The 281,395-nt window shown below is 50.7% G+C and overlaps 5 protein-coding genes, 3 long non-coding RNA genes and 1 pseudogene across 29 annotated transcripts; 6 read left to right on the top strand and 3 right to left on the bottom strand.

Moving 5' to 3' along the window:
* Positions 1-56,007: 56,007 nt before the first annotated feature.
* LOC132668510 (cytochrome c oxidase subunit FA4 pseudogene) lies at positions 56,008-57,874 on the top strand (annotated as a pseudogene).
* Positions 57,875-68,239: 10,365 nt separating this feature from the next.
* LOC132668671 (uncharacterized) lies at positions 68,240-74,457 on the bottom strand. Of its 2 annotated transcripts, XR_009605690.3 has the most exons (4): positions 73,641-74,457; positions 73,173-73,245; positions 71,747-71,879; positions 68,240-68,693 (listed from the first exon to the last, which is right to left on the bottom strand). It is a non-coding gene; the product is annotated as an uncharacterized LOC132668671 (long non-coding RNA). The 2 variants fall into 2 exon arrangements; XR_009605689.3 differs by lacking the exon at positions 68,240-68,693 and having other exon boundaries at positions 71,612-71,879.
* Positions 74,458-77,047: 2,590 nt separating this feature from the next.
* On the top strand, positions 77,048-147,136 carry ZNF710 (zinc finger protein 710). Of its 5 annotated transcripts, none has more exons than XM_078449020.2 (5): positions 77,048-77,476; positions 134,766-136,257; positions 140,007-140,198; positions 140,678-140,852; positions 144,427-147,136. In XM_078449020.2, the coding sequence occupies exons 2-5, from the start codon at positions 134,794-134,796 to the stop codon at positions 144,591-144,593; spliced, it is 1,998 nt and encodes a 665-aa protein (XP_078305146.1). In that variant the 5' UTR covers positions 77,048-77,476; positions 134,766-134,793; the 3' UTR covers positions 144,594-147,136. The 5 variants fall into 5 exon arrangements, with proteins under 5 accessions (XP_078305146.1, XP_078305147.1, XP_078305145.1 ...); XM_078449021.2 differs by lacking the exon at positions 77,048-77,476 and adding an exon at positions 77,487-77,728; XM_078449019.2 differs by lacking the exon at positions 77,048-77,476 and adding an exon at positions 77,785-79,165.
* A 1,315-nt stretch (positions 147,137-148,451) lies between these two features.
* IDH2 (isocitrate dehydrogenase (NADP(+)) 2) lies at positions 148,452-164,043 on the bottom strand. Of its 2 annotated transcripts, XM_078449022.2 has the most exons (11): positions 163,836-164,043; positions 154,977-155,068; positions 154,706-154,871; positions 152,980-153,140; positions 152,745-152,888; positions 151,938-152,074; positions 151,610-151,761; positions 149,661-149,773; positions 149,389-149,486; positions 149,204-149,296; positions 148,452-148,805 (listed from the first exon to the last, which is right to left on the bottom strand). In XM_078449022.2, exons 1-11 carry the CDS (start codon positions 163,948-163,950, stop codon positions 148,721-148,723), a joined length of 1,356 nt encoding a protein of 451 aa, XP_078305148.1. In that variant the 5' UTR covers positions 163,951-164,043; the 3' UTR covers positions 148,452-148,720. The 2 variants fall into 2 exon arrangements, with proteins under 2 accessions (XP_078305148.1, XP_078305149.1); XM_078449023.2 differs by lacking the exons at positions 154,706-154,871; positions 154,977-155,068; positions 163,836-164,043 and adding an exon at positions 153,988-154,622.
* A 112-nt stretch (positions 164,044-164,155) lies between these two features.
* Positions 164,156-185,698, top strand: LOC144616739 (uncharacterized). Of its 3 annotated transcripts, none has more exons than XR_013556448.2 (4): positions 164,156-164,496; positions 164,585-164,701; positions 179,175-179,250; positions 184,513-185,698. It is a non-coding gene; the product is annotated as an uncharacterized LOC144616739 (long non-coding RNA). The 3 variants fall into 3 exon arrangements; XR_013556449.2 differs by lacking the exon at positions 184,513-185,698 and adding an exon at positions 180,475-182,157; XR_013556447.2 differs by lacking the exon at positions 184,513-185,698 and having other exon boundaries at positions 179,175-180,137.
* Positions 185,699-205,540: 19,842 nt separating this feature from the next.
* On the top strand, positions 205,541-214,007 carry LOC132668668 (uncharacterized). Its single transcript, XR_014137770.1, has 5 exons — positions 205,541-205,660; positions 206,151-206,309; positions 208,341-208,459; positions 212,442-212,544; positions 212,690-214,007. It is a non-coding gene; the product is annotated as an uncharacterized LOC132668668 (long non-coding RNA).
* A 4,888-nt stretch (positions 214,008-218,895) lies between these two features.
* SEMA4B (semaphorin 4B) lies at positions 218,896-265,842 on the top strand. 2 transcript variants are annotated; one of them, XM_078449025.2, is made up of 15 exons: positions 218,896-219,105; positions 240,012-240,251; positions 254,560-254,723; positions 254,895-254,957; positions 257,212-257,310; positions 257,903-258,014; positions 258,327-258,440; positions 258,576-258,727; positions 259,807-259,988; positions 260,127-260,277; positions 261,183-261,393; positions 261,475-261,590; positions 261,854-262,020; positions 263,848-263,933; positions 264,159-265,842. In XM_078449025.2, the coding sequence occupies exons 2-15, from the start codon at positions 240,113-240,115 to the stop codon at positions 264,899-264,901; spliced, it is 2,499 nt and encodes an 832-aa protein (XP_078305151.2). In that variant the 5' UTR covers positions 218,896-219,105; positions 240,012-240,112; the 3' UTR covers positions 264,902-265,842. The 2 variants fall into 2 exon arrangements, with proteins under 2 accessions (XP_078305151.2, XP_078305150.2); XM_078449024.2 differs by lacking the exon at positions 218,896-219,105 and adding an exon at positions 226,491-226,580 and having other exon boundaries at positions 239,999-240,251.
* A 1,471-nt stretch (positions 265,843-267,313) lies between these two features.
* Positions 267,314-271,075, bottom strand: CIB1 (calcium and integrin binding 1). Its single transcript, XM_060617645.3, has 7 exons — positions 270,813-271,075; positions 270,649-270,683; positions 269,532-269,640; positions 268,268-268,418; positions 268,003-268,121; positions 267,838-267,926; positions 267,314-267,571 (listed from the first exon to the last, which is right to left on the bottom strand). The coding sequence occupies exons 1-7, from the start codon at positions 270,861-270,863 to the stop codon at positions 267,550-267,552; spliced, it is 576 nt and encodes a 191-aa protein (XP_060473628.1). The 5' UTR covers positions 270,864-271,075; the 3' UTR covers positions 267,314-267,549.
* Positions 271,076-271,167: 92 nt separating this feature from the next.
* On the top strand, positions 271,168-281,175 carry GDPGP1 (GDP-D-glucose phosphorylase 1). 13 transcript variants are annotated; one of them, XM_078449031.2, is made up of 8 exons: positions 271,168-271,549; positions 271,787-271,862; positions 274,239-274,454; positions 274,569-274,679; positions 276,244-276,415; positions 278,614-278,670; positions 279,040-279,090; positions 279,816-281,175. In XM_078449031.2, the coding sequence occupies exons 7-8, from the start codon at positions 279,052-279,054 to the stop codon at positions 280,983-280,985; spliced, it is 1,209 nt and encodes a 402-aa protein (XP_078305157.2). In that variant the 5' UTR covers positions 271,168-271,549; positions 271,787-271,862; positions 274,239-274,454; positions 274,569-274,679; positions 276,244-276,415; positions 278,614-278,670; positions 279,040-279,051; the 3' UTR covers positions 280,986-281,175. The 13 variants fall into 13 exon arrangements, with proteins under 13 accessions (XP_078305157.2, XP_060473619.3, XP_081651961.1 ...); XM_060617636.3 differs by lacking the exon at positions 274,239-274,454; XM_081795835.1 differs by lacking the exons at positions 274,239-274,454; positions 274,569-274,679 and having other exon boundaries at positions 276,248-276,415.
* The last annotated feature ends 220 nt before the right edge of the window (positions 281,176-281,395 follow it).

Below are 281,395 nucleotides of genomic sequence, written 5' to 3'. Positions count from 1 at the left end.
TGCCCTTGAAGAACAAGCCTTGTTAAAATGTCTACACCACCCAAAGCAATCTATACATTTAATGTAATCCCTATCAAAATACCAATAGCATTTTTCACAGAACTAGAACAAACAATCCTAAACTTTGTATGGAAACACAAAAGACCCCAAAAACAGCCTTGAAAAAGAAAACAAAAGCTGGAGGCATCACAATTCCGGGCTTCAAGTTATATTATGAAGCTACAGTAACCAAAACAGTATGGTACTGACACAAAAATAGACACACAGATCAATGGAGTAAAACATAAAACCCAGAAATAAACCCATGATTATATGGTCAATTAAGCTTCAACAAAGGAGGCAAGAATATACAGTGGGAAAAAGTCTCTTCAACAAACGGATGCCGGGAAAACTGGACAGCCACATGCAAAAGAATGAAGCTGGACCACTTTCTTTCACAATATATAAAACTCAAAATGGATTAAAGACCTAAATGTGAGACTTGAAACCATAAAAATCCTAGAAGAGAACACAGGCAATAATTTTCTAACACTGGCCATAATATGTTTCTAGATACGTCTCCTGAGGCAAGGGAAACAAAAGCAAAAATAAACTATTGGAACTAGATCAAAATAAAATGTGTCTGCACAGCAAAGAAAACAATGAAACTAAACGGTAACCTACTGAATGGGAGAAGATATTTGCAAATTACATATCCTATAAAGGGTTAGTATTCAAAATCTATAAAGAACTTATAACACTCTGGGAATGCAAGCTGGTGCAGCCACTCTGGAAAACAGTATGGAGGTTCCTCAAAAAACTAAAAATAGAACTACCCTACGACCCAGCAATTGCACTACTAGGCATTTATCCACAGGTGTGTTCTTTCGAAGGGACACATGCACCCCCGTGTTTATAGCAGCACTATCCACAATAGCCAAAGTATGGAAAGAGCCCAAATGTCCATCGATGGCTGAATGGATAAAGAAAATGTGGTATATATATACAATGGAGTATTACTCAGCAATCTAAAAGAAGGAAATCTTGCCATTTGCAACTACGTGAATGGAACTGGAGGGTATTATGCTAAGCGAAATTAGTCAGAGAAAGACAAAAATCATAGGACCTCACTCATATGAGGACTTTGACACAAAACAGATGAACCTAAGGGAAGGAAAACAAAATTCATAAAAAAACAGAGAGGGGGACAAAAGAGAAGAGGCTCATAAATATGGGGAACAAACTGAAGGTTACTGGAGGGGTTGTGGGAGGGGGGATGGGCTAAATGGGGAAGGGGCACTAAGGAATCTACCCCTGAAATCATTGTTGCACTATATGCTAATTTGGATGTAAATTTTTTAAAAATAATAATAAATAGATAGATAAATAAATAAATAAATAAAAATTAAATTAAATTTAAAAAAATAAAATAAAATAAAAGAACTTATAAAACTCAATCCTCAAAAAACAAATAATCTAATTTTAAAATGGGCAGAAGACTAGGAACAGACGTTTCTCCAAATAAGACATCCAGATGGCCAACAGACACAAGAACAGATACTCCACATCACTCATCAGCAGCCAAATGCAAATCAAAACCACACTGAGATATCACCTCACACCTGTCAGAAGGGCTAAAATCAACAACAAAAGAAACAACAGGTGTTGACAAGGATGTGGAGAAAGGGGAGCCCTCCAGAGGGGAGGTGGGTGGGAGATGGGGGAAGTAGGGGATGGGAATTAAAGAGTATTCTTATCATGATGAAAAATAATAATAATGATGATGATTTTAAAAAGAAAAAACTAAAGCACTTACATTTGTTTTTTAAAAAAAAAATGGGGGCGCCTGGGTGGCTCAGTCGGTTAAGCGGCCACTTTGGCTCAGGTCGTGATCTCGCGGTCCGTGAGCTCGAGCCCCGCGTCGGGCTCTGTGCTGACAGCTCAGAGCCTGGAGCCTGTTTCAGATTCCGTGTCTCCCTCTCTCTGACCCTCCCCCGTTCATGCTCTGTCTCTCTCTGTCTCAAAAATAAATAAACGTTAAAAAAAAAAATTTTTAAAAAATGGAAGTAAAAATTTAAAAATCCAGACCCAAAGTAAACTAGAACAGAAGACCAAAGCCAGGAGGGTGTTCGAAAACATGTATGTAAGCCATGGAGTCCATAGTTACTAAATATGAGCTAATTCTTATTCATCTATAGCAGCTCCTGATAAGGCCCACCCCCAATTTGGCATTATATTCGGAAAGAAATACATCCCTATTTGAAATGCCACCTTGGTTCTATCCTTTTTTTTCCCTTTCCTTTTCTTTTAATATGGATACTCTACTTGCAAATATTTCTTGGCTTTTTCTTCCCTTTTTTTCCCCCCTTGGCTCTTTTTTAAAAAAAAAATTTTTTTAATGTTTATTTATCTTTGAGAGAGAGTGAGACAGAGACAGAGTGTGAGTGGGGGAAGGGCAGAGGGCAAGGGAAACACAGAATGTGAAGCAGGCTCCAGGCTCTGAGCTGTCAGCACAGAGCCCGACGTGGGGCTCGAACTCACGAAGTGTGAGATCATGACTTGAGCTGAAGTCAGGTGCTCAAGCACTGAGCCACCCAGGTGCCCCTCCCTTGGCTCTTTATTCTGGCCCACTGATCTGTCCCTGGGGTACCGCCCCATTTTAACGTTTGTAGTTCCGTAAGATAGTCCAGTAAGCAGTAGGGCAAGTTCTGCTTTGTATTTACATCTGTGTTTGTCTTAGGTGCCTACGGAGAGGTAGACTGTCTCTGGGGAGTAGAACGCCAGAGTCAGGGGTCCTCCGAGAGCTGCCAGCGCGGGTCCCCGTGTCAACGGAACATTCCTCACTGCCGTGTTCATAAAGAAATGGCTGGTGTTAAACGATGAGCTTTGGGAACAATCTGGGAGAAACTACTGCTATATTTCTGCTTGGAGGGCAAGTGTTACAGAAATAGCCTGTCAGCTTTACCCCGCAAACTGTCATACTTGGACCGAACGGTAGGGAGCAGGGAGACGTGATCATTCGCCACAGTCTGTCCTTCAGCCAAGCTGTCCACATCCTGGTGCCGTTGGGTTACGTTTGAGAAGCGCGAGGGGCTTCAGAAACCCGTTTGTGACATTTGCTGTGTTAGATTTTGTTTGAGCGGCGCCCGGGTGGCTCAGTTGGTTAAGTGTCAGACCCTTGACTTCGGCTGGGGTCATGATCTCACAGTTGGTGGGATCGAGCCCCACATCAGGCTCTGCGTTGGGAGCAGGGAGCCTCCTTGGGATTCTCTTTCTCTGCCCCTCCCTGACTCACACACACATGCACGTTCTCTCTCTGTCTCTCCAGGTAAAATAAACATTTAAAAAAATAAGATTTTGGGGGCACCCGGGTGGCTCAGTCGGTTTGGCATCCGACTTCAGCTCAGGTCATGATCTCACGGTTTGTGAGTTCGAGCCCCATGTCAGGCTCTGTGCTGACGGCTCAGAACTTGGAGCCTGCTTTGGATTCTGTCTCCCTCTCTCTCTCTGCCCTTCCCCCACTCTCTCTCTCTCTCTCTCTCTCTCTCTCTCTCTCAAAATATAAATAAACATTTAAAAAAAATTTTTACGTAAGATTTTGTTTTGAAATGTTTTTATTATTCTTTCTGGCTCTACGTACTCATTGCAGAAAATTTAGAAAATACAGAGAAGTATAAAGAATTAAAATGACCCATACTTCTCCATTCAAAGTTACCGCTGTTAACATTTGAGTGAATTTTCTCCAGCCTGTTTTTTATATATAACTGAAATCTTCCAGTATATACACAGTTATTTCCTGACTCCCACTTACTGTATCATTAAAATAGTCTGCAAAGACCATTTTAATAACTACGTACAGTTTTTTGGGTTTTTTGGGTTTTTTTTTTCAGTAAAGTTACATTCTATGAACCTGTAATAATTTGCTAAACCATCCTTTTGTTGCAGTACATCAAAGTTCTTTCTAGCTTTCATTTTTATAAATGTAGCAGGGTCTTTTTTTTTTTAATGTTTATTTATTTCTTGGGGGGGGGGAGGGGCAGAGAGAGAGGGAGAGAGAAAATCCCAAGTGGCTCCGCGCTATCAGCACAGAGCCTGACATGGGGCTCGGTCCTAAGAACCAAGAGATCATGACCCAAGCTGAAATGGAGTTGGATGCTCAGCTCACTGAGCCGCCCAGGCGTCCTGAAATGCAACTATATTGTGGGGGGGGGGGGGGGGAAGGCGAAGAAAAAATGTAGCTCTTTCATTTTTTCTGGTCTCCCCATGTCCTATTCTCTGGCTGGCATGGGGAAAAATGTGACCTTTCAATTATTAGTCCTATCCGATAATCCTCATCTGTGAGGCTCAGTCTAAGAAAAGGTGGCCAGGCGTCCACTACTGACAAGATGGAGCCTGCGAAGGAGGGGGAAGGAGTGTGGCTTCTGGGATCCCAGAGGCAGGGGGTCCCAGAGAAGGGAGGCTTGGGCTCCTTGGCCATAGGTTTCCTCAGGTCCCTTCTGAGTCACATCACAGCGATCCCCTCCAGCAACTCCACGGCTCCCTCTTAGCTAGGCCTGGATCCCATCTGGGGGCAATACAGGGGCCGGGGGAGCCAGGCGCAGGGCCCCCCACCTGGGATAGTTACAGGGCTGTGTGTAAGGCGGCCTCCTCCCGGGACTGCAAGCAGGAAGAGGGGCAAAGCCCCCTCCATCACGGGTGCCCTGAGTGGCTGACTTATCTGCCTGGGCTCTCTTCCCCCATTGCTTTCATCTTCCTGTTTTTCCCAGGGCCCAACACAGGCAGACTCCCCCCCGCCGTCCCAGCCATCTAGAGCAGGAAGCCTCCGGCCTGCCTTCCAGAGCTGGAAGGATTATCTCCTCCGCTAAGGGAGGACCCCACAGGCTGAGTCTTCTGAGCCTGGCTGTTGAAATGCTGAAGCAGGGGGTTGCGGGGGGTGCCCAGGATCAAAAGAAAATAGTTTAGAAGATCTTTTCTTTAAAGACAGACTCCTGTTCTGCAAGGCTCATGTCTTGCTGTGTAATTCTATTCTGAACGTCAGGAGCTGGGTAGTAATTCCTTCTTTCTCTCTTCGTTCTTTCGGTAATTTTGCATTTCGCTGAAATGAATGCCATCGGTTGTAAGATGCACTGTTATTTTAGGTACCCTGAGAAAGAAAAACAAGCTTCCAATTAAGTTACGGACGATGCTTTCTTATAATTTAGAATGTGGGCTTCTACTTCTTGAAAACGCTCGTGTTAGACTTACGTAGACATGCATTTTTATCATATATCACTCTCGTGCATAGGTCAAAGGGAGAATAGAAGGGGAGTAAATTGGCAAGTGCTCCTAAAACTTCTTTACAGAAGAGACTGATGCAGAGGGTCCTCTGGAATCCCTTTTCAACTCACAGTTGTCTGTGCATGAAGAGTGTTGTTGACACAGGATCTCTTAATGCAGAGATTAAGTAAGAGATCTGCCAGAGCCTCTGGAATTTTCTTCCACACTGCTGACATCCATCTTGCAAGTTTTTTTTTTTAACTTTATTTCTTCATTTGGAGAGAGAGAGAGAGAGCGAGAGCGAGCGAGAATGGGAGGGACAGAGAGAGAGAGGGGGAGACAGAGAATCCCAAGCAGGCTCTGTGCTGTCACATCCGGGCTTGAACTCATGACCCATGAGATCATTACCTGAGCCGAAACTAAGAGTCAGCTGCTGAATTGACTGAGCCATCCAGGCACCCCTGCATCCTGCGAGTTTTAATGCTGCCTTTCCCCTGCCTTTTAATTTTTTTTTTAATCTGTATTTATTTTTGAGAGAGAGACAGAGTGTGAGGAGGGGAGGGGCAGAGAGAGAGGGAGACACAGAATCCGAAGCAGGCTCAAGGCTCTGAGCTGTCAGCACAGAGCCTTACGTGTGGCTCGAACTCACGAAGTGTGAGATCGTGACCTGAGAGGAAGTCAGACGCTCAACTGACTGAGCCGCCCAGGCGCCCCTCTGTCCCCAGCTTTTTAAAAGCCTTACAGAAAGTGTTAATAGGAAGCTTTCGGACCCAGTTGGCATATATGGCAGACAATGACAACCAGGTCACCACTGTCACCTAGTGAACAGCTGCTATCAGCCAACATTGATTATAGGACACACCCAACTTCGAAGAAATGTCTTAGAAACAATGGATTACAGTAAACCTTAATATTTCTCCTTCTCACACCTCTTCTACCTCCAGGCAGGTGGATGCTTCTGGTCAAACAGAAACAAAGTCATGTTCTTGGAAAGATTCTAACACTTTCTGAGACCTTATTCCTCTTGATTTTATTAATGGTGCTGGAAAGAAAATCTTTGAATAGAAAACTTTGATTGCAATTCTGCTATTTCTTCAGAGAGATTCCTAGGAGAGGGTTTAGATATTTAACAGTGAGGCTATTTTTTTTTTTTTTTTTTTTTTTGTCGTGAATATACACCATCACTATTGGATCAGGCGTGAGGTAGACAGACACGGGTGCACACTCACTCGCACACACGTGCATACTGTGGCGACGGTGGAACACGAGTGCTCTCAGTAGACCAGAAATGATCAGGAACTGTTGAGAGACAGAAGGAGAATGAGGCTAGATTGAAGGAGGAAACCACAGCATAAACTACATGCAAGAGAAGACCGCTATAGAAGTCGAGAGCAGCTGAGAGGCTCCAAGCTCGGAAATGGCAGAGACAGGAAACAGAAGCTCAGGAGCTACTTGAAGGTGGTTTGTTGCAGCCCCACAGTAAGAACAGGAGGCTGGCTCTCTGGTCTCCTCCCCCTTATTGTGCCAAGAAGAGGACCACAGAGGCATCTGCCCACAGTCAGTAGTCAGGTGGGCACTTGAGCTTACAAATGATGGCTGTGATCAGGAAGTCTGCCAATACTTGGGAGTGAGGAGCCTCTCTGGTCATAGACATAGGCTCCTGGTTCACCCCACCCAGTAGAGTCTTTTATTCCTCCATCATAATCCCTGGATTTGGGATGTAGGAAACAGTTAGTGTTCACACACACTGGCCACGTTTGTCAGAAATCTTTAACGAGTAACGGCAAATATGACTAATAGTGGCTCAAGCCAAAAGACATTTCAGTAAATCACATCACAGGATGTCTCAAGGTGGTTTGGGGTTTGGCAGCTCTGGCTCAATTAAAGCTATCCACAAAATAGATTTCAGACCTTCCACTTCACCATCCTTAGGGTAGAGCTGCCTCATGGTCGCAGAATGGCTGCTGTGCTCCGGGTATTACATCTATGTCAAAGGAAGGAAGAAAGGGAAAGAGGCAGTATCATTGGCTTTTCTTCACACAAGTGTCCCTTTCACAATGAAGTGAAAGATTTCCCAGACATTTCTCGGTAGGTTTCCACTTATATCTCATTGGCTAGAAGTTTGTCACGTGCCAGATGTAGCTGCAGGGGAGGCTGGGAAAGAGAGGCACTGACTGGAATCCCAGGTGACTTAGTACAATCAGGATCTGTCACCTGAGCTGGTTGGGCATATGACTGCCCAAACACCGTCAGGGTTTTGTTAGGAAGCAAGAAGTGAGGAACGTCTATCGGTAGCCATTGCCAGAGTCTTCCGTGGAAGCCAAAAGGAGAACTACACAAAGACAATCACACATCCAAGAGTCAAAAAATATTTGTGAATTAACAACGTATCGACTCACAGATCCTAAACCCAACAAGCAGAAGAAACCATAAGACTTTAGATTACTTACATAAAATACCCTCAGATGGATAAAAGGAGAAATTTGCATTCAAAAATAATACTTAGAGATTTTGGCTAAAAGGTAAATCGGACGTTAAAAAAAAAAAAACCCTCGAAGTCAAAATGGACACACTCAAAACATAAAGCATACAGCAGAAAGACAAACCAATCAAAAAGGAAGAAAAAAATTATCTACACTTAGAGGCAGTGTGGTGATATTTCATGACACCAAGGATAAAAAACAAAAAGTGGGACCCCTGGGTGGCTCAGTCGGTTAAGCGTCTGACTTCAGCTCAGGTCATGATCTCGTGCTTTGTGGCTTTGAGCCCCGTGTGGGGCTCTGTGCTGACAGCTCAGAGCCTGGAACCTGCTTCGGGTTCTGTCCCAATCCCTCTCTGCCCTCCCCCACTGGTGCTCTGTGTCCCTCTCTCTTTCAAAAATAAACATTTAAAAAAAGAATTAAAAAAATCCTTAAAGAGAGGAAAACCGGATCCACTAAGAAGAAGAAGAAGAAAGAGAAAAAGAAAGAAAGAAAGAAAGAAGGAAAGAAAGAAAAGAAAGAAAAAGAAAAAGAAAGAAAGAAAGAAAGAAAGAAAGAAAGAAAGAAAGAAAGAAAGAAAGAGAAAGGAAAGGAAAAAGGGCACCATAGAATAAAAGATTAATGGGAATAAAAAATAAGCTTCTGGAAGTTAAAAACCTGACAGTAGAGGTGGAGAGTTAGAAATTAAGGTCGAAGAAATCTCCTAGCAAACAGAGGAAGAGACAAGGAGAGAGAAGACGATACAACCCAGAGGATCAATCCAGAAGATCCAACGGTCCCACAATTAGCCCAGGCAGAGAAAACTGAGAAAATGGAAGAGTGAAAATTATCTACAAAACAATGTAACTTGATGAAATGTTCCAGAAGCTTTGCTGGGAAGCACAGTACCGCCGCGAACACTTTTACAGAGCCAAGAACACACTATCCTCGCGCATCTCAGGCACGTGGTTCTCTTGGACTTGCATTTGCGTGTGCAGTTTGCATCCGTTTTCATCATGAACTCCCGTAAACCCAGCAGCCGGGGAGCCAACAACTGTCCCCAGCCTCCTTGTTTTTCCCATCCCCCGGCATCCCCCAATGAAAGGTAGCTGCCATCCTGAAATTCGTGTTTGTCACTCTTTGCTTTTTAAAATATGGTTTTATTGGGGCGCCTGGGCGGCCCAGTCAGTTAAGCACCCGAGTCTTGGTCTCAGCTCAGGCCATGATCTCACAGTTCGGAGGTTAGAGCCCCACGTCGGCTCCGCACTGACAATTCCAAGCCCCCGCTTGGGATTCTCCCTCTCTGCCTCTCTCTCTGCCCCTCCTCTGCTCATGCTGTCTCTCTTTCTCAAAATAAATAAATAAACTTAAAAAAAAAAATGGTTTCCTCAGTGGGGCGCCTGGGTGGCTCAGTCAGTTAAGCGTCCGACTCTCGGTTTCGGCTCAGGTCATGAGCTCATGGTTTCGTGAGTTCGAGCCCCGCATCGGGCTCTGCACTGACAGCTTGGAGCCTGCCTGGGATTCTCTCTCTCCCTCTCTCCCCGCCCCTCCCCCACTCACACGGCCTCTGTCTCGCTCAAAATAAATAAATAAACTTAAAAAAAAAAAAGGTTTTATCACATATATGGGTGCCTGAACAACAGATGGTTCTGTTTCACTTAGTTTAGAATCTTACATAAAACAATACTGTCACTCTGCGTAGTCGTCTGAGATGTGCTTTTCTACTAATTATTAGGCTGTCGAGCTTCAGGCCCGTCGTTGCCGGGAGCTATAGTTCATTCATCTCCATGGCTATGAGAACATAACCAAAGTTTATTCTTTCATTCTTCTACCTCCTACCAGCTCGGGAGATTGGGAAGAGGGGTGTGTGCGTGGGGGGGGGGAGGGAAGGGGGGTGCCTCGCGCTGCGGGAAGAGTCCAATCTTTATCCTCTCCGGTGGAAAGTCAACAGATGATGACCAAAACTGAAAAATCACGAAGGAGCGGTACACGCATATTATTGAGAGATAAAGTGAGTATAAGAAGAATCTGCTACAGGAGTGAAAGTGGTTTCCGCTGGTGAGGAGGAAACGGTGGAGGAGGGGAGGGGGAGGGTGCTGTTTTTTATACGAGACTTGTACAAGGACAGGACTCTAACACGAAGCACATAGACAACACTACAGAGAGGTGAACACGTCAGGGTTAACCGCCAGAATTACAAAAATAGGATCTAGATCTTGCGCACCATCAGTAAGAAAAGAAGGGAATAAATGAAATGTGATCAAGCCAACAAATGGTAGAAAAAGAGGGGCATGAGCAAGAGGGGCAGCTGGCTGGCTCAACAGGTAGAGCATGAGACTCTTGACCTCATGGTCGTGAGTTCCAGCCCCACACAGGGTGTAGAGCTTACTAAAAAAAATAAAAAATGTATGATACTTTTTTTTTTAGTGTTTATTTATTTTTGAGACAGAGAGAGACAGAGCATGAGCCGGGGAGGGGCAGAGAGAGAAAGGGAGACACAGCATCCAAAGCAGGCTCCAGGCTGTCAGCACAGAGCCCAACGCGGGGCTCGAACCGACGAACCGTGAGATCATGACCTGAGCAAAGTCGGACGCTCAACCCACTGAGCCCCCCCAGGCGCCCCTATCATACATTTAAATTAGTAAATTTCCCTAAGAAAGAAAAAGAAACAAGAAAAACAATTTTTTAAGTGTATTAGTCGTGTTGTTGCTGGGTTTTTTTTTAGGTAGATTAGATTCCTATTGTGGCTATGACAAATGACCACAAACTTAGAGGCTTAAAACACACAAATTTGTTAGCTTACAGTTCCAGAAGTTGAAAAGTCCAAGATGGGTCTCACTGGGCTAAAATCAAGATGTGGGCAGAGCTGCGTGCCCCCTGGAGGCTGTAAGGTAGAATCCACTCTCTTGCCTTTTCCAGCCTGGAGGGGCGACCCCGGTCCTGGGCTGGTGACCCTTCCTCCATTTCTCGAGCCAGCGTGACTGAGTCTGTCTCACGCCTCATCACTCCAACACGCCTCTCCTGCTTCCCTCTTTCACATTTGGGGGCCCACAGTATTCTATTGGCCCCACCTGGATAATCCAGGATAATCTCCCTATTTTAAGATCAGCTGATTAGCAACCTGAATTCTATCCGCAGATTTGACTCCCCTGTGCCAAGGGATGTAATATGGTCACAGGTTCTGGGGATTAGGTGGCTGTCTCTGGGAGGGCATTATTCTGCCCGCTGCAAAAAAGTACGGCCCATAGAAAACAGACACAGAAAAAAATAGATGAAACTCTAGAAAAGGGGGAAAACAGAGAGGAGGAAATAACTGAAAAAAAAAATAAGAAAGACAAATTCATTGGAATTACACTAAGAAGAAAGATTGCAGAGCGAAGTGGGCCACGAGGGCCACAGAAGAGAGATAAGGAAAACCCACACCTAGAGAAGTAATAGTGAGATTTGTGAACGTCAAAGACAAAGAGAAACTTGAAATTTTACAGGAAAAAGAACAGATTTTATCAAAGGAACCAAGATCACATTGACATCAACTCTTTAAAAAATGTTTCATTATTTATTTTTGAGAGAGAGCAGGGGGAGGGGCAGAGAGAGAGGGAGAGAGGATCCCAAGCAGGCTTCATGTTGTCAGCACAGAGCCCGATGTGGGGCTCGAACCCATGAACTGTGAGATCATGACCCGAGCTGAAATCAAGTGTCGGACATTCACCGACTGAGCCACCCGGGCGCCCCAATTACATCAACTTTTCCATACCAGTACTGGATGCAAAATGGCAAAAGAGCCTTCTTTTCAAACTATTGAAGGAAAACGATTTAGAAACATAAAATTTTACATCCAGCCAAACTTCCATTCAAATAGACAGGCATGATAAAAAAAAATATCATCAGGTACACCAGGCCTGAGATGCTTTGGCACAGAAAGTTTCATGCTAGAAATACTTTGGCATAAAGTGTTTGAATAGGAGACACAAATCTAATAGATGCCACAAGAGAGGTAAGAATTGAAAGTGATCGAACTTGTCTTAAGAAAATTCTAAGGGGGGCCTGGGTGGCTCAGTCAGTTGAGTGTCCCAACTCTTGACTCTTGGTCAGGTCATGATCTCACGGTTCATGAGATCGAGTCCCATCGGGGGCTGTGCACTGACCGTGTGGAGCCTGCTTGGGCTTCTCTCTCACTCTCTCTCTCTCTCTCTCTCTCTCTCTTCCACTCCCCTGCTTGTGCTCTCTCTCCCCCTCAAAATAAATAAAAAACATTAAAAAAAAAAAAAAAAGGTGAGAGGAACGCCTGGGTGGCTCAGTCAGTTAGGTGTATGACTTTGGCTCAGGTCATGATCTCATGGTTTGTGGGTTTGAGCCCAAGTCAGGCTCTGTGCTGACAGCTCAGAGCCTGGAGCCTGCTTCAGATTCTGTGTCTGTCTCCCTCTCTCTCTGCCCCTCCCCTACTCACACTCTGTCTGTCTCTCTCTCTCAGGAAATGAATAAAAATTAAAAAAAAAAAAAAATTAAGTGTCCGATGCTTAACTGACCAAGCCACCCAGGTGCCCCAGGTAAAATAGTCTTTAGGACAAAGAACATTATCAGAGGTGGAGAAGGTCACTGTGTCAGGATAAATGACATAATTCTCCAAGAAGTCGTAGCAATTTAAAACATATACGCACCTAATAAAGTACATAAAGCAAACACTGATAAAGATTGAGAAATTCTTAAGTGTACCTCCATCAACATGGGACATTTCATCACATCCCTCTTGACTATCGACAGGTCAGGCAGAAAACTATTCGGCAAAGATATTAAAGGTCTGAACAACACAATGGACAGATTTGATCTCATGAGTCTAGAGACAGTTTTGCCTCCCACAAGGACAGAACGCAAGTCTTGTCTTGGAATCACACATGAAACGCTGAAAAAACTGATCAAGAGGGGCGCCTGGGTAGCTCAGTCAGTTAAGCATCTGACTTCAGTTCAGGTCATGATCTCACAGTCTGTGAGTTCGAGCCCCATGTCGGGCTCTGTGCTGACCGCTCAGAGCCTGGAGCCTGCTTCAGATTCTGTGTCTCTCTCTCTCTGCGCCTCCCCTGCTCATGCTCTATCTCTCTCTGTCTCAAAAATAAAATAAATTAAATAAATAAATAAATAAACAAAAGAACATTAAAAAAAAAACTGATCAAGAAAACCTCGATATATCTGCCAATGCCTAGGTATCATATAGATCATAATCCTTGAGCAAAACTCTGATAACTTAGAAGTTAAAAAGGAAAAACTGTTTTCCACGTCCTGGGGGGCGGGGGCGGGGGCGGGAAACAAACACGCCTTCCCTACTGTGCCTTCCTTGTGGTCCTTCATCACCCACACGAAGCGCTCTCGCTTCGGATACTTCTGGTCACCAAACGTGTGTGGTTTCCCCCCTCCGAAACAATTCTCCGGGACACGAGGCGGAAGTCCTACAAGGTTAACTCACTTCCGACACTGTCTAGCCGGAAATAGGGTCACACCCGGCGGGTTACCGGCTCCGTCCCCCAGACTGCCCCCTCCCTCGCCAGGCACACGCTCCAGAGGCCAGTGGCGCGTCCGGGTTGTCGCCTGTGCTTCTGAGCAACCAGCCAGTGATCAGTTTCCAACGAGCCCTCCTTGGGTTCGATCGATTTGCTAAAGCGGCTCAGAGCTCAGGGAAACAGATGGTTCGGTTTACAGTTTATTAGAAAAGGATATGATCAAGGATACAGACGAACGTCAGAGGCAAGAAACGTGCAGGGCGACATACAGAGAAGGGGCGCACGGCTTCCGCGGCCGGCACCCCTCTCCTAGCACCTGCTGCGTTCTCCTACTTGGAAGTCCTCCAGCCCCATAACTCCGGATTCTATGGGGTTTCACCTCCTGCCCATGACTGATCGTGAGCTCGGTTTTCAGAACCTTCTCCCTTCTCAGGAAAACGTGGGTGGGGGGTGAGGATGGGGAGTTGAAAATTCCAAGCTTGTAGTCGTGGCTTGGTCTTCCTGGTGACCGGCCCCCATCCAGGAGCCCAGCCAGAAGCCCAGCCAGAGTCCCCCTCATTAGAATAAGACACTCCTGGGGCGCCTGGGTGGCTCAGTCAGTTAAGCGTCCAACTTCGACTCAGGTCATAATCTCGCAGTTCCTGAGTTCGAGCCCCGCGTGGGGCTCTGTGCTGACAGCTCAAGAGCCTGGAGCCTGCTTTGGATTCTGTGTCTCCCTCTCTCTCTGCTCCTCCCCCACTCATGCTCTGTCTCTCTCTCAAAAATAAATAAACATTAAAAAAATTGTTTTAAATATTTCTTAAACATTGCTGGTGGGACCATAAATTAATGCGATCATTAAAAAAAAAAATGTTTTAACTTTATTTTAGAGAGAGAGAGTGCGCGAACGGGGGAAGGGGCAGAGAGAGAGAAAGAGAGAGAGAGATAATTCCAAGCAAGCTCCATGCTTAACATGGAGCCCAATGCAGGGCTTGATCCCACGACCCTGGGATCACGACCTGAGCAGAAATCAAGAGTCTGACGCTCAACATCATGAGCCACCCAGGCACCTCTGAAGCAATCACTTTAGAAAACAGTGAAGTTATTATGACCAAGTCTACTCTTCGATATATATCCAAGAGAAACTCTTACACATACACACCCAGAGACACACATAAACAATGTTGATGGCAGCATTATTGAAAATATCAAAAACTTGGAAATCATCATGACAGGATCCCTCACACTGAAAAAGATAAAAGGGGTCAAGTTCAAAAAAATCCTTTGAAATCGAAAAAATTGTGCTGGGACAATTTCTGAGAAAAGATTCACACATTGTCACACCCTGAAGGAGCTTCCAAATTCCAAGAAAAAGAGAAAAATTATAGAGCAAACAAACAAAACCTGGAAATAACCTAGATGCCCATTAACAGGGGACTAGATGAATTAACTATGGTAAAGTCATTCAATCAAATATCTCTAGTATTCAGATGAATGAACTATAGTGGGACAGATGATACTCATCTGGGGGGAAGTCTGGAAGGGAGGTACGGTGAGGACATATGTTAGATATAAAATATTGCCACGGTTCTTGCTTTTGTTTCAGGTGATGGGTTAATGAATACTTACTTTTTTTATTAAAACTAAGTATATAAAGAAAGGCCCTGTTTGGAGAATGTGTTAGGAACCAAGGATAAGGATTAATCCAACTATAAATGTTACTACTATTTGGGAATAACTATTTGGAAGATATAACAAGATAAAATCTTTTTTCCAGGGGTATCGAACATTATAGAACAGCCTTCCATACCCTGAAAAAGCTTGGAGGGGCAGAACAAAGTCCACGTGGATGGGCAGCTTGGCTTGGGGTGTGGGAGGCCAGGTGGGGGGGTAAGAGTGTGTCGCAGAGAAGGGGGGGCACAGGCAGGGTAAGGGGAGTGTTCCCACGGAGGGCGTCAGAGTCTGAACAGGGTTAGAGGGTCACAGAGGTAAAGGGTGAGAAGGGTTTCATCTGGGGGAGGTGACTCTTCATGGGGGAGACAGGGCCCAAGAGGGGTGAGGGAGGCATTCATGGGGGGGCAGCAATACAAGGGGATTAATTATATAATTTAATATAGCAAAGACAATGGGAACCAAGTTTCAGAGAAGCGGGTTCCAAACATGCACAGGGGGCAAGGGGGGGGGGCGCTCCAGTGCACTCGGGTTGGATTGGAATTGGAGGTATCATGTGAACTCAGGGTTTTTGCTACAAATAGATGAAGAAGGGGCGCCTGGGTGGCCCAGTCGGTTAAGCGTCTGATGTCGGCTCAGGTCATGATCTCGCGATCTGTGAGTTCCAGCCCCGCGACGGGCTCTGTGCTGGCAGCTCAGAGCCTGGAGCCTGCTTTGGATTCTGTGTCTCCCTCTCTCTCTGCTCCTCCCCTGCTTGTGCTCTATCTCTCTCTCTGTCTCTCAAAAATAAATAAATGTTAAAGAAAATTAAAAAAAAAAAAACCAAATAGATGAAGAAATAGATACAGGTATGTTCGTATACGGATATACACTTACAAATAGTCCCTAGTTCTGTCCACTGAGAGCGTCTGGGAGAAGTGACACCCCGAAAGCCATGCACACACCTGTCGTCCATATCTGCAGGTAGGTGAGGGACAAGTGTCAGAGAGCTGGAAGCCAAACAATTCCCACAGTCATTCGGGGCTCAGAGATGCTTTGAGTTCCAGGGGGCCTGAGTGGAGGGGCCTTGTCGAAGACCCAGGGTATTGCTTTAAAAGTCACAGAGGGGCGCCTGGGTGGCTCAGTCGGTTAAGCTTCTGACTTCGGCTCAGGTCATGATCTCACGGTTCGTGGGTTCGAGCCAGCGTTGGGCTCTGTGTTGACAGCTCGGAGCCTGGAGCCTGCTTCGGATTCTGTGTCTCCCTCTCTCTCTGCCCTTTCCCCACTCACACTGTCTCTCTCTATCTCTCAAAAATGATTAAATTTAAAAAAATTTTTTAAAGTCACCAAGAAAAACAAATGGCAAAACTCAGAATAAGGAGAAATAGACAATCTGAATATCCCTGTATGTATTAACGAAATTGGATTTGTAATTTAAAAGCAAAATCTCTCTCACACACACACGCAGCATCCTTAGAGGGAAATTTATAGCCGTGCAAGTATGTATGAAGAAAGAAGAAACTTCTAGAAGAAGAGCAAATTAAACTCAAAGTAAGTAGAGGGAAAGAAATAAGATAAGGGCAAAAATCAATACATTAGAGAACATTAGAGAAAATCAATGAGGCCAAAAGCTGGTTCTCTGAAAAGGTCAATAAAATTGATCAACCTCTAGACAGACTGATCAAGAAAAAAGAAAGGAAGACACAAATTGCCAATACATTTTGATTTAAGTTTGTTTTACTCTTAGGCCAAACACTCACATAATTTGAGAGTCAAATCTACAAAACAAGGTCGATTCAGAGAAATGTGTCTTCTATCCCTGTCCCTTCCGCTCTGTTTCCTTCCTCTCCTATAGGTAATCATTTTATTTATTTTGTGGCTCATCTATTCCTTGTTTTGGCCTAAGCAAATACAGGCATGGGGACTATATTTGTGGCATTGTTTTAAAGAATGTTACATTCCTGGGGCGCCTGGGTGGCTCGGTTGGTTGTGCGTCCAACTTCAGCTCAGGTCACAATCTCACAGTTTGTGGGTTCAAGCCCCGCATCAGGCTCTGTGCTGATGGCTCAGAGCCTGGAGCCTGCTTCAGATTCTGTGTCTCCGTCTCTCTCTGCCCTTCCCCCACTCACTCTCTGTCTCTCTCTGTCTCAAAAATAAATAAATATTAAAAAACGATTTAACAAAAAGAATGTTACGTTCCTCAGGTGGGGGCTCTCATGGGGTGGTGGTTTAAGGTTCTTGTGAAGATAGTCATGTTCAAATATAATCAACCCATCCAAACAAAACCCTTTTAGTGTGTTCAAAGACACATGCAAGAGTGTGTTCAATAGATCAATAAATACGGGTTACCCTTGATAAATATGTGCAGAGAATATCAAAGGGGCCTTATCCTGACTCTGCAGAGGGAGAATTCCATCGTTTTGTTGACTGTAGAGTGAAGAAAGCATCTGGCCATCTGAATTAGTGCAAATCTGTGCAAAATTTGTCCCATTTATTTATTTTTTTCAATCCTATATTGTATTCCAAAGTCCCTGCTCAATCCAGGTGAGGCAGACTCGCTTCGTAATGTGGCCAATAAATTTTGTGACCCTGATACCACCGTCAATGACCAAATACATTCTGACTGGGGGATGGGATCTTTCAAAAGTCTTTTGTCATTTCCATTTGTTTCCTTTTTCCTTTGATAAAGTAGTAAGCCTTAATTAAAACTTTGGACCTGGGGCATCTGGGTGGCTCGGTTGGTTGAGCGTCAGACTTCAGCTCGTGGGTTCGAGCCCCAAGTTGGGCTCTGTGCTGAAAGCATGGAGTCTGTTTGAGATTCTCTCTCTCTCTCTCTCTCTCTCTCTCTCCCTCCCCCACTTAAGCACTCTATCTCAAAAATAAACATTAAAAACAAGAAAATAAAACTCCTGGCAAAAACTATAGTTGCTTGTTTGTTTCATCCTGAGATGAAATGTAATATCAACACCTAAAATGTAACTAGTGCATATGTATTGAAATTTAATAGTAATTGAAATTTAATAGCTGTCCTTGGCGGCCTTATGGTGAATCTATCAACCTGGTGACGGGTATTGGTGATAACTCCCGATTCTGCTGTGATTGTATAAACATCTGAGAGCTTGGTCCAGTTGTTTACATTTATTTGCCAATGAAAGGTGAGAGTGCTCTAGCAACTTACAATTTCTACCTCTTACTTGGCAGATGTATTTAGCTGCTAGCGTGAAAAGAAATGGGTGAAAAACGTGGGCCACCATCATGTACAAGAACTTGGATCGGCCCCTCTCCCGTTCAGTGATGGTTGCGAGCGCAAATTTCCTACATGAGAGTTGTTGTGAGATCACCTCCACTTGTCTACCAAAGCAAACCCTGTTTATCTACCCCGCCGCACCTCTTGTTCTGACCGATCGGGACTTTTGTTTGTCTCTTTGTTGTTTCTTTTAGTTCTGACTCACATATATGTGTATACAACCATACCTATAAAACATAGCATATTAAGCTTTGTAAATGGATGTGGGTTTATGGCAGAAATTTGAATTTTTTTTTAAAGTTTTATTTATTTTTGAGAGAGACAGAGAGAGAGTGAAAGCGGGGGAGGGGCAGAGAGAGAGGGAGACACAGAATCCAAAGCAGGCTCCAGGCTCTGAGCCGTCAGCACAGAGCCCGATGCAAGACTAGAACTCACCAACCGTGAGATCATGACCTGAGCCTAAGTCGGACACTGAACTAACTGAGCCACCCAGGCGCCCCAGAAATTTTAAAAATTAATAGTTCAGGAAATAGGAAGTGATAAATGCAAGGTAAGTTTATTCTCTCTCTCTCTCTCTCTCTCTCTATATATATATATATATATATATACATACATATATATATTTCACATGCATATAAGTATACATACGTATGAGAGATCGTTACGGCAAGCTATATTGAATTATTATCTCATTTACAGCTTTAAAAACCATAATTTTAAAACATAATCAAATCTTCTATGGTAAAATTATAGTATCAACCCTATGACACATTAATTATTTTACTAGTGAGTACCTAATAACATTTGGGGTTTAGGAAAAACCAGTTTATTTTACAATTAGACAAAAACACAGAATTAGATCTCACGTGGGGATTGTGTTGTGGCCATAAGTCCTTTTTCCCTTCCTTTTAGGGTCACATGTTTGTACTGATTTCGAGTATATAGATCTAGACAATTTTCATGATCAGCACTATTGTGAACCCAACACTGGTTATTTTTAAAAGAAAAGGAGTCTTAATACACCCTGAGGGATATATTAGGGAGAATACCTATTTGTTGATAGAGTTCAATAAGAGTAATAAAAGTTGGAATATAAAGTACGTACTTTTGAGGTATAGGCATAATTTTCCTTTTGCTTTTTAGGTTGTATAGGTAAATACAGACTTGTTTTTAAAATTGAATGTGTACATTTATCTACGACATTCTCTTTTATCATAGGCAATATTCTGTTAAACTCCACCTGACCACAAGTCTTTGGACACACTGAGATTATTTTATTTTATTTTTATTGTTTCTTAAAGATTTTATTTTATTTTTTTAAGTTTATTTATTTATTTTGAGAGGGGAACGGAGGGCAGAGGGGCAGAGAGAGGGGAAGGAGAGAATCCCAAGCAGACTCCATGCTGCCAGTGCAGAGCCCTACATGGGGCTCGATCCTGTAAACCGAGAGAGATCATGACCTGAGCTGAAATCAAGAGTCAGATGCTTGACTGACTGAGCCACCCAGGTGGCCCTAAAGATTTTATTTTTAAGTAATCTCTATGCCCAACGGGAGCCTCGAACTCACAACCCCAAGATCAAGAGTCACATGCTCCTCTGACTGAGCCAGCCAGGCAGCCCATGCTGAGATCATTTTACTGTCAGCATTGTTTTTGTCTGAAATCCCCAAAGCAGAAGATTGTCAAAAAATAAAATTCAGTGTATATAAGCATAATATATTAAATTACTGTCAATAATAGAGAAATCTTATACTTTAAAAACTCTACCCAGAAAGTTTAAGTTGACAATTTCTGTACGTCTATAGAACAATACCATTTGAGTTTTATTGGGATCAACTTATTAAAGCACAATTGGATTATGACAGAACTTGATATTTATTTTATTTCATTAAAAAAATTTTTAATGTTTATTTTTGAGAGAGAGCACATGTGCACACGAGTGGGGAAGGGGCAGAGAGAGAGAGGGAGAGAGAGAATCCCAAACAGGCTTGCCATTGAGCCAAAATGGGTATGTCACAATTTTTAGTTAAATCATCGTTCAATGCTTACCTTACTATGACTACATGAACATTCATAGCTCAGCCATGTGTGGTTCTATAGTTCTATTTCTTTACTGGAAACAACCTTGTGTTATTTTTTTCCCCAATTAGTAATTGCTTTATTTTTAAATTTGCTTGCTTGCTTTTCAGGGCACCTGAGTGGCTCAGCCGGTCAAGCGTCCGACTTGGGCTCAGGTCATGATCTCGTGGTTTGTGAGTTCGAGCCCCACATCGGGCTCTGTGCTGACAGCTCGGAGCCTGGAGCCCGCTTCCGATTCTGTGTCTCCCTCTCTCTCTGCCCCGCCCCCTCGTGAGTTCTTTCTGTCTCAAAAATAATAGACATTTTTAAAACATTAAATCTGCTGGCTTTTCCATGTGCCCGTCACTAATTCATACCCGGATTCTCTACCAGAACTCCAAAACTCCTCTCAATACCATCACATGTGTCAGATAACATGTCAATTTTTTTTTTTTTTAAACACTTTGGGGACATCCATCCTGGAGCCACTCAATCGTGCATTTCAAAAAATATTCATTAAATGCCTCCTGTGGGTTTCAGGCTGGGGACACAGCACCGAACAGAATAGGCAAGTAGCTTTCACCGAGCTTCCATTCAAGTAGGGGAAGGGCAAGATAAACAACAATATTATGTTAGGAGATGACATATGCTTAGAAGAAAAATAAAGCCGTGTCCGGGGGTCTAGATGGTGCGGGGGGGAGGGGAATTCTATATAGTGTGATAAGGGCCTTTCCGAAGGGGTGATCTGAGCAGAGACCTAAGTTAAATAATGGAGTGAGCCATTCAGTCTCCGGTGGAATATCATTCCTCGTGGAAGGAACAGTCAGTAGGACTCGGAGATGTTGGGTCATAAACTAAAACTGAGATGGTTCAAGCATCATCACGAATTTCCAGCAGTTAGTTCGTGTGTCGCTGCAGAGTTAGTGGAAGGTTGGAGGTCGGTTGGGGCAGAATTTTGCCAGGTACGTTGGAGGTCCAAGGGCATGGTTACCATGATGTAGCGGTGGGAGCTGAGCTGAGTGGCAGGGTAGTCGGGGCGGGGGGGGGGGGGGGGGTGGGAGCCCAGAGAAGGAATGGTGGGTGCACACTGAGAAAATGCTCTTCTGTGTACGGGAGGTTCCCACAGAGTCGGGGCACGGATAGAGCAGGAAATATGGGAGGAGGTGGTCAGAGAGGACAATGTTTAAGAACTGAGCTTTCTTGGGGCACCTGAGTGGCTCAGTGGGTTAAGCAGCCGATTTCAGCTCAGGTCACGATCTCACTGTTCATGAGTTCAAGCGCCCCGTCGAGCTCTATGCTGACAGCTCAGAGCCTTGGAGCCTGCTTCGGATTCTGTGTCTCCCTCTCTGCTCCTCCCCCACTCACACTCTGTCTCTGTCTCTCTCTCAAAAATAAGTAAACATTCATTTTTTTTTTTTTTTTAATTGAGCTTTCTTGGGGCACTTACGTGGCTCAGTCTGTTGGGTGTCCAACTCTTGATTTGGGCTCAGGTCATGATCTCATAGTTCATGAAATTGAGCCCTGAGTCAGGGTCTGTGCTGACAGCATGGAAACTGCTTGGGTTTTTTTCTCTCTCTCCTTTTCTCTCTGCCTCTCCCCCACGCGTGCTCATGCTCTCTCTCTCGATCTCTCTCAAAATAAATAAATAACTATGTATTTTTAATTGAGCTTTTTTCCCCCCAAGATTTTATATTTAAGTAATCTCTATACCCAACGTGGGGCTCAAACTCACAAACCCGAGATCAAGAGTCACATCCTCTAGTGACTGAGCCGGCCAGATGCCCTAAGAATTGAGCTTTTGGAGGTGAAAGATAATGAGGGTGAGGATAAAACCACACTCAGCCGGACGTATGCCCTGCACGGGTGTGCAGCGTAGAGGGTCAGCAGGAGAGGAGACCGGGTCCTCACTCCCTTCACCACCCCTGTGCCTGGGGGCTCTGCCTCCCAGAGGGGGTGCTTTTTTCTAATTTACCCCAAAGCACTCTACAATTGAGCCCACGACCATGGGTTCAGTAGGATTCCTGGGGAAAGCCAGGATTCTTCCAGAGCAAGAAGGTGAGGGTGGGGGTGCCTGGGTGGCTCAGTCGGTTAAGCGTCCGACTTCGGCTCAGGTCACAGCCTCACAGTTTGTGAGTTCGAGCCCCGTGTCCGCCTCTGTGCTGACAGCTCAGAGCCTGGAGCCTGCTTCAGATTCTGTCTCTCTTCCTCTCTCTGCCCTTCCCATGCTCATGCTCTGTCTCTCTCTGTCTCCCAATAAACGTTAAAAAAAAAAAAATGTTAAAAAAAAAAAAGAAGAAGAAGAAGGTGAGGGTGAAAGGAGCGTTCAGAGAAAAGGTCGAAGATGCCCGGGCATTTGCTGCCCGAGTCTCCGATGGCATGGGGGCAGGTTCAGGGGAAAATCTATCAGGGGAAAGCAGAAAAACAGCTTTATCACCTGGGGTGAGGAGGGAGGCAGGATCTTTGAAACAAGATTTTTAAATTGCATAAAGTAAAGAGAAAAAAAAATCAATGCATTTGACCACTTAAAGATTTGAGTTCAAGAGAGTGCCCCGTAGACAAGATGAGCAGACTAATGGCAGCCTGAGAGAAATCTGTACAAAGCCAAGCACAGAGTCATAGCTAGAACATTCAAGAACTGCAGATCAGCAAGAAAAAGATAAGAAACCCAAGTTTTTAAATGGGCAAAGGATTTGGCAGATAATTCACTGGCAGGGGAACTCACTGGGCCGGTAAGCATTTGATCTTACCAGTAATGAGAACAACGCAAATCAGAACAAGAGACGCGACTTCACTAAAATCAGGAAGTGAGATGTTATCGAGTTCTGGAGAAGACGGGGAACAAAAGCCCCCTCAGGTGATACTGGTATGACTATAACGCCATATGAGAGTACTTGGTGAAATAAAGACACACACCGTCTACGACAGGCCAGTCTCTCCCCTCCTTCTCGAAACGCTGGCTTGCAAAAGTCTGTAACCTTTACAACAACGCAACGTGTCCCATGACAAATTGCGGGGCCCAATACTGTCGGGATGGATGAGGGAACGATGGAGCACGTTTTCAGGGGAATGCTAGGCAGCCTTCAGGAAAAACAACCTGAATTCCGTGAGCTCTGAGAAACTTGCAAATTGAGTGCAGAAATGTAAAAAGCAGGACGTGATTTATAGGACAATACCGATTACGTAACTTTAAAGGTAGGTACAAAAGAATGGGACTTCCTATGTTTTTAAGAGACACATATCGGGGAGCTTGGGTGGCCTAGTTGGTTCAGTGTCCGACCTCAGCTCAGGTCTTGAGCTTGCGGTTCATGGGTTCGAGCCCCACATCGGGCTCTGTGCTGACAGCTCAGAGCCTGGAGCTGCTTCGGATTCCGTGTCCTCCTCTCTCTCTGACCCTCCCTTGCGCGTGCTCTGTCTCTATCTCTCAAAAATAAAGGAACATTAAAAAATTTTTTTTAAAAAGAAGAGACATATGTCTAAATAGAGGTGGTAGATTGGGAGCGTATATGTTAAATACCTATATTAAATCCCTACAGGGACAGAAGAATAGAAGAAAAAAGATCATAAAATAAAAGAGAATTTACACAGACCAAAGAGGAAGAAAATCTAAATTTTGTGCACCTGAAATAAAACAAATAAGTAAATAGAATAAAGGTGTTTGACATGTATTGGTATTGTTCCAGCTAGCTACTGCTGCATAACAAACTAGCCTGAAACTTAGTGATTAAAAAAAAAAGGGGGGGGGGGGTGCCCTGGGGGCACCTGGGTGGTTCAGTTAAGTGTCTGACTCTTGATTCCAGCTCAGGTCATGATCTCACGATTCATGAGATTGAGCCCTACATCAGGCTCTGTGCTAACAGCATGGAGCCTGCTTGGGATCCTCTCTCTCCCTCTCTCTCTCTGCCCCTCCTCTGCTCGCGTGTGCATGGGCATTTGCACACGCACTCTCTCTCCCTCTCAAATAAACCTTGAGAAAAAAAAAAAGCACTGTGAGTATCTCACAATATTCGGGGTCAAGAATTTGCACAAGGCTGATTCTTCAGCTTCCACAGGACATTGACAAGCGTTGCTGGGTGGTCCCCACCTGGCAGCTGGGCTGGGCTGGAACATCCAAGAAGGCTTCCTCGTCATGCCTAGTGTTTGGGGAAGAAAATACCTGAAAGTATGGGCTCAGTTTAGCCCCTCTCCCTCTCACTTATAGTCTCGGGATCCCTCCGCGTATTCTTCCCAGCAGAGGAGATTTCTCGGTACAGCAGCTCCAGGCTCCAACAGAGTGTTGGAGAGAGAGAACAAGGCAGGAACCGCAAAACCTCTGACCTAGCCTTGGAAATCCCATAGCTTCATCGTTGCCATGGTATACTGGTTACAAGGCCCGATAACAATTTCTGAATTCTAGAGGGATCGGGCAGTGCCCTAGTCCATTCAGACTGCTAGAAGAGTACCTGACCGACTAGGGGGCTTACAGACAATAGGGATTTATTTCTCACACTTCTGAAAGCTGGGAAGTCCAAGGGCGAGTTGCCAGCCGGCTCAGTGTCTGGTGAGAACCCACTGCCTAGTTCCTAGATGGCTGTCTTCTCGTGGAGCCTTCACGCGGCAGAAGTGAGGGAGCTCTGTGGGGTCTCTTACCTAAGGGCACTAGTTCCATTCGTAAAGACTCCACCTCAACGCCTGATCCCCTCCCTAAGACCCGCCTGTAAACACCATCTCACTGGGAATCTCAGTCTCTCAGGTTGGGAGAAAATTTAATGCTTTAATTGATTGATTGATTAATTAGTTAATGTTTTATTAAAATTAATGTATGCATTGCGGCAAGTTGTAAATAGCTTATGAGAAAAGAGAAAAAGTGTTCCCTGTATCCAGAAAATAGAACATTAAAGAGCCAGCAAAGACTTAAACAAAAAGGCCATAAAAAATGTATCATCTCATGTTCATCAGCTTATTTACCTCCGTAACCAATTCTTGCTCTGATCTTTTTTAAGTTTTTATTTTAATTCCAGTTAGTTAACATACAGTGTTATATTAGCGGCAGGTGCGCAATGTAGTGATTCGACACCTCCATACATCAGCCGGTGCTTGTCTCTCTCTCTTTTTTCCTTTGCTCTTTCCTTTTGTGTCTTAAATTCCACACGTGACTTATTTCATTTAGCATAAGACTCTAGCTCCGCCCGTGTCATTGCAAAAGGCATGATTGCGTTCTTTTTTTATGGCTTGAATAATATTCCATATGATATATTCCAAGACATATACACCCTGTCTTCTTTGTCAATTTATCTATTTTTTTTTTTTGAGAGAGAGAGAGAAAGGGTGCAAGTGAGCGAGGGTGGAGAGAGAGAGAGAACCCCACGTAGGGCAGAGAAAGAGAGAGGGAGAGAGAGAAGCCAGGCTCACCTGATGTGGCGTTTGGGCTCACCCAGTGCCAGACTCAAACTCACAAACCATGAGACCCTGGCCTGAGTCAAAGCCAGATAGATGCTTAACCGACTGAGCCACCCAGGCGCCCTACGCATTCGTCTATCGAGGGACACTTGGGCCGCTTCCATATCTTGACTATTGTAAATAATGTTGTTCTGCCTGAACTTGAGTTAGACTTCAGTTTCTTTACTGGAGTTCTAGAAATTTTTACCCAGTCCAGTGGTAAAATTTCAAAGTTATCAGAAAACTATACTCCAGAGTATTTGTCAGAAGCTTCTCCATGAACCTCTTTGGATTGTAGGTTTTGGATTGTAGCTGATTATAAAAGACTTCAGGAAAGCATCTGAGTAAAACAATAATTGCCTATGAATGACAAAAGACTTAAAATTCCACAGTTAAATGTCTGATGAGGGTTCATGATAATTCAATTGACAAGGAAATTTTGTAACTTCTGTGGCATACAAGATTTCAATTGAAATGACAAGATAGTAAGAACATTAACACATTTCTAGGAATTTCTTGCAATTGCTAACACACGTATGTTAATAACACATATCCATACAATTACCACCTAAAGAAGGTTAAACCACTTTGTATTTGACAATGCTTCCCGTGTCATTTAACTTATGAAATAAACCCAATCAGCTTAACATCTCCGTTTTTACCAGGTGAGAGAACAAATCCTTGGAGATTTCCCTCCAAGGAAAAAAAAAAAAATCCCAAAGTTAGTTTCAAATCAGAAAGACTTTATTTAGAATTTGATTTGTACAGTTTGCAGAAAACGACCAAAGTTTTGTACACTTGATTGCAGATGTCAGTTACATCGGTTTGACTGAGGATTTTTCAACTCTACAGCGGTGCAGAGGCAATCCGCATTCAGTAGAAACTCTACTTCAAATCATGAATTTTGATCTCTTCCCAGGCTAGCAATATGCGGCACGGTAATCTCTGGTGACGCTGGGGACAGGCAGGAAGCCACAGCTTCACAAATGTGAACAACTGACACACTGTGACAACCATTCTCTGTCCACACAACCATTCTGTTTCTCACTTTCAGTGCCGTGTTCCATAAATTATATGAGGTATTCGGCCCTTGATTATGAAACAGGCTTTGTGTTAGGTGATCTTCCCCAGCTTCAGGCGGGGAACAAGTGTTCTGAGCACAGTTAAGGGAGGCGGGGCTAAGCTATTGATGTTCAATAGGTTAGATGCATTAAAGGCATTTTCAACGTGTGATTTTGCAATTTACAGTGGATGTATCGGCACATAACCGCATAGTAAGTTGAGGACTTAGGATTGCAGATCGCTGTGAAGCAATACTTACTCACTTACTGAAGTGACAATAAGACGTTTCAAAGACGAAGGTGGGAAGTAACAAACCTGAGGGGAGGGGGGAAAAAAAAACCCTTAGCTGTTTTAATATTGGGAAGACGCGGTTTTCCTAACGAATCAAAGACTTGATAGAAAGAACATAAAGCCCAGGAAATGATTTTGAGAAAACAGTCTTCGTTTCCTAGCCATAGTACTCAGTCGATTGAAAAACAAAACAAACGCCTTTTGCAATTTTTATTAAAAACAAACCAGGGGTGCCCGGGGGGGGGGGGGGGGGGCTCAGTCGGTTAAGCATCTGACTTCGGTTTGTGAGTTGGAGCCCCGCATGGGGCTCTGTGCTGCCAGCTCAGAGCCTGGGGCCCGCTTCGGATTCTGTGTCTCCCTCGCTCTCTGCCCCTCCCCTACTGGTGCTCACTCACTCGCTCTCTCGCTCTCTCTCAAAAAGAAATAAACATTAAAAACATTTTTTTTAATTTAAAAAAAAGAACAGACCAATAATCCTAGAAAACCTTATCTTTTTAACAGGGAAAGAAAATCAAATTCTGCTTTTGCACTGGCGCTCTCTTGATATTAAAGCTTCTTTAGACCCTTATAATAAATCCACGCAATTTTAGCCAGCTTGACAGCATAAGGTAGGATAGTCTCTCTCTCTCTCTCTCTCTCTCTCTCTCTCTCTCTCTTAACTTTCTATGTCCATTCATGATTTTGACCTTGATTCTCCTCTTTGTCATTCTGAAGCAACCCTAAATAGCCTCTAAATGAGGACAAATTACTTTTCTTTTCCCTTAACAAAAATGCACCCATCAGGGGGCACCTGACTGGCTCAGTCAGTAGAGCCCGCAACTCTTGAGGGGCAGAGATTGCTTAAGCACAAAATCTTTAAAAACGATGCACCCATCATACCTCACATCTTTCCCTAAAAACCTATCGTCCTGGGGCACCTGGGTGGCTCAGCTGTTTAAGCGTCCAACTCTTGATTTCGGCTCAGGTCACGATCTCACGGGTTCATGAGTTCGAGCCCCATGTGGGGCTCTGCGCTGACAGCTGTGTAGAGCCTGCTTCTGATTCTCTCTCTCCCTTTTTCTCTGCCCCTTCCCCTACTCACTCTCTTCACAAAAATAAACATTTTTTTTTAAACCTATCTTACTTTCCTTGCATACTCTGTACATAGGGCTTTTTCCTTTACGCATAGTATCCTTGTAGCTTATTCACATGTTGATTAGAATTCTTAAATCTTAAAAAAAAAAATTCTTAAATCTTACTGACTTTGATTCCAGTGAAAACTGGGGAGGAGACAACTGTGAACTGTCATATATCAGCATTCTTCAGATTAATAAATGTATTTATATACCATTTCATAATTCCTACAGATTTTTTTTCTCCAGAGTATAGTTTCTCAGTGTGGTAAAAAAGACATTAACAGATCCAAGTATCCTTTGCCCCTCTGTAAAAATTAAGAAGCCAAAGTAGGTAAACTTATATTTATGTTTAGCAATTAATATTTCAGTATTTTATCTGTTTTGGAAATGATCTAGGTGGTCAATGAATATCTATCATTTAACTAAACTTAGCATAACTTAAGGTTTTAAGTTACCAAAACACTTTGGAAACTATTTTTTAAGTGCATATATTATAAAACGTAATTATTGTTAAAAAGTTCATTTATAAACATTTATTCCAGGGGCGCCTGGGTGGCTCAGTCGGTCGAGCGTCCGACTTCAGCTTAGGTCATGATCGCATAGTTCCTGAGACTGAGCCCCGCCACGGGCTCTGTGCTGACAGCTCGGAGCCTGGAGCCTGCTTCGGAATCTGTGTCTCCCTCTCTGCTCCTCCCCTGCTCACACTCTGTCTCTCTCTCTCAAAAATAAAGATTAAAAAAAAATTTATAAACATTCATTCCACTTACATTTATTTAATTCACTTGTCTTAACAATTATGTTTGGGTAGCTCAGGAAGACTTCCTGGGACGTTCAATAAATCTAGCCATCTTCCTGGGTTTTTTTGTTGACAAATCAGGCAAGTATCACAAAAAAAAAAAAAAAAAATCACAGCAGCAAAAAAAACTAAAAATTAAACATATGTCTCTCTCTTCTCCCCTGTTTTTATTTTTACTGCCATCTAAAATTGCTTGACATACATCAAGCAATTCATCTTTATTGTATATGTTATTCTTAGGCTGAATTTATAATTTTATAATCTTGAACATCTTGGAGAGGGAGCAGAAGCTCATTTGGCTAGTAAACCCAGGCACAATAAAATTGTACATCTGCATTCTGTCTAGTGCTGCCAATTCTGAAGGCACACTGACTTTCATTTAACTAACAATCTTAAACTAACTTTATTGACCAAAGGTTATCCCACATCGTGTGAACTTGAAAAACACTGAGGTTAGTTTTAATTTTCTTTTAAAGTGTTAGGAAAACTCAATTTACACAAGTACTTACTTCGTTTTTTTAATTTTTAATTTTTAAGTCATCTCTACACCCAACAGGGGCTTGAACTCACAACCCCAAGATCAAGAGTCCCAGGCTCCACCAACTGAGCCAGCCAGGCATCCCCGATCACTTTCTTTTCTTCTTTCTTTTCTTTTCTTTTCTTTTCTTTTCTTTTCTTTCTTTCTTAGAGAGCGAAAGCAAGCAAGAGAGAGAAAATCTTTAAACAAGCCCCCATCAAGGGGCTTGATCCCACAACCATGACCTGAGCCAAAATCAAGAGTCAGACACTTAAGTGACTGAGCTACCCAGGTGCCCCCCCAAATCACTTTCTTTCTCTCTGTCCCTCTTTCTTTCTTTCTTTCTTTCTTTCTTTCTTTCTTTCTTTCTGTTTATTTATTTATTTTGAGAGAGACAGAGATCGTGTGAGTGGGGGAGGGGCAGAGAGGGGGAGACAGGGAATCCCAAGCAGCCTCCACACCGTCAGCACAGAACTGGATGTAGGGCTTGAACCCACCAACTGTGAGATCATGACCTGAGTCAAAACCAAAAGTCGGATGCTTAACCAACCAGCCACCCAGGATCCCCAATCACTTACTTTCTAAAGTCAATGAGTAGAACTTTCTTACAAATTAATTTGGGCAATACCATCCAGACCTAGAACGATATCACACGTACACAACATAAATACCTAAATAGGCAAACAGAGATCTTACAGCTTTTATTCTCACTTTTAGCTATGAATTAGGTATAAACACAGAAACATGAATTTCACTAATTTTTATGACTTGAGTCTCATCCTTGCCTTATTTCGGTTTTTATCGGAATTATGTTTCTGGCAGACGGAACACGTCGAGCTTACCCGCTCAGTGAGGGCTAAAGCGTTTTCCTAATCCCTGCGGAGAATTTTAGGATTTTCATTTGCCCTGAAATGCAGTATTCCGGAGTGGGGACTACCTTTTGGGCCAGGGGCCCTCTTGGAAACACCAAGTGGCAGTTGATTTCAAGCGGTTCCTTCTTCCCTTTTTATTTCCTTCCGTCTCAGGAGGCTGCGTAGCCAAGAGTTCTCTCCTTGGATGTTCGTATTTCAAAGGTATAGTAACATTCACGTCTCAAAGGACAGGGAAAAGATGCTGATTTTCTCCAAGAAGGAATTCAGGGGGCCCATTCATGTATTATCAGAAATCTAGGGCAATTACTACTTACTTCCCCCTCCCTTTTATTCTTACACGTAGGACAATTGTTTTCCCCGTGTTTTGGCTTTTTACAGTATCTGCAATGTCCTGAGCTAAATAAGAAAGCTCCCGTGGTTGGTGAGGAGGCTTTGAGTCATTAAAAAAAATTTTTTTTAATACATTTTATTTTTTTAATGCTTATTTACTTATTTTGAGAGATGGGGAGGGGCAGAGAGAGAGGGACAGAGAGAATCACAAGCAGGCTCTGCACTGTCAGCGTATAGCCTGAGGTGGGGCTTGAACCCACGAACCCTGGGATCATGACCTGAGCTGAAATCAAGAGGTGGACACTTGGCCGACGAAGCCACCCAGGCGCCCCATAATACACTTTATTTTTAGGATAGTTTTAGATTCACAGCAAAATTTACGAAGGTATGGAGCTTTCTCATGTAGCCCTCGTCCCCACACGCGCACAGCCTCCCCCCTGCCAGAGGGTACATTTGTTACAATAAACGGACCTTCACTGACATATCATAATCACCCAAAGTCGATAATCTACACTAGAGTTCCCTTTGGTGGTGCACGTTCTGCGGGTTTAGACAAATGTATAATGTGCAGACAGCTCAGAGCCTGGAGCCTGCTTCGGATTTGATGTCTCCCTTTCTTTCTGTCCCTCCCCCACTCACACTCTGTCTCTCTCTCTCTCTCTCTCTCTCTCTCTCAAAAATAAATAAACATTAAAAACTTTTTAAATATTTTATTTTTAAGTAATCTGTACACCCACTGTGGGACTCGAACTTATAACCCTGAGATCAAGAGTTACGTGTATCACCAACTGAGCCAGCCAGGTACCCCAGAAAGCCTTTTTAAAGGAAAACCCAGAGGCAACTTTTCAGGCTTAGAGTAAATTTTTACCACGGACTCAAGATGAGTCCCCAGACCAGGTGCAGATGATGTAGCCCCCATGATCCAAAAAGGTCTCTCCCAGGGATTGTCAAAGGAAGCAAAGACCCTTGTCACATGCAGGAAATTCCGGTGTCTGACAAAAGTTAGATGCCTTTCACTGCAGGCCCATAATCTGCACTACCAGGGAGGCTGTGCCAGCCTGGGACTGTCCCAGCACTGACAAGACAGTGAGGGGTAAAGACTACAAAGGCTGCCTATGGACTGTGATCCCTCATCCAGGCAAATGCCCCTGATGGCTGGCACAGTTGGTCAGGACATGTCTCCGGTTCCCCGCCCGAAGGCTTGCCACGTATGGTTACAGGTCCCAATAACCTGCAGTCCTGAGGAAGCAGAAAAAACAAGGAAAGTGGACTCTCACAGGATCCAAGCCAAACTCTCAAGACGCAAAGTGAGACAGAGGAGAATTTCATCTAGTCTTTTCTTAGTGGTGACCCCCCAGCATAATTTGTCCAAACAGATGTCAGTCCGGTGAGATACAAACTCACCAACCTGTGAGGCCGACTCAGACAAGAGGCTTATGGGACCTATGCTTATGTTTCATCTTGCGATTCTCCCCGCTATGACAGATGACACAAAAGATAAAGACAAAGAAAAATAACGTCTGCTCTTGGGAGAGAATCGGATCAATATCAAATAGGCAAAGTGGCAGAAACCCAGAGAACTCTCTCACACAAATGTTATCTCCCTAAATTGGGGGGGGGGGGGGGGCGGGGCCGGGGCGGGGGAGGACAAGAAGGAATTCTTACCTTCCTCTCTCCACCAGCGACCACAGACAGACATCCGGGAGGTTGACCTGACAAATGAATTCTTACCTCTCGCCAGCCTTTATCTGTTGTTCCAGGATTTCATCTGCAGGTTCAGAGCTAGTAGGCCATCCCAGGCTTCTACGGTCCCTTCAGAGTCGCCAAAATTGTTGCAGAGGAAAAGAGTGTTTTTCCCCTATGCCCCTTAGCTTCTTTGGTTGGGGCCTGCAAAGTAGACTGGAAAAAGACAAATGAACAAGAGGAAGACAGACAGAAGTTGATTAAAATCTGCACCACCCATTCACACAGGTCTTTACGATGAGTAACTCAAAGGGCTGGTTAGAACTTGGGCTTCCACGGCATCTTTTCAAAAGAGCAATAAATTACAGAGCAGTGACAAAACAAAAGAAAAGGACTCTGAGCTTCTAAGGACAGCAAATTATGGGAAAATAAATACACGGGGGAGTGGGATTTGTTGCATAGACTCCTCTGGCTCTGTCTCCAGACCGAAAAGACTCTAGAGTTGTCTCGGTTGGTTGCGAATCATCCAGTCCCTCCTGGCGGGGGTGGCGGGGGAAGCAGAGAGTTTTTCTCGTGTTTGCTTCTTTTCTATTGCCTTTCACTCAAACTCATCTTGATCAGGAATGGCATAGTTTGGAGTGGCATACTCTGTTGTCCCCCATCTGTACCTGAAAAAGACTAAAAACCCATAATAATTCAGATTAGGGTATTATTAGCAAACCTGACTTAGGTGACATATGTAAGACACTACATGCAACAACCACTGAATCCACAATACTTTCAAGCACAAATGGAATGTTTACTAACACCGGTGATGGACTGGGCCATAAAGCAAGTCTCAGCACATCCCCAAGTACTGAAATCATATCATACATTCACTGACTGCGGTGGAATTAAGCCAGAAATCAGTCAGAAGAGGTAGCTAGAAAATCCACAAATGTGTGGAAATTAAGCAGTATACTTCCAAATAACCCAAGAGTCAAAGAAGAAATCACAAAGAAAAATAAAGAAAATGTTTTGAACTGAATGAAGGATAGTAAAAGTACGACCTCAAAATTGTGACAGGCAGCAAAAAAAAAACAATGAACAGAGTGCAACGCATGGCTTTATTTCTTATTAATTAGTGTATTTGCTTATTTTAAATGTTTATTTATTTATTTTGAAAGAGAGAATGCAGGGCAGGAGCAGAGAGAGAGGGAGAGAGAATCTCAAGCAAGTTCTGCACTGTCAGCACAGAGCCTGACTTGGGGCTCAACCCCACACACTGTGAGATCATGACCTAAGCGGAAATCTAGAGTCCAACGTTTAACCGTCTGAGCCACCCAGGCGCCCCTTATTTATTTATTTTAAGTAGCCTTCACGCCCAGCACAGAGCCCAACACGGGCTTGAACTCACGACCGTGAGATCAAGATCTGAGCTGAGATCAAGAGTCAGACACTTAACCCACTGAGCACCCAGCACCCCAACAATGTATAGCTTTAAAGGCATGTGCTAGAAAAGACAAAAAATCCATTATCTAAGTATCTATCCTTAAAAAAAAAACTAGAAAAGAACAACAAATAAAACCCCCATAAAAGGATAAAGAGGAGAGGGGTGCCTGGGTGGCTCAGTCGGTTAAACGTCTGACTTTGGCTCAGGTCACGATCTCATGGTTTGTGGGTTCGAACCTCACATTGGGCTCTGTGCTGACAGCTCAGAGCCTGGAGCCTGCTTTGGATTCTGTGTCTCCCTCTCTGTCCCTCCCCTGCTCATGCTCTGTCTCTCTTTCTCTCAAAAATAAATAAACATTAAAAAAAAGGATAAAGAGGAGAAATTAATAAAATAAAAGACAAACTTTGTTTTCTCTGAAAAAACGAATAAAGTCTATGAGCTTTGTTCCAGAGAGAGGGAGAACACAGATAATCTATATCAGGAATTGGAAAGAGAGGGGAGGGGAAGGGGGGGGAAAGCTACAGAGAGGGAGGGAGGCAAACCATAAGAGGATGTTAAATACTGAGAAGAAACTAACGGTTGATGGCGGGTAGGAGAGAGGGGAAAGTGGGTGATGGGCAGGGAGGAGGGCACTTGTTGGGATGAGCACTGGGTGTTGTACGGAAGCCAATTTGACAATAAATTATATTTCAAAAAAGGAATTGGAAAGAGAATATCATTATAGAATCAGAAGACTTAAAGATAGTAAGGAGAAACTATAAAAAGCTATGCAAACAAATCCAAAAACATACTAATTCCTAGAAAAAACATTTTACCAAAAACAGATATAAGAAGAAATAGAAAATCTGAACAGTCTTAGAACAAACTAGGAATTGAATCTGATGTTACATGCTTCCAAATACTTATTGAAAAAATAATTTCAATCTTATACAAACTCAGAGGATAGGAAAAAAAAGGAATAGTTTATAACTTCCTTTATGAGTTCTATATGACCTTGATACCAAAAGGACGTTACCAGAAAGAAAAATTATGCATAATGTCTGCAAATGGGGGAAGAGGAGAGAGAGAGAATCCCAAGCAGTCTCAGTGCAGAGCCCCACTTCAGGGCTTGATCTCATGACAGCAGAGATCATGACCTGAGCCGAGACCAAGAGTTGGCTGCTTAAGCAACTGAGCCACCCAAGAGCCCCTGAGTTTTTTGTTTTTTTTTTTAATAAAATACTAGCAAACCAATCAGCCAACAGGTACACATACAGCTTTTCAATGTCACAAATCATCAGTGAAATGCACATCAAAACCACAATGAGGTATCACCTCGCACCTGTTAGAATGGCTTGTATCAAAAAAACAAAAGATGTGTTGGCAAGGACGTGGAGAAAAGGGAACTCTTACAGACTGTTGGTGGGAATCTACGTTGGTATAGCCACTTTGGAAAACGGCATGGAGGTTTCTTAAAAAATTAAAAACGATCCAACAATCCCACTTCTGGGTGTATATCCAAAGGAAATGAAATCAGTATCTCAAGGAGGTATTTTCACTCCCATGTTCCTTGAAGCAATATTCACAATAGCCAAGAAATGGAAACAATCTTCATGTCTATCAACAGATGAACGGATAAAGAAAATGCAACATATTAGAATATGCTATATTACAATATTATTCAGTCTCAAAAAAAAAAAAAAGAAAATCTGCCATTTGCAACAATATGAATGAACTTTGAGGACATTATGCTAAGTGAAGTAAGCTAGACACAGAAAGAGAAATACTGCATGATCTCACTTATTTGTGGAATCTAAAATAGTCAAATTAATAGAAGCAGAGAGTAGATTGGTGGTTGCCAGGACCTGGGAACCAGGTGGAGGAAATGGGGACATGTTGGTAAAAGGTGCAAAGTTTGTAATGCCACACAAATAAGTTCCAGATGGTGACTATAGTTAACCGCATTCTATTATATACTTGAAATCTGCTAACAGAGTAAATCTTAAGTGTTCTCAACAACACCCCCTCCCAAAAGGTAACTATGTGAGGTGATAGATAAGTAAATTAATTTGATTGTGATGATCACTTCACAATGTGTGTGTATACACACACACACACACAACACACATATGTATACATCAGAACATCAAATTGTACACCTTAAATGTATACGTTTTTTATTTGTCAGTCATACATCAATAAAGCTGAAAAGAATTTTATTTTTTTCAACGTTTATTTATTTTTGAGACAGAGAGAGATAGAGCATGAACGGGGGAGGGGCAGAGAGAGAGGGAGACACAGAATTGGAAACAGGCTCCAGGCTCTAAGCCATCAGCCCAGAGCCCGACGCGGGGCTCGAACTCATGGACCGTGAGATCGTGACCTGAGCCGAAGTCGGACGCCCAACAGGCTGAGCCACCCAGGCGCCCCTAAGAAGAATTTTAAATTAAAAAATAAATAAATTGGGGTTCCTGGGTGGCTCAGTCAGTTAACCGTCTGACTCTTGATTTCAGCTCAGCTCATGATCTCACGGTTCATAAAATCGAGCCCCGCATTGGGCTCCCTGCTGATGGCACAGAGCCTGCTTGGGACTCTCTCTCCCTTTCTCTCTACCCCTCCCTCCCCTGCTCACTCTTTCTCTCTCCCTCTCAAAATAAATAAATAAACTTAAAACAAAAATAAATGAATTAACAAGGTCATGAAGCAACTGAAATGTTCATGGGCAGCTGGCAAAAGAGTACAATTATTGGGAAAACTGTTTCAGTATCTATGAAAGTTGAACACGTGCCAAGGCTGTGACCCAGCTCTTCTGCTCTTAGGAACACAACTGCTAGAAACGTGTGCATAGATACACCAACAGATACATACAGGAAAATTTATAGTAGCTCTATTCATAACAGTTCAAAACTGGACACAATCCAAGGGTGCCTGGCTGGCTCAGTCCGTAGAGCAGGCAACTCTTGATCTCCAGGTAGTGAGTCTGAGCCCCATATTAGATGTAGAGTTTAGTTCAAAAAATAAAATCCTTGGAAACAAATCTTAGGGCACCTGGGGGCTCCATCGGTTGAGCATCTGACTTTCGATTTCGGCTCAGGTCACCATCTCACGGTCTGTGAGATTGAGCCCTGTGCTGAGCTCCGGTCACTTCTTCAAGGAAATGACCACCCGTAAATAAAGAAACAAATAAATAGTGGAATAGTCTTCTTTTTTTTTTTTTTTAATTTTTTTTTTTTAACGTTTATTTATTTTTGAGACAGAGAGAGACAGAGCATGAATGGGGGAGGGTCAGAGAGAGGGAGACACAGAATCTGAAACAGGCTCCGGGCTCTGAGCTGTCAGCACATGGGCCCGATGCGGGGCTCGAACTCACGGACCGCGAGATCGTGACCTGAGCCGAAGTCGGCGCTCAACCGACTGAGCCACCCAGGCGCCCCTAGTGGAATAGTCTTCTAATGGAGCACTGCACAGCCATAAAAAACCAACAATAACCAACATGGAAGGTTGTAAACATAACGTTGAGTGAAAGAAGTCAGTCACAAAATAATTCATAGAGGGGCACCCGGGTGGCTCAGTCGGTTAAGTGTCTGACTTTGCCTCAGGTCATGATCTCACGGTTCGCGGGTTCAAGTCCGCACGCTGAGAGCGCGTAGCCCACTTCGGATCCTCTGTCTCCCTCTCTCTCTGTCCCTCCTCTCTCTTGAGCTCTCTCAAAAAAACAAATAAAGCAATTTTAAAATTTTTTAAAAACTCATAGAGCATCTTTTTCCATTTCTACAGAGTTCAAAAATAGGCAAGACAGAACGATGATGTTTAGAGATAAAAGCTTAGGTGGTTGGGGTGCGTGGGTGGCTCAGTTCATGAAGCGTCCGATTCTTGGTTTTGGCTCAGGTCATGATCTCACAGCTTCCTGGGTTCGAGCCCTTCATCGGGCTCTGCACTGGCAGCACATGTAGGTTGGGCTTCTGGGGTACTTACATATTGTGTTTCCCCACCTGAGTGGTGGTTTTGGGGGTGTTCACTCTGCAACAACTCACTCAGTTAAACATGTGTGTTTTGTGTACTTTTCTGTATGTGTGTTATACTTTTCAATACAAATGATTTAAAAAGAGTACTTATTTTTTTAAATAATATATTTTTTAAGTTTATTTATTTTGAGAGAGAGAGAGAGAGAGAGAGAGAGAGAGAGAGCAATCATGCACACACGCACATGAGCTGGGGAGGGGCAGAAAGAGAGGGAGAGAGAGAATCCCAAGCTGGCTCTGCATTAAGAATGCAAATGGGGCGCCTGGGTGGCTCAGTTGGTTGAGCGTCAGACTTCGACTCAGGTCATGATCTCATAGTCTGTGAGTTCGAGCCCCGCGTCGGGCTCTATGCTGACAGCTCAGAGCCTGGAGCCTGCTTCAGATTCTGTGTCTCCCTCTCTCTCTGCCCCTCCCCCACTCATGCTATGTCTCTCTCTCTCTGTCAAAAATAAACATTAAAAAAAAATTAAAAAAAAAAAAGAGTGCAGAGCCCAATGTGGGGCTTGATATCACAAACTGTGAGATCATGACCTGAGCTGAAATCAAGAGTCAGGCGCCTAAGCGACTGAGCCACCCAGGTGCCCCTAAAATGAGTATTTATTAGGAAGGAAACATGCTTAAAGTATCAGACAGTGAAAAAAAGTCTACAAAACTATATGGCATCGTCTTAATTTTACTCTATGAATATATATGTACACGTTTATATAAATTAAATGAGCTGGAGTGATAGACACCAAGGTAAAGTGGTGGTCATCCTGGGATGAGACCACGAGTGTTTTCTGTTTGTTTGTGTCTGTGTATTTTCTGACCTTTCTGTAATAAGCCTTTACTGTTTTGCTAAGAAATAAAGTCATTTTGGGGCACCTGGGTGGCTCAGTCGGTTGAGCGTCCGACTGCAGCTCAGGTCATGATCTCACGGTCCGTGGGTTTGAGCCCCGCGTCAGGCTCTGTGCTGACATCTCAGAGCTTGGAGCCTGCTTTGGATTCTGTATCTCCCTCTCTCTCTGCTCTCTGCCCCTCCCCTGCTCATGCTGTGTCTCTCTCTGTCTCTCAAAAATAAATAAACGTCTAAAAATTTATAAAAAAAAAAAAAGAAAGAAAGAAAGAAAGAAAGAAAGAAAGTCGTTTTGTAATATTGGCCCAGGAATAGACTAACATATCAATAGACCAGAATAGAAAACTGAGGAGATTCAACAGTTGTAAGAATTTGATGTGTGATAAAGGTACGATTTTGAATCAATGGGGAAAAGATGGGTAACTCAAGACATTGCATCGGTTCGACCGGCTAACAATCCGGGAGATAAAGTTGAGTTCTACCTCCTACTGGATATTCTAAACCAACCCCTGCGTTGTTTAAGTGCAAACACAAAACTTTTTATCATACTAGGTAAAAACATGAGCATTTCAGAAGAAAACCTAAGCAAATGGCTCCATAATCTTGGAGTGCAGAAGACCTTTCTAATCGAGCATCAAAGCTGGCAGGCGCGAAGGAAAAGGTGGACAGATTTGACGATATAAAAATATACGAGCACCATATAGACGTGTATGCTTTAAAACACCATACATTCAACATAATAACGGCCGTAAAAATGCCCAGGAATAAGTTTACCAAGAAACGCGGAATTCCTATATGACAAAAACGATTTAACTTTATTGGAAAACATAAAAGAAGCCCGAGAGCTCGGTAGAAGGAGTGGGATTTATTCCCTGAGCTTTGCTTATATTTAAAGAGAGAGCGTGCGTGCCCACATGTTCGGGAATAGATTGAGCCTTTTGACTGCGAGATGTGCCGTGGTTGAAAAGAATGAGTAGGTTTTGCATGCACTGTTCCCTGCAGGGAAGAATCCTCGGCCACTCCTCTCCACACACCCCCAAGCCTGGAGGAGGAGTTGTTAAGCAGGGGTGAGGTTACTGTGTTAAATGGACACGCCCTTGCCTGCCCTTCCCTACGCTGCCCTCCATGATCACCCTGGTGGTCTGGTGGCTCCCAGGCTGCCTTGGGGGCCACCTGGCTGTACCTCACACTGGGCTCTGAATCTCCTTCAGGTTCCCTTACCTGGGGGCTGGCAGATTCCCAGACTCAGCCTGGCTACGTGCAGCAGCCCACCTTCTACCTCCCAGTCCTGTGCTGGAGCCTTGGCAGCCTATGAGGTGTGGCTGCTTGTTCAGACCGGCCTGGGCCTCCTGACCCAGGAGATAAACGAGGATGCTGTGGGACTGCGGCAGTGTCTACACCCGTGCATCTAGATGCCGGATGATGTAAATAAACCCAGAACCATTATAAACTAGCTAGGGGAGTAGAACAGCATAGCAGTTAAGAACACAGATTTTAGGGGCACCTGGGTGGCTCAGTCGGTTAAGCATCAGACTTCAGGTCAGGTCATGACGTCACAGTTCCTGAGTTCAAGCCCTGCCTGTGGGGCTCTGTGCAGACAGCTCAGAGCCTGGAGCCTGCTTTGGATTCTGTGTCTTCCTTGCTCTCTGCCTCTCCCCTGCTCACACTCTTTCTCTCTCTCTCTCAAAAATAAATAAACATTAAAAAAGAAATTTTTAATACAGATTTTAAGGGCACCTGGGTGGCTCAGTTGGTTAAGTGTCAAACTCTTGGTTTCAGCTCAGGTTATGATCTCACAGTTCCTGGGATCGATCCCCACGTTGGGCTCCGTGCTGACAGTGAGGAAGGAGCCTGCTTGGGATTCTCTCTCCCCCCCCCCTCTCTCTCTCAATGCCCCTCCCCCACTTGCTCTGTCTGTCCCTCTCAAAATAAATAAATAAATAAGCTTTAAAAATAAAAAATAAAGAACCCAGATTTTAGGCTCTGTTCAAATCCAGATTCTACATCTGTGTGACCACTGACAAGTTACTTCACTACTCTGGTCCTCAGCTGTTGTTTTTTTTTTCTCTAAAAAACATCATTATCCTAAAATACTATTATATAGTATTTACCTGTCAGAGCTTTTATGAGGATTAAGAGTTGGTATATGCGAAACATACTTAGAACCACGCCCGGCGCAGAGTAACTCTGTGTGAGTTGCCGTCACCGTTACCGTGGACTCCAAGAGACTCAGAAAACCCCCGCTCAGGCAGAGCTCTACCCTGTGCAGCTGGCTACCCTAGCACCTCTTGCAAGAGAGGGAACCAGGAAACTGGAGAAGCCGTCTCCAGCAGCCCCCCCACCCTCTCCCACCCCCCACCCCCACCCCCACCCCCACCCCTGCCTGCGGCCACCTAGCAATGCTGGCCTCCTGCCCACTGATTGCAGAAAATTAGAACTGCTCTAGGACAGAAGCGCCAGGGTGCACAATCTGTGCCGGTTTTCAAACCCAGGCGTCTTCAGTGTCAGGCATTTGCTCAGCTAATCAGGACACGAACGGTGCTTCCATCGTCACCTGGCCGCAGAGCCACATACATGAGGTCCCTTGGGAACCTCTCCAGGGATCCATCCGGCAAGTGCAGCCTTCCAGGGTTTTCTGGCTCCAGGCCACGGCCCCACCCCCACCCCACTCGGGGCTGACGGACGTGGAAAGACACCCATCGTGTTGTTGGGTGCGGAAGCAAAAGGCAGAACAATGGGCCTCATGCAATTCTTGTTGAAAAACATAGGTGAAAATGCGTTCTCAGATTCTAGAGGGTTGTAAGTGGAACGGTGCCTAGGGATTATGTCGGGTGGGTCTTTCTAGGTGCCGGGGTGGGTGTGGCTGTGGAGGAAGGGGCAGGTGCACTGTTTGCATTAGACCATCAATATTGCTGGATGTCAGCAAGCATATGCAACTTTTGCCATTAGAAAATAAAGATGCTTGGGGCACCTGGGGGGCTCAGTCAGTTAAGCGTCCGACTTCAGCTCAGGTCACGAACTCACGGTTCGTGGGTTCAAGCCCTGCGTCGGGCTGTGTGCTGACAGTACGAAGCCTGGATCCTGTTTCAGATTCTGTGTCTCCCTCTCTCCCTGCCCCTCCTCCACTCGTGCTTGCTCGCTCTCTCTCTCAAAAATAAAATTAAAAAAAAAAAACTTAAAATAAAAAAAATTTAAAAAAAAAAGAAAAGAAAGATGCTTTTCAACAAACCCCCGATCATGGGAAAATATTCATGCCACATGCGGCAAAGAGTGACAGTAAAGGGCTACCCCGTAAGTGTTTGTGGAGAGAAAAAGTAGTCAGAAGAGACTAGAATAAAACAACAGAGCTCATCCCCCTAGAGCAGAGCTTAATGGGATAGTTTAATTTTCTTCTTTATACCCTTTTCCTATATTTTCCAAACATTTAGCAATAAAAATGCATTACCCTTTCGCGTCAGAAAAATATGATTTTTTAAATTGAAGGGAAATATAACAATAAAAACAGATAATTAAAGAGAACATGGGAAAGGAAACCAGAAGGCTTAAAAGGTTTGAAAGAAGAGAAGGTGAAATGAGACCATTTAAAAGGGAAAAATAATTGGGAAGAATACAAGTCAGAAAGATGAAATCTATCCACTAAAATAATAAAAGAGAATAAGCTAAGCTATTAGAAATCGGGAGCCGGAGAGACCACTCCGGCTGCTGAAAGCAGCACCGTGGTGAGTTTCCACGCAGGTCCAGCAGGCAGGGGACCCCCTCCCCTCTAGCCCCCCGGCTGGGGTCCAGGAGCAACCCGGTGAGCTCAGGGCTTTACAAGGGCTCCCTGGGAGAGAGGCGACGGGCCCTTTGGCAACCTTGAGGCCACCCAGCAGCCTGGGCTTCGTCTTCTGGGATCCCCCACCTTACCTCAGCGTGCTGTGGGCATTTGCCTAACACCTCCCAGGACTGCAAACCGCGTGAGGGCCAGTGACGGGCGCCACAGGCTTCAGTCCCCACTAGACCCGTAACTCTCCTGTCGCTTGTCCAGCCTGCCAGGCCCCACGCCCTGGCTGTCTTAGGACAGGCCTGTAAGGCAGCCCACTGGGCAGCCTGGGCCAGCCGCCACCCCACGAGACTGGCCCTCAGCCGCCAACACGCCCCTTGGAGATACCGGGGCACGGATTAGTCAGATGTTTGCAAAGTGCCTGGCCCGCGATGGGTGACTAGCAAAAGCTTAGGGGGTAAGTGACTGCATGGCCTCCGGACTCCCAGGTCGTAGGAAAGAAAATCAGAATCCCAGCCCTGCCCAGGGCCCGTGTGGGCGTCGCTCTGTCCTCCCCGAAGACATCCCCCCTAGCAGCAGCATCCTTGACCTGCACATCAGAGGAAGTCCCACGCGGCTCCATGCCAGTCCCAGGTCAGCCAAGGAGACTCATCGTGCAAGACACAATCAGCTTCTTCGGGTACCGGAGGGTGCCCTGAGACTGGCAGCGCGTCCTCAGCAGACCCACTCCTCGCCTAGACCCCAAACGGTGGCCCCCCCCGCCTGAGTGTTCTCCACGAGCTTCTGTACAGCCCACAGCCCGCAGCCAGCCAGCCCCCACTGTGGCCCTGAGTTGCTGGCTGGGGATGCGTTTGCTACCATCAGCTCATGATGACCCCACGTTACAAATAAACTCGTGAGTGGATAGCTGTGGTCAGCCCAGGACAGGCCACTGCTGGTGAGAGAACGGAGACGGAGGCTGTCGGGGGGGACCAGGGCAGCGCTCCTCGAGCTGAACCGTGCATGCGAATCACCTGGGATCTTGGGAGATGCAAATTCTGATTCCTAGGGATGGGAGTGGGGGGTGGGGCGCCAAGATCCGCATTGCTAACGAGCTCCCAGCCAATACTGCTGGCTCCGGAATCACACTTTGAATGGCGGGCTGCCTTCATAGCCATGAAGTCATTACACACGAGGGGACTCCAGAGACCGTGCTTTCCTGCTTCCCATTAAGGCCAGACATCCTTCCTGCAGCCTGACCGACGGCGGGACAGCGCCCGGCATGTACCAGGTGCTAAGTGAACGGTAGTTGGCCCGAAATAAAATGACCTCCAGGAGCAGCGAGCTCTTCTGGTGGCCCGGCTCTCTCGTGGGGAGGAAGCTCCTGCTGTTGGCGCAGCAAGGCTCCCCGAAACTGCTACCCGCTGGCCTCGGCACACCCCACGCCGCCTCACGCGGGGCCGAGGCTGAGCACAATGTCTGCAGCCCAAAAAGCGACCGACGAGCAAATAAAAAAGATTGCCTTCGAAGACTAAAAATAGCACACTCACAATTAATACACGTCTGCCTGCAAAATGTAACGTTTGGCAAACGGGTAAGTGCAATACTACTGTTACGTAATTAGATATAGTTCGTTGGGGGTGCAGGTGCATTTTATTATGTGTCATGTGACCTCGGATGGCCCTCAGACTCTTTCTCAGGCTCCCTTCCGCCTTAAAGGTCAGCAATGGGGGTCCCCGGGCGAGTGTCACCGCTCTGCCAAGCTAAGTCAATCCCACAGGCTTCACGAAGGGGAGACATACCTCAAAAGCAGCTCACAATGCTGCCAATCTTCTGTCAAAAATCACATGTTTTGGGGGGCGCCTGGGTGGCTCAGTCAGTCAAGCATCCGACTTCGGCTCAGGTCACGATCTCGCGGTTTGTGAGTTCGAGTCCCGCATCGGGCTCTGTGCTCACAGCTCGGAGCCTGGGGCCTGCTTCGGATTCTGTGTCTCCCTCTCTCTGTACCTCCCCTGCTCGTGCTCTGTCTCTCTCTACCTCTCAAAAATAAATACACAGTAAATACACACACACACACACACACACACACACACACACACACATTTACGCTCCTACCTTTCCATCAGGTTCCCGAGACACACTCCCTACTCCTCCCATCCCACTTCTGCTGAGTCTGTTGCAGCCGCTTGCCTCCAAAGAGAGGCCATGCTCTTTCTTGCCACCATGTGTTCATGCACCACTAATACCTCTGCCTGGGATCCCCTTCCCATATCCTCTATGTAGAAAATACAATTCTCTCTTCAAGCTCAGTACACGTCTGGGGGCGGGGGGGAGGGGGGACGATGAATATGGATGCAAGCATTCTGAAACACAGTGACAAACACGTGGGAAAGCTATGGGAAAGCAGAGGCTTAGAATCCCCCTAAAGATAGAGCCGGAGGGAAAAGAGCTCTTGGGAACTCTTGTCCAATCTCTTCACTTCATGGGCAGGAGACCCAGGACAGAGAAGGGCACCGACTGGTGTCCAACATCCCCAGCAACTGATGGCAAATCTGGGAGGAGAACTCAGGACTCCTAATTCCAGGCTGGCCTTTTCTCCATCACTCCACACCACCGTCCAGCGGCAAAATGCTCTTTTTGATGGCCTCTTATTCTTCGAAATTTTCTGCTGCTCAATTATCTACCCTGAGTACCCCATCCTGCTCAGGGCCTTAGTCCTTTTCAATTAAATGCCTGCGCCTTATGTTCATTTATTTGAGAGATGATTAGAGCGGTAATCCTCAAATCAGGAGTGGCAGCATCACCTTATTTGGAGGCTTATTAAAAGCACATTTTTCCAGACCCCTCTCCAGATCTATAATATCAAAAACTCCGGGAAGGGCCCAGAAATATATATTTTGTTTAAAGCTCCCCAAAAAGAGCCAAGAAACTGATAACAGTGGGTGCCTCTGGGGAAGAGAACTAGGAGACAAAAACGGAAGGACCTCATATAATTTTAAAATTCTGAATGTATTACCTTTCAATAGATAATAAAAAAAAATTTTTAAAGGAAAGAAATAGAATAACCAGACAGAAGATCACTAAGTAAATGCAGGACCTGAATGATACTGTAAACGAATTGACCAAACAGACATATACAGAACACCCAACAACAACAGAATGTACATTCTTCTCAAGTACACACAGAACATTCTCCAAGATAAACCACATGTTAAGCCACAAAACAAATCTTAACAAATTTTAAAAGATCGAAATCATAGACGGTATCTTTTTCTAATAACAATGGAAGGAAAAGAAGGAATCAATAGCAGAAGGAAAACTGGAAAATGCACAAACTCCTGGAAATTAAACAACACACTGTTAAATCACCAATGGGTCAAAGAATAAATTACAAGGGAAATTAGAAAATACGTCGAGACAAATGAAACAAAAACACAACATACCAAATTTTATGAGATGCAGTGAAAGCAATGCTAAGAGAGAAGCTTCTAACTGTAGATGCTTACATGAAAAAAGAAGAAAGATCTCAAATCAACAATCTAACTTCATACCTCAGGGAACCAGAAAAAGAAAAATGAACTAAACCCAACCTAGCAGAGGAAGGAAATAATAAAAGATTAGAGCAGAGATAAACAAAATAGAGAATAGGGAAAAAAAAAAAAAACAATAGAAAAGCATCAGCAAAATGAAAAGTTGCTTTTTGAAAAGATCAACAAAATTGACAAACCCTTAGCTGGATTAACTAAGAAAAGACGAGAGAAGACTCAAATAACTAAAATCAGAAATGGAAGAGGAGACATTACAACTGATTTTACACACATCAAAACTATCATAAGAGAATAATGTAAACAACTGTACATCAACCAATTAGGTAACCTAGAGGAAGTGGATAAATTCCTTAAAATCACACCTATCAACAATGGGTCATGAACTGCTCTGACTGCAGGCCCCACCTACCAATGAAACCTTCTCAGGGGACAACAAGGGAGAGTGCCCTGCAGTTTCGTGCAACCCAGCTCTGGCAGATGCCTGGTCTGACCCAACTCAAGCCCACAGCAGCCCCAGACTGGCCCATTAACAACATAAGGACAGTACTCTGCCAAAATAGGCCAAGAGAGCCACCGCAGGTGACTAGACCGAAGGCAACTGTAGCTCAGTCCCAACAGTAGGGTGCATGGAAGACACACAGGGGACTCTCCACTGCAGGGCACTACAGGACCTCTTTCTTGTAAGACCACTACTTTCAAGAGCAAGAGATGTAGCTGACTTTCTTAACACAGAGAAACAAACACAGAGAGTTAGAAAAAAGGGGAGAGAGGAATATGTCCCAAATGAAAGAACAGGACAAGACCACAGCAAGAGAGGTGAATGAAACAGAGATAAGTAATATGCTTCATAGAGAATTTTAAGTAATTGTCATAAAGATACTCACTGGACTCGAGAAAACAGTGAAGAATTTCAGTGAGACCCTGAACAAAGAGATAGAAAACATAAAAAAGAACCAATCAGAGGATGAAGAACTCGATAACTGAAATTAAAAATACACTAGATGGAATAAATATTAGACTAGAGGAAGCAGAAGAATGGATCAGTGACCTGGAGGACAGAGGAATGGAAAACAAGCTGAGCAGGAGAAAGAAAAAAGACTGATAAAAAATGAGAATAGATTTAGGGAACTCCATGGCACCATCAAGTGTAATAATATTCACATTTTAGGGATTCCAGAGGGAGAAGAGAGGAAGAGAGAGAAAAGGGAGTAGAAAATTTATTTGAAGAAATAATAGCTGAAAACTTCCTGAACTAGAAAAGGAAACAGAAATCTAGTTCCAGGAGGCACAGACACCCCCTCCCAACAAAATCAACCCAAGGAAATCCACACCAAGACACAAAGCAATTAAGATGGCAAAATGTGGGGGCACCTGGGTGGCTGTCGGTTGAGTGTCTGACTTTGGCTCAGGTCATGATCTCATAGTTCGTGGGTTCAAGCCCTGTGTTGGGCTCTGTGCTGACAGCTTAGAGCCTGGACCCTGCTTCAGATTCTGTGTCTCCCTCTCTCTCTCTGCCCCTTCCGGTGTGCACTCTGTCTGTCTCTCTCTCTCTCTCTCTCTCTCAAAAATAAATTAAAATTTTTTTAATTTTAAAAAGGATGGCAAAAAGTAGTCACAAAGGGAGAATTTTTAAGTTGAGCAACAGAAGAGAAAACATTTATATACAAGGGAAACCCCATAAGGTTATCAGCAAATTTTTCACCAGAAATGTTGCAGGCCAGAAGGGAGTGGCATGATACATTCAAAGTGCTGAAAGAAAAAAACCTGCAACCAAGAATACTCTATCCAGTAAGGCTATCATTCAGATAAAAAAGAGAGAAAAAAGAGTTTCCTAGACAAATAAAGGTTAAAGGAATTCTTCACCGCTAAACCAGCCTTAGAAGAAATGTTAAAGGGGACTCTCACTGGAAAGGAAAGACCATAAATAGGAGTAAGAAAAGTAGGAAGCACAAAAGCAGTAAAATTAAGTATATCTATAAAAATCAGTCAAGAGATTGTGAATCTCTTGAATAAAAGGATGTACACTATCACACCATATACATAAAATGAGGAGGGAGAGGAGTAAAACTTTAGTGCTTTTAGAATGGGTTCGAGCTGAAGCGACCATTCAATTTAATATAGAAGATGATGCAGAAGATGCTATGTACAAACCTAATGGTAACCACAAATCAAAACCTGGTAATAGATATGCAAAACATAAAGGGAAAGGAATCCAAGTATATCACTAAAGAAAGCCAGCAAACCATGAAAGAAGAGAGCAAGAGAAGAAAGAAACAGAGAAGAACTACAAAAATGACAAAACAAGTAACAAAATGGCAATAAGTACACACCTATCCATAATTACTTGGAATGTAAGTGGACTAAACACTCCGATCAAAACAAGTAGAGCAACGGGATGGATTAAAAAAAAAGCAAGAGTCACTTCAAGAAGACAGCAAAGTGGTAGGACCCTAAACTCACCTCCTCCCATGGATACAACTACCTAACACTCACATCAGTGCAAACAACCCAGAAAATGACCCAAAGACTGGCAGAACAAACTGCACAACTATATGTAGAAAAAAGGCCACAGTGAAGAGGACAGGAAGGGCAGGGACACGGCAGAGAGCTAAACCCTATGGGTCTGGCCAGCAGAGATGGGGAACCACGGCCCGGCCCAGAGAGGGGTGAGAAGCAGGCTATCACACCGGGACCCTGCACAGGAAAGACGAATCCGCATAGCATTTGACACTGAACATCAGAGGGGCCAAATTTCATGAGTTCTTACAACCAGCTGGACACAAAGCCTGGAACTTTAAAAAGCGGTGGGCTCAGCTCTGGGGGAGCCCTGAGGGCAACAGGAAGCTGAGTCCCCACCCTTAAAGAGAAAGCACAACAAACAGCTTGCAGAGATACAGCAAAGAGACAGCAGTCTGAAAAACCACCTGGAGCACAGAGGAGGGAGAGTTAGTCACTGATCTCAGAGTTCCCTGAGGGACTTCTCCAGGAATAAAGGAGTTGGCAGGTGCCATTTCCGTCCCCTGCCTCCCAGCATAAACACACAACCACTTGCAGGAACCAGTACGGTACCCTGGCATTCACTAAGTAACTTGCTTACATTGTGTCCTGCCTCCTTCGGCCACACCTGCCTCAGTCTGAGGTCTGCAGGTCCCCTCCCCCAAAATGCAGGTGCAAACCTTGCCAACACTGCATCTCCCAACCTCCTTAGGAGGACACCTGCACCTTGTTAAAACTGCCCCACCTACCCACATCCGCTTCGAGGTGCAGCCATGGCCACCTTGGTCACTGTGGTAGCTGTGTGTCCCCTGTGGAAGAGGACTTGTTAAAAATGGATGCCCCGCCCACTACTACCACTACTATGATAGCAAGAGATGTAGCTGACTTTCCTAAGAACAGAAACAGGCACAGAGAGTTAGGTAAAATGAGAAAACACAGGTATCTGTCCCAAATGAAAGAAGAGGACAAAAACCACAGCAAGAGGTCTAAGCAAAACAGATAAGTAATATGCCTGAAAGAGAATTTAAAGTAATGATCATAAAAATACTCCCTGGATTTGAGAAGAGAGTGAAGGACATCAGTGAGAACCTTAACAAAGAGATTTAAAAAAAAAAAAAAAGAACCAATCAGAGATGAAGAACACAATAATTGAAATTAAAAATGCCCTTGATGGTATAAGTAGCAGGCTACAGAAAGTAGAGGGACAAATTAATGACCTGGAAGACAGAGTAATGGAAAGTAATCAAGCTGAGCAAGTGAGAGGAAAAAGAATTATGCGAAACAAGGATAGGCTTAGGGAATTCAGTGATAACTGTGTAATAACATTTGCATTATAGGGATCCAAGACGAAGAGAAAGAAAAGGGGGCAGAAAATTTATTTGAAGGAACAATAACTGAAAATTTCCTTAATCTGAAGAAAGAAACAGATACCCAGTTCCAGGAGGCATAGAGAACCCCCAAGAAAATCAACCCAAGGAGGTCCACACTAAGACACATAGCAATTAAAATGACAAAAAGTAGTGCTGAAGAAAAAAATTTAGAAGCAAGAGAAAAGAAAATAGTTACATCCAAGGAAAACCCCATAAAGCCATCAGCAGATTTTTCAGCAGAAACTTTGCAGGCCAGAAGGAGTGGCATGGTATATTCAAAGTGCTGAAAGGGAAAAATCTACAGCCAAGAAAATTCTAACCAGCAAGTCTATCATTCAGAGTAGAAGGAGAGATAAGGAGTTTTTCACAGAAACGAAAACTAAAGAAGTTCATGACCACTAAACCAGCCCTACAGGAAATATCAAAGGGGGCTCTCTGAATGGAAAGAAAAACCATAAATGAGAGTACACATGTTGGACGCACAAAAGCAGTAAAAATAAGTGTATCTGTAAAATAAGTTAAGAAACTCACAAAATAAAAGGATGTGAAGGATACCACATACCTAAAACATAGGAGGGGAGGGGAGGGGAGGAATAAAGAATGGGCTCAAACTAAGTGATCATCAACTTAATATAGACCATTACATGTAGAAGAGGTTATCTACAAACCTAATGTAACCACAAATCAAAAACCAGTAACAGATATGCAAAGAATAAAGAGAAAGGCATCCAAGTTTATCACTGAAGAAAGCCAACAAACCATGAAAGACAGAAAGAGAAGAAAGGATCAGAGAAAATCCACAAAAACAACCAAAAAACAAGTAATAAAATCAATAAATACAGATCTATCAATAATTACTTTAAATGTAAATGGACTAAATGCTCCAGTAAAAAGACACGGGGTGAGAGAGTGCACACAAAAAAAGACACATCTGTGTGCTGCCTACAAGAGGCTCAATTTAGACTGAAAGACACCTGCAGATTGAAGGTGAAGTGATGGAGAAACATTTATCATGCAAAATGGATGTCAAAAGAAAGGTGGGTGAGCAATACTTATATAGAACAAAATAGACTTTAAAACAAAGACCGTAACAAGAGACAAAGAAGGACACTATATAATAGTAAAGGGGACAAGTCAATAAGAGGATATAACAATTGTAAATATTTATGCACTCAACATGGAAGTACCCAAACACGTAAAGCAGTTAATAACAAACACAGAGGAACTAATCAATAGTAATACAATATGGGTAGGGGACTTTAACATCTCACATCAATGGACAGATCATCTAAACAGAAAATCAACAAGGAAACAGTGGCTTTGAATGACACACTAGACCAGATGGACTTAACAGATATATTCAGAAAATTCCACCCTACAACAGAAGAACCCACATCCTTTTCAAATGCACATGGAACATTCTCCAGAATACATGTCATATTAGGCCACGAAACCAGTCTCAACAAATTCAAAATGACTGAAGTCATACCATGTATCTTTTCTGACCCACAATGCCAGAAAACTAGAAACCAATCACAAAAAAAGAAAAAAAAAATCTGGAAAGACCACAACTACATGGAGGTTAAATAACATGCTACTAAACAAGGTATCAAAGAGAAATCAGATTTATGTAGAAACAAATGAAAATGAAAATACAATCGTCCAAAATTTGGGGGATGCAGCAGAAAGGGTTCTAAGAGGCAAGTTTACAGCAACACAGGCCTACATCAAGAAACAAGAAAAATCTCAAACAACCTAAACATACACCTAAGCAAGCTATAAAGAGAAGAACAAACAAAATGTAATACCAGCAAATGGAAGGAAATAATAAAGATTAGAGCAGAGGCAGAGAAATAAAAACTAGTATGATTACATCCAAGTAAAGTTTCTGCACAGTGAAGGAAACAATCAACAAAACTAAAAGACAATCTACTGAATGGGAGAAGATATTTGCAAATGACATATCTGATAAGGGGTTAGTATAAAAATATATGAAGAACTCCTACAACTCAACACCAATAGTAATAATAATAATAATCCAATTTAAAATGAGCAGAAGATATGAATAGACATTTCTGCAAAGAAGACCTATGGATGGATAACAGACACATGAAAAGATGCTCAACATGATTAATCATCAGGAAAATGCAAATCAAAACCACAGTGAGCTATCACCTCACCCTTATCAGAATGGCTAAAATAAAAAATACGAGAAACAGCAAGTGTTTGTGAGGGTACGGGGAAAAAGAAACCCTCATGTGCTGTTGGTAGGAATGCAAACTGGTGCAGGCACTGTGGAAAACAGTATGGAAGTGCCACAAAAAATTAAAAATAAAATTACCACATAATCCAGTAATTCCACTATTGGGTATTTCCCAAAGAATATGAAAATGCTAATTCAAAAGGAGATATGCAGCCCTATGTTTGCTGCAGCATTATTCACAACAGCCAAATTATGGAAGCAGCCCAAGTGCCAATCAACAGATGAATGGATAAAGAGGTGATACACACACACACACACACACACACACACACACACACACACTGGAATATTATTCAGCCATAAAAATGCATGAAATCTTGCCACTTACAAAAACATGGATGGATCTAGGGGGTACAACAGTAAGTGAAATAAGTCAATCAGAGAAAGACAAATACCATATGTTTTAGTCATATATGGAATTTAAGAAACAAAGAACAAAGAAAAAGACCAACAAAAAACCAGGCTGTTAAATACAGAGAACAAACTGGTGGTTACCAGAGTGGAGGTTGGGAGGGGGGATGGGACGAAATAGATGAAGGGGATTAAGAATACACTCATTGTGATGAACACTAGGTTGATGTACAGAATTGTTGAATCATTATGTTGTACACTTGAAGCTAATATAACACTGTATGTTAATTAAACTGAAATTCTTGAAAAACACATAATAAAATAAAAAGACTGGATCATCATAAAAAACAAAATCTGGGGGGCCTGGGTCACTTAGTTGGTTGAGCTCTTGGTTTCTGCTCAGGTCATGATTTCACAGTTTATGAGTTCGAGCCCTGTAGGCTCTGTGCTGACAATGCAGAGCATGCTTGGAATTCCCTCTCTCTCCCTCTCTCTCTGCCCCTCCCCCACTCATGCACACACTGTCTCTCGTTCTCTCTCTCTCTCTCTCTCAAAATAAATAAATAAAAACTGCTAAAAAAGATCTGAGGGACACCTGGTTGGCTCAGTTGGTAGAGCATGCTACTCTTGATCTCGGGATTGTGAGTTCGAGCCCCACATTGGACATACAGATTACTTAAAAATAAAATCTTAAAAAAATAATAAATAAATAAATAAATAATAAAAAAGAAAATCTGATCTGAGGAATGCAATGTACAGCATGATGAGTATAGTGTATTGCATATTTGAAAGTTGCTAAAAGAGTAGATCTTGGGGTGCCTAGGTGGCTCAGTTGGTCAAGCATCCAACTCTTGATTTTGGCTCGGGTCATGGTCTCATGGTTCCTGAGATTGAGCCCCGAGTCATGGAGCCTGGTTGGGATTCTCTCTCTCTTCTCTCTCTGCCACTCCCCGCTAATATGCGTGCTCTCCCTCTCTCTCAAAATAAATAAACATTAAAAAAATCATCTTTGCAAGAGAAAAGTGTATAACCATGTATGCCAATGGATGTTAACTAGATTTATTGTGATCATTTTGCAATTATGCAAATTCTGAATCATTACGTTGTACACCTGAAACTAATATAATGTTCTATATCAGTTACACTTCAATAAAATAAAAGAAAATCTTAACAGACCTATAAGCAGCAAGGAGCTTGAACTAGTAATCAAAAACCTTCCAATAATGAAAAGTCCAGGACTAAATGACTTCATGGAGAACTCTACCAAATATTTAGAGAACTATTTACACAAATCCTCTTCAAATTTCTCCAACACAGTTGAAGAGGAGGGAACACTCCTCAACTTGTTTTATGAGGCCAGAGTTAAGCATATACCAAAGCCAGACAAAGACGTGGGGTGCCTGGGTGGCTCAGTCAGTTAGGCGACTGACTCTTGATTTCGGCTCAGGTCACGATCTCACGGTTAGTGGGATGGGGCCCCATGTTGGGCTGTGTGCTGACAGCACGGAGCCTCCTTGGAATTCTTTCTCTCTGGCCCTCCCCAATCTCCCATGAGCCCTCTCTCTCTCTCAAAATAAACAAATAAACATTTAAAAGAAAAAAAACAAAAAACAAAGACACTACAAGAAAAGAAAACCATGACCAATATCCTTGATAAATATTGATGCCAAAATCCTCAACAAAACATTGGCAGACCAAATTCAACTGCACATTAAAAAAGATTATACACCATGACCAAGTGGAATTTATTCCCAGAATGCAAAGATGGTCCAACATACAAAGATCACACAAGTAAATGGAGATGTCCTGTGATCATGAATCAGAAAACTGCAGATTGTTGGGGCACGTGGGTGGCTCAGTTGGTTAAACTTCCGACTCTTGATTTCGGCTCAGGTCATGATCTTGCAGTTTGTGAGTTCAAGCCCCATGTCAGGCTCTGCTCTGCTGGTGTGGAGCCTGCTTGGGATTCTTTCCCTCCTTCTCTGTGCCCCTCCCCTGCTTGTGCTTTCTCTCTCTCTCTGAAGATGAATAAATAAACACAAAAACTTTTTTTTAAAAGAAAAAGAAAACTGCATATTGTTAACATGTCATTATTACCCAAACTGATCTACAGATCAGCATGATCCCTCTCAAAATCCCAATGACTTTTTGTGTGTGTGCAGAAATTAAAAAAAAAAAAAAAAATCCATCCTAAAATTCACTTGGGATCTCTAGCAACACTGGATAGCCATGTATGATCAAATGATCTTTGAGAAGCATGCCAGGACCACTCAGTGGGAAAAGGACCACGTCTTCGACGAATGGTGCTAGGAAAACTGGATGTCCATGTCAAAAAATAAAGGTGGATCCTTACTTCATGCCACATATAAAAATTAATTCAGGCGCACCTGGGTGGCTCAGTTGGTTGAGCAGCCGACTTTGGCTCAGGTCATGATCTCACGGTCTGTGAGTTGGAGCCTCGCCCCCCGCTCTGTGCTGGCAGCTCAGAGCCTGGAGCCTGTTTCCGATTCTGTGCCTCCCTCTCTCTCTGCCCCTCCCCCACTCACACTCTGTTTCTCTCTCTCTCTCTCTCTCTCTCAAAAGTAAATAAACATTAAAAAAATTCAAAAATTAATTCAAAATGGACGAAAGACCTAAACGTAAGACCCCAAACTACAAATCCCCTTGAAGAAAACATCAGGCAAAAGCTTCGCGACGCTCAATTTTGCGATGACTTTTTGGGACACGGCACCAAAACTACAAAAACAAAAGCAAAAGCAGACAGATGAGATTGTCACCACACACCCATTTAAAGCACATGGGGCGCCTGGGTGGCGCAGTCGGTTAAGCCTCCGACTTCAGCCAGGTCACGATCTCACGGTCCGTGAGTTCGAGCCCCGCGTCGGGCTCTGGGCTGATGGCTCGGAGCCTGGAGCCTGTTTCCGATTCTGTGTCTCCCTCTCTCTCTCTGCCCCTCCCCCGTTCATGCTCTGTCTCTCTCTGTCCCAAAAATAAATAAAAAACATTGAAAAAAAAAATTAAAAAAAAAAAAATAAATAAATAAAGCACAGAAAATCACAAGTATTGACGAGGACGTGGAGAAATCGGAACCCTGTGCACTGTTGGTGGGATTGCAAAATGGCACAACAGCCAAGGAGGACAGAAGGGCAGCTCCTCAAAGAATGAAAGAGAAGCACCATTTAGATCCAACAGTCCCACTTCAGGGTAAAGACTCAAAAGAATTGAAAGCAAGGACTCAAACGGATATTCGTACACTCCTGTCAACGACAGCATTAGCCACAAGAGCCAAAGGATGGAAGCAACCCAAATGTCCATCAGTGGATGAAGGAATCGACCAAATGCGGTTTACAAATATGTGTGTGCGTGTATGTATATACGCTGTATGGTAGAACGTTGTTCAGCCTTAAAGAGAAAGGCCACCCTGTGACACGCTCACCATGGACGAACCTTGAGGACATCAGGCTAAGGGATGTAAGCCAGTCACAGAAAGACAAATATTGTACGACTCCTCTTATGCGAGGGATCTAACGTAGACGAATTCACAGAGACAGAAGTTAAAGGGTGAGTGCCAGGGGCTGGGGCAAGCGGCAAGTGGGGAGTGTTTGTTTAATGTATGCGGTGCCACTGTTGCAAGTAAAAAAGCTCAAAAGATATCTGTTGCACAGTAACGTAAATATTCTTAAGACTATTGCACTGCGCCCTTAGAGACGGTGGAAGTGGTAAATTTCATATTATGCGTTTCTGCCACCGAAAGAAAAAAATTTAAGCCATGCCAAAGGAAAAAAGACTTTCTCAGGTGAGTCCCAATGCCCCAGATTTGCAAACTACTGGCCCAAAGGGACTCTGCGTGGCTTCTGGAAAGAAGGGTGGCCGTAGGCGGGGCTGCAAAGGGCAGAGACGTTTGGGTTGGGCAGAGAGGAGGGGGAGGATGTTAAAAATGGAAAGAATTAGTTTAGCAGCAGTATCATTATCATCAGCACGGTCGTTTATTATAAATTCCCTTGTGTGCCAGGCATGTGGTTCACTCGTGTTCTCTAATGTAACCCATACAACAGCGACTCTGTGGCGGGCGGCGGGGGCGGGGGGGGGGGGGGGGGGTGGTGCCTGCCGGTGCCATTTTACGGACGAGAAGGCAGGTGGCAGTTTGGGAAGAATGAGTGAGGGCCCCAGTCGGCCTGAGGGAAACGGTGCACATACATTGGAAGGGAGAAGGCAGGCCATCAAAGGCCTTGACACGAGGCAGAGACATCACATGATACTCATGGACATGGGGAGTCATTACAGGTCCCGGAGCGGAAGCGTGTGATTCGAGTGGCGTCTTTAGCAGCCGAACCTGGAAGCTGTGTGCGGAAAAGACCCGACCGTGCCCTGCACTAAGTGGAAACCCAGTCAGTGCGAAATGAGGGACAAATGAGGAACAAACAGATGTGCAAAGTTGGGGTCAACCCCCGAAGCAGGTGCCCCGTTCTCTATCTCCCCCACCCCCAACACTCCCAGGCCTCTCCTTTGAATGACTCATATCCCTGGGCAGCGGGTCTCCTGGGATCTGCCCTGCTCTGGCTGAGCCGGATCCGAAGGGACAGGGCTTGGGGGCACCTCCCATCCCTGAGCGCGCCCTCTGCTGGAGGCGCCTGGTCTGGCAAGTGTCTGCCGGCCAGTCTGGGCACTGAGCCTCTTTGGCTTTCATTTTTTATTAGAACGATGGGATGTCCTTCCGAGCCTCAGTGATATTAATTACAGCGTAAGGTTTCAGGACAGTGTTCTTTGTTCCATTGGCCTCTGGCACCCAGACAGTCCAGCCAAAAGGATTGACTTCTCAAGGATTCTGGAATCTCTCCTTCTTCTGCTGTTCAGCATGAGCCTTCAGCCCCTCCAGCTCATCCCCAGGAGGGCCTATCAGGCAGAATCCTGGAGATCCTGGTAGATTATGCTGGAGCCTGCTCCTTAGGAATGGAGAATTCGAGAAATCTATCTAAAATTGGACACAGGGTGTAGAGACCAGTTAGTGCCTGGCCTTGCAGATTTGATCTTTTCTCCTTCTGGACCTGAGGCCCCTGCCACGACCACGTTACGCCAGATCCTCAATCAGGCCAAGAAGCATCCGAATTTGACCTCCCTCCTCACATTTATTGGGGGTGGAGGTACCGGGGCAGTACCGTATGTCTTGTGCCTGGCCTCCAGACGTCAGTTAGGATCAGAAAAATAACCCAGAGCTCTGAACAGATTGGGTTCCAATGATCAAGACAAGTTTTATTCAGGGCATGTAGATTACAGCAAACTGAAGAAGGAAGGTCCAGATTTCTAAATAACGTGTTTCACTGTAAAGCTGCTTAGAAGGAAGCTCTTCCAGAAACCATCCACACGGTTTTCCACATATACAAGGAAACCCGTCCCTTCCAAAGGCACAACACGGTGCTCGTATGTGTTGGGTTGTACACGGATTAATACAGAGCTGAAACTTGGGCCGCCTGGGTGGCTCAGGCGGTTAAGCATCTGGCTCGATTTCGGCTGTGGTCATGATCTCCCGGTTCCTGGGACCGAGCCCCGAGTCGGGCTCTGCGCTGACGGCACCCAGCCCGCTTGGGATTCTCTCTTTCCCTCTGTCCCTGCCCCTCCCCCGATTGTGGGCACGCACTCTCTCTCGCTGTCTGAAAATAAATAAATCAACTTTTAAATACGTAAATATCTGAAACTTGAAAAAAATAAAATAAAATTGGACACGGCTGCCCGTGACGGGACACTAGACTCTTGCTCCGGTAAAGCAAGGTACTGAATGAAGTCTACTCCTGCAGGATTCTTCGGAGAAGGGCCTCGGCCTCACCGGGGGAGCCCCGTAATGGACTCTCGCACGGAGCCCTGGGGTTTGTAAACCTCCTTCAACAGCACAGCCTGGATCCCTGCCGACTGGGCCTTCTTGGCACTGATGCAACTCTGCAGAGCCCAGGATCCCTGAGGCCAAGGCTGCAGGCCCTGCTAACATCCCTTCCAACCGTGAGAGTCCACACTCTGCCTTTCCAAGCCAATCAAGTAGTATTCGATGAAGGAAGACCAGTACATTTGAAAGTCAGACTCGCCCTTGGAGGGTTAAGTATTCATTTCCGAATTAACCCAGGCTGGACTCGGGGGTTCCTGAGTTTCTGATTAGTTTTTCCTCCTTTGGTAACAAAGCAAAACTCAGGGAGGCTGAAAAGGCGCCAGGAACCGTGCTAAGTGTTTTACACGTTTCTCTTTCTGTCTGCACAGTAACGTTCTCATGACCATGAATGGAGGCCGGAACGCTCAGAGGTGATCTGTCCCAAATCTCCCAGAAGGAGGCCAGGATTCAGATTCAGGTCTGTCTGACCCCTAAGCGGCTAGCCTGCTTCCTTTCTCCCACTTGAGCCCCTGCCCCGTTTAACAGCCCCCACCCCAACCACCTCCTCCAGCAGGGAGCCCAGCCCAAGCCCAATTCTGTGCTGCGGCCCTCCCCACCCTGTCCCCACCACACCCATCCTCCAGGGCACGAAACAGATGTAGAAAATGTATGTTAAAAACGTTTGTTTAGTGTGCATTGGAAGATGGCAGGACCCAAACCATAGAATATTTAGGCCATCTGGGGCCATATTAGGATTCTAGGGAATTTTACAAGTGTTTCCACATTCCACATTCTAGTCCCCACATCCATCCTGTTGAAAGAGACAAGGCTCAGAGAAGCTGTGACCCACGCAAGGTCACACAGTTGAGGAAAGCATGTCAGCCAGAACCCAAGGGATGTGAGTTTCTGGAGGAGTTGCCGCAGGCTGGGACCCAGCTCCCCGACACCTGGGCCAGCGCCCCTGGCATCGGCTGGCAGAGGGTAGCCGTCTGCATAAAGATCTCCAGACAGCGGCATTTCGCGTGGCTCTTCCTCCCTAGCACGTGCTGTTTCCTCATTATTCTTCCTCCTTTTGCTTCTCTTCCTTGTCTCTCACCGTAAATTACATCCCTCGTCTAAGGAGTAATTAATTCCGCTTAAATAAAGATAACAGCAGCCTCGTTCCTGTGCTCACATAATTACGGACCATCACTTGCAGAGCCAGCTATGGACACGCTCGAGGGGTACCCTACTGCTTGCCGAGCTTTGAACGAGGTGCCAGAGAGGTGCACGCATTAGCTCATTGCTTCCTCACACGTCTCGGAGATGGGTTTCCACTCGCCCATTTTACAGATGGGGTAACGGAGGCTCAGAAGAAGGCACTCAGAGAGGCACCTGGGTGGCTCAGTCGGTTGAGCGTCCCACTTCGGCTCAGGTCATGATCTTGAGCCCCGGGTCGGGCTCTGTGCTGACTGCTTACTTCAGGCATCGTGCTTTACCCCATTAGGTCATTCAGTCCCCACAAATGCTCTGTGAGGGGGAGACGGCTATCCCCATTTTACAGATGAGATAACTGAGTCTCAGTAACGTGCCCCTGGCACACAGCTTGCGAGCAGTGAGATGAGGATTTGGACCCAGATCTGGCTGATGCCTTCCCCACCTTTCTCCCCTCCTAAAAGCCGGGCTCACTATTCTTCCAAACACGGCTCGAATTCTTCCTGCCTCCAGAGAAGGGGCAGGAGAGGCAGGTCTGGTCAGTTTGGCCAGCGGGAGGCTCAGAACACCCTGGGTTCATGTCTCCTTGCTTCTGCCCCAGGCTGGCTGCCTGTCCCTGCAGGAGAACTACTCCAGGCTTCAGGACAGTTGCCAGAGGACAGCTAATGTCTGCTGGAGCCCTGGGAACGTATGTGACTGGCCTATTTGCAGGTGCAGAGGAGACAGGAGCTCAGACTGTTTAAAAACAGTTTCTTTTCTTTCAGCAAGTCATGTATGCACTGCTCATCCTACGACGAGAGAGAGAAGGGTAGTGCATTTCAATCAACAGTGGGGCATCGGCGAATCTGCCAGGAGGCTCACTAATGCAGAAGAGACCAGTGGACAAGAGAGAGAGAGAGAGAGAGAGAGAAGAGAGAGAGAGAGAGAGAGAGAGAGAGAGAGAGAGAGAGAGAACTAGTCAGGGCTCTTTTGGTTGCCAGGTGGCAGAAAACCCAACCCAAACTGGCTTAAGCCAAATGGGTTTATGGGCTAATAGAACAAAATCTCCAGCGCAGCCTGGATCAAAGGCTGAGTCCCATCCCAGCTCCTCACCTCTGGTCTCCTCCATGATGGCTTCACTTTCCTATCATGGAAAGATGGCGGCCACAGCTCCAAACCTCTTACCCTCTGGGGAGAAGGGAAAAGGTAGTCCAACAAGTCAGACGACTGGTTGAGTCTCACTGGCTCTAGCTGGCCTGACTTGGCTCAACACTGACACAGGGAAACATGTGTTGGTTGGCTGGGCACATGCCACCCTTGGGGTGGGGTCAATACCCACCCAGGCATGGCCTTAGAACGGTGGAGGGGGAGCCCTCCAAGCAATATTGGGATTGCATCAAGAGAAGCAAGATGCGGGGGGGTCTTGGATATCAGAAAGAATGAGAAAAACAGAGAGAGAGAGAGAGAGAGAGAGAGAGAGAGAGAGAAAGGAAGGAAAGGAGAAGAAAGGAAAAGAATGCAAAAGTCTAATGACATCAACAACTCAGACAACAACAGATGTTGGCGAGGATGCGGAGAAAGAGGATCTCTTTTGCGTTGCTGGTGGGAATGCAAGCTGGTGCAGCCACTCTGGAAAACAGTATGGAGGTTCCTCAAAAAATTAAAAATAGAACTACCCTACGACCCAGCAATTGCACTACTAGGCATTTATCCAAGGGATACAGGTGTGCTGTTTCAAAGGGGTACAGACACCCCAATGTTTATAGCAGCGCTATCAACAATAGCCAAAGTATGGAAAGAGCCCAAATGCCCATCGAGGGATGAATGGCTAAAGAAGATGTGGTATATTTATACAATGGAGTATTACTCAGCAATCAAAAAGGATGAAATCTTGCCATTTGCAACTACGTGGATGGAACTGGAGGGTATTATGCTAAGTGAAATTAGTCAGAGAAAGACAAAAATCACATGACTTCGCTCATATGAGGACTTTAAGAGACAAAACAGGTGAACATAGGGAAGGGAAGCAAAAATAATATAAAAACAGGGAGGGGGACAAAGCATAAGAGACTCATAAATATGGAGAACAAACTGAGGGTTGCTGGAGGGGTCGTGGGAGGAGGGATGGGCTAAATGGGGAAAGGGCATTGAGGAATCTACTCCTGAAATCACTGTTGCACTACATGCTAATTTGGATGTAAATTTTAAAAAATAAAAAAGAATGCAAAAGTCTCCTTGGGGTGAACAAATTCATGAACAGATCCACAATTTTGTGGCCACAGAGATATGCCAAATAGCTTCCAGACAAATTATCCTCCAGAAATTCATTTTTAAATCGGTTTTGAGCTCAGCACATTTCTACCCATGTGGGGAGAAGGGAGGGGGAGTTTTTTATTGTAAACTTCCCAAACTAGCCTAACATTTTTAAATGTAACCCATAATAGAGTGGAAATGCTGGGATATTTGTAATGAAAAAGGGAGAGCAAAACTTCCAACAGTGGATGACAAATAAAAAGGATTTTGGATCTGAAACCTTGCCTTTATTTGCTATGAGTGCTGCTGCCTGGGAAAAAGCACACTAATGAATGAGAATGAGCTTCCAGATGGAGACCCCAGTGAGGCTCTGAAGGGGCTCCCAGCGCTCTCTGCCATGTTGAATTTCCCTCCACATGTTATGGTTTTCCTTTCTCTTGACATAGGTACATCAAGGAGAACATTTGGCTTACATCTTCTTTTTACAGATGTGTGCGGAGGTGAGTCTTGTAACTCTAGTACGATTTGGGTCATTTGGGGCCCACGGGTGGAATCCAAGGGAGGAGACGGGGCCATAATCCAGGAGGTGGTTCCATAGGACCGGGTTGGTGCATCAGGCCGGGTTGGAGGACACCTGTTCACAGTGAAGGCGAGAAGGTGGGCCTATGAAGGAATTATCTGAGCCTGTGCGAGGGAACAGGCGGGAGAGGGGGCCAGTCTCAGCCCCAGGTGCATTCAAACCCCCGTGTCTCCAGCACTCAGCCTTTCCCTTCTCTGACCATCTAGAAGTATGGCGACAGCACCCCAGCTGAGCCTAGGCCAAAGCTGCCCCCCCCCCCCCACATTGGCCAGGGAAGGTGATTCTCTGTGCCGTTTCTGTTTCCCAAGAGCTACCGATTACACACGTCCCTCCCTCTCCTTTTCCCTGTGCTCTCCCCCCAGTGCAACCACGCCACAGAATTTCTCTGCCTAAAACACAAATCTGATTCCATCATTTGCAACCCCCCCCCCCCCCGCCAAGACCTTTCAGGTTTGCCTAGGGCCCACAGCAGCATCTCTTATAACCTTCCTTATGTTCCTTAGAACCCTCATTCTTGGGTCAGGCAAGTTTAAGAAACCCTTTATACCTCATGCATTCTTACAGAATCCCAACACAAAATGACAAGTTAAGCGCTCCAAGCAGTCTTCTGGTAAAGGACCTGTTTTGATTATTTCTTACTCCGTCAATCCCTCGCCTCATTTGAGACCAAAGCCATTCTTATGCATTGTCATTTTTTTTTTAACGTTTTATTTATTTTTGAGACAGAGAGAGACAGAGCATGAACGGGGGAGGGGCAGAGAGAGAGGGAGACACAGAATCGGAAGCAGGCTCCAGGCTCCGAGCCATCAGCCCAGAGCCCGACGCGGGGCTCGAACTCACGGACCGCGAGATCGTGACCTGAGCCGAAGTCGGACGCTTGACCGACTGAGCCACCCAGGTGCCCCTCATGCATTGTCATTTAACAAACACACTTTGGGAATCGCTGGCTTAAAAGATAAAGCCCAGATAGCCTAACACAGCATCCAAGACCTTTCCGTTCTGGCCACAACCCCTTCTCCCAGCTTCGCCACCCAGAGTGCTTCCACAGATGCACCCTGGTCACCCCCATACAGACCACACACACACAAACGCTTTGTGCTTTCAATTTTTCTATATTTTTATACGTGTTCTTCCTCCTTCCTTCCCCTTTCCCAAGTAAAACAGCCTTTCCCAGAAACTCCATTCAGATGATTATTCTGTTAATATGAACGACCAGCATTTACTGAGCATTTACTATGTGCCGGGCCCTCTCTATGCAGTTTTCTGCACTCAGGCCCTCAAGCGTCAGAGCTCGAGCAAGATTCTGACCGTGGATACGTTGCCTTCTGTGTTTCGATAAGCCCTTCAGCTGGCCCCCACAGTCCCTCGTACCAATGAACCCCTCTCTCCTCATGGTCATCCTAGATGGCCTCTGCCTGGCTTGGATCTCCAACCGAGTCCCCCCTCATCACCTCCTTCCCTCCGAGAAGAGCTTTGCAGCATCTAGTTGACAAGGATGATTGACCCCAGGTTCATTCAGACATTTATTCATTCATTCTAAATATTGACTGAGCACTGGGGGCTTTAAGAAAGACATGGTCCCCCCCCTGCCACACACACACAAAAAGACACGGCCCCCACCCTCAGGCCAGAAGAGACAGACAGCAAACACAGTGTTACGAACAATTCAATAATTGCTAGGGCACAAAGTATTGCCAGGAAGTGGGGGGAGGGTTTGGACCTATGGGAGGAACTTACCAGGGCCCTAATCTGGCCTGGAGGTCCGGGGAGGGCTTCCTGGAGGAGACAAAGGCCCACAGGAGATGCGACAGGACCGTGAAGGGCAGAGGTGGGAGGGTCGAGGCGTATTTAGGGGCTGCAACAGGCAAAGGTTACCAAAATGGCTTTGGAGGGGGCTGGCGAGTAACAGGCAGGGCCCCTGGGACTCTCCTTGAAAACCCCAGCACAGTGATGGAGTCAGCAGGCTTGGGTATGAATCCCGACTGGGTCAGTTAGCAACCAGGGGGTGGGTGGGTTGGATAAGTCTCTTAACCTCTCTGTTTCTGCTTCCCTAGCTGCAAAAGGGGGCATCTTCTCGAACACCTAGCTAAATTTAACAAGCACTTGCGACCTGCTGGGCACGCTCTAGGCACTTGACGTGATGTAACTAATTTGATCCTCACGATAACCCAGTGAGATAAAGTATTATCCCCACTTAGCAGGTGATAAAACTGAGTCACTAAATGAATTCGTTGACGGTGGCCCAGCCAGCTGGGAGTAATGGTATCTGCCTAACAGGGTTGCAAGAGCTGAAGGAGATAAAGCACAGTGCCTGGCACACAGTAGTTGCTTAATAAATGTCGCTTTTTACCTTGAGTTATCCTGAGAGCAATAGACATCCATTAAAAGGATTTAAGACAGTAAGACTTTAAAGACTGGTCAGAGGGCTCCGGGGTGGACACAGAGAGAGGATCAGAAGGCTATTACAGGGCAGCTGGCCCAGGCCCGTGGGAGCCCGGGGGGGCCCAGTCGGTTAAGCATCCAACTTTGGCTCAGGTCATGATCTCACCGTTCCTGACTTCGAGCCCCACATTGGTGCTCTGAGCTGAAAGGGCGGAGTCTGCTTGGGATTCTCTCTCTTCCTCTCTCTCTCTGCCCCTCCCCCACACACGCAAGCGCACTGTATCTCAAGAACCAAAACAAAACACTCAAAATCCCTTTGCCTTCTTCAGCCTGTCCGCGTTGTCCCCTGTTTCCTCCTAGCTCTGGGAAGCCCCAAAGCCAAGCTTTCCCCATTGTCAGGTGGTCAGCCCTCGGCAAAGAATTCTATTTTGTCTGAGCCTGGCCATCCCACCAGATCTGCTCCCCACACGGGGCCCTGTCGCAGAAAAGGCAGGGAGGCCGTGCGGAGGCAGGACAGGGCCGCCCGCTGCACAGGAGGCCAACTCTGGCAAAATCTCCAGCTAGGAGGATTTGGGCAGGGGGCCCCCTTCTGGCACTGCCCCCTTTCCTCCCTCTGCTGCAGGCTCCCCCAACGTGCCCACGTCCCAAGATGGAGCTGGCCCTGGGGCCCAGAAGGCAAGCTGGAATCGGAACCCGCCGGGCTAGCCTTTAGTTGAAACAGCTGTGAGTGTGAACATTTTCTTCGAGTTTTGTTTTCTGGTGTTTTCTCTTGAGCGACCTGGCTCATGGTATCTTTTCATCATTTATCTATTGGGATTTTACAGTTAAAAAAAATTGGGGCGCCTGGGGGGCTCCGTAGTGGAGCCGCCGACTTTGGCTCAGGTCATGATCCCACGCTTGTGAGTTCGAGCCCCGCGTCGGGCTCTGTGCGGACAGCTCAGGGCCCCGAGCCTGCTTCGGATTCTGTGTCTCCCTCTCTCTCTCGGCCTCTCCCCCGCTCATTCTGTCTCTCTCTCTCTCTCTCTCTCTCTCTCAAAAATAAATATTTAAAAAAGATTTTTTTAATTAAAAAATCATTTATACAAGCTCTTTATATAATTTTTAGAGATGGCTTTTAAAATATTTAAAAATATTTCACAGTCTACCTTTTTGTTTTTGTCCTCACTTTATCTTTTAAAATTACACAAGCAGGGGTGCCTGGATGGCTCAGTCGATTAGGCATCAACCTGACTCTCGATTTCGACTCAGGTCATGATCTCACGGTTGGTGAGTTCAAACCCTGAGTCAGGCTCTGTGCTGTCAGAGCTCGGGATTCTCTCTCTCTCCTCTCTCTCTCTCTGACTCTCTGCTGCTCACGCTCTCACTCATCTCTCAAAATAAATAAATAAACTTAAATAAATAAATAGGTAAATAAAAAAATTACACAAGCAAATACGAGCCTATTCTTGATATAAAAAATCTAAATTCCCATGCTTCAAATAAAGCAGATATGGGGTGCATGGCTGGCTCTATCAGTTAAGCATCTGACTTCGGCTCAGGTCATGATCTCTCAGGTTCATGAGTTTGAGCCCCACATCGGGTTCTGTGCTGACAGCTCGGAGCCTGGAGCCTGCTTTGGATTCTGTGTCTCCCTCTCTCTCTGCCCCTCCCCTGCTCATGATCTATCTCTCTCTGTCTCAAAAATAAATAAACATTTAAAAAAAAAGGGGGGGGGTTGTTTTTTTTCAAATAAAGCAGATGTCCCCTTGGCCCACCCTCTTCTCCAATCCACTCCACACCCCAAATGCTATCAGTTTGTGTATGTCTGTTCTCACCATGTTCTAGACATTTATACACATGGTATAGTTGCACAGAAATATATAGCTTGTTTTGTGTGCACTTTTCTTCCTTTTGTGAACATTATACTAATTGCAACTTGATTTCTTCACTTACTAATAGATCTTAGAGAAAATTTTTGTTTTCTTAGCATGGCAAAGTTTGACTTATTTACATCACCAAAAATGTTCTTTTTTCTGTTGATTTCCTCCATTGAGCCTAAGCTTGAAAAGTTATTCCTTCTCCAGCTGTTTGAAAGTATCTTTAAGGGGCGCCTGGGTGGCTCAGTCGGTTAAGCATCCGACTTCGGCTCAGGTCATGATCTCACGGTCTGTGAGTTCGAGCCCCGCATCGGGCTCTGTGCTGACAGCTCAGAGCCTGGAGCCTGTTTCAGATTCTGTGTCTCCCTCTCTCTCCGACCCTCCCCCATTCATGCTCTGTTTCTCTCTGTCTCCAAAATAAATAAACGTTAAAAAAATTTTTTTAGAAAAAAGAAAGTGTCTTTAATGTTTTAATGGTTTGATCTATTGTTATTATTACTATTATTATTATTAAAGTCCAAATAGAAGCTATTTGCTGTATTATTATGTAAGGTAAGAATAGAACCCCCCCCCCCACCTTAACTGCTGTTGGCCTAAAATAATTTTTTTGGTTTTTTTTAATGTTTATTTATTTTTGAGAGAGAGAGAGAGACCAAGTACAACTGGGTGAGGAGGGGAGAGCAGAGAAAGAGGGAGACACAGAATCCGAAGCAGGCTCCAGGCTCCGAGCTGTTAGCACAGAGCCCAACGTGGGGCTCGAACTCACAAACCGTGAGATCATGAGCTGAACCAAAGTCAGACATGTAACCAACTGAGCCATCCAGGCATGCCAGTCCAACATAATTTTTAAAATGACCCTCTTTTGGGGGCGCCTGGGTGGCTCAGTCTGTTAAGTGACCGACTTTTGGTTTCAGCTCAGCTCATGATCTCATAGTTCATGAGTTCCGGCCCTGAGTCGGGCTCTGTGCTGACAGTGCAGAGCCTGCTGGGGATTCTCTCTCCCTCTCTCTCTGCCCCTCCTGAATTCTCTCTCTCTCTCCCTCCCTCTCTCTCTCTCTCTCTCTCAAAATAAATAAACTTTAAAAAGTAAAAATAACAATAACCCTCTTCTCCCGATGACAGTACCTGGTGACCTGTTAAATTAGTCCGTGGATTGTTGTCTTCTGAGCTACCTAATTTAACCTATTAAAATAATTGTACATCCTTTCAAGAAGAACTTGAAACAAAAAAATAATAAAATAACTACATCTTTGCCCTAATAGCACCCAATTTTAAATATTGTAATTTTCCAATGTTTTATATAGAGATCTGTTCCCTCCATTCTTCCTCGCGTTGTACAAAATTGTCTTTGAAATTCTACCTGTTTGTGTTGCTCAATGAATTTTATAATCTTTTTGTAAAAGTTTGAAAGAGAATCACATTCAGATTTGCGCTAAGCTTGTAAATTCACTTGACCTTTCTACATGCACATTATTCAACCTTTACCTCAGGTGCAGGGTCTGTCTCTCCCTATTCAAGTCTTCTCTTGGAAAAAAAGAAAAAAAAGGCAGTTTTCTTCACATAGAAAATGCTATATTCTGGTTTGACTTATAGAACACGGGGTTCCTCACGCCTCAAAACTATAAAAGACACCCTCCCCCGCCCCAATAAAACCCTCTGGACCGAGAATTCTGGGGGAGAGTGTTCTTGATATCTTTCCTAAATCCTTCCTCAATGCATTTATTCATTAAAGTAGTATTTATTTCAAATGCCTGCTGCGTGCCAGGCCCAGGTTCTGTGCAGTAGGTATACAGCAGGAAGCCACACGGTTTTCTTACAATTATCTCAAAATAAAACATTTAATTAAAAAAAACACAATTATGTCAAAATAAAAAGTTTAATTAAAAAAAAATTCTCTCTTCGCAGGAAGCTCATATTCCAGTGGGGAGAGAGGAAGGGAAACAAGTAAGCAATTAGGCATATGTCATATCAGATGGTGTGAAACGCTGTGGGCAAAATGGAAACACAGGGGGGTGGGGGGCGCGGGGCTTTGGAAAGTGGGCCCGGGGACCGCTGTCTGTCCAGGGTGTTTCTGAGCAGAAACTGAAGGAAGTACTTTAGAGTTTCTACTTTTGATTCTGTCAAACCGAGGAACTTCTCCATTTTTTCTTTTCCCCAGAAAATTACCTATTCCGGGTGCCTGAGTGGCGAGGTGGGTTAAGCGCCTGGTTTGGTCCGACTCTTGATCGCGGCTCAGGTCATGATCTCGTGGTTCGTGAGTTCGAGCCCCGCATCAGGCTCCGTGCTGACAGTGTGGAGCCTGCTTGGGATTCTCTCTCTCTCTGTCTGCCTGTCCCCTGTTCGTGCTCTCTCTCTTTCTTTCAAAACAAAACAAAACAAAACACACAAAAAAACTTTTTAAAAAAGAAAGAAAATTACCTATTTCGTTGGAGTTTTCAGATTTGTCAGCAACTTCATGTAAGATCCTTTTATATTTTTCTTTTTAAGATCTGTTTGTTATTCCCACCATTTTCACGTTGTGTTCTTGTGTTTGTTTCTTTTTCTTCTTCGTGATGTTTATCCATTGTATTTTTCAGACCTCACTCTTACAAAAAGAACCAACTCAAGGACACATGCATCAATGGGACTGTTTTCCATTTTCCTGTTCTTTTTGGCTTTTTTCCTGATCGCTTCCTTATTTTTGTTTGGAGTTTTGTTTTTTAATGTTTCTAAATTGTGTGATGAGTGTTTTGTTTAACTTTTTCTGAGTTTAATAGTAAAATCATCTTAAAAGCTAAATAACTTTTTGAGTAAAGCTTTGCACATACACTGTTGGTTTTGGTAGATTTGGTTCTTCCTGTTATTTTCCAAACGAACATTTTATTCTTCATTTTCTCCTTTATCTAAGAGCTATTGTGGAGAATTTTAAATTGTCAATTAACATTTATGTCTACTTTTAGCATATCGTAAACAAAGGATGTGGCCCATATGATATCTCTATTTCAAATTTATTGAAGGGGGCACCTGGGTGGCTCGGTCAGTTGAGCGTCTGACTCTTAGTTTTGGCTTAGGTCATGATCCCAGGGTCATGGGATCAAGACCCATATCAAGGCCCCACACTGAGCATGGAGCCTACTTATGATTTTCTCTCTCTCTCTCTCTCTCCCTCTGCCCCTCTCCCCCGCTGTGCTCTCTCTCTCTCTCTCTCTCTCTCTCTCTAAATTAAAAAAATCAAATTTATTGGAATTTTCTTTAAGGTTGAAAATTCCAGTTTGTTGGGGGGGGGGGGCGGGTGGCCCTGGGTGGCTCAGTTAGTTGAGCCTCCAACTCAAATTTGGCTCAGTCATGATCTCACTGTTCGTGAGTTCCAGCTCCATGATCAGCTATGTGCTGACATTGTGGAACCTGCTTGGGATTCTCTCTCTCTCTCTCTCTCTTGCTCACTCGCTCTTTGCCCCTCCCCCACTTGTGCGTGCTCTCTCTCTCTTTGTCTCGCTTTCTCTCTCTCTCGATATGAATAAACAGTTTTTAAATTTTTATTTATTTTTGAGAGAGAGAGAGAGAGTGTGTGTGTAAGCGGAAGAGGGGTAGAGAGAGAAGGAGATACAGAATCCGAGGCAGGCTCCAGGCTCTGAGATGTCAGCACAGAGCCTGATGTGGACCTTGAACTCACAAACAGAGATCATGCCCTGAGCCGAAGTCAGGCAATAAACCTACTGAGCCACCCAGGCGCCCCTAAATAAACATTTTTGTAAAAAGCAAAAAGAATTCCTTTTTTTTTTTAAGTTTATTTATTTGTTTTGAGAGAGAGAGAGAGAGAGAGTTCGTAAGCTGGGAGAAGGGCAGAGAGGGAGAGACAGGATCCCAAGCAGGCTCTGTGCTGATAGGGCAGACGTGGGGCTCGATCCCACCAAGCGAGAGATCGTGACCTGAGCTGAAATCAAGAGTCAGACACTCAACCATCCGAGGCACCCAGGTGCCCCGAAAATTCCACTTTTAGAAGTATTTTGTGGATCCTGGAAAATGGGCTGAGTAGCGTGCAGCCCAAGCCAAGAGTCAGTACCTCCAGGAACTGGGGGAAAAGAGCAGTCTGTGAACAAGAAGTAAGCTTAAGGGGAAGTGACTTTGATGCCAAGAGGACAAAGAACGGGCTTTTTTTCAGTAGCAACTAGAGGCCAGGCTCTGGGAAAGGCCCTTTGCATGGATTGTCTCCTTCCGCAGTGAGGTAGGATGCCTCAGAGCAGGAAACTGGGGGGTAAGGAACTTCCTAAAGTCTATTCCCAGCTCAAACTCTTCCCTTGTTTTGCTGAGCGGATTCCCGCTTTTCTTTCAAGACGCCTTTTAAACGTCACCACTTCTAAGAAGTCTTCCCAAAGCCAAGAGCTGGGCTCTCCTGTTCCTGCATAAGTCATCACTAGTCTTACACGTGTCACCCTTGGTTGCCTGGGAGACCCTTGAGGGTGGCCGGCACAGGGTAGATTCTCAGTAAATGTTTGTTGATGAGGCGAAGATTAAAGGCAAAAGAAGGAGACCAAGAAGATAATTCGTGTCTGAAGATTCGACACAGCCAAGCCATCACCCTGAGGTACCCCTCCCCTGTCCCTGCCAAGCAGGTGATGCCTGGGGGTGTTATAGGTAATCATGCTAACATTAAAAGCTCCTTCCGTTTGCGGAGTGCTTTGCTGTCTACACAGCATTACCTTGCAGGCATCATCTCATCTGACCTTCTTGAGCCTAGGTTGCCCTCAGCCCATTTTCCAGGCAGTGAAGCTTTCAGAGGCAGAGTCTGGCCAAGGTCACACAGCTGGCAAGTTGCCACAGCCAAGAGCTCCTGAGACTCAAGTCGTTGCCGCATTCAAACTTGAACTCAGGTCCCTCCTGACGTGAAAGCAGACACACACACACACACACACACACACACACACACACACACACACACCCCTTGCCGCCTTGGTGAAGACTATAAATTCGCCTCCTGTCTTGCTTGGCATCATGGCTTCACAATGGAGTCTTTCTTTTCCAGACAACATGTTTAATTAATGCCTTAAAGGAAATTCACGAGCGTGATCCCTGATGCCATATGCTTATTCGTTCATCTTTTCTTAGGAGGGACAGTAGACATTTGCTGAGCTCCTGTCGATGAACACAGTGCCAAGGACTCGGCGAGTCCTGGACACCGTGACCTGCACGGAGGCCGGGAGGACGCCTTGGAAGGGCCTCCAGGGCAGCCCTGCCCACAGCCCACCCACCACCCCCCAGGCCTGCCTCCTCCTCCCCGCGCCTAGCAGTTACCACCCTACCACCGGGCACCCTCTTGATTTCCCTTCATAAAAAGCCCCATTCTCCTTGTGCACAATACACTTTCACAATAGATAGTCTATTCAGCCCGGAGCCCAAACCAGCAGGAACCAAAATGCTGGTTCTTCTTTACCATTAGGTCTTCGAACGTTCCCAAGGGAGGAGACCTAATTGCGTCCTGCAGAATTAACTTCCTGTTTGCTTGGCTGTCGCTTCTAGGGACTGGAGGCCCCTTGAGGGTCTGGCCTGGGTCTTTTCACTGTCACCTAAGGAGAGGAGATCTTCATTGCTTAAAATAATATAATCAGGGGTGCCTGGGTGGCTCAGTCGGTTAAACGTCGACTTCGGCTCGGGTCACGATTCCACGATCTCACAGTTTGTGAGTTCGAGCCCCCTGTCAGGCTCTGCCCTGACAGCGCAGAGCCTGCTTCTGATCTTCTGTCTCCCTCTCTCTCTGCCCTCCCCCCCCCCAAAAAAAACATTAAAAAAATAAGATTATTATCAGCATAGAAATTCGGCAAACAGACTAAGAGTCAAAGAAGAAAATAAAAATCACCTATAATTCCCACAGACAGAAATAACTCTCGAAAGTTGTTTGTTTCCTTTTCAGCATTTTATATGTGTTTTTTGGGATAAATCTATATGTATATGCAAAATTGTACAAAAATATAATTCTGATGCCTATGCAATTTTGTATCTCGCTCAGATTACAAACATTTCCCATGTCATTAAATATTCTTCAAAAACATGGTTTTTAATAGCCAAAAAGTACTACATCAAATGTGCATGCCATAGGCTCTTCAAACATTTCCTCATTGTTGAATACTTAGGTTACTTCCTTCCTTCTCCTTATTTTTTTGTTTGCAATTTTTGCCAACATAAATAATACTTTGATAAACACCCTTAACATACGTTTTTGTCCACCTCGCTGATTCTTTTTTTTTTTTTTTTTAAGTTCACTTATTTATTTTTAAGTAATCTCTACATCCAACATGGGGCTCAACCTCAAGTCACATGACTTGAGTTTGGCTCTTCTGACTGAGCCAGTCAGGCATCCCCCACCCTGCTGATTCTCTCAGATTTCTAGACACCAGTGTGCTGTTTTGTTTTGTTTTGTTTTGTTTTGTTTTGTTTTGTTTTGTTTTGTTTTAAGTAGACTCCACACCCAGCATGGAGCCCAACTCAGGGCTTGAACTCACAGCCCTGAGATTGAGACCTGAGCAGAGATCAAGAGCCGGATGCTTAACATGACTAAGACACCTATGCACCCATTTCTCTCAGATTTCTAGAATGAAAGTTACTGAATTAAAGTAGCTTTGAAACTTGTCTTAGTCTCCAGTATCAACCTATTTTCCAGGCTGGGTACTGATTAGCCCTCCCATAGCCATACGTGTCGTCATTGTGGCTTTTATGTATTTGTTTTTAACTGTTTGGTGAAGCTGGCAGTTTCCTGTTTATGGTCGATGGCCTTTGTTTCTTTGTGCATATTTTTATTCTTATATTTTTGCAAATAAGGCCAGTGAAGTTATGGATCCAAGTGATGATGGGAATTAACTCACGCAGATGTGCACCATCGGTCACAAGGAAGGGGTCAGAGGAGCTGGATTATTCGATGGCACCCTGTCATTCCTCCTGGGAAAATAATTTGCAAATGTCAGATGTTTGCCCCCACCTGTCCACACAGACTTTTGCTTTTCTTTGGGTTTGCCCTGCAAACCCTGGTGATTCCTAAATTATTACTATACTTCTGAGGACTGTGAGTGGGTGCCCATTTTCTGTGGGACGTCAGTCCCTAGCCCAGTTCTCAGTGACCCTCCACCCGTCTGGGTCTCCCGGCATCCAGCCCGTCCGTCTACCTCCGCTCTCCGCAGTCCCTTTTAATTCAACCCTGGGGTCCTACGCCTTCCATTGGCGGGATTCCAGTCGGGAGGTTTGATACTAAAAATCCAGATGTTGAACACTGCAAAGGCACTGATATATTTTTTAAATGTCTGTTCTGTCAATGAAAGAAACATTTTAATATTCACCTGCTAATCTCCAAGCGGTTACTCTGGCGAACACATCAATCGAGACACTGAAGAGCTGTGTTTCATCCCTTTTCTCAGCTTACAAGATTCCTCAGATTTTCAGAGATGGGCATGAACATTCTGGAAGGCCTGTGGCGTGAATGCATCCTCCCTCGGGGAAATCATGAGGATTAGTAAACCTTATAATAACAAACCTTCCTTCCCATTTCAGCTCTAGGCAGGCAACCATGGCATGCCCAGGAGAGGCCTCCGTTTACTGAGTCTGCCTCACAACTGCTGATTTCTTCCTCTCTCATGGGAATCTGGCGTTCCTTCCTCGGTTGGGGAAGTAGAGGGGACTTGGCTGAACAGTCTTGGCAGGTGTCTGACTCTGTATCTAGGCCCTTGCTGGTAGCGCCTGACATTCACATAAGCTTTACAACTTATGAACTACAGCGCCACGGGTCCCGTCTCACATATTACCTGCTTTCGTGCCTCCCAACTACCCCCAGACGTGGACCCTAATGAAATTAAAAAGGTCTCAGAGAAGGAAGTGGGTCACCTGCCCAGACCGGTTCTCACCGGCAATCTGTGAGAGAAAAAGGTATCAGGGAGGTAGGTGGAGAGCACAGTTACTCTAAAGAAAGGGAGAAAACAGGGGTGCCTGGGTGGTTCAGTCGGTTAAAAGTGTCTCAGTGATTTCGGCTCAGGTCATGATGTTACAGTTCGTGGGTTCGAGCCCCACGTTGGGCTCTGCTCTGGCGGTGCGTTGCCTGCTTGAGATTCTCTCTCTCCCTCTCTCTCTGCCGCCACCCCCCCCCCACCCCCGCCGTTTCAAAATAAACTTTACAAAAAGAAGAAGAAGAAAAGGAGAAAACAGACTTGCTGGAAAGAAATCCCAACCAGAAACTCTGATTCAGTCGCTCCATAGCTGTGACCTTGGGAAGTTTTGTGGGTTTTTTGTAACATTTCTGTGCGTCAGTCTCCTCGTATGCAAAAGGATGACCAGAATACGACATCTACCTGGCGTAAAGGTGACTGTAGAAATCTGTTTATCATAGTAGGTTCATAAAAGTGGAAACATCCACTTTTTAAGTGCAACAATTAATTTGTTTAAACAAATTAAGATACCTGCATATATGTATATATGGAATGGCATCATTCATTAGCAGTGACCTTGTGTTTCTAAACAGGGAGAGATATTTGTGGCCTATCTCTGGGTAGGTATCGTTGTAGGGGCACCCGGGGGGCTCAGTCAGTTGGGCGTCCGACTTCGGCTCAGGTCATGATCTCAAGGCTCGTGGGTTCAAGCCCTGCATTGGGTTCTGTGCTGACAGCTCAGAGCCTAGAGCCTGCTTCCGATGATTCTGTGTCCCTTGCTCACTCTGCCCCTCCCCCACTCGTGTTCTGTCTCTCTTTCTCTCTCTCTCTCTCTCTCTCTCTCTCAAGAATAAAACATTAAAGAAAATTTTTTTAAAAAGTGGTTGTAATTCAGTTGGTATAGGGTTATGCCATTTTTGTTAATTTTGTAAAAATAGCATATTTACGTGTGTAATCATTCATCTGTTTAACGAGATTGACTTTGGAGTTTTATTATGATGTGCATTTACATGTGGATATGTGGGTATAAAACACCCAAGAATATACACCAAAATATAATGTCTCTACAGGGGGTTCTTTCTCAGTTTGGCTTAGCTGATTTTCAAATTCTTTCACAATGAACTTGTGTCACAGAGAAATAATAGAAGTATAAAATGTTTACAATGCAGGAACTGGAACGTCGGTGTCTGCCTCCAACCGGGGGGCGTTTTCCTGGTGCCAAGTTCATCTGCAGGTTGCTGGGGGAATGAGGAACCCAAGCAAAGGCCCAAGAGGTTTTAAGAGATTTAATTCGGGCTCTGGAGGAGTCGATAATCTCTTTCTCTCCCTCTCCCCCCCTCAGTGTGAACTTCTGTGTCTACTTCTCTTTGCTGAGCAAACACAGCCAGGTGTCTGCTCAGAGGGGCCCTCCTGGATTTTATGAGGCCTCCCTCTTCTCATTCTTGTTTGTTCTTCAGGCAGGCCACAACTCCACGGAGCAGGCCAGGCCTCTGCAACTGCAGTCTTCCCATTTCCAGGATGTGAAATTTCCGAGACATCCAGGATGTCCTGGCCATCCCGATCAGGCTTTAGGCGTTCCCCAGTCCCAGTGAACCCACTGGGACACAGGCCATCTTTGAAGGAATGCTTCCTCCACAGAGAGCCCATCACGTTTCTGACACGGTGAGTCATTTTGGTTTCGGCCCAGAACGTAAAGTCATTCCCAGGTTGTAAGGGCACCTCCCTGGCAGTCAGTCACTCCCCGATTTATAATAATAATGAATAAAAGCCACCAGGTATTGGCACTTATGCACCGGACGCTAGGCATGGGCTCAGTTAAGCCTCACAACAACGCTGGGGGTCAGGTGTTTTCATGCCCATGTTACAGATGGGAAACTTACATCAACCTGCCCAGGATATGCAGCCAGTGAGCCCCCCGCCCTTAAGACACAAGACCCCGTCTCTGCACCGCGCAAGACTTCTTGACCCCATTTTATAAGTGAGGAAACCGAGTCTAAGTTATTCACTGGGACTGTTGTTCACCCAAGTTCTTGAAGTTAGCAAGTGGGAGAAGCTAAAATTTGAACATCTCGCTGATAGGGCCCCGCTGCCTGACTTGTGCCCTGACACAGTCCCCACTCGCCCCTCCCTGACTTGTGTGCCCTGACCTTCCTCACTCCCCACTCCCCCACTGTACTCCACACCGCAGCAAATACTTGTGGCTATTCCAAGAATCTGTGAGAATGTGCTCTCTTGCCCTGGGGCCTTTGGACAGGCTGTACCTTCCCATGCGTTTGCCTGGCACAGGCCTGCTTTTCGATGTCACCTCCCCCAGGAAGCCATCCCTGATCACCCCGGTTCCAAGAATGCTCTGTGGCGCCTCCTTGGTTCATTCATGGCATTGCGGTTGCCGGCCTCCTGGCTTCTTCCCCTCCCCTGCGGGTCTACAAAGCCTAAGCGAGGGCCACGTGTGCTGATGGCCAGTTCCTCCGCATCCAGCACAGGAGCGGGCACAGAGTAGGGACTCAGTAAGCATTTGTTAAATGAATGTCTGATTGTCAGAGCTGCGTTTTGCTTTGTTTGGAGGACACAGCTGAGGTGCGCCGAGGGGGGAGTATATAAATAATGACAGCAATGTGGCTTCCCTTCTATCCTATTTAGAGGGCTTAGTGGGCGAGTGCGCCGGGGTCATACCGGGCTCAGTGCCCTGATGTGAAAACCATGGTGTCCCCCTGGCTGAAGCAGTCTCGGGCTACTGTCTTCTCACTCCCAGTCAGAAACAAACCACGTTCTGAGCGACTGGAGTCCTTGCTCACAACACCGGGAGCCGGTTTAGGGTGGGGCGAGGGGCAGTGGCCTTGGGGCTCCAGTCTCTAAAGGCCCGGGCCTCTGGGCTGGGGGGAGGGGTGAAGAGTGGCAGGTCCCGTCCCTGGGAGGCTGCAGTCACTGGGGGAGAGACAATGGGGCTCAGCATCTGCTCCCCGCTGGGAGAAGGGACCCTCCAGTGAAAAGCCAGGGAGAGCAGGGAAGTGTGGGAGGAATTGATGAGGAGAAGGGGTGGAGCCAAGGAGAAGCAGCCGGGAGGAAGGAAGAGAAGGGGAAGGAAGAGAAGAGGGAGGGGTGAGGATTCAGGCTTTCCTTCCTCTCCATGACCCGGTCCCGGGCTGCAGCCCGCTCCGGCATTGTTTCCTGCGGAAACCCTGGGGGCCCACGGAGACCTCACGTTTCTCCCCAGCCCCTTGGCGGCAGCCCCCGTCCGTGGGTCAGGCATCCAGCAGGTGCTCAAAGCTTACTTGGGAAAATGAGAAATGTGGCCAACTTTGCTCAGGGAACTTTTCCCTTGCCTTCTCCCCACTTCTCCGGAGAAGCTGAGGGCAGAGCAGGTCTTGGGAGCACGCCCAGGCGCCCCATGAATAATTGACCCTTCCTGGCGGCTCTGCCCGGCTCAGTCCGAGGACTCCAGACCGGCCCAGCGTCGGAGTCGAGAAGCGGCTCCGAGTGGCGGGCGTTCGGGAGGTTGGAAGCCGAAGGTCCGGCCTGCCCGGGGAGCGGGGTCTGGCGGGGGGAGGGGGGGAAACGGGGGGGGCCAGGCGGTGGCAAAGCCCGCGGCCCCGCGGGGAGGCGCCTGGGGCCCGACCCCCCGCGCCGCGAACGGCCACGCCTCGGCGCCCCCCAGCCTCGCTCCCGGGGTGGGGACGGGGGGCGCGGCCCAGGCCCCGGGATCGGAGAGCCCTCGGGGGCGGAGGCGCGGGGGGGGGGGGGGGGCGGCGATCCCAGCGCCTCCTCCGAGCCCCTTCCCACCCCGGCCCCGGCGCTCGCAGCCCGTGCCGCTCCCTCGAGTCTCGCCGTCCAGGGCTCTGCAAACAGCTGTTTAAAGGCTCTTTTACAGTTCAGTGCTCTGCGGGGATGTTTGTTCCAAGCCCATCTGCCTACTTTAAAAATATATAAGTAAAGAACACACCCAGCCTTCCACCCCTGGCTGGGGAGGGGCGGACTCGGCGGCCCCCGCCCGCACTTCGGAAGGAGCCGGCACCCAGCCGCCGCCGCCGCCGCCGCGGCCCCCGCCCCCGCCGACCCTCCTCTCGGGAGGACGCCCCGGGCTTCCCAGGGGGGAGGGGGCGCGCAGCCCCCGGGCCCCCTTTGTGCGGGGCAGGGCCGGGCCCCCCATTTCCATGCGAGGTTCAGACGCTCCCCCTCTCCCCCGCTTCAGTTAATCTTTGTTCCCCTTTTCTGCTGAGAGGAGAAAAAAAAAAGAGAGAGAGAGAAAGAAAAGGAGGAAAAAAGGCGTGACTTGATTTTCAAACGAAACTCCCACAGCAAACAAAACCCTTTTAGAGAAATAAGAAAGGAGGAAGAAGGAAGAAAAGAGGGAAGAAAAAAAAAGGAGAAAGAAAACCCTCCAGGCTTTCAATTTGAGTGGGAGAGTTGAACCGAAAGAAAGAGAAAGAAAGGAAGAAAAATCCTCTCTGCGGTAGAAAGAGAAAAGAAAACTTGGGCTGACAGGAGGGGGGTGCTGGAGGGGGGGGGGTGGAAGGAAGTGAGAAAACAAAAGAGAGATAAAAGGGCTGCTTTTCTGTCTCTCTTCCTCTGCGAGCTGGGTTAGGAGGAGCTGTTTTGCATCCCTTCACGTCAGCCCTGCCTCATTCCCTTCTTCCAGGGAGGGAGAGAGAGCGAGAGAGCGAGCGAGCGAGAGAGCGAGCAGGAGGGAGAGAGAGCGAGAGAGGAGAGGGAGAGAGGAGGGGGGGAGAGAGAGAGGGAGAGAGAGAGAGAGAGAGAGAGAGGGAGAGAAAGAGAGGAGCCGGAGGGAGGGCGGCAGGAGCAGGCGGCGGGCGCGCGTGGAGGCGGGCGGCGGGCGCGCAGCAGCAGCCCGGGCGGTGGGCAGCCAGGAGCCCCCGGCCCGGCCCCGGCCCCGGCCCCGGCCCCGGCCCGCCGAGGGCCCCCAGCGCAGGAGCCGCGCCCGGACCAGGGTGAGTGTCCCGCGCGGCCCCCCGGCCCCCGGCCCCGCAGCCCCGGGCGGCGCGCCGGCGGGGGCGCGGGGGGCGCGGGGGTGGGTCGAGGCGGCGGCGGCCGACCCGCCCCCCGCCTCTCCCCGGGGACGGCCGCGCGCAGGCCCGCGCCGCGCTGCAAACATGTCGTCTTTTCCTTTCACTTCCACATTCCCTCATGCCGGGGAGCTGGAGGGAGAGAGGGAGAGCCGGGGAAAGAGGGAGAGATGGCGTCTGGGGGGGGGGGAGGGGGAAGGGAGGGAGGGAGCGAGCGAAAGAGGGCGAGAGCGAGGAGAGCGCGCGAATGAGAGAGAGAGAGAGAGAGGGAGAGAGAGAAGCAGAAATGAAAGGAAAGCGCCGCGGTGGCGGCGGCGGCGGCGGCGGAGCGGGAGGCCGGGGAGGCGGCGGCGGCGGCGGCGGCTCCCGGGCCCGCACGTGGGTGTCCCGGCGCCCCGCGCGCTCCCCCCGCACCCGGCCCGGGACTCAAAGTTTCACCCCCTCGCCGCGCCGCCCCGCCCCTGCGGCTGCCCACAAACTTTATTCTCCGGTGCGGGGGGGGGGGGGGTTGGGGGGACGGTTACGGCGCGTCCCCGCCGTCCCGGGAGGGGGGGTGGTGGTGGCGGGGGAGGGCCGAGCGGACTGAGGGGGGGGGGCTGGGGGTGCCCCCCGAGGGCAGCCGGCGGCCGCACGTCGTGCGCTGCGGGACCCCCGCCTGGCCGGCGTCGGGGCGCCCCGGGCCGGGGACCTGTTGAAGGTGCTCGCCGGCTGGCGGGGTCCCCACGGCCTGTCCCTAGCCTCCCTAGTCTCAGTTCCCCTTCCTCGTTGCCCACTCGCCGTCTCCTCGCGGTCATTTTCCTAATTGGACGGAGCTGTGGGGTGTGATCGCCGGCGTCAGACGCGGGGGGGGGGGGGGGGCCGAGGCTGCCGGGTGGGCGCGGGGACCCGGGTACCGACGGGGCAGCCCCTGCAGGCGCGCAGATCCCACAGACCCGGCCCTAGTGCCACCGCCCCCCTAACTGCGGACTTGCTAACTAGTGCGTATCGGGTTTTTTTTTTCCAACTTGCCTTTTAAGATGACTTTTATGGTCGCAGCAACTGCTTCCCTCCAGTCTGAGCTGTAGTTTGGGAAGATTTAAGAGGCCAGGGCGGTGCTTGCGTGGGTTTTAACTAACCCGAAACGGTCCTTAATGTATCTGTCTCTCAGCTCTGCGTTGGTTGGGGCGAAGGCAGAGCCGTAGTCTGGGTGCGTTTTCACTGGGACACTGCGAGGTGCCCGTCCTTCCCCGTCGGAGCGGTCCAGTGAGTGGCCATCCTGGTGGCCCACCTTCGGGCTGCCCGGCCGAGCGCCTAACTGCCAAGGGCACTCTGAACGCCTTTATTTCTGGGCAAAATGGAAACTCCTAGCCGGTGTCGACCTGGAGGGGACGGTAGCCGGGTCCCGTGGGTGTCTGGGAGAGTCACAAAAATTCCCCCACAGGTGTGCGAAGCAGGACTTTGCACCCTTGGGGGTCACCCAGCCAACTTTGAAGCTACTCTTTGAGTCCTGCCTTTGTACACGTGTAAGCAAAACCAGTCAAAGTTCATTTCTGCCAAGTAGAGGGCCCCTGGGCCTGCATCCCTGGTGTGCTCTTATCAGGGGCCTTTAAAAGACCTGCCGGGTCTTGTGGGAGAAGGGAAGAAAACCACCCCTAATTGCCATCAGACATTAGAACATGTATTTTTAGTGTTTGTGATCAAGCCATGGGCCTGTCTGGTTTTGATTTTTGAGACCGAGCATGACTGTATGTTTCTTGTTTGTTTTAAGTGAATATTGTTTTCTAGAGCTTTCTTGGTGGTTTTGTCAACCGGCCCATGGGCCACATGTCACCACCCTGTGCCAAGCACCTGTTTGAGCCCTAACTGGTCACCTATAGTTCCAGCTGCATTAGTGCTCCAGAAACCTGCAGGACCTGGCTTCCTCACATGAGGGCAGTGGGAGAGAGCAGCTCTCTTTTGAGTAGGGGGGTGTTGGACATTTGGGTCACATTTTCTTTCCTCCAGGCTCGCCTGGAGGGAGACGCAGTGAGTTGAAGTGAGAACAGATCCTCACTCTTCTCTGGGCAGATTCCTAGGTGAGTCCTTGTCCTGGGGTGTGCGGCCAGCAGGCCGTTTGTTCTGTACTTGGGTCACCTCCATCCCGACCAGGCATTTCCTACCGGGGAGACTTATTTTAGGCTCGCTGTCTAGAGACCAGGAGACAAGGTCTGGGATGGTTTTCGAGTGGACAGAAGGGAGACTAATGGGACCACCAGAGGTTTTGCACGACTTCTATTTTAGGTTTGCCTTGCGGCCCGGAGGTATTTCCATCTGAGTTTGCTCAAGTTTGAAGGTAGAAGAGAGGAAGTAAACAAAGGAGGAGTCAAGTGTATCCCGCAGGATGCTCCCCACAGGCTCCTCATTGGGCTTGCTCCCCCACCAGGTCCCAGGGCAGGGGCTCATGTTGCTGACTGAAGGAATCTCTGCATCTGCTGAGTCTCGTGTTAATGATGGTTGGTCTCAACCCTCAGACTTCAAAGCCGGAAGACACCGTAGAGATGGCCTGAAAGAAACTGAGGCATGAGAAAAGCTCCATGCCTGGGGCTGTGCTCTAAGTGGCAATGCCAGTACCTGAACCAGAACCTTCAGAGTCCATTTCCGGTGCTTTTAAACACAGGGCCTTGGCCTCTGTTCTCGCTGGGGATCCCGAATCAGGCTCTGTCCAGAGAGTGTGGCTCCGAGACCATGAAACCGTGGGCGTATGCTCCCTGCATGAGACGGGTAAACAGGGCACTTTATTGTCCAGCTCTGTTACACACATACTATTCCAGAGGCTTTGACGGGCCACTGTGACTACTAGGGGACACCAGGAACAAAGTGTGCCAGTTCAGTGAGGCAAGCGGTTTCGTTCTCGGGATGTTCCCAAGTCACACTCGGCACTTTTTGATCCGGAATGCTTCCTTCGTGCCCTGTTCTTGTGTGTGATTTATTTAGGATTGGTCTGCAGAGAAGAACGGGGGTGTAAGGAAGAGCCAGAGACCTGAACCGATGTCTCTTCGTGGGTTAGCTCTCCTACTAGAATGTCAGCTCGTGAGGGTAGGAGGTCTGTGTTCGTGGCTAAGCCCCTGTGCTCAGAACAGGGCCTGGCACGTGGTGGGCCCTCGATAATCCTTGGTGAATAAGTGGACCGGGCATTAGGAAAAAGACCTCCCTCCCAGTAGGAACCCACGAGTGACACACAGAGGTGGGGACAGGGAGGTGATTGATGGGACCTGCAGAGTTTTGCAGTGAGTCATGGCTTCAAACAAGCTCCAGACAGGTAAGGCAGGAGCAGCTGGGAAGAGTCGATCCTGCATAGGTGGAGCCACTGGGTGGAGACTGTGCAGAACAATAGAGACATCTTGAACTGGACTGGATCGCGGGAGAATAATAATAATCAGGGTATCTTGGGCCGGGCTTGTCCACATGCTTTGTGTATATCGTGTCCCTTAGTCCTTGCAGGTGCCGGTACTAAATCGTTATTCCCGTTTGGCAGATGGGGAAACTAGAGCCCAGAGGAGCTGAATAACTTGCCCAGGGGCACAGAGCTGATACCTGAACCCAGGCTGACTGACTTCAGGTTTTGCCTCCCTGCAGTGAACAATGAGGTCGGGGATCCCTGCCCACACCAAGGAGCTGAGCATTCAGAGCTTTGGGGTTCCTCGAAAGGATGGCAGCGGAAACACTGAAAAAGAAATCGTTGGTCTGCGGTGGAGCGAGGCGGGTCAGGGAGCCTGCCCTCTGCTTCCCTTTGCCAGGACCCGCACCGCGCTCGAAGACCATTCACCCAACGCAGACTCGAAGGGATGCTCCTTTGGGAGGCCTCCCTGTCCCCCGAGCAGAGTGGCTAGCACCAGGTGGGGACTATTTCGCACTTGATAAAGATTTAGGAGACTTTTTCTTTTCTTAAGCATGCTTTTCGACTTCAATTTTGGCTGGCATGTATTTGAAACCGGCGGGGATTTTAAAGCTAGAAGTGTGGCTGTTGGCCTTGAGGGCTCCAGAAAGTGTTTCCCACACGTGTAAACCCTCCCTTCCTGATCCAGGATGCTGGTCCAGGCTCTTGCAGACCACAACAGCTACCCTTTCATTGACGGTGTGATTTACCAGCCTCTGTGCTGGGCCCGACCTCATGGAGCTTGTAGTCTCCCTGGGAGACAGACACTGAACTAATAATTACACAAATACTCTTTAATTACAGTTGTTATAAACGCTTCAAAGGGAAAAGTACAGAGGCCATGGGAGCTGATAATCAGGGAGGATGAGGGAAGGGAGGCTTTCCTGAAGAAAGGGCATTTAAACAGCCACAGGAAAAAGGTGGGTGAAGAGGCCTTAGCCAGGGTGGGATAGTCCGTTAACCTTGATGTAAACCCCAGGCCCTGCACCCGCAGCACCAGCATCGTCTGCCCGGCCCGCCCAGGAGCTTGTTAGCAAAATGCATAATCTCTGGCCCTCAGCAGACCTGCTGAATCTGCATTCTAACACGACTCACCTGCGTGGTAAAGTCTGCGAAATGCCAAAGGAATCAAAGTTCTGAACGGGGAGGGAGGGGGCGGTGGATTCTCGGCTTGGCTGTGAATGAGTTGGATGACCACGGGAGAGTCACTTCTCTGGTTAATGAGGGAATTAGATCATCTCGCAAAGTTCCTTCTGGCTTCTGTCATCTCTGGCTTTTGCTGGTGTGTGCTGTTTCCAAGCTTATTAAGAGTGAGGGCCTGGGCGTCCACAGCATCCACCTCTGGTGGATCTGCCTCTGGTGGCCGCCCCCTCCCCCCCCCCCCCCTCCAGCAGGCACTAGTCCGTGTGGTGGTCTGACTTCCCATAAATGCTGCAGAGCGGCCAGACCGGCAGAGCTTTGGGGAAGGATCAGAATAATTCGCAAAGAGCGTGTGGGGCTTTGTTGCACGCAGAGAGATTGTCTTAAGGTGACCCAGGGAGGATTTGGCCTGAATCGAGAGAAAAACTGTTCAAGGGTCAGAAGGGCTTTGGGGAAGAAAGGTATACCATTTCTGCCAAAAGCGGAACCTAAAACGAGGGAGTTGCTCAATAGTTCCTTGCTTGTGAACATAATACTTTAAGAATGGCCACGGAGCGTTGTGCCTGAGATCCTCACATCAGTGTGGAGAGGACCAGAGGGCCAAGGCCCGTGGTGCTTGAGCCTTGCAGTCTGGGGAGGGTGGGGGAGGGAGGGCTTCGGTTGTGCACGTGCAGCCGTGCAGAGTGTTGTGTGGACGTGTGCGTGCTTTGCTGGGGAGAACATCCAGAGCTTTTGCCGGCCTCAAAGGGACCTGCGACTTCCCCGAACTAGGGGCAAATGCCTTTCTTAGCTCATTGCACCCAACTCTCTTCCAACACAGCACTTACTATGGACCAGGCACCATCCTAAACACTTTCCATACATCCGCTCATTTAGGATGAATAGCTTTCTGGAGGTCACGTGTCAGAACCAGGCCTGGCACTGGACGGTTGGGCCCCAGAGTCCCGGCTCACAAAGCCTAACTTCCTAGCAGGGCAGGTGGGACTAGGGGAGAGCACTTTTAGGAGAATGGAAATTGAGATGACAAAGGTCCCTAGGTTACAAGCAAGTGTCTCCCAGGGGCGCCTGGGTGGCTCAGTCAGTTGAGCGCCCGTGACTCTTGGTTTCAACTCCGGTCATGATCTCGCGGTTCATGAGTTCAAGCCCCGCGTCGGGCTCTGCGCTGGCAGCGTGGAGCCTGCTTGGGATTCTCTCTCTCTCCCTCGCTCTCTGCCCCTCCCCCACTCTCTCTCTGTCTCCCTCAAAATAAATTAAAAACAAAAAACCAGGTATCTCCCAATTGCTCGTGCATAAGACAGAAAAGTTTTTCCCCACGTTGCCAGGCTAGCCCACGAGAGTCTGTGTCAGTACTGGGCCTAAGTCATTTTGTTTGCTTAGAAAAAAGAATTAGGAAACAAGACAGCCGCAGCACTGCAAGCTAAATGAAAGATTCTGGATTCGGCCAGAAGATGCTTGAAGAAGTGCACTGTCGAATAAGGGGCGGGGTGGTAGCAGGAGATTGGGACAGATTTTGAAAGGGGGATTAAAGGACATTAGAAGCCAAAGCAGGGCCAAAAATGTATGTCGGATCGGCAGCTTCCAAAGGTAAAATGGACTGGTTCTCATTACTTACTAATTAATGCGTGTAGCTCACAGACCTGACCCTTCCCCCATCCCTAATGCCTTACCCCCAAGTACAGAGGCCTTGTGTTTTCTCTTTAATTCATTTCTGTGCTGTTTGAATTTTTATCAGTGTGTATGATCTTTATAATTCATATACTTATAAATGGAGTGAAGGACTGTTAGAAGTGGGTTGACCTCTAGGGGGGTTTTAATTCTGTCTTCTATAACCGTCATCCTAAAGGCGTCTGTGATATTAAATATATATGCTCTATTGTGTGTATATTTTGGGAATACTGAGAGAGGTGTTGGAAGCGGGAGGATTTTCAGTAAAGTCAGAAGCTGAGACCAGGGAATCACAATGTAGCCCGACCACCTTCCCTTTCTTCGTTCCATTCCCTCAGTGTGTAATAAATAGGGAATCAAGGTCAGGTAGGAAGGATCGCCACAGAAAGCGGGAATGTCCACCCTCCAGATTGACAGGGGAAACTATCACTTCTGTAACGACTCTTGGTTCAGTGTGGTTTGTCTTCTGGTCATGCCCGAATGCCATCTATGACCCCATCCCATTCCCAGTGGGGCAGCCATGGAAGAACGGGGTTCCAGATGGGGAGGCTATCCTGCAGGTGTTCGGTAAGAAACAATAGCCGAACTTCAGTGGTTGTTTTACGCACCACATCAGAATGTCCTGAGAAGGACCACATCCAAGCCGGCCTCTTGAAAAGCATCAGGTTCCCTTTGGAAGCTGGTGGTGCTGGTAGGTCAGCCCCACCCTGCGATGTTTGATCGTGGGGCCCCCGAGTTTACATGCCTCCTCTCCCATCAGGCCTCCGTTCACTAGCCACAGACCACAAGTTCGCTGCGGACTTGCTATTACCGGGAAGCAGGTCACCTCTGAAATTCTGAACTCTTCCCATCTCCCCACCGCACTTCCCTCCTTGAACACCCCTGCGCCAAGCTGGGAAACCTATGCCTACCCACCGGGGCAACATGTCTAGCATCAACCCCATCCCTAGGTCCCCTGTGTCCTGCCCTGGCTACCCCCGTAGGCCTGAGCACCCCACATCCTCCCGTGCCCTAATTCCCTGCCTACAGATACAGACACACCTGTCTCCCTCCTCTCTGGCCCTGCTTCTCCCCAACCCACTTCCCGTGTCACTCCACCCAAAACTTCACAGAGAAGAGTTCACCCTTTCTGTCCCTGCTTCCTCTCCCTCTCTCCTCTCCAGCTCCAAAACAGCAGACTATTTCAACCCCCACTCCTACCTGCTCTTGCAGAGGCCCCTGACCCACCCCCTGAGCATGCCTGGCAGTCCCTTTTGTGGCCTCTGCTTACTTGACTTCTCCATGGCAAATACTGGCTCGTCACTCTGGGCCCTCCTCTTACAACTTACTGTTTTCTGCCATTCCCTCCTCTCCTGCCAACACTTTGGTGCCTCGGCCATGGTTCTCTGCTACTTTTTCCCCTTCTGTGCTTATGGTTTCAGTCTGCAAGGCCAGGACTCTTGTCCTGTATCTATCTCTGTCTTCATGTCTCCTATACACAGTTCAGAGCTGGGTTTACATTGGTTATAGTTTTGGATACATGTGGATTTCTTTGTACTATCTTATTTTGTGCTTTCTGTTTCTTCTTTTTCGGATTCTTTGTTCATTCTTTAATTAAAAAAAAAAAAAAAAAAAAAGATTTTATTTTTAAGCAATCTCTACACCCAACAGGGGGCTCGAACCCGCAGCCCCAGGATCAAGAGTCGCGCGTTCCACCGACTGACTTAGCCAGCCGGGCTGTTCATTCTTTTAAGTTGATTAAAATATTTTTTTTTTGGGGCGCCTGGGTGGCGCAGTCGGTTAAGCGTCCGACTTCAGCCAGGTCACGATCTCGCGGTCCGTGAGTTCGAGCCCCGCGTCAGGCTCTGGGCTGATGGCTCGGAGCCTGGAGCCTGTTTCCGATTCTGTGTCTCCCTCTCTCTCTGCCCCTCCCCCGTTCATGCTCTGTCTCTCTCTGTCCCAAAAATAAATAAAAAACGTTGAAAAAAAAAAAAAAAGATTTTTTTTTTTCCCTTTCTTTCCTTCACTGTTTTTTTCTTTACTGCTTTGCAGCTTACACACTCTGTTTCTATTCTTTTGATCCTTGCAGACTGCAGAAGATTTAAAGTTAGTTGGTGTCTATCTCTTCTCAAATAATGCAAGGACCTTGGGAATGCTTTCTGTAAAGTCACTGTTGTGACACACGCAGTCGTCGCCCAGTGGTTTAGCTGCATCGTGTTTCTCTCTTCAGTTCCACAAACCGGGCATTTATTTTTAATGTTCTATACAGTTAGCCTTTGCTTTCATTTTCCGCATATTTTCCATTTTGCTTACTTAACGTTTCTCCTTGCATCTCAGACCTACTTTCTGATATCACAACATATGGTGAAGATCTTCTCATCGTAAACTTCTCGTTCCTGTTTGGCTAACGTTTTATGTCATCCTTACTGTTACTGTTTTAGTGGGTATAAAACATTAGCTTGCCAGTTATCTTCCCTAAGTGTTTAAAGATAGTTTTCCATTGTCTTCTGGCCATTGTTGATGTTGAGAAGTTGGTAGCACAATTATTGTTCCTCGTAGGTAATCTCGTCTCCCTGGTTGGTGGTGGTGGTGGTGGTGGTTTACATGTGTGTGGGTATGCGCTCATTTGTATGTTTTGCAGTTCAATATTATTTACTTAGGAGTGGATTAGATTTTATTTGGCTAAGCATTCGTTGGGTTTTCTGAAACCAAAGATTGGTGACTTTTATCAGTGCTAGAGGCTTTTCAGCCATTAGCTCTTGGAATATTGTCTCTCCATCATTATCTCTCTCTGGCCTCTCTTTTGGGAACTCCAGTTAGATGTGTTTTGATCTTATTTCTATATGTCTCTTAACTTTTTCATTTGCAATCTTTTGGGTTTTTGGTAGTGTTTTCTGGGGAATATCTTACTTGTCTTCCAGCTTCTTAATTCTCTCTTTAGTTATCTCTAATCTTCTGTTTAGTCCACCCACAGAGGTATTTTTAGTATCAGGATTAACTCACAAATTGTAATATATTTGATGTGTTTCCATTGCAATTATTATTTTTGATGCTCATGATTTGAGGTTTTTTTTTTTTTTTAAGTTTCTTTCTTTATTTTGAGAGAGAGAGAGAGACCGTACGCACATGTAGAAGGGACAGAGAGAGGGAGAGAGAGAGAGAATCCCAAGCAGGCTCCGCACCATCAGCATGGAGCCCGACGTGGGGCTCAGACTCATGAACCGTGAGATCATGGCCTGAGCCAAAGTCAGACGCATAACCGACCGAGCCACCCAGGTGCCCCTTGGCTTTGGGTTTTTAACCTGGATGATTATATTTTTTTATTGCCGTGTTTCTATTCTATCCTTTTCTAATATGCCTGGTGATTTGTGTTTTTTAAATAATCTCTTACTCCTTAGTTGTGTTTTTAATTCTCCATTTTATTGATCACATTAAACATACTTATTTTGTATTCTGTATCCAGTAATTCCAATACCGAAGTGTTTGCAGGTATAGTTAGTTCTGTTGTGTGCTGCCTCTGCTGGTTCCTACTCTTGAGGGCTTGCTTCCGTATGTGTCTCATGATTTTTGATTGCATGTCTATGTTTGTTAGAATTCTATCTGTGAGAATTCTTCAAGGTATGGGATGAAAGTACATTCTTCCACAGAGGGTATGCTGCCTTCTACCAGACACCTTAAGGCCCTCCAGATGGGTCCATTTATTTATAATTCTTAGCGTGTAGTTTTGAGGGCCTGCCAATGACCACAGGTCCTCAGAGGAACTTTTTTTGAAAGTCCACCCACAGCTAACGCTAAGCCTGATTACTTCCTTCCTGACTGTATACCACCAGACACCCCACTTTGTGTCATCGTTCCCCTATTGCCAAATACTTTCACTTCACATTTGGGCAAGTCCTGGTCACGCCAGGCCCAATTAAAAACTGTGAATCTTCTGAGCCTTCCCCATGCCGTCCCTTGCAAAACTGACCTGTTCTTCCACATCCATTGGCCACTGTTCCCTTACCGCTCAGTCTAGAGGTGTGTGTGTTTAGTCCCCATGCTGGACTCTGAGCTTCTTGAAAACTCGGAGCTGTTATTTATTTCTGGAGCCCCAGTGCCTAGTTCCCTGTTGGTCGTAGTAGTGGCTTAGTAGATCCCTATTTTTTTTTTTTTTTAATTTTTTTTTTTTCAACGTTTTTTATTTATTTTTGGGACAGAGAGAGACAGAGCATGAACGGGGGAGGGGCAGAGAGAGAGGGAGACACAGAATCGGAAACAGGCTCCAGGCTCCGAGCCATCAGCCCAGAGCCCGACGCGGGGCTCGAACTCACGGACCGCGAGATCGTGACCTGGCTGAAGTCGGACGCTTAACCGACTGCGCCACCCAGGCGCCCCAGTAGATCCCTATTGATTGAGCAGAATTTACGGCAAAATCAATTCTTCTCCTCTTCTTGGGTAGTAATTAAAGAAAAAAAATCCAAGCGCTCACCCACCCTGTAATCTTGGACAAGTCTAGTTCATCCTTTTGGATCTCAGCGTCCATACCTATGAAATGAAAGGATGCTTCTAAGGTCTCTACTTGTTCTAAGATGCCGAAATTCACCACCGCTTGGATGGTTATCAGTCACGATAATATGGACCAGCCCTTGGCTCACAAACGGAACGAAGGCATGTGAGGACCATGGAGAGAGAAAGAGCATGATGTGAGGCAATTGGGCAGGATTTGGAAGAGAAAAAAGACAAGGGACTTAGAGGTCAATTACAGGTAAATTAATATGACATAAAGATGGCATTTTAAAATTTGTCACTTGGGACAGCAACTTGATGGCCTTCTAAAAAAACGAGCACATTATAACACAGTATATTTCAGATGGCTTAGAGACGGTAAATATAAAAAATGAATTCAGGAAAATACTAACTGTGACTTAAAACCCAGAAGTCATAAAGGAAAAGATTAATATACTTGTATGCAAGTGAAAAATTTCTGTGTGGCTAACATCATCATAAACGGAGTCAAAAGAGTCTGCTAGTTCTCAAAACTAGGGGACCGTTTTTGCAACGTAGGTCGTAGATATGAACTGGTTTCCTTAATATCTAAAGAACTCCTACAAATCTTGAAGAAAAAGACCATCAACTCAATTTTTTAATGTTTTGTTTATTTGTTTATTATATTTTATTTCTTTTTTTTAAGTAGCTCTACACCCAATGTCGGGCTCAAAATCACGACCCCAAGATCAAGCAATGCATGATCAGGTGAGCCAGCCAGGAGCCCCGAACTCAATTTTTAAACTAAGCTAAGAACATGGGCAGTTCACAGAAAAGGAAATACAAATGGCACTTAACCATCCCACTACTAATTAGAGAAATGGAAGTCTACTATGGAGAAGTGACACTGGGAACAGTTGTTCTGATAATTGTTGATAGAGCACACAGTATACCGAGAGGATTTTTATTAAAAAGTCTCTGTTGTATAGAGACGATATTTATTAAAATCCAAAGTGCATGAGGTGCACCTGGGTGGCTCGGTCGGTTATGTGTCTGACATCGGCTCGGGTCACGATCTCCTAGTCTGCAAGTTCTTTGCTGTCGGCGCATAGCCTACTTCGGATCCTCAGTTTCCCTGTCTCTCTCTGCCCCTCCCCTCTCACACGCGCACACTCTCTCAAAAACAAATGTATTTGTAAAGAAAGAAAGAAGTTTGGGAGGAAAGAAAGAAGGGAGGGGAGAAGAATCTCACCTTTGCTCTGCATTTTCACTTAGGCTGTTTTAGTTATTACTCCCCTCAGCAACCCCCAGTGAGGTTACCATTTTTATAGACCGAGAAACCGGAGGCTGGAAGTCCGAAATGACTTGCCCAAGTTCATGGACTGAGCCTCGGAAACTGGCCTTGAGTCCAGTTCTCACTCCAGAACCGTTGGGCCCCTGTCTGTAGATCAGCTTCTTGTTTTGGGGGTTTTTTTTCTGGTTTTCGTCCTTTATTTCGAGCTGCCATCTCATTGGTCAAAGCCCAGTGACCCGCACACCGTGGCCTGAGGCCCACCGCTCCCGAGGGAGTGGATGTGCACTTCTGTCCCACCTCCCCCAGCTGGCTCGCTGGCTGACAAACGCCTATGGGGCAAAGCTCAGGCAGTAAGCAGGTGGTGGAGCCAGCCCAGAACCCAGCCAGCCACATCAGACACAACGAGGAGGATTAGGGATGGGCTTTGCAGTCCTACCTTTGAAGTTCCCAGCTTTTATCAGAGTGTCTGAACCTTAACATTATTTCAAGGGAGCTTTTATTACTGTCTGTGGACTGGCCTCAGGTAGGTACCAGCTGCTGCCAGGTGCCGAGGGAACACTTCCTGGTGCCCTAAGCTGGTGCCTTCGCTTTGTTATATGGCAGAGAAGTTTTTCGGGCTAAAGGCACTGGGTACTTAGAAGATTCTGGAAGAAAAAAAAATGTCTGTTTCAACTTTTCTATCTAGAGGTGCGATGGGATGGCATCCCTTTAATTAAAGGGAAGGAAAAGTGCTTGCTCGCTTTATTCTCTTTTTTTTTTTTTTTTTTTTGTCTCACAGAAACACCTCCTCTGCTGTTTTCAAAGTAGAGTATTGACTGCTTCCTTTTTGTCAAGGAGAAATGCTGTAGGAGGACAAAGCTAAAGGTGTTGGCCGTATATAATACGAGGCTGTAATTTATAGGTACGGCTTCACCCCGGGGGAAGAATTTGATGTCTTTAAGAGATACAAAAATCATCCAGCACCACCTGTCCTGGGGTGTGGTGTCATATTTATTTGCAGAGTTGGAGTCGTCATTTCTTAAGGAAAAAGCAGGGCTCATGGGGGTAAGAAGTCTTCAGGATCCCGGGGTCTGAGCCGACCTTCCAACTCCCTGTCACTGTGCTACTTGGCATCTTTACGAGGGATGCATCCTAATGACCCACCCTGTCCGTTTTTGTTTGTCTGGCTGGCGGACGTGGAAGTGCCCTGAACGTCACAGAGCTGTCCCCATGTGAAGTTCGTACCCAGCTGTTTGCTGAACGCGTGAACAGATAGGAGGCGCCCGGTAAACGTTCCTCAGATGGACACATTTTGACATTGGAGGTAGACTTTAAAGCTTTCGATCATCAAGAGGACTCGAGAAACGTAGACGTCTGCCATTATGCTTCCGTGGATTTTCCCGACTCTTGAATAATTAAGTGTGTCCCATGGAATTTTTCCTTCCTTGCGCTGTAGGTCATCTCTCTTTAGACAAAGGCCAACTTCTGTAAATGGTACACTCTGTGCTCTTACTAACTCTCCCCAGCCATCCCGTCCATTATCTGCCTGTGTTCTAGCTCATTCTCCAGAAAAACTTCCATGTAACATCAGCCAAGTTCTTTTGCTTTGGTTACAAAGGCTTGTGAGAATTTCTCTTCCAAACCCCTGTTTTAGAGCTTTTGTACCTGGGTGGTCAAAATTCATTTCCTAGCACCAGGTAGATTAACAAATCTCGGCTCAGGAACTGGCCTCTCTCTCTCTCTCTCCTTTTTGAATATACTGTCTCAAGAGATGGCCACTGCCCTGTCCTCCGTGAAGGACAAAAGTAACGTTTGTTTTGCCTTTTCGCACCTTGGCCCCTCGGCTTGCTGTCCTCTTCCTCCCCTGGTGACAATTATTCGAAGGAGCTAGACAGGAAAGTGGACTTCTGGCTATTCTGGGGGAGTTGGCTCTTTGCTTATGACTCACACCCTCCCTGTACTCATTCAGGCCTCCTGGAGATTTTCATTCCCCTTCACTGGAAACTACCCCTTGTTGAAAATATTCTTAGGTGGTTTTAAGATGTCTCCATTCAGGGTTTGGGTTTTTTTATTATTATTTGTTTGTTTGTTTTTTCAATTCCACTCCAGGTTTGAATGTCCAAGGAATGAGAGGTCTCTTGACTCCTGGATCTCTTCCTTTTGTTTTTTTAAGAAAATCGATTTTATTGATTTTTTTTTTCTTGTTACAAAGAGATTTATGATTTTTTGCAGAAAATTTAGGAAATATAAACAAGCAAAAAGAAGAGAGCAAAAACCATCTATAATTATTAATATTTTAGTATGTTATATACCCTTCCAGCATATATTTTTTAATTCAAATGAGATCATACCGTGTGTACCTTCATGTTGCTTTTTTTCTTTCTTTCCTTTTTTTTTTTTTTTTTTGCTTTTCCTTTTTTTGGGGGGTCCTGTTTTCTTTATTCACTCTGCCAATTTCTTTTTTTTAATTATTAAAGCATATACATTTTTTTTTTTTTAATTTACATCCCAGTTAGCATATAGTGCGACAATGATTTCAGGAGTAGATTCCTTAGTGCCCCTTCCCCATTTAGCCCATCCCCCCTCCCACACCCCCTCCAGTAATGCTCTGTTTGTTCTCCGTATTTATGAGTCTCTTCTGTTTTGTCCCCCTCCCTGTTTTTATATTATTTTTGTTTCTCCTCCCTTACGTTCATTTGTTTTGTCCCTTAAAGTCCTCATATGAGTGAAGTCATATGATTTTTGTCTTTCTCTGACTAATTTCACTTAGCATTATTCCCTCCAGTTCCGTCCATGTAGTTGCCAATGGCAAGATTTCGTTCTTTTTGATCGCCAACTAATACTCCATTGTATATATATATACCACATCTTTAGCCATTCGTCCCTCGATGGACATTTGGGCTGTTTCCATACTTTGGCTATTGTCGATAGTGCTGCTATAAACATGTGGGGTGCGTGTGTCCCTTCGAAACAGCACACCTGTATCCCATGGGTAAATGCCTAGTAGTGCCATTGCTGGGTCGTAGGGTAGTTCCATTTGTAGCTTTTGGAGGAACCTCCATCCTGTTTTCCAGAGTGGCTGCACCAGCTGGCATTCCCATTTTTTGCTTTTCCTTAACAATATGTGATTAAAATTTTCATTGAGTTAAACCCCTTCCTTCAAGTCACATTATTTTTTTATTTTAATTTTCAGTTCCGGCACAGTTAACATACGGTGTTGTGTTAGCTTCAGGTATGCAATATAGTGATTCCACGTTTGGATACATTGCAGAGCGCCCCTCCCCTCCAGCTCACTTTAAAGGGCTATATTCTGAGCAGAGGGACCATAATACATATAAGCAGACTCCTCCATTTACATTCTTTCCCCTTTTTCTCTCTTCTAAGGAATGCTGCAGCAAACATCCTTGGGCAGTTTCGCCCACGGCCTTGATTATTCCTTGGGACTTGTTTCTAGAAGGGAATCCCTGGGCCGAGGACCCATTCTAAAGGCTCTTGATTTAGAAGGTAAAATTGCCCTCCAGAAAGACCGTATGCAGATTTTACTCCTTTGGGGTGAAGACTTAAGTCATTCTCTTTTAAAACCTGGCTGTGCGTTTTTCCGACATCCCTTTCCAAATGTTGAGCCCCTGTTTGTTAAGAGTAAGTGGCCAGGGAAAGACCTGAGCCGAGCTGAGAAAGAGAACCTCCCATCCTCGAGGGCTGAGGCCTTTCTTAAGAGTCTCTGACTGCAGGCATCTGGGCAGGTGGGAAGCCCCAAGATGCCCATCCTTAGCATGTCCGGGACAGTGCTGGCTTTGAGGGCTCCGGAGTCTCTTGGGGAAATTTCTCAAAGCCTTTCTTCTAAGAGGATGCTCATAAAACAAACATCCTACCCTAACGCCAGAGACCAAGGCTGCTCGTCCTGACCTGGGTTGGGGTTTGGGGTTGCGGCTGGGGGGGATTTCCTATCCAGGCCCCAGAGTCTGTCCCGGAGGGCGTGCATCTGCCCAGACCTTCAGCCCTGGCAGCCTGACTCCTCCACCATGGCAGGGGGTGGGGGGTGGAGGGGGGAGACACCGCAGGGAGGTTTGATGGAATTACTGAGGAAGTAGCATTTGCTTAGGCTAAATCGGGCTTTCCTGTTCCAGCTCCACACTCTTCCCCCTTTTCGGCTCTCTTCCTCCTCCGTGTCAGCATGTTCTTTATGGTAGTTTTAGTTGGTGTGGCCGCTGAGGACCTTCCCGACTTCTTAGCTTTCCTCTTCGCCGCTGGTGACACCCAGGCTGGTGCCCACCTCCTGGATCCGGCACATGCAGGCTGACCGCTACTCTTTCCCTGCACCTGCTCTGCTGTGGCTCCCAGCCGCCCTCCACCCTCCAGTCCCATCCGAGGCCCGATCCCAGCCTGCCCTCCTTTCCCAGGCCTGGCAGGAAGGCCACCGGGGCTCCTGGAGGCCCAGACTGCGCCCCCCGCCCCACCCAGAGACACAGCATGCCAGCTGCTGCCCGTCGGGTTACAAAAAAACAAAAACACGAAACTCACCCCCTTGAGAGGAGGGACGGACGTTTCCGTCTCTATGAACCTGTTCTGGAAATGAGAGGCGCGGGTTGGGAGAGGGAGGCCGGAGGTTTCCCTGGGGTGGGCTTTGTTTAAAATTTAATATGCTCTTCCTTTCTCTCTCGACCCATCAGCGATGGCTTCTAGGTCCTTTGTCATTTTAGCCCCGTTATCTGTCTGGTGGATGAGATCTCTTATCTGCCCGGTCCTGCCTCTCTTCCCTGAATGGCCCATTGCCATCCCCCACTCTCCGACTTGTGACACATGGTTAGATCCCATCCTGCTACCTCACATTCGATGAAACTTGTCACTTTGCTTCTTAGCCGATTAAGATCCGGGGAAGACGGGGGTCTGCTTTTAATGATGTTGGATTCACCCAAGGCGCAAGGAGTGGGCAACTTTGGTGTCCTGTTAGAGGGGGTGTGGCAGCCCACCCTTAGCAGGTGGAGGGTGCTGGGTCCCAGGGTGGGGGTCTCGGTTCCGGGTGGCCTCAGAAAGTCCTAGGTTTGCTCCCGTGCGTGGTCCAGCTTCTGCCCTGACACCTTCTCGGCCTAAGGGAACACAGAAACACAGAGCTGCTCTTTTTCCCACAGGCTCCCCACCAAAGTGGGCCCAGAGGCAAAGGGGAGGACGTTACTTCAACCCACAGGACTCAGGATCACAGGAAGCATGACTCACCATCTCCTAGCCCCAGTGAGGCACAGCCTCCATGACCAAGCCTTGGTTTCATGGCCTGTGAAATGGGTTTATGAGCCTACTTTTTTTTTTTTTATAGCTGTGCTCTGTGCTGTGTAAACACATGGTTATCATTACTACCTGGGTACCAAAGGGCCGTGAATTCCAGGGAGAGGCCTGCGCCACCCTGGATTCTCTTTTCTCTTGCAAATCTCCTCATTTGTTTCTTTATTCCTTCATCAGATCCGCAAACATTTACCAAGCACCTACCATGGGCTAAACTCTGTGATCTAAAGGGGAACGACAGGGTTTTTGTCCCCGGCAAGCCCTCGGCCAGAAGGAATATTAGAGAAGTAGACATGAGAACAGGAAGTGAGGAACGTGGTGGGGGCGGGGGTGTGTGCAAAGACTGCCTGGTGGAGGTGGTATTTAGCAGGGTCCCAGCAGACCAGGAGCAGGAGGAAGATCATTCCACTGGGTAACATGCAAAGGCAGAAAGAACAGGCACGTTTGAAGACTCGGGCGGGGCGGGGGGGGGGGGGGGGCGGTGCGGTGTTGGTGTGGCTGGAAGGTAGGATGTGTAGGTGGGATGTTGGAAGATGGGGCTGGGGGTGTAGGTCGGGGCCGATCTGGGAATGTGTCCAAAGGCTTGGACTTAATCCAGAGGCCAGGCAGAGCCCCCGGTGGGTTCTGAGCAAAAAAAGCAACATGACAGATCGCTGGCATAAACCAGGGGGACTTGGGGCTTGTGTTGTTGTTAAAACTCCATGTGGGGAAATCCCCTTGGAAATGTTGATCTGAGAGTTGAGAAACCCCTCAGAGGAATAAGTATGGCACTTTTGCCTGAATTCCTTCTCATTTCACCTAAAATTTCAGCTTTGTGCCAATTGTTTACAGATCATTTACAAAAGTACATTCTCTATGCTTCGTTGTTTCTCTTAAAACTCACCAAGAAAACAAAGAATAAAAAATTAAAAAGAAAAAAAAAAAAACCCTCATCAAGAAATAACCCCAAGTAAAATTTTTCCACCAGGGTGTGTTCCTAATACATATTTATAGTTACCAAGTTGATTTGAGAATGTAGGAAGATCTTTTGAAATGTTGCCTGAGTGCATGAGATCTTCAGGCTCGGGTTCCCAGAATCTGGCAAAAGAAAGAAAAAGAAAACCAGTGTTTGTTGAGCACCTGCTCTGGGCCAGGCATGGGGCTAGACTCTTTGAATTCAATTACCCTGCAAGAAACAGCATTCCAGACCCATTTCAGAGGCAAGGAAACAGGTTCACAAAGGTGGCCACTTTCCCAAGGGCTCGCACCTGTAAGGGATGGTAAGGGGATTTGAACCCACGGTGTGACTGAGTCCAGAGTCCACAGTCCATCCATTTGAACCACCCTGCCACCCAGCCCCTAGGGCATAACAGACCAGTAAAGCAGGAGATGTAGAGGCTGGGCCAGATGAGCCACTGGAGAGCCTTTTGACTTCTAGATAAAAATTAGACCAAGGGGCGCCTGGGTGGGTTAGTCAGTTGAGCATCCAACTCTTAAGTTTAGCTCAGGTCACAATCTCACGGTTCGTGGGATCGAGCCCCGCGTCATGCTCTGTGCTGACAGTGCAGAGCCTGCTTGGGATTCTCTCTCTCTCTCTCTGTCGCTCTCTCTCTCTGCCCCTCCTCCACTCGTGCCCTTTCTCTCTCAAGATAATAAATAAATGTAAAAAGCAAACAAACAAACAGGAAACCACGAGCTCACTCCCTTTCTCTCTCTGTAAGTCCTTCTGCTGGCTGATGTGGCAAGAACACAGCTTTCCTGGAGAGCACTCTTCCAGAAGGCCGTGGCCGCAAGTCCTTGGCTGCACTCTGACTTGGGTGTTTCAGCCTGCCGTGTAGATGCTGCACGGAGCAGAGGGCAGGAAGTTGGTGCCTGGAAGGGGAGTCAGTTTTGAAAGTAGACCTGTTTGAAGGTCACTGCCCGGAACCTCCAGGGTGGCGGGCAGAACTGCCTGGACAGAGGAAGAAACAGAGGCGGTGACAGTGGGACGGGGTTTTGGAGAAAGGATGTTCTTGGCTCTTTTTCCTGGTGGCATCATGGGACCCTCGTCCACACCGCTTACCTGAGCCAAAGCCAGGCAGCGAGCGTTCCCCAGAGACGACACTGCTGGGAGCAGGGCACACCCGCGTCTCTCTGCCCGCGTCCATCTTTGCTTGGCCACCTTAATCCATTCCCGGTGGGGAAGGGCACCTCCCTCAGGATTCTCTTCCCCGGCTTTCTAAGTGTCTCCTCCCTGTGACACAGGTGACCCCAGACTACCCACCAGACTGGGCAGCAGCTCGTTGGAAGCCAGGCGAGACATCTGAAGGTCCTCCCGGTCCCCCTTCCTCCCCAGCACGCTTTTCTCCCTCCTCCCTGCCGCTGTCTTCCAGGGCAGAGGGTTCAAGTCAGCGGGATTGGAGGGCAGGGAAACAGGAGAAAGACCCCAGTGTGAGGCGACTCCAGGTAATGAACGAGAGAGGGGAGTCAGCCCGGGTGGCTGGCTGGGCTGGGGTGCTTGTGCAGTGCACTCACTGGCCCACGGTTATCGAAGTGTGGCTCTCCCAGGAACTCCTGAACTCCCTCTCCCCTCCCTGCTTCCTTGTCAGGGTGGGCAGTCACGGAGCAGGCTTCTGGATCTCTCCGGATCTTTCAGTCTCCAGAGCCGCTGGTATTGGGGTGACCCGCGGAGCCGGTGGGATAGTCGAGGGGGAGGTCGGCCACCTTTTCCAGTTCCAAGGACTCAAATAGGAGTGGGGCGGGGGAGGGGTTTGGCCAGAGTTGCTCCGAATTCAGCTCTGGGAGTCGACAGTGGGGCTGAAAACGCATTTTGGGGGGTGGGGGGCGGGGTGGGAGTGGGCCTTTGAGATCATGTTGAGGTACTTGGATTTTGCTGTTTTTTCCTTCGAGGGATGGCTCCACCATCACAGTAATGAGGGGTGCCCGTATGCGAGTGGGGACCACAAAGGATGAGGGTGGCCCTCCTGGGTGCCCCCTGGGAATGAATGTCCTCTTCCAGAGGGGACCTCCAGCACCAGAGTGACTGGGTCCCTCACAAGGGCCACCGTTTTCAGGTGTTACTGCTGTTCGGGGTCCAAATCCAGTCATTCTTCTGGTTCTTCACGGTGACCTCCTTCACTCTGGCCGGGGGGAGCTTTGCAAAATCAGTTTCAGCCACAGAGCATTTCTGTCCCCAAACCTTAGGCAAATAAGCGTTCAAAGAAATCTTATTAAAATAGTAATTCTTACACTTACATAGAAACCTTTAAAAATAGAGACAAGTGGAGGCGTCTGGATGGTTCAGTTGGTTAAGCATCTGGCTCCTGATTTCAGCTCAGGTCATGATCTCACGGTTGTGGGATCAAGCCCCGTGTCTCTTGGTTTCGGCTCAGGTCATGATCTCCAGGTTCGTTGGATCGAGCCCCACGTCAGGCTCTGTGCTGACAGTGTGGAGCCTGCTTGGGATTCTCTCTCCTCTCTTTCTGCCCCTCCCTCATGCGCTCTCTCTCTCTCTCCCTCTCTCTCAAAATAAATAAGCTTTTAAAAGAAATACAGGAAAGTGTAAAGAGTAAAAATTGCCCCTAATCTCCTCAAGTAGACTTTTACCAACACCGTTGAGTACCTTTATGTATTTCCTCACAGCCTTTTTCAGCGCACATATGTAAATATACTGTATTTTAAACATGGTTACAAACACATTGAACTTCATATTCTCTTTCTTTTTCATTTGACATAACATTATGGCAAGCAAGAACTTTTAAAACGCACTTGGGCTTTGCAAGCGAGCATATGCTTTGCAGACATTTCTGTCAGCCACCAGGAACCAACTGTAAGAACTCACGTTCCACCCAAAACAGAAATTGTGCCAGTTGGGGAGTCCTTTGATCACCAGGCAGTAAACGTAGCCAAAATAATTGTGCATTTAAACGGACTAAAACTAAAAAGCCAACCGCTTGAAAACAATTTAAAACCCTCTCCTCAACTGCTATTTGGTCGAGGAAGAAATAAAGAATATAGTGACAAATATTTAGAAAGCACCGAAAACCAGAATGCCACATAACCAAACCTCTGGGAGGCAGCTGCAGCTAGTCTCATAGACCTAAATGCTTTTATTATTAAGAAGGGAAACAGAAAAAGGGAATAAGCCAAGCATTAGCCTGAGATCTTAGAGGAAAAAAAAAAAAAAAAATGAATAAAAAACAGCCCCTAAGGAAAACGGGGAGAAACGGAGAATAAAGCCAGAAATAAATGAATTAGAAAACAGAAACACAGTGAAATTAGCAAATATATCCAAGAGCTGATTCTGTTTTTAAACAAACAATAAAGTAGACTAACCTCTGGCAAATCGACTTGAGAAATGAAAGAAAGAAAAGAAAAAAATAGGAGGAATAAGAAAGGGAACGTTGCAATAGAGAGTTAAAAATATGGATATGTATATATAAGCACAATTGCCTTAAGTTTGAAAATCGCAAATAAATGGAGGCTTCTCTGAAAATATATATATGTTGCTAAATGAGAAAAAAAATTGTGATTGTTATCAAAGCACTGCCCCCTTTACCCAAAGAAGACACCGGTCCCAAGTGTTTTTTGCTAGGTAATTATTTTAAATTTGATGGTACTGATAACATAAAGCAGTTTCCATGGCTTAGCAAAAGATTGATGGAATGATCCAATTCATTCTACAAAGGAAAATAAGCCTGATATTAAGCATGGCAAAGAAACCATATTAAAGGATGGAAATGTTATCTCGGAAATAAAATTCAATAATGTATTAAGTCATCCACCATAACCCAGTGGGGCAATTGTCAATATCAGGAAAGCTTAATATAGTAACCGCGTCATGCTAATGGGTTAAAGAAGTACAACCGAATTGATTCCAATATATGTGGGGGGGAAATTGATTAAAGTCGAACAACCATTTCTACCTAATCAATACACCAAAAAAGGAATAGAAGGGTGCATTCATAGCGTGATTAAGAATATCTATTTCAGGGGCACCTGGGGGGCTCAGTCGGTTGAGCGTCTAACTTTGGCTCAGGTCACGATCTCGAAGGTCCCGACTTCGAGCCCCGCATTGGGCTCACTGCTGTCAGCACAGAGCCCACTTTGGATCCTCTGTCCCCCTCTCTCTCTGCCCCTCCCCCTCTCACACTCTCTCTGTCTCAAAAATAAACAAACGTTGGAGCGCCTGGGTGGTTCAGTCCGTTAAGCGTGTAACTTTGGCTCACAATGATCTCACAATTCATGAGTTCGAGCCCCAAGTCGGTCTCTGTGCTGACAGCTCAGAGCCTGGAGCCTGCTTTAGATTCTGTGTCTCCCTCTCTCTCTGCTCTCTCCTGCTCACCCTCTGTCTGTCTTTTTCTCTCTCTCTCTCTCTCAAAAATAAATAAACATTAAAAAACAAATAAATAAACATTAAAAAAAAAAAGATGTAATTCAAACTGATGGCCAATGTTGTTATTAACCGTGAAACACTAGAGGCATCCCTGTTGAAACTAGTAACAAACTAAGGAGGCCCGCCATCATATTCACTGTTGAACCTCGCTTTTAAAATCCTAGTCAATACAGTAATACTGAAACAGAAATACGTAATAAAGAAGAAGTAAAACGTTTCGTATGTACAGTTTACCCTGCACCAAGTCTTGGGCTAGAGGTTGATTTCCAAAGTTTAGAAATAAAAAAGTCATCAAAAAACCGGCAGATTTGACTACATTAAACAAATGGGGGGAGGGGCCTGGGTGGCTCAGGTGGTTGAGCATGGGACTCTTGATTTCAGCTCAGGTCATGATCTCATGGTTTGTGGGATTGAGCCCCAAGTTGGGCTCCGTGCTGCCAGAGCAGAGCCTACTTGGGATTCTCTCTCTCTCTCTCTCTCTCTCTCTCTCTGCCCCTCCTTTGCTCTCTTTCAAAATAAATAAATAAACTTAAAAGTAATTGTAAGTACTATGTGAATTCTACAAAACAATCGACAGCCCAGGGGAAAAGATTTTATCATGAGATACCTAAAGGGTTAAAATTTCTATTCTACTAAGATCATGCATATGTTTGTTAAAAAAAAGAAAAATCGAGATTTAAGCTTGAAGAGAAAACTGAACAGCCCATAAAATTAGCAAGAAAATACGCTGCCCGAAGAAATGCTGTGTGGTAAGTAAGCTCTGTGAGGTCAGGGACCAGGTCAGTTCTCTAGATAAATTAATGTAGTGCAAGGTTTCTTAAAGTATTATACGGTTTTTTACCGTTTAAATTTAAAGCAGGAGTTTTCATCAAGGTTTTATCATGAAATATTGCAAATCTATAGAAAAGTTGAAAGAATAGTACAGGAAATACTTACACACCCAGGACTAGAGAGAACAGATACTGACATTTGCCTTATTTGCCTCATACGTACATGTGTGTGTGTGTGTTTGGTTTTTTTCCGAGCCGTTTTGAAGTGAGTTGGAGAACACAACTTGTTCTTGAAGTAACAAATTACTTCAGTTGTGAGTCCCAAATTTCCCAGAATTTAGCTAGCTGTGCAGAGGATCTGGGAGCGTCGTCCTCCCAGGGTGTCTCTGCAGATTGTCCTAGAAGGCATTCAGGAGCCACAGCTGTGACTTTCTGTTACTTAAGAGAAAAGAAAGTACGTAATTAATTGTCAGGCCCCGCGCTGGGTCTTTTACTGACGGCCTCCAGTTTTAACAGTCTTAACTGTACGAAGGGGGTGTTATGCCCATTTTCGGGGAAACTGAAGCTCAGAGAGGTTAAGTGACTTGTCTGAGTTCACATGTGGCATTATTCAACCCAGGCCCATCTGACACTGTCGAATTACACGTCTGCCTCTTCCCTTTATCTTCTCTCTGCATGAATGTAGGAAGGCATCTCGTGGGCAGTGTGGACAAACCGGAAGCAATCTGAGTGCCGTTCGGTGTGGGTGTGGACAGGAGAAGGGGGGATCTGTGTGTTCATGCGGACGTGCCGTGTCGATGAACGTCAATTTTTGTAATGAACGCGCGACATGGAAAGTTGCTCGGTGGTCCAGGTGAGGGGCCACGAGCAATACACCAGGTTGTATACGCCATGATCAACGCCTTGCGAAAACCACGTGCTTGGGGAGGACCTAGAAGAAATACACGAGAAGTGGCTGGGTTAGGGCCAGAAGGAGTATTAATTTTTTTTTAATGTTTACTTATTTCTGAGACTGAGAGAGACAGAGCATGAGTGGGGGAGGGGCAGAGAGAGAGGGAGACACAGAATCCGAAACGGGTTCCAAGCTCTGAGCTGTCGGCACAGAGCCGGACATGGAGCTCAAACTCACGAACCAGATCATGTCCTGAGCCAAAGTCAGAAGCTTAACCGACTGAGGCACCCAGGTGCCCCTGTTTCTTTACTTTTGAGAGAGAGAGAGAGAGAGAGAGAGAGAACACGAGCGGGGGACGGGCAGAGAGCGAGGGAGACAGAGGATCCGAAGCAGGCTCTGTGCTGACAGCAGAGAGCCCGATACAAGGCTCAGACTCGCAGACTGATCATGACCTTAGCCGAAGTCAGAGCTTAACTGACTGAGCCATCCACGTGACCCTTAATTTTTTTTTTTTTCTCTTCCATCTTTTTCAGACTCTTTGCAATGGGCAGGTTGTTTTGTTTTTTTTTTTTCAATTTTATAATAGAAATTTTTCATCAGAAGAAGAAATTTGTACCCACTTTCCAGTTTTGTAAGTTCATGGCAGGGGAAGGCTCTGCTCTGTGTATTGCTGTTCTTTTATTTCCCAGTGCCCAGGCCCACACCTGGCATATTACGGGCATAATAAGTGTGCAGGAAGAGTGCCCACTGGGAAACCTCTCAGGGCCCGGAACGCGTTTGCAATTTCCGCCAGCTGGCCTCCCCAAGAGCAGCCACAGACCAGGCATGTGTCACGGGGTGGTGTATTTGCAGCGGGGGGAGATCTCCCGGCGCCACCAGAAAGGGCCCCCGTCAAGGTATAGGGGCCATTTGGGCCGTTCAGCATCACCATGGCATTTAGTGCTAATATCCATGCAGAGTAAACAAACTCCAGTCAGACAGAAACAGATTTTATGTCCTTCTCAGACTTGCAACATGGATAGTAAGGATTATATGGGCAGTTATTGTTTATTGAGTGATAGCCATGTAAGGATTATGAACTCTATTACGTCCATTCTATGGATGAAGAAACTGAGGCACAGGGGAACGTGGCATGAGTTCCGGGACGAGTGTTGGTTTTGCCAGGAACTGAACTGTCAGCAAATCACAAGCCTTCTGGGCCTCAGGTCCCTTGTTTATGAACAGCACCAGCTGACATTAGTTGAGCATTTACTCCGTTCCAGGCCCATTGAGCCGAGATTGTGAGGCCACCTTCAACCAACAAACCGGATTTATTCCACTGGTCTCTCAATGCCAGGGACGGACGCTGCCCCCGTGCAGTCAACCCAGTTGGTCCTGTTCGTTTAAGCTTGTCTTACGTTCACAAGGCCAGAACTTTTTAGCCCCTGGTGACACCCTGTCACCCCCGGGTCTTACACAACAGGGGCGTGTTCAGTGGCCACACCATTTGGTATACACTGCTCGGGAACTTGTTACGTTACAGTTCCCTGCATCCAGCCCCCAATCCACCGGATCCCGGCAGGGCCCAAGAGGCCGCATCTTTTCTTCTGTGTTTAATTAAAAAAAAATTTTTTGACGTATCTATTTTTCACACACACACACACACACACACACACACACACGGAGTGCGAGTGGGGGAGGGGCAGAGAGAGAGGGAGACATAGAATCTGAAGCAGGTTCCAGGCTCCGAGCTCTCAGCACAGAGCCCGACATGGGGCTCGAACCCACGCACCATGAGATCATGACCTGAGCCGAAGTTGGACGCTCAACTGACCGAGCCCAGGCAGCCCCCCCAAGAGACCACATCTTGAAATAACGTCAGGTGGTTCCTACCTGCCAGTCTTGTTATGGCCAACGTGGGCCAACCTTGAACTGTTCAGTGGCCTTTTCCTTCTGTGAGTAAACCTGCGAATGCTTGGGCTAGTCCACACCGAAGCCCATTTCCTTCTGGAGGAACCCAGCGGAGCGATGAATGCGGCTAAGGATTGCGAATTTCATACTCGGACTGAACGCTTGTGGATTTCCCATTGACAGAACATTCTCTTCAAACCTCGGCTCCGTGGAGCTCAGCAGGCCATGTGCAGTTGAATGTAAATTCCGAGAACACTTAAGAAACTTAAACGTTTGTTATTTTTCTGTTTTGAAGAGACAGGAGGGGCCGCCAAGACGACCTTCGAGAAGGCAGATTGGAGGCTCTCTCACCTAGCACCGTTCGCATGAGAACGTGTGTATCTTTGGACGTGTGTATCTTTGGATACACATCTACCTTTAATCTCTCAAGTGTAGGAGCACGGTCACACATTCTCAGGCCGGTGCCACACAGAAGGACGGGCCATGGGCTGAGGGTGTGCTGTTCTGTAGGGTGTCACCTGGCCGAGAGGAATTGAGAATGGGGTTTAGCAACTTGTCCTGTGTGATGCTACCTGGACGACATCCCGGGGGGTGGCCTACAGCTGTATCTTGAACCACTGTGGGCGTCGTTGACCTCCTGCGGCAGGGAGGAGGCCGCCTGGTAGCTTTATTTATTTATTTTAATGTTTTATCATTATTATTTTTTTTTTTTTTTTGAGAGAGAGACAGAACAGGGAGGGGTGGGAACAGAGAGAGGGAGGCACAGAACCCGAAGCAGGCTCCAAGCTCTGAGCTGTCAGCACAGAGCCCAGCGCGGGGCTTGCACCCACAAACGATGAGATCGTGACCTGAGCCAAAGTCGGACGCTTAACCGGCCGAGCCCCCCCCGGGCGCCCCTAGCTTTAGTTCTTCCAGGGATCTCAGCAAGCCAGTTCATGCAGAAGGCGATTGGCTGCCACACCAGCTGTCCGCTCCATTGTGAGCCCTTCTACTTGTCCCAGAGGACTTGTGTACAGCCTGGTCGGGGAGCCTGCGGGAGAGAGGTGTTGTCCAGGGGTAGAGCGGGGTGGTTTCAGAGATGGCCCTGGGAGTCCCTGCAGGCCTGGCTTTGCAAATAGACACTGGCGGCTGGGACTCTGGCCCCACTGGCTTTCTCTCTCCGTGTCTCAGGGGTTCAGAAAATGGGGAGTGGCGGTCCCTCCTGGAAGGGCTTTCGTGCGAGATAAAAATGAGATAATACAAGGGACTCCGCGCTTGAGAACGGGGGATGGGTTCTTTGTGTTGTTTTGTCTGTGTTATTTGAAAAAGTAGATTGCATTGTGGGTCTCCAGGAAGTTGCCAGCTGCCCTCCCTGTTTCTGAATTCCTGTGTGTGTGTGTGTGTGTGTGTGTGTTGTGCCCTTGCTCCGGGGAAACAGTCATCAGTTTCCTGCTGATTAATTCAGTTCCTGGAGGGCCCTCCCTAGGAGTGAAGGGGCCCCGGCCTCCTGCCTCCACTCTCCTGGCCCCTTTTAAGAGGCCCACCTGCCCTCCTGCCACCCTGGGGCCCAGGACAACCTTTGCAGGTCTTTGGAGCCTGGCTTTGTCCTGGCCATGGGTGGGGCTCCCAGGTCCCAGCTGCCTGGAGTTCTGTCCCAGGGTGTGTTTCCTTTGCACACCTGTCACCTGTGGGGACATAGGCTGCTTCCATGTCACCCCCAGGTTGGGCCCGAGAGGTTTTGATCATCTGAACTGCAAGCCCTTGGAAATGATGCTGTCGGGGTCCTCTGCCCTTTGGGAGCAGGAGGCTGATGGCCAGGGCTCCAGAAGAGCACCAAAGTGGGAGCGGTGAGACCCTAGGATTTCCCTCCTGGTAGAAGGGGAGTTTGGAGTGTATGCCTTTGGTCTTCAGAAGGAAAGTTCTGGCAGCAGGGAGAGGCCAGTGTGTTAGGATTTGGGGTCCCTGGTCTGCACCTTGGCCCTTGAGTGAAGGACTAGCAGAAAAGGGGAGCTTGGATGCGGGCTGGGCGCGGGTCAGGCCCACGGTCACCATGTTGGGCTGGATCTGCTTTTCTGCTTCATTTATTTTATTTTATTTTTGTAAAGTTTGTTTATTTTGAGAGAGAGAGAGAGCACAAGCAGGAGAGAGGCAGAGAGAGAGAGAGAGAGAGAGAGAATTCCAAGCAGGCTCTGTACTGTCAGTGAGGAGCCCGATGCAGGGCTCGAACTCCTGAACCGCGAGATGGTGACCTGAGCCGAAGTCGGTCGGTTAACCAACTGAACCACCCAGGCGCCCCCTTGCCACTTCACTTAGAGACTCCGTGACCACACAGTGGTCCCCTGAATGGTGTGGGGGCCACACGCGTGAAGCTGTGGCTTTGCCCCCAAACACCGCAGCTCTCCGGCTCCCTGCATGGAGCCCTCAGCAACCACAGACGTGGCGTCTCCACTGTGCGCAGAGGAGCCCAGCTGTTCCCGGATGTGGACCCTCGGCCGCTGGCCGACTGCGGACGGCAGTTCTCCAGGACCGGGCGGGCGTTCAGCCTGGCTTTTGCGCCTGAGTGCCACCCGCGCCTCTTACACCGAGGGATGGGGTCAGGACCGTATTGTGCCCAGGGTGTGGCGGACCCTGAGCGCCCCCAGCCTCTCACGCTCCCTAGGAGTCAGGCCGGGGATGGGAAGCCCTGTACTTGATACCTGCTGGCTGAGTCAACAAGGCCAGGTTGTGTATTTGGTTAGCAAACAGGGAGTCGCAGCCGGAGCCGGCCCACTGCCTTCCTGCTCCCTGCCTTTCCAGCAAAAATGTCCTCTGGAAAGGTCAGCCAGGACCGGCCACATAATTTGCTGTTCCAAAATGAAAACGAGGGCCCCGTGTGTGAAAATTAGTAAGAGTCTCAAGATGGCTACAGCAGAGCTCAGTGGACCCAGCACCGGCCCTCCCAGGAGCCTGGTGCCCCCGGGGGGACCACACCCTGAGGTCAGCATTTCCCAGCCTCATGGAGTTCTGATGCTTCTGGGGTGACCAAACTGGGCTTCTCTTTGGAAGAAGAGGGACTTTACTGCCACAGCAGCTGTGAGCTCTGAGACACGCTCTCCCCACCCCGTCCCACGGGCAGGCCAGCTTTTCTCAAGGGTTGGAGAGACTTCCACTTCTCTTTTTCTTCTCTGCCCCGTTTCCCCCTCTCTTGGTAAACTCAGAAATGTTGGACCCTCCCTCCCATTCCTCCTCCTTTCCTTCTCACCCTCCCTCCGCCTCTGTTGCCCTCGTCCTCTCCCCATTGCTTTCGTCTGGGGCAAAACCCTTCCCGTGTTTGCTGTGTAGCATCTCCCAACCATCCCTTAGGTGCTGTTTGATTTTCACCTCCCTTTGAATGAGCACGAATGCTCCTTGGATTTCCAAAGCCCCTCCCCGAAGTGGCTCAAGCAACCACCTTCCCCCACTGAGGGATGTCCCTTCGGTGGCCTCTGGCTCTGTCCAGATGGTCTCTGCCCATTGGGAGCCTGGAATGAGTTCTCATTGTTAGCATTTGTCACTCACCACGGCCTCCCCACATTCAGCTGTCAGCCCTACTGGCCATGGTGGCGAGAAAGCCTGCTCCATTCTTCCCTGTGACACCCCATGAGCCCTGGTGACAAATCTGGCCACGGCTCCAAAAGTTGGAGGCTTCCAGGCTTCCTCCAGGGGGGCCGAGAGAGAGTCGAGAGCCGTAGGGGTGGGGACTGTGAAAGATCTAAACAGATAAGCCCAGCGGGGACACTGTAACCAGAAGGACTTTGCACACAGCCATTGGATCACAATCCTTCCTTGCCCGAAACCCTCCTCTGGCTTCCTGATGCCTGAGAATGGCGTCCAGACCCTTGTGCTGCCTTCAGGGCCCTGTCCTCCTGAAGAAGCAGGCAGCCCGGAGTTGCTGAAGTGAGACTGGAGCCCCACCTTGAAGGATGCTAGAGGTTTGGGGAGGGGGGGGTGGGAGGGGACATTACAAGGAAGGGACGGCTCCTGTAGAGGACAGGCGGAAGGTGGAATCCTAGGATGGCTGGGGAGGAGGGCAGCAGGACTGGGAGAAGGTCTGTCTTCGCTCTGATCGGCTTCCTTGGGGGTCTGTACTCCACCCTCGTGCACATTCGAATCGCCCAAGGGCTTTCGAAAATCACCAGAGCCTCTGGGGATGGGCTCGTCCTGGGTGTTTTCATTTACTCCCCTGGGGCGGTGAGTCCGGGAACCCCCTGAGAGCGCTTTAGGAAGGTGGCAGGAGCCAGCTGCCAGTGCTGGCCGCAGCAAGAATGCACTAGGACCTTTCTCCGGCGATGGGAAGGCTGCCTTGCCCAACCAGCCCCGAACCTCCGGCCGGAATGAACTAAGAGAGCGCTAAGCAGAGCTGGGGTCCCTAGAGAGTCAGCTGGAAGGACCCATGTTCAGAAAGGGAAACGGAGGCCCCATCACCTGTGAGCATCACCCCTGGGTAGCAGAGCCTGGGGCTTCCGGCCTTCGCCACGGCCTGGCTACGGTGCAGTGAGGGCTGAGCTAGTAAGTCACAGTCGAAATGATCTCCGGCAAGTACTTTGTGGTTCTGACTGTTAGAGCATCTTCAGCAGCAGGATCTGGGCCTGAAAGAATTTGTAAGAACTCAGGATCCAGGGGGGCGATGGGCCCGGGCATAAAATATTGAAATCTGGACACACAGGAGATGGGCCTGAGGGAGACGAGATGAGCTCCTTGGGGACGGACCCGAGAGGAAGCTGTGCCCAGGCACTGAATTTCCTTCAGCCCTCAAGCAGCGGGGCTGGGCAGGGCCGGGGTAGCTGGGGCCAAGGCGGGTTGTGAGCCGGCTTGCCTGCGGACTTCAGTGCACAGTCCGTGTGTCTTCTGCGTGTGCGTGCGGATCGGGGAGCAAGGCATGGCCCCGTCCTCGCCACGAGCACCTCACTTTCTGCATCGGGCAGATTGGGTAACAAACCAAAGATTGGCCCAGCGCCTGCAAAGAAAAAGTCACACTCCGCCTGCGGGGCGAAGTTCTGTTTCCTCATAACTTTTTATTTTGAAAATGTCGAGCCTCACAGAAAAGCTAAGAACCTTCATCTAGGTTCACCAGTTGTTAACGTTTTGCTACGTTTGCTTTATCTCGCTCTCTTTGAGATGGTTTTGCTGAGTCATTTGAAAGTGAGGTACAGGCAGCCCGACACTTCACCCCTCAGTACCTCGGCAGGTGGCTTTTAGGAGCAAGGACTTTCCCCTGTATAGCCGCAATGCCATTATCATGCCTCAAAAATTACCATTAATCAATAATATAGTGTGACATATATCATAATATAATATTCCCCCGTTGACCTCCAAAAACGTCTTTTAGGTTCTTTTCCTGATCCCAAAAGGCTCGCGCATCATGTTCGGTGGTTATTTTTCTTTAAACTTCTTTCAATCTCGAACAGTCCCCCTGTGCCTTGCGTGGGCCAGTGGCTTTGAAGCGTCCAGGCAGGCCAGCCGTCTTGTAGAACAGATTCCGGCTTTGTCTTCGAGTGAGCGTGCACAAGTTCAGTTTGCATGGTTTTGAAACTGGCCTGATCATTGCTTCATTGTGTCTAAGAAAGTTCTAAGGCAGAGGGTACGGTCGAGGGTATCTCCTTTGTCCCCTAACCTTGTGTGAGTCATGGGATGCCCCGTCCAGCCACCAGTAAAAGAGGTGGCTTTAGCAATGTTACATTATATTTATAAAATGTTTCCGCTGGCTGTAAAGATTATTTCAGTTGATCCCCGCCAAGCCTGCCCGGAGCGGGCAGGCGTTCTCTATCCACAGTTGGTGGATGGGATTCTGAGAGACTGAGCTTGTGCACAGGTCCACGCGGTAAGCAGACCTGGGCCAGAACCCAGCCCTCGTGACCCGCCTTGGGGCTTCCTGTGCCTCTGCACAGAGGTGGCAGCTGGGAGACTGGGCAGAGGCAGTGCTTTGCTTGCTCCAGACTGGCTAAGTGACAAGGTGGCATCCCCAAACCTCAGCCCTGGACCCAACACGTGCATCCCTGAGTGCCAGACAGAATGTTGGATATACTCTAATAGGATCTAACCTGTCTTTTGTTTTGTTTTTTAAGTTTATTCATTTATTTTGAGAGGGAGGGAGAGAGAGAGAGAGAGAGAGAGAGAGAGAGAGAGAGAGAGAGAATCCCAAGCAGGCTCCTCGCTGTCAGCGCAGAGCCCAACTCGGGGCTCGAACTCACGAACCGTTGAGATCACGACCTGAGCCGAAATCGAGAGTCGGGCGTTTGACCGACTGAGCCAGCCAGGTGCCCCAGATCTACCCTGTCTTGACTCATCACTCAGCTTAGTGAGTGATGTGGGTGCAGAGACGCCGAACTTGCCTGTCCCACCCTGGCTGGCCCCACACTGCCTGCTGGTAGTTTTCGTCCTGCACCCTCGCCGTCACAGCCTCCAGCAGTGGTACCCCATCCACCTCCCCGCTCCTCTTTCTCATTTGCAGCTCGCATCTGCCGGCCTGGGAAGCCAGATACACAAGCTTGTTAGAACTGGGTCCAGAGGCTGCAAGCGAGGGGCGTGGTCCAGGAGGGAAGAGCACAGACTCTTCTCGGAGGCACGCTCGTCCGATCAACTTCTGCGCTTTATGAGCTTTATCAATGAGCTTTATCTATAGCTCATTGATCAATTCTGGTTTTTTCCTATAGTTCTGAGCTGTCTGGTCTGCTCAGCTGTTCTCTGTTTTGGGGGACAGGTGGGATTGCCGGAGAAGGGACCTCTGGACAAGTGGGGTTTTGCTGTTATGTGTTTCGAGTTTAAAAGGCCTACCAAAGACCGTAAGGCACAGCATAGTGGCTGGTGGGAACAGCATGCACGTGTGAGGGCCAGAACAGGAGGGCACTTTGGGCACGGTGGCCTCGATGCTGAGGGGTGGGGGCGTGGTGAGGGCGTCCCAGGGCTCAGGCCAGTGTGTCCCGACCGCCTCCCTCCCTGCGCATAGATCATGCTGCCCTTGCCCCAGTGGGCTGTATTAACACGGACCCCAGTTTTCCCGAGGATCTAGGCCCCTGCAGGAGAGCCATGTCTGGGTCTCTGGATCTCCTCGCCACCCCCCCAGGAAAGGATCCCTGGTGCTTTGGATCTTGTTTTTAAAACCACATGCCAATATTCTGCAGATTTTTCTCCCAAGGCAGTTTCCCTCCATTCTGTTCTGTCTAATTATGTTACCTTGGGCAGGAGCCCGCTGAATTCTGTTCTTTCTCGGAGAAATTTCTGTTCTCATAAATGTATACGCATGGTGCCCTTTCTGGGTCTCTCTTGGCTGAGTCCTCCAGAAAGATCCCAATTTGACTTAACAGCGAGTCCTCTGCCAAGCCTTTTTTGCTTGTTTGCTTGCTTTTGGTTTTGTTTTTTCTCAAACGAATGCATATGCATCTTTTTTAAAGTCAAACAATACTGGAGGTCTGGTAAGGGTACAGCCACGGGCCCCACCCACCTCCTCGCCCACCCCAGCCCTCCAGACCCATAAACAGTCTCTCAGCTCTTTCATATTTCTCCTGTTGTTCACCTCCATATTTTGAAAGACTGTGTTTATCCTACCACTTCTCCATTTAGCAATTTGGGACATTATCTGTTGCTTCCATGTTCTTGCCTTTCCTGCCAATATCGTTCTATCACGATTTGGGGTTAAACTCACAATGTTCATACTGTTCACGGCTAAGCCGAGCGCTGAGCTCTATTTCTTCTTTAAAAAAAGTTAATTATTGTTCTCGGCAGCTTGGTTTTCTGGGTCTATTACTCATTCTTCCCAGTACACCAAAGGATTGAGAAAACATCTATCAGGTGTTTTTATCTGTAGCTCATTGATCAATTCTGGTTTTTTCCTAGGCACTGGGGTATCTCGCCGGTGAAATTCTTTAAAGCTTTCTCAAGACAACTGAAAATCTAGTTCATGTGAACGTATTACAATAACCCGATGCCCCCTCCTCTGAAAAGGCTTCTCTGAACCCCCAGCTCCCCGAGGCTGCCCCTCCTCAGGGCGCCCACAGCCCCCTCACCCTAAATTGTAATCACCTGTTTCATTGCCTGACGCGCCCCCTATATACCATGAGCGTGAGTTCTCCAGGGCAAGCCTTGGTCGGGTTCACTGCCTCCTCCCTAGAAATGCACAAGAGCTGGCTGGCACATAGCAGGCGCTCAATAAATATTTGTTGGAATTTGCATCTGTTGGATTGAAATGCAAGAGTAATTATATGCTCCTGGCGGTTCAGTGAAATTTCCGACCCTGCGCTCCTTTGCATTTTCCCGGTGCCTGTTCTCTCGGCTTCCTTGTTGGGTTTGGAGGCCTTTCTGGGCCCGTTCCAACTGAACAGCCCTTCCCAGATGAAGCTAGCAAAGGCAGGGTTTCCTTTCCCAGCTCTGCGGTGCACCCCACCCCCACCCCCTACTAGATTGGCCTCAAGCATCTCAGGGCCTCTGATTGGTCCTTGTCACTCTCTAATCCCAGCCCACGCCACTGAGCTCGGCACAGACTGATGGCTCAGTGGAGAAGTGAGATGGAGGCTCGCTCAATCAATCAGTCAATAAACCAATCAGTCTTCCCGCGCCCAGCCTCTCTGTTCCCAGGCATTTCTCATTATCCAGCGTCTGGATGATCAGAAGGGAAAAAGGAACCTCTGCGTAAAGGTGACCCCATTTTGGGTTTCGTCATGACTCCATGAGTATTGAAAGACAGGAAGAGAGCGAGACGAGGAAAGACAAAGACAGGGGGACCAGGGGCCTTCACCTGTGATCTCAGAGGGACATCTTGGGAGCCATTTGGTCACTAGACTGAGGACTGTGCAAGTAGGGACAGTCCTGTGCGCTGGGTTACCTGGAGCTGAGCACACAGTAGGTGCGAGTCGTTACTGATGTCTGACCGCAGGGAGGAGGGAAGGACAGAAGCCCAGATCTCAGACTGTTCCGAAAGAGGGACCCGGAGTTCTTTTTTTCTTTTTTTTTAATTGATCTTTATTTTGAGAGAGAGAAAGAGCGTGTGTGCGAGCAGGAGAGGGGAGGAGAGAGAGGGAGACAGAGAATCCCAAGCGGGTTCCAGGCTGTCAGCACAGAGCCCGACGTGGGGCTCTATCTCACCAACCGTGAGCCGAAACCTAGAGTCGGACGCTTAACGGACTAGGCCACCCAGGCGCCCCAGGACCTGGGCTTCTTGGGGCACCCGTATACCTTGCAGTGTTTGGGTCTTGGCTAACTCAGGAAAGTGCTGATCTGTGATGTGTCCACGGAGGCCCCTCCCTTGTAAATACAGTGATCCCACCGCCGGCGGCTAATGAAAACGACTCACCCGCCTCTCACTCTCCCAGAACGAGGCCTGACCCGAGCAGGCCTGAGCAGTGCTTCCTTGGCGCCGTCACTGGAGAGGGTGCCCCATGCCCGAGCCGCCAGTGTCATTCATTCCACAAGTAGCATGTGCCTCCTGCACGGCTGTGCAGCCCAGGCCGGCATCCAGCCAGAACAGCTGCCCGGCGCAGACCCTCCTCTGTCGCCCTGGGCCTGGGCCCTCAGCTCTCAGCCAGCTCTCCACCACGAGGGCCAAGCCGCCCGCGGAGACCGGGCCTCCCCGACAGTGTCACAGCCCGGGGCCCCTCTCCACCTTGGCTCACCCAGGACCCAATGGGAGGAGGCCGACCCCGGAATAAAGCCGATGGCCACCGGCCTGTGCCCCCGCTCCCCGAGAGGGAGCACTTCCCTCGCGGGTGTAGTGAGTTTCGGGGAAAGCCTTTCAAGCCACTCTTTGATGCTTCTCCAGTGGAACTGAATTTATTTTTTGTATTTTTAGGAATTAACTTGCAGTTCTCAGCCTCTCCCTCCCTCCCTTTCTCCCCAGAAAGGAGAGAAGGAGAAAAGAAGAAAGGGTCTGCATTGTCGCCGTGATTGGCACCGAGTGTGAATGAGGGGTCACTGCCTCGGCTGCTCCTTTTCAAGTGCTCCCTCTCCCCTGCACGCCGTATTCACGAGGAACACTCTTCCTTTCAAAGCTCCTGTCTTTCTCTCCTGCTTTGTCTGTGCGCTCTCCTTCCCTTCACGCTCTGCCTTTCATTCTGAGCCCTGCCGGCTCCCTCGGGGACGCTCTCCTCCCGCCCTCCTTCCCCTTCTTCCTCTTCTATTCACTTCTTTTCTTGTTGCCTCTTTCTTTCTTCTTTTTTCTTTCTCTTTTTGAATAGTGCTTCTGTTTTCAAGGGAGAGAACGAGCAGAGAAGTCGGTTTATTTGAGCAGAGAGAATGTGAATGTGTTCATTTTCCTCCGTGGCTCCAAATGTGTTAAAAAAAAAAAAAAAAAAAAAGATCCCCGTGCGGGACATGGTTTCCTCCAGGCTCCCACTCCGAGAGGGAAGGGTGTTTGGAAAAGAGGCTCCGCCAGACCAGAGGGAGCCACTCACGGGCAGATGGTTCTCACTGGGAAGTCCTGAGAGTCTGTCACCAGGGGCTGGCCTGGTCCTGCCTTGTGCAGGATTCAGACATAACCCTGGGGACCTGCTCCCTCTCTGCCTGGCCCTAGGGGCGGCCTTGACGTGAGGGTCAAGGTCCGAGGTGGATGCGGACCCCCCTCCCCACCAAACCACCCTGCTCTGTGGGAGCCTCGCTCTCCTGCAAGGGAGGGCCCGGTGGAGGCCGTGGGAACGCGGTGCGTAGGCTGAGCGTCGGAAAAAGGGCCGGGTTCCACACGGAGCCACGGTTGTCCGGTGTGGCCTCGGCCCCCAGAGGCGGGGGACCCTGCTTCGGCTGGACCTGGAGTCCTGGAGAGGAGACTGGGAAACCGGAACTGGAGAGGAGGATCCTTGGAGTTTAGAGGGATGGTTGACAGAAGGTTCGACACCCAGGAAGCGTGGGGGGGGGGGGGGGGGACAGGGAGGAGAGGTGTAGGCTGAGTGATGTCAGCACGGAGGGGAGAGTCGGAGGAAGCCCTGGAAAGATGGGAAAGCGGACGCCACTGAGCTGAGGGAACAGAGGTAGAGGGAAGCCGTGAGCGGCCTGGAGCCCAGGGAAGATGCAGGGCTGCTGCCTGGTCAGGGAAGAGCCCCGGATCCTCTGTGTTTGGAAGTGGTCACCTATGGCGTCCAGTGGGGGAAACAGAGAGCAGGGGTCCAAGAGGGGGTAGAGGACCTGACCCCCTGTTTGGGGGGTAGAGAGAAGGCAAGAAGTTGGGCACCGCCAGGGGCTGCAGCCGGCTAGGACAGCCCGGGGGACACGGGCGTCTCTGGGAAGGGGCCCTGGGGTGTGGGTGGCCTGGACGATGCAGAGCAAGGGTGCTGGCATAGCCGAGAGGCCAAAGTGGAGGCCTGGGCGAGGGGGTGACTCCCAAGGGCGAGCTCTGTGTGTGTCCTCTGCCGCGCCCCGCACAGCTGGCCCACAGACGATGCCGCATAAATGTTTGTTGAAGTGTGAACTGAATTTGTCCTCAGCAGATGTTTTAATGGTTACCGCACAGCACACAGCCGAGGGCTGTGTAGAACGGAAAGTTGCATTCCCAGCGGGACCCCGTCCCCTACCCGCTGAGGGCACAGGGTATTGAGGGAAGGGGGTGGTCTCCTTCCCAAGGAAGATGGAGACAGGGTTCCAGCCACATCTGTGGAGCAAGGTAGAGGGGACAAGTCAGCAGCGGACGGGGAGGGTGGCGTAAGCAGGAGCGGCCGGGGTCCAGGTGGAGGGAGGGGCTCGGGGAGGTCCACCCGAACCCCTTGGAGGGTGGTTTATTCAGGAAACGTGCCTGGAGCACGGGCTGTGTCCTCCCCGTGGGGCTGGGGGACGACGGAGAAAGGTAGCAAGGAATGTGGTTATCTGGGAAAGTTTGGGATTTGTACTCCGGGGAAGGACGGAGATGCCTGGGGGGCAGGTGCTGTCCCCGCTGCAGAGAGACATGTGAGACTGGGGCCAGGCGGGGAGGCCACCACCACTGCTCTCCCTGACCCCACCTGCTTCTCAAGACACCTGCTGGCAAACCTGGAGGTTGCAGGAGTTAGGGGTGCTGGCTGCCCGTCAGGTATTTCCGGTTTGGGCAAGAACATCTCACACCCTATTAAGGCCCCCACAGCCACCCTGGCCTAGAGATGAAAGGGGAGCAGATCCTGGGGGTGGGGGGCAGGGGGCAGGGGTGAGGGTCTGCCTCTGGGGAAAGGCTTTCGGAGGCAGGCATGTTTCATGGGCCCCCAGCTACCAGGACAGCAGAGGAGCTGATGGTCAAGAGCTACATCAAGGACCACAGCACCTCCAGTGACCAACAGTATGGCCCCCAGCAGGTTGCCAGGTGCTAATTATAGTAGCAAATAGGCGTGGCAGGTTCTTCTGTGAGCACCTTGAATTTGTTAACTTGTAAGCAGGTGCTGTCAGAACCACCCCAGTTTAGTAAAGAGAATCAGAATATGGGGCACCTGGGTGGCCCAGTCGGTTAAGCCTCTGACTTGGGCTCAGGTCATGATCTCACAGTTCGTGAGTTCAAGCCCCACGCCGGGCCCTGTGCTGACAGCTCAGAGCCTGGAGCCTGCTTCAGATTCTCTCTCTCTCTCTCTCTCTCTCTCTCTCTCTCTCTCTGCCCCTCCCCCACCCATATTCTGTCTCTCTGCCCCTCCCCCATTCACATTCTGTCTCTCTCACAAATAAACATTGAAAACTTTTAAAAAGAGAGAGAAAAGGAATAATCACACCTCTGGGAAGGAGCAGAGGCCAGACTGAACTCAGGCCTTCGGAAACCAGTCTGGGCTCTACGTGACTGCTTCTACTTTTAAAACTCCTAGTATTTGTAATCCTCACAGACCGACACCTTTTCAACCCTGCCTGGATGTCCTAGCAATTTCTTTCCTTTTTTTTTTTTTCTTTAAGCGTTTATTTATTTTCGAGAGACAGAGACAGAGTGCGAGCGGGGGAGGGGCAGAGAGAGAGAGGGAGACGCAGAATCCGAAGCAGGCTCCAGGCTCTGAGCTGTCAGCACAGAGCCCGAGGTGGGGCTTGAACCCATGAACCGTGAGATCATGACCTGAGCCAAAGTCAGACGCTTAACCGACTGAGCCATTCAGGCGCCCCATCCTGGCAACTTCAAGTTGCTGTAAAACTTCTAAATGCTTCCTGCAGGCATCAATATGGAGGCAGTCACGGGGAGCACTGCTCTAAAGATGTTCTTAATCTTTCCGTGCCTCAGTTTCCTTATCTGTAGAGTGGGGGTGATGGTGCACACAGACAGTGGTCAGTACTGACTTAGGTAATGCGCGTAGAGTTGGCCCCGGCGGGCACCGACACCCACCAGCCGGTCTGCTAACATCAGGGTCGTCATCCCCCATCTGTCCAGTGGAGGAGATGCCCATACAGATGCCAGCCAGATCGGCACCCAGCAGGGAGGATCCAATGGCATTGTGCCTGGGAGGGCTTTGTAAACTGCAGAGGGCTGTGCCTGCGTGAGCGGGCGAGTTCACTCCCCGGCCTGAGTCCCCGACGAGCTTGTGTTCCATCATGTGCTTGGCGCCCAGATCTGGGGGCGTTTGGGGGAGGGACTGCGCCAGGCCTCCCGGAGGCAGCACTTGCTCTGAGCTGGGACACTGCCCAGCCAGGCCTTGTTGCAGCATGGGGAGCAGGGTGACCCTTGCCCCCTGGCCTGTGCACGTGTGAGTTTGTGTGGTTCTCACACGAGAAACTTCTCGGGCATTTTCGTTTCAGGGAATCGGGCGAAGCACAGGGGATCTCATTCTCGAATTCTCCCTTCCCCTTGTGACCCCCCCCCCGGGGCTGTGTTTGTGGACGGTGGGTCATCCCAGCTGTTAGAGACTGAGAAGGTGCCCGGGGGCCCCAGAAGCAGGCTACACTTGTGAGGAGAGTGGAGTTTTGTGATTTGTTTCAGAATTTGGTCTTTTTTTAAAGTTTATTAATTTATTTTCAGAGAGAGAGAGAGGGAGAGAGAATCCCAGGTCGGCTCCTTGCTGCCAGCAGAGCCCGATGTGGGGCTCGAACCCACGAACCTTGAGATCATGACCTGAGCCAAAATCAAGAGTCGGTCACTTAACTGACTGAGCCACCCTAGTGCCTCGGGAATTTGGCCTTTTTTGAGCCTCCTTGATGGGTTCCACAGAAGAGACGATGTGTGGCATCTATGAGGACAGCTTCCACATCCTGCCAGGAAAGACACTCTTGCCTCTCCAGGGCTCCACGCTACGTCCTGGGCCCCGAGGGACCCTCATGGCCCTACAGGCATGGGGTCGGGAACGTCCAACCCCAAGCAAGCGGGGGCTCCTTTGTGGACAACTAAGCTAGAATCTTCCATAAGGTCGGGTTCATTTCCAGCCTCTCTCCCTGTGCACCTGATTTGGCTACTTTTTCTTCCTCAGAATCGCAGCTGTTTTTTCCAAGTGGTCATGCTCATTCATGGGAGTGGTAAGAGCATATTTTTAGTAGTAATAAGTATATGCCAAATATTCTAGGGTCCTAGGTGATTCACCTTGTGTGTGTACATATCTTGTACATATATATTGGTGAAACCAAGAAATCACCATTTACCAAATTCCAGCCCCGTGTGCCAGGTACTTTCACTCAGTTATATATATATATATATTTAATGTTTGTTCATTTTTGAGAGAGAGAACGTGAGCAGAGAGGGGCAGAGAGAACAGGGGGACAGAGGATCAGAAGCGGGCTTTGAACTCAGGATCCGTGAGATCGTGACCTGAGCCGAAGTTGGATGCACAACCGACTGAGCTGCCCAGGCGCCCCGACTCAATTCTTTTTTAATCTTCTCCATCATTCTGTGGAACAGGCAGCTGGCATCCCCATTTTACAGTTGGGCAAACTGAGGCTCTGAGAGATGACGCAGGCGGTGGCCAGGCTGACTGCCGCCCCCGTAGGCTGACTCCCAACAGCAGGGACAGCGGTCATCCTCAACCTGGACCACAAGCACCTCTGGGGAAGGCAGATATTTGCTCGTTTTATAATTGTCACCTCCACTAAAATCACTCTGGCCCTTGGGTCACAGCCCCACATGCGTTTGAATTGCAGCACCTGGGGCCCCCCCCTACGCAGATGAGGTCTCTGAAGAGATCTGGATTGAAGAGGAACCCGGGTCCCGCTTGGGCTGTGCTGGCCGCTTGGGACACCTCCTCTGAGTCTGTGGAACCGCCCCCCTCTGGGGACCAGGCCCCTCTCCTGGCTCTCCCTGTCCTCCAGGACTCCCCCCCACCTCTCCTCCAGCCCGTAGATGAGGCCCCCCCGGGGCGCACCCCGTTAGCTCCCGGTACCGTACGGACCCAGCAGCACCCGGCTGGGATGCCCGACCTGCCTTCCCTGCCAGTCTCTCGCCTGACTTCTTATCTCACAGCTGCACTGTGGGTTCCCTCCACCCGCCCTGTGCGTGTGTTCCCCCCCGCCCGGGCCAGTCCGCGGGGTCCTCAAGTATGCACATGGGCTGCCACTCCTCTCGTGGGTCCTGTCCCCCAACTCTCTGCGTGAAGGTGACTAAGGAGAGAACAGAGTTGCAGGTTGCTCCGGCTTGCCGCTGATCCCAGCCTGTGTGGACGGCGTGTGTGCCTGATGTCTGCGTGCACACTGTCAGCCTAAGTGTTGCACCAGCTGTCCCTCCCCCCAGGAGATACAGGGAGGCATTACGTGAATGAGAGAGGCATTTTTTTTTTTTTTCCCTCCTCTCCTGGCATAAATCTGTTCTCGAGTCGGGCGTGTGGGTGACTGCAAAATAAATGTTGATTACGGCATGGGCATCAGCAGGCAGGCGTGCCAGGGGCTCTGCCGGGATGGAGTCCCTGGGGCGACTCACACGGGTTGCTGTGAGAAAGAAGAGGAGGGCTCTGGGCCCAGGCCCCGCTCCTCCCCCATCCTCGCCCTTCCGCACCTTCTCTGCCCGCTGCTCTTCTCCCCTCCTCCATCCTGGGCCTCCAGCTGGCCGGGCCCTCTTCGGCTCTCCTGCATTTCAGCCTCCCCAGCCCTCCTCCTGCCACCGCCGACCTTTGTGTCCTGAGCACCAGGGATCAAGCTCACTGGGCTGGTGGGCTCAGTTAAACCTGCCCACAGCCCGGGGAGATGGTTGTCGCAGATGAGGGGATGGGCACGCACGCAAACCAACGTGTTGGGATGCGGCCGGCTCTGTGGTCCACTCCCTGAGCGTCTGTGGCCGCCTTCTGAAGGGCCAGCTTACAAGGAAAAATGTTCCTGACCCCTTAGGTGGAAATGGAGAAAAAAGCAAAGTAGCTCTGTCCCTTTTGTGGTGCCCCGCACATTACTGCTTATTTCCTGTCTGCTGCTTTGCTCTACTGTTTCGTAGTTCTTCGTCTCGTCTTTCTCACCAAATCGGGAGGTCCCTGAGAGTGGGGGTCTTTGGGTCCCCCCAGCACCCGGCACTGGCCTGCCCCAACAGAGTGGATGGGGATAGAAAGAATAAGAATGAGAGCTCCTAGAAACTGAGTCCTTCCTGTGCCCCAGCCGTGTTGTCAAATTCTATCTCCCTGGTCTCCTTGACCTTAAAAGCACGAGCATTTGAGTGAGACCCAAGAGCGGAAACCCAAAGTCCAGCTTTCTTGGGCGTATCTGGGGACTTTGCACAGGTGGCTCAACTTCTCTGTGCCCGGGTTTCCTCCTCTGTAAAGCGGGTTCTGTTAGCAGGACTCCATGCTTTCGATACATGATCTCATCCGGGACAAGCCTGACCTGAAGGAAGAACCTTGGTACGAGGTAGATCCTGTCCATACGCCTACTCCAGCTCACAAGGAAATTGCCCCAGGCCATGCAGCTCATAAGTGGCAGAGACAGGGGTGCAAGCCAGACCTGCCGGACTGAGAGCCAGGTTCCTCACCTCTGGTCCTCTGCAGAGCCGAAACCTGTCCTTCCCTTCCTAGGTCTTCCTCCTTAGGTCTTGCTCGTGGGGTTCTTGAGGTGCTAAGCCAGCCTCGGTGGAGAAGCTGAGTTGTGTCATTGACACCTCTGTGACCAGGCCCTGCCAGCTGCAGCCGATAGGGTAGGCCGCCACCAGGACCTGCTCCCACAGCTTGGTCCCAGGGCTTAGGGGACCGATACCAGGACTAATGCCCTGGTCCAGGAACTGGTCACAGCTCCCATAGATGCTCACAAGCCTGCGGGGCTCCCAAAGACCCAGGACCTCTTTTTCTCCATGTGACTCTTGTCTCACAGGGGAGTAATACCATTTTCCACCAGCCCCTCTATTCTGTCTGTCGCTTTGAGACGCTGGGGCCACAGTGATAATCGGCTTGCTTGTAATTTCTGTGGTAAATCTCTTTGTTTCTCCTGTCATTTCTGATCACTCCAGATTAAACACAGAAATGTAGAAAGAAGGTCAGGGGGGCTGGGCCAGGGGGCGGCCTGACCTGCCCCTCCTGGGAACATGGGAAGAAGGGACGTTAAAAGGGGGAAAACATGATTATAATCCATTCAAAGCCCCCCTTTACCTCTTACTGGCTGTGTGATTTGGACAAGTAACAGCCCTCCCGAGCGTCGGTTTGCCCATCTGTAAAGTGAAAATTAAAATGCCCATCTCCCTGGGCAGACCTGGTTACAAGAGTGGACACTTCCTTATCTCAGAGGCAATTTAAGATTATGGTGAAGAGTGAATCTTGACAAATGAATGAATCCAGCATCCTGTTTGGAGGGGGAGGGCCTGGTATGTTGGGCATCCCCCCTGCCGTGTGCCGAGAGGGGTGGGGTGGTCCCTGGGCTGCACTGAGGAGGGATTCTGGACCTGGCTTATCCCGAACTCTAGGTCCTGCCCTTGCTTCATCCTGGGGTGGGGGGGGGGGAGGCCTCTGGCGTCTCCCCCAGCCCCCTGGAGTGCCTGCCCCCAGTGAGCCCTCACCTGGGCCCCTCACGGCTGTCCCCCCTGAGTTGTGCCTTTGCCTCCTCCCTTCCACGGGTGAGGCCAGAAAGGAGCCTGCGTGGTGGCAGGCAGGGGGCCCATTCTAGCATGTGTCTGCATCTGTGTCTGCGTCTGGGGGCTACCTAAGAAAGAGAACGGTGGCTGGGACTGAATGGAGAGGCCAGGGCTGCTGGTGAAACGGGGTTTCTTTTCCCTCCTTTCTTCCTTCCTTTTTCTGTTTTCCTTTTTCTTAAGCAAGAGGTAAATAAACGTTGCCCTGAGATGACAAGAGAACATTGAAGGAGGTAAAAACACGGCAGAAAGGGGGTGAGAGACCAGAGGCAAAGGACAGGGGGGCATTTGGACCTTACCCCGCGCTCAGGGGAGAGATGAAAGAGGAAAGAACGAAATGGGAGCGCGGGACCAAGTGGCAGAGCGGAGGATGAGGTTGCCACGGAAACAGGAGGAGGGGAGGGATGGAGGGAGAGGAAGACGGGATGGAGAAAGCTGAGGTCTCAGTGAGGGCGGGGCCTGGTGAGGAGGAAGGAAAGCCACGAGGGGCTCCCAGGGCTGAATTAGGCCCTGGAGGAGAAACTGAGGCTGGCAGGGGAAAAACACATGCCCCGGGAAAGCTCATCCCTGCCCAGGGCTGGCCTGGGCCCTGGGGAGACCCAGCTGGAGTCGGCTGCACCCACCCTGCAGGGGGGGCCTGCCTCTCTCCAAGCCTCAGTTTCCACAACTGTAAAACAGAAACGGTCCTCCCAACCCCAGAGGGCCACCCGGAAGCCTAGAAATTGTATGTGACGAAGCTCAGGCCCAGTAAATGCCCGTTCCTTCAGCTGTGATTCTTATCTTTGTTTGTTTGTTTTCCCCTGTTACGTGAAGCTGGTGATCTTTGGGTCCAGCGTAGTGTAGCCGTTTGGAGGGCAACATGTGCTTTTTGCTTCAGGGATCGGAGGAAAGACATGGAGTCTTCCGGAAACAGGAGGCCAGCTGTCCCTTCCCCTGGGAACAGACGGTGGTCCTGAAGCTCAAGGAAGGAAGTCAAGGCTCAGGGGAGGAGGGTGGTTCCACCTGGGGCTCAGCAAGGGACCTCTATTTTTCTTTGCATTTGAATATGGGTGTTCTCAAAAGGACAACCTTTATTCTATATGTACACATACAGCAGATAATGGGAGTGCAGAGCGGGGAGGGGGGTGGGGGGGGTACAGAGACAAGCTCCCTGCCCCACCTTTGTAGTCTGTCATCTAACTGGAGTTCCAGATAGTAAGCCAACAGCTGTATAAATCAATATATCATTAAAAATTGTAATAAGGTCGAGGAAGAGAAAGGGAGAGTATTCAACATATAACTTCTTAGAAGTTGGGGCTGCAGACCTGATTGGGGACACGGAGGGAGTCAGGGAAGGCTTCCCGAGGAAGGTCTGCGAGCTGAAAGGTGAAAAATCGGGAAGAGCATTCCAGGCACGGGAACGGCATGCGAAAAGGCGTGTTCAGGCAAGTCTGTTAAAGAAGATGGAAAAAAGGCCGCGTGTCTGGAGGGTGATAAGTAAGGGGACTTGCCACTCGCTGTAAAGTTGCCACAGGGGCAGAGACCAATCATGCAAGTTCTTCTAAGCCCTTGGGTGAGGTGTTTGCTCTTGATTGTGGGAGCAGTGGAAATGCCTGGGGTTCTCGGCAAGGTGAGAAGCCAGGATTGTTTTAGCGTTGAAGGTCAAGAGGCAGCTGTGAGGCCAAACTCTTGAGAGCTCAGGACACTTCCTGCAGGCTGGTTGAATGGTGGGAATCCCTTGCTGCCCAGTCCCACCGTGCCCACCCTCACCGCCACCAGACAATGGAAGGCAGACGCCCTGGCGGGGGAGCCTGAGCACCAGTGGCCACCATATTTGATGTGGTGGGACAGAAACGTGTCAGGAATCAGGGTCCATTGTGGGGTGGGGGCTTGGGGCCCCAGTTCCCACATCTCTAAACTTTGGCATTGGACAAGAGGGTCCACAAAGTTCCTTCCAGCCTTGCCAATGAAGATTCCAAAGCCAGCATTGAGGAGGGTACACAGCCCAAGTGGCCGAGGCCAAGGGCCATCAGCAGAACCACTGTTCTGCTGTGGGAGAACCCATCTTTCCTGCTTTGTGGTAAAGAAACAGATGCATCTGGCCAGGGAGCCGGTGGGGTGTCAGCCAGGAGGACGCAAGGCCCACGGCTTCTGGGGGCCTGGTGACTTCAGATCAAAGACACCATATCATTCCCATACTGGCATCAAGGGGAAGCTTCCCTGTGTCCTGTGGGCAGCTCTGCAGGCGGCCTGGCATTTGCCCCCATAATTTGTGCATCGGATGCCCGGTTAGTATTTAGGCTCATTTCTATAAGGATCAGAGACCCACCTGCCTTCCCTCAGGACAAAGGGGGTTGACTGTCGGCAGGGATTCCCCAGGCTAGAAGCAGGGGCTGGCCCCATCCAGCGACCAGGGCTCCCCGGGCCCTCCCGAAGGTGCCTCAGTCCATCTCTGACCAGGGCCTCGCTCCTCTGGAGGGGAGCCTCCTTCTCCTCCCCAGCCCCCACTCACCGTACCCAGTCTTGCTCAGGATCTCTGCCCCCTCGTGTCCTGGCCTGACTCCATCTAATGGCAGGTCTTCGTGCGTTCCTTGTACGTCTGCTCCTGTGGGTGAGGCTGTGAGGCTTGGTGCCTAGCCCTGTTTCCAGAAGAGGAACCCGTTTCGCCTAAGCCCATCTGGGGCACGGGAGGAGCAGGCCAAAGTGTGGGTCCAGCTCCTGTGTGAACTGCCTGTGTGGGGTGGCCCAGGCTGGGAGTGAGGCAGCTGCCCACAGGGGAGGGGGAGGAAGGAGCCCACGTGGGATGGTTTGTCACAGCTTCAGGAAGGTAGAGTACTCTGTTTGTTTTAATTCCAGTACAGTTAACATACAGTGTCACGTTAGTTTCAGGTGCACGATACGGTGATTCAACACCTCCATACATCACCCGCGCCCATCACAAGTGCCCTCCTTAGTCCCCATCCCCTGTTTCCCCATCCCTCCCATCCCCCTCCCCTCTGGTGACCCGCAGTGTGTTCTCTAGCGTGAAGTCTGTTTCTTGGTTTCTGTCTCTCTCTCTTTTTGTTTCTCCTTTGCCCCCTTTGTTGTGTTTCTTAAATTCTACATATAAGTAAGGTAGGGTGGGCGCCTGGCTGGCTCAGTCAGAAGAGCCTGTGACATCTCTGGGTCATGAGTTCGAGCCCCACGTTGGATGTAGCAATTATTAAAAATAAATAAATAGGGGCGCCTGGATGGCTCAGTCGGTTAAGCATCCAACTTCGGCCCAGGTCGCGATCTCGCGGTTCGTGGGTTCGAGCCCCGCGTCAGGCTCTGTGCTGACAGCTCGGAAGCTGGGGTGTGTTTCAGATTCTGTGTCTCCCTCTCTCTCTACCCCTCCCCAGCTCACACTGTATCTCTCTCTCTCTCTAAAAAAAAATGTAACAATAATAAATACATAAATAAATAAACAAACAAACAAACTTAAAAAAAAAAATAGCTCCCCGGGCCCCATTCCCAGATACCCAAGGCCCGGGCACCGGCACTCTTAATCAAACGATGCCTTTGGACCCTGTGAAACCAGGATGTTTGCCCTTGGGAGAGTTTGAGGCAGAGAGGTCACACAGATACAGTGGGCCCAAGGTTGTCCCTCTTGCCACAGGGGCTCCATCCCTTGTTTTCTTGAATTTAGGGATCGCTGTGGCCTCCCTGGAGGAGGGGGCCTCACACAGTGGCCACTCTAGGGCAGCCAGGCCCTCCTCAGCCCTCAGCTTGTAAAGCAGAGGTGTGGCTCCCAAGGTGGGTGCGTCTGGGTGCCCCCAGGCCTGGGAGGCCAAACAGGGAAGGGCTTTCAGACCAGGCCTTGCTGCCACAGGTCTGCAGGAGGAACTGTCCTGCCTGCGAGGGTGTCCCAGGTAAGAATTACTCAGAGCTCCTGGGCCTGAACCCCTGGGGACTCTGAGCAAGGCCTCCTCTGTGCAGCCTGGAGGCCCCCCCTGTGGAAGAGGCAGGATTGTCCTGAGGTTGAGGCAAGTATAGAGGCAGAGAAGAGCAAAGCATCTGTGGAACTCTGGCAAGGATTTCACCCAGGTCCCACTCATTCCTTCATTCGTTCATTCCAGAGCCCTCAGTGACCGTGGGCTCTTTCCTCCTGGCCTGCCTACCCCAGTGTCTTTCTGTCAGCACTCTCCCCCACTGGGCCCACCGTGTTCCCCCACCGTCACTGTCCTCTGGGTGGGATGTCTGGTAGGGGAGATGATCATAAACATACAGTTATGAATCAGCGTGATCGTATAGACTTTTCCAGAGAAACAGAACCAGTAGGATGGATATATATATATATATATATATATATATATATATATATATACACACACACAAAGAGAGAGAGGGATTTATTTTAAGGAATTGGCTCACCCAATTGTGGGGGCTGGCAAGTCCGAAATCTGCAGGGCAGACTGGCAAGCTGGAAACTTGGGCAGGATTTCCAGGATTCCGTCTTGAGGCAGAATTCCTTCTTCTCTGGGAAACCTCCGATGTTCTCCTAAGGCTTCAGCTGACCGGATGAGACCTGCCCCCATTACGGAGGGCAGTCTGCTTTGCTTAAAGTAAACTGGTTTTACGATGTTGATCATACCCACAGGATAGTTCCCTGCAACATCTAGACGGGTGTTTGACCAAACAGCGGGGCACCGCGGCCTGGCCAAATGTACAGTAAAATTAACCTGAGGGTCTCAGGCTGTGGAAGAGGCCCTTGCCCTGCCCCACAGGCTGAGGAATGCTTCCCCGGAGGCGGTGCCTGCGATGAACCTTAAAGGATGAGGGGGTTTTCACTCAGTGCAGGGGAAGGGCAGGCCTGGCAGAGGGGTCAGCCTGTGCAAAAGCCCTGAGGTAGGAAAGAGGTGTTTGTGCACACTGCAAAGGTACGGGAAGATTTAGTGGAGGGTCAGGCAGAGCCTGGCTGGGAACAGCACCGAGCACTCAGCTAAGGCACGAGGACTTTATCCTATAGGCCACATGGCTGAGGGTGGGCTTGGGGCCACAACCTGTCTTTGCCTTGCCCTCTCACTGTGTGACCTTGGACCAGTCCCTTCCCTGGGCCTCCCTTTCCTCATCTGTAAAAAGAAGTGGTCGGGCACGCTGTACGTGCGGTTTGTGGGCCGGTGGCACTGTGTTGGTGGCCCAGCCACTCTGACTCCTGGAGGCGGGCTCAGCAAATCTGTCCACGGAGAAAAGGGGAAGCTGAGACAAAGGGAGACTCACACACTTCCCCCTTGGCCGCCGCACCCCACCCCCCTGTCTGCTCCCTCATTGCGGGCCTCACGCTGCTGAGTCCAGTGAGGCCCGGGGCTGGCAGAAGTGAGACTGTGGCAAGGAGCCCCGAGGTTTGCACAAGACTCCAGCTCTGGCTTCTGCTTCCTCTTCCTTTCTGGGGACGTGAGCGGATTTACCTTTAAGTCTTCAGTGAGGGAGACGGCCGGGGAAATGGAGGGCGGTTTTGCCACAAGTTGAAGTCCATGAGTGCTTACACCTGGGATCGCCCTCCCTGGAGAAGCCACCTGCCGCGCACACGCCAGGCTCAGCCTCTCTGGACCCAGGGGCCCAGACGCACATAGAGCCCCAGCAGTACAGCTGGTGACGGGGGCAGAAAGAGAAGCCGGAGCCGGATGCCATGGGGTGGGAATGCCCGATGGGAGTGAGACCATCCTCTGTTCTCTACTGGCCCCCGAACTGTCTCCCCAGGGCCCCACCCCCAGGGCTGCACCCCCCAACCCAGAGAGCCCGCCCAGGGCAGCTCCTCGCGGGCGGGAACTTCATTTTGCTGTCGACAGTATCCCTACAACCGAGACTGGTACCCAGCACCTTGTGGGTCCCCAGTAGCTGTAACTGGGTCAGTGGTTCCATGGCAGGACTGGAGACTTTGCCTCTGGGCCACCTGGTGATTCAAGGCCAACATGAAGGGGTCAGGGGTAAACTCGCCCTCCCAGCAGAAGCCCAGAGCTCTGTGGAGCGCGGGTCAGGGCACAGGTCCTGACACCTACTAGACCCTCCACGGGTGGTCGGTCATCAAAGTGAACTGATCGTGGGCGCGTGGGGACATCCCAAGGCTGGGATGGCAGAAGGCCCAGGGTATTCCTAGGTCGGCAGTTGGATTTTGAGACAATGTCCCGGTGGTAGAATTTAGTCCGAGAATAAGCCGGTGGTCACTTCCTTCAGAGGCTCCTATCCCAGCAGCCCCAAGCCAGTCCAGGCCTCCCACATCTTCCACCCGAACTCCGCCCCACAGTCTGTGTTTTGGGGACACTGGCCACCCCAAGTGCCCCAGCCCTCTCCTGCTCTCAGAGGGGAATGTGCACAGGGCAGGGGACTCCCTGACAGGAAAGGTGCTTTCAGAGCAGTGTGGGGAGAAGAAATGCAGCGGTGATGCTGGGTGACGGGCAGGTAGGCCAAGGATTAACCCATGCTCAAGGTTCCAACGAGCCACTTGTGCCCTTTTGACAGATGAGGAAACCGAAACCCTGTGCGGTCAGGTGACTTGTCGGGGGTCACACAGCAAGTCCCTCATTAATGCATTTGACAAGAGTGTCCGTGTTTATAGGGACCATTGTAGTACCCAGTAGGTGAAGGGACAGCAGGGACAGCGCTCTGGGGGGGTGGGGGGCACGGGTCCCTGTCTGGCTGGGGAAGGCCTCCTGCTGGGCCTCAGGGGTGTGGCTTAGGGCCCTCCCCAGGGGGCTGGCGCCCTGGGAAATAGGACTGCTCCTTCCCTCTCCTTCCTCTGCTTTTGTTTCTTGACCTCCACAGCCTCTCCCTCCCCTTTCCCCCAACTTCCTCATCCCTCCCCCTCCCCCTCTCTCCCTTCCCCTCCTTCCCTCTCTCCATCTCTCCCTCTCTCCCTCCCCCTCTTCCCCTCTCCCCCTCTAAGTCTCCCTCTCCCACTCTTCCCTCCCCCTTTCTCTCCCCTCTCACCTCCTCGTTCTCCCCACTTCTGCTGTGGCCTCCCTTCCCCCCACTCCCAGCTCCAGGGTTTAAGCTATTCCCTCCCCTTCGTTTCCCTGCCGGAGCCATGTCCTTTCTCTGCACCCTGGGGAACCAAGGGTACCCTGGCAGGAGGCTGAACTCCATCCTGCCCGGATGGATGCCCCTCTCCTCCTAGCAGGCTGTGGAGAGCCCGCGAAGGTCCCAGTGCCCCTCTCTCTTGGACACTGGTGAGCTTTTGTTCTGAGCCCCGGCACGAGTGGTGGGGCAAAGGCCTTGCCCTGAGAGGGGAGCGCCACCAGGGGGCTCCAGGCAGATGACACAAGGGGCCTGGGTTGGGGGAGGTGCCTGGCTCCCAGGTGGTGCGCACCTGGCAGGCTCTGCTCCCGCCCTGGGTAGCCTCAAGCTGGGGCCTAAACACAAAGGCCGGAGCCAGTGTGTGCGGAGGGGAGACCTAAAAGGTGGCCCAGGAGGAGAAGTAGTGACACTGGGTTGCAGAGCCCCCGCCTGCCCAACTACCCGTTTCTCTGGGTGGCGGACGGAACACGCACGTGAAATGCAGGGGGATCAGATACCGTCTGTCTCCTTTCTCGGGGCCTCTGTCTCCGCACACGGGGCCCCTGCGCAACCCGCACGCGCATGCGCAGGGTGGTATGTGTTCTGCTCAGGCAAGTGTCTGTCCCGTGTACGTGGAAGGCAGGGGTTGGCCTGGCCAGGCGGGCACGGGGCTCGTGCGGACTCCAGGAGGAAGTGCGGTCGGGGTGCAGACCGGTAGGGGCCCCTGGCCGCCCTAGAGGGGACCCCGGAGCAGCCAGACAGGAATAGCCCCGAGGCTTCCCAGTCGCAGTTTGCCCGGGGCCCATGAGCACCTGCTGTCTCCCCGGGACCTGAGGACCCCAGGGCAGCACCCGGGAGCTGCGGCCAGGCCCACACCCCTGACGCCACCTGCCAGGGTGCACAGGCAAAGGAACCGAGCTGGGCGCGCCGGGCCCGGATGGGGCCGGGCTGGAGGGCCCACAGGCCTGCCCACAGACCCAGCTGTGCCCCGACAGGACGCTAAGCATGTGACTTAGGTGCAGGGTTCCTGGGCTGTGAAACGGAGTGCACGCGACCCCCACGCCCACTCCGCATGGGGTGGTTTTTCGGATTAAATGACTCCCCTGGGACCTTCTGAGCGCTCAGCAAAGCCAGACCTGTAGCCCTTTTGCCCACATTTGTGGCTCGTTGGCCCCTCTGCGTCCTGCCCCGCTTGGGCACAGACCCCTGAGCAGGTCCCCTTTTACACCCAGGCATGGGCTCCTGTCACAGAAACCTGGAGTCTAGCCCCAAAGTCAAAACTGCCTGCCTGCTCCCCCGGGGAAGGGGACGCCTGCCTGGTCGGGGGCTGGGGTGATCCTTAGGAGTGGCCCCTTTCAGTCTTAAAGGTCACTCCTAACAGGATGGTCACCTGTACGGTGACCCGCCCCTCGGGGGGGACCACACCAGACCTGAGCTCCAGCTCCCCACGGCTCCTCTGCCGCCAGAGTGAGGATTTCTTTGCTCCCGCTCCCCAGGTCCCTTGAGGTTGCCAGGAAGGGAGGGTGCCAGCTTTGGGATTGAGGAGAGGAAGACAAAGAGAAAACTAACATTTTTTTTTAATTATTTTTTTAAGTGTATTTATTCTGAGAGAGAGCATGTGAGCAAGTGCAGGCAGGGGAGGGGCAGAGAGAGCAGGAAAGAGAGAATCCCAAGCAGGCTCTATGCCATCAGCACGGAGCCCAACACAGGGCTCGAGCCCGTGACTCCGGGTTCGCGGGTTCGCGACCTGAGCCGAAATCGAGAGTCAGACACTCAAGCGACTGAGCCGCCCGGGCGCCCCGAGGGAACGAACATTTGCACTGACGTCCTCACCTGTCCTTACCACCCCACGGCCAGGCACTGCGTCCCCTCCACAGCAATGAATCTGAGGCTCGGGACACTGTGGGATCTGCCCCAGCGAGAAAAGGGCAAAATGCGAATTTGAACTCCAAACCTAGCGTAGGCTCCGCTGCTGGGGATGGGTTCCTCCCTCCACTGGCCCTGACTTCAGGGCAGTCTAGAAAAAGTGCTGCGTTTGTGGTTCGCTCAAACCCACAACGTGAAGGCTATCACCTGGAGCTGTGTCACACTGGCCACCGAGAGCAGAGGCAAGGATACTGCCCCACCGGGTGGCCCGAGGGGGCACAGTGGTCTCCTCTGAGGACTCCTTGAGGGCAGGACCCTGCCTCGCCTCCCTCGAATGTCTGAGCGCAAGGCCCAACCCATAGCAGGGATTTAGCAAAGTTTTTGTCGCGCTACAAAATGAATGAGTTCTTAGTTCCTGGAATGAATGAGTTCTTGTCCCAGAAACACCCCAACCTTGGCAGAATTTGGGGCCCTGGAATGGAGAAATCTCTAGGCTCTGTGGCCTTACCGGCAGGAAAATCTTCTTCCAGAGGTCTGGGCAAATAACGAAGTTAATTGTTTACATTTGGTGAGGGCTTTATAATTACCTAATCCCCCTTCACCGGGTTATGACCTGGGCCCTTGCAATCCTTCCTCACAGGGGTAGGTGTTTCCATTCCCATTTTTTAGATGGGGAAACTGAGGTGCAGAGGTGACTTTGAAGTGACTCTCCTCAGAGTGACTCTTGTCACTTGTAAGTGACAGAGCTAGGACTTGGGGCCGAGCTGCCTGACCTCCATTTCCGTGCTCTTTCCAGCAGGGGAAGTGGGGGGGGGGGGGGGGTGGGCTGAATCAGGTGTAGCCCCTCCAGCCTGTTCCAGGTGGACCCTGAATCCCGTGTCAGGTTCTGTTCATCTGACCCCTTCCACGAGAGCCTTCCTTGAAGATTAATAGTTTAATCTGTAGTGTCTGTTTCAAGGAAGCTAAATTCCTGTCTGGGGTATTTTATTTTTAGCCCGCTTCAGGAAGGGGAAGCTGCACCGGCCTGTGGGGGGAGGGAGACACCAGGCTCGGAGCCGGCTTCCTGAGGAAAGGCCGCAGCCCGCGCCATGCGCCTGACCGTGACCCTGAGACCAGACCAGGCAAGGCAGGCGGGAGCCACCCCAGGAATGTCTTTCCCCTTCGCCTGGAGCAGGCGCTGAGCGGGGTGGGCGTTCTAACCGTGCCCTCCCACATCCGGGGCACACATCCTGGTCCTGGGGAGGCCCGGAGAGGGCGCCAGGGTGGGCGGGGAGGGCCGGGAAGTCCCAGGAACAGGTGGAATTTGAGGAAAGCCTGGGAGGCCGGCGGGAGGGGCTGGGTGCTCAGCACGGGTGCGGGTGCGAGAACCCTGTGCAAGGCCGGCTACTCCGTCCCTAGGAAGGCCAGCGCACCCGGGGTCTGGACCGGGCAGGTGGGTGCCTTGGCTTCTGTGAAAGGACCTGGTAGGTCAGAGAGCATGCCTGGGAACCTGGGAGCTGGCTCCTCAGACCTTCTCTCAAACATGTTAGCCATCACGAGGCCCTTCCTTCAAATCAGATCTCACATGAGGTTCCAGTTGTACAAATCAGATAAAAGCTGTATTTAAAAAAAAAAAATTTTTTAATGTCTATTTATTTTGGAGACAGAGGGCGAGTGGGGGGAGGAGCAGAGAGGGAGGGAGACACAGCATCTGAAACTGTCTCCAGGCTCTGGGCTGTCAGCACAGAACCCCATTTGGGGCTCAAACCCCTGAACCGCGAGATCATGACCTGACCCCAAGTCCAACGCTTAACCGACGGAGCCACCCAGGCACCCCAAAAGCTGTATTTTTAATTGGCATACATTTGGATATCTGAATGTATTATACTTAGCTAATCCAGAACAGTAACCTGTCGTGACAGACACAGTCTTATAGCATCAGGCTTGAAAGACAGATCGACCTCGGCTCCTTATTTATTTATTTTTTCTTTCTTTCTTTCTTTTTAACCAAAGCACCTCACTCATATGGTCAAGCCATTACAAATGGTGACAGCTGTTTAACACCTCACTGTACAGTCTGAGGGTCTGTGCGAAATTAATTGCCTTGGCAACAAAGCCAGTGAAGCTACAGAATGTGTTGGAATGAGGTATATGTTACATGTAGGGAGATGGGTTTTCCAAAATTGATTTTTAAAATAGAGGGGGGGCCCCTGGGTGGCTCAGTTAAGCGTCAGAATCTTGATAACCCTCAGGTCATGATCTCACCGTAGGTGGGATCCAGGCCCTCCGGGGGCCCTATGCTGACAGCGCGGAGCCTGCTTGGGATTCTCTCTCTCTTCTCTCTGCCCCTCCCCTTCTCTTGCTCTCTCCCATGATAAATAAACTTTAAAATAGAACTTTACTTTCTGCGATTTTGAATCCGATTTTTGAGCTGCTCTTGGAAAGACATTATGGGGAACCTACTTTAAGAGGGAATTCAACCCTCCTGTGGCAGGTGGGAAGACCGAGGCCAACAAGGGGGCAGGGCTTACCCAGGATCCCACAGGGGGATGGAGAAGATGGTCAGATATGCGGAGGGTGTCATTGCTCCCGGTAATTGCAAGTGTGTCCCGTTCCCAGGGCAGGAGGAGAAAGACGTCAGGGACAGACGCACCGGATCAGCCAAGCGCTCGCCGAATGCGTGTCTGCGTGTTGTGTGTGCGGCATTAACGTTCCCTTCTCTTCCCGCAGCGATGCCCTCCTAGCCAGCCGCCCCGGGATGGAGGGCTTCATGGACTCAGGGACACAGACGGATGCCGTGGTGGTGCTGTCCTTGGCTCAGGCCGCCGTGCTGGGCCTGGTCTCGGAAAATGAGCTCTTTGGAGCCACCATAAGCCCCGAAGCCTTCTACCCGGACCTGGGGCCTGAGCTGTCCGGGCCGGCCATTGGGGAGCCCGGGCCCCCGGGCCCCGACATCTACCAGCTGGCCTGCAACGGACGGGCCCTGGAGGAGCCGGCGGAAGAGGAGGTGCTGGAGGTGGAGGCGGCCTTCGAGAAGCACACCCGGCGGAAGACGCGACCGCCTGTGCGGCTGGTGCCCAAGGTCAAGTTCGAGAAGGTGGAGGAGGAGGAGGAGGAGCAGGAGGTCTACGAGGTGTCCGTGCCTGGTGACGACAAGGATGCAGGCCCAGGGGAGGCCCCTGCCGAGGCGGCCAGTGGCGGCTGCGAGCCCCTGGTGCAGAGCAGCGCCGTCAAGATGATCGACCTCAGCGCCTTCAGCCGCAAGCCCCGGACGCTGCGGCACCTGCCCCGAGCCCCGAGGCCGGAGCTGGACGCGGCCCCCTACGACCCCCACTTCCCAGACCCGGCCCGGGACGGCTTCTCCGAAGCCGGCATGGCGCTGCCGGGGCCGGAGGCCCTGCCCGTGGAGTGTGGCTTCGAGCCGCCCCACCTGGCCCCCCTGAGCGACCCCGAGGCCCCCACCATGGAATCCCCGGAGCCCGTGAAGCCGGAGCAGGGCTTCGTGTGGCAGGAGGCGGGCGAGTTCGAGGCCGACTCGGCGGGCTCGACGGCGGAGCGCCACAAGAAGGCCCAGATGGACCGGCTGGACATCAACGTGCAGATCGACGACTCCTACCTGGTGGAGGCGGGTGACCGCCAGAAGCGCTGGCAGTGCCGCATGTGCGAGAAGTCCTACACGTCCAAGTACAACCTGGTGACGCACATCCTGGGTCACAACGGCATCAAGCCGCACTCGTGCCCGCACTGCAGCAAGCTCTTCAAGCAGCCCAGCCACCTGCAGACGCACCTGCTGACGCACCAGGGCACCCGGCCCCACAAGTGCCAGGTGTGCCAGAAGGCCTTCACGCAGACCAGCCACCTCAAGCGCCACATGCTGCTGCACTCCGAGGTCAAGCCGTACAGCTGCCACTTCTGCGGCCGCGGCTTCGCCTACCCCAGCGAGCTCAAGGCCCACGAAGTGAAGCACGAGAGCGGCCGCTGCCACGTCTGCGTCGAGTGCGGCCTGGACTTCTCCACCCTGACCCAGCTCAAGCGCCACCTGGCCTCCCACCAGGGCCCCACCCTCTACCAGTGCCTCGAGTGCGACAAGTCCTTCCACTACCGCAGCCAGCTGCAGAACCACATGCTCAAGCACCAGAACGTGCGGCCCTTCGTGTGCACGGAGTGCGGCATGGAGTTCAGCCAGATCCACCACCTCAAGCAGCACTCCCTCACCCACAAGGTAGGGCCGGCCGGCTGGCGCCTCCCCCCGGGGCCCCGCCCCCTCGCCGCCCGGGGCCCCGCCCCTCTCCCCCAGGGCGCCTCCCCCCTTGCCCCCTAGGGCCCCGCCCCCACCCCCAGGGCCCCGCCCCTCTCCCCCGCAGGGCACCTCCTCCCTCGCCCCCTAGGGCCCCTCCCCCACCCCCCCAGGGCCCCGCCCCTCTCACCCCCAGGGCGCCTCCCCCCTTGCCCCCTAGGGCCCCGCCCCCACCCCCAGGGCCCCGCCCCTCTCCCCCGCAGGGCGCCTCCCCCCTTACCCTCCAGGACCCATCCCCTCACCCTCCCGGGGCCCCGCCCCTCTCCCCCGCAGGGCGCCTCCCCCCTTACCCTCCAGGACCCATCCCCTCACCCTCCCGGGGCCCCGCCCCTCTCACCCCCAGGGCGCCTCCCCCCTTACCCTCCAGGACCCATCCCCTCCCTCGCAGGGCCCCTCCCCTCTCCTTCCCAGGACCCCTCACCCCCCCAGGGCCCTTCCCAAGGGCCCTGCCCCAGATCTGAGGTCCCTCCTGTAGGTCTTCCACCCGGTGCTTACAAAATAGTGCTTGAGATCATCTAGGTGCTAATTTAGATGCTACGCAGATGCTAACTTTTCTTATGTTTGTAGTTCCGTGTTTATTTGGATGAATATTAGAAAAAATACAATTGAAATTAGGGGGTTTTTTAATAGCAAGACTTACTTTGTAAAGTTTTGAGTGAGGGGCACCTGGGTGGCTCAGTCCGCTGAGCAGCCAGCTTTGGCTCGGGCCATGGTTTCATGGTTTACGGGTTGGAGCCCAGAATTGGGCTCTCTGCTGTCAGCGTGGAGCCCGCTTCAGATCCTCTGTCCCTCTCTCTCTCTGCCCCTCCCCTGCTAACCCTGCTAATGCTCGCTCGCTCGCTCTCTCTCTCTCAAAAATAAACATTTTTGGGAGCGCCTGAGTGACTCAGTCGGTTAAGCATCCAGCTCTTGATTTTAGCTCAGGTCATGATCCCCGGGTTTGTGGAAAAACCCCCCACCGAGGATACTCTGTGCCCACAGCATGGAGCCTGCTTCAGAGCCTCTGCCTCCCTCTCTCCGCCCCTCCCCCACTCTCACCTGCTCCCTCTCTCAAAAATAAATAAACGTTAAAAAAAATTAAGATAAATAAACGTTTTAAAAAAGTAAATAAAATAAAAATTTTTGAATGCAATATTTGAGGAACCCCTGCAGGCCCCAGGGAACACAGTTGGAGAATCACTGAAGCAGCCTGCCCTTCCTTCCTATTTTAGACTGGAGGGTCCAGGCCAGGAGGCCCCAAGGCAACGGACATGACAGAAATACAGAGGGTTTCCTTTCTCCTTGTAATTACAAAAGTGTATCAAAACCTGTGCCTTCCCTTTAGGAAAAGTTTAATTATCTTTCTTTCTTTCTTTCTTTTTTAGTTTATTTCTTTTGAGAGCAACAGAGACAGCATGAGTGGGGGAGGGGCAGAGAGAAAGCGAGACAGAATCCCAAGCAGGCTCCACTCTCAGCCAGAGCTGAGACCACCCCCACCCCTTCCCAGACCGGGCCCCGGAACCTAGCATCCTGCTTCCTGAGCCGGAGGCTTGGCCCCCAGAGTGTGGCTTTGAGCCGCCCTACGTGGCCCCGCCCCCTGCGCGGGACTCAAACCCGTGAAACCGTGAGATCATAACCTGAGCTGAAACCAAGAGTCAGACGCTTAACCGACGGAGCCACCCAGGTGCCCCAAAATACATTTCGTTTGAAAAGAGAGCAGACGTAAGGGGAAATACTTGTTGCGGAGAAGTCCAGTATGGCCAAACGAGGCAGAGTGGTTTGCGGGGCTAGAAGATGGAACACGCTGTCCTGCTCCACTGTGTCCCTTAGACATAACTTTGACCCATTGTCCCCTGCCGCCCTTCCCGTCCCTTCAGCCACTGCCCCCCCTCCCAGAGGTCCTCCTGTCCAGGCAGACGGAACGAGGCCTCTCGGGTCCCCCAGCCCCTCTCTGGCACTTAGGCTGCCCCATCGTTTCTACCCCACATCCGACCAGCTTCACGCTTTGACGCTGAATGTGCGCACAGCTCCCACCTTCCCTCGTGGCAGCCTCAGGGACCCTCCAGGGCCAGCCTGTGTCCTCACCTCTCCTGTGCACACGGCAGTGAGTGCGGGAGTGAGGGCCTGTCAGGCCTTCCCTGCCCCGGGAACATTTTCTACCGGCACAGAGATGATTTGTAGGTTTTATGGCAGCTGTTCCCCCCCCCCCCCCCCCCAGTCAGCTGGTAGGGCTGTGGAAGTGTCGTGTTAAGAAGGACTCTGAAGCTGAGTCTGAGCTCAGCCTGAAAAGCAGAGCAGGGGTGAGGGTGAGAGTGATACGCACTCGTGCCCCGTTCGTACCGTCTTTCTCCTCTACCGAAAACCCCCACGAGTCTGCAAAGCGTCCAAAGAGAAATAATACTGTGAAGCAAAACTGAAAACAAGAAGCAAAGGCTAAGAAAGTCGCACATAGCTCTGTCATCGGCGTGAATTTGCACAACGTGTGCAACATGCACTTGGGCGGGAGGCGGCCCCGGGGCAGGGCCCCCTGGTGGTCAGACACCTCTTCAGCGTGTCCAGCAAGCATACCCGCGATATGACGTGTCCCCATCTGCTAAAGGAAAGAGACACAGGCACCGTTACATTATGATACGAAACTTTGTCCCCAATAAGCACTTGGGACAGCAGCTGTGACCACAGACATGTGTCTGTCCTACTGGGGATCTTCTAAGTTACTGACTCAGCAAAGAGATGAGCCCCCAACTTTTGTCCTTTCCTCCCCGGACAATACATCAGACCCCCTGTGCCCACAGCACCCTGTCCCGCACTGGGGGTCACCTCCAGACCACGAAAGACCATGTTGACAGTCAAACCAGAGGGTTTTCCCCTGGAATTTTTGTCTCCTGGGGCCGAGCGTCCCAAACTCCTTCAGTGATGGGAATCACTTGGGGGACCTGCTGAGACTAAAAATTCCTGGGCCCACTGGATCGGGATCTCCAGGGAGGAGTCTCCTGAGAGGCTGTATGGGTAATGAGAACTTCAGGTGGTTCTTATCACCAGGGAAGCTTGCAGAACTCTCATGGGGTCAAGTGGATGGGCTCCAGAGGTTTGGGAATTCTTGTATTCAGGTTCCAGTGTCATTTTTCCTGGAGCGTCCATGCTTTTAATCATATTCTCAAAGGGGTCCGTGAACCAGAAAGACCACTGAAGGATGGGACTGAGGGGGAAGACGCATACACATGCTCCTGACCTGAGGACAGTCCACCAGGCTACGGCTGCCTTCTTGGCCACAGGTCCCTGGTGCCTGGCGTGTGTGATGCTGGCCTGTAGCAGGTGCCCAGGGAATAGTTGCTGGATGAATGAACGAATGAATGAAATGAACGAATGAATGAATGAACACATTCGCCTTGGTGTGCTGGTGCAAACCTACAGGTACACCTGCCAAGGTGAGCGGGAGACAGCGGGTGTGTGGGCAGGAACCATGAGGCCCAGCCAGTCTCTGCCTATGACTGGAGGACTTCCTGGAGTAAGTAGCCCTGCCCCAACATTCCCCCACTTTAAACACATGGTCCCTGTTCAGAACACCCCCAGGAAGTCATTTCACTCAGACACTATGGTCCACACACACACACACACACACACACACACACACACTTCCAGAGGCTGTGCCCGTCGTGTGGCCCTGACCATCACCCCTTCCTCCCACCCCCCGCCAGGGCGTGAAGGAGTTCAAGTGCGAGGTGTGCGGCCGGGAGTTCACCCTGCAGGCAAACATGAAGCGACACATGCTGATCCATACCAGCGTCCGGCCCTACCAGTGCCACATCTGCTTCAAGACCTTCGTGCAGAAGCAGACCCTCAAGACGCACATGATTGTACACTCGCCTGTGAAGCCATTCAAATGCAAGGTACCAGGCTGTCGGGGCCCCAAGGCGGGATGTCCCCACGGGCGGCCCAGAGTCAGCACGACGGCCGCAGCTGAGACCCACTCAGAGCTGGCCTGGCCAGCACGAGCAGGGGAGCCCAGCTTGGGGTGAAAATCCCAGGGTTCAGAGCCTACAAGCTGCCGCGGTTGTACTTGTTTCAAAGCTGGGGAGAGGGTGAAGGTCCCCGCACAGCCCCAGGGAAAGAGCCCAGGCGTGGGACTCTGTGTGGTCGGAGAGCCGGGCCCTGGGCTTCTGGTAACCCCAGCCCAGGGAGGGTGGCACAGTGACCAGCAAGGAGCGGCTTCCACTCTGTCTCACAGGCCCCTGGGGTCACAGGGGAAAAGGACAGAGTGAGTGCCGTGCATAGCGATGGGGACTCCGGCTGCGCCGGGGAGGCGGGAGCGGGCAGGGGGTTCGGGGACGGCGGGCTCCCCGAGGGCTCAGGAGTCGGTGTGTTCCAGGTGTGTGGGAAGTCCTTCAACCGCATGTACAACCTGCTGGGCCACATGCACCTGCACGCGGGCAGCAAGCCCTTCAAGTGCCCCTACTGCTCCAGCAAGTTTAACCTCAAGGGCAACCTGAGCCGGCACATGAAGGTCAAGCATGGTGTCATGGACATCGGCCTGGACAGCCAAGGTGGGTGGGCCACGCGCAGCGGACGGAGCGGGAGCAGCGCTGTCACGGCACACTCAGGAGCCTCCTGGCCGGTTAGGGGCGTGGGGAGGCCGGCCAGGCCAGAGGCCTCACTGGGATGCGCTCAGGTCTAGGGAGGAGGCACCCTGGAAGGTCGTCACGGTGATAATGATGGGATATTTATGTATTCTTCAGAGGACTTAAGTGGGCCCACATAAACAATAATAAATACGAATAAATAATCTTTTTTTTTTTTTTTTTATGTTTTATTTATTTTTGAGAGAGAGAAAGAGAAAGCACGGGAGGGACAGAGAGAGAGAGAGAGGGAGACACAGAATCCAAAGACAGCCTCCAGGCTCTGAGCTAGCTGTCAGCACAGAGCCCGACGCGGGGCTCGAACCCACGCACCGTGAGGTCGTGACCTGAGCCGAAGTCGGACGCTTAACCGGCTGAGTCACCCAGGCACCCCAAAAATAATAAGTAATATTGATCGAGTGCTAACTGTGTGCCAGGCCTTTATTAACTCACATGGTCCTCACGGTGAGGTTGGCTCTGTTATTATCCCCATTTTTGAGATGCAGGGACTGGAGGACAGAGCAGTTAGGTAACTCATGCAAGATCACAACACACAGGAGGTGACAGGCACTTTTATGTGGACGACTAGAAGATGACATTTAAAATAAATGGAGGGGGAAGAAATTAACAAAAGGGAAAATAGCCGCTGGAAAGATGAGGGAAGCCAGGTGAGGTCACAATTCCAGATGTACCACGGGAGGGTCAGTGGACATCCCTGGGGAGCTCTGAGCATCCCAGCAGCCAAGGCAAAGAGTGTAATGCGCTCCATCACACTCCCGTAGTGCTTGCCAAAGAGAATGTAGCCCACGTACTCAGGTAAGGGGCCTCACCCCTGCGCTGGGTGGAGGTTTCGTAGGCTCTTTGTTGTCCAATCCGTAAGGTTAGTGATAGCCTCTCCCCTCAACACTTGTCAGTAGTGGAAAACATTAGTCTCTCGGGCCTTACTGAGGGGAGGAGGCACTTTCGACATTCTACCGGAAGCAAGAGATGGCGCTTCAGGGAGGTTCCTTGTACAGTCAGGAGCTATTTGACTCTGTGGTGCACCTTCTGAGACAAGGTAGCCGGGAACATGCCTGGACAAGAAGGGGTGAGTTGACTTGCCCGGACTTAACTCACGAGCAGTCCGTCAGATGCTGGGGGGTGCCTGCAATAATCCCGATTCGGTTTTGCAGCAGCTAACCAGGGAGTGGCCTGGGTTTTCTGGCAGAAACAGGCGTCCTCAGTTTTCTGTTCTTGGGGGCAAGGATGAAACCCTGTTGGCTGCAGACCGGTGCCCTCTGTAGCCCCTTCCTACGCAAAGTGTGGTACGAGAACCAACAATACGGGTGGGCATCGCCTGGGATCCCGCTAGAACTGCAGACTCAGCCCTACCCCAGATCTGCTGAGTCAGAATCTGCATTTCCAAAAAGATCTCAGGGCGGTTTGTTTGCACGGTGGGGTTTCAGAAGCAAGGAGCTAGGGTGGTGGTTTCAGACATTAGTATTCACTGGAATCGCTTGGAAGCTTGTAAAACACCTGGCTGGGCTCCACCCCCAGCGTGTCTGCATCTGTACGTCTGGGTCATGCTGCAGAATTTGCATTTCCAGCAAGTTCTCAGGGGATACCGAGGCTGCTGATCAGGGACCTCCCTTTGAGAACCTTCGATCTAGACTCTAAAAGGACTGGCACTCAAACTTGGCTGCACATTGGAAGCACCCGGGGAATTTTTTAAATGCTGATGCCAGAGTCGCAACCCCAGAGATTCAGATGTAATTGATCTGGCATATGGCCTAGGATCGGCACTTTAAGGCACTTTATAGACTGTTTTGTTGTTTTGGTTTTTTTAATGTTTATTTATTTATGAGAGAGAGAGCACAAGCAGGGGAGAGGCAGAGAGACAGAGGGAGACACAGAATCTGAAGGAGGCTCCGGGCTCCGAGATGTCCGCACAGAGCCCGACGCGGGGCTCGAACTGACAAACTGTGAGATCATGACCTGAGCCGAAGTCAGACGCTCAATGGACTGAGCCACCCAGGTGTGCCAGCACTTTAAAGCACTTGAGATAATTCTCTGTGCGGTAGAGTTTGAGAGCCCCTGCCCCCCGCAGACCTGCCATGCATCTAACCTACCGGGAGGGAGCGGAGAAGAACTCTTCGCGTTGGAAACAGAGGTCTCTGCACACCTTGTCCCCAGGGGGTGGTGAAGGCACAGGCTGTGTCCCGTGAGGTCAGTCACCAGGAATGTGCAGGACGGCTTTCTTGCTGGCTGTACCAGGGAGTAAGGTGATTGACACCGGAATGGCTGGGACCCAAGCCAGCCTGCCTCTCGCGTATAACCTTGATCTGAGAAGCTCAGGCTTGACAGTCAGGAAGACTCACAGTGTGTCAGATGCTCTGGGTGCACGTACACACACGCACACTCAGGATGGCCTTCTTCAGAGCTGGCTGATTCGGCCCCATAATAATGACACGGGGCGGGGAGCCTCCCTCCGTCTGTTTGAGGCATTAGCTGTGATTTTCCTCATGGTCACAAAATGGCTGCCAACAGTCGTCAGGGCAGTGTGCTTCCTTGTGCACAACCAGTGGGGAGAGTAAGAGCCTCTTCCCTTTTGCTCTAGGAAACCAGTGAGAATTGGGTGACTTCAGAGATTTCACACACAGGCCTTTCCTCGTGATTCACTGGCCTGAATTCATTCCTGAACCGCTCGTCGGTAAGGGGTGAGGTTACCCTCACACCATTGGTTCTCCACTGGGGGTGAGTCTGCCAACGTTTGGCTGAGTCTGGAGACATTTTTGATTGTTGTACCTGGGGTACCCAGGCGCCCCTCCCTCCCGCCATTTGAGGCAGAGCAGAACAGTGGATCAAAACAGCGGTGCTTTCGGGCACCTGGATGGCTCAGTCGGTTAAGCGTCTGACTCCGACTCAGGTCATGATCTCACGGTTTGTGAGTTCGAGCCCCGCGTCGGGCTCTGTGCCGACAGCTCGGACCCTGGAGCCTGCTTCGGATTCTGCGTCTCCCTCTGTCTCTCTCGCTCGCTCAAAAATAAACAAACAAAATTAAAACAACAGTGCTTTTGCTGGGTGCCCTTTGGCAAGTTGATTAACCTCTCTGAACTTCCTTTTGACCTCCTACACGGGGTTGCTGGGAGTATTCGTGAGAAGTACCACGCGTGCAGTTCGTGCTAAGCGAGTGGTGTTACAGAAATATGACAGAGAGCAGCAGGCTTGCATGTGGCCAAGAGATCCTGCAGAGGACCCCCTAGGAGGGGCAAGAGAGGCATGACAAAGAAAAGTTCAAGGCCAGCCCTGCACCCACCCACACAACTTTAGGGCTCAGGTCTGGTGACCCAGGTGAGAAGCCACAGGGAGCCTGGGGGCCTCTCCGTGCAGGAAGGGAGGCAGCTGAGAATCCTCTGGAAGCAATGACTAGGAAATCGTGTAGGAAGGTCCTCTGCCTCCGTGTAGAAGGGCCCGGCTCTTCCCACGAGGCGGCATCCGGGCCTCACGCGCGCCTCTCTTGCAGACCCCATGATGGAGCTGACGGGCACGGACCCCTCGGAGCTCGACAGCCAGCAGGAGACGGAAGACTTCGAGAACGCCTATACGTACGCTGGCGTGCACAGCAGCACCGAGGCCAGCGTCCTCACCGAGCAGGCCATGAAGGAGATGGCCTACTACAACGTGCTATAGCACAAGCCGGGCGCCCACAGGGCGAGGAGGGCTTGGGACGCGGGGGGAGACCCACGTGCCGCGGGCGCACCTCCCGCGGCTGAGAAAGCTACTGCCCCCCTGTCCCGAGCCCTCCCCTCCCACGGAGTCGTTTGCACCACTTCGGGACCCGTAGACCAAATGGAGACTGTACTACTGGCCTCAGCTGTGAACCAGGCCCAGGCCCCAGGCATCTGGGGGAGGAAGGAGAGCACAGGAGGCCCAGCTCTGGGTCTCCTTGGCCTGCTGCTGTGGGAGGGTGGGAGGAATGCTGATCGGGCCGTTGGGGGATAGGCCACAGGGGCACGGGTCCTTGGGCCTCTCCAGGGGCCCAGCCGAGCTGGGGCAGCCAGTGGGGAGGGGTTTGATGCGCTTCCTGTCGGCTCCTCCTGGGGTCCCGGCACTGGAGGAAGAGAGAACGTGAGTCTTGCCTTGTTTCTCCTCTGGACCAACTCCTGCCTCTAGGGATGTTTGAGCTCCTGTGCTGGTCAGCACTGCCCCCCCTGATCCCTCACCAGCCCCTGGGCCGCCAAAAGCCCAGGCCCCAGAGTCCCCCTTCCCCACCTTGTCCATAAACAGCCAGGCAGGGCCCTCTGCCTTCTACCTCCTGGTGCCTCCCGCGCTCTCCTCCAGCCAGGCATGCATGCCGCCCCGGTCCTGGCCTTAGGAAAGCAGGGTGTAGCCCGGCCCCCGGCGAATGCCCGCTCCAGCCAACCCCCAGAAGGCCCCCCCTCCAGCCATTTAAAAGTGGGTGTCCCTAAAGTGGATTTCAACAAATGTCATCCGGTTCTGTGCTGAACTGGTCCCCGCACCAGGGTCCCCCGATGTGAACAAAGCTGGGATGTGCCTTTCGCTGGGCACACACTGAGACAGATGGGGGCCCCCTCGAGTGAGGGGCAGGGCACAGCGAAGGGATCACGGGGACTGAGAGGGGCTGTCCCCAGAGGAGGCCAAGGACCACCTGGGGGGTGGCTGGAGTATTTTATTATTAACAAGTATCCATTTTGAGGATGGGGACAGCCAAGACTCAACAGGTTCCCAGAAAGAACAACATAGTTAAAAAGAAAATGAAGACCATAGAGATAAAAAAATTTTTGAGCAAAAGGGGTATTTTGAAGGTAATTTATTATTTTTTTTTCCTTTCCAACTCTGTCACCTATTCTTTCTGCTGGAGATCATTTTCTTTTTCCAAATGGAAGCTCCCTTGTGTGCCGTGAGCGCTTCACGCCTCCCCGAGCTCCGGTGGCCCGCCAGGCAGGACTCCGGCGTGGAGGGGGGTTGGCAGGGAGCCTCGGGCCCTGGCGAGAGGCAGGACGCAGAGCTGGGCAGGCCCTCCGCCCCTGCCCGGCCTCTCCAGCCAGTGACTCGCTCTGCACCACCCACCTCAGCGGCCAAGGCTGCTCGATTCTGCTCAGCCGACAGCTCCCTCCCTTGTTTGCCTACTCTCATCGCCTCTGTCCCCACGCCAGCTCCTGCCCCGGGAACCGAAGACAGGCCCAGGGCATGAAATAGTACATTCAGGAATGCTAGGGCACCCGGACTCCTGCCCACTCGCCTCCTGAGGCCTCAGTGGAGAGGGGGCAGGCAGGGCTGTCCCCAAAGGCACGAAGGAGGTGAAGCCACCAACTTCGGCCCGGAAACCAGGAAAGGAGGGGGAACAGCCGGGGGGGGGGGGGGGGGGGACCAGTTTGAAATGCAGCTGACTACCCCCAAAGCTGTACCCTTAGTGAAGGACCAAGCCAGGCTTCAGGGTGGCTGTGATCAGGACTGAGGGGAGGACAAGGTGGCCTCGGGATCAGGCAGCCAGGTGCCCCTTCCTTCTCTGCTTAAGCTCATGCTAAGAGGCAACAAACGAGAGGACTGGGGGCTCAAAGGAGCCTTTTCCCCTCCAGAACCCCGAGGCCCCCCCCCCAGCCCCCCAGGTGCCCGCCATGATGACCCTCAGGTGGCAGTGACCCCGTCACTGTAGAAGACATTTTCTCCTGCTGAGCAGAAGCATCACCCCCTGCAAACTACCTCTTCCCACAATGTCTTTCTCCCCTGGTACCAAAAAGAACCCTGTACCTCCTCCTCCTCCTCCTCCTCCTCTTTCCTGCCAGCGCAGTGGCCTTGGTCTTGGAAACCCAAGGGAGACGGTCTGGCCCCCAGGGCGGGGCTCTCCTTTCCTCCCCCAGCCCTGCCATCAGCTCGGCCCTCTGCGAGGTTCAATACTTGAACGCCCCCTGCCCTGTGCCTTGGACCCAGGCAAAGCTAAGAGAAAGAAACAGCACAACTTAAACAATTTGAGCTGGGGGGTGGTCTCGGCAAGGCTCCTGTCCTCACCCCTCCCCAACCTCTCAAGAGAGGCGTGCGGCCTCTTGGGTGACTTGGAAACTCCTGGACGAATTCCATTCTAACTTATTTTGACGTGTATACAAACCAACTGTTTAGAAATTCCACTTGTGCAAAGCCCTACTGTGTTTTTATGTTCCCGTTTAAGAGAGAAGTTTACTTAGCAATAATTATAAATAAATGAATATTCTTTAGCGAGGTGACTGTGAGTGCTTCTTCCCGTGGTTCTTGGGGACTTGGTCCTCACCCCTCCCCCAGAAGGAACTCCCAACAAAGCTGCCCTGCCCCACACAGCAGGGCATCCATCGCTTGCTCTCCGAGGAGGGGAAGAAACGCAGACCATCCTTCAGACCATCCTTGGCATTGGAATGGCCACCTGCAGGGCCAGGCGCCTACGGGGAGCCGCTCCAAGCCCAAGAGAGGAGGGCTGCGGCCAAGGCCCCAGAATTCCCACCACTTGCAGAGAAAAGCCGCTTCTCCTCTTGACCCACCGACAGGGTACCAGGACAGAAGCCAGCTCACGACGCCAGACTGCGCCTCCGAGGCTGCCAGCCCTTCCTACTGACGGGCAAGAAGGGGCCGGAAACCTTGAGCTTTGCCCCAGGAGTTGGGCCCTCAAGCAGAGCCCAGCTTTTCTTCCCACAGCCCTGGGAGTTCAGTATGATTACTGCAGACGCGCGGTCCTTCAAATACACGGAGGCCACCAGGGTGAGGGGCGGTTGGAACCCATCTCCGAGCTACCGAGGGTCCCAGCTGTCCAGTTTCAAGAGCCATGAGAGTCTCCCCCGCCCCCAACCCTGGAAACTGGGGAAATGGACTTTGGGTCGCCAAGTATCTGTTAGATCAGGTGAAAATGGCACAACTCTTCCCCGCCCCGGGCATCGAGACACCAAAAGTAGAATATATTCCCTGCACAAAAAGATAGCCCTTCAAGTTGGATCTGTTTTGCTTTACTGCAACTTTCCATCTTACTTTTCTGGTTTTGCCAAAGAATGGCGAGGAGGAACCCAAGTTAGGGACCCCGATGGGCCTAGACTACACGGGACCTCCATTCACAGTCCCAGCCCCCAGCCCCAGGCAGCCGTGCAGAGGGCCGTGAAGCCACCGCTGTGTGGAACCCATTCTGAGGACCAAGCAAAGGGTAAAGAAAGAGGTCTCAAGATTTTTAGGAGGTTAAAACTAACCAAGCAAAAAAATCAATCGATCGATCAATGGCAACGTAACCAGAATCTACCAGGAAGTGGTAACGATCCCCAAGTGGAGATCAGCATATAGGAACCGGATCGCGTTTGGTAATTTCAGGCCTGCACACCACAGGCCCAGCGGCTGGCCGGGCGGCTCCCGTAGAATTCAGGACACTCACCCTGCTGCCCGGTCCCCTCGCCTCACGGTGGCCCCTGTGAATGGAGGCCTGGGACGTGGGCGGAATCCACCGGCCCTTTGAGGGCCTCTTTCTCTGGGGCCCCGGGCCGGGCCGCCTCCTCCCTCGGGCACAAACACAGCAGGCGGTTTTGTGAAGAGCTTTTTAGTAGCTAAATACGGCACCATGTGTTCCAAGGGCAATATAAATTACAGTATGCAAAACTCACTGGCTGAGGTAAAACACGCTGTTCCTGCCTCACATCACCATGAGGGGAAACACACAGATATTCTTAAAAACATCTCGCTTATAAAAAACGTCCCCTACAAAGGCCTCCTGAGAGGGGCCGGGAGGCTCAGCCGCGGCCCGCTGCCCCCCCCACCCCGGCCCGCCCGCTGCGGGCCGCGCCCCGCCCCCACTACTGGCCCAGGGCCTTGTCCAGGTTGTTCTTGATGGTGTCCAGGAAGTCCGAGGTGTTCAGGAAGTGCTCGTTCAGCTTCACGCTGCCGAGAGAACACCGTTCACGTGAGGCGCGGCTCCAGCCTGGGTCCGGGCAGAGCCTGAACTTGGGCACCCGAGGAGCTGCCCTCCCGTGCCCGTGGGGCGTGGCACGCCCAGGCTGCGCGGCAAAGGTTGCCTAGAGCCCGTCGCCAAAGGGCCACACAACTTCAGACACTTGTACAGACGGGGACGGCAAGGCTCTGAGCCCCTAGCCTCGGGGATGGGGGCAAACTCACAGGGTCTCAGGGCTGTGGACCTGGCCCACCCCAGGCCCCTGGCAGCTAAGCTGACCTGAGGATGAGGAGCGGGGAGGTGCCTCTAAGAGGGTCCTCTGGCTTCTTCCCACCCAGGGAAGAAGGTCCCAGAAGGCCAGCCCCTCCCTCTGCCACCAGCCACGCACTTGCTGAGGCCATGGATGCAGCCCGCCAGGTCCTTGGTCATGGCTCCGCTCTCCACCGTCTGGACACACACCTTCTCCAGGGTCTGTGCAAACCTGCAGGGGACGGGCCAGAGTGAGGCCCCGGCGATACAGAGCCCGCCCAGAAGCTGCCCTGGGCCAGCTCAGGCCCCTCCCTCTCCGCTCACCTGATGAGGTCCTGGTTCCCATCCAGCTTCCCCCGGTGCTCCAGGCCACGCGTCCAGGCAAAGATGCTGGCGATGGGGTTGGTGCTGGTAGGCCGGCCCTGGGGGCGGGGGTCGTAGGGGGATCGGGAGCCGAACCGGCCGACAAGGGGGCCACCCGGACGCGACCGCCCACCCGTAGGCTGACGGGTCAGCCCCATCCCCCCAGCCCTCAGAGCCAGTGGGTTCTGAGCCCCCGGGACAGAAGGGCACGCGACCACGGTCCCTACACTCACCTTCTGGTGCTCCCTATAATGGCGGGTGACCGTCCCGTGAGCGGCCTCAGCCTCGATGGTCTTCCCATCTGGGCAGACCAGCACAGACGTCATCAGGCCGAGGGAGCCAAAGCCTGAAGAGTGGAAAGACCCTCCATTCGGTGCCGGCACCCACCCTCCTCAGACCACCGGGGTTGAGTCCCCCTGCCCTTCTGCTGGGAGGAGACCCCCTCAGCTCGTGACCCCCAACGGCACCCAGGAGGACAGCCACTGTTTCGGGCTTGCCCACCCTTGTCATGGGTCTCTAGAGCCCAGCACAGGGCAGGGGGGCGTTCAAAGGTGGCTATCATCAGCCTATTAACATACATCTGGGTTCCCAGAGCCTGGGGCCCCCAGAGCCCACGACCCCAGGACTTCTGCCCACCCAGCCTGGCTCGCAACCGCACGGTTCGTTCACGCAGAAAGCAGAAAGCCTGCCACCAGCTACATCACAACGATCCCTCTGTGTGCCTCTCTTGCAGGCTACTTTAAAGCTTTGTGACTTATCTCCAAATTCTCCCAAATCCAGACGTCAACCTTTTCTATTGTCAAGGTCTCCTGGGCTTCAAAAGCACCCCATGGCACCAAAATAAGAACTGTGTAGGTCCCAAGAAAGAAAAAGCGAAAAACTTCTCCAGGAAAATTCATTGTCTGAGAAGTTCTGCTGCTGAGACTCGGGAAGGGGTCCCTTCTCCACGTTTCCTGGACCTTCGCACTCACCCATTCCTTGTTTACTTAAGGGCAACTTTCATGCCTCTCTCTTGTCTGCTATGGCTTCTCGTCCTTCCATCCGAGATAGGAATTGTTCTAGTAAGAGGACCACTGCCACACTTATTGAAATAAAGGCCAAGGTTTTATGAAACGTCAGGAATTCTCATGCATTCTCCTTGCAACCCCGGGGTGGGCGTCACCTTCCTTCTCGGGAGCTAGACCTCAAACCATCTCACGTACCCTTGTTTCTCTTCCACTCTCTGCTCTACACGTTGTCTACTCCCTACTCTTGTGGGGGCGCTGCTCTTGTGCCCAACACAACTGGGCTATTTCTTCTTTTCTTTTTTTAAGATTTTACTTTAGAATTCTATTCTATTCTATTCTATTTTTTGAGAGAGAGAGAGTGCACGCAAGTAGGGAGAGGGGCAGAGAGAGAGAGGATCTCCAGCAGGCTCCAGGCCCAGCGTGGAGCCAGACGCAGGGCTCAATCCCACGACTGTGAGATCATAACCTGAGATGAAATCAAGAGTCAGGCACTTAACCAACTGAGCCACCCAGGCGCCCTGAGATTTTATTTCTTAAGTGATCTCTACACCCAGCTTGAGGCAGGAAACCACAATCCCTGAGATCAAGAGTTGCCTGCTCTTCTGACTGAGCCAGCCGGGCACAATCGGGCTATTTCTTATGGCTACTTCTCTAACGGTCTCGTCCATGCTTTATGTTGCAATCTGAATTATCTCTTAGAGGACTCTCTAGGGCTTGGGGCTCTGCCGTCTTCCCCAGTATTCTCCTACAGCCAACAGGTTGACTGTGCAAAACGAATTCTCTGTAATTCGAAACGTACCCGGTTGTGCTCAAAACCATTTTTCTACTGGAGCCAACCCTGGCCCAAACCTGGAGGCACAGTCGCTTGGCTTCGTGGACAGGAACAACCTCAGAGCTGACGCACCTGGCCCCTTAGAACTTGAATTCCGAGGTTCTCCTTTTTCTGTAACAGCAGCCTTAGTAATACACCAGTCCGAACCTAATTGGTGACCCTTCCTCCCTCAGATGCCGGAGAGCTCCTGCCCCCTGCTGTCCACGGGGAACCCTGCAATGAGGCGGCCGGCCCCAGTCCCGCTGCCACACTGGACAAATTTTCTACGAAGGGGGTCTGAAAATCCCCCCAGCCAGAGAAGACCGACAATCCACCCCTTGGGGAACAGGTGCTCCCAGCATACCCTGGGCCAGGATGTCCGACTGCACATCTCCGTCGTAGTTCTTGCAGGCCCACACGAAGCCGCCTGAAGACTTGAGGACCTGAGCCACCATGTCATCGATGAGCCGGTGCTCGTACCAGATCTTATTCTTGTCAAAGTCGGTCTTATAGTGCCTGGGAGCAAAAGGGCCGGTTGTGGGGAGAGGGCGGGAGGCTGCCAGGTTGAGGATCTCTCCTCGAGCCGAGCCGAAAGCCCTGGGACGGCGGCCTCCCCGTAGGACAGGGGCCCGGGGGGACAGGAGAGAAGGGCTGTGGGATCCCTGGGAAGGGATAAAGGGAGAGGCTGTTACTTGTCAAAGATTTCCTGGAAGATGTCCTTGAAGCGCCCGTCGTAGGCTTTCAGGATGGTGTTCTTGGTGCTCATGTACAGCGGCCACTTCTTCTGGATGGCGTACTGGAAGCAGCTGTGCGCAAAACCCGAGATGGACTGCGGGGGGAGAGAGGTCCCTGGCGTGGGGCCCGGCCGGCCCGCGGGCTACCAGCCCTCCCTGGGCTCCCGAGGTCTTAGGCCGTGCGGCTGGGGTAAAGCTAACTCCTGCAGCCCACCAGCCCGTCTCTAGAGTTGACGGCGCGTCCCAGCCTATCCTCTCTGAGCCCTCCGTGACTGGCTCAGAGAGGGTCATGTGAGCCAGGCCTGGAACTTTCACTGGAACCAGGAGCAAAAGAGGCTCTTTTCTGACAGGGTAACCAAGTCGGCAGGGGTAAGCCGGGAGCTGCCGGTGGTCACTGGTCACAGCCTGAGAATGAGGCCAACCGCAGAAGGAACGAAAGCCAAGAGACGGGGAAGGGGAAAAGACTGCTTATCCAGCTTGCTTAAGCCAAGAGCCCAGACAACTAACACGCCCCCAGAGGTGTGTCAGGGAGTGGGTGCGGGGGCATCTGGCTAAGCGGGGGTCTGTCTTCCAGCCTCACTCCACACCAGGTCCACAGCAGGTCCCCCCGAAACATAGCCAAGATGCACTGGTCCCCCCGAAACACAGCCAAGATGCATTGGCTCACGGGCCTCGGACCTTCCTCAAGCCACTGACGCGGGAGTAGTGAGCATCACCAACCCGAAGCGGCCCCAGAGGGAGGAGGGAACGCAGGAGCCACCTCACCTCATCCGTGTTGTACATGCCCATCCCCACGCCGCCGGCAGGGAAATTGAACACTTCCCACTCCTTAGCGCCACTGCCATCCTTCGGGGAGAAGACGATCTTGAACGTGCCGGCCCGGTCGACCACAAAGTCTGTGGCCTTGTACTGCAGAGACAAGAGCACGGCTCGGGCCAGGGGTTCCGAGCGAGGGGCCCAGGCCAGGAAGAGCCAAGTCCCGCCTCCTGCCGTGGCCAACCTGGTCGCCATGGGCGTGCCTGCCAATGGTGATGGGCTTGGTCCAGCCGGGGACGAGGCGTGGGATGTTTTTGCAGATGATGGGTTCCCGGAAGACGGTCCCCCCAAGGATGTTTCGGATGGTTCCATTGGGACTCTTCCACATCTTCTTCAGCTTGAATTCTAGGAGGACAGAGGTGAAGGGACCCCACTGCAGCCCCCGCCTTCCAACCAAAATCTGAACCCTAAGCAAGAACGCAGCCAGATGGGAGCCCTAAAAATCACCCTGCGGAAGGTCTAAAATAGAAGTATGTGGGCTCTGGGACCATACTTCTTTCTTTTTTATTTTTTTTTAATGTTTATTTCTTTTTGAGAGAGAGACAGACAGAGTGAGAGCAGGGGAGGGGCAGAGAGAGAGGGAGACACAGAATCCGAAGCAGGCTCCAGGCTCCAGGCCGTTAGCACAGAGCCCGACGCGGGGCTCGAACCCATAACTGTGAGATCATGACCCGAGCCAAAGTCGGACACTCAACCGACTGAGCCACCCAGGCGCCCCTCTGGGATCAGGTTTCTTGGGTTCAAGGTCCAGCTCCACCACCTGCAACTGTGAGTTTTATGCCAGTGAGTTAACCTGAGCTATAAAATGAAACTACTGATAAAAATACCTAGCATCTTGGGTTGCTGTCAGGATTAAATAAACCTCTATGTAAAGTGCCTAGAACAGTGCCTGGCACATCGGGGCTCCTTCAGCTAGTGTATTTTTCCCGCGTCACGCGTGGACATAGCTCGGTCTGATGAACTCTGGCAGTATGGCGTCTCGCTGGACAGAGGCCAGAAGACCAGAGGGCAGGCCTCAGTACTGCCACGAGCCGTGGAGTCCAGCCCACGTTACCGGGACTGTTGGCTCTCTACTTCCTTCTCCATAAAATAGGGGTAAAGAAATCCCAGGGTTCAGGAGAAATGAAAAGAAACCCCACAAAGAAGAGCTTAGCACTTAAATGATCCCAATGCCCTAGGGTCAGGTACAAACCCGAAAGACGGAAGAAGGTCTGGAGTGTTTGGAAAGGTGCTTCAAATGCTTCCTTCCAGCTCCCTCGTGCCGTAGGACGCAGGCAGAGAGAAAGAGCTCTGCACACCCCTGAACGACCCTTTCTCGAATTTTCCAAACGTGGCCCCTTTATCCACGTACTGGTGCCATTGTTTCGGGAAACCCTCAAAAGTGCTCCCCAGAAGCAGGGACCGGCAGCCGGTCCAAGCCTGGTGAGCGCACCTCTCTGAGACCCCTCCGCGGCCGCAGGGGGCAGGGGACAGACCCGCAAGGCCAAGACAGCGGCAAGACACTAGCGACGCTCCCTAGAGCCCGCTGCAGCTCTGAAAGATACAAGTTGACACGCGGCACTCCGCTGGCCAGAGGTGGCCCCGAGGTGTCTCTGTAAACCTGCCTGCAGGACAGTCCAGGAGGCGAGAGGGGCGCCCGAGGAGGCTGCCCTTCCTCTGACGGCTTCAGCAACGTGTCTGTGGCCCACGACACCTACTGGTGCTGGCCAGAGCCGCGCGGCACAGCAGCAACGCCACGGGCCTGGATTCGGCTCTGCCACACCCCACGTGGGTGCCAGCCCCTCACCGGCCCTCCCAGCCTCCTCTGCAGGAAACCCCATGGCCCCAACGCCTCCCGCGAAGTCGCAGGGAGACGGGGTTCGTGTCGCGGCCCCCACGCCCCCAGCCCACCTGCCTCCGCACCCTCACACCTTCCACACGGGCCTCATCAGGGGTGATGGTGGCGCACTTCACAGCCACACTGTACTTCTGGGTGGCCAGTGCGGAGTCTACGGTGACCTGGTCGTTGGTCTGGTCACGGTTTGGGAGCCCCAGGTCGAAATACTTGAGCTGGACATCCACGTGCGGCAGGATGAGCTAGAAACAGATGACCAGGGCAAGGCATCAGCCCAGATGACTGTGACTCAGGGGCACGAGGGGGCCTGCGCGGGGGGCTGAACGCCCACTTTGGGAGGGAACTACCTTCTCCTTGATGAACTGCCAGATGATCCGGGTCATCTCATCGCCGTCCATCTCCACCACCGGCTTTGCCACCTTGATCCTCTTGTCGGCATCTAGAACCGGGCAACACGGCGCATCATACCTCTGGGGGAGGGGGGGTGTTCTGGGCGAGCTCCTCTCCTCCCCCGCGGGATCTGCCCTTCACCCAGGAGAGCAGTGTCAGCCAGGGCTCGGTTACCCACACTCACTCCCCCTCGGCAGGACCAGCTCCCGGGCCGGGCCGCCTGGGGGGGGGGGGGGGGCGGGGGGGGACCCGGACCCCCCACTGAGGAGGGCCAGCTAGGACTGAAAGATGGTGGCCTGAATCTGAAGGCAGAGGAGCCCAAGAGCCAGAGGTCCAGAGCCAAGCAGGGCCACCTGTCCGGGAGCAAGTAGGGGAGGGAATGCCTACAGGCTGTCGCCACCCAGTTCCGAGGGCAGGCGCTGTGGCCCAACCCCAGCGATTCTGTGAGTTTCCTCGTAACCTTGTTACAAGAGCCCGACTAAATCTAAGTGGGGACGGAAACTGTACTCGCACCTCCTCTGTGCCTGACGTGGTCCCCTACCCCCTTTGCGTGATTCCTTTTCATCCTCAAACCACTCCCAAAGGGAATATGGCTATCGCCACTTTAGGTGCGCCTGGGTGGCTCTGTCGGTTCAGCGTCTGACTTCGGCTCAGATCACGATCTCGCGGCTCGTGGGTTGGAGCCCCGTGTCGGGCTCTGCACCGACAGTTCAGAGCCTGGAGCCTGCTTCGGATTCTGTGTCTCCCTCTCCCTCTCTGCCCCTCCCCTGCTTGTGCTCTGGTCTCTGTCTCTCAAAAATAAATAAACACTAAAAAAATTTTTTTAATGTGGTGCAACTGAGGCTCGGAGAGTTTGCCAGCTTCCTGCCAAAGGTGACACAGCTTGAGGACAACAGAGCTACCAGGATTCACACTTTCTCAGCGGCAAGCAGAGGCTTAGGGCACCCAGAATGGAACTCCGAACCCTGGATCCAAGCTGGCAGGCTGGCCAGTCCTGCCGGAGAAGCATCAAAGGTCCAAAGCGACAGTGGAGGAGGACAGGAGCCGGGCGGGGGAGGCTCTTCAAGGAAAGTCTGACTCATGAGGAAAACCAACAGTCTGGGAAGTGAATTCCAAAGAAAACTCAAGAAAATGACCCATCCAATTAAATCAGTGCAGGCTACCTTGAGCGAGACTTGTCGAACCTTAGCCTGTAGCACGGAGGTACCCACGGCCTGGGAAGAAACAGCCCCTGCAGAGTAGGGAGGGCAACAAGACAGGTGCAAAACCTACAGCCGGGCCTCGACCATCAGAAGGCTCGCTCACCGCTGACACCCGGGCCGGAGTGAGACAGCTGAGAACTGACTGGGCTCTGTCCCCAGCAGAGCCCCCTCCGCCCTCGCTTAGGGCCCATTTACTCTTAGGTTTACGCACAATCCTTACAGATGTCGTGGATCTTCCGCCTCACCAGACACGAGACGGCGAATCAGAAGAAAGGATTAGGATGTTCACTTAAAAACACCAACGGTCAGAAGCAGTGACATCTGCTAGGTGGACAGCAAGGAACGGACGTCTACGAAAAGCAGGCCCTGACACTGAAAAAGCATGACCACCTAAGCACGTTTAAAACAGAAGTGACTGGGGCGCCTGGGTGGCTCAGTCAGTTAAGCGTCTGACTTCAGCTCAGGTCGCGATTTCTCAGTTCATGGGTTCGAGCTCCGCATCGGGCTCTGTGCTGACAGCTCGGAGCCTAGAGCCGGCTTGCGATTCTGTCTCCCTCTCTCTCTAACCTCCCCCCCCACCCCCGCGCTCACGCACACGCGCGCACATGTTCTTTCCCTCTCTCTCTCTCTCTCTCAAAAGTAAATAAACATTAAAAAATTTTAAAACAGAAGTGACCAAAACCCAACAGATCCCCACATATCACTGCCCTACAACACACACCACAGCCATGACTCGTGCTGACCTCCCCAACCCACTAAGAAAAAGGTGAATTATGTGCAGCGAAATGATTCACTATCCAAACACGTGCGCAGATTTTTTTTAATCTAAAAATAATCTCCCAAAGATGTGCAAACAGGTTTTTTTGTTTTTTCTTTTCTTAATCTAAAAGGAATCTTGGAGGTTATTTAGGAAGACAAATGAGACCCAGGAAGCGTGGCTTGTGTCAATGTCAGGACTGATCCCGGGTCTCTGGCCCCAGTGTGGCCTCTGGACACCCTCAGCGGGTCACGTATGGAGAAGCAGAAGGCAAACACAGACTCCAAACATTCCATTCCCTGGAGGACAAGGTGAGCTCAGCCGGCACCTCTCCACCCCCCTTTCCAGGAGGCACAGGGGCCTTTGGACCCAAGCCGCAGAATTCCTTCACCTTTCCGGGCTGGAAGCTTGAGTGGAAAGGGCTTTAGGACTCGCAGAAAGTCTACTGGGCCACTGAAGAGCTAGCTTCATTTTGTTTTAATTTTTTTTTTTTATGTTTATCTTTGAGAGAGACAGAGCATGAGCAGGGGAGGGGCAGAGAGAGGGAGACAGAGAATCCGAAGCAGGTTCCACGCCAAGGAGATTCGGTGCCAAGCCCGATGCAGGGCTCAAACTCAAGAAACCGTGAGACCATGACCTTAGTTGAAATCAAGAGTAGGACGCTTAACCAACTGAGCCACCCGGGTGCCCCAAGCTAGCTTAGTTTTTAAGAGCATCTCCTATGAGTTAATGTCATGAGAGCTAATCAAGGTTGTTTTAATGTACTGAAGCTACCATAATCATAATCCCTAAGGAGAATTCATTTGTGGCCAGTCTTAAAGGTTTCTGCCTCGCTGGGCTCCACTCAAGTTTTGGGCTTCAGACCCAGCAGCCTGTGGGCTGTGGGCTCCACACCCGCTCCATCTGGGAGTTCAATGTCACGATCATAGCAGGCAGCCCTCCCTGTGGTGCCTGCAGGTGTCAAACCCTCAGAGACCACAGGGCCCACATATTTACAACCAGGCGCTAAGCACCTCTTCCTGAAACACCAAAAAATATAATAGTTCCTGGCCTAAAGGAGTGAGTATGAAAGGGAAAACCTACAGATAACGGAGAGAGAGCAAGCAGCCCAGTTATCAAAGTCAGGAGCACAGCCTCCTTGAAAGGGCCCTTCCCAGAACCGGGGGCGTGGGGGACACGGAAGCCAAAGCAGCAGAGACTCCTGATTGGCTCACGCAGCGATTTTAAAAAAGCATATTCAGGGGCGCGTGGGTGGCTCAGTCGGTCGAGCGTCTGACTTCAGCTCAGGTCATGATCTCACAGTCCGTGGGTTCGAGCCCCACGTCGGGCTCTGTGCTGACAGCTCAGAGCCTGGAGCCTGCTTCCGATTCTGTGTCTCCCTCTCTCTCTGCCCCTCCCCCGCTCATGCTCTGTCTTCTCTCTGTCTCAAAAATAAATAAAAACATTAAAAATAATAAAAAATTTTAAAAAAAAAGCATATTCATTGGTGACCAAGGTTTTAAAATCAGGCGATTTCAACAACACAACAACAACAAAAACCAATTAATAAAGGGGCAAAGGACTGGAATCGACATCTCTCCAAAAAAAACGATATATAAAAGACCAATAAGCGTATGAAAAGTTGTCCCACAGCACTCATCGTTAGGGAAATGCAAATCAAAATCACCATGAGATACCACCTCACACCCACAAGGACGGCTGCCAACAAAACCAAAACCAAACCAAAAACCCCAAAGCCGAAAACAACAAGTGTTGGTGAGCATGTGGAGAAGCTGGAACCCTTGTGCCCGGCTGGTGAGAATGGACAGTGCGGCAGCTGCTACGGAAGACGGTGTGGTGCTTCCTCAAAAAATCAAAGATGGAACCGCCATATTGGTCGGCGGTCCCACTTCTGGATATCTATCCAAAATAAGTAAAAGCAGGGTCTCAAAGAAATATCTGTACACCCTCGTCCACAGCAGAATTACTCACAATAGGCAAGAGGTGGAAACAACTCCAGTGTCCCTCAAGGAACGAAGGGAAAAACAGAATGTGGTATGAGCCTTCGAGAGAACAGGACTCTGGAAACGGATCCAGGAGGGCTAAGAAAAACGCCCCTCCGAAAGGTTAAACGATGTTCACAGTTTCGAGCTTCTCCCAGACTGGGCTCCCCGCCACTTAAATGTGGATGTACTTGCTCAGAAATTGAAAACGGAAGTGCCGCCATTGTGAGCAACAGCGATGGGTCTGGACCTACCTCAATAGCGTTTGCTGCTCATTCTTTCGTCTCAAATTCCACAAAACCAGTTGCCCTTGGGATGGCCAGCAGACCTATACTGTGGCATACTCATATAAACAACACGGCCACATTTCCCACACACTTTCAATCCAGCGACGATGAACATTTCTGAACTCTTAAATTTTTTTTTTTTTTTCAACGTTTTTTATTTATTTTTGGGACAGAGAGAGACAGAGCACGAACGGGGGAGGGGCAGAGAGAGGGAGACACAGAACGAGAAACAGGCTCCAGGCTCCGAGCCATCAGCCCAGAGCCCGACGCGGGGCTCGAACTCACAGACCGCGAGATCGTGACCTGGCTGAAGTCGGACGCTTAACCGACTGCGCCACCCAGGCGCCCCGAACATTTCTGAACTCTTAAAATAAATTAGAAGCAGTGACAAATAGGCAAGGAATTCATAACCACATCGCCTAAGCTTTGCGCAATTCCCGTACCTTACCCAGAAAGTCAATACATTTTAAGTGGAGTATTTTTTACGTGGGTATGTACATAGAATGGAATATTCAGCCTTAAAAATTAGCAAGATGCAGACACAAGCCACAGCAACAGCAGGGATAAACCTTGAGGACAGTATGTGAAGAGTAAGCCAGTCACAAAAAGAAAAATACGTCTGATTCTCCTTACATGCGGTACCTAAAAGCAGTCAAATTCACAGAAACAGAAAGTAGAATGATGGTTGCCAGCGGCTGGGGGAGGAGGGAATGGGGAGCTGTTGTTTAACGGGTACCTATAGAGTTTCGGTTTTGCAAGATGCTGAAGCTCTGGGGGTTGGTTGTCCAACAGTGAGAAAGTATTTAACACTACTGAATGGCACGCTTACAAATGGCTAGGACAGGAAATTTGTGTTATGCAGTATTTTTACCACAATAAAAATAAGAAATAACGGTTTTTAAGTTTTTAAAAATCTAAATCAGTCAAGGGGCGCACCTGGGTGGCTGAGTCAGCCAAGCGACCCGCTTCGGCTCGGGTCGTGATCTCGCGGTCCGTGAGTTCGAGCCCCGCGTCGGGCTCTGTGCTGACAGCTCAGAGCCTGGAGCCTCCTTCACATTCTGTGTCTCCCTCTCTCTCTGACCCTCCCTACTCACCCTGTCTCTGTCTCTCTCAAAACTAAACATTAAAAAAATAATTTAAAGATTAAAAAAGCTTTAAAAAAATGTAAATCAGGCCACAATGCCCTTCTCAAAACCTTGCAAAACTTCTCTTTTCAGTCAGAGTAAAGGCCAAAGTCCTCAAAAATGTGTGGTCCCCACAACGCTTGACCTCATCTGTCACTGACCCCCTTCCCCTGACCTCTGCCTGGCTCGGGACTCTTCCCTCTCTGCTTCTCCCACAAGCAAAGGTGTACTCCTCCATCAGAAGCTCCTCCAACAGGCTCTCCTCCATCACTCACTCCTTCATCAGACACTCCCCCATCACACATTCTGCCATCACACTCCTCCATCAGGCACTCCTCCATCAGACGCTCCTCTCCTCCATCAGACGCTCCTCTCCTCCATCAGATGCTCCTCCATTAGACACTCCCCCATCAGACACTCCTCCATCAGGCACTCCTCCATCAGACACTCCTCTCCTCCATCAGACACTCCTCCATCAGACACTCCTCCATCAGACACTCCTCCATCAGGCACTCCTCCATCAGACGCTCCTCTCCTCCATCAGACGCTCCTCCATTAGACACTCCCCCATCAGACACTCCTCCATCAGGCACTCCTCCATCAGACACTCCTCTCCTCCATCAGACACTCCTCCATCACGGCCTTGGCACCTGTTGGCCATAACCAAATGGCCTGTTTCCTTTGTTCCTTCGGTGCCTCTTCAAGGAGGTCTTTTCTGTGCTTCCTGACCCCCCCCCAAGTCCAAACCTCCACGCACACCTTCCTGGCCTCTTGGTTCTCCATACGCCATGCTAGCCAACTTCTACCTTTTTACTAACGGTCCCCACATTAGCATTTAAGCTCCACCCGGGCAGAAATCTTTGCCTCTTACTCCTGGCTCTGTCCCCAGCACCTTCACGTGCCTGGCACACAGCAGAAGCGCGATAGTTGTTGAAGTCACAGATGAATGTCAAGTTACAGTCTATTTGGTCGATAGTAAGGGCTGCCCTGCCCCCACCTCCTGTTGGGATGAAATGTGCTCCTGGGATGCACTGCCACATAGAGGCCACTGAGTTCTTACCATCAGATTGCACCAGACCAGCACAGATGTATGTACGGGACAGGGGTCTCTGCCAGGCAATGGGCAACTTGCCCTGAGAAGCTCACAATTTATACTGGTTTTTTTTTTTTTTTAATGTTTATTTTTGAGAGTGAGCGAGGGGCGGGGGACGGGGAGCTGAGAGAGAGGGAGACACAGAATCCGAAGCAGGCTCCAGGCTCCGAGTTGTCCGTGCAGAGCCTGATACGGGGCTCGATCCCACAAACCGTGAGATCATGACCTGAGCCACGATCAAGAGTCAGATGCTTAACCGACTGACCCACACAGGCGCCCCTCCACTGGCATTTTAAACGTGTACACAAGTGTCAACTCCAGGGCAGGTCCCAGAGCCCGGCTTCCAATAACCAGAAGGCAGTTTCCAGCACCTCATGCCCTGAATGGAACCAGTGCCAGAGGCTCCCAGCTCAACTGGAGCATCTGGGGGCAGGTCCCAGGCTTTCCAGAGACTTCTCCAAACGTTCCAGGCCTAAACATGACCACCCAAAACACCTCTGATGGGGCAGCCCTGGTCTCATCCGATGCAGTGAAACAAGCCTCGGGGAGGAACACATAGTAACTCCCCAGGCGGGCCTCCAGAACTTTCAACAATCATTAAATAATAATCTGCCCTTGAATCTGAGAGTGCAGGCAAGTCACCAAGATCTGTAAAGTGAAGAGGCAGCGTGAGAAAAGTAAGAAGTTGCCAGGCAAGGAGTGAAGCTAAGGAAGGCCAGATAAGTCGTTCTCACAGTGAGGGCTTGGGCACAGCCCACCCTCCCCTCCACGACATCTGGCTCATCAGAACATCAGAACCGCCACCAGCCGTCGCTGGAGGCCTAGGAAATGCAAACTAGAGCCGTGGCGTTACCAAGCAGCAAAGACACCAGAGGGTTTTAGCCAAAAGAAACGTATCCGTTCCTTGTCATCAAGGGGAATGCCAAATATTCTGTCTCCGGTGGTGTTGCTGGGTGACAAGCTCGAAGAGGCCACAGCTGTAAGTCTCATGTCCAACTCAAACACTAAGCCTTCTCCCCATTAATAACCCAACCAGCTTGGGAACTTCTGGAAGGACCTACAGCTAAAAGAACTTTCTTTTTTTTTTTTTTTTAAACCATCAATGCAGGGGGCAAGAAGGGAGAAAATATCTTTACTCTCACGCTGTTTTGCTAGAGGTGGTTTGGGGCCTGGGGGCACTTGGAACCCTGGAGTTGCAGGGCTAACCACTTACAAGACAAATCCCAGAAGTACAAAAGCAGAAATGTCCCTTTCTCCTTGGCAGGAGAGGTGGGGGCTGGGGCCCAAGCTCTGCCCCCACCTTCGCCTCCCCAATTCTGGTCAGCTGCTCCCACACTAGTTAAAGATTACCTACCGGAACAGTAAGGCCAGGCTGCCTGGGCCCCACTCCCTCTTCCTCACTGTCCTGGCTCACTCCAAGGGGTTCCAGGCCAGGTCAGGAAAGGGGTTTCCGTGGCAACAGGCAAGAGACAGGGCCAAGGGACCTACATTCTCCCTGCCTTTTGTAGCTGGCAATGGAGAGCCACGGTCCAGGCCACATGCCACAGAGGGCAGCCTGCGAGGGTAATGGGGGTTCAGGTTAATCCTGCTTATTATGACCCGACTACTGTCTTCTTTCCTAAGCAGGGTGCTAAGGGCACCACAGAAGCAGGGAGTAACTAGTGGGGAAAGTGACATTTTGGAGCAGCTGCCCAGTCACCCCGTCTGGCAGTCGGGTGAGTGGGGCCGGCGGAGCAGCGTAGGAGCCGGCTGGCGAGAAAACGCAGGTCAGGCCAAGGAGAGGCTCCAGGATGGAGACTTAAGTGCGACGGGAGGGGTGGGGGGTGTCCAAACAAAAGGGAAAATCAAAAGCACGCTCCTCCAGCTGTCGCGTAAAAGGCTCCAAAAATAGCTGACGCGGGCCTGACAGCGAGGAGGGATTACAGCGCGCCCGGCTGAAAAGGAAAGGGAAGTGGAGGCCGTCTCCCCGCCTTTGTCTGAGCAAGGACCGCGCCGAGACCCTCCCTCTCACGGGGAGACCGGGCCTGGCGCTCCGGCCCCCTACTCGCTGGCCTGGCCCCTCCCAGGGCGCAGGGCGCGCAGGACACCCTCCGGGCCCGGGACACCCCCAGCACCCGCCACGGGAATAGCTGGGGGGGCGCGGAGCAGCCCGGAACCCCCGCCCGCGCAGGGCCGCAGGACCAGCAGCTCCCGGGCCACCAGCTGCCACCGTCCTTCAAGTCCCCGCCCCCCCCCCCGGCTCTTTGTGTGCCAACCCCGCCGTCCCCGGCCCGCGATCGCCCCGAGTCGCGCTCCCCGGTCCCCGCCCGGGAGGCCGCCACGTCGCGGTGCCGGGCGCGCGCCCCGCCCGGACCCTCCTCGTGGCACTCACAGTGGCGCCGCGGCTGCTCCTGCAAGTTGGGGCCCGTCGGGGCTGCCGGCGCCCAGGCCGGCCCGGAGCCGGAGGCCCTGCAGAGCGAGCGTACGACCCGCAGGTAGCCAGCCATCCCGCCGAGCAGGCGAGCGAACCGACCGCGGCGGGCGAGATCCGAGCGCCGGTGCTGCTCCCGGCTGCCTGGCGGCGGGCTGCCAAGGCCCTCCAGGCGCCCGGGCGCGGGCAGGGGCGGGGCGGGGCTGCCGGGGGCCGCCACCCGATTGGGCCTCGCCGGGGAGGAGGAGGGGCCGGGGCCGAGCCGGACACCTCGGGAGGCCCCCGCGCAGGCCCGACCCCGCCCCAGCGCGCAGCCCGCGCTGCCATTGGCGCCGCGCGCAGCCCCGCTGAACTGCCGGGGAGAGGCGGGGGAGACGCGCGCCGACCCGCGAGCGGGGGCCGGAGCTGGGGGCTTAGGGCGGCAGGTAGCGAGGCCGAGCCCCTCTCTCCAGGACGCCCTATTTAAGCCAGGGTGTCAGTTGCTGACGAATCAGCTTAAACGCCCCCAAAGTGAGCAAACTCCCGCGCCCTTGGCGTTTGCTGGGCGGAAACTCCTTCGCCTTAACCAAGCGCGGGTTCCGTGTTCCTGAACTGAGACCACGGGCACGTCGGCTCTTTTCAGGTGCGCTCTCAGATACTCCTGTCCCCTCCACGGGTTGCGTAGACTGTCCGCAGTCAAGAGCCGAACTCTCTCCTCTGCTTCTCCCCAGAAGGTCAAGCGGCTAATCCTCGAAGTCATCCGGCATAGCCAGAATCTGTTTTTTCCCCCCGTCCGAAATGGCAATTGTAACAGCCACAGGGCTCCCAGGAGACGTGGGTGCAATAACGTAAGTAAAAAGGCTCCGAGCACACCCTGTGCTCAGCGGTTGTGGTTGATGGCTTATCACGATCCGGATGAGTCCTCGTGCAGCCTGGACTGAATGAGCGAGCTCAGCCCCCACCCTGGCAAACAGGTACATGTTTGTCTGTTTACACGCACAAGACCATACTGATTGGTTCTGTCATCAGCGACTAAACTCTCCTCACCCATGTTCTTGAAATGGGACACCAGCCCGGGCTGGGTTTTATTTAGAAAAATCTGACCCCAGCCCCCACTGTCCCGGTCACACCATCTCACTCCGAACGTTAGCAACCACGTTCTGCCCTGTGTCCCCAGCTCTCCCGTAACATTGCCTCAACGGTCAACATTGCCAGATGGGGCTGGGCCAGGAAAGCGACCTTGAATTACCGACTTTAGTGCTGCTTCTCCCTGTCCCAGCCAGACAGAGCTACTGCTTTGGCCCTGAGATCCAGCAGACTGGGTCCAAGGGGAGGTTGCTTTTGGACCCCCTCAAAGTCTGAGGTCTCAGTCAGAGGCCTGATCTTGGGCCAGCGTGTCCCAGAATGACTCCTAATCCCTTTCACTCCGTTCCCAATTCTCTTGCTCAAAACACCATCAAAGACCTTGGAGGCCTCTGGTATTTGGATTTATGCCATCCTGATATTATCAGGCACCTGGGCCTCAGTGTCCATACCTGTCAACAGGGAGAATGGACCCCCTGAGAATCCTTCTGGCCCAAACAATGAGATTCAGTTAATGTATGTCAACTACCCATACTACCACTTCTGAAAAGGTCAGGAAGAATTTGCAGCCTGTCCCCAGGGGCTCATCTGTTCCTTTACCTGGTAGACCAGGGTGTCAGAGGCCCCAGTGAGAGGCAGCACGGAAGCCTCGGTGTGTTCCAGAGTCCAGCCCTCACCTGCACAGGGATCAGGGTGGGGGCACATGTGTTTTTCGCAAACACAGTAGCAGCCCAGGGCAGTTGAGGCAAAGCCTCGAGATTAAACTGCTTCTTACTCCCTGCCTCCCAGGGCTCCAGCGCCATGCCAGCCTTCCCCATACAGTGCCTGTTTGGCGAGGCAGCTGGTGTCAACTCCTTTGGCTCAGAGAGGTTAGGACACTTACTCAAAGTCACAGAGCCAGGAAGTAGCAGAACTCTAGTTCCTACCCATGTATGTGGCTCCTAGTCTATCGCTCTTTTAAGAAAAAAGGAGAAAACAAAATCCCTATTAACTACACTTCATAGAAAGATAGTGTTTTTGTTTTTTTTAACGTTTTTATTCATTTTTGAGACAGAGAGAGACAGAGCATGAATGGGGGAGGGTCAGAGAGAGGGAGACACAGAATCTGAAACAGGCTCCAGGCTCTGAGCTGTCAGCACAGGGGCCTGATGCGGGGCTCGAACTCACGGACCGCGAGATCGTGACCTGAGCCGAAGTCGGCGCTCAACTGACTGAGCCACCCAGGCGCCCCGAAAGATAGTGTTTAAAGGAAAAATGCTCAGATCCTCCAGTATGGGGTCAGCAGAAGTGAAACTCCACCCTTCCATGTTTTTTTTAAATTTTTTTTAAATTGTATTTTAGAGAGGGGTAGGCAGAGGGAGAAAGAGAATCCCAAGAAGGCTCCACGTTTAGCATGGAGCCCACCTGGAGACTCAATCCCAAGACCCTGGGATCATGATCCGAGCGGAAATCAGGAGTTAGATGCTCAACTGACTGAGCCACCCAGGCACCCCATACCCTTCCATATTTTTAATCAAACCACAATTAGTTATTGAGACTAGGTCATACGCAAGTTTCCTGTGGGGGGCACAAAAATGCTCATCGCTCAATCCCTTTGGGAGCCAGACACACATGTGTGCAATCACCACAAACCAGGCACAAGAGACAAGTGTCCCAAGAGCTTAGATGACAGTGAGGCATCTCTCAAAGCCAAAATTATTTCTGATGAGGGAGAGCCTGGTGAGCATAGGGTCAGAGCATCCAGCAAGCTGGCCCTTAAGGATATTTAAGGTCTGGGAACACCTGGGTGGCTCAGTCGGTTAAGCGTCTGACTTCCGCTCAGGTCACGACCTCACAGTCCATGAGTTTGAGCCCCGCGTCGGGCTCTGTGCTGACAGCTCAGAGCCTGGAGCCCGCTTCGGATTCTGTGTCTCCCTCTCTCTGCCCCTCCCCCGCTCATGCTCTGTCTGTCTGTCTCTCTCTTTCTCTCTCTCTCTCTGTCAAAAAAAAAATAAAACATTAAAAAAAAATTTTTTTTTAATAAAAAAAGATTTAAGATCTGGGAGAAGGCTGGACAAGAAGGCTGGGAGAGGTGAGGGGCTTGTACTTCACCCAGGTGGACACCCCAGGGCGTTAGTTTCCTGGTATGTTTGCAGGCGGGGCGTAAAGTCTGACAGTAGCCGTGAGGGGGTGTTGGGGGATAGAGGATCAGGACTGGGCAAGGGAGGCCAAAAGTCCCTGAACCGGGCGCAGGCCTGACATAACGTCCTGGCAGGACCCTTAAGACTCCAGAGACCGGGTAGAGATAGAATCAGCAGAAATTGCAGCTGGCAGGACTTGGGCAGGGAGAGGAGTCAGAGTGACTCAGACTTCCATCCCTGGGTCCCTGGGGCTAGAAGAATAGGAATGCCATTATTAGAAATCCGAAAAGAGGAGAAGGCAGGGTAAGTGTATGTGTGTGGGGAGAGGGGAGGGTGTTGATAGCAGAGCTATTTATGGTCATTTCTAAACTGATTTCCCTGCCAGCAGTCTGTTCCCTCCCCTTCCCAGTCACCTGACCACTGCTCCCACCATGCCACCCTGAAGCACAGCCCCGAGAGCTTTACCCCACAGCCAGATACCTGCACTGGCTCCCCACGCCTGATACAGTCGAGTCTGAATTAGCTTATAACATTTCCTGGCCTTTACTTTCCTCACCGTCTTTCTCTTCTACTGTTTCCTCTCCCCAAGAACCCTCAATTTAGCCATTCCCCCAAACAGTCCCTGACTCGATGCACTGCCCCTTCCTCCCATCAGGTAGACTCTTTGCACTCCCAGGTGGCCAAGCCCACCTTTTCAAGCCTGCACTGGGGGCAGGGGGCACACAGCATTCGTTTCCACCTAAGTCATCATGCAGGGTAGACAACTCCCCAGACCCCCTCCCAATAAAAGAGCACACTATGCTACTCTGATTGTAACTTTGTAAAACAAATCTATGGATAATAACAGGCAGGGTCCGGACGACACAAATTTGGAAGATGTCAGAATACTATTTAATACTTTTTTAAGTTTATTTATTTATTTATTTTGAGAAGTGGGGGGGCAGAGAGAAGAGAGAGAGAGAATCCCCAGCAGGCTCCACACCCTCAGCGCAGAGCCCGACATGGGGCTCGAACTCACAAACGGTGAGATCATGACCTGAGCTGAAGTCAGGAGTCAGATGCTTAGCCAATGGAGCCACCCACGCACCCCAGAATACTATTTACCTTTATGAAATATTCTCTCAGGTTGCTTCAGTTAATCCCTAAGAAAACTGGAGATCCAAAAGATGGGGCAAAGAGAAATGATTAAAAAGGCATTAAAAAGGAACCGGAGGCATCATTACTGGAGGGTAATCATTCCTGGAGGGTAAAGGTTTCTGCCTGTTTGCGGAAGTCGACTGGCTCATTGCCTGGGCAAGCCACTCAAGTTCCCAGCCTCAGTTTCTTCATCTACCAATGGGGATAATAACAGCACCCACTCCTAGTAGTTATGAGGATTAAAGAAATTTGTGCAGATTGAATGCTTAAAATGGTGCCTGACGCACAGGCAAGAAACCTGTTGGCGGTCTTGACATTCACCTGAGTAAAATTTAAAGGTTGTATTGACTTTATTCAGCATTTCATGAACTGGGCAGTGTCCTATCTAGCAGGTAGAAAGGCGCTCCAAAGACCTGTACAAAATGAAAGGCTTTTGGAGCGCCCGGATGGCTCAGTCAGTTGGTCATCCAACTCTCAGTTTCAGCTCAGGTCACGATCCCAGGGTCGTGGGATTGAGCCCAGTGCCAGGCTCTCTCTCTCCTTCTCTTTCTGCCCCTCTCCCCCACTTCCTCTCTCCAAAATATAGTAATAATATATCATATCATATCATATCATATCATATCATATCATAATGGCTTTTATAGGGGGCGCCTGGGGGGCTCAGTCATTTAAGCACCGACTTTGGCTCACGTCATGAACTCACAGTTCATGAGTTTGAACCCCGTGTCAGGCTCTGTGCTGATAGCTCAGAGCCTGGAGCCTGCTTTGGATTCTGTGTTTCCCTCTCTCTCTGTTCCTCCCCTGCTCACACTCTGGCTCGTGCTCGCTCTCTCTCCCTTTCTCTCTCTCAAAAATAAATAAAGATTAAAAAAAAAAAGTAAAAAGCAAAGAAATAAAATGGCTTTAATAGGCAGAAAGGAGCAGGACAAGGAAGTTGCTAGCAAAGAGTGGATTATTTCCAGACAAGGTTACCTTCCTATGGAGGACACAAGGGGTCTATCAGGTGGATTACCTTACCAGTGCTGAACAGGTAATTCCAGATTGACTGGTTAAAGTTCACATCCCTGGGAGACGCTGAAACAGCCATTAGGTTAGGTATTAAGTGTTGGTTTACTGACACCGGATTTAGCACAAGTAACTCCATTTTTGGCATTTGGGGGGCCTGTTGTCTTTTTTCTTTTCTTTCCTTTTTTTTTTTTTTTTTTTTTTTTTTTTGAGAGAGAGCACAAGTGGGGGAGAAGGAGAGAGAGAGAGAGAGGGAGAGAGAGAATCTTAAGCAGGCTGCACACTCAGCATGGAGCCACATACAGCTCCATCCCAGGATCCTGGGATTATGACCTGAACCAAAATCAAGAGTCAGACATTCAACCAACTGAGCCACATGGGTGCCCCTGTTGTCTCTCTCTCTCTCTCTCTCTCTTTTTTTTTTTTTTAACAGTGGTGTTGTTCATATTGTCCATTCATTCATTCACATCCATTCATCCACATGAATGAGCTCCTGTGACATGACAGTTGTGACCCAGGGATAGAAAAGAGGGCACATTCCAATTCCTGAAGGGACCTCAGCTCACTGGGGGTGAGGGTGAGGGTGTCAGGGAAATGGATGTATAAAGAGGTCATTTCAAAATACAGTGGATGTAGTTGGAGGGAGTGTTAGCTAGTATAATCTCTTTGGAGGGCAGTTGGGTAGCACACATCCTTTTATAAAACGGGCATACCCTTTCATCCAGAAATTTCACTTTGAGTGACTGGATGCCATAGAAATACTCACCGTAAGATGCTCAGGGGCATAAGAGGAAGGTTTTCACTGCAGCACTGTTTATAGTCTCTTGGGGCACCAAGGTGGCTCGGTTAAGTGTCCAACTCTTGATTTTGGCTCGGGTCATGATCTCACGTGGGATCGAACCCTGCATAGGGCACCTCACTGAGCACAGAACCTGCTTAGGATTCTCTCTCCCTCTCTCTCTGCTCCCCCCCCCCCAAGATTAAGTAAAATAAACTTTAAAAAAATGAAGTAGATCTTTAACTTGCTGATTTTTTATTTATTATTATTTATTTTTTATTGCTGTATTACAATACATTAAGTGAACATAGAAAGTTGCAGAGAAATATCCCATTGTCATATACATACATATGTATGAAAAATACATATATGTGAAAATTTGAAGGTTCCTAAACCAGAGAGAGCATGGGGGGAGGGGGATTAGGGGAGACTCTCAATTTCTACTGTATACAATTCTGGGTGGTTTGAATATTACGCAACAAGCATCTATTACTTTTATAACCAGAAAAAGAACAATCAAGATATATACTTTTTTCATTTCTAAAAGAAACTGCCACAGTAACGTGGGTGGTCTGCAGTGTCCCAAGTCCTGGCACGACTCACTCTGGCTGTGTCCTTCAATATTGAGGCTTTTCCTCTGGCTTCCTTTCCACCCTGGGAGGAGGGGGGGAAGTGAAGGGTTAATGAGCCTGGGGGAGGGGTAGAGGGAGTGAGGTGAGGAAAGAAGGGTGAGGGGCTCTCAGGCAATCCCCACCAAGGGCAGCTGGCCACTCCCCAGTGCTGAAAGCAGCCACCTGCTGGAGCAGAGCGAGCGAGCAGGGAAGGGAAGAGTGGGGGGGGGGGGGGGAGGAAGTGGGAAGGGGGGGTGGAGCTGCCCTGTTCCTGGGAGCAAGAAGCACGAAAGGTAAGAACTTAATGTAAAGTCCGGTGGAGAGGAGAGGAGGATGTGGTTCGGTTTTCAAAGTGTGGCCCTCAGACCCAGAAGGGGGAAGGATGGGGTTATCCCGGAGGGCAAAACTGTTATCGTAACAATACTGAGAAGTTACTTTCTCAGTGTTAATGTTTGCGCACCTGGGGAAAACTGCTGGCAGTTGACCAGGAATCGCGACACAGGCACCAAACTCTGGTAGCAGTGATTTGACTGCACACCGCACGCATTCTTTGGGTTTAAGAGACAGTATGAAGGTATCCTTAATAAAGCAGTAAAAATTAATACCTATATTAAATATTTACTCATGGGTATACCTCTTTCAAATAGCCTAGATAATAAAAGTGGGAAGTGCGTAGAAAGGGCTGCTGGTGGAGACCCAGGTAAGATGGCTGTCTTCTGGAAAGGCATTTAAAGGTTTATTTGAGTTGCTTTTTTCATAGAACACCATTTTTTAAAAATATTTATTTATTTTTGAAAGGAGGAAGGGGCAAAGGGAGAGAGGGAGAGAGAGAATGCCAAGCAAGCTCCACAATGTCAGCACAGAGCCCCATATGGGGCTCAATCTCACGAAGCGTGAGATTATGACCTGAGCCAAAATCGAAAGTCGGAAGCTTAATGACTGAGCCACCCAGGCACCCCCATAGATCACTTATTTTATTTTATTTTATTTTATTTTATTTTATTTTAAAAAAAAATTTTTTAATGTTTATTTATTTTTGAAACAGAGAGACAGAACATGAAGAGGGGAGGGTCAGAGAGAGGGAGACACAGAATCCGAAACAGGCTCCAGGCCCTGAGCTGTCAGCACAGAGCCCGACGCGGGGCTCGAACTCACGGACCGCGAGATCATGACCTGAGCCTAAGTCGGCTACCTAACCGACTAAGCCATCCAGGCGCCCCTAGATCACTATTTTAACTGGAAAGAACAACTGATAGAGAAACTATAGTTTTTCAGACTTGAATATCTGGTAGATATTATCTCAAAAATGAATGAAATTAGTCATTTCAAGGAAGTAATGGACAGTATTTGTTGTCAATGATAACATATGAGCTTTTTTTTTTTTTTTTTTTTTTTTGAGAGAGAGACAGAGCGTTAGCAGGGGAGGAGCAGAGAGAGAGGGAGACACAGAATCGGAAGCAGGCTCCAGGCTCCGAGCTGTCAGCACAGAGCCCAATGTGGGGCTCGAACCCACAACCAGCGAGATCAGGACCTGAGCTGAAGTGGGGTGCTCAACTAACTGAGCCACCCAGGTGCCCAACATTTAAGCTTTCGAGGGAAACTAAAATTTTGTCAAACTTGTACATATCCCCTGAACTTGAGAGCTTCCCAGTTCTTAAGGATGTCGCTAATGAGATTGGTGGCATTTCCAAATGTGATTTTTTTCATATTGCGTAGTGAAATGTATCAGTTTTTAGAAGATTTGTATAACTCAGCAATCCAGTATTTTCCAGGTGACCAGTACTGATGCTAAAATGTTATGCACGGGTTAAAAAATCTGTCCAAGAATAAATTTGAGGGGCACCTAGGTGGCTCAGTCAGTTAAGCGCCCGACTCTTGGTTTCTGCTCAGGTCATGATCTCACGGTTCGTGAGTTCCAGCCCCACATCGGGCTCCACTCTGATAGCGCAAAGCGTGCTTGGGATTGTCTCTCTCCCTGTCTCTCTGCCCCTCCCCTGCTCGCTCTTTTTCTCTCTCTCAAAATAAATAAATAAGCTTAAAAATCTTTTTTAAATGAATGCATTTGAATGTAACAGATACGAACGTAACAGAGTAGGAGAGGCACATTGACGTTGTTCTGGAGTCTACGTTACAGTTAACCTTTAAGAAACTATCACTTGTACGTTTTGTTACAATAAAAGAATCCCCAGGTGGGGTCTCACCCAGTCTCAGGAACCAGGAAACGCAGGAAACCAAGGCTGGGCAGTGGAGCGCCCAGATACGCAAAGCAGAAAGGCCACCTGGGCCTTTCTGGATCAAGGAGCCGGGTTGGCCATGCAAGTTGGGGTGACCCTGATGCTTGCCGTACCCACCCCCGGGGAAGGACCGTGGTGCAGGCCTCGCACAGAGGTGAGTCCCAGGATGACCCAGGGTGGCCTCACCGCCCAAGAGCCCGGCTGCCGGGTCAGTCTGGAGCTGCCACGCCAGCTCCGCGTCCTTTACTGGAAAGCTGCCAAATGTGTGCGTGACCCAGAATGAGAAAGGGTCCAATAAGAGAAACTACTCTTGGATGCACGTGATAACCATACGCAAAGATAAACTGGAAGAAACAAAGAAAAGATGAAGGCCCGTGGTAAGGAGCCGTTGGGCTTGGGTGGAAGATTCACCGCCCCTCTGCTGTCAGTGGATACTTTGATGTAAGAGGTAAAGAGGATGAGGGGATCCAGGCTTTCATAGAAAATGACGACACTCCAGTAACTCCTCCTGCAGGAATCTATCACTGCTTCACACCGGATGAAAACAGGCATGTGACAGTCACGAGGCTCTTGGTGGGAGGACCAGTGCGGACTCTATACAACCGGCCAGTTGACTGTTTTTCACGCTCAAGGACAGTACATAAAATTTTTGGCACAGACAACATAGCGGTGCTTCTGGGAACACTTCTTAAAAAGATCCTAAACCTGATAACTGGGCAGAAAATCTATCATTTTCTCTCTGCTTTCACGTCACAGCCTTGAAGCTAGGTTATCTTTCCTCTGCAAGATTATTTGATCAGAATGTGTTCTGGGGCACCTGGATGGCTCAGGCCACTTCGACTGAGGTCACGATCTCACAGTTCATGAGTTCGAGCCCTACATCTGGCTCTGTGCTGACGGCTCAGAGCCTGGAGCCTGCTTCAAATTCTGTGTCTCCCTCTCTCTCTGCCCCTCCCCTGCTTGCGTTCTCTCTCTCTCTCTCTCTCTCTCTCTCTCAAGAACAAATAAACATTTTAAAAAAACATGTTTTAATGAAAGAAGGTATAAAGCTAATTTTTGGCACAGAAGCAACTGTGGAAATTTGGAAAATCACAATCATTTTTCTCTAACCCAGTCAAGATCAGCGGTTGAGACACGCATTCAACTTTAACTCAAGTGAGTCTTATGTCCTGAAATGTAACTTCTTAGATGTTCTGTTCATGATTCTTCAACTCTAAGCCAGATGTATCCATCAATGCCTTGCCTGTCTTATAAGAAAGTTGTGGTATAGAAATATTTTTGGTCTTTGTCCCCAGTCCCTGGCACAGAACTCCTAAACCCCTTGGAATTTGCTGAGTGACAGGAGTGTCCTTCATTATTTATAAACTGGGACAGAATCTCCTTTGCTCAGGACCTTCTGGACCTCACTCTAATGTACCTCTTCATCTGACTGTCCATCGGAATCCTTTAGATATCGCGTATAATAAGTCGATACATGTGAATCGATATTTCCCTGAGATTTGTGGGCTATTCCAGCAGATGATGGGACCCGAGGAGAGGGCCCTGGGAATCCCCAACTTATAGCCGATTGGTCCAAAGTGCAAGTGTCCCAGATCTGCAGCTGGCATCAGTCTGACGGGAAGGAGCCCTTCCCCTGTGGGATCTGATGCTGTCTCCAGGCAGGTGGTGTCAGAATTGAGTTAAATTGTAGGACATTCAGTCCTGCGAGGATTGGAGAATTGCTTGTGTGAAAACCAACTAGAAAGGTGTACTAGTAGATACCATAACTAACTAGGTATAGCACACTTTTTTTTTCTCCCCAAATTGTACCTTCTGGTATGGAGCGACAAGGGGGGAAGAGCTGTCATATTAGAGGCACGCTCTCGGCTGCTGATGCCCCTTGCTGCTTTCTTGTTCAATATCAAGGACCTGCAACTGACTTAATTTTAAAAAAAAAAAAAAAAAAAAAAGCCACCTGTGTCTGGTCTCCTTCCTGGTGCAGGGAAACCTGGGGAGCCTCAGACGGCATGCTGGCTCCTCTGACCTGTGTGTGCATGGCCCTGCTGTCTCATCTGTTAATTTTTTCAAACTCATGTTTTGCTTTCTTCCACTCCATTGTCTGCTTTTGGTATTGCGGATCCTTAAAAATTGAATAGTTGGGGGGCACCCGGGTGGCTCAGCCGGTTGAGCGTCCGACTTCGGCTCAGGTCATGATCTCTCAGCTCCGTGAGTTCGAGCCCCGCATCAGACTCTGTGCTGACAGCTGAGAGCCTGGAGCCTGCTTCAGATTCTGTGTCTCCCTCTCTCTCTGCCCCAACCCACTCACATTCTGTCTCTGCCTCTCTCAAAAATAAATAAACATTAAAAAAAAAAAAAAAAATTAAACGGTTGGGGGATAAGTCACTGGAATCTACTCCTGAAATCATTGTTGCACTATATGCTAACTAACTTGGATGTAAATTTAAAAATAAATAAAATTAATTTTTAAAAAATTAAAAATTAAATTAAAAATTAAACATTTGGGGTGCCTGGCTGGCTCAGTCGGAAGAGCATGTGATTCTTGATCTCTCGGTCATGAGTTCAAGACCCGTGTTGGGTGCAGTTTACTTAAAAAAATAAAATGATTTTTTAAAAATAAAGTAAGTTTAAAAAATAAAAATTAAGTGGTCTTTGATAATCGGAGGGGAGAGATTATCTGCAATGTTCGAAAGCTGTTAAAATCCTCCTTCGTGGCGTGCCTGGGTGGCTCAGTCGGTTAAGCAGGCAACTTCGGCTCAGGATATAATCTCAGGTTCATTATAATCTCTGGGCCCTGCATAGGGCTCTGTGCTGACAGCTCAGAGCCTGGAGCCTCCTTTGGATTCTGTGTCTCCCTCTCTCTCGGCCCCTCCCCTGCTGGTGCTCTTTCTCTCCAAAATAAGTAAACATTAAAAAAAAATTTTTTTTAATCCTCCTTCATTTTCCTTTTTCCAAATATAAATCTGTGTGTGGCCGGATCTCCTTCGTATTCCTCAGGCAAAACAACATGCACAACAGACTGAATGCAGAAGCAGAGATGAGAATCCAGCTATTTCCATCAACTCAGCCAGGAAGAGATTTGCAAAAATGAAAACAAACAACCCTCCCCACTAAGTTTTTTTTTTTTTTGGGGGGGGGGGAATGTAGTGTTTTGTTTTTGTTTTTTTTTTTTTTTTAGGGAGAGAGCATGAGCAGGGGAGAGGGGGAGAGGAAGAGAGAGAGAGAATCTCAGACAGACTCTATGCCCAGTGTGCAGAGTCTGACACAGGGCTCAATCCCACGACCCTGAGATTATGACCTGAGCTGAAATCCAGAGTCGCACACCCAACCGGCAGCCACCCAGGTGCCCCTGAATAAATAAACCTAAAAAAAAAAAAAAAAAATCTGCTTTAACTTTTAACTCCGTAAATGTAGTTTTGTATAACTCCTATAAACAAAGCTTTTTGGAGTCCTCAACAACTCCCAAGAGTGTACAGGGGTCCTAAATCCCAAAAGTTTGAGAATTATGCTAGAGGAAAGCACCAGTGAGGCAGCAAAAACGGGCACCACATCATCATACACAAAAAATTTAACATTGATGCAATAATGCTATGTAACAGGTAGTCCATATTCCTTGTTCCAGGTTGTCTCAATTTCGTGAAATTTAGGGAGCAAGTCAGGGGTCCAGAATCCAATAAAGATCATGCCTTGCTGTGGTTATCATGCCTCATTAGTTTTCTCTAACCCAAAGCACTACCCTGTCCTTTTGTGTGTGGATGGGTGGGAGGTGTTTATAACCTTGCTATTTTTGAAAAAGCCATGTCAGCTGTTTGGTAGAATATCCTAACAGTTACATTGTTTCTTTTGTCTGATGGTTTCCTTATCGCTGGATTCAAGTTAAACACCTTTAACAGGAATTTTACCTAAATTGTGTCACTCCCAATGCACCCCCTCAGGAAGCCCGATGTTCACGCGTCCTATTTTAGTTATGACTAACTCTATGTTTGAGAATTTTTTGATTGTGATTTTATATATTTACTTTAACAGTTAATTTTTGTGAGGTTTATTTATTTTGAGAGGAAGATCATTGGGGGAGGGGCAGAGAGAGAGCCCCAAGCAGGTTCCACACTGTCAGCACAGAGCCCAATGTGGGGCTCGAACTCACAAACCATGAGATCATGACCCTAGCTGAAGTTGGGTGCCTAACTAACTGAGCCACCCAGGTGCCCCTTCAGATTTTATTTTTGAGAGAGAGAGTGAGAAGGGGAGAGGCAGAGAGAGAATCCCAAGCAGGCTCCACACTCAGTGCAAAGCCGGACATGGGGCTCGAACTGATGAACCATGAGATCATTCCCTAAACTGAAATCAAGAGTTGGACGCTTAACCGATTGAGCCACCCAGGTGCCCCTAAAAATTAAATTCTTTTTTTTTTCAAGTTTATTATTTATTTTTGAGAGAGAGAGCATGAGCATGAGCAGGGGAGGGACAGAGAGAGAGGGAGACGCACAGAATCCAAAGCAGGCTCCAGGCTCTGAGCTGTCAGCACAGAGCCCGATGTGGGGCTTGAACTCATGAACTGTGAGATCATGACCTGAGCCGTAGTCGGACGCTCAACCGACTGAGCCACCCAGACGCCCCTAGAAATTAAATTCTTAACTTGACTTTACAAAGTTTAAAACTGATAATTTTTCTTTCTGGGTCTTACAAATACGAGAAACTTCTATGATTTCTCTCCAATTTCTTCTCTGCTCTATTCCATGTTGTTATTCCCTAGTATTTTAGTTCCAGTGAGTTTTCTAAGTTCCCTCATGTTTTTCCAGTAGATTCGTCAGCATGTTTTGCCAGTTTCTTAGCTCGGGGTAGTGTCTTGTATTCCATCGTTGGACAGGCATCATTGAACGGGTCTTTCAACAAAGGTCTGTGAGTAATTAATATCACAACTCTCTCTCTATCCTCCCTCCTTTTTTTTTTTTTTAACTTTTTACCGGAGCATAATATATGTATTCACATATGCAGAAAAGTACACAAACTACTGATGTATAACTTATGAATGTTCCCCCAGTCACTGCCCAGCTCAGGAAACAACATCACCAGCACCCCAAAAACCCTCCTCATGCACCTCCTGGCACCGTTTGTCCCAACTTCTCCCAAAGTAACTTCCATCCTCAATCCTACGAAAATGGACCGGTTTTTGCCCATTTTTGTTTTGATGGAAATGGAATCAGACGCATGTATTCTGCTGTGTCTTACTTCTCAACATTGCGTCTGTGAAATTCATCCATGCTTTTGCTTAAAATAGTTATAATTTATTCTGTTGCCGTCTGACACTCCATTTTATGAATCTGCCACAATTTATGGATCTCTTCTACTGGGTTTTTTAAAAAATTTTTTTAATGTTTATTTATTTTTCACAGAGAGAGAGAGAGAGAGAGAGAGAGAGACAGAGACAGAGACAGAGCATGAGTGGGGGAGGGGCAGAGAGAGAGGGAGACACAGAATCCGAAGCAGGCTCCAGGCTCTGAGCTGTCCGCACAGAGCCCGACACGGGGCTCGAACTCACAAACCGTGAGATCGTGACCTGAGCTGAAGTCGGTTGCTCAACCGACTGAGCCACCCAGGCGCCCCGGATCTGTTCTACTGTTGATGGACATTAGGGGTTTTTCTGGTTTGGGGCTATTGTTAATGAGGCATGGTGAATGTTCTAGCCCTTGTCTTTTGCTCCATGTATGTATGAAATTTTCATACATTCCACATTTTCGCTAACCCTCAGCACTGTCGTTTTCATACATTCCACATTTTCGCTAACCCTCAGCACTGTCGTTCTTTTCGATTTTGGTCATTCTTCTGGGTGTGCAGTGGTAACTTATGGAAGTTTTACCTTATTTTTTTTTTAATGTTTATTTATTTATTTTTGAGAGAGAGAGAGAGAGAGAGCATGAGCAGGGGAGGGACACAGAGAGACAGAATCTCGAGCAGGCCCCACACTGTCAGCACAGAGCCCCATGCAGGACTCGAACCCACAAACTGTGAGATCATGACCTGAGTCAAAGTCAGGAGTTGACATTTAACAGCCTGAGTCACCCAGGCGCCCCTTGTGGTGGTTGTACATTTCATTTCCCTGGAAACTGAGGGGACTGCGCTCCTTTTCATATGCTTAATATTCATTTGATTATTCTCTTTTATGAAGTGCCTGTCTCAAGTCTTGTGCATTTTTTTTTCCCATTGGATTCTGCCCGTCTGTGACTTGTAGGAGTTTGATATATATTCTGGTATGAGTTCCCTTTTTTGGATACATACACTGTAAAAGTTTTCTCCTATTCAGTGGCTTTACTTTAATATTTATTTATTTACTTACTTACTTACTTATTTATTAATAGGCTTCATGCCCAGTGTGGAGTCCAGTTCGAGGCTTGAACTCTGGAACCTGAGATCAAGATACGGATGCTTAACTGAGTGAGCCACCCACATGCCCCAGGGGCTTACCTTCTTATTTTCTTAATACGTCTTTTGATGCACAAAAATTCCTTAATTTTAATGTAGTCCAACTTACTGGCCTTTTATGGGTATGCTTTGTTTCCTGTTTCATTAGTCTTTTCTTACCCCAAGACTATGAAGATATTCTCCTATAGTATCTTCTAGAAGCTTTATTGTTTCACCTTTCACATGAATATCTATAATTCACCTGGAATTGGTTTTTGATGCACCCTGTTTCAGATGTTAAGAGGTGAAAAGCAACACGTATCCAAAACTGATAAAATACAGTAATGTGTTCACCTCCATTTTTTAACCAAATCCTTTATGGGCGTTTTTCTCTGTGATTAAGTATTCTTCTATAAGAATTTCTTTCTTTCTTTCTTTTGAGGGGCAGGGAGAGAAGGAGAGATTGAATCCCAATCAGGCTGTGCACCATCAGCACAGAGACCAATGTGGGGCTCGATCCCATAAACCGTGAGATCATGACCTAAGCCAAAATCAAGAATCAGACACTAAACTGACCAGCCACCCAGGAGCCCCTACAAGAGTTTGCTGTGTGTGTGTGTGTTGGTTTGTGGGGTTTTTTTGCCCTTTATTTATTTCTTTTTAATTTTTTTTTTTATTTATATCCAAGTTAGTTATAGTTGTTGCATATAGTGCAACAATGATTTCAGGAATAGATTTCTTGATGCCCCTTCCCCATTTACCCCATCGCCCCTCCCACAACCCCTCCAGCAACCCTCTGTTTGTTCTCCATATTTATGAGTCTATGTTTGTCCCCCTCCCTGTTTTTATATTATTTTTGCTTCCCTTCCCTTATGTTCATCTGTTTTGTATCTTAAAGTCCTCCTATGAGTGAAGTCCTATGATATTTGTCTTTCTCTGACTAATTTCGCTTAGCACGATACCCTCCAGTTCCATCCACGTAGTTGCAAATGGCAAGATTTCATTCTTTTCGATTGCTGAGTAATACTCCATTGTATAAATATACCACATCTTCTTTAGCCATTCATCCCTCGATGGGCATTTGGGCTCTTTCCATACTTTGGCTATTGTGGATAGTGCTGCTATAAACATTGGGGTGCGTGTGCTCCTTCGAAAAACATGCCTATATCCCGTGGATAAATGCCTAGTAGTACAATTCCTGGGTCGTAGGGTAGTTCTATTCTTAGTTTTTTGAGGAACCTCCATCCTGTTTTCCAGAGTGGCTGCGCCAGCTTGCATTCCCACCAACAATGCAAAAGAGATCTTCTTTCTCCGCATCCTCGCCAACACCTGTTGTTGCCTGAGTTGTTAATGTTGTTATGTGTTTTTTTAATGTTTATTTGTTTATTTTTGGGAGAGAGATAGAGCGTGAGTGGAGGAGGGGCAGAGAGAGAGACGGAGAGAATCCCAAGCAGGCCCCGAGCCATCAGCTCAGAGCCCGACGTGGGGCTCCAACTCATGAACCATGAAGTCATGACCTGAGCTGAAATCAAGGCTGCTTAACCCACTGAGCCACCCAGGCGCCCCAAGAGGTGTTTTTAAATAGCTGCTGAATACTCATCACATGGCTCTCCCTGGCACAGGAGCTCTGGAATCAGACAAGCGTGGTGAATATCCTGTCCTAATCTCTTCCAAACTGTGTAACTTTCAACAAGCTATTTACACGCTCTGGGCTTTAGCTCTCATGGGAAGCGTCCAGATCTTGAACTGAGTTGGGTATGTAGTCAGATCTAATTAATTAATTCCTAATTAATAATTGATTGACTTAGAAGCACACCATCAACCGAAACAATGGATCATTAACTCTAGAACAGTCTTATTTACTCATTAAAGTCTCCTAAAGACCTGGGATGGGCCGAATTTTGTAAGTCCACTGTTTTATTGGATGTGACTAAGGACAGTACAAGTACATCAGAATCAATGCCCCGTGGTAGCTGGAAACTAAAGCCAGCATTGGCAGCTGAGAAGGACTGGTAACTGAGCCACTTAATCGCATCCCCTTATCCGCTCATCGGATTATTGTTCTTTATCTGTAGAGCTAGTGGTTGTGAGAGGGTTCCAACTTTTCTTGGCTGACGGCCTCAGGAGAGAGTTGCTTAACTTCTCTGTGGCTCACTTTGTCATCTATAAAATGGGTCAAGTCAAAGTTCAATACCAACCCGGCAGTGTTGTCAGAGTCAAGTGAGCGCTTAGCTGAGGGAGGACGCAGCGAGGGCCAGGGTCCAGAGTAGCCACCAATGGTCACACCCCTGGTGGGGGATGGGTGAGACGCGGCCCTCTGGGGCGGCTGCCTCCAAACCTGGAGTCCGGAAACCCAAAAGGCTGGACTGTGTTTATCTGGCGCAGATCGAGAATGTTGGAACTGATGAGAAGACAGAATCCCTGACCCCGGTTTGTCCGGCGAGGTGCTGGCAGATGTTACTGACGACCAGCGCTATGGCGGGGGCAGTGTGTGTACGTGCCCTGATTTCCTGACGTAAATACTTCAGCCCCGGCCAATTTCAAATTCTAGATATGACAGCACTGATCAGAGTCGAATAGTGTTTCTGTTACATGGTGTTTCTATCCTACAGATGCAACAGGTGTGAATGTCCTCAAGGGAATGGATACTAGTAAAATATAGGAAATTAAATAAGAAGCTATGAGTTTTGGTTTTTTTAACATAATTTTTTAAATCTTTTATGTTTATTTTTTGAGAGAGAGAGTGAGAGAGAGAGTGTGAGCTAGGGAGGGGCAGAGAGAGGGAGAGAGAAATCCCAAGCAGGCTTCGTGCTGTCAGCGCAGAGCCCTGATGCGGGGCTCAAACGCACAAACTGTGAGATCGTGACCGAAGCCCCAACCAAGCGTCGGACGTTTAACTGACTAAGCCACCCAGGCGCTCCCTAAATACAATTTATTTAATTATAAGTTTATATAACTTATTTTTTTTTAATGAAGGTCTTTTTTTTGAGAGAGAGAGAGAAAGCACGAGTGAACACGAGGCAGAGAGAGAGAGAGAGAGAGAGAGAGAATCTCACGAAGGGCAAAGAGAGAGAGAAGGAAAGAGAGAGAATCCCACTCTGAAAGCATGGAGCCTGAATCGGGGCTCGAGCTCACCCGATGTGGGCTCGAACTCATGAACCTTGAAGTTGTCACCTAGGCTGAAGTTGGTTGCTTAACTAACTGAACCACCCAGGCACACCTATAACTTAATTTTATTTAAGTTTATTTGAGGAATCTCTACACCCAACATGGGACTCGAACCCATGACCCTGAGATCAAGAGCCTCTCACTCCTCCAACTGAACCAGCCAGGTGCCCCTGTGTAACTTAGTTTTTAACAATGGCTGTGTTTAACAACTGGCTGGCAAAATTCCCGCACATTTAATAATTGACTCTCACGGGTCCGTGTAAACTGGGTCCAGCCATCACTGAATTAGTCCCCAGGGCTGGAGCCTATAATTATGGACAAAAAACATTCATGTTTAGTTCAGAACCTGGCCCTGGACAAGTGCTGAGAACAGGCTCAGTGTACTTCTTAAATACCAGTGTTCGTTCCCCTGGGAACTGTGTTCCCTCCCCCGCAACACAGCCCAGTAGGTGACCTTTTCCTTCCCCGGCTCTAAGCTGTTTATCATCCCAAACCACCAGCAGCCCCCACACACACTTCAGGACAGACCGTCTCAGGAATGCCTGGGACGTGCACATAGGGCGCGATGGCCAGCCGTTCACCGAACCCAGGTCAGGTGCTCACAAGGTCATCCGGACGGCCGGAAGGAAAACAACAGCCTGCTCCTCGGCTCTCAGCCCATGACGTGGGTTAGGAATGCCCTCGACAAATAGACCTCACCAGTCCACTGCCCTTGTACGTCCCCAAACCTGGATCTAAACTACCATTTCTCATTTGACTCCTCTTCTCTCCATGGTGCCTCTACCCCTGCAAGTCACAGAGACCGTTGCAGTGTTGACAAGTATGTGCTCTGGGAGCGTGCTCTTGCATTATCCCACGTAAGCCTCATAGCAACGCTATGAAGTAGGTACTCTTCTTGTCCCAAGTCCTGTGGATGAGAAGTCAGAGCTTGGGGTGGTGTGCTAACTTGCCCACGGTAGTCTGGAAAGGACCCGGTATTTTTCCTTTCTGCCTCAAATGTCTTCCTTCACATGGTATCCTCCTCAGTTCATGCACGATTATTTTACATTCTTTCACATATTGCTTACTACTAAGGATTCTCAGGCGTAGAGACAGTAGTAGGCGCCATGGGTCTGAAAAGATTGCTCAGGAGAGAGTGAGCTGCGGAATGGGGTGGGGGTGGGGCCGTGATGAGACCCTGGGGGCCACCAACACTTAAGAGCCTCTGAGGAAGAGAGGACCCAGAAGGGCTGTCACAGATGTCCAGGCGACGGTCCGCGGTGGGGACCTACAAAGTGGAGGAGTAAATAGGCACCAAAATTCTGGATTTAGCGATCCAGAAACCATTGCTGATCTTGGCAGGGGACTTTTCTGTATTTCCATACCAGACGGTGAAGAGGCGGGACCAGGACAAGCAAGAACCCAATCACACTGGGTTGAAGAAAGGCTGGGAGGTAGCAGTGAGGTCAGCCAGTATAGACCTCTCTTCCAGCAAGAACGCACGAGAGAGATGCTAGATGGAAGGAGGGCTTTTGGGGTGTGGCTTTTAGTTTGTTGTTTTTTAACGTTTATTTATTTTTGAGAGCAAGAGAGAGCAGGGGAGGGGCAGAGAATCCCAAGCAGGTTCTGCACTGTCAGCGCAGGACCCGACACGGGGCTCAAACCCACAAACTGCGAGATCGTGACCTGAGCCCAAGTCAGACGCTTAACCGACTGAGCCACCCAGGCGCCCCTGTTGTTGTTGTTGTTGTTGTTGTTGTTGTTGTTGTTCTAAAGTGGGAATATCCTTAGCAAATTTATGTGCTGAAGAAAAGGAGCTGGCAGAGGCGAGGCCGAAGATGCCAGCGAGAGAAGAGGGTGATGGCGGGAGATAGCTGAGACCTCGCACTGCGGGGTCCAGGCTGCAGACGGGGGAACATCCACCCCGGCGCCTGGGGAGGAGCAAGCTGCAGGGGGTGCTGCCTGGTGGCCTCTAGTCCTTCTGATAAGTGAGGGGGATGAATAGTTGGGGGCATCGAGGGGAGTGTTGGGGAGCACGGCGCAGGGAGGCTGCCGGGAGAGGCAGCTGAAGTAGAAAGTAATGCACGTGTGGTCTGTAAGCTCATCAAACTCATTCTTCGCCTCCTTTCTGACTGTTTTCACCCCCAGGAGGTGACATTTTCTCCAGGTTCTAAGGACAGCTCACCACAGCCCCTCTGCAAGAATTCTTGGGGCGCCTGGGCGGCTCAGTCAGTTGAGCATCCAACTTGCGACTTCTGCTCACGTCACGATCTCCCGGTTCATGAGTTCGAGCCCCGCGTGGGGCTCTGGGCTGTCGGCGCAAAGCCTGCTTCGGATCCTCTGTCTCCCTCTCTCTCTCTCTCTCTCTCTCTCTGCCTCTCGCCACTCATGCTCTCTCTCTCTCAAAAGTAAATAAACATTACAAAAAGTTAAAGAAGAAGTGAGGATTTCTTTCCACCATGTGAGGTTACAAGAAGTCGGTGGGAGCTACCAGTCTGCGGCCTGGAAAAGGGCCCTCACTAGACACAGGATCCGTCTGTGGACCTCCCTGCCTTCAGAACTGTGAGAAATCAGTCTGTTGTTGCCGTCACCCAGTCTACGGTGACCCGCTGCAGCAGCCTGACCTGTAGCCCCGTGTGCACAATGAGGAAGTCAGTCGTTTTGCCCAGAACAGGGCAGGACTTCCAGCTCAAGGTCAGTGATTTTTCCACTGTGTCACGGGATGGACCACAAGGTGGTACTTGATCAAACAGAAAATACGTCCTTGGAACTGGCCTCCTGGTCTCAACCTAGATTCGGGACTTCACTTCATGGCAAGCACCGGCCCTTTTCCCTCTGGAACAGATTTACCGCTTCGATAATTTAGACCTGACTTTCAGGAAGAGGCCAAATAGGTTTCCCCCCCCTGATCTGTGGGGAGTGGCTACACAGGGGCCCATCTGGAAAGAGTTCTGGGATCAATTAGCCAGGTCTGCCAAGGGCAAGGCAGGGGGAGAGTTAATCCTATATGCTAAATATTTGCCCAAACTAGTAAAGAGGTGGGGTAGGTGACAAACTGTAAAGATTAGCTTTGCAGAAAAGCTTGGGAGGGGAAGAGATTCCAGAGAAGTCTGGTTTCTGTCTCCTGGCTGAGCAGTCTGGAGGAGTGTGACTGCCGATTGAGAATAGTTATGCCTATTCAGGGAGTCAAGACGGGGGTGGGGGTGGGGGGGTCCAGAAGGGAGAAGGACATTCGGCAGCAGCTCTTGGGGTTTTATATCCCCCACCCTGTTGAGCCCAGGGCCCAGTGAGCAGGGCAGTTACCAAGATTTCTGGGCAAGGCTTACTCTTGGCACCCAGGCCTGAGGAGATGGGGGGGGGGGGGGCGCAAGGGTTTGTCAAAATAGCTTGGCAGGAGGAATGCTGAGTTTGTCTTCCAGCCAGAGGTAGGCACAGGGCGTCCCCAGTGCAGCCTAGTCCTTCGCTCTGGCTACAAAACGGATTTAGATTCCGTGAGACCTGAAGCTCACACAGTTGGGTCAGCCAGGCAGAGGGCTCCTTTTAAGAAAAGAATACAAAATTAGGTACTGACCCCTGGAGGGGGCCCTGAAGCTTAAGCTTCAAAAAGGGGTGTGCGTGGAAAAGAGAAAAAAATGGGATGTGGCGGGGCAGCGGGGGTGGGGGTGGGATCCCTGGGCGGCTCAGTCGGTTGAACGTCCAGTTCTTGAGTTCAGGCTCAAGTCATGATCTCACGGTTCGTGAGTTCGAGCCCCGCATCTGGCTCGGTGCTGACAGCTGGGAGCCTGGAGCCTGCTTCAGATTCTGTGTCTCCCTCTTTCTCTGCCTCTCCCCCGCTCATTCTCTCTCTCTCTCTCTCTCTCTCTCTCTCTCTCTCAAAAATAAATATTTTAAAATTTTAATAAATCAATAAACTTGAAAGAAAAAACTAGGATGAGGGGATAGAGCACAAGGGAAAGGAGAGTGCTCTAGACAGGGGTTGTCAGGGAAAGTGGACAAGCGACCAGCCATGGGGAGATCCGTGTGAAGAGCATGCTGAGCTGAAGGAACAGCAGTGCACAGGCCTCAGAGGCTGAGACAGGCTTGGGACGCGCCCGGCGCGGGAAGGTCAGTGCACCTGGAGTGCAGCGAAGCCAGAGGAAAGGGAGACGTGGTGCCTCCGGCGGAACGGGCAGGGTTCACGCTGGGCCTCGAAGACCAGGTAAGGACACCATTACTCCAGGATCTGTAGGAAGCCCTCAAGGGCTTTTCCGTGAGGCTAACTATGAAAAGAGCAGTATGGTGGTATCTGGAGAATGGCTTGCACAAACTTCCAGAAAGAGCGGCAGGCGGAGGCGGGGGTGTGTCGGCAGAACGTGGTCCTGGATGAAGGACAGTCATCAGGGAAGGGCGGTGTCCTCCCGTGTCCCACAGAGCCTCCCTCGCATAAGCCTCCCGGCGTCACCCGCGCTCACCCCCCAGAGCACTTTGGGAACTAAAGGGCCAGTCCCTACTTGCGTCGCTGGACCCCACGCGTCTGGGCAGCTTCAGGAGCCCCAGGTCACCGGGGCGCCTGCGTGGCTCAGTTGGTTATCAGCTAAGTGTCCAATTTCGGTTCGGGTCATGATCTCATGGTTCGTGAGTTCGAGCCCCGCATCGGGCTCTCTGCTGTCAGCGCAGAGTCCCCTTTGGGTCCTAGGTCCCCCTCTCTCTGCCCCTCCCCCACCCTTGTGCGTGCCTGCTCTCTTTCTCTCTCACTCTCAAAAATAAACATTAAAAGAAGGAGGAGGAGGAGTCTTCCCAGATCAAACCAACGTAGAGGATGTAGGGAACAAAGGCAGGAGGAAATGTAGATAAAATTAAATTTCTTTACAACCTGCAGCCCATTGACAAATACTTGAGGCAGGCAGAGTAGGATTTTCCTCCAGGAACTGCCAGCTGTCTTAATGTTAATGCTTGGCCGGAGGGAAAAACCACCTCAGCTGGACCAGAGCTAGGCCTCCAGGATCCTCTTTGTCTTCTTAACATGTGGAACCTTTTGTTCTTTGTCTTGCCTCCCCAACTCCAAAGTGGATAACCAGTGTCTCTTCACAGCCCCAGGGCAGCTTGTGCCCAGGGTCCTGTCCCTGTGCTACAATAAAAACACCTTGGGGCGTGGGCATCTGGGTGCCTCAGTCCATTAAGTATCTGGCTCAGATCATGATCTCACCTTTCAGTTCCTGAGATTGAGCCCTGCACCTCCTTGGGATTCTCTCTCTCCCTCTCTGTCTGCCTCTCCCCTGCTTGTGCATGTGCTCTCTCTCAAAACAAAACGAAACACCTGCCTTTTTGCCCCGTAAACATCTCAAGAACTTTTCCTTCCTTCCTTCCTTCCTTCCTTCCTTCCTTCCTTCCTTCCTTCCTTCCTTGAGAGAGTGTGTGAAGGTGAGCGGAGCAGGGTCAGAGAGAGAGGGAGAGAGAGAATCCCAAGCAGACTTCATGCCCAGCATGGAGCCCAACTTGGGGCTCGATCTCATGACCGTGACAACCGTGACCTGAGCCAAAATCAAGAGTCGGATGCTTAACCTGATGTGGGAAACAGAGGCAGAAGGAAGTGGCAGATAAGATTCCATTTCCTTATAACCTGCCGCCCATTAACAACTACTTGAGGCAGGCAGAGTAGAACGTCCCTACTGTCCCTACTGTCCAGGTTAATGCTTCGCTAGAGGGAAAAACAACCTTAGCTTGACAATAGCTGGGCCTCCAGGATCCTGGGAGTCCTCTTCAGTGTATGAAAATCTCTTTGGAAACTTCTTGCCTTTACTTCCCCCACCTCCCGAGTGTATAACCGGTCACCCCTCACAGCCCCAGCGCAGCTCTTTCTGCCCACGGGTCCTGTCCCCGTGCTTTCATAAACTCACTTTCCTGCACCAAGAATTCTTTCGTGGCCGTCAGCTCCAAACCCCCATCACCCCCCAAAAAACTCATCATTTTTGGCACCCCAGCGTGAGGCGATGAGTCTTTTCATCTGGACTCTGAGCTTCGGTGCAAACTTGGTGAGTACTTTCTCTTTTCTTCCTTAACTCTCATTTCAGGGGCCTTCTGAGAAGTATGGTCTTACAGGAACACTTTCGTGTCTATCGCTCAGGCTGCAATCCTCTAGCCCGTGGCTCCTCTTCTGGGGAGGAGAAAGCCTGCCTTTTGGCTGGAAGGTAGGACCCTGGCCAGACCGGTAATAGGACCCAGAAACTTGATGCCCTCTCTTTGTTCTGTCCTTACACCAAGCTGTCTGTCTTGGGCCTGGTAGCGGCACGGCTGCCAAATCTGACTCCCGTGTGAGGGGCGCCCGGGTGGCTCGCTCGGTTAGGGGTCACACTTGGGCTCAGGTCATGGCCTTGCGGTTCATGGGTTCAAGCCCCATGTGGCGCCTGCTTGGGGTTCTGTGTCTCCCTCTCTCTCTGTCCCTCCCCTGCTTGTGCTCTGTCTCTCTCTCAAAAATAAATAAACATTTGAAAGGAAGGAAGGAAGGAAGGAAGGAAGGAAGGAAGGAAGGAAGGAAGGAAGACAGACAGACTTGTGAGGTTTCTTCCTGATTCGTCTGCCGCGATCCCCTCCACATCTCTGGTCTAGCCACTTGTGGCCGCTCAGAGCCGCCCAAGACCAGTACCAGATTGAATTAAAACTCAACTGGGGACCGTTTCCTAGGAAGGCAGCTGTAAGGACTACATGTGTTGGAATGTTGCTTAGATCATGATGGATTTCTAGCTTTACTGTTTTCTGTCCTTGTCCTCAACTGCAGAATTGGGTAATTTTGTAAAACGTCTCCAGTGTTTTCCATGGATTAAAAACAATGGATTTTTCGTGGCCTTCTCCGCAAGGCAAGCCACGGTGTGGCACAGCGTGGCCGCCAATGGCACAGCACAGCTTCGAACCCCACCATCACCCCAAAACTTCACACCTGCTGAGCCACCCCGGGGCCCCTCAAGAATTCTTTCTTGGCCATTGGCTCCGAACCCCAACACTTCAAACCACATCAAAACCCATGGAATAGAGACAACCTCAAGATGCCCTAGCAACCCATAGGGACCTCAGGAATGAGCACTCTTGTTTCCAGAATAGCTGACAGCCACACCTGGAGTGGAAAGAAAGGTGAGTCCTCTCTGCGCCTCTCTGTGGTGTCCTTCCTCCTCAGGCTGTTAAGTCCTGGGCATCCGGAAGGCTGATCTCCGTGGGAACCTTGGAGGTGCCCAGTGAATAGGTCCGCCCTGTGAGGAAGGGGGGCAGGGCGGAGGGAGGTATGGAATGGTTAAGAGGGTCTTCAAGCCCAGGGAAAGGGGAGGAGGTGGGGGCCTGTGAGGGATGAGCCCCTCCACCACTCCCCACTCCCTATCCCCCCATCTCTTGCTGAATCTGAGGGAACTAAGGGCCTTCCCCGGGACAAGGCCAGGACAATAACTCTGTAGCCCCCTGGGATCCTGTCTAAGGCAAGAAACCAATCAATACGGTGACCCACGTTCACTTCCCTGTCTGGGACCAGGGAATGGGAAGCCGGCAGATCCAGAGCTGGGTCTCCCGACAGTGCCTCCTGGTGGAGAGTTTGAGCTTTAGCACTGAATTTGAGACATCAAAACAAAGGGCTTTGGGCCAAGTCATAGAAATTCTCAGGGAGGGGGAGGGGCAGGAGGAAAGAGCCCACAGTTGAGGTAAGAGAGAGAGGGGGGGAGGTAACGAACTGTAGAAGAGGAGGGAGAAAAACACCTTGACAAACTCCAGAGCCTGGTTAACTGGTCACGGGGATCCCAGCAAGCCTGCCTAGGAAGGAACAATAGTTGGGAGGTGCTGGGGATTTCTAGCAAAAACAACCCACCGTCCAACAGAGAAACAATGGAGAAGGGCCTCAGCAGTGTTGTGACCCGGATGCCTCCCAGCCCAGCGGTCCCAGCCCCCCACAGTGAGGCCCTGCCCCTGATCAACTGAAAATTAAGGCAGATAAACCATCTGTGGAGAGGTAGTGAGGATTGTGTTAAGCCACCGATGGGAAGAGACCAAGGGATGACGCTTGAGACCAGCCAGACTCTAACGCAGGTGACCTGGGTGCGGCCCCAGGAGAAAAGGATTGTTAGCAGGTGAAGGCAACCTCGGTCCATCTTTTGTTTCTTGTTCAGGAGAAAGCTCTTCTTGGGATGGGGTGGGGCAGTGGGTCAACAAAGAGCCAGAAGGTGGCAGTGTCTGCTCAGGGAGGGGCATGGGGGCGGGTGTACCTCACCCAACTGCAGCCAGACTCACCCGGGTACGCAGCCTCATGTGGCCTCTTGCCAAGATCCACGCTGCCCTGCCTTCCTCCCTGGGCCCGGGCCCATGTGGTAAGGCCAGCTGGGGTGGCCCTGGCCTTTTGAGATCTAAATAGAATCTCCTCCCACTCCTGTCCCACGGGCAGTGGGACTCCCAGCTTCCTCCTTGCTGTTCCCAGGGTTCAGGAGGCCTTGTTTTCCAGTACCTCTGGCCAGAGCCGTGCGCCCCTGACCCCCTAAGACCCTGCCTCTCGCGTCCAGGTCCCTTCTCCTCCTTTCGCTGTGCACCATCCGAGATTCGGCGTGAGTCTCAAGTTTGAGATCCCTCCTCACGCAAGATACAGCTTGGGGCAATAAAGGAGTACACCTAGTGGTACCAGTACAACCCGTTCGAAATGGAACCTTACAGACCCTGGCCTAAAAGTCCTGGAGTGCGGGTGCCTGGGCCCCTCAGTTGGTTAAGCATCCAACTCTTGATTTTGGCTCAGGTCATGATCTCACGGTTCATGAGCTTGAGCCTGAGGCCCACATTGGGCTCTGTGCTGACAGCATGGAACCTGCTTGGAATTCTCTCTCTCTCTCTCTCTCTCTCTCTCTCTCTCTCTCTCTCTTTCCCTTTCCCCCACTGATGCATGAGCTCACTCTTGCTCTCTCTCAAAATAAATAAACATTAAAAAAAGAAAGAAAAAAAAGCTCATCCTGGGGGACACCTGGCTGGCTCAGTTAGTAGAGCATGTGACTCGATCTCAGAGTTGTAAGTTTGAGCCCTACAGTGGGTATAAAGTTTACTTAAAAAAAAATATTTAAAAAAAAGTAAATAAAAGGGCTGCCTGGGTGGTTAAGTCGGTTAAGTGTCTGACTTTTTTTTTTTAATGTTTATTTATTTTGGGGGCACCTGGGTGGCTCAGTTGGTTAAGTGTACAACTTCGGTCATGGTCTCACAGTTCATGGGTTCGAGCCCCACGTCGAACAGCTGACAGCTGTTCTGTGCTGACAGCTCGGAGCCTGGAGCCTCCTTTGGATTCTGTGCCAACCTCTCTCTCTGCCCCTCCCCTGCTCACGCTCTGTCTCCCTCTCTCTCAAAAATAAGTAAACATTAAAAAAAAAAATAAATAAATAAATGTTTATTTTTGAGAGAGAGAGAGCACACACATGTGCATGCTCAAGAGCAGGGGAGGGGCAGAGAGAGAGGGGGACGGAGGATCCAAAGTGGGCTCCATGATGGAGCCCACTTTGGAGGGCTCAAACTCATGAATCAGGAGATCATGACCTGAGCTGATGTTGGTAAGCATCTGACTCTTGATTTTGGCTCAGCGTTCGTGAGAATGGTTCTTTCTCTCCCTCTTTCTGTCCCTTTCCTGCTCATGCTCTCTCTCTCAAGATAAATAAAAACACTTTTAAAAAAGTAAAGAAAAGAAAAATCCATCCTAAAATTCATATGAAGTCTCAAAGGACACTGAATAACCAAAGTAATCTTGACAAAGAACAAAGTTGGAGTCTCACACTTCCTGATTTCAAAGTTACTACAAAGCTATAGTAATCAAAACAACGTGTTACTGGCATAAAGACAGACATGTAGGCCGATGGTTTAGAATAGAAAGCCTACAAATAACCCCTTGTGTGTGTGGTCAAATGATCTTCAGCAGGGGTGCCAAGACAATACAATGGGGAAAGGACTGGATTTTCAACAAATGGTGTCAGGAAAACTGGATATCCACATGCAAAAGAATGAAGTTGGACCCTTACCTCACACCATATACATAAATTAACTCAAAATGGATCAAAGACCTAAACATGAGAAGTAAAACTAAAAAACTCTTTTTTTTTATTTTAATGTGTATTTACTTTTTGAGAGAGAGAGAGACAGAGTACAAGCAAGAGTGGGGCAGAGAGAGGGAGACACAGAATCCAAAGCAGGCTCCAGGCTCTGAGCTGTCAGCACAGAGCCCGATGGGGGGCTCGAACCCACAAACCCTGAGATCATGACTGGAACCGAAGTTAGACACTTAACCAACTGAGCCGCCCAGGCACCCAAAACTACTATAAACCTCGTAAAACAAACATAGCAGAGAAGGTTCATGACATTGGATTTGGTAGTGATTTCTTGGACATGACAGGACACAAAAGGAGAAATAGATAAATCAGATTACATCACAATTAAAATCTGTGCACTAAAGGAAACAATTAACAGAATGAAAAGGCACCTCACAGAATGGAATAAAATATTTAGAGATCAGAGATCTGATATGGGGTTAATAACCAGGGAACAGAAATAACTTCTACAATTCAACAGTGGGACAACAAACAACCGGTTAAAAAATGGGCAAAGGACTTGAATAGACAGTTCTCCAAAGACGATTTTTGTTCTTTGTTGAAATTGAAGTATAGACACACAACGTAACAATATTACATTAGTTTCAGGTGTACGACATAGTGATTCAGTGGCTCCGTACATGATGTCGTGCTCACCACAAGTGTAGCTGTCGCCCGTCCCCACACAGCACTGCTACAATCTTACTGACAGTATTCCCTGTGCTGTATCTTCCCTCCCGTGACCAGCTCATCCTGTAAGTGGAAGCCTGTACCTCCCGCTCCCCTTCACCCTTTAAAGATGATCTATAAGTGGCTAATAAGCAAAGAAAAAGTTGATCAACGTAAGTAGTCCCTGGGGAAATGCCACCGTGAGATAGCACTTCACAGTCATTAGAGTGGCTACAATTAGAAGAAGAAGACAGGGGCCCCTGGGGGGGCTCAGTCGGTTAATCGTCCAGCTCTTGATTTCAGCTCAGGTCATGATCTCAAGGTTCATGAGTTCAAGTGCCACGTCGGGCTCTGCACTGACGGTGTCTTCTTGGGATTCCCTCTCATTCTCTCTCTCTCTGCCCCTCCCCTGCCCCTGCTCACACTTGCTCTTTCTCTCTCTCTCTCTCTCTCTCTCTCTCTCAAAATAAGTAAACTTAAAAAAAAAAAGAAAATTACCAAAAAAAAAAAAAAAAAAGGAAGACAAAAAACAGAAAATAACAAATGTTGGCAAGGATGTACAGAAACTAGAGTCTTCGTGTCCTGTTGGTGGGAATGTAAAACGGTGAATTATCAAATGATTGAGCAGTTGCACTTTTGGCTGAATACCTAAAAGAGTTGAAGCAGGGTTTCAAAGAGATGTTCGGACACTGTTCACGGTAGCATTGTTCCCAATAGCCGAAAGGTGGAAGCATCCAGTGTCTACCAACGGATGAACGGATAAACAGAAGGTGGTATAAACATACAATGGAATATTATTCAGCCTTAAAAAGGAAGGCAACGTGGGCATCTGCTACGATATAGATGAACCTTCAGGACGTTATGCTAAGTGAAATGAACCAGATACCAAGGGACAAATACCGTATGATTCCACTTACATGACGTGCCCAGAGTTGTCAAATTCATAGAGACAGAAAGTAGACAGAAAGTAGTTGTCAGCAGCTGGGGTGGGGCGGGGGGGGGGGGGGGAATGAGGAGTTAGTGTTTAATGCATACAGAGTTTCAATTTGGGAGATGAAGAAAGTTCTAGAGAAGGATGGTGGTAATGGATGCACAATAAGGAGAATGTATCTAATGTCCCTGAAGTACACACCTAGAAATTTTTAAGATGGTAAATTTTGTTATGTGTATTTTACCACAATTTTTTGAAGTTTATTTAGGAGAGGGAGAGAGAGAGAGAGAGAGAGAGAGAGAGCATCCCCAGCCAACTTGGGGCTCGAACCTATGAACCATGAGATCACGACCTGAGTGGAAACTAAGAGCCGGATGCTTAACCGATTGAGCCACCCAGGTACCCCTACCACAATTTAAAAAAAAAAAAAATCCTTTGGGGATTCCCAGCTGGCTCGGTCGATGAGCATGTGACTCTTGAGCTCAGCGTCCTGAGCTCGGTCTCCACATTGGGTGTGGAACCTGCTGAAAAATAAACAAATAAGGAAGTCCATCTGTCCTTTGGTGTCCCTGCCACTGGAAATTTCTCACTGGAATTCATGCCAGGCTGTGGCTCCTGCCATCTTGTTTTGTGCCCCCACCCACTTCATTTCATTTCTCTGACCTTCCCTGTCTTCTCTCTTCTTGGGGTCCCTTTTCCCTAAGCTCCCATTATGACGCTGGTAAAGCCGTTGAGTCCCTCATGTATTTATTTAACCACGTCCCTTCAACCATGTCCCGGGCACCGCCCTCCCCTTCCTCGACCAAAGTGGCTCATCAGGATGTTTTCCTAAACAAAACTGTTCTCACCCTGCTAAATGCATTGAAAACATGCCATCTGCTGTATACGCTGGTCCCCTGAGAAATTGAAGAGTCCAAGCCCGCAGCTGAGACTCAGAGCTCCTCTCCACCAGCTGCCAGGCTGAGGCTAGACCCCGGGGTCCCAGGAGTGAATTTGTCAGAGTAAAGGCCGCTTTGGGCAGCCTCTTGGCAGCCTGCCGACAGCCCCTTCCCGCGCCACTCCGTCTGCCTGAGCACCACGTAGATCAAGCCTCAGATGTGCGGGCCCGAGGAGAAAACGGAGGATGACAGCAAGGACCGCTCGCCAAGCCGAGGTATGGTGACCTCAGTGGAACGGAGGTGCTTGGCGTCCAGAGCCACCGGGAGACAGGAGGGGATGGAGGACTGGATGTTGAGAAACTTTGCCTCTGCACAGAAACCCTGCGTGTGTGTGTGTGCACGCGTGCGTGTACGCGTAGGTGTACATGCGTGTGATGCCTCTAGAGAGGTCTCAGAGCTGGGGAAGATGAAAGGCAAGGCCAGGAGCTCTTACTGTGGGTGAATAAGAATGACAAGGCAGGCGGGGAAACAGACGGTGCTTTCTAGGCATAGATCTGCGTGCAGAGCCCAGAGAGGGCACAGCCAGGAGCCTTCGGGACAAAAACTGCCACCAGATAAGCACTTCCCGTGTGCCAGGCACTCGATGCTGATAGTAGTTAGTTACTCTTCCTACATGCCAGCACCCTCTAGTAAACACACAGTGCCAGCCACATATATAATTGTGAATATTCTAGGAACTGCGCTGTATTTTATTTGCTTATTAAAATACAGAATATTTATTAAAATACAGATATTAACAAACCGAATGGTGCCTGGGTGCTCAGTTGGTCGAGTGTCCAACTCTTGATTTCGGCTCAGGTCATGATCCCAGAGTGGTGGGATTCAGCCCCACCTCGGGCTCCGTGCTAAGCACTGAGCATGGAACCTGCTTGAGATCCTGTCTCTCTCTCTCTCTCTCTCTCTCTCTCTCTCTCTCTGCTCCCAACCCCACACCACACACACTCGTGTATGCTCTCTCCCAAATTAACGATGGAGGGGGAGGAGGAGGAGGAGGAGAAGAGAAAGAAGAAGGAAATAAGATACCAACAAACACAAGTACACTACATGTATACCTAATGTAACATGGGAGATAGTCCAGGGAGAAATGAGTAACTCCTGCATTTTAAAAAGTAAAAAAAATAGGGCCACCTGGGTGGCTCAGTCGGTTGAGCGTCTGACTCTTGACTTCGGTTCAGGTCATGACCTCGGGGTTCGTGAGTTCAAGCCCCGCGTCGGGCTCTGTGCTGACAGTGCAGAGCCTGCTTGGGGTTTTCTGTCGCGAAATAAATAAATAAAATAAAAACCTATTAAGTAAAGTAAAAAATATACATATGTAGTGAAATTAATTATAAAATATATTCTATTTAACCTAACAGATGCAAATTTTTATTTCAACATGTAACCCATATAATTATTGGTGAGATACTTTACATTCTCCTTCCATATTAAGACTTCACAATCTGCCGTGAATTTACACTTAATGCACACCTCAGTTTGGATGAGCCACATTTCAGATGCACACTAGGTACATGTGCCTGATGGCAATTCTATTAGAGTAGTTTAGACACATTAATTCTAAATGTAAGCACTTTAGGGGAGCCTGGGTGGTTCAGTCAGTTGAGCGTCTGACTTCAGCTCAGGTCATGATCTCACGGTCTGTGAGTTCCAGCCCCGCATCGGGCTCTCTGCCGTCAGCACAGAACCCGCTTTCAATCTTCTGTCCCCCTCTCTCTGCCCCTCCTCCACTTGTTCTCTCTCTCTCCCTCAAATATAAACATTGAAGAAAAAGGACTGAAAACAATGTTGCACTGTATGTTAACTAGAATTTGAATAAAAATTTAAAAAATAAGGTAAATATAAGCACTTTAGATATATTAATTCAATATGCTTTGGGTTTTTTTTTAATGTTTATTTTGAGAGAGAGAGAGAGAGAGAGAGCTTGTTTGCCCATGCTTCAGCAGGGGAGGGACAGAGAGAGAGAGAGAGAGAGAGAATCCCAAGCAGGGTCAGCACAACACGGGACTCAAACCCACAAACTGTAAGATCATGCATGACCCGAGCTGAAATCAAGAGTCAGACGCCTAACCGACTGAGCCCCGCCCCCCCGGGCGCCCCATAACCATGCTTTTGTTATCCTCATTTTACAGATGAGAAAAATTAAACACGGAAAGAAAACGTCTGAGCTGGGGTCTGAACCACCGAGTGCAGCCAAGCGTGGGTCCGGAATCTGGTCTCCTAACCACCACTCCATGCTGCCACCACTATAGGGCTCCGCTCCCTTGAAAAATTCCACCTGCTATAGCTAACCTCTGTTTGACACAAGAGAAACTCAAGGTAAGAGAAGCTAAAAAGAACTTGCCCGGTAGATGGTCCCGCTGGGATTTGAACACACGTGGAGTGAAAACTGGGTGGCTATCTCATACTTCAGTGAGTGCCAGGAAGGGCTGGGCACGGCTACCTGCATTCCACACTCAAGGTTAGGTCCCCTTTGAAGAGTTCAAAGGAACAATGACCCCAAAGCTCAAACTGGGAGGGGAAAGAGGTGTTTGCACCATCTTCTACAACCAGCATCTTATTTTATTATTATTATTATTTTTTAAGTAGACTCTATGCCCAACGTGAGGCTTGAACTCACAACCCTGAGATCAAGAGTTGTGTGCTTTACCGGCTGAGCCAGCCCGGAGCCTCTATAGTCTCTGAAACAACACATCGTAATTCATTTCAGCAGTCCCAATGCAGGGACAATGTTTCGCTATTATAAATAGCCCTGCAGTGACCATTCTTGCAAATTATTGTTTCCAGTAATTCAATGTACAGCCAAGAAGTTTTCATTCTCTGCCACTTTATTGTCTGGTGTTCAAAGAGTGTAGGAGAGGGGCGCCTGGGTGGCTCAGTCGGTTGAGCGTCCGACTTCGGCTCAGGTCATGATCTCACAGTTCGTGAGTTCCAGCCCCATGTCGGCTGTGTGCTGACAGCTCGGAGCCTGGAGGCTGCTTCGGATTCTGTGTCTCCCTCTCTCTCTGCCCCTTCCCTGCTCCTTCTCTCTCTCTCTCTCAATAAATAAATAAACATTAAAAAAAAAAAAAACAAAAAAAAAAACAGAGTGTAGGAGAGAGCGGGCAAATACCCCAAGCTTGACATGTTGCTATTACAACTGCAGAGAAGGGTCCCTAAACGGGTCCCCCTAAACCCTGGTGCTTTAGGTTCATATGTTCACTTTCTTGTCATACGGGCCAAGTTCATCGGCACCCAACACTCGGTTCCACCTATCTTTCTGCCCTCTGATGAGCCTCTGCTCAGGAAGAAACACTTCTGGGGCCACACCAATTGGTTGGGGCTGACCCTCCTGGGCACGATTATGCAACAAGATTTTTTTTTTAAGTTTATTTATCTATTTGGAGAGAGAGAAGAGAGCACAGGAGGGATAGAGGGAGAGAGAGAGAGAATCCCAAGCAGCCTCAGCACTGTCAGCACAGAGCCCGATGAGGGGCTTGAACTCAAACCCTGAGGTCATGACCCGAGCCTAAACCAAGAGGTGCCCAACTGACTGAGCCACCCAGTCGCCCAACGAGATGCTTCAGCTCCTCTGTCTGGCCTCTGCTCTCAGCAAAGTCCCGTTTATTGCCCCGTGGAGCCTTCACCCTTCTGCTTCGTGGAAATGTTTGTGCAGGTTCCTGGCTTCTTCCCAGGTTATATCTGACTGTCCTTTACCTTCCGTTCGGTCTTCTCTCTTACTGGGGGCGCCGTGTTTGCCCTGCAAGAGTCCTACCGACACAGTCCCGTAAATTAATTTTTTACGTTTTCAACTGGAGCAGAGGTTTTTAATTTAGGGTCCACAAATGTTGGGAGTGGCGAGGACACAAAGCCCCGAAGGAGCGTGCGAAACCTATGCGTGTGCATCTTTGCAGGGAGAGGTTGCTTATTTTCATTCCGTTTGCAAAAGGGCCAGGGTCCCACCTAGAGCACGTGCTGGGCCCGCATGGCCACCCGATTGGACACTGCACTGTCTGCTCCCTTGCAGACGTTTCTGGCCAAGAACCACCCCTTCTGACTCCTCCCCTCGTTCTTCCCTCGTGTAAGCGGTGGCTGGTGGCAGCCTAGGGCAGAGAGGCCTGGCCTTGGCTCGTATCCTCTGCTCACCCCCTGCCCCACAGGCTGGCGCTCAAGTTCTAGCTGCAAAGAGCAGGGGAGGGGGGTTACAAATTCCTTCCCGAACCCCTGGGTTTCTCGTGGCCAGCAAAAAGTTTCAGTGTGAAAACTTGAAATACCAAGAGCTTGTATCTGCTTGCCTTGTGTCTTTTTAATTACATGGTGTTTTAGTTTGCCAGGCTGCCTAACAAAGAACCGTAGATTGGGTGGTTTAAACAGCAGGCATTTATCTCCTTACAGTTCTGGGCTCCGGAAGTCCAAGATCAAGGTGTCCACAGGGTCCTTCTTAGCTTGCATATGGTTGTCTTCTTTCTGGGTGTCTGTGTGTCCTAATCTCCTCTTATAAGGACATCAGACATACTGGATTAGCACAGACCCTAATGTCCTCAGGGTAATCGAATCACCTCTTTAAAAACCCCATCTCCAAATACAGTCACATTGAGGTATTGGAGGTTAGAATTTCAACATATGAATTTTGGGGGCACACAGTTTATCCCATAACACATATGTTAACATTTTTGTGATTATAAAAGTAACACACGAGGGGCACCTGGGTGGCTCAGGCTGTTGGGCGACCGACTTGAGCTCGGGTCACGATCTCGCGGTTTGTGGGTTCAAGCCCCGCGTCGGGCTCTGTGCTGATGGCTCAGAGCCTGGAGTCTGCCTCGGATTCTGTGTCTCCCTCTCTCTCTGCCCCTCTGCTGTTCATGCTCTGTCTCTCTCTTTCTCTCAAAAATAAATAAACGTTAAAAAAATTTTAATAACACATTTCCTGTAGAAAATGTAGAAACTTCAGAAATGGAGAAATTAATGAAAGAATCTCTGTAAAAATCATTCTCTTTCTCTAAGTGTGTACAGTAAAAAAAAAAGTGAAAACTTTCCTCTCTTTCTGCACTTCCATTGCCTCCTCCCCAAAGAACACCTGTAATGATGTTTCATAATAATAGGGTCATGTCCATTCAAACCTTTTCTGTGCTTGCACAAGCTGCTTCCGGGAACGTCCTTGTCCCCACACCCCTCTACCTGTTCATGCTGGCTTCCTAGGGAGCACACCTCTTGTGCTGTGAATTAAGTCCTTGTGCACCTTCGCACTGACTCAATTGTTTTCTTGAAGGCTCCACAAAATGTGAACAATTAGAGCTCAGATTTAAGAGGAAATTCTAGGGACGCCTGGTAGGCTTAGTCGGTTAAGCGTCCGACTTCGGCTCAGGTCATGATCTCGCGGTCCGTGAGTTCAAGCCCCGCGTCGGGCTCTGTGCTGACAGCTCTGTGCTGACTTCCGATTCTGTGTCTCCCCCTCTCTCTGCCCCTCCCCGACTTGCACTCTGTCTCTCTCTCAAAAATAGACATTAGAAAAATTTTTTTAAATAAGAGGAAATTCTATAGTGATGTATTTAATGCCATTTTGTTACTTGTTTTATGGGTGTTTTGCAGTTCTCCGTTTCTCTCTTCTTTTGCTCTCTTCTCACACCCTTAGTTGTGTTAGGAAATTGTAAAAAGGAGGCGCTTTTAAGGAAACGAGACCCGTCATTGTGGCTTCTGACACATTAACCAGGCTTGAGCGTAGGCAATGGGGCAGAAAGTTATTTTTCTCACTTCATCTTCTTACTTAGTTGGATTTTCTACATTTTCTCTAATGAGCTTATATTACTTTTTAGAACGGGGGAAATAAAGAACTGTAATAGAACACTGCCAAAGGGGACGATCAAAAGGAACCTTGAGCTCCTTTCAGACCCAGAGGAGGAAAGAAAGAGGGAGCCAGCTGCCACAGGAGCTGAGGGAGGGACGCTGGCAGGGGCCACAGGGGAAGACGGAAGCGCTCCGGGTCTCTGGCCCTGTGCCTCTCGGACGTGGCAGAGAAGAGTGCACGCGTGACAGGGAGAAGCCAGCTCTGAGCCCGTGCAAGGTGGCTTGCGAGTGTGCAAATGAGCTCCTGGCTACTGAAAATAAAGTCCTTTGGTCTGGACTAATTATATCCCAGCTGCTGAGAAGTAGATGCTGAGTCACTGCCCGTGGTCTTTGGAAACTTGCGGTGGAAACAAGCTGGAAGGTGGACGAGGGTCAAAAGGCCATTCTCGTGTTTTTGAAGGGGAAGGACGTGGAGACTTCAGACATTGGGCCAGAGAGCTGAACAAGGATGAAGGCGCGGGGGCGGGTGGTGGTGGCGGGGAGGACTGGGGACGCCCTGGAAAGAAAGTGATGACTCCTGGGAATCAGAATGGGTTCACCAGCTCCAGATGAGGGTCGGCTGTGACCCTGGAGTCGAGATGGGGAAATATGGAGCCGCCGTTAGCACAATTAGGTCAGATGGTAGCAGACTGAGTTATCGTGACCACACAACCAGGGGATCAGTGTCAAACGGGAGGCAGGTCCGTAGGTCTGCGTGGAAAGTTTCTGTCCTGCTCAAGGTTCCTTATCAATCGCTAAGGATTAGGGATGAAGTGGAAAGCAAGAAAAATATACGCCTGCCCTCATGGAGTTGATACTCTAGTGTCATCTATTCACTCATTAAAGCAAGTTTATTTCTATCTTAAAGGGAAAAAAACCTATCCCCTGGACCTGATCGAGAGAGGAGTAGCTCTTGTCACCGTCCATTAGTGGTTTTGATGACCTTGTTGGCCCACAGGGTGGGCACTCGGTCACTGCGGGGCTCCCTGCTGGCTGTCTCCCCAGCAGCCATTTCTCACCTCGTCCTTTATTTTATTTTGTTATTAGTTATTTTATCGTTTCATTAGTTTTTTAATGTTTATTTATTTGTTTTTGAGACAGAGAGATAGAGTGTGAGCAGGGGAGAGGAAGAGACAGAGGGAGACAGAGACTCCCAAGCAGGATCCGCACTGTTAGCACGGAGCCCTACGCAGGGCTGGGACTCACGATTTGTGAGATCCTGACCTGAGCCAAAACCCAGAGTTGGACGCTCAACCGACTGAGCCACCCAGGCGCCCCCCACCTTTTAAAATGTTATATATAGAGAGAGTGCAAGTGGGGGAGAGGGGCTCTTAAGCAGGTTTCATGCACAGTGTGGAGCCCGATGTGGGGCTCAATCCCTGGGATCATGACCTGAGCCTAATTCGAGAGTCAGATGCTCAACCAATGGAGCCACTCAGGCGCCCCTCACCTCTTCCTTTCTGCAAGTACCACGTCTCCCCCCTACACCGAGCACTTTTCTTCCTTGCATCCATTTGTCTCAGGGAAAGTTGACCCCCATACCTCAAGAGTCACCCCATTGGCCTGAGGGGAATTCTGTTCCCTTTGAGGGCAGTTGGTTCAGGCAAAGGCATATGACCCAGTCTGACAAATACCCTGAGAAGTCCAGGGAGGACTGGGGAGTTTTCTCCCTCCTAAGAGAAAGCCATAGTATATCAGTTAGAAATGTTTTTATCAGCAAGTAACGGAACCACCCCCATACACACACGCACGCGCATGCACACACACACACACACACACACACTGACAAATAACGGTTTAAGAGTGAAGATATTTAACGAGCTCAGTATAAAAGTCTGGAGGTAGGTGGTTCCTGGCATTGGTGTCTCAAATAATATTAGGATCAACATCTCTGTGATTCTCTTTTTCTTTCATTAATGGTGTTTAAAAGGCTGCCACTCCGGCCGTTATGTCCACGTTGAGGCCTGGGAAGAAAGGAACTTTGTCAGGGACTGAAACCTGTCCCTTTTCTAATCAACGATTTCCCAGAAATGCCCTGGCTTTCTTTCACTTTCATCTCATTGGACAGGACTGTCACCTGGCCACTTCTAGCTGCAAGGCAGACTGGGAAGGTGAGTTTTTGGCTCTTCTTGTCTATAGAAGAAACGGGAAATGAAGAAGACGTTGGGTTGGGAAGTGGGACTAGGTTAGCTACACCCAGGAAGCAAGCCTCCGGTGTCTGGGACCACTGCTGCCATCTTGGTTCTGGCCGGAGCAGAGAGATAGAAGGAACCTACCTACAGCCTAGATGAAAAGTGAGAAAAGTAGATGAAGATACCATTCACGGAGAAAGGAAAAAGTAACCCTCAAGCATGTGAAAAAATGCCCAACTTCACTCATAAGAGCAATTAAAATCGAAATAACACCACGATACTACCTTTTTACCTATCAGATTGGCAAAAATCCAAATGTTTGACAACACATTCTGTTCATAAGGTTGTGGGGAAACAGGCGTTCTCCTGCATGAAGGGCAAAATAGCACGATCTCCTGTGGTGGCAAAAGAGTGGATAAAGGAACGCATGAACTAGGGTCTTGATGTCCTCACCAAGATGCCACATCAACTGATCTGGGGCCCAGCCTCCTGTGGGACTTCCTGGTAAGTGACACAATCAGTGTCCTCACTGATTAAGCCCGTTTGAGGAGAGTTTTTGTTACCCAGAACCCACGATATCCCAAATGATGCCCCTGCCTCCCACCTGAAGCCCAGGAGCAAAGGTATTCTGGCCAGAAGCCAGATCATGGAATCTCATTGGGTCACCCGGTGACTAGCCAAACCCAAGCAGGTACGGATCCAAAAGCTGAGCTCATTGCTGACAGAAGAATTCCTCCCAGAGAATGGGCCGTGAGCCTATTCCCAAATCAGTGGGTGGGTAACTGCCTAAGGTGATATCTAACCCGTGTGGTCATGAGAGGGGGCTGCGTCTTGAGTGGTTGAAAGTCCTGTTGGAATCCAAATTGTAGGGACTGCCCTAAGGAGTTAGACCTTGAGGTGGTGAGAGGGCTGCCTTGGTCTTGCTTGACCCGATGTCCTAGCTTGCTATTTGGTTTCTTGGATTGCCTTTATTTGCATTTCTTATTCACGGGGCAACCTCCTGGTTCCTGAGTATTCCCAAATTGTGTGGCAAGTGAAGAAATTAGGCTTCTGTTTGTCTTTTGAAAAATTGCTCGTGAAGAATGGACAGGCCCAGTGGAATCCCTTCATCCTCCCATCCAACATTCCTCACTAATGACCTTCCTAGTCTGAGATGCGGTTAAAGACGGATGGCTCATGCCCTCGGGCTACACCGCTTCATATGCTGCATTTCAAAATCCATGCCCTCTGTACTGAACACCAATGACTGGGACAAACTTCCAGGATATTCAGAGTAGCTGGTAGCCACTCGTGAAACCCTATCCATGTGTAGGCCTGCACCAATTCTGCCCAGGTGTCAGGCAGGCGAGAGCCAGGATACCTGGCTTCCGAGGATGGGAGCCTTCATGGCCCTGGGGATCCAAAGGACTTGGTTTGTTCCCTTCTAAGGCAGAGTCGAGGCCAGAACAAAGGCATAAGCAAGAAAACCTCATTGAGGTCATACTGCCAACGGACATTCTGATGCCCACAGCTAGGGGCAGTAAGAGGTGTGTAAGTGGGCCAGTGTGATCCCTGGTGGGGTTCCTGTGTGATCACGTGGCAGCCCGACAGGAGCAGGGAGGTGGGTGGGAATGCAGGGTCTTCCGCAAGGACAGAACAGAAAGCAGGTGCCAAGAGCGCCACCGTACCTTGGGGGCGTGATGGCTGTATCTCCAAAGTGGGTAGATGCTGGCCTCTTCCTTGGCATCCTTCTAGCCCCCAGAAGGGCTCAGTCTGTGGGCGTGGCAATCGTCCAGACTCCCCTCCAGCCATATTTCCGGCAACCGTCCCGCCACCAGCGTCATACGCACTCTGATCACTGCTCTGGGCACATGTATATTTAGTTTGTCCCCTGCTGTTCATTTGTGATTGTTTGCAGGTTGTGTCATGTGTGTATGTTATGTCTACGCTGGATACAGGCCCCTGAGACCAAGGTCTGTCTTCTAGTTTTTGTGAATCACCATCCCCCTCCTCCACAAACCACACCACCCCCCCCACCAGGAAGAACTAGCACCTACTACGGGGCATTGCATAACACAGACAAAAATGCTTGTAAATAAGTTACCATTACTGAGAGTCCGAGGTTCACCCCCACTGTGAACCAACACTGTGGAGGGAAAAGCTGAGGTTCAGAGCCGAGGAACACGTAGAGAGGGGGCTCTTTGTTAAGAACAGACCAGGCATCTATTTGCCCGAGAGGGCTGTCAGAATTACCAAAAAAAATTGGGAGGCGTGTCCCATAGCCTCATGGGACACATGCACCTGGGAAGATTCTTCACAGACCTGGCAGATAGCGGGAACGACAATTGCCAGCCATCACATCACCCTGCCATAGCAGATCAGTGCACAAGAAATTAGAATCCGAACATTTTGCTATGGCTTGGCGAAATCTAAGACAGCTTTTTTCCAGAAGTCTTTTACTATGAGATTCCTTGACGTGGCGACCCGTCCAACTTAAAGGATTTATTCGTGTTGTCAGCTTTTCAGAAAGGTATTTCTTGAAACAAAACAACGAAAAACACCGACTTCGAAGGGAGGGCGCACATTGTAGAGGTCGCGGGAAGACCAAGGTGCGGGGTGGCTCCTGGCCACCAGGGGGCGTGGTCTCCCCGGTCCTCGGCTGCAAAGCCAACCGTGGCGACCGCAGCCCGCCCCGCACTGTCACACGGCCCGCAGCCCCCTCCGCGAAGCCCGGGTCCGGGGATCCAGGTGGGCACCAGGCCTCTTCTCCCACTTGGGCATTTCCTGCAGCGGGTATGTCTGGGGTGCAGAAGGCCGGGAGCGGCCAGGCCGGGAGGAGGTCAGGTTAAATTACAGGCTGGGCGGGAGTGCTGTGCTGGCGGCTTCGCCCAGGAGCCAGGAAGGCGGTGGTGTCTGGGGCATGACCTCGGGTGGCTGTGGTGCTGGATGGGCCGCTGGGCAGAGTCCCACCGGCGAGGCCACGGAGAGCGTGGGTGTGGCAACCACAACAGAGACGCGGGGGTGGGGGTGGGGGGCATCGTGTGGTGCGACCCGGGCGAAGTCCATGCTTTGCGGCGAGGTCCGCCCTGGTCTGGTCTGGTCTCCCTTCCTCAGCATTACCTTCTCTGGGAGGAGCTCTTCTCCCGCCCGGTGACCCGCTCCTCCCCCCGGGGGACTTCCTTCCCCCTCCCATCCACGCACCCAACACAGGTGAGCGCCCGCTGTAGCCGCTAGTCTTGCGCCTCCGTGGCTTTACTCGTGCTTTTCTCCCCGCCCTTCTCAGCCCGTCCAGGTTTCACCATGCCTCAGTGAGGCCCTGGAGCCTCACCAGCTCCAGGAAGCCCCCTCTGATTACTCCAGAGTGAGGAAAAGGGTCTAGTCGGCCCCATATACGGTTATATCCCCAGCGCCTAAAACTATGCCTGGCACAAGTGGGGGCTCGGTAAGTATGTATTCGCTTGAAGGAATGAGGCGATCTTGTGTGACTTCACAGCTTTTTTTTAAAGATTTTATTTTTTTAAGTTTATTTATTTATTTTGAGAGAGAGAGAGAGAGAGAGAGAATGCATGTGCACGAGCAGGGGAGGGGCAGAGAGAGAGGAGGACACAGAAACCGAAACAGGCTCCAGGCTCTGAGCCGTCAGCACAGAGCCTGATGAGGGGCTCCAATCCATGAACCACGAGATCATGACCTGAGCCAAAGTCAGACACTTAACCGACTGAGCCACCCAGGCGCCCCATTTTATTGTTTTTTTACGTCTATTTATTTTGAGAGAGAGAGAGACAAAGAGAGCACAAGCAGGGGAGGGGCAGAGAGAGAGGGAGAGAGAAGATCCCAAGCAGGCTCCACGACGAGAAGACTCAGGGCTCCGTCCCACAAACTGCAAAACTGTGACCTGAGCCAAAATCAAGAGTCCCACACTCCACCAACTGAGCTAGCCAGGCACCCCTGATTTGACAGCTACGATTGCCCAAAACTTTCACTTGGCACATCGTCAAGTCCCGCCTGTGACATCTGTCCTACTGAACTGTTGTGTTTATTACCACTGGATGCTTGCTGGTTGGATTAGGCAGGGCTCTCGAGCTGGAAGGGCCAGAAAGGAATTTATTGGCTCATTGAACCACACCATCAGGGGATAGGCGGGAAGGGTTGAGCCTGCTTCAGGGACAACAGGAACCTGGGATTATGTCAGGACGCCCTGCCGCTCATCATGGCTTCTCTCTTTGATGTCTTTATCCCTGCTTCTGCAAACTGGCTTTCTCCACCCAAAAAATGACTGTCAGCTAGCCCAGATTCACATCCTTTGCGCTCGCCCGTCCAAGAGGAATAGGATTTTCCTCCCTGGCTCCAATTTTATTTTATTTTATTTTATTTTATTTTATTTTATTTTATTTTATTTCTTTTGTTAATGTTTGTTCTTTTTTTTTTAAATTTTTTTTAACGTTTATTTATTTTTGAGACAGAGAGAGACAGAGCATGAACGGGGGAGGGTCAGAGAGAGGGAGACACAGAATCCGAAACAGGCTCCAGGCTCTGAGCTGTTAGCACAGAGCCCGACGCGGGGCTCGAACTCACGGACTGTGAGATCATGACCTGAGCTGAAGTCGGCCGCTTAACCGACTGAGACACCCAGGCGCCCCTAATGTTTGTTCATTTTTGAGACAGAGTGTGAGCGGGGGAGGGGCAGAGAGAGAGGGAGACACAGAATCGGAAGCAGGCTCCGGGCTCCGCGCTGTCAGCGCAGAGCCTGACCCGGGGCTTGAACTCACGAACCGTGGGATCATGACCAGAGCCGAAGTCGGACGCTCAACTCACTGAGCCACGCAGGCACCCCTCCAGCTCCGATTTTAAAATCCTGACAAAAACTTCAATAGGGCTTGGTTTTTCTGGATCTCATGCCTTTTTCTTGCACCAACCACCGTGGCCAGAGGCAGACACGGAGAATAATCGGCAGCTCGTACCTGAATGGCAGAGTTGGACGAGAGAAGGAGGAGTTGAGCCCCAAAATGTGGATGAGAGAAACAGACGTGGCCACTCAGAAGAGCTGGGGCCACCACCCTGTGGTGATTTGTGATTATTCTCTGTTATTGAGGACAAGGACGGTACATGCCCATGGTGCCCTTGCTGAAGACAAGAACTTGATGAATACAGGCTGATTTATAGGAGAGGAAGGTGTGTGTGTGTGTGTGTGTGTGTGTGTGTGTGTGTGTGTGTCTGGGTGGTGGAATCTCGGGTGGATCTCCCCTGCACTTTGCATGAACCTGCAACTGTCCTTCTTGTCCCGGCTGCTGTGGGTGAGGCCGTCTGTTCAGGGTGTGGATCTAGAGAGAATTATGGCTTAAGCTGTCGCTTCTGGATTTCCTCCTGAGAAAATCTTCTGAGCCCAGCAGCGTAATACTGGCTTTTTGTTTCACAGGGGGAATGGCTCTATGGCTGGTTTTTCTATTTGTGTTGTTGTTGTTTATTTCGGTAGAGAGCAAGAGGGAAGTTTTGGACGATGGCGTCTTCCTCGGACGGTCCCAGGAGTGTGGCTGTTTTGAAAAATCAGGCGTTCCTGCCAGAGGCGCTTCAGGCTTTCAACAGCCCTCTTAGGTAACACTATTCACCTAGTTTCTCTGATGAGGAAACTGAGGCTCAGCAGTACACGCCCAGGTCACGGAGCTATAGGAAGTAGGGAGGACAGAAAGACGCGTCTGGATTAGGAAGCGTGCACCAGCGGCTTTGCCTGCCTCTGATCATTTCATCTACACAGCAGGTGACAGGCTTGCTGAAGTGTAAATGCCTTGCCCAAGGTCATAGAGGCCAGTGAGCCCTGGGATTTGTTGATTCCAAGTCCCTACTATTTTTTTTTTTTTTTTTTAGTGTTTATTTATATTTGAGAGAGAGAGGGAGACAGAGTGTGAGCGGGGGAGGGGCAGAGAGAGACAGAGACACGGAATCCGAAACGGGCTCCAGGCTCCGAGCTGTCAGCGCAGAGCCCGACTCGGGGCTCAAACTCACAAGCCGTGAGATCATGACCTGAGCTGAAGCCGGACGCTCAACTGACTGAGCCACCCCAGCGTCCCTCTACTATTTTCACTTCCTTACACTTGTGGCTTTGGTCTCTGTCGTGCCTCCATTGGCGAATCTGTAAAATGGGGGTGATGACAGTCCGTACCTCATGGTGTTGGGGGGGGTGGGTAAGTAAAATGACACCCGGCCTGCAGTAAGAGCTCTGTAAGTGGACGCTATTGTCACTGTTTTTGTTATCGCACTGCAAGACCTCCCTCAGGATCACGAGTCGGACCACTCCCTGTGGCGGGAGAACCAGATCCCGTGGGAGCCCCCTCCGGGCCCAGGTGCTCCTGAGGCCCAGCCGCAGGTGCCTGGGAAAGTCTGCGACAGTAATAAAGGGAACAAAGGCTCCAGGTGCTCGGCTGAAGCTTTGTCTGGCTCAAGGCCTGTTTCCTGCTCGATCAGGTTGCTCTTGGCTGGCTGGGCTCCGGGAGCTGACCCCTCCCCCCTGCCCCTGCCCCTGCCGCTGCCCCTGCCAGCCGAGGGCTGAGGGCCGGGCCTGGTGATGCAGGACGGGGCCCAGCTGGGCAAAGCACTTCCTTTTTAGAGCCCAGCCTTGGAGTTTGGCTGGCTGAAGCAGGAAGCCTTGAGACACCAGGCCCTCCCTCCAGCTCTGTGGTTTCAGTGAGCCCCCCTCCCATCCTCCTTAGGTGGGGTGGCCTTGGGGGGTAGAGCCCGGGGCTTGAATGCCAGCCCAAGAATGGAGCCGCAACCCGAGGCAAACTGTCTTTCTCTCTGCCTCTCGGTTTTCCTGGCAAGGATGTTCAGAAGGTTGTGCTGGTTCATGGAGAAAGCCCTTGCAAGCCCTAACGATTCCCTGGGGCCCCCAACACTGCCTGTAGGAGACGGAGCTTCAGACCCGGTGGAGGGTGATCCTAGTATAACACAAACTGGGGCCTGTCTCCCTCTGCTTCACCCCTACAGCAACCCCGGGCTGCCCACCCCCCTCCCTGCGCGGCAGCTCTCGGTCAGGACCTTAAAGAAAGGTCCTTGACCGGGAGTTTATTCCTGCCTCAGGGCTTTTGCACTTGCTGTCCTGTTGCCCCGGAACACAGTGTGCTCCGTGTGGCTGTCCTTGTCGCTCAGGTTTGAGCCCTTAGATGTTGCCTCCTTAGAGAGGCCTTCTTTGTCACCCTCTGAACTAGCCCCTGCCTTGTCCCTCACTTTCAACCTCATCCTGTTTTCTAACCCTCAGAGGACTCACCTCCGTCCCTCAGAGTTTCTTTTTTCTTTTTTTAATGTTTATTTATTTGAGAGAGAGAGAGAGCACACGATGAGAGAGGGGCAGAGAGAGAGGGAGACACAGAATCTGAAGCAGGCTCCAGGCTCTGAGCTGTCAGCTCAGAGCCCGACACGAGGCTCGAGCCCATGAACCGTGAGATCATGACCTGAGCCAAAGTGAGACGCTCAACTGACTGAGCCACCCAAGCGCCCTTCTCAAAGTTTCTTGTTCTGATTTATCTCCCTTTTTTTTTTTTTGTATTTTCTTTAACTTATTTTTTTAATTTACATCCAAGTTAGTTAGCATATAGTGCAACGATGATTTCAGGAGTAGATTCCTTGGTGCCCCTTTACCCATTTAGCCCATCCCCCCTCCCACAACCCCTCCAGTAACCCTCTGTTTGTTCTCTGTATTTAAAAATCTCTTATGTTTTGTCCCACTCCCTGTTTTTATATAATTTTTGCTTCCCTTCCCTTATGTTCATCTGTTTTGTCTCTTAAAGTCCTCATATGAGTGAAGTCATATGACACTTGTCTTTCTCTGACTAATGTCACTTAGCATAATACCCTCCAGTTCCATCCACGTAGTTGCAAATGGCCTCTTTTTTTTTTTTTTAATTTTTTAATGTTTGTTTTATTTTTGAGAGAGAGAACGTGTGTGCACAAGCAGGGGAGGGGCAGAAAAAGGGAGACAGAGGATCCGAAGCAGGCTCCGTGCTGACAGCAGAGGAGCCCAACGCAGGGCTCGAACTCATGGACCGCGAGATCATAACCTGAGCCCAAGCTGGGTGCTTAACCCTGACTGAGCCACCCGGGCACCCCAATCTCCCTTTTTCTCGTCTGCCTCTCCGCTGGAATCTACGCCCCCTGAGGGGAGGGCCTCTCTGTCTTTCCTTCCACCGTCTCCCCAGCCCCAGAGCTGGGCCTAGCACTGGACAGTCGGGTACTCCCTGTAGCTGTCACCAACCGTGAGGCCCGCCTCGGGATGAAGGTCTTGGTGTCTGTTCCCGTCCGCACTTCTGTGGAGGCAGCTTTGCGGGTATGAACGCACTTCAGATTCCCAAAGCACTTTCAAATAAATGCACTGCCTCGTTGGTACCTCATCTCACAACTCAAACCCATTGTTCCACTGGGTCATGTTACAGATGTGCGTATATTCAGGCTCACTGCATTGGGGTGTGGGGCGGTAGCACTCTAATCTCCCAGATTCTCGTAGGCTCTGGGTTGTTCTAGGACTCTGTTGATGCAGGTGTTACCTTTAGGTCTCAGCCAGGGAAACTCTAAAACGCCTGCTCTCTTCCATGGCTGGGACATCCCACTTTCTCTTCTGCTCTCGGGCCTTGGAATTAGAGCAGGACCTCTAAATAGCACAGAGTACTTAGTACTTAGCATTCTGCCCTCTCAGGTGCACAGAGTACTTAGTACTTAGCATTCTGCCCTCTCAGGTTCACGGATATTCGGCGGCAAGTGAGGCTTGGAGGCGAAGGGACCCAGCCTCCAGGAGAGTGGCGAAGGCGGGTCTAGAACTCCGCTGCAGAACCCTCCGGTCGGACTCCAAGCCGAGGGCCCGGCTCACCACGCGCATCTGTATGCGGATTCACTTCCAGCTGCCTGGGGGGTGGAGCTCTTCATGGTCTAAATTGTTAAAATCGTAATGGCATCTTTAGGTGCCTTTATTAAGCTCATTAAGGGCTTATGAGGTCTTGCCCTGGCTTTCGGCTGGATCCTGCAGCGGGAGAGGGAGGCGAGGCTCCCAGCTGTGCCCATGTGATGGCGTGCATGGAAACTCCTCAAAGGACAGCAGAGATCCATACTGACTGGGAACTCGGCAAAGATAAGCCCGCGTGGGTGTGCAGGGACACATAGGCACCGTCTGGAAGGATGTGCTTCAGAATGCCAGCAGGGCCATGGGGCGCCTGGGTGGCTCAGGAGGTTAAGCATCTGACCCTTGGTTTCGGCTCCGGTCATGATCTCACGGCTTCGTGGGTTCGAGCCCCACATCGGGTTCCTCCGCGCTGAGGGTGCAGAGCCTGCCCGGGAGTCTCTGCCTCCTTCTCTCTCTGCCCCTCCCCCACTCACATTGTCTCTGTCTCTCTCAAAATAAATAAATAAACTTAAAAAAAAAAAGAAGAAGCATGCCAATAGTGGCGTCCCTGGGGATGGCCTTCTGAGTGATCTTTCAGTCTCTTCTTTATGTTTTTTGGAACTGTCTGAATTTTTTTTTTTTTTTTTATAATGAGCAAGCATTTCCTTTATAATCAGAAAAAGAAATAAATAGAGTCATTTTCATCTTGAAAAGGAATTGAAGACAGCCCCTGAATAGAAATAAAGGAAGGGGAAGAGTGCTTATGAAGTGCGTGATCGGTGTTTTCAGTCGGATCACTCAGGGGGACGTCCCGCAGGTACAATCGGAGTCAGCCGCTCTGGGCGGGGGCGGGGGGGGGGGGGTGGGTGCGTTCAAAATATTAACGTAACAAGGGCTGATTGGACTTCTTCTATGAATGAGGCCCATCATTATCATCCCCTCGGCCCCCTCTCTCTGGGCAGCGCTCCTCTTTCTCAGGATCCCGGTGATTAACGTCACAAGCCCTTCCCGGAGACGGTGCAGCGAGACGCTGGAGGAGAACCGAGAAGTGAGACGTCAGTGAGTCAGAACTCATTCAAAGCCCCGGAGTTTCCCGGCTGTTACCTTCCACGCCTGGGCCTATGAGTCAGGGTCATCTCGCCCCCGTTGTGTGTGGTGCCTACATGCTTCCCTGCCCTGCTCTTCCGGGGGCCCCATCCCAGCCTTCACGCGTGCACACACACCGGCCCCGGCCGGCCCCTCGTCCCCTGCCGCGTGTCCCGGCGAGGGTGCGGGTGCAGGCGCGCCCGGCTTATTCACTCACCCCCGGGGGGTGTGCACGGGCCCCTTGGGTGCTGAGCTCAGGCTCCGCACGGCCAGAGACGAACCGAAAAAAGAAAAATAAATATCAGTACTTCCTTTCCCATAAATGTTGCAACAGTCTAGCTGTAGCTTAGAGCGTATATTTTTTTAAGTCCATTTATTTATTTGGGGGGTGGGAGGGGCAGAGCAGGAGAGAGGAAGAATCCTAAGCAGGCTCCATGCTCAGTGTGGAGCCCGAGGGGGGGCTCCTATCCCACCACCCTGGGATCGTGACCTGGGCCCGAAGCAAGAGTTGGACACTCAACTGACTGAGCCACCCAAGTGCCCCTTATGGCAGGTATTTTGTGAATAATCAGAATTAACCCACATGTGTGGCGTTAGTGGTCTGTATCCAGAGAACAGAATACTATGGAGGTACTAAAAAGAGTGAAGTAGATTATGTAAAGTGACATAGAAAATGGTCATTTTGGGGGTGTCTGGCTGGCTCAGTCAGGAGAGCATGTGACTCTTGATCTCGGGGTTGTGAGTTTGAGCCTCATGTTGGGTGGAGAGATTAGAGATTACTTAAAAGTAAAATTAGACATTCTTTTTTTTTTTTTTTAATGTTTTTATTTATCTTCGAGAGAGCCCAAGCAGAAGAGGGGCAGAGAGAGGACAGAAGATCCAAAGTGGGCTCCACACCGACAGCAGCAAGTCCGATGGGCTCGAACTCATGAATGGTGAGATCAGAACCTGAGCCAAAGTCGGATGCTTAACCGACTGAGCCACCCAGGCACCCCTCACAAGTGTTTTTAAAGAAATACATAGTCATTTCACAAAAATGAAATGTCATATATGGTAGGACAAAATTAAATATTATAAACCAGAAAAATTATTTATGGTTCTGCATAGATATAAAAATATTATCAAAACATTCATATTATCCCTTCAAATAAAAAAATTAAACATTCTTTAAAAAATAATTTAAGAAAAAGAAAATGGTCAGTTTAATGGTCAGTTTTAAGAACATCATGTGTACATGATGTTCTTGTTCCTGTGAATCTGTATTATGACTTTTTTTAAAAAAATTTTTAAATGTTTTTATTTATTTTTGAGACAGAGAGAGAAAGAGCATGAACGGGGGAGGGGCAGAGAGAGAGGGAGGCACGGAATCCAAAGCAGGCTCCAGGCTCCGAACTGTCAGTGCAGAGCCTGACGCGGGGCTCAAACTCACAGACCATGAGATCATGACCTGAGCTGAAGTCAGACGCTTCACCGACTGAGCCACCCAGGCGCCCCGTATTATGACTCATTTTAAAAAGTGGATATCTGGGGCGCCTGGGTGGCTCAGTCGGTTGGGCATCAGACTTCAGCTCAGGTCACGATCTCGCGGTCCGCGAGTTCGAGCCCCGCATCGGGCTCTGGGCTGATGGCTCAGAGCCTGGAGCCTGCTTCCGATTCTGTGTCTCCCTCTCTCTCTGACCCTCCCCCGTTCATGCTGTGTCTCTCTCTGTCTCAAAAATAAATAAAATAAAATAAATAAAATAAAAAAAAAAGTGGATATCTTCCCATTGTAAAAAGATAAAACCTCCAGAAAAATTTAGACAAAGACCTGAAATTTAGACAACGACCTGAAAAGCCCCCATCAGGACCCGCATCCATCAGGACAGGCCAGGTTATGCTCTAGTAACAAATACCTCTGAACATCTCAGTGACTTAAAATAACAAAGATTTATTTCTTGCCCACGCTTCATTCCCAGCAAGGCTCTCAAAGGCTCGTCTCTTTGTAGTCATCAGAGCCCCACTGTCATTGTATGATGTCACTGTCCCCATGTGAGACTTCAGGGTTCACCACTGCAGGGGAAGAAAGCCTAAGAACCACACACGGGTTCTCCAATGCCTTCCCCAGAAGGGGCGCATGTCACCCTTCCTCACATTTCATTGGCCAAAGCAAGTCACATGGCCACCTAACTTCCGGAGGAAGTATGATCCTCGGAAGTATACTCAGAAGGGAAGAGAGCTGGAGGAGTCCATGAGCCCTGGTGACGTCTACCGCCCATGCCTAACCAACTGCACCCTTCCAGGCCTTGTTCACACTGATACACAGAGTAGTTTTGCAGTAATTTCAAAATATAACCCAGATTCTGTAGTCAGACAGACCTAGGTTTGAATCCTAAGTAAGCTATCTACCTGCTGTGTTCCCTGAGATAAGATGCTTGATCCACCCAAAACTCAGGTTTCTCATTGGCACCTGCTTCCTGGATGAATGTAGCAATGAAATGCCCTAGTGTGAATCAAACCCTTAATCAGTGGTGGCTTACAAAAGTAGTCATGTCTAACGAAGCACTAAGGAGTGCTGCAGGGTGGTTGTTTAGAAGACTGGAGATATCAATATGCACAAATCAATATGGAAAAAAAAAAAAAAGCCCTTATCCCTCCATCAGAGTTTTCTAGGGCGGTATCTGGAGGTTCTCTTGTATCCACAGCCCCAGCTGTGGATATGAGTAGTAGTTATTAACTCTAGGGAATACAGACTGAGGGGGGGGGGGGCATCTTTATAGCCGGGCAGAGGCTGCCAGTGAGAGAGCCGTGGGTCAGGTGCAAAACAGCCGCCCTGCGTCAACTGATCTGGGCTCTGCTCCTTTCTACTCTGTCTTTCCGAGCTGAGTGTCCTGTTAAAGAGAACGGTTTTCTTTTCTTTTCTTTTTTTAAATTTTTTAAATTTATGTTTATTTATTTTTGAGAGAGAGAGAGAGAGACAGAGCGTGAGCGAGGGAGGTGCAGAGAGAAAAGGAGACACAGAATCCGAAGCAGGCTCCAGGCTCTGAGCTGTCAGCACAGAGCCTGACGTGGGGCTCGAACCCATGAACCGTGAGATCACGACCTGAGCTGAAGTCGAATGCTTAACTGACTGAGCCGCCCAGGCCCCCTAAAGAGAACAGTTTTCTAGTGAAAAGAGCAGTCTTCATATATAAATATGTTGTTTTAAGATAGAACAATCGTGACATTTCTAGAGGACAATCTGGCAGCATGCATCAGAAGCCTTAAAAATAGGGGCGCCTGGTGGCTCACTGGGTTAAGCATCCGACTTTGGCTCAGATCACAATCTCGTGGTCTGTGAGTCTGAGCCCCGCGTCAGGCTCTGTGCTGACAGCTCGGAGCCTGGAGCCTGCTTTGGATTCTGTGCCTCCCTCTATCTCTGCTCCTCCCCTGCTCATGCTCTGTCTCTCTTTCAAAAATAAATAAACATTAAAAAAATAAAAATATATAGATCTTTCAGGGGCACCTGGCCAGCTCAGTTGGAGGTGCATGGGGCTCATGATGTTGGGGTCTTGAGTTCAAGCCCCACGCTGGGGGTAGAGATTACTTTTTTTTTTAAGTTTATTTATTTATTGGGGGGAGGGGCAGAGAGAGAGAGAGGGAGGGAGGGAGAATTTCCAGCAGGCTTTGCACTGTCAGCAGAGCCTGACTCAGGGCTCAAATCCACAAACCGTGAGATCATGACCTGAGCCCAAATCAAGAGTCAGACACTTAACCAACTGAGCCACCCAGGCGTCCCAGGGGTGGAGATGACTTAAAGAAAAAAAAAAAAAATAGACCTTTTGATTCCACTGTCCACTGAGACGAATTTATCTTGAGAAAATAAAACAAGTGAATAAAGGTAGAATTTTGTTGCTCATGACGAAAAATTAAAAACAGCCTACATGTCTAGCTAGAGGGGATTAAACAAATCATAGAATGCTTTGTTTATCTCACTACGTCTAGACAAAAAATGGCATAAATTGTCCAATGAAATGTATAGAAAAGAGCGATGCGTATATAAAAATCTATATATTCTATGATCTTGTTGTTGGAAAAAGCCTGAAAGTATATACTCTATACATTGAAAATATGAACAAACAAATGCCAGAATATGAGTAGTAGTCATTAACTCTAGGGAATGGAGATATGAATTTTTTGTATGCTAATTTTTCTACAAAAGGATATGATTAAGTAACAAAAGCCAAAGGTTATTTAGATGTGTCTTTAGCTACTTTTTATGTTCTATCAATGCTCAAAGTAATCTGCTCAACTCTAGAGGGACCTGGGACCGGTGGCCAGGAGTCAGGAAACCTTTGTTGTATTGTGTGTGACCTTTAGCAAGCTATCAGGAGTGAGAGGGTATTTGTACCCACTTTTTACTAATGGACACAGACACATAGAAAGGACCCACTCTGTGTCCAAGAGCCCACAGCTCATGGTCCCAGAACTGGATTGGGATTTTGAACACAGATTTCATTCCTTCCTTCTTTCCCTCCTCCCTCCCTCCCTCCCTCTTCCTTCCTTCCTTCCTTCCTCCCTTCCTTCCTTCCTTCATCCCTCCCCTTCCCCTCTCTCTTTCTTTTTAAGTAGGCTTCATGCCCTACTTGGAGACAAATACAGGGCTTGAACCCACAAACCGTGAGATTATGACCTGAGCCAAAACTGAGTTGGATGCTTAACCAACTGAGCCATCCAGGCGCCCATAAAGTATTTTTAAGCAATCTCTACACCCATTGTGGGGGCTTGAACTCCTGACCCCGAGATCAAGAGTCGCATGCTCCACGGACTGAGCCAGCCAGGCTCCCCTGAACACAGGTTTTCTGATTCCCGGTCCAGGATCTTCTATACTACGTGACAGCCACCACTGCCCGAGCCTCGTCGCTAAATGACAGGGTCAGAATACAGTCCTTCCCACCGAAAATATTCAATGTCCACAGGAAATTGCCTCCCTGCCCCCATCATGCCCGATGCATCACAGGCCCAAGCAGTTGGTGTGTGTGCCCTGTTGGTCGGATGCCAGCCTTCGGCAGGCTGGCGGGACTCCAGGCCGGGGTTTGGAGAACTCTGGTCTGCCCATGGCCATCTCGAGGGGGAGGAAGGGCTTTCTGGCTGGCTGCCTTGCAGAACCGGGCAAGAACTGCCCGCGAAGGCTGGCGGAGGGCCGGGAACTCCTTGTCTTCCCTTTAAACAGACACAGGCTGTCTGTTGAGATGCTGGAAACATCTGACCTTTTGCAGAGCATCTCAAGAGTTGTCAGGGAGGGCCAGAGGGAGGTCCCTCCCTTTCTGTAAATGCTTTAACCCTTTGAACACGGCACTGAACAACAACAGAGAAACAGAGGAACTAGAAGGATTTGTTGCACCTGTTTTCCTTTTGGGGGGTCAGTAATGGGCAGATCACCCCTGGAGACGTAGACATGTAGCCCATTTTCTCAGTTCCTGGTCTCGGGGACAAGAGGCCCAGAGGGAGGAGAGGTGTTGAAAGGGGGAACAGGCAGCCCCACAAGCTCAGGGCAAAAGGCCCCCTGGAGGCTCCCACGCCCCACGTGAGAACAGGAGCAGTTCTGCACTTTTTTTTTTTTAATTAAAAAAAATTTTTTTAACGTTTATTTATTTTTGAGGGGGGGGGGGGGAAGGGCAGAGAGAGAGGGCTGAGCCGTTTGCACAGAGCCCGACATGGGGCTTGAACGCACAAACCGTGAGATCATGACCTGAGCCAAAGTCGGATGCTTAACCAACTGAGACACCCAGGCACCCCAGTTCTGTCCCCCCTTTGACTGACTGGTTAATGTATTCCTTCACTCATCCTACAGAGGTTTGTAGGGGGCCCGCCATGTGCCAGGCACTGTATGAGGCTCTGGTGACACCAGCATACCCAGATCGGTATGTCCCATGCTCGTTTCATGGGGGAGTAGACTGTGAACAAACAATGCCAAGCACAATTACCAAACGCAGTAGGTAAGTGCTGGGAGAAACAGATCAGCAGAGCGGGACGGGGGAGGGGGGCGGGGGGGAGCGGATTTAATCCCATCTGATGGGCAGATTTAATTTAGGGAGGTCTGGGGAGCTTTTCCGGAGGAGAGGATGTGAGCAGGGGTCGAAGCTTTGCCACTTGAAGTTGAGCACAATGAAGAGCCTTCCCACCCCAGACCTGCAGTACCTAAACCCGCATTTTAACACGAATTCTCCCACATGATCTGTGCACACACTAAAGCAGTGCTAAGGGTTGAACGAGGAGTTACCAGTCTAAGTCCAGCTGGAGACCAGAAGAGAACCTTCTAGGTAAGAGCCCTGGGGTGGGAAGGGGCTCACAGTGCAATGTGGAAGTCAAGGAGTATTTGTGTGTGTGTGTGTGTGTGTGTGTGTGTGTGTGTGTGTGTGTAATTTATTTTTTTTAATGGGAGAGATTTGAGCATATTGAAAAGCTTTTAGGAACAAACCAGTGGAGAGAGTGGGCGTGGGACACAAAGAACAGGGGAGGGGATGCCGGGAGGAGGAGCATTTCCTATAGGGCAGCTTGTCAATCTCAGCTGTCAGCTGGGGTCACCCAGGAGCTTGAGACAAGACTGATGTGGGCCTGCCCCCAAGGAGTCATATTTAAATGGTCTGCAGGTGGGGTGCCTGGCTGGCTCAGTGGGTAAAGCATATGACTCTTGATCTTGGGGTCTTGAGTTTAAGCTCTTATGTTGCCCGTAAAGCTTACTTCAGATAGATAGATAGATAATAGAAATACAGATAGATGATAGACAAACACACAGACAGATAGATAGATAGATAGATAGATAGATAGATAGAAGGATAGATGAAAGAAAGAAAGAAAGAAAGAAAGAAAGAAAGGTTATAGATAGATAGATAGATAGATAGATAGATAGATAGCAGATAGATAGGCAGACTGCAGGTGTAGCCAGCTTTCCAATGATGGCAAAGTGCAGCCAAGGTAGAGCTCCTCCGCAGTGGTGGGGTAAAGGCCAGGAGAGAAAGTCCTGAAGAAGGTTGGAGGAAGAGGGAGCCTACCCAGCGTCCAGGAGGGCCCTTCAGCTGGTTCTCCCATTCAGGAAGGGCCTCAGCTTTAGACTTTGGATATTACGGTCGAGTGTATCTGTACCTATAGCCATTGGATTTGCGTGGTCGTGTTGAAAAGCACTGACTGTTGTGCCTGAACATTTAAAATAGCTGCAGTTTTCGTAACCTGGTTTTGGCATGCTCTCTGTCCCAAGACCATCACCCTCTTCGTGAAAGTGGTCTGGGTCTCGCTCTCTGCAAATAGGAAAGAGATAAGGGAGACCCCCTCTGCTGACTTCTGTTTTGCACGTTGGAAGCAGGGGGAGGAGGGAGAGGTGTCGTTGTAGACGGCGGCACAGAGAAGTGAGCAGAGAACCCAGTAGGACAGCGGGCAGCGTGCACTTGCCCCTGGACTGGCAGCGGAGCCTCCCCTGTGAATGAAGCTCCTGGCTACCGCTCAGGAAGAGGTAGCAGGAAGGTAGGGTCCACAGCCGATGCAGGGCTTTGGCCCAGCAGTGAAAATACGGCAGCAAGGGAGCTCGGGGAAGGTCGTTACAATGGTGAATCTGAGTTGGGTAGGGAGGGAATGGAAAAAGGGAAAGGCTAATGGGTCGGGAGAAGGCAGAGATGCTGGTGAGGTCCCAAAAAGGTGAGAGGGAGCGTGTTGAAGCAGAAAGTTGGAAGCAACAGAGATTGTGGCCAGGGAGAGAGATGCCTGACTTTGGGATCTTGGTGATGGAGCTGTTATTGATGGTAAAAGGGAGGTGGTGTTGGGGTGAGGTGGGGGAGGTCCCTGGAGGCCTGAGAAACCAGACGTAGGACGTATCTTCCGTGTGGAAGCCGAAGTCACCCAAGACAGAGACAGGCCTTTAGTTGGAAGCAAGGATGGGGAGCCATGTGCCGAAGTGTCCAGCGACTACAAGGGAGCGGCCAACCTTAAGGAGGCGGACAACCTTAAGGCTTTTGCCAGAGGCTGGAAGAGTGTGGTTCAGGAGGAGCACGGGGATGCGGTCATAACATGTGTGGATGGAGTCCCACGTCCGGGGAGACCTGGGGAAGGTAGGGGAGGAGTGCAGCACGGAACATAGTCAAGAAGCAGGCCACTATGGGGATGCCAGTGAGCTGGAGAACAAAACCCATGAGGTTCAAGGTTTTTTGTCGAGGGCAGTTGTTCTCCAAGTGTGTTTCCTCTGCCTCCACCGGTGGCGTCACCTCATTACCTGGGAACTTATTAGATATGCAGATTTTCAGGTCCCACCCCAGGTCTACTGAATCAGCTGGGTGGAGCCCAGCAATCTGTGCTTCAACAAGCTTTCTCCTGATTTTGATAGAGGCTCAAGTTTGAGGCCCACGGGACTCTAGCTTTGGGAAAAGTGGTTCCCTTGGCAGAAAAAAAACAAAACTGAATTCCAAACCTAGCATCGCATGAAAAAAGCGGACCTCATCTGGATTAAAAACCTAAATGTGTCCAGGAAATTCTGAAGTTAACAATGTAAAATGTTGAAGAATATGTTTGTGACCTTGGGGCAGGAATGAACTGCTTGAAATTTCAAAAGCACCAACTGCAAAGAGAAAAGACGGATCAGTTCGATTAATCCCAATTAAAGATTTCTGCCCAATGATGGATACACTGACAAGGTTAACAGGTGGCAAGTTTGGGAGAATATATTTGTGACATCTAAAGCTGACCAGAGGGGGCGCCTGGCTGGCTCAGTCAGTAGAGGTGCAACTCTTGAACTTGGGGTTGTGGGTTCGAGCCCCATGTGGGGGTTAGAGATTACTTAAAAATAAAATCTGTAAAGCTGACAAGGGACTAATGTCTAGATTCAGAATATGCCACAAACTTCTGCAAGTCAATAAGAAAAAGATGGGACTCAAATGGGGGAAAACAAAGATGTAAATAGGTGATTTACACAAGGAGAAATATAAAAGGCAATACACATAGGAGATGTTAAGATGTATTAGAAATCCAAGAAACACAGGGCCGCCTGGGTGGCTCAGTCGGTTAAGGTCTGACTTTGGCTCAGGCTGTGATCTAAAGGTTTGTGAGTTCAACTCCTGTGTTAGGCTTTCCTGCTGTCAGTACAGAGCCTGCTTCAGATCCTCTGTCCCCCTCTCTCTGTCCTCCCTTGCTTGTGCTCTCTATCTCTCTCTCAAAAAACAAATAAATGTTAAAAATAAACAAGCGAGTAAATACACATTTAAAAAAAAGAAATCCAAGAAATACAAATTAAAACAGTTGTTAGCAATGTTAGTCATAGGAGCCCATACCTCCTAAACTAAGAAACAACCCAAATACTCATCAATAGATGAAACAAATTAGTATTCATACAATAAATACTACTTAATGATATAAAAGAATGAATTACTGATACAACCCTGGACCTCTCGAAAATATTATGCAGAGTAGAAGCAGTCCCACACAAATGAGGACATACTGTATGGTCTCAGGGGTCCTCAGCTGGTGAGCTTGTGGAGAGGGTGGCCTGTGACCCCAGAGCAAGTCATACCCTATGAATGATGTCAAAGAGATTCTTGTCAGGTAGAGAAGCAAGAAGACATTCACCGTAGAGTTATTTTCAGGGTTGGGGAGTTGTAGACAATTTGGGTGTCCGTTCCTGGGGACCTATACAGATAAAAGGTGGATGGATACTTTGGGGTACCCTGCAGCAGCCAGGAGCAGTCGATTAGATGTACCCACAGCAGCATGGATGGGTCTGAGAAATAAAAAAACTAAGAAACTGAATGAGGCATATAACAAAATGTCATTTATGTAAATTAAAAATGCAAAACAATCCAAGTGGAAAGGAGCCAAAGACATGAATAGACATTTCGCCAAAGACATGAATAGACATTTCACCAAAGAAGAGATATGGATAGCAAATTAGTAATGAAAAGACATTCAACATCATCAGCCATCGGGGAAATGTAAATTAAAACCACAACGAGCTGTCACCATACACCCATTAAAATGGCTGAAAAATAAAACAGTGATAACACCAAATGCTGGCAAGGATGTAGAAAAACTGGAACCTCTATACATTCCTGATGGGAATGTAACATTGTACAGCCACTCTGGAAAATAACGTGGTAATTTTTTATAAAACTAAACATGCACTTACCACAAGACAGTGGCAGCCTTGGAGCATATAGCCCAAAGAAATGAAGTGTTCATACAAAACCTGTACGTGAACGTTCAAATCAGCCTTATTTGTAATAGCCCCAAACTGGAAGCAACCCAACTAGCCTTCGGGGGGGGTGGATAGTTGCACCCTGGTATACCCATGCCATGGACCACTACCCAGCAAGAAAAAGGAAAGAACTATCAATATATAAAACAACCTGAATGTATTGTGAGGGCATTATGGTTGGTAAGAAAAGCCATTCTTAAAAGGTTTCATTCATATAACATTCTTGAATGACAAAACTATACAGGTGGTGAAGAGATTAGTGGTTGCCAGGGCTCAGGGACCAAGTGGGGGAGGGCATGTGACCGTGAAGGGTGCTACGAAAGGAGATCCTCTGTGGTGCTGGAACAGTTCTGTATCTTGACTGTGGCGGTGACTACACAAAGGCATTCATGGGGTCGAATAGTGTAAAACTATGCACACGTATGCACACACACACAAATAAGATCATTATAATAATTGGTGAGAACTGAATGGTAAGGTCTGTCCTCTATTTAACAGTATTATAAGGATGTCAGTTTCTTTGGTTTGGATGTCGTACTACAGCTGTGTAACACCACCGTCGGGGGAAGTTGGGGGAAGTGTTCACAGGACACTGTGTACTATTTTTGTCACTTTCTGTGAGTCTATGATTATTTCAAAATACGAAAAGTTTCTTAAAAAGCATATGCATACCATTCTACAATACATTTTGCAAGAATGCATAGGAACAAAGGCATGTATATTAAACACCTTAGTAGCCTGCGGGGTGGGGAGGGGAGGGAGGGGGAGGAGGAGTGCAGCGGATAAAAGGAAATGAACAGCTACATTAATCAAGGGACCATGTGCTGACCAATGGGGACCTTGTGCTGGGAACCGAGGTGATTAACTCAGGGCTTTCTGCACCTGAGGTCCCACGGCCAGGAAAGGGAGTGGGAGCGGGGCAGGCGGATCGCTAACATTAAAGGTAAGGTCTTTTCTCAATGCATTAAAGATGTTTCCCTTTTTTTCATTAGAAGGCTGGAAGAAGGTTGGAGATGAGGAGGCGGGGAAGGGGGATGGGGAGAAGGGACAGAAAAAGGAGGAGGGAGAGGAAGTTAGAAGGGATGGTAGAGACAGAAAAGGAAGGGAGGGGAGGTGGTGGGGAGCATCCCTTTCCTGAGGGCTCAGGGCTGGTCTGGGGACCAAATGGGTCACCGTTGCCTAAGCCCTCTGGAGCTCTGAGGCCCCATGGGGGAGGCCTAGACTCCAGGAACTCCTCTGCTTGGCCCTGGCTCAGCAGGATGCAAAGTGCTCTTGGTGCCGGTGGTGGGATTTTAGCACCTCCTCCTGCCCCGCCCCCCGCCTTGTTGGGAAGGCAGCGCTCCTAAGACTAATAAACACGGTTTAGGGTCTTGCACAAATGAACTGCGCTACCTTCGCTATCAATGCAGCACGTTTTACTACTAAGTGGAGACTATGAGGAGGAAGGAAGAATACAAGACAAAAGGAAATTATTGAGGAAGTATATAGAGGTTTATTGATAAGGATGCTCATAGCACATTACTTACCAAAATGAACAAATTGGAAAGGAGATAGATACCCAGTAGTAGACCTGGTTAAAAATGTATGCTACATTCACATGATAGAATACACTAAAAATAAAGCTATGTCAGGGCGCCTGGGTGGCTCAGTCGGTTAAGCGTCCACTTCGGCTCAGGTCATGATTTCACGGTTCGAGGGTTCGTGCCCCGCATCGGGCTCTGTGCTGACAGCTCGGAGCCTGGAGCCTGCTTCAGATTCTGTGTCTCCCTCTCTGCCCCTCCCCCACTCACACTCTGTCTCTCTCTCCTTCAAAAATAGATAAACATTTAAAAAATAAATAAAAATATGCAAGGATTTTTTTTTTTTTTTAATGTTAGAGAAAAGTGTCTGTGATATACTGTCATCCTAGGAGAAATCACAGAAGAGTATGCACGGAATAATCCTTTTACTAAAAGTTTTAAATGTAAACTATGCATAGAAAAGAACTAGGACAGTCACCAAAATAGGAACACCAGTAGACTTAAGATTTGTGCACTTTATTACATACAAATTAAATCTTTATTACATAGAAATTAAATCTGAGCCTGGGTGGCTCAGTCGATTGAGCGACCAACTCTTGATTCCGGTTCAGGTCATGATCCCAAGGTCATGGGATTGAACCCCGGGTCTGGCTCCCACAGGGCTGAGCGGCAAGCCTGCTTGGTATTCCCTCTCTGTCTCCCTCTGCCCCTCTCCCCCACTTACACTCTCACTCTAAAACTTAAAAAAAAAAAAAAAAAAACTTTAGAAAATATTAACCCTGGTGGTCTCCGGGCAGGTGAAATTATGGGTATTTTTCATTGTGTTTCTGTTTTCCATCATTTTTGCAGTAAATATGTGTTCACTTTTGTAGACAGACAACAAAATAACCACTCTATCTTTTTATGGGGGGGCACTGTCGGCGGGAGTCCTGCCGTCCCTTTGAGGGAAGACAAGGGAAGAGGTCAGAGGAGCAGTGCGCAGGCACTTAGGCCTGGCCTGGCCTCACCTGAAGGGGGAAAGGTTGGCACTTGTCTTCCTGTTTCCCCATCCCCTTGACCAGCCAGCTCTGGCCGGCTCAGCCACTTACACTCCCAGAACTGGTTATTTCAGGAACCGCCCTGAGAACTGCTGTTACTTTCCTGGAAGACAGGACAGCCAGGATGCAAGGGCTGGAGAGGGACGAGCCAAGGTCACTTGATAAATGCTGGGTATTTATAACCGTGTCTCTCACCCCTCCTGCAGATCTCGTTTCTTTTCGTTTCCCTTTCACAGCGTGGCCCAAGGCAGGTCAAGGGACGCTGCGAGCAGTATTTACCGCGGGCAGAGACGTGGGTGGTTTCGTGGAGGGTGGCTCTGCGCTGGGCTCTCACTTGCCTCTCGTTGGAAACAATACTGCCATTATTGAGAGCTGACCATGCGCCAGGTGTGTGCCTACATAAATGCACTTCTCACCACAACCCTGTGAGGTCTCCACGGTACTGATGCCCATTCAGAGAGGTTAAGGATCCCGTCCTAGGTAACACAGCCAGTTAGCTGGTAGTAGATCTAGGACCCCAACTCCCGCCTGTCGGTTTAGCTAGTGAGCCCGTCCCCGGCGGGGCCCAGGACAAGCGAGGCCTGGCTTCCCAAGGTCAGGGAGGGCGCAATTCCGCGGCCCCCGAAGCCCCCGCGGCCTCCTTGGGCTGACGAGCTGTAAGTGGAGGCATCCCGACCGGGGGAGACGGGTACAGCGGCGAGTCTAGAGTGACCGTCCCCGCCCGGGGGCGCGTGGCAGTGGCAGGGCCCCGCTGGGCAGCGGGCGATCCCCGAGGGCGCCTCCGGACAGTTCCCATAAACAGGGGCGGGGCGGGGCGGGGCGGGGCGGGGCTTGGCCGCGGCCCCGCATTTCCGGGGACGCCGCGCGGGACGGAGGTGTTCGGGGGGTCACTCCGCGTCCGCGGGCAGTGCGTCGGCCCGGCCGGGCAGGCGGGGCGAGCCTGAGGGCGACTGGGGAAGAGGAGCCGCGGCCCAGAGGTGGCCCTGCCGTGGGCGGTGGTGGGGGGCCGTGACCCTCGCAGGTAGGCGCAGGGGGCGGGGCGGCGGGGAGCCGCGGGCCCGGGAGGGGGCGGGCCCGGGCGAGACCGAGAGGCCGCCGCCGCCCCCGCTTCCCGCCGGGCCCCTCTCCCGAGAGGGCGCCACCTGCACGCTCTGATGGGCACTGGCGCCGGCCACTGGGGGAGCGCGTTGCCATGGCAGCGCCGGAGGCTGGGCCCTCGTTCCCATGGCCACCCGGGGCCTTTGCGCGGAGGCCTTTTAATCGGTGTCCTACTCCTGCTCCCCTGCTCCCTGCTCCCAAATCTGGAGTGGAAAGAGAGGCAGGAGCGCTGGCGGGAGGGAAGTCGTTTGGGATTTGGAAAAAGCCCGGGTCCCTCCTCAGAATGGAAGTCGTGGGGCCTTTGAGTTAGGGTTTTTGTCATGGCTGTTTCTGAGTGACACGTGGATGTGGGGGTTAGGAAGGAAAGACGGTTGGTTGGGATCCTGGAAATGAGGCGGCTCTGGTGGCCACTGTGCCGTCCTTTTGGTCTGGCAAAAAGACCCGGGAGCTCTGGATCACCTGGGGAAGGTCGTGAGCCCACTGCTCACGTTTCCTAACACGAATGTGAGTAGGTAATTTGATTTATGAGTCACAGGATTCTTGTAAGCGTCCAATGCCACAAGAGCGGCGAAGCTCGTGATTCAAAAAATGTTATGTTTCCGATTGATGCTTTATTTTTTTTTTATTTTTATGTTTTTACGTTTTATTTATTTAAGTAATGTCTATACCCAACATGGGGCTCCAACTCATGACCCTGAGATCAGGAGTCACATGCTCCACCGACTGAGCCAGCCAGGCGCCCCCCTCCCCGTTGATGCTTTAGAACTGGAAGAGGTTTAGGAATCCATCTGATTCCATCTTCTCATCTTCATAAAAGAAACTGGACCCAGAGAAGTTAAACTACTTCCCAGGATGACAGTGGGTTGGGAAGGTCACCGTTTGAACCCTGTATCCTGACTTGCAGGCCCGTGGTTGTCGCCTTTGGTGGTTATTTTACTGAAGCTCGGGGAAATCTGGGATATGTGTCTTTGCAAGCCAGGGCTCAAGCTTTTGTTGACAGGTGGTCCAAAGACGGACCACGGAGGCTGGAGCCTTGGGGAGAGTGGAAAGAGCTGCTCTCTACCTCGTGCATGTAGGTCCTGTGCCTTGGGCTCTTGTTTTAATGCGATATCTGACATGATTGCCTGAAATAAACCTCCAGGAGCCAAGCATTCAGCAGCTCTCCAAAATACCATGTCTTTTGAAGCCAACAAATCTGTTCAGACAGATGAGGAAGAAACCCTTTGGCTGCCCTAAAGCAGGGAAGTAAGACTTCCCACATCAGTGAAGTGCTTTTTCCTTTGAAAAGCCTGAGAGGAGGGTGGGAAAAGAGATCCAGGAAGGAACACTTGAATGAATCATTTGGAAGTGATTCGAGGCAGTCAGCTAGAGCAGAAAACTCATTTGTTCATTTATTAAACATTTACTGGGTACCCGCTGCTTCTCAGCTTTGCGCTGGGGCTCGAGATTAAAAACCTGAGTTAGGCAGGCCTGGCCCCTACATTCAAAAAGCTTGTAGAAGAGATGGCGAGAGAGGGATGCAATGTGTCGGTGAGCGTTTCACTACAGCACAGCGAGTGCCTTTTTGGAAAAGTGAGCACAGTGCGGCAGGAGCCCAGAGGGGCAGCTCCGGAAATCGGCTGAAAATATCCAGGAGTCTAGTCTGCGCCTCCTGGGAGCACTTCTGGGGTTCTGCCGAGGGGGCCCTGGCTGATACCTTTGTTGGGAGACAAAGGAAGGAGTGAGTGAAAGTGTCTGGACAAATGTGGACCAGGATGGGTATTCCCTGGAAAGAACAGTTTAAGGGATCCTGGTAAACTGTAAGCAATATGAAGGCAGCAACCATGTCAGTTTCCTTCAGTCTCATCAGCGCTGACAAGTAGCACGTGCGCAAGAAATACTTTGTTGAGTGAATGAAAGAAGGAGGGAAGGGAAGAGGGAAGGAAAAGGAGAGAGAGGAGGAAGGGAAGGGACAGTGGCTTATATTATCAAGAGGAGGATGGCTGTACCTTGAGACAAAACCCTGGTTGCAATTCTAACTATAGGTAGAACTTGGCTTCACGTGGGAATAGTTTGCCAAACAGTTCGTGTCAAGGTTATAAAACTACTTCAAAATGGGATATAATTTCTTCTTACCTGATAAAGGCTGATTTTAGAAGGTCCCTGTGTCTGCAGATTAGCACATCTCGTGGAAATGGTTCTTTTTTGTGTGCGGGGAGGGGGATTTTTTATTATTATATTTTGTTTTATTTTAGAGAGAATATAAGCAGGGGATAGGGAGAGAGAGAGAGAGAGAGAGAGAGAGAGAGAGAACCTCAAGCAGGCTCCATGCTCTGGGCAGAGCCCAGCACCGAGCTCGATCCCACGACCCTGGGATCATGACCTGAGTCAAAATCAAGAGTCAGAGGCTCAACCAGCTGAGCCACACAGGTGCCCCAAGGGAATAGCGATCTTTTTAAAATCAGAGGAAAGCTCTGATCCCTCTCACCAGAAACGACGTTTCATTGTTGGGGTTCTCAGCTCCCTGAAGCCCACCCTTGGGGTTAAGGGGCCCCCCGCTCTGCTTTGCTGCTCATAGGCTGTAATGAAAGAACTAAGGCAACACTTATAGAACAAGCTCCTGGGAAGATCAAGGTGAGTCTGCTCTCATTCAGGGGGTTTATGGGGTCCCTGTGGAAAGCACAGCTGGGGGAGCTGGGGCAATGCCTACGCAGCTGGGTGGTCCAGGCCCCAGGCCCGGGGCCCTCAGAAGCCCTCCTCTGCTTGGGACAAGCTGGGCCCCCTGGGAGCCTCATAGCGTACTCTAGCCCAGGGCTTACTCACAATGCATCAGTGGTTTTGCCGGGGTCATGGGCTGGGTGACTGGTATGCAAGATAACTGTCCAAGCACGGATCTTTGCTTTCTGTGATGCTGTCTCCTGACACCACTGCTTTAGGGTGTGGTGGGTGGGTCCACCTCCCTCCCCCCGGGCAAAGCAGGGCAATGGTGCGGCCTTTGGAACTGCAGGTAATCAGTGGAAGCCACCGGTCCCTCCCGCATCACCCTGGTGGGCTTGCCTGCCTCGGTCCACCCTGCAGGAAGCACGGGAACCAAGAACAAGGTCGTCTCTCTGGGGGATAACTGGGTGACCTGAGGCGACCGGGAGACCACAGGGGTCAAAGAGCCCCTCATCTTTGGAAAGGGAGAGCCTTAGGCTTCTGGAAAGGAGGTTAGTTCCCTGGGGTGGAGGAAGGGCGCTGGCCCGGGCCTTCTCTCCCTTCGTGGGCCGGTGGCCAGGAGTCTGGAGCCCAGAGTGGGATTCAAGGAGGAAGAACTTGGTTGCAAATGGGGAAATGGATTCCTGACTTCTTGGGATCTGGGGAAGGGAGGGGCCCCAGGCCTGACAAGTCAAACTGGAAACCAGACTTCCCTAGATCTTTAGAACATCTACCTCCCACCTATGAGTGGCCACAGTGGTTTCAGAGAAGGAGGGTCCCTGTGCCCCTTCCGGGTGGCAGGTACCAAGCATCCCCCAGGCCCTCCGGGCCCCCTGTGTGAGCAGGCCCGCAGGCACAGGCACACAGCCCCTCCTGAACTTGTCGGGGGCAGGGCGGTGACAGTGGCAACTTCATGTTCTACCGTGTCAGGACTGGGACAGGTTGAGCCCTGCTGGTTGCACCACAGCCCCGTGGGGCAGGGGATCCCCTCCCAGGGAGTGGCCGACTCAGGCCCCAACAGGCCCCAGCGGGGCTGGCACCGGAGCAGGTGGCAGGCTTTTTGCCACAGCCGGCGCGGCCGGGGCCTGGGCTGGGCGGGCCAGCTCCTTCCCCCTCCGAGAGGTGCAGCCTCGGCTCTGGGCTTGCAGGAGGCAGCTGAGCCCCATGGGAGAGGCCAGAAAGGGGGTCCTCGGGCCTGCGCACATAAGGTGGTTAAAAGTGACCGAGGTCGTGCCAACTTTCAGGTAGACCGAGGCGAGCTGCCCCCATAAGAGGCCTGGCTGTGTTCACAGATTATTCACCGAGTGCCGCGCTGCCGGTCACTTCGTGTGCTCGCTCTCCCGCGAGCCCCGTGAGGTTCTGCTAGTGCTCCCGTCTCACAGCGGAGGAAGCCGAGGTGCATAGACGTCGGCGTGGGGTGTGGCCGTGCCCACAGCCCACAGGGTAACGGGTGGGGCCGAGATTCTCCTTGGGACAGAAGAGCTGGCGTGCTTGGCCACTGGGTTCTGGCACTTAACCGGAGCCAGAGAGACCCAGGCACCGGTGGAGGGGTCCGACTAGAGCAGGGAACGGCCACGGGCCCACCGGCATTTTTTGCCAGACTCTGGTTAAAGGCTGCCTAGGGGATCCGAAGGCAGTGTTGGCGCCCACCCTGTGAGTGGCCTCAGCCGCAGAGGCTGCGGCCCCCCGGAGGATGCTCCCAGCCCCCAGGAGCTGGAGTCGTTGGCAGATTTGAAAGCACACGCAGGGTGTGCCGGCTGGTGTCGCTTCCTCATCCAAAGGTATTGATGCCGAAGCTGAACCGCTGCCCAGCCCCCAGGGAGGTGCCCAGCCCCCGCAGGGGTGGGGGGTGGGGAAGCTGCAGCTGCAGGTTGGCACGAGAGGAGGGCCCAGGGCTACGAGGGGCTGGTGGCGGGGGGCCAAGGCCCCGGGGAGCTGGGCCGCAGCCAGTGCGTGTCTGTGAGGCCTGGCCGGGCAGCCTGCCAGCGGAACCCAGGACGGGGCGGAGCGCGGTGCCGCTCCGGGAGGGGCGGATGGGACCTCTGGGTTCAGGCTCCACTGGGCTTGGCGGGAGGCCCCTCCCCGTGGCCAGCAAACAAAGCAGTGACTCCCGGGGTAGAATTGTGGGAGCTGGAAAGCAAGGTTGCCCTGGGTGGGAATGAGAGCAGGAGGGCCTGGCCGCGGTGGGGGCGGGGGTGGGGGGCCCCGGCGGGAGCCGTCGGTGCCCGAGGTCGTGGACCGCCTGCACCCGCGCAGGGGCCGTACCGATAGATGATTAATGAGCAGTGATTGCTGGGGAAGCCGGCTGTGCCCTGGGCTGACCACCCCACTGCCAGCGCTTGCCCTGTGCCTGCGTCCCCTGCCGTTTCCCTCTGTGCTGAGCGGGTTAGAGAGGCGGTGGGCACGTGGGTTCGTTCGCTTTGTGTTTTTACCCGGGCTTCCCTTTATTTCCTCCTTCTCTTGTAGCCTTTCTTATTTCTCTTCATTTTCTCCCTCTTCTGTCGCTCTTCTCACTTTGTTCTTCCCCCACTTGATCCTACAGGTGACTTGGGGTTTTTCTGAGAGAGAGGGAGAGAGAGAGAGAGAGAGAGAGAGAGAGAGAGAGAGAGAGGGAGAGGCTCTTAAGCAGGCTCTATGCCCAGTGTGGAGCCCAGCTCGGGGCTTGATCTCATGACTGTGAGATGATGACCTAAGCCAGAATCAAGAGTTGGACGCTTAACCCGACTGAGCCACCCAGGTGCCCCCCCCCCCAAGTTGTTTTGTTTAACCTTTTGGCCTCTTTGTGATTTTTTTCCCCCATGAGAACAGGTGTAAGATATGAACTAACCTACAGGAAAACACACATCTTTTTTTTTTTTTTAATGTTTTTATTTATTTTTTTTTTTGCGACAGAGAGAGACAGAGCATGAGCAGGGGAGGGGCAGAGAGAGAGGGAGACACAGAATCGGAAGCAGGCTTCAGGCTCTGAGCTGTCAGCACAGAGCCCGATGCGGGGCACGAACCCACAGACTGCAAGATCATGACCTGAGCTGAAGTCGGACGCTTAACCGACTGAGCCATCCAGGCGCCCCGAAAACACACATCTTAAGTGTACAACTCAAAACATTTTAACATTTGTATACACTTGGGATACCGGCACCCAGCTTGAGACACAGAATATTTGGGTCATCCCTAAAGTTTCCTCGTCTGCCTATACTAGGCACGTGCCCCCTTGTTCGAACATCTCTCACCATAGAGGAGTTTTGTTTGGCCCCTTTGTGTGTATTCCCACGCACAGTTTACCTTTCATTTGTGCGTTTTTGTCCTTCTCGTGTATGTGTGTGTGTGTCTGTGTGCTAGAGAGTGGGCCAGAAAGGGAGAGATTGAGAGGGAGGGAGAAACACAGAAGCAGAGAGAAGGGACCAGGGTCAGGATGGGAAGAGGAAGGGCCAGGGCTGTGTGAATGTGGATGGGGAAAGAGAGGTCCAGGCTTGACGACTTCATCTTGCTGGCAGTGGGCGGGGGTGGGGGGGGGCCTACACAGAAGCATTGCTTTTCTCTTCTCTCTTTTTATGCTGTCTTTCCAAGCCGCCCCTGAGCTCTTTATAAACACCGATGTACTGGCCGAGAAAGACTTGCCTACGTCCAAGAGTGGCATAGGGGAGCAGGAGACACAGCGTTGGCTTGGGAACCACTCTTGAGCCCACAGGAAGTCAGCTCAAATGAGGTTTTTCTCAGTCCATCGTCCTCCTGTTATTTCCAGCCTGGGGAGAACAAATTAGCACGCTGACGGAAGACAGGGAAGCCCACGAGGGCCGAGGGTGGGGTGTGGATTGGAGGGCACTTCTCTGGGCCAAAGTTGGGCCCCTCATTTTGTCAGCCCTACCAGAGCGCCGTGCTAGGCGGTGGGGGTTCCAAAGACAAGACTGGTCACTCTCCCCAAGAGGCTTGCCACCCAGTTGGCATAAGACGTACTTGAAGCATTTCGGCAGCCGTGAGCAGGGCATAATTAACCACCCGGCGAGGCCTCGTTAGCCCCTGCCTCCTCTCCTCGGGGATGAGCAGAACAGGCAGACAACCCTTGTGTTGCCAAGACACTAGGGCAAACCAGCCTTGCTGCCATTTGGGGAGCTAGGTGACACGGGGATTTGGGCACTCAACAAATACCAACTGAGCGCGTGCCGCTGCCCAGGCCCTGTTCTGGGTTAGAATGGTAGGCAGACGGTAGAAGGAAATGCTGCACCGAGGTAGTTGGTACCTTGATGTCAAGATTTCTTGCAATTTTTTTTCATAATACTCTTGTGGATACTACGGAGAAGTGTGGGCTAAGGAGGGCACTTAGGACACAGCTCTTTGTTCAGCCCTCAAAGGATGTTGATCAGTTTCACCCTGATAGAGGTCTCTAGTGGCGCCGGGCTCTGCTTTTGGCCCCATCTTACCAGTCCCCCCCCCCCAAACTTCCAAAACACTAATACAAAAACACCTGTAACCTTTCTTTTCTTTTCTTTTTTTTTAATTTATTTATTTTGAGAGAGAGAGTGAGAGAGCGAGCATGGGTGGGAGCACTCCGGGGGGAAGGACAGAGAGAGACGGAGAGAGAGAATCCCAAACAAGCTCCGGACTGTCAGCACAGAGTCTGACATGGGGCTCGACCTCCCGAACTGTGAGATCATGACCTGAGCTGAAATCAAGAGTCAGATGCTTGACTGACTGAGCCGCCCAGGCGCCCCACACCTGTGACTTTTCTATGTTAATTAATGGTTAAAACTTTGTGACAGTTGCATTCACACCGTTTCTAACACCCACCCATACACACACAGCACACTTATTTTTGCTGAATCATGTGAAAGTAGGTTGCAGACATCATGACACTTTACCTCTACAAAACCTCAGCAGGCATTTCTGGAGGATGATAATATTCTCCTGAAACCACAATGCCTTTATCAATCCCTAAGAAAGTGACCACTAGTGCCATAATATCTGACACACGGTGCTTTGTAACATTTTCCCAATTCTGTTTGGCGTTCTGTTTTTCTCTTTCAAGATCCCATCAGTTTCACATATTTCATGTGATTATCATGCCTTGTTAGTTTCTTTTTTTATTATTTCATTTTTTATTTGTCTTAATGTACATCCAAATTAGTGAGCCTATAGTACAACAGTGATTCCAGGAGTAGATTCCTTAGTGCCCCTTCCTCATTTAGCCCATCCCCCCCTCCCAGGACCCCTCCAGTAACCCTCAGTTTGTTCTTCGTATTGATGAGTCTCTTCTGTTTTGTCCCCCTCCCTGTTTGTATATTATTTTTGCTGCCCTTCCCTTATGTTCATCTGTTTTGTCTCTTAAAGTCCTCATATGAGTGATTTTTGTCTTTCTCTGACTGACTAATTTCACTTAGCATTATAGCCTCCAGTTCCATCCATGTTGTCGCAGATGGCAGGATCTCATTCTTTTTCATCGCTGAGTAGTGTTCCGTTGTATATATACCACGTCTTTATCCGTCCATCAGTTGTTGGACATTTGGGCTCTTTCCATACTTTGGCTATTGTTGATAGCACTGCTATAAACATTGGGGTGCATGTGCCCCTTTGAATCGGCATTTTTTTATCCTTTGGATAAATTCCTAGTAGTGCAATTGCTGGGTCATAGAGTAGTTCTATTTTTAATGTTTTGAGGAACCTCCATACTGTTTTCCAGAGGGGCTGCACCAGTTTGCATTCCCATGTCTTGTTAGTTTCTTAATCTAAAATAGTCCCCTTGTCTTTTTTGTCTTTCACCAGATTGACGTTATTTTTAAAAACTTTTTAAGTTTATTTTGAGAGAGACAGAGCACAAGCAAGGGAGGGGCAGAGAGAGGGGGGAAAGAGGATCTGAAGCAGGCTTCAGGCTCTGAGCTGTCAGCACAGAGTCCGACGCGGGGCTCGAACCCACGAACCATGAGATCATGACCTGAGCCAAAGTTGGACGCTTAACCGACTGAGCCACCTAGGTGCCCCTAAAAATTTTTTTAAGGTTTATTTTTGAGAGAGAGAGTGTGCGTGTGTGTGAGCGAGCATGAGCGGGGGAGGGTCAGAGAGAGAAGGGGACAGGGGATCTGAAGCAGGCCCTGAACTAACTGACAGCCGCAGGGCTGGAACTCATGAACCATGGGATCATGACCTGAGCCAAAGTCGGAAGCTCAACCAACTGAGCCCCCAGGTGTCCCCCAGACTGACCTTTTGCAAGAGTCCAACCTAGAATGTAGATGCTGGATGTATCAGCAATGTATCAGCATTGACAGATGTGCTCCGAGGACTGCTAATGTTTTGCATGTCTTACCGCATCATGCTGGGGGGGAAACTGTGTCAGCTAGTCGCCTTACTGGTGATGCTACTTTAGACCTCTTGGTTAGGATGGTGGCAGCCAGTGCTGTCCCTCAGAGTTCCGATTTCCCTTCCGTAATTAGTAAAGTCGCTGTTAGGACAGACTTTGAGACCTTGTTAACCCACGGTTTCCTAACGGTCTTCCACCCGATGGCTTAGCATCCACTGATTACCTTTGCTTGAATCAAGATTTTTCTGAAGTCTATTCTTCTTCATCAGCTAACATTCCTTTGTAAAGAAAAGCTTCCTTTCTTTTTCTCTCTGTGTGTTTTCCTCAGTTTCACTGTGGACTAATGGATTGGGTTTTTTTGATGCATTAGAACCCATTACTTCAGTATGCTTTTTGATTTTCAAATTATCTCAAGTTTAGTCATCAAGCGGGGTCAAAGTTTTTTTGACGCCATCCCATTAATCTTTAATAACTTCCTTGCTTTCTAGCCCAACGAAATGTCCCAGGCTCGCCTTGTACTTTCCCATTCATTTCCCCAAGGAGTCCTGGTACCTTTTATAAATGAGTGTTATTTAGGAACCAGGAGCTGGGTGCTAGGATTGCTCACCCAAAGATTTTTTTAAGATTTTATTTTTAAGTAATGTCTACACCCAGCATGGGGGTTGAACTTACAACCCCAAGATCAAGAACCTCATGTTCCACCAAATGAGCCAGCCAGGCATCACGACACCCAATATTTTTTATCAATGACTTGAATAAAGGCTAAGAAGTTATTATCAAATTTACAGATGATTCCGAACTGAAAAGAGAAGCCAAATGTGTGATAACAGAATTAATGCTCAAGATGACCTCAATAGGATGAAATCTGGACCAGAACCAGTAGATTCAAAGAGATCAATGTGGGTCGCCTGGGTGGCTTGGTCGTCTGGCTCAGCGTCTGGCTCAGGTCGTGATCTTGCACTTCCTGAGTTCGAGCCCTCCATCAGGCTCTGTGCTAACAGTGTAGAGACTGCTTGGGATTCTCTTTCTCTCTCCTTCTCTCTCGGTCCCTCCCCTGCTCGTGCTCTCTCTCTAAATAAATAAATAAACAAACTTTAAAAAAAAATTAAAGGGGGGCACCTGGGTGACTCAGTCGGTTAAGCATCCAACTTCAGCTCAGGTCATGATTTCCCAGTTCATGAGTTTGAGCCCCACGTCGGGCTCTGTGCTGACAGCTCGGAGCCTGGAGCCCGCTTCAGATTCTGTGTCTCCCCCTTTCTCTCTGCCCCTGCCCTGTTCACACTCTTCTCTCTCTCTCTCTCTCTCTCTCTCTCTCTCAAAAATAAATAAACCTTAAAAAAATTTTTTTAAACAATTAAAGGAGATCCATATGAAGTCCTGTGCTTAGGTTGAAAATGTTAAATTGCGTAATTTGAGGTTTTGGGGGAACTCTTTACTAGAGCAAAGTTGATATCAAAAAAGTAGCTCTGGTGGTTTGTTGACATGAGCCAGCAGTATTCCGTGACTCTTAGGTCATAGTGACTCTTAGGTCATATTCATTCATTCATTCATGTAGCCACGACTTACTGAGGGTCTCCCATATGCCCGCACGGCTTGGGCGGTGTTAGTCAATAACTAGCTCAATAAGCAACATTGTTCCTCAATGTCCCTCAGGCAATATTCTTGGTGCTGGGGAGTGGGGGCAGCTGAGGATTCCAGACAATGAGGAAACACTAAACAAGAGTGATGAGCGCTTTGGAAAAAAAAATCTCAGGGTCAGGGGAATTTGGGGAGAAGTTCACATTCTTCCAAGAAGGTGATCTTTGAACAAAGATGTGAAGGAAGCAAGGGACTCAGTCACTGGCTATCTGGGGGAAGAGTGTTCCTGGCAGAGGGAGTAGCCAGGGCCAAGGTCCTACCCCGAGTGCTTGGCCTGGGGGCGGGCCTGGCGTAGATGGTGGAGAGGTGGGGGTGAGGGTGACACACGGCCTTGGAGACCACTGTTAAGTCTTGGGCTTTTAGTCTGAGCGAGACGGGGACTCACTGGAGGGTGTTGAGCAGAGGAGTGCCATGACCTGACTGTGGTTTCAAAAGACTCACTCTCATTGCTGAGTTGAGAACAGGTTGCAGGGGAACCAGGGTGGAAGCAGAGGCAGCCATTAGGAGGACCTCAGAGTAACCAAGAGAAAGAGGGTGCTGACTGCAACCTCCCCACCCCCTGGGGAGGTGGTAAATGGTCAGATTATGGACTTGCTAGGGGGTCAAGTGCTAGGGGGAGCCAGAGGAAAGAAAGTAGTTTAAGGTTTTTAACCTGAGCAGCTTGAAGATGGAGTTCCTTTAAATGAGATGGAGAGGGGTGCCTGGGTGGCTCAGTCGGCTGAGCGTCCGACTTCAGCTCAGGTCATGATTTTACGGTTCGTGAGTTCGAGCCCTGCGTTGGGCTCTTTGCTGATGGCTCAGAGCCTGGAGCCTGCTTGGGATTCTATGTCTCCCTCTCTCTCCACCCCTTCCCCACTTGTGCTCTGTCTCTGTCTCTCAAAAATAAATAAATATAAAAAAATTTTAAATGAGATGGAGAAAGCTCATACAGGAGGGGCCCGTTTGGGAAAGGGGAGGGGAGAGGTCAGGAGCTTAGGGTAGGACATGCTGGATATGAGATGCCTGTCAGACAAGACAGCCCCGTAGAAATGTTGAGGCCATCTGGAGTTCGGGACAGAGGTCGTGGCTGCAGATAGAAGCTTGGACATAACATAACTGGCTGCAGACAGACTGACACCATTAATAGAGGTGAAGTGTCCAAGGCTTGGGCAATGCTAGAGCCCCGAGTGGTGGGTGCTGTCCACGCCCCGTGTGGAATTCTGTGTCCAGTGCTGGAAGCCCCTTCAGAAAGGGGTGCTGTTAGCCTGGACCATGTCCACAGAAGGGTGTCGGGATGATGGGAGGTAATCACGGAGCGTGAGGAAGGCTGCCTTTGAGAGGAGACCTGGTGCTGTGTGAGTACTGTGCCCATCTCCTGACAGCCACCCTGTGGGAGAGGGTGCGGTGAGCCCTGGGGGTGGGCTGAGAGCAAAAGCTGGTGGCTCTGAGGAAGCTAGTTTTGGCAGGGGGTGAAGAGGAACTTTCCAGCTAATTCCTGGAGAAACCTGCACCACTGCCCTGGAAATGACCAGCCTAGTGGAGGTTTTCAAACTCCCTTTGACCTGAAGTACAGGAAGAATTCCATTTTACTGTGATCCTGTGCACATTTAGGAAAAGGTGAAACACGTTTCCCCACACCTTCTTATCCCTTCCGTCATCATTGCACTTCCATATTTGCTTTTCTTCTCTCCCCTCCCCCCCCCCCCCCCCAGCCCAAAAGAGGGCTGGAACTCAGGACCCTGAGATCAAAACCTGAGCTGAGATCAAGAGTCAGAAGTTAAAGCTGAGCCACCTAGGTGCCCCATCCGCTTCTTTTTTAATGCTAATAGGGACCCCTTAAATTGATTCCAGGACCCACTGGGAGGTCCAGTCTGCAGCTTGACAGCCCTGGTCCCGGCAGAACTAAGCTCCATCCCTGAGGATGTTAGGAGCCAGGAGGATTGCGGGTGGGTGGACCTTGCCTCTTCCAAGTGGGTGCCTGTAGGATTCCCCTCCCAGGCAACGTGCAGGCTGTGGAGGAGCTCAGACGCCCCTGGCACTACCTTATACCCCGTTACCCCACTTAGGCTAATCTTGCCTCGCCCTCCCCCCCCCCCCCATCCGAGATGCGGCTTCGTGTGGGCAGAATCCTAGGCGTGGATGGCCGCGCAGGGTGCCTAGAGCGGGCGCTGAGCCTGTAGTGACCGCCCTGCCAAGACCCCAGGTGGGTTGACCGGTGCAGAAATTAGACTCGGAAGCAACCGGCCCGGTCGTCAGCACGAGCTCGGCCGATTCCTTTGGTCACGGGCAAGTGGGTGCTAGGAGCACTAGCGCGGGGGGGGGGGGGGGTGAGGAGAGACCAAGGCTCGACCCTCGGGAGGCGCCCAGGGAGAGACCCACGCGTTTTCCCAACCCCACGCGCTCAGGGGGTGGTGGAAAAGCCGGAAGGGGGTGGGGCGGCGGCGGCAGGGCCCGCGGGGCGGGGGCCGGGTGGGACCGCGGGGTCCGCTCTGCTCCCGGGGCGCACAGAGCAGGGCGCAGCACGCGGCCGCCGCTCGGGCCTCCCGCGCCGGGAGGGAGGAGGGAACGGGGAGGTGAGAGGTGGGAGGAGGGAGGCGGGGCGGGTTGGGCCGGGAGCGGAGCGGGAGAGGCCGGGCTGGGCGCCCGACTTCCTCCTTCGGCCCCTCCCTCCGCTCGTGGGCCGGCTCCGTCCGGGAGGGGCCGGGTGGGGGGGGGGGGGAGGGGGCTGGCGGCCCACGTGACCGCAGCTCCCCGCCCAGGTCGAGAGACCAGGGCAGTTACGGCGGGGCGGGGCCGCCACCCGCGAGTCAAGTCGAGCCACCTGAGCCGGAGCCCCGAGGACGCCGTTGCTCCCCGCTGTCCGGAGCGCCGCGATGGGCCGGGGGAGCCGACCGCCCGCCCAGCGGAGAGCGCTGCCGCCCTGGCCGCCGCTGCTGCTTCTGCTGCTGTTGCTGCTGCTGCCGCCGCCGCCGCCGACTCGGGCGCTCGCCCCTCGGATCAGCCTGCCGCTGGGTGAGCGCTGGGGCGACCCCACGGGGGCGCGGGCTGGGGTCGGAGGGAGGGGAGGCGGCCGGGAGGTGCCCGTGCGGAGGCTGCCGTGACAAAGGAGGGAGGGAGGAGGGGGCCTGTCGGAGGCTTGGGGTCCATTACGACCCCTCCTCCTTTCGGAGCGCTGCGGGGAGGGAGAGAGCAGAGAGGGCAGCTGTGGGGCCGCGGGCCCCTTTCTTCCCTTTTGGTGGGCGGGGAGGGGGTCTTTCTCCAGCTCTGTTGTCCCAGCTCGCCCCTTGGTAGGGCGCCCTTTTCGGCGGTGGCGCCCCCCACCCCCCACCCCCCGCCAACCCTTTCGCTCCCCGCCCCCCCTCGCCCGGTGCTGGCTACCCGCTGGTCCGCCTGCCCATCTGCTTGTCTTTGATGCTGACCAGAGCCAGCCGCTGGGCCGCCCCCGAGGGTGTCGCGGGGTGGAGGGGACCGTACTTGCCGCCCCATAAACACTGGGGTTCTGGTATTCCCAGCAAGTCGCAGCAGGACTCCTGAGCTGCGGCGGGACGGGAGTCCCGTCCCCACTCCCAGCCTTTCACCCTGGCCTACCCGCGCAGTGCCGGGCCCAACGGGGTGGGAACCCTTCCGGGGGCCTGGGAGCGACCCCAGGGATGGGGTCAGCTCTGAGATACCCAAACCCAGGGAGAGACTCCTCCTTGGAGTGCTCTGGGAGTACCATCCTCATTGGTGGGGTCCCACACCTGGTGCTCACGCCTGCTTCAGTGGCCCCCTCCCTTTCCAGCCATGGCTGTTCCCTCTTCTTGCCCCCTTGGATCTGCTTCTCCAACTCTTCTTTGAAATCAGAGGGACCTGGATTCTAAGTTCATTTCTACTATTGGCCAAATAATTCCCTTATTCCTGTGCTCGGGTTATGTCATCTGCAAAATGGGCACAGTCGTAGGTACCTTGCAAGGTTATCTTGGAGATTTCATAATACTAGGTGAGTTCTGTGGGCACGAGGTTTATAGGGGCTCAGTAAATGTTGTTTCTCTAAGCCCTTTAACTTGTCACATTGGAAGAATTTGAATAAAAGGCATATAAATTAGAGGTTACAGATTGGAAGCGTACCAGACTTTCTTCTCTTTATGGCATCCCCACCCCTGAAAACATTCTGTGTACAAAAGGGAAGAGTAGCAGAGTCAGCACTTAGGTTAAGTCAGGGTCTCCTGGCCTTCAGTAACCCTGTCTGAAACATTGCAAGACGGTATCCAGGAGATAGCTTGGGTTCAAATTCTTCTCGGCCATTTAGTAACCATATGACCTTGAGCAAGCTACTGAACCTTTCTGGGCCTTGATTTGCTCATCTTTAAAATGGGATAATAATAAAGCACGTACCTCACAGTCGTGAGGTTTAAATACGTTTATGTTTGAAAAGTCCTCAGGACAGGGCTTGGTACATAGAAACCGCTCAGTAAGTGTTAGTCGTTGTTATTGTCAAGTGTTAAGCACAGGTTTCATTCTTGTACACGCTGCACAGAGGCAGGTGACTGCCTGCGGTGGGGGCGGCGCTGGTTTGTTAGTTTGACCACAGTCCCTTGGGTGCTCTGTCTCGTTAAGTGAGGATAAACAGGTGTATCCGGACCCCGGCCTACGGCCTTGCCACTTTGGGTTATGGCCACAATTGCCTTTGCCCTTAGAACAAATACTCTGATGGACTCCGCTTATGGCCCTGAGCTGGCTCACAGAGTCATATCAACTGCAGCAGGTCTGGTGTCCAGCTCTGGAACTGGACGGGGACCGCTCAGAGGATAACTGAGAGGCAGAATCGGTGAGCTCTGAGTGGGAACCGAGAGAATCTGCGTCTTAAGAGCTGCTAGAACACTTGGTGGTTATTACCCACGTAGCTCCCAGCCCTGAGCCACTTCCACAAATCTGACTGTTGCCAGGCTCCTGTCCCACACCAGCACCCCCTACACAGGTCACTCGGTGCTCCGGTCTGGAATGTCTGTGTCACCACCCCCCCCCCCACACACACACCCACCCGTATGTTAAAGTCCGAACTCCCAGGGGACTGAGACGCAGGTTCACCTGTTAGGACTGGCACAGACGCACCGCACAAAGGTGCCCCCGTGAGAAGTTCCGAGGGCCTAGATATGCAGTCGATACTCTGCTCTCCAAGCTGCGGATCCTAGAGAAAAAGACGTCCTGCTGTGTTCTTGAGGCTGGGTCTGCCCGAGGGGACCTCTTTTTCTAGCCCCCCTCCAAAGCCCTGGAATAGGTTAGCAGCGCCTCTACACCTGAATTTGTGAGCACACATCCACACTTCACAATGTGCACCACAGCTCGGAGCGCTGGCCTCCCTAGACATCCTCCTGGCCCCTGATACCCCACCCGGGATGGAAGCCCCAGAGAGGAATGCCCCCGTGACTGAACGGACTCCCCCTCTGAGCATGGCCGTAGGCAGTTTCCTGCCTCATCCCCGGGGGCTTGTTAGATGTTCCTGGGGATGTGCCTATCCTGGGTAGGCCCATGGTGACCATGGGGACTCCTTCACGGAACCGGGAGACAGGCATGGAAGTAGAGACCGCACCCCCCTCCCCTGCTACCTGCCCTCTCCTGCTGAATTCCCACCCAAGCTCCCGAGGGCCCAGATGCCTAGAGACAGTGGGCTATGTCTGTGGTTCGGAACGAAATCTCTAGAAGTGGAGCATCCAGTTGATGACGGAACCCTCGTTACTGTTGATCTACAGCGGATTCCTGGGACTGTCAAGGAGGGGATCCCCCATTTGTGGTCTCATCCAGTGGTCGGGAGGGGGAGGAGGACCGGGGGCTCCAGGGCCAGCTGGACGAGCAGAGAGGCCTTAAGAGGAAGTTACTTGTCTCTGTGGAAGGAATGCTTCAGAGGAGGGTGTGGAATTTTGGTTCTCTTGCGCTGGAAACTGCGGTTTGGAGTTCCAAGACCGAAGGCTCGGAAGAGGAGAGATGCTGAGTGGAAATGATGGCCCCGGTGTGTGAGCTGCAAGGCCAGTGCAGCCAGGCCATGTGGAAAGGAACAAAGCAAACCTTCTCCTTTGGCTCACACGAGTCTTATTGAGTTCCCTTCTTTGGGCAATTAAAAGGAGTTATTAATTTCCTCCTGCCCCAGAAGTGCCTGTCTGGAAAGCTCTGGACACAGTGTTTCCAAACCAGATTGGAAATAAATAAAGCCACAGGCCTGCAGACGGCGCTCAACAAAACGCCATTGAGCTGAGGAACTGGCCATTGGCACAGATCAGTCGTTTGCCCTCTGACCCTGGAGCGGACCCCCAGGGGCATGGCCGCCCCGAGAAGCCCCCGGTGCGGGCTGCTATCAGAGTCCTGCCAGCCGGTTACCGGCCTCCCTCCTCGATGTGGCCTTAGCTCCACATGAGCGTTTGTCTTCAGCTGTGGCCTGTGGCCTGGCCTGTTCATAGCCCTTCAGAGCCAAGTGGAAAGAGCTGCAACTATGGGCGCTTATAGCCCGGCCTTGAAGCCTGGCCTGCCTCCTCGCTGCACCACCTGGGGCAGGCTGGGAGTAACGGCAGGACCCTCCTCACGGGGCTCTGGGAGGATTCCGTGAAATAACGTGTGGAAAGCGCTTGGCGCCGTGCCTGGCACGTGCTGTGTCCCCGGTAAGAAGGTAGCGGCCTCTCTTCTCTGGTGGAAATTCTCTGCCTGCCTTGCTTGGTGAGGTTATTTGCATCAATTTGGTTGACCCCGAGCTCGGCCTACACGCAGATCCTCGCCAGGGGATGGGATAGTGCAGATCCTACCCTCCGGTGTGGGGCCCGGCGGGGGGGGGGGGGTTCCTGCTGAATTGGGTGCACTTTTCAAGTGTCTTGGTTCAGCTCTTTGAAATTCTTCTTTGCCCCAAGCACCTCCCCTGCCTGGGGCCGGACCGCACCTTTCCCTGCCCCCTGCCCGTCACCGCTTCCACGCTGCCCTGTGCATAACCCACATTCAGCAGAGTGTTGCAATGCCTGTATGCCAGCCCAGCAAAACTCTAAGCTTGCACAACTTTGGGGGCACATCTGGAGACACCTGCACGTTCATCCTCCACACAAGGGAGGCAGGATGACGCGGAGCCTGGAGAAAAGGCTGGACTCGGGTTAGGTAGTCCATCACTCTTTTCCTTTGTCCCCTTCTTAGAGGCCGTGGCCCGACCCCCACACCGCCATGGGTGCCCAGGATCTCAGGATTGGCCGAGAGGCCTCTGCTGGGGCCCTCCCTGGGGTTGGTGGGTAGAGGAGCTTCTTCCGGACCCTCCCCAGCCCTCCCCACCCCTCCTCCTTGCATTCTGTCCTCCCGGCCGGGCCCCCCTCTGTCCAGGATGGAGCGTGGCTTACACTGTGGTAGCTGTCTTGGGACAGACGCCCGAGGTCCCATAAAGGCTCCGCTCCATCTCCAGCCATTCTCAAAGCCACAGGCAAGCGTTTTCTCTGCCTAGCCCTGTGCAGTCTCCCTGGTCATTTTCTAGCTGCCACTCCTATGTGACCATCTCCACAGGATGGGGCAGGACCACCCCCCACCCTCAGGTGGCACAGCTGGCGTCCTCGTGTGTATGCTGCAGAGTTTAGTGCCTAGAAGAAGGTGGAAGGTAAGGTAATAAGTATAGAGCTACTGTGGGCACCGGGCTTTTAGTTTTCTTGTGTCACCTACACAATAGGTGATGTTATCCCTATTTATAACATAAGACAGCTGAGGTTCCGAGAGGTGAAGTATTTTGTCCAAGGCATGTGGCTCTGCCCCCCTGGAATCTGACCTGTTCTCCATGGGATCTCTCTGGTCTGACTCATGGGTCCTCTGAAAAGACCATTTTGACATTTAGTAGGGTCTGGAGAGGTTGGCGGCCCGTGGTGAGGGCTTTTCAGTGGGGGTGGTAGACAGAAACCCCTCATGTTATCATAACTCTTGAACAGGGGCCAAATGAGCCCCCCTCTTCCTTGGCCTGCCTTGTTCATCCTCTGATGAACGCTCCCAGGACAGAGCACCCGCTGTGTGCCGGGCTCTGGGGTGGTAATGTTCCATCTCGCACGTATGAGGGGATTGAGGCCTGGAGAAGCCAACTCACGCCGTCAGGGTCACGCATCTAGAAAGGTTTGGGGTCAAGCCTTGGGCCACAGCTCTCTGACTCGAGAACCACATTCTCTCCATTAGAACAGTGCCTCGTACTTCAGTTGTGAAGTGTACAAAAGCAGCAAAATGGCCCAGGCTCAGCCCTGGAATAATTGATAGGTTATGTATTTCCATCTGGTAAAGAGATGTATTGAGGTCACTCCCTGGATGGGAGCAAGGGGCCGGGCTGAGCCCCTGACGGCGTGGCCACAGTTGCAAGTACAGCCTGCGTAGCACACCTGGCCAGGAATGTTGTGCGCAGGCGACGGGGGGGGGGGGCAAACATCTGAGACACAGGTTTGCAAACTGGTGGGGGGCGGGGGGCAGCAGGCCAGAGCCAGCCTGGAGATAGATTTTCTTTGGCCTCCAAGTGTTGTAGGAAATTTTAATTAGTTGCTGATCTTTAAAGCTCAGGACATTTTAAGTAAAAATTCAATTTTCCAGCTCTTCTGAAGATCTGGCAAGGCTGGGCCCGCATTCCAGTTAGCGAAATGCACCCGGGGCTGAGCTGGAGCCACCTGGTCAGAGGGACTCCTGCCTCCAGGCGGCTGCAGCCCCACCTGCCCTCGTCCCCTCTTTCCTGCATCAGTGGGCGTCTGAGGTGGCCAGAGTGCTGGGTGTTTAGTCAGAGCAGGGGTGGGGAGGAGGGAAGACAGTAGGAAGAGCTGGGGGCACGGGTAGGGTCAGTCCCGACTGTGACCCCCTAACCTGGGAGCAGGGCTTGGCACTTCTACGTGCTGCATTTATGTGGTCTTTGCAGCAGCCGCGGTGAGGGCTCCCTGTCAGAGACGGCGGGTCCCTGTTCAGATGGCACAGCTGGTCAGTGATGAAAGTCAGAGCTCCCACGTGGGCATCGAGGCTCTCTATGCAGCCCTTGTGACCTCCCTCTTGTCTCCCTGTGGCACTTTTCAGCCGCCACACTTCTGTCCGGGCCCTGAGCTTGCAGGACTGAGTGGTCAGTGCTTTGGGGAGGGGGCAGAGCAGGGGCAAGTGCTTCGCAGGCAGCACTCCTGTGAGCGAGAGGCTTCAGGACCTCTAGGCTGCCCTCTTTGAATCTAGGGCCTTTCCCTGGACCAGAGTACCCTGAATCGGATCTTAGCATTCTGTCAGTCATTCGTTCAGTCGCATGTTCATTGAGCAGCTTGGGCCTTACCTGCCTGGACAGATGATACAAATAGGACTAAGACCGTCCTGAGCCTCGGGAAGCTCTCAACTTGGTGGAGGAGACCGGCACAGAAAGCCCATCGGCAAACGATGTGACCGGTGGAGCCTTGAGAGGTGGGAAGAGGAAATGATGGGCACAGAGAAGGGGCTCTCGCCCAGCGAGGGATTCGGGAAGGCCTCCCGGAGGAGGTGAAACCCGGCTGAGTCTCACAGGAAGAGAAGGAGTTGGTGAGAAGGAAGGGCATTCCAGGCGGTGGGGCGGGCTGAGAGAGGAGACATAGGACCTTGAGTTGCAGCAGGGGAAGGAGACGTGGTGAGGGCTGGTGATGAGGGGCTTGGACAGTGGGGCACAGCTGAGGGTTTTATACGGGACAGTGACAGTTCCCAGAGAGACCTCTGGCTGCAGCGTGGAGGCTGGGCTGCTGTGTCCTGGGTGGGGAAGGGTGGTGGCCTGGTCCAGGACCATGGGAGCAAGGATCATAAGGGGGATAGATTTGGAAAACATTGAGGAGTCAAAATGGGCAGGATTTCATTATGGATCAGATGTCCATGGGAGAGGGAGGAAGGAACCTGCCCGGGTTTCCCCTGGGTGAGTGATGCCCACAGAGATCCAAGACGCCAGGCCCAAGTGTGCGTCTGGAAGGGGGCAGTGGTGGACGGTGCCCACGGCGGGGCTCCCACACAGCGGGCTCCGGCGTGTTGGAGGAAGATCTGCCCTGGGTGGAGAGATTTGGGGGTTGCCAGCGTCCGGGTTGTTGAAGCGATGGGTGTGGGTGTGTGACCTAGAGGCCAAGGGCAGACCCCAGGGAACAGGAACATTCAAGAGGAAACCCTGGAGGGGCTGAAGGGAGGTTAAGAACACAAACGCTAGAGCTGCTAGCCCAGGTTCAAATCCCAGCTCCACACTCTTTGTGACCGGCTGACCGCGGGCCAGTCACCTCACTTGTAACCCTCATCTGAAAGCCACAGGTGGTGAGACCGACGTCACAACAGCCTTGCCGGGATCTCATGCGCTGATCCATCTGAAATGCTTAGTAGGTGCTCCAGGAAATTAGCTCTTGGACGCCCAGAAGGAGTGTGAGGGAGACAGGAAGTGACCCTTGAGGCCGGTGTGGCTGACACCAGGGAAACAGGGGACCTCCGTGAGGCCGGGGGGCTGCGGAGGCCGTGCCCCCTCAGTGTCTGAGGTTTGGCAGTGAGGTGATGACCGGGCGCTGGCGAGCGTGGAGCTGGTTGAGGCCTGGCTCCCAGTCGAGGGGTGAGTGGGAGGTGAGCACTGGGTGGCTCTTCCCTTCAGGAGTTTGGCCGCGACAGGGAGGAGGGAGGCACAAAGATTTTTAGAAGGGATATTGAAGGAAAAAAATCTGCTTTCTGAGAGGCAGAGAGGTTGATGACACAGGACTTGGCCTCTGAGGAGATGGGGCGGCAGTGGGAGATTGAGGCTGTCTATACCTGGTGGTCCCAGCTTCTTCAGAAGGAGGAAGGCGGACCCTGGAGCAGTCAGGAGAGAGGGGTGTTCCAGAAGAGCCAGTCCCTGAGCCCAGGCCTGGAGGAGCTGACCTTGGTCCTGGCGGAGGTCAGGCTCCCCAGGTGATGGCAGCTCAGACAGGTCCTGGGTGAGGGCTCTGGTGGCTAGATGGGTCCAAGGAGGGTGCGGGGTGGGGGGTGGGGGTCGACTGTGAGGGGCTAGGGGCCACCTGGTGATTCTGGCAGGAGCTCTTGGCTTACTCGCTTGAAGCCACAGCAGTGGCCATCTGGGAAGTGGGCTTCCCTAAGTGCCTGCCCCAGGGACATGGGATGCTTCTAGGCTGGGTTCCCTTGACTTCTTACCTCTTTCTTAGTTCCTCAGCATGGGGAGAACTTTTGGCACACAACGCCTCTTCCCCTGCTGAGAGGAATCCTTCCCTGGTTGGGGACTCTGCCCCGGCACTGGCCTGGTGACAGTGGTTGGGCCCTCCATTTCCAGTCCATCAGGCAGCCCTGGCACAGCACCGGGCGGTGTGGAGGGAGGGAGGGAGGATGTGCTTCCAGGGCGTTGGACGTGCCCCAGTTTGCTGCAGAGTCAGCGCTCCCGCCCTAGGGGTGGTGCCCCCGCGGGTACAACTGGAACCGGGTCCAAGGGTCCAGTGTGACGTCTTGGGGAGGAGATGCTCCAGCAGAGCCTCTTAGGAGGCTCTCGGAGACTTGCCCGGGGCCCGGACCCCTTTCTGGGGACTTTGTGACTCGAGCTGAGGGGCAGCCAGCCGCCTCCCTGCACTGGGAGGGGGGCGCCTTCCCGGCTCTTGACTCTGCAGAGAAGCTGGTGTCCCCTGGCCTGATCCTGCCGGGGCCTGTGGAGGGCAGGATGTTAGGGCCAGGTCAGCGTCAGCTGTGGTGCCAGGAGCCACCGTGGAGAGAAAGACAGGGTGGTGCTCTGAGTCATGGCCTTGCTGCAGCTCGCTGGCTGGACTGGGTGGGGAGGTGGGGACGGGGCCGAACCCTGTTCCCGTCTCACCTCAGAGAGCTCCAGGCTTCCGGCTGAGTCACAGGGAAGGGAAGAAACTCTAGCTGAGGCTGGGGGCTGAGTCGTTCCAGCATCACTTCCTGCTGAGGGCCCCAGGGGTAGGGGAGCGGGGCCCTGCAGGTAGTTCCCTCAGGCCCCGTCCAGCGTGCCCTCTCCAGCATCCTACCTTCCCGGGGTCCTGGAGAAGCCACCAGCTCGGGCCTGCCCGGGGTGGATGGAGAGGTTTCACCCCGTCCAGGGAGACCGGCCGCAGCCTCAGGCAGCCCAGCTTTCTCCGTCCTGTGCTAACCCGCTGGGTAGAGGACGCAGAGGATGTCTGAGCAGCACAGGCGGCCGAGGAGAGCACACGGGACACTCTCTTTGCCACACAGAGAGCAGCCTGGAAGCTAAGGCTGACCCTGAGGTATGGTTAAGGCTTCCAGGGAAAGGAGAACACAAACACCCTGCCAGTCACCTCTACACCAAAAGCAGCCCGGAGCGAACACACAAGCACGGACAAGCCTTGTGGTCGGGTGCGCAGACACACGCACACACACATGCACACAGGCAAGCCCAGGCAGGGCCCACACAGACAGACGTCTGTGCGGTGACTCTGGAGGTGACCCCAGGCACCTGGGCGGGAACCAGCTCATGCATGCAACACGTACACCGGTCCGGTTACAGAGCCCTTGGTCCCTGGTGAGACCCCCAAGTGACCGCGACAGACCTAGGTTAGAAACCACCCCGTGTGAGTTGTTTTTACCCTCGAGGACGAGGGAGGCCCAACTCTTCCAAACAGCCCTGCTCCTCTGGCAGCTCTTGCTGGGCTGGATTTTCCTGCAGGGCTTTTGGATTCTGGTTTTGACCCACTCAGGTGTTGATCGCGTGCCAGACGCCGTGCCAGCACTCAGCTAACGTGTGCAGGGCTGTTCTGAGTAAAGCTCTCGGTAGATGTGGGTTATTATGTCTGTTATTTACACACACAGTCTCATTTCTTTTTGTAACAACCCTATGAGGAGAGGGGTTATTATCCCCATTTTCCAGATAAGGAAAGTGAGGCTCCAAGACGTTAAGTGGCTTGTCCTGGTGGCAGGTGGCTCCTATGTGACAGGGCCAGTATTGGCACCCAGGTCTCTGAGTCCTGAGTCTGTACTCTTTTTTTTTTTTTTTCTTTTTTCAATTAAAAAAATTTTTTTTTCTTTATTTTTGAGAGCGACAGAGTGTGAGCGGGGGAGGGGCAGAGAGAGAGGGAGACACAGAATCCGAAGGAGGCTCTAGGCTCTGAGCTGTCAGCACAGAGCCCGACGTGGGGCTCAAACCCACGAACCGTGAGATCGTGACCTGAGCCGAAGTCGGACGCTCAACTGACTGAGCCGCCCAGGCGCCCCAGAAATGTTTTATTTATTTATTTTTCTCTTTTTAATTTTTTTTCCTAAATTAAAATAATATCCCTTACTAATACTAGAGCAGACTTTAGTCTGTAGCTAAAACTACACTATTTGTGGCGAGAATCTGGCCTTAATAATATAACCGGCCCCCCAGCGTTTTATTTATTTTCAAGAGAGAGAGAAAGAGCACAAGCAGGGGAGGGGCAGAGAGAGGGAGACCCAGAATCGGAAGCAGACTCCAGGCTCCGAGCTGTAAGTACAGGGCCTGACGTGGGGCTTAAAACCACAAACCGTGAGATCATGACCTGAGCCAAAGTTGGGCGCTTAACTGACTGAGACACCCAGGCGCCCCTGAGTCTGTCCTCTTCATCTCTGTCTCGTCAAGGCTCCCAGTTGGGGAGGCAGCCCCACTGACTAGCCCTGGCGAAGTCCACAGGGCAAGTGGGAGGTCGTCAGAAAGCAAGGCCTTCAGGACGCCATGGCTTTGAGTGTGAGAGGCTCAGGGCGGGGGACGAAGGAGGAGAATGCCCAGAAGGGGAATGGATAGTATAGGGGGCCCCTCACCCACACGTCAAGGCATTTTCTGTCTGCCATTTCCATGACCGTGTTCCCCACATGACTGGAGGTGCAGCCCGGCGGGTCCTTGAGCAGCTGGCGCCCTGGCTGTCCTTCCAACCTGGCTGCGCTCTGTCTACGTGACCCTTGGCAGATTTCCTCTCCCTTCCAGGCCGGAGCGGGGCCGAGCTGCCACCTGGACGGCAACCTTATCTCTGACCTTTGGTGTTTCTGTTTCTGGACGGATTCCGAGCACAACCTCCTGCCTAGACTTCCAGGCCCCGCCCGCGGGAAACGGGCCTCCTGGGAGGGCAGATAAGCGTTGGCAAATTTGAGCCAGCCCTTGCTTTCAGAAAACCATGAAGGGGACGTGGAAGATGTTTGCCCTCTACTCTCTGACTCCTCGTGAGACCGCTGGGGGCTGTATTTTCTTTGTTATCCCCATGAAATGTAGGGGACCGCTAAAGGTCAGGCCGCCTGTGCCTCCTGACAGGGGACTTATGTGGTATCCTTCGTGGTCTTTGGGAGTCAATTCGTAAATGCACGTTCTCAGGCCATCCCAGGTCAGCGGCGGCAGCACCTCTGGGGCAGGCCTGGACCTGGAGGTCAGACCTGGGCGACTTTGCACCCTCCCGGGAGTGGGAGCAGACCTCTGCTGGCCAGTGGGAGGGGTCCCTTTACTGGCGTGACTTCCTAGGAGCAGAGCGTGGAAATGTCAGGCTCCTAAAGGCTCATCACCGCACAATACAAGCCACATGATTGGACCCTGTTGCGTTTGGAAATTTCACGGTTGGGAGAACTGGGGGATTAGGACTAGAAACTTTCTTTGGGTCTCCCAGTGTGTAGAGTGCTGGTAAGTGATGAGGAGTTGGGCGTTTGAGGCAAAAAACCTAGAGTCTCAGGCGATTCTGGACTTAAGAGTTCAAAGAGAGGCCCTGACCTCTCCGGACCATAGCTGTCCTCCGGTCTCAGTGCCAGTTTGGACACCAGACGTGAGGCAGGACTTACCCCATGAATTCCCAGTGCCGCCCCAGTTTAGACTCTGCTGTATGACAAGACTCTAGCTGCAGAGCCACACACGTTCCTGCACTGGCCACCTTGTGTCATCACCTTCCCTCACCAGGAGCCATTGTGAGGAGCAGCCTTGGGAACTCCGTCATCCTGTTTGCTGGCGGGCTGCTGTCCATCCCATGTCCCATGAGCTTTGCTGGAACGTCCCACCTGAGGGTTTCCTTTAGCGTTAGTGGTGAGGCAAAAAGCTTAGTTTCTCCAGAAAGGCTGCTATGTGTACCTCCTCTTGGATAGTGAGAACAAGGTAACTTCATTTCCCTTTTCTTCCTGGCCACCAGGAGGCTCAGCCTTAAATGGGCACCCCATCCCTAGTAGCTGTTGTGAAGATCTCTCGGGACCTGCTTATGTGACTGCGCCCTTACTTTCTGGCTTAGATGTTTTCTTCAGATGTGTGTGTTCTCCCTACTCCTGATTTCAGTGTTTCTGTTTCACTGTGTCCTTTTCTTTATTTTCTTGCCCTTTGTGGAGCCAGGCCGGGGGTATGTAAAAACACTCACCATGTGAAAGCACGTGAAGCCATCTTCACAACTGCTTTGTTGGCATGTTGCATTTTTTGCTTCCTCAGCTTCACGAGACGATATTTGCGTGCGTGGTCATAACCGACTGGTCAGTTAGGAGATACCTGAGCTTGGGCAGGGTGGCTGAGTTCTGCCTGTTTTTCTTTTCTTATCAGCTGCTTAGAATTTTTAGAATAATTTCTCTTCAAATCCATGAATCACTCAAAGTACAAACGGTACCCTGGTTGGATAGGTATGTGTGTTTCTTTCTTTTTCTTCTTCTATTTCTTTCCCATTACACAAGAGGAGCCAGCTTGTTGTAGAATCCAAAAAAATGAGAAGGAAAAAGGAGAAGAAAATTACCTATACTCCCACCAGGGATACCAGTTTTCAGCACCCTGTGTGGTTCATCCTTCTGGATTTTTTTTTTTTTTTCGGTTTATATTTTTCCCACACAAAAAAAATAGGATCTAACTAGGCATACTGTTCTATAACCTTCATCTTCACTTGGTGGGAGATCATTAGAATCTTTCCTTGTGTTGCATACTTTATAACAATGAAAAAGAGTTAAAGTTTATATCCAGGACATGTGCACATAATTTGTTTTTAAGTATGGGAAGAACTTACCGTGAAAAGCAGCAGATGCCTCTGTCCTCCCCAGCCCCAGGCCTGGAGAAAGGGACACCTTTTCGTCATTTAGACCTTTGTTAATACAGTGGTTTCCTCCACGTGGTGAAGTGCCTTACACCACTATTTCTTGGCTTGTCTAATTTACTGATTGGCTGCTGAGAAAAATAAGGCCTTCTCTATCCCATTACCCTTCTCCACCTCCTCTGTGTTTCTACCCCCGTATCGGGTTACTTCTGTAATTTAAAATATCATACCTCGGGGTGTCCGGCTGGCTCAGTCGGCTCTTGATCTCAGGGCCGTGAGTTCGAGCCCCACATTGGGGGTAGAGGTTACTAAAAAAGTAATAAAATAAACTTAAAGAAAAATTTTATATTAAAAAATTGTTTAATGTTTTTTATATTTGAGAGACGGACAGACAGTGCATGAGTGGGGGAGGGGCAGAGAGAGACAGAGACAGAATCCGAAGCAGGCTCCAGGCTCTGGAGCTGTCTGCACAGAGCCCCCACGTGGGGGCTTGAACTCATGAGCCACGAGATCATGACCTGAGCCAAAGTCGGACACTCAACCGACTGAGCCACCCAGGCGCCCCGAAAAATTGTATACTTGAGCCTCAGTTTCTTGTTGCATTAACCACTGGCATTATCTTGCGGCCCTCTTCGCTCTCAGAAGATAGAGACTCCACTTTTCCCTTAACTCCCCTGGCAGCCAGCATCACCGCGTGTCTGTTGTTCACTCAAGTTCCCGAGGTCAGGGTCAGTGACAATTTACATTCTATTTAAAATCCCGAATCTTCCACGAGTGACTGAGTGGGAGCAAAGAGGTCAAGACCGGTGCCCCGTGTTTGCCTCCCTCTGCCGTTTTAAATGAGGCTCGCTGCAGGGGCAGGGGGCAGGTTCGCTGCAGGGGTAGGGGTGGGCTGTGCCCTGTAGATCCTTCTCCTTGGGTCTGATGCCACTCAAAGGCGGGTGTTCAACCTCCTTCCCTCTCTTTTGTTCTGTTACGTGCTCTATCTTCGTTTGCTTCATATCTGACCATGACTTTCTTGTATGCTTCTGTTTGCTTGTTTTCCTGGTGTTTCTAACACTACATCATTTTTTTCCCCAGCTGCATAATACTCCATTGAGTGGAGTATTAATAGTGATGTGTTTTCATCTAGTCCCCTGTGGTTGGACACTTAGGTTGTTTCCAATTTTTCATTCATAGGGACGGTGCCATGATAAATGTTCTTTTACATTCATCTCCGTGCCTTTGTTTCTTACATGATGTTGGAGAGTCCAGGAATGCTGTTCCCCCTTAGGCCTGACCCCCTGTCCCCAGCCCCTTGCCGTGCGCTGCCCAGATCGGCCCATCCTAGAGGTTGGCAGAAGAGGTTTCTCGTGGGAGGTGTGGCCCCCAGGTTTATGTCTGTCTTCCTCTCCCAGGCTCTGAAAAGCGACCATTCCTCAGATTTGAAGCTGAAAACATTTCCAACTACACAGCCCTTCTGCTGAGCAGGGATGGCAGGACTCTGTACGTGGGTGCCCGAGAGGCTCTCTTTGCTCTCAACAGTAGTTCCAGCTTCCTGCCAGGCGGGGAGTACCAGGAGGTGAGATGATGCCGGGGGCTGGCCAGGCTGGGCAGAGGATGGCAGAGGGGAAAACAGAAAAACTGACCCTCTGGGTGTGAAGACGATGCAGACGGGTGGGGGGGTGGTGGTGGTGCTGGGCACGTACATCCTCCACTCCCCCTCCCACACTCCCCTTCTTTCTTCCTGCAGCTGCTGTGGAGCGCAGATGCAGACAGGAAACAGCAGTGCAGCTTCAAGGGCAAGGACCCACAGGTGAGCTTGTACCTGGAGGCCACCTGGGCTGAAGGAAGGCTGGAGAGGTGCCCTGGACCCGGCACGGAGGGAGGATGTGGGAGCCGCTGCAATAGAAAGAGCGTAGGCTTCCGAGGTGGCCGCACCTGGGTTTGGCCCTGTCCTTGTTATCTCTGTGACCTTGAATGAGGAGATTTGCCTCTCTGAGCCTTAGTGTCTCCACCTGTAAAGTGGGGCTAGTGATGCCTACCTATCTCAGGTCTTGCTGTGAGGATTCAGCGAGCTGATACATACGAGGCACCTGGCACCTAATCGGTGCCAAATAAATGTCAGCTTCCAGCAAGAGCAACGATTGGGTGGGGTGGGAGTCCTGTCCCCCCACAGGTGGTGTGATGGAGCAGAGCTGACAGATCCTGGTGGGGTTTTGGCCAGACCACTGCGTATGGGGTGTGGTCCAGCCTGGGAGTTCTCCTGGAGGGTTCCCCACTATTCCCAGAGACCTCCCTACCCTGCGTGCAGCAGAGGGTGGCTAAGGTGAAGGGGAGAGAGCACCAGAGTGGAGTTCAGACACAAGTTCAAGTCCTGACTGCCCGTGACTTCTTTTATTTGACAAACGTTTACTTATTAAGCACTTGGTCCATGCCCGAGTACTTTTTTTTGTTCAAAAAAAAGTTTTTTTAATGTTTATTTTTATTTTTGAGGGAGAGAGAGAGAGAGGGAGACACAGAATCCGAAGCAGGCTCCAGGCTCTGAGCTGTCAGCACAGAGCCCCACACGGGGCTCAAACTGGAGAATGGCAAGATCATGACCTGGGCCCAAGTCGGATGCTCAGCCGACTGAGCCACCCCGGTGGCCCCCCCCTTTTTTTCTTGTTTAAATTTATTTATTTATTTCGAGAGAGAGTGAGCATGAGCCGGGGAGTGGCAGAGAGAGGGAGGGAGAGAGAGAGAATCAGAATCAGGTCCCGTGCTGTCAGCACAGAGCCCGATGTGGGACTCGAACTCGCGAACTGATCACAACCTGAGCCGAAATCAAGAGTCGGACGTTTAACAGACTGAACCACCCAGGCGCCCCTGTGCCCAAGTACTTTTAGACACTGGCAGTGTAACAGTGAAAAAGAAGAAAGAACAACAGGCAAAACTGAGCCGCTTGAACAGGTAGTCAGGCCACAGCTCATTAAGAAAGGGACATTTGCATCAGGACTGGACAGTGCTGAGGGAGTTAGCTGTGGGATTCCTGGAGAAGGGGCAGGACTGGACTTACTCTGAGCGAGGTGTTTGGGGAGCCACCAAAGGGCTGGGCAGGGGAGTGACATGGTGGCATCTGTTTTGAAAGGGTTGCTCTGGGGGCACCTGAGCGGCTCAGTTGGTTAAGCATCCGACTCTTGGTTTCGGCTCAGGTCATGATCTCACGGTTCATGGGACCGAACCCCGTGTCATGCTCCCGATGGTCAGTGCAGAGCCTGCTTGGGACTCTCTCTCCCTTCCTGTGCCCCTCCCCTGCTCTCTCTCCCTCTCTCTCAAAGTAAATAAACTTTAAAAAAAAAAAAAAAAAAAAAAAGGAAGAGTCCCTCTGGCTGCCATGGTGGAGAGTGGTCTCCTTGGGGCAGGGGCAGAGGGAGGGAGACCAGACCGGGGTGGTACCAGTAAAGGGAGTGAAAAATGGTCAAATTTTGGATGTATTTTGAAGATGGACCCACCAGGATTTCCTGGTGGGGAAATGGGAGGTGTGAGGGATGAGTTGGGGCTGACGGCCGTGAGCTTTGGAGCCTGAACAGCTGAGGGGGAGAGGTCTGAGAGGAGGAAGTTTTGGGGGAACGACAGGATGCTTGGTCGGAGACACCCGTCAGACACCCTTACAGAGGCGATCCATGAGTTTGGGGTCCAGGGTCCTGCTCTGGGCTGTGGCTTCCTCACGAGGTGGTGGGGAGGACCAGAGGTTTTCCCCGAGTTTCCAAAGAAGACCCTCAGGGAACAAGACAGCGCAAGAGGGAGGGATCCTGTGCCTTCACTCTCAGGCTGGAGAGAAGTTTCCAGAACACAGATCTAGTGGAGCCCCTGGGTTCCCCTCCAGTGCACACTGTCCGTGGTCCTCAGTCTACCCTGCCCTGGGAGGCTGCTGGGTTCTCTTTTGCTCTGGGATTTGAGGCGCACCAGAGAGCAGAGGCTTTACCCACCACGCCCCCGCCCCCACCAACTGGTGGTGAGGGCCTGGCGGTGCCCCCTGGTGGCATGCTTGGGCCTGACAACCTCCTCCCTCCTCCCCCCTCCCCCAGCGCGACTGTCAAAACTACGTCAAGATCCTCCTTCCGCTCAACAGCAGCCACCTGTTCACCTGCGGCACAGCAGCCTTCAGCCCCGTGTGCACCTACATCGTGAGTGTCCCCCTCCGCGCCAGGAGCCGTTCTCCAGCACCGATCCATGGTCAAGGGCAGGACCCAGGGCCGAGCTTCTAGGGAACAGTGGGCTCTGAGAGCCCTGAGGCCCAGCCCCCATCTGGTGGCCGGGTTGGCCTGCAGGGGGAAGGAGGGGTGCCTGTGAGCACCCTGGCCGACCCAGGACACCACCCCTTGCTTCCTCTAGCTGTCCCCTGCCCTCACTCAGCTCCGGAGCCCACCTCGCGCACCCCTCCTCGCACACACTCTTGCGTTTCTGCTTTTCACCCGCCTGTGGCAGACGGCGGCACTTTGAGGCAGTGGGTTGCAGCACGGGAGTCAGACACACCTGGGTGTGAATCGCATTGCTGCCCGTCTAGTCTCCTCTGTGGCCCCTGGGGCCGGTAGGGCCCACCACACAGGGCCACTGCCAGGCGGTGCCAGCACTGTGCCCCCGGTGCAGAGATGAGGATGGTCTGCCTCCCGCCTCTCCCCCCACAGAGCTGCCTTGTGGGGCACACCTCCCTCCTTTCCCTCCAGGCCCGCGGGCTCCTTGGTGAGCCCCTGAGCTCTCCTGTCTGCTTCCCCGCAGAGTGTGGAGAACTTCACTCTGGCACAGGACGAGGCGGGGAACATCCTCCTGGAAGATGGCAAGGGCCGATGTCCCTTTGACCCCAATTTCAAGTCTACGGCCCTGGTGGTTGGTGAGTGTTGGGAGCAGAGTGGCAGGATGGGCTCACTGAGGCTCCATGTGCGGGGCGGGGCGGGGAGGTGGGGGGGTGGGGGGGGTGGGCGAGGGGGCGGGACCCCAGGCCTGAGCTGGCGGGTTCACGCCATGCTGATTCCCAGGGGGCACGGGGCGACCCTTGGCTGCCCTTGCTTTGGCTGTTCCCGGTTGCCGCTCTCTTCCCTGTCCACCTCAGGCGTGGTGGGCAGTGCTGGGGTCACTCCGGGCCCTGAGCGGGCAGAAGGGGCCGTGCCGAGGGGCCATTCCCATGGGAACGTTCTCTTGGCAGACGGCGAGCTGTACACCGGAACAGTCAGCAGCTTCCAAGGCAATGACCCGGCCATCTCCCGGAGCCAGAGCCTCCGCCCGACCAAGACCGAGAGCTCCCTCAACTGGCTCCAAGGTGAAGTCCTCCCCACGCACCCGGTGGGCAGTCCCCGGAGCCCAGGGAGGGGCGCGCTCTCCCTGCAGGGCCGAGAACACTCTCCCGCCTGTCCGGGATGCCCGGGCTGACTCCGTGCTCCCCGTCGGCCCCCAGACCCAGCGTTTGTGGCCTCAGCCTACGTTCCCGAGAGCCTGGGCAGTTTGCAAGGGGACGATGACAAGATCTACTTCTTCTTCAGCGAGACTGGCCAGGAGTTTGAGTTTTTTGAGAACACCATCGTGTCCCGCATCGCCCGCATCTGCAAGGTGAGGGACGGGCCGCCCCGGAGACCCCAAAGGCTCCTCGGGTGCAGGATCAGGAAACGCCAGGAGATGGCATCTCCTGTCCTCAAGGAGGAACAGCTTGGCTAACTGCTTTCCTCTCTCTCCTTTTAAATGAGAATAGCTCTTAATGTTTTTTTTCCTATTTAAGAAAACGTGGAAATACAGAAAAGTGTGCACAACAGTCACTTACAAGGTGAAGAGGCAGTGGACCATCGCGATCCAGAGCATAGTCTCAAACCAGGCTGCCTCGGTTCAAACCCCACTGGGTCCTGTGACCTTGGGCAAGTCCCGTGCCCTCTCAGTCAGCGTCCTCGTCTGTTCAGTGATGTTGCGTGGGTAAAATCCATCCACAGAAAGCTCTCAGGAGCGTGGTACGCAACAACTAGATGTGGACTGGGTTAGTGTTAGAACCCTGCTGCCTCACCACAAGTGACCACGCTGTTAACGTTTTAGAACGCCCCTTGGGAATCTTTTTTTGTATATGCGTAAATATATACGCATTTGCATTATTAAAACACCGCTTACAAAGCAAGAGTTCTACTGTAATGCGGGTATTTAGGTGTTTGCTGGGAATCGTGACCTCTTTTCCTGCGTGTAGGAGACCCCTCTCTGTTTCTGGCTGTTCCACAGTGAGGGAACTGTCCTTTACTCGGCCGGCCTCCTGGACATTGCCGTCAAGTCCTCTTGATTTGATTTATTTATTTTGTATATTTAAAGTTTCTTTACTTATTTTGAGACAGAGAGACAGCACGAATGGGGGAGGGAGAGAGGGAGAATCCCAAGCAGGCTCCGCACTTGTCAGCGCAGAGCCCCTGTGCGTTGCTCGAACTCACGAACCTCAGGATCACGCCCTGAGCCGAAGTCGGACGCTCAACCGACTGAGTCCCCCGGGCGCCCCGCTTCTTGCTTTTAAATGGAACTCGGCCCCAGCCGTGGCTTGCCCTTCCCAGGGTCTGGGTCAGCTACCACCACCACTGGGGAGGGGCCGCAAGGGGCACCAGCCTCCCCCTGCCTCCCAGCCCCCGCCCAGGCTGAGCCCAGTGTCTCTCCCCCTCCCCCAGGGTGACGAGGGCGGCGAGCGGGTCCTGCAGCAACGCTGGACGTCCTTCCTGAAGGCCCAGCTCCTCTGCTCGCGGCCCGACGACGGCTTCCCGTTCAACGTGCTGCAGGACGTCTTCACGCTGAGCCCCAGCCCCCAGGACTGGCGGGACACCCTCTTCTATGGGGTCTTCACATCCCAGTGGTGCGGCCCCCGGGGACCTAACCAGAGATGGGACGGCTGGGGGGTGACGGGACTGGGGCCCCAAGCCGGCCTTGGGGCTAAGCCGGCCTCACGCGGAGCCCTGGGGCTCCTGGGTGAATCCAGCCATTTCCACGGTAGGCACAGGGGGACCACGGAGGGCTCCGCCATCTGTGTCTTCACCATGAAAGACGTGCAGAAGGCCTTCAACGGCCTGTACAAGGAGGTGAACCGGGAGACACAGCAGTGGTACACTGTGACCCACCCAGTGCCCACACCCCGGCCCGGAGCGGTAAGTGCTGCTCTCTGCACCCGGGTGGGGTGCGGATGACAAAGGTCCCCACACCGTGCTGGGCTCCTTGGGCTTCTCTGAGCCTGTTTTCTCTTCTTGAACGTGGGGACAAAAGCCAGGCCTGCTTGTCTTACTGGGTTACACGTGGCTACGAATGCTGGAATGCCGTAGCCCTATCTAGGGTGAGCAGGTGTGTGCCCATCGGGACACTTAGTGCACGCTTCTGCCATTGTCCCTGCACCCGCGTCTCTCCCCTGCCCAGCTGTGAGCTCCTCCTCTGGCTGTTGAGTGACGAGCGGCCCGGCCGTGGGGATATCGTCCTTCTTTGCATCCAGCTTAATAGGCTGCCCATAATGGCAGCCTATTGCCATTGGACCTTGAAACAGGGATTTGAGTGCCGGGGGTTCATAAGGGAGGTGATTTAGGAAGCACCGTGAGGGAATAGGAAAGCTAGAGGAGGAAGCAGAGCCAAGGGAGGGCGTCCCCGAGCTGTCACCGTCGTGGGCACCTGGGGCCCTGGGAGGGCACCTTCATGCCCCCCGCACTAGGAGACCCTGGTTAGCCTAGGCTTCCTTCCGGCACCGGTGAAAGGTTGCTGAAGCAGCAGAAGCGTGGCATGCTTCCTGAGGCCTGGGGGAGGGCGAGGGGCCTGGGCAGGGAGGGGAACCCTGCCGGCCAGGGCCTCTGGGTGCCCCACACCCAGGCTTCGCCCCGGGGCCTCCCGATCGGTGTGCTGGCTCCCTGCGGCACCGCGGGTGACGTGCAGTGGCGTCTGCGGGGCGGGCGGGTGGCCCTGCCGTCCACCGCGGGGGCAGGGCCCGGCAATCCTGGCGGCGGCCACGCGGTTCCCGCCCTGCTGGCCGCTCTAAGCGGCACCAGCCTCACGCCGCCGCCTTCTCCTTCAGTGCATCACCGACAGTGCCCGGGAGAGGAAGATCAGCTCGTCCCTGCAACTCCCAGACCGTGTGCTGAACTTCCTCAAGGACCACTTCCTGATGGACGGGCAGGTCCGCAGCCACCTGCTGCTGCTGCAGCCCCGCGCCCGCTACCAGCGCGTGGCCGTGCACCGCGTGTCCGGCCTGCACCACACCTACGACGTGCTCTTCCTGGGCACCGGTAAGTGCCCGCGGCGGGGCGGGCTCGGGCTCGGGGGACGCGGCTGTGGGGCTGTGGGCCTGAGCGCTGTCCGTGTTCCAGGCGATGGCCGGCTGCACAAAGCGGTGGGCGTGGGCCCCAGGGTGCACATCGTCGAGGAGCTCCAGATCTTCTCGCCAGGACAGCCCGTGCAGAACCTGCTGCTGGACGCCAGCAGGGTGAGCTGGAGGAGGAGCCCGGGGAGCACGCCCGGGTGCCCCTCGTTACCGATAAGCGGGCCCCAGCCAGCTTCTCCCTGGCGCCCGCAGGATGGAAAGTTCCAGTCTCGTGGCATGAGCCAACGGAAAGTGGGGTGCCCGGGGGGCGTAAGAGGAGGCCCCCTGGGGAGTGGCTCTGGTGGGCACGCGAGCCAGGTGCAGCCGTGCGAGGTGGCCCCGGCCGCCCGTGCCCGCCTCTCACCCCCTGCCCCGTGTCTGTGCAGGGACTGCTCTACGCTGCCTCCCACTCAGGCGTTGTCCAGGTGCCTGTGGCCAACTGCAGCCTGTACCAGAGCTGTGGGGACTGTGTCCTCGCCCGGGACCCCTACTGTGCTTGGAGCGGTTCCAGCTGCAGACACGTCAGCCTCTACCACCCTGAGGCGGCCTCCAGGTGAGAGCGTCTGCAGGCCCTTCCCATTGTCCCACTTGCCCGTCCTGTGCCCTTGGCCTCAGAGCACCTTCCACGGGCCCTTCTTTTTTTTTCTTTTTTTTTTAAACATTTCCCTTCTGACTCTCAAAAGGGTTCTGGCTCAGGCAAGAAATTACGTTTGCCTTACCCATTCGGTAGCGTGAAGTGTCGCAGCAATGAAAAATTAGCGTGCGAATTTTTCTTTAACAAAAAATAAGGGCTACGCGACAATCCGTTAACAAAGCCCATTAAAAATGGCTTTCAAGAGAACTAAGTCAGGTTGTAAAATGTTCATACAGAAAACCTAAAAGTGGAGAGAAGCGTAAACAAAATAAAAACTGTCGCTAATCCCACCACCTAGAGAGAAGCCCAGTGAGATTTTGATGGAAATCTAGCCTCCCAGACTTTTCTATATATATGTAAAATACAAATACATGTGTTTTATTTATTTTAATTTTTTTAATGTTTTTTTAAGAGCAGGGGGGAGGGAGAGAGCGAGGGCGAGAGAGAGCGCTAGTGGGGGAGGGGCAGAGAGAGAGAGGAAGATAGAATCCGAAGCAGGCCCCAGACTCCGAGCTGTCAGCACAGAGCCCCCAACGTGGGCCTCAACCTCAACAAACTGTGAGATCATGACCTGAGCCGCAGTTGGACACCCAACCAACCGAGTCACCCAGGCACTCCAAAATACATGTATTTTATTTTATTTTATTATTATTATTTTTTAATGTTTTAATATTTATCTTTGAGAGAGACAGAGACAGAGCATGAGTGAGGGAGGGGCAGAGAGAGAGGGAGACACAGAATCCGAAGCAGGCTCCGGACTCCGAGCTGTCAGCACAGACCCCAACATGGGACTCGAACCCACGAACCCGAGATCATGACCTGAGCCAAAGTCTGGCTCTTAACCGACTGAGCCACCCAGGTGCCCCTACATGTATTTTAAATAAAGATGGAATCTGTCCCCCTTGTAGTGACCTTGCTTCACACACATGGAGACCCGGTGCCGGTTTTATATTTCAGAGAATCACGTACAAGTACACATACGTCCACCTGGAAGGATGCACCACGAATACTCCCCATCACGGTTACCAGATGGTGGATTGTGTGTGACTTCCGTAGTGTTTTCAGCCTTTGTACTTGGTTGAGTTTTAGGTTTTCTGAGTGTATCAAGAATGACTTTTAAGGGGCTTCTGGGTGGCTCAGTCGGTTAAGCGTCCAACTTCGGCTCAGGTCATGATTTCAAGGTTTGCGAGTTCGAGCCCCACGTCGGGCTCTGTGCTGACAGCTCGGAGCCTGGAGCCTGTTTCAGATTCTGTGTCTCCCTCTCCCTCTGCCCCTCCCCCACTCATGCTCTGTCTCTGTCTCTCAAAAATAAATAAAACCATTAAAAATTTTTGTAACAGGTTAGAAAAAAGGACTTTTATTTTTTATTACGTTTTATTAAACAAGTCAGTGCATGTGCATTAAGACAGATCCATGCATATAGATCCGGCTGTCCTTCCGGATGTTTTCTAAAAGCTCACGTTGCTTTTGTAATTCAGGGGAGTGTGACAGTAACTTGTATTTAGAATAAATAATGTATGAACAGAGGAGGTGCTGGCTCAGAACCTGCAGGTGGGGAATCAGCATGGGGAAGCTGCCTTTTTACTCCTGCTTTGGTCCTGGTGGTCCCTGAGCCCCTTAGGCCCTTGGCCAGGCCTGGGTCTGCAGGGCCACGTGACGGCCTGGCTGCACTGAGGGGGGAGGGGGGAGGCGATGCAGGCTCACAGTGGTTTCCTGGCTTATCCCAGACTGTCTCTTGGTCCCCAGGCCGTGGATCCAGGACATTGAGGGGGCGAACGCCAGGGGCCTCTGCAACACATCCTCAGCCCGGTTTCCGGCTCCTGTACTAACAGGTAAACTGCCCTGTCTGAGCTGGAGAGGTGGGGGCCAAGTCCGCTGAGAAGCCTTTTGCAGGCAACGGTGGGTATAAATGCCCTTCCTTCTGTCCACGTCCCAGACTCAGAGTCCCCCGAGTTTTCCATCATGGTACAAGGATCACAGTCCAGGGAGAGGCAGGTGAGCTCGGGGCCACCGTGGATGCCGGGCCCCCCCTCACGCCGTGCGTCTTCTGTCTGTAGGTGAGAAGCCGTGTGAGCGGGTCCAGTTTCAGCCCAACACGGTGAACACGTTGGCCTGCCCCCTCCTCTCCAACCTGGCCACCCGGCTCTGGCTCCACGACGGGGCCCCTGTCAATGCCTCGGCCTCCTGCCGCGTGTTGCCTACTGGGGACCTGCTGCTGGTGGGCAGCCAGCAGGAACTGGGGGTGTTCCAGTGCTGGTCGCTGGAGGAGGGCTTCTGGCAGCTGGTGGCCAATTACTGCCCAAAGGTAGTAGAGGACCTGATCGCGGACCGAGCAGACCGGAGCGGCGGTGTGCCTGTCGTCATCAGCACGTCGCGGGTGAGCGCGCCAGCCGGTGGCAAGGCCAGCTGGGGTGCGGACAAGTCCTACTGGACCGAGTTCCTGGTGATGTGCGCGCTCTTCGTGTTCGCTGTGGTGCTCCTGATTTTATTCTTCCTCTACCGGCACCGGGGTGGCATGAAAGTCTTCCTGAAGCAGGGGGAGTGTGCCAGTGTGCACCCCAAGACCCGCCCTACGGCGCTGCCACCTGAGACCCGGCCGCTTAACGGCGTAGGCCCCCCTAGCACCCCTCTCGACCACCGAGGCTACCAGGCCCTGTCAGACAGCCCCCCGGGGCCCCGCGTCTTCACGGAGTCTGAGAAGAGGCCGCTCAGCATCCAGGACAGCTTTGTGGAGGTGTCCCCGGTGTGCCCCCGGCCCCGGGTCCGCCTGGGCTCTGAGATCCGGGACTCCGTGGTGTGAGAGCTGACTTCTAGAGGAGTCCACCTTGGCTTCAGAGGCCGTGAGTGCTCAGAGGGGGTCAGCCGGGCCTCCGCTTCTCGCGGAACACAACTGTGGCGCCCGAGCCTCGGGAGCGATGGAGCGGGCCACGTAGCGAGGCCCCCTCCGACCCACAGCCGCGGCCCTGGAGGTCCCAGCTGAAGATGGGGGCCTGCCTCGATGGACAGAAGAGCGCTCCCTGTGTAAACTGAGCCCTTTGTTTAAACAACGGAAAATGTGAAACAGGAGTGAGGAGGAGACAGCCCGGAGCCCCAGGCGCGCACGCAGCCCCTCCGCGCAGCCTCAGCCTCGGAGGCGTGGGAATTCGCCCAAAGTGGTTGTCTGAGACAGAGCTGGGCACCCCCACCGGCTGCCTCTTCCACCTTCTGCCTTAGCCTGCCGCCACCGGCTGCCCCTGGTCTCTGCCGAGGCAAGGGCCGGCTCGGGCTCCGTGCGTCCCGCCTCGACGGCTGGCCGGCCCATTACAGCCATCATCCCATCACCTCAGGGACCGGGGGGAAGGGGGGGGCCACACCGCCCCCGCAGCCCTCCCAAGGCCCTGGGCTCCGGCTCACCTGCTGGACCTTTCCAGCCTGTATCAGGCTGTGGCCACGTGTGAGAGGGGGCAGCGCGAGCCCGGGAGAGAGTTTGTGACGATGGACGCCTTTCTCTCGGAAGCCTGCCTTCCTCCACCCCAGCCTGCAAACCTGTGTCCCTTTTCCCCACATCCACCCCAGACTCCCCCCTAGACCTAGTCCTCCCCAGAGTCCATCCCCTGCACCTTGCCTGCCCCCATTCTAAGGTATATGGACACTGCCCAACACGGGGGCCCTGAGTTTATGTGGGTTTTATATTTTTTTTTAATGAGATGCACTTTACTTTTTTTTTTCTTTTTTTAAATAAAATCTAAAGAATAGAAACAATCATGGCCTTTCCTCTTAAAGGACTGTGACTTAAAAAACATTTTTTTTAATGTTTATTATTTATTTTTTGAGAGCGACAAGAGTGTGAGGGGGGAGGGGCAGAGAGAGAGGGAGACACAGAATCCAAAACAGGCTCCAGGCTCTGAGCTGTCAGCACAGAGCACGACTCGGGCTCAAACTCATGAACGGTGAGATCATGACCTGGCTCATGACCTGAGCCACCCAGGGGATCCTACTTTTTTTTTTTTTTTTTTAAATGTTTGTTTATTTTGAGAGAGAGGGAGAGAGAGAGCATGCACACATGCACACAAGAAGGAGAGGGACAGAGAGAGAATCCTAAGCAGGTTCTGCCGTCAGTGCAGAGCCTGATGCAGGGCTCGAACTCACGAACTGCAAGATCATAACCTGAGCCAAAATGGAGAGTCGGGACACTCCACCCAGACACCCCAAAGGACTGTTATTTTTTGAGGTTGGTCTAGTTCTCTGAGTTCTGAGAGGTTCTGAACCTCCTCGTTCCAGGGGCTAGTGGGCCAGAACCAGCCTGGCCTGGCTAACACCATCTCTCAGTGGAGCGTGGTCCTTAAGGTGGGAAGTGTAATGCCCTGATGGGTTGGGGGCAAGGAACTCATTTGCTTTCCCTCAGCCCCTTTACTCTGCACCTTCCCCAGTCCATTCAGGGTGACAGCACAGGGGATCAGGGGTTTTGTCATTTTCTTAGTTTTCAAAATTTTTTTATGGTTTTTTTTTTTGTGTAAAAAAATTTTAACATTTTATTTTTGAGAGAGAAAGAGTGCGAGTGGGGGAAGGGCAGAGAGAGAGAGAATCGCAGAATCCGGAGCAGGCTCCAGGCTCCGAGCTGCCAGCACAGAGCCCGATGCGGGGCTGGAACTCATGAACCGTGAGATCATGACCTGAGCCGAAGTCGGACGCTTAACCGATGGAGCCACCCAGGCGCCCCAAAATTTTATTTTTTGAACGATCATACAGCAAAACTGATGTTTTTTTTCTTTTGGCACACAGTTGTGTAAATTCTCACACGTGTAGAAATTCATGTAACCACCACCACCATGAGGACATAGAGGGGTTCCATCTGTCCTGCTACCCTTTATACTCACACCCTCAGTGGGGGGTGGGCCAGGCGAGCTACAGTCTCACTTCCTCCTGCCCCTTTAAAAAACTTTTTTTTCATGTCTGTTTATTTTTGAGAGAGAGAGCAGAGGAGGGGCAGAGAGAGAGGGAGACAAAATCTGAAGCAGGCTCCAGGCTCTGCACAGAGCCCGATGTGGGGCTTGAACCCATGAAATGCGAGATCATGACCTGAGCTGAAGTCGAAAGCTCAACCGACTGAGCCACCCAGCCCCGCCCCCCCCCCCCCCACTGGCCCTTTAAATCCTGTTGTCCCCAGTATGACCAAAGGTTCCTGGAAGTCCAGTTCTGTCCCATACCTGTGTTTCTAGTATCACGCAAAGGGTCAAAACATCTACACCTTTATTATAGATTAGTAGAACACAAATAGAGCGATGACAGTGACAGGAGAGGCCCCGCCAGGGAGGGCCTTCCCCTGCCTGGAGCAGGACTGCACAGTGCCAGCTCTGGGCTAGGCCAGCTCGGCCGGCCCTGGCAACACAGGCATGACCTCGGCCACAGCTCAGCAGTGGAAAGGCTCTTGGGCAGGGTGCTTGCTGGGACACATGGCTGTGGCTCGTGTCACAGGACAATCTTAAAGGAGCTGAACAAGAGAAGAGTGGCTCGGGTTTTCTGCTGGAAGAGGAGGGGAGACACTAACCCCAAACTTACCCACATCTTCCCTAAGACCCTTTGGAACGGGCTGACCCACGTCTGTCCGTCCCCTTTGGAAGAGCTGCCCTGAGACGCTGAGAGGAACTGGGGCCTTCTCAGCCTGGCTGCCACCTCCCATCCCAACATCCCAGGCCCAGCTGCAGCAGGCGGGGACCCAGGGGTAACTAGAACGCAGGGGGACCGTGACCCTCATACCTGGCGAAGTCTGGTGAGCGGGAGATGACGTGCTGGAACTCTGAGAGGTTGATGGTGCCATCCCGATCGATGTCGGACTCTTCCAGGATCTGGGAAAGGACAGCTTCAGGCCAAGTCCTAGCCCTCCCCTCCCGCTCCCTGGCCCGGCCCGGCCTGGCTACTCACGTTGTCAATGAGTTGTTTCATCTCTGAAGCACTAAGCCGCGTGTCGTCGCCCGGGCCCGTGAGGCAGTTCACGAGCTGGCTCAGGTCTTCTCGGTTCAGGGTTCCATCATCATCGAAGTCTATGGACGGACGCAGGAAGCCAGAAAGAATGTGGTCAGCGTGAGCTCCAAGGCTCCACAGAGACCCCCGGCTCCCGAGCAGGAACACCACCACCAGGACCATGTGGGAGCAGGCCGTGTCCCGCCAGGCTGCTCCTGGCCCTCACCGAAGATGCGGAAGGCATAGTGGGACTTGAGGTCTGGAGTCGCTGTGTCACTGAACACACTGAGGAGGTCCAGGAAGTCCTCGAAGCTCAGGCTGTCCCTCGCTGGCGATGTGGAGAAGACTCTGCAGATTCGCTCCTTGAAGGGGTTGGCCTAGGCAAGAGAGCCTTCTGTGAATGCCATGGGATGTAGCCCAGGTCACACACTCCTCAAACCCTGCCAGGAACTGGAGGGAGCAGGTCACGGTACCATGAGCTTGGGCTCACGGGAGAGCATGCTCAGTGTTTTGGGGCCAGCATGGAGGGTGGGAGAGCCAAGTGACTGAGGAAGGGACAGGGACGGCTCTGTAACCGAGTCAGTTTGACCCAACAGCAGGCCTAGGGGCAGAGAAGGAAGATGAAAGCATCCTAAGCAGAGAACAAGATGGGCTGGTTACTATAAAACACGTTTACTTGAACACTCACTGTGTTACAGGCACCAGGCCAGGCCCTTTGCCTAAAAATTTTCACAGCAACCCTGTGGAGAGGCATTTGGCCTCTGGAATAGAGCTTCTCAAACTTTAATACAGTAACTTAACTCCTTTTATTTATTTATTATTATTTTTAGGCTTATTTATTTTGAGAGACAGAGACAGACAGACAAAGCTAGAACGGGGGAGGGAGAGAGAGAGAATCCCAAGCAGGCTCCGCACTGTCAGGACAGAGCCCGATGCAGGGCTTGAACTCACAGATTGTGAGATGACCTGAGCCAAAATCAAGAGCGGACACTAAACCAACTGAGCCACCCAGGCGCCTCTCAACTCCTTTTAAAGGACAAAACTTAGGGGTGCCTGGGTGGCTGAGTTGGTTAAGCGGCCAACTTCGGCCCAGGTCATGATCTCACAGTCCATGGGTTCGAGCCCCGCATCAGGTTCTGTGCTGACAGCTCAGAGCCTGGAGCCTGCTTTGAATTCTGTGACTTGCTCTCCCTCTGCCCCCCCGCCCCCCTGCCCCGCTCATACTCTATCTGTCTCTCTCTCAAAAATGAATAAACATTAACAAATAATAAAATTAAAAAATATAATAAAGGACAAAACTTACTTGACTCTCCAATAATATGTCCAAGAATCCCAGTTTGAAAAACACCATTCTAGTGAATTCCACTGGGTGATTTTGATAAAGCCCTTGTCCCCAGGAAATTGGGACTAAATGGAGGAAAGACCAGAATGGGGACTAGTGACCACATGATCTCAAGATGAATAGCAGAGGCAGGGTGGGGGACTGGCACCTTGAGCTCTGGAAGGCTGAGGATCTGCTCCAAGGACACTCGTGTCTGCAGTGACTCCTCCGTGCTCCGGTGCTCCGGGGGAAGCAGCTCACAAAACCGCCTGTGGGCTCTGGCAGAAGGAGAGGAACCTGTTGGCAAACCTGCCTGTGTATCACATCCCCACTCCTTGCCTTGCTACCCATTGTAAACCAGGTGACAAGCTAAGCCACATACACAGAGCTTCTCAGCCATCAGGCATAAGCCAAAGGGAGATATGTCACAAGACTACAGGCTGGGAGTCCATTCATGCAATGGGTATTTACTGAGGGCCTACTGTGTGCCAGGCACTGTACTGGGACTGGCTCTAGAGCTCCCAGAGGGATGGAGAGGGTGCAGAAGGAGCCAGCAGTTGGCCCTGAAAAACAGTGAGAAAAGAGTAAAGTCGAAACCTCACTTTCATTTCACTCCAGGGATCTCCAGCTCCTCAAAGCCTTCCATTTTAGCAGCTACCTAAACGATCTCTTCCTCCGCCCCCAGCTCCTTCCCACTGGGATTATTTTTGCCAAGAGAAGCCAAGGAATCGCCTCACTCAAGCGCCTTCACCACAAAAAGCCGGCACACGGCTAGGAAGGGGTTTCCAGCCCGAATTCAAATCCTCTCACTTGGAGCGTACTCTTAGGCAAGTAAACAAACTTTTCGGAAACCCGATTCATTGTCCCCGCACCTCCCTCCGAAGGATTGAATTAGGTAATATAGGCAAGCACTTCGCACAGTTGCTGGCGCACGACGAGTGCTCAGTAAGCGTTAACGGTTACTGTGTACATTCAGGTCGAGTTACGAGGGGCCGGGCTCCCGGTAGGCGAAGTCCGCCGAGCCCCCGCCGGGCTGGGGCAGGAAGTTCGATAACACAGGAGCCAGCGGAGCGCAGGCCCCGGAGCGCCCAGCCCGGGCGGAGGCTTCGAGGTGGCTCTGCGGTGCGCATCGGGGGCCCCCGAGCCGGCGGGGACGGCTCGCGGCCGGGGCGCGGGCACCTGCTCGGCCGCGGGCCCCGTCCCTCCCCCTGGGGGACCCTTGGTTAAACTCGTCTGTGGACAGAGCTCTAGAAGATCCGGGAGCTGAGGTTCGAGACGGCACTTACAGGAGGATCTCCTGCTTGGTCAGGAACGTCAAGTCCTGGAAAGCAAAACGAGAGGGGTTCAGCGGGCCTCCCGGAGGCCGCGCCCGCCCTACCGCCCGCCCCGGGACCCCGCTCCGCAGCGCAGGCCCGCGCGCAAACTCCCCGGGGACCGGCGTCCCGCGCACCTGGTACTCAGCCAGCAGCTCCTTGGACAGGCGACTGCCCGAGCCCCCCATCGCCGCGCCGCACGCAGAACTCCGCCAACTCGTCTCGGGGCGCCGGCAACTTTTTCACTTCCGCCCTCGGGCCGCGTCACCGCCCCGTTCCCGCGGCAACCGCTCCTGGGGCCACCGCCCCCGGGTCCGCCCCCTCCTTAAAGCGCCCAGGCGCTCCCGGCCGGGCTCAGCGGGCCCGGTTCGGGAGGTCCGCGGCTAGGTGGAGGCGGGGCCCGGAGCGGGGCCGGACGCTCCGGGGGCGGAGCCCAGCCCGCACGGCCCCGCCTCTGAAGCGGACGGGGCGGGGCCCGCCGCGCGCGGTCTTGCGGACTGCGCATGCGTTCGGCACGCCACGGCTTCGCCATGGCTAGGATAGGAGTTTGCGGCGAGTGTCGCGTTGCGTCCGGTTCGACTGCAGTCGGTGATGGCGGAGGCTTTGGGCGCGGTCCGGTAGGGGCATCAGGGAAGTACCTGGTGCCTGGATATCCGGGAAACCTCGAGAATCGCTACGTGGCCGAAGGCTGCCGGCCAAGCATCCGCTCGGCGAGGGCTTTTTCATTCAGCTCGTACCACTGTGCCCTCGCCGCACGTGTTGCAGCCCGCATGCCACCTCCAGAAATCACAGAACCTTGCGGCCCACTGAGGCTGTACGCAGAGTGCCGGGAGCCGTGCTTAGTGATCTTCGATTTTCACAAGGGCCCTGCAGGGTAGGTTCCCATTTTACAAATGGGGAGAACAGGTCCGGTGCGGGGGAGGGGGGGGGGTCCGTGACTTGTCTAAGCTCCATTTTGAAAGAGGTCACCCCAGTCTAAGTCTCTTTTCACGGCTCTCCATGGCCATACTGCTTACTCCAGCCGACGTGCTCTCTTCTGACCCACGTCGCTTCCAGAGGCGGCAAGGACCGAGGGTGACCTGTTTGCTCTTGTCCCCCTCTCAATCTCTAGGAAAACGCTTGGCACGTAGAAGGGTTCAACGAATTGGATGCATGCATGCACGAACGAACCTACACTAGTCCAGAAGGTGAGGATTACAGGTTCCTGAGAGGAGGAGGTGGGAGTTTTCAGCTTTATTGAGGTATAATTGACACACTTGTTGGAATTCGTTCTTGCCTCTCCTGATTTATTCTGCTTGCTGATCTTTGTGAAGTCTAAGCCTGATCATGTTGATTTCAGCTTAAAACTAATGATTAAAAACCAGTCTAGGACCCTCTGAAATCTGACTTCAGCCTCTGTCCCTTTCTCTTGGCTTTCTGGGCTCTCAGTTCCTCTTCCGTCTTAGCCTCAGGGAAGCCTTTCCTGCTTCCCTAGACTAGGTTAGGAATCTTATACTTACAGAATCCCCAGTGCAGTTTACGTTGACTTGGCTTACTTGTCTGTAAGCCCTGTGAAGAGCTAGGAGAATTGCGATCTGCAGGATCTGAGAGGTGGCAGTTGTTGAGTAAATGTTGCTGAGTGATGACTTCCCCAGCACTGAATAAGGCCTTCATCTATCTGAGAGTGACTTTAGTAAGACTCACTGTATCAGCATGTGAGTCCCACCGTTGTGGAAATGTTCTCTTCCAAGAAGCGGGGGGCTGCAGAGCAGTGAGAACACCAAAACCAGTCGAGGTGAGTGGAGTGTAGCCCAGTCCCAACCTGATCATCCTGACAGTAGGCTGGCTCTTCCTGTGCAAGAAAGGATTTTTCGGGCACCTAGGTGGCTCAGTCCATTAAGCGTCCCGACTTCAATTCAGGTCATGGTCTCGCAGTCTGTGAGTTCGAGCCCTGCATTGGGCTCTGTGCTGACAGCTCAGAACCTGGAGTGCTCTTCGGATTCTGTGTCTCCCTCCATCTCTGCCCCTCTCCCACTCATGCTCTGTCTCTCTCTGTCTCTCTCTCTCTCTCTCTCTCTGTATCTCAAAAATGAATAAACGTTGAAAAAATTAAAAAAAAAAAAAGGATTCATCTTTGGGTAGTAAAAGGATAGACAGGAAACAGGAAGCTGTCATAGTGTCTCCTGTACTAGACTGAGGGGAGGGAGTACTGGCCAGCCAAGGCCAGTCCCTGGACTTCATGGTGAGACTATCTCTTCACAGTGAAGATGTGGAAATAGGCCCTGTGCCGTGGTGACCATCAGTGACATAGATCTCCCAGCCACCTCATTTGGTGCTAAGCCCTTCCTTGAACAGCCTTCTGATTATAATGTTGCTTCCTGGTACATTTTTATATAGAGGAGGGACTATACTGATTAGCCAATATGAACATTTTGTGCCGTTTGGCACGTTTCTCATTGTAAGTTATTAAATAGGCATTCTGAGCCTGGTTAGCATACCGTCCTGCCTTGCCTGATCAACTCTTGAAACAGTGTAAAACCTGAGTTGCTGATACGCTTTTAACAATAGCTTCTAGGGGCACCTGGGTGGCTCGGTTGAAAGTCCGACTTCTTGGCTCAGCTCATGATCTCGTGGTTCGTGAGTTCAAGCCCCACATTGGGCTTGCTACCATCAGCCTGTCAGTGAGGAACCCAGTTTGGATCCTCGTCCCCCCGTCTCTCTGCCCTTCCCCTGCTTGCACGCGCGTACGTGCTCTCTCTCTCTCTCTCTCTCTCTCTCTGTCTCTCTCAAAATATAAATTTTTAAAAAAGTAGCTTCTAGTGTTTCCTGTGAAATTATTTTATTTATTTACTTATTTATGAGAGAGAAAGAATCTTTTTTTAAACAATTTTTTTGTATGCTTTATTTATTTTTGAGAGAAAGAGAGACAGAGCACAAGTGGGGGAGGGGCAGAGGGAGAGGGAGACACAGAATCCGAAGCAGGCTCCAGGCTCGGAGCTGTCAGCACAGAGCCCGACATGGGGCTCGAACTCACAAACCGTGAGATCGTGACCTGAGCCCAAGTCAGATGCTTAACTGACTGAGCCACCCAGGCGCCCCAAGAAAGAGACAATCTTAAGCTCCACACCCAGCACAGAGCGCGATGCAGGGCTGGATCTCATGACCTTGGGATCATGACCTGAGCTGAACCACCAGGCTCCCCTTAGTTGAATCTTTTTTTTTTTTTTTTTAAGTTATGTTCAGGGGCACCTGGGTGGCTCAGTCGGTTGGGCATCCGACTTCAGCTCAGGTCATGATCTCACAGTCTGTGCGTTCTGGCCCCACATCGGGCTCCGTGCTGACAGCTCGGAGCCTGGAGCCTGCTTCAGATTCTGTGTCTCCCTCTGTCTCTGTCCCTACCCTGCTCATGCTCTGTCTCTAAATTTTAAAAAAATTAAAAAAATTTTTTAAAGTTATGTTCATAACTACTAACTCATGGATTTGAATTCCATTTTTTTGTTGTTGTTGTTGTGGTTGTTTTCCAGGACATTTGTTTCCCTGCTTATAATACTATTTCTTTCTTCCTATTTCCCTTGGGACATTAGATAGGATGGCCACACAAGCTTTCTCTGAGGCAGTGACATTTGATCTGAGACCTGAAAAAGCCAGCCATGTGAAGAAAATCTGGGAAAAGGGTGTTGTAGGCAGGAAGCACAGAAGACACCAAGGCCCTGAGCAGGAACAAGTCCAGTAAGAGTGAGGAGCAGAGAGAGGTGTGAGCGAGAGAGGCACAGCTGAGGCTTGAGAGCCCAGAGCCCGCGGTGAGGAAATGGACTTCATTCTCGGGGCTCAAGGTCACATTCCTAGTGAATGCTAGGGCTGGAATTCAAGCACCTCGTCAGCCTGTAAAACCTAATCTGTCACCTTTGTCCCAGGATGATACCCACCTCACAGACTCGTCCAGGTCACTAGAGAAAACTTAGAACGTGCCTGGCGCAAGATAGACGTGCACCCGGTGTCCCCTTTCTCCTGGTTTTCCTGTAAAGGTTTGATCCTGTCACACGCTCACTACTGATTGATCACTCTAAATTATTCTTCTTTATTCGTCCATAATGCTTTTTGCCTACTGGTTCACTTTAGTATAAATATGACCAAACGCATTTTCTATTGATTCAACTGATCAGTATATCTTTACTTGTATTTTTAGCCCTCTGGTGTCATCTTAGCCCTGGGTCCTTTGTCCTAGCCCCTGGCTTTACATGTTATTCCAAATTTGTATCTCGTCCACACCTTACCCTTGACCTCCAGGTTTGACTGTCAGCTGTCTACACCATGTCTCGGATGCCCAGGTTCTTCCTGGGCTCCTCCCAGGAGCCCACAGGGCTCCCGGGAGCTCCCAGGAGCCCTCCTGGGCTCCTCCTCTTCAGTCCTCCCGCTTTCTAATCAGCCTGTGCCCACCCCCCACCCCACCATCAGCTCCACCAGCTCTGTAAATGCCACTGCAGTGTACCTTGTCCCTGAAGCTAGGTCCCTCCTACGTCTTCCCCGTGCCTCAGTGCCCCTAGCCAGCATGTCCGCGGGCCCTGTTGGTTGGGCCCTGCAGGCAGGGCCATATCCCCTGCTCCTCTCCATCTGTTGCCACCTGTGCCAGCCAGTCTGTCTCTTCGCCCACCTGGCCGTCAGAGTCGCCTCCCGAATGGTCCCCTTCCGCTTTGCTCCCCTGCATCCACTTCCCCCACAGCATTTGGGAAAAGGGTTTATAAAGTATCGGATGGTCCTTCTGCCTAGAACCTCCCAGGGATTTCTTTTTCCATTTAGAATAAAACCCAAGCTCCTCACCATGATGCATAAGGCCCTACAGCTAATCTGGCCCCTGCCTTCCTCTCCAGCCTCATTCTACCACCACCACCACCACCACCACCACCACCTGTTGGCCATGCTCTAGTTAATAGTGGCTTCCTTTCTGCTCTTGAATAGACCAAGTACCTGCCTGACTCAGGACCTTGGACTTGCTATTGTCCTTTCCTAGAATACACTTTCCTCCTGTCGGCCATGTTCTAGTTAACCTGTTAGCCATGTTCTAGTTAATAGTGGCTTCCTTTCTGCTCTTGAATAGACCAAGCACCTGCCTGACTCAGGACCTTGGACTTGCTATTGTCCTTTCCTAGAATACACTTTCCTCCTGTCGGCCATGTTCTAGTTAACCTGTTAGCCATGTTCTAGTTAATAGTGGCTTCCTTTCTGCTCTTGAATAGACCAAGCACCTGCCTGACTCAGGACCTTGGACTTGCTATTTCCTTTCCTAGAATACACTTTCCTCGACTCTTCATTGCAGGGTTTTTCTCATTCTGCGTGTCTTCACTCTGCTGTCACCTCCAAGAGCTGAGCCCTGCCCTATTATTGAAGTCCGATGCCCTGATCCCACCTTTTGGTTACTGTCTCTTGTATCATGTTTATTTCCCACAGAATACTATCACCGTGTTCATTGTGCTTGTTGTCTGACTCTACCACAGGATATAAATTCTATGACAATAGGGACCCTTTGTACCTTATTTGCTCCTATGTCCTCATTGCCTCATATGTAGCAGTTACTTTTTTTTTTTTTTTTAGGTAGGCTTCGTGCCCAGCGTGCAGCCCAACACTGGGCTTGAACTCAGGACCCTGAGATCAAGACCTGAGCTGAGATCAAGAGTTGGACACTTAACCAGCTGAGCCGCTCAGGTGCCCCTGTAGTGGTTACTTTAAATAGTTGGATTTTGTGGCTCAGCTGAACATGGAGCAGGTGCGTGGAAGAGGTGCCCCCAGAATATCGGGAGTGGGTGTGAGGTGGCCGTTGACCCTGAATAAATGACTGAAGGAGAGAGTAAGCGAATAGTCTTAAGTATAGCTCAAATAAATAGCAAAGTATTGGATTTCTTAAATCTCTTCTGAGACTCACTTAAGATTATTTTTAATTGTGGCAAAATATGCATAAAATTTCACATCTTGACTATTTTTTTAATGTTTGTTTTTTTTTTTATTTCTATTTTTGAGAGAGAGAGAGTGCAAGCAAGGGAGGGGCAGAGAGAGAGGGAGACAGGATCCGAAGCAGACTCTAGGCTCTGAGCTGTCAGCACAGAGCCTGATGCGGGGCTCTAACCCATGAACCCTGAGATCATGACCTGAGCCAAAGTCAGACACTCAACCGACTGAGCCCCACAGGTGCCCTGATGTCTTAACTGTTTCTAAGTGTATCGTACGGTAGTGTTAAATATACCGCATTATTGACTCTTTTCATCTTGCAACACTGAAACTCTGTACCATTAAACAACAAAAAACTCCCTCTTCCCTCTCCCGGCCCCTGACAGCCACCATTCTACTTTCTGTCTCTATGAATTTGACTGCTCTCAGTACTTAATATACATGGGATCATATGGTAGTGTTCATCCTTTTATTCCTGGCTTATTTCACTGACCGTGACGTTCTCCAGGTTCATCCACGTTGTGACGTGTGCCAGCATCTCCTTCCTTTGTAAGACTCAATAATCCTCCACTGTGTGAATGTACCACGTTTTGTTTAGCCTTTCATCTGTCAGCGGACCCTTGGGTGGTTTCTGCCTTTGGCTGCTGTGAAAAATGCTGCTGTGAACACAGGTGTACAAATACCTGTTTGAGCCTCTACCTTGAGTTGTAATCTCTACACTCCACGTGGGGCTCAAACTTACAACCCCAGGATCAAGAATCACATGCTCCAGGGGCACCTGGGTGGCGTTTGACTTGGGCTCAGGTCGTGATCTCATGGTTTGTGAATTGGAGGCCCACTTAGGGTCCTTTGTCCCCCTCTCTCTCTGCCCCTCCCCCCCTCATTCTCTCTTTCAAAAATAAATTAAAACGGGGGCGCTGGGTGGCTCAGTCGGTTGAGTGTCCGACTTCGGCTCAGGTCATGATCTTGTGGTCCATGAGTTTGAACCCCTCATCGGGCTCTGCACTGACAGGTCAGAGCCTGGAGCCTGCTTCAAATTGTGTCTCCCTCTCTCTCTCTGCCCCTCCCCTGCTCATGCGCTCTCTCTCTCTCTCTCTCTTGCTCTCTCTCTCTCCTTCTCTCAAATAAATTAAACATTAAAGAAAAAAATTTTAATGGAAATTACTTTTTAAAATTAAAAAAAAAAGATTTGTTATTGTGGTGGGAGGCCTGGGGGGCTCAGTTGGTTAACCTTCTGCCTCTTAATTTCACCTCAGATCATGATCTCACAGTTCATGGGTTCTAGCCTCATTTCAGGCTCTGCTATGTTTCTCTCTCTCGAAGTAAAGAAATCAACTTTAAAAAAAAAGACTTGTTATTGTGGTAACAGCATAAGATTTACCATCTTAGCCATTTCTTTTTTTTAATTGTCAAATTGCCTAACATACAGTGTGTGAAGTGTGCTCTTGGTTTCTGGGGTAGATTTCAACTTTCTCATCTACAAAATTGAAATTCTAGACCTATTAAGCTTGACTTTTTTTTCTTTTTTTTTTTTTTTTTTTTTTCAACGTTTTTTATTTATTTTTGGGACAGAGAGAGACAGAGCATGAACGGGGGAGGGGCAGAGAGAGAGGGAGACACAGAATCGGAAACAGGCTCCAGGCTCCGAGCCATCAGCCCAGAGCCTGACGCGGGGCTCGAACTCACGGACCGCGAGATCGTGACCTGGCTGAAGTCGGACGCTTAACCGACTGCGCCACCCAGGCGCCCCTTGACTTTTTTTTTAAGTTTATTTATTTATTTTGAGAGAGAGAGAGAGAGAGAGTGCACGTGTGCATCTGTGAGCGGGAGAAGGGCAGAGAGAGAATCCCAAGCAGGTTCTCTGGATCAGCTCAGAGCCCTTGAACTGTGAGATCATGACCTGAGCCGCAATCAGGAGTCAGACACCTGACTGAGCCACCCTGGCGCCCCTGAACTAGACCTTTGGTATGTGATTTTGTATGTTTTTTAATGTTTCCTTTCTGTTTCATTAATATGAAGTTTCTGGACCGGAAGAGCTGAGGAAGCCCAAACTTGAGCTGAAGCAACTCTACTGAGGTAAGCCTCCTTGTGAGGTCCTGTCTGAGCCAACAGCAGGCCCTTCTCCCGGACACCTGGGTCCACAGGGCTCCAAGGGCCACGTGGGAGATGGGAGACAACCATGCATTCCCCCCTTGAAGGATCGACCCTGGTGCTTACGCACGTCCACACCCAATGGCTCTCTGCGTGGCCATTTGGAATCACTACTGAACGGTGGAAAGGCTGTTCTCGTCAAAGGAGTGGTCAGCTTTGAAACCTTGGCCATTCTTATACAAAAGAACGCTGTTTCAGTTTTCTGTTGGGCCCTTTGATAGAGTATGTGTCAAAAGCCTGAGCCATGCACGGGCCTACTCTGACCCAGTAGTTTATTGTGATTTTATCTTAAAGGAAAATAAAAACATGTCTGGAAACAGATACACAGGATGTTCATTGCAACAGGTATGAAATTAGCAACAACCTATATGTATAATTAAGACTGGTTAAAAATCAAAGTTCATCTATATATGAAAATAGGGCTGAATGTAAATGGTGATTTTTTTCCCCCCAGGTGTTGGAATCAAGTGTTGTATTTTAGCTCTGTTTGCTTCTCTACTCAAGAAAGTTGACAAGACGCTTGGGTGGCTGAGTCAGTTAACATCTGACTCTTGATCTCAGGGTCGTGAGTCCAGCCCCCACATTGGGACTTGAAAGAGAGAAAGAGAGGGGCACCTGGGTGGCTCGGTTGGTTAAGCCTCTTACATGGGGTCAGGTCATGATCTCGTAGTTTGTGAGTTAGAGCCCCACGTCAGGCTCTGTGCTCAGAGCCTGGAGCCTGCTTCAGGTTCTGTGTCTCCCTCTCTCTCTTGGCCCCTCCCTTGCTCACACTCTGTCTCTCTCTCTCAAAAATAAAAAACAAAAGAAACATTAAAAAAGCGGGGGGGGGGAGAAAGTTTATTCAATATACGTAACTTTTAGAAAGAACATGTATATTTTAATGCAGCAAAAATGAATGCTAACGTGTAGGCGATGGAATCATGAGTGATTTCGTGTTTTCAACATCTTTTCCCAAAGGCATCTATTAGTTTTGTATTCAGAACAAAAAGTGAAATTTCTTTGAAAATAAAAATACAATCTCTGGAGATGGGTTAGCATCATGTATCTTTCACCTCTTATGACTGTTACAGGTCAGCCCCATGGCTGTTCCACACGATTCACACGAGACTTCCTATTTGCTGCCTCCGAACAGTAAGGACTGGGAAGGGCGTGGCATTCCTGACTTTGTCTACGGGCAGGAGGAGCTGGTGCTGGAAGGGATTCAGTGGCCGAGGGTCGCGCCCGGCCTCCCGGAGGACTCCGTACCACCTTCTCGCTTCGATTCTGTGCTCTGCTCCGCCTGGAGGCAGCGGGTGGAGCTGGGGCTGTTCCGCTACCGCCTGGGGGAGCTGCAGACCCAAACCCTCCCCGGTGCCGTGGGTTTTGTGGCTCAGCTGAACGTGGAGCGAGGTGCGCAGAGGAGGCGCCCCCAGAGCATCAGTAGTGTGAAGCAGGCGTTTGACCCTGCACTGTTTAACTTCACCAAGATCCGGCCGGGAGAAGTCCTCTTCCGTCTGCTCCGGGAGCCCCATCTGCCAGGCGCTCTCCAGCAAGAGGACATCCTCGTAATGATCAACATCAGCCCCTTGGAGTGGGGCCACGTGCTGCTGGTGCCCGAGCCCACCCGTGGGCTCCCCCAGCGCCTGCTGCCCGGTGCGCTGCGGGCCGGGGTCGAGGCCGTGCTGCTGAGCTCCCACCCAGGCTTCCGCGTCGGCTTCAACAGCCTGGGTGGCTTGGCCTCAGTGAACCACCTCCACCTGCACGGGTATTACCTGGCCCACAGACTGCCTGTGGAGGGAGCACCGAGCGAGCCCCTGGACCCCGGGGGGCATCTGCACCTCCTCCAGGCCGTCCCAGCGCCCGGCTTCCTCTTTTACACTAGCGGGCCGGGGCCTGACTTGGAAGCCTTGATAGGCAGGGTATGTCGGGCCACCGACTATCTGACTGACCGCGAGATCGCCCATAATTTGTTTGTGACCCGGGGGGCCCCACCCGGAAAGACATCACCCTCCTCGGCTCTCACGGGGGTCCGAGTGATTCTGTGGGCCCGGAAGTCCAGTTTTGGGGTAAAGGAAGGCGAGGCGTTCAATGTTGCCCTCTGTGAGCTGGCCGGGCACCTGCCTGTCAAGACGTCCCAGGATTTCAGCAGTCTGACAGAGGCGGCTGCTCTGGCCCTCATTCAAGACTGTCTGCTGCCCCCCGCCCAGGCAGAAGAGGTCCAGGCAGCGCTAGTGGCCTTGATGGCCCAGGACGAGCAGTAATCCTTCCGGAAGTATTTATCTTCTACCCGGTCTAAGTCCCTTTCCAGAAAGCCGTCCACAGGGTCCACAGGGGTCGTTTGGGCATTTCTGTGACTGCCTTCTTACCTGTCTCAGCCTAAGGGGACGGGTAAAGAATTGACAAGTGGCCTCTTTAAAGAGAAGAAACGTTAGAATAGATCGAACAAATGAGCCTTCGTGTATGGATCTGCTTCTCACCTTCCGTCTTGGACAAGCCTCAGGGATGTCAAACCTGTCACTGAGAAGGGAGTATGCGCAAGAGTTCCGTACTCCTGACTTTGTATCTGGACTTTTCCCTTCCGGTCACGTCTTGGCAGAGTGATAGTTCATGTGCCTCTGGCACTGTGCCCCCGTTTCCTCTGCTCTCGCCTCTCTGCTTATTATCCCGTCGC

The sequence above is a fragment of the Panthera onca genome, chromosome B3, assembly GCF_046562875.1.
Source record: "Panthera onca isolate mPanOnc1 chromosome B3, mPanOnc1 haplotype 2, whole genome shotgun sequence".
NCBI lineage: Eukaryota > Metazoa > Chordata > Mammalia > Carnivora > Felidae > Panthera > Panthera onca.
Note: the sequence above shows the minus strand (reverse complement) of the source record. Positions and strands in the feature narration are given on the sequence as shown.

Coding starts and splice junctions, on each gene's coding strand:
- ZNF710 (XM_078449017.2), top strand. CDS start 109,149: ATGCCTGAGAATGGCGTCCAGACCCTTGTGCTGCCTTCAGGGCCCTGT. Junction 140,199..140,677: donor TGAAGCCATTCAAATGCAAG/GTACCAGGCTGT, acceptor GGTGTGTTCCAG/GTGTGTGGGAAGTCCTTCAA. Junction 140,853..144,426: donor CATCGGCCTGGACAGCCAAG/GTGGGTGGGCCA, acceptor CCTCTCTTGCAG/ACCCCATGATGGAGCTGACG.
- SEMA4B (XM_078449025.2), top strand. CDS start 240,113: ATGGGCCGGGGGAGCCGACCGCCCGCCCAGCGGAGAGCGCTGCCGCCC. Junction 261,591..261,853: donor TGCTGCTGGACGCCAGCAGG/GTGAGCTGGAGG, acceptor GTGTCTGTGCAG/GGACTGCTCTACGCTGCCTC. Junction 262,021..263,847: donor CACCCTGAGGCGGCCTCCAG/GTGAGAGCGTCT, acceptor CTTGGTCCCCAG/GCCGTGGATCCAGGACATTG.
- GDPGP1 (XM_060617634.3), top strand. CDS start 279,052: ATGTCTGGAAACAGATACACAGGATGTTCATTGCAACAG. Junction 279,091..279,815: donor CAGGATGTTCATTGCAACAG/GTATGAAATTAG, acceptor TGACTGTTACAG/GTCAGCCCCATGGCTGTTCC.
- CIB1 (XM_060617645.3), bottom strand. CDS start 270,863: ATGGGGGGCTCGGGCAGTCGCCTGTCCAAGGAGCTGCTGGCTGAGTAC. Junction 269,641..270,648: donor ACCAAGCAGGAGATCCTCCT/GTAAGTGCCGTC, acceptor TCCTTCTGCCAG/AGCCCACAGGCGGTTTTGTG. Junction 268,122..268,267: donor CTATGCCTTCCGCATCTTCG/GTGAGGGCCAGG, acceptor GTCCGTCCATAG/ACTTCGATGATGATGGAACC.
- IDH2 (XM_078449022.2), bottom strand. CDS start 163,950: ATGGCTGGCTACCTGCGGGTCGTACGCTCGCTCTGCAGGGCCTCCGGC. Junction 152,075..152,744: donor GCATGTACAACACGGATGAG/GTGAGGTGGCTC, acceptor CTCCCCCCGCAG/TCCATCTCGGGTTTTGCGCA. Junction 149,487..149,660: donor ATTATAGGGAGCACCAGAAG/GTGAGTGTAGGG, acceptor CCCCGCCCCCAG/GGCCGGCCTACCAGCACCAA.